We start from the raw sequence: 286,614 nt of genomic DNA, 5'->3' as shown, positions 1-286,614 counted from the left end.
TTCCGTCTCATAAGAAAATTGAAATTTCACTAAAATCGATGTCTAACCTAACTCGATCGTGACCAAGTGGTTACCTTCAAACCTATTTGGGCCACCCCCAAATTTGTCCCTCCGCACCCAACTCCAAAATTTGACTTTGTCCGAATTTGACAAAAATCAATGTGTAACCTAATTTGAGCATGGTCAATTAAGTGGTTACTATTTGGATGGCTAACCCCAAAATTCGGCTCCTTAGACCAACTTCATCCAAATTTTACCACTAGTAACAACTAAGCAATGGCTAAGCAACTAAATGCAGCACTCATAACAAAACTAGACACAGAACTCGCAATGATTTCGCTTTTTTGAACATAACCAGACGTAAGTGCATCTCACTAACATTTTATCAATGCCAACTAACACGTACCGACGGGGACAAATGTAAACGGAGCACGCTTTTTTCTTGTACAATTTTTCACGCGGTGCATACTTGAAACTGGTAGTCGTGGTATGTATAAACTGGTAGTAGACGCAAGTGCGCTTTCACTTGAACAAATGTTGTTTTCTTATCTCCAGTGCGGAAGGCGTTATTGCAGCGAAACGCTTCATTTGGCTACAGCTGCGCATGCGCGAACCTGCGTGACGTCAGAGGAGAGGCGCACGTTGTCGAGCCGCCGCTGCCGCTGGCGCAGCTCTTCGAGAACCGCGTGACGTCAGATGAAAGGCGCATGCTGGCTCTTCCGGTTGACCTTTAAAGGGCAACTCCGGAGGTATTTTGACATTCGAATATTCTAAAAAAAAAATTACTGTAGATTCTCCTCTCCGTCCTGACGCATTCTACAAAATTTGGGCGCCGTACGATAATCCGTTCGCGCGCAACACGAATTTAAAATATGCCGTTTTCATGGCTTAAGTTGAGACTATTTCTGCCGGCAACACTGAGTTTCTGACGCCACAAACAGTATACCGGCGTTACTGTCCACTTCCCGCATGATCATGAAATTGTGAGGCTTATATTGAACTACCTCAGACATTTTATGCAATTCTTCATGATTTCCATACTTTATTTTCACTATCCAACGCACGTACGAGTGTTTCTCTAATACTGAGTGTGACGTCACCATTTCTTCACCTGGGACGTCGTCTCTGACCGTGAAAGCAGTTTCGGTTTCGATTTGCAGTTTTTTCTTTTTAAAAATACTTCTAATTGGAATTTCGAAAAACGGTTTTTTGTGTTCGAGTCAGGACGTGCCGAGGAATGTAATTCAACCAAAAACACAGAATGATGGAAAAACCACCGGAGTTGACCTTTAACTGCTGCTGCGCGCTGCTGCTGATACGCAGCTGTGGTCGAAGCGGTCGGTATATATGTAGGAGCTCTCTAAGGGAAGCGCAGGCGGCCATGGAAGAAGACTATGCTGAAGTGGTGGCGTGGAAATTGGCCGAGAAGGAGCGAAGAAATGCCAGACGTAAGGCTCAACAAGCTGCTGAAACGCCGGAAGAGCGGGAGGCTCGCCCTGTTACACGGCGACAAAAAGACGCTAAGCGTCCTTTGAGTGTGGCGAGCACGACAACTAACGAAGATTCCGAACGCAGGAAAGAACGATATAATGAGAGGCGTCGAGACAAATGAGCAGTGGAGACCCCTAAGCAAAGAGAGGAGCGCCTGGCGAAACGACGACGACAAGAGGTTCAAAGACGGCTTTCAACTACCACCTTCAGGCATGGTGCTAGCGCACAAGGAGGACACACACGGCGGTTAGGCGGACAGGACAAACGCTAGTCCTGTCCGCTAGCGTTTGTCCTGTCCGCCTACCCGCCGTGTGTGCCCTCCTTGTGCGCTAGCACCATGAATTCGTTCACCAACTAGCCCAGTTAAGAGCATTGACAACTACCACCAGTTTTAACAGCGAGCAGAGTGAAAGTGACGCGGCCATCGACGACGAACTGAACAGTCGCCGGTGTAGAGACTACACATTGAAAGTGTGTGAAAGCGCTGGAGCTACAAAGAGGTTTAAGACTGAGTTTGAGGACAGTCCGTTCGGTCATGTATGTGACGTCTGCGAAAGACTGTGGCATCCACGAGATTTAGGACCGGTAAGTAATGTCATCATCGCCGAAGCTTTTCGCTTCTGATATCCGGGCTTAACCGAGCTAAGCCCCAGCCAATTGTTTTTAATTTCACTGAAAAAGTGTGCTCTATGATCTCTACATGACAAAGCACAGAATATGTTTTCTCCCAAATGGCTGAAAAAAGCCCTTATATCCTGCCATTTATAAAGAAGCCCTGCGCCCTACGCAGCCTACGCAATGGTTTCGCAAGCGTTAAACAATAAAAAAACATTTGAAAGAAAGAGGGAAATTTCTTAACGAGCTTCGGAAGCGAGTACAAATATAGAGGCCAGAAATAACAAGCGGAGAATGTGTTTTTACTACTCTCAGTTCGGCGGAGTCGCGGCTAAAAAAGAAAGCGTTCTCAGCCATAAAACTTGTGGGCTCTACTTGCGCAATCAAGCCGAGACGCAGTCAGCTCATTTCCTTTACTGCCTTGCATGTTGCTGACGTAGTTTTTTGCCTTCTGCGGCAATAGCAGTGCTGCTTCTCTTACGAGGAAGGGCAAATCGCCGATAGCAATTTTTATAGCACACCTTATTTTAATATCTGATTGCTGTGTCGACTGCTAGGGAAAAAAGAAAAACGAGTCTAATTGAATCGGGTCGTCGTACCGTAGGGAGCCGGGCCGGTGGAGGCCCTTAGACAGGTGAATTCGCCGAATGTCGAGGCAGCCATGTCATCATAAGCGCTTACCTTGACCGCCAGTATTCGCTGACTTGGTAGTTTTTTTTTTTTTTATTTTCTGATCGCATGAAAAGGTTTGTTAAAAGCCGTAAAAGCAAAGAACAGCGAACGGGACTCTGGGAGTGAACGTTCGTTAAATATTCATTAAGAATATACTGCAATGCTCTCGCTAGGCAACTGTCGTGCCGATGTTTTTTAAACAGGCAGTGTTATAAAAACGATTTCTAAATCCATCAACTATAATTTTTTTTTTTAAATTACAAAGTATCGTTGAATGTAAGATGTTTTAAGCTTTACTTTCTTAAATTCTGAAGCTCCACTAATATAACTGGAAAATAGAACGAGGAGGAGGAGGTTTGTTTCGTTTGATTTTGGTGTATGGGGTTTAATGTCCCTATAAACCAAAACCAAATTAAAAAAACTTATCATGGTGACAGAGACTTACGGTGCACTTTAACCAAACTTAAGTTGGCCTTCATCGGCAGAGTACCTCGTTCTAACCACCAAAAAAAAAAAAAAAAAAAAAAAAAAAACATTCTCAAGGAAAACAGGGCTTCTGTAGGCGAAACCAAATATGCAGGTTTTCCAGTAACCCGCCGATTTCGCAAGTAACATGCGCGCTACAACACCACTTTATAGAGAGCAACTCTCATGCGCCCTTCTGGCGCTTGAGCCATGTGTGCGTTGGTGCTGTGTAACTGAGCGAAACAGAGCCACAGGCCAAGAACAGCAACGAGCTCTACGCTTCATGCATGTAGGATAGAGCTCAATCGTGAATCTTCTATTCTGAAAATTTTGTAGCGAAAGCTGCACTAGGCTAGTAGATGCGCATTTCACGGAGCCGGGCAGAGGCCACTACTGCGCATGCTCCGTTACCATGGCAACCAGATGCACCGTTCCACAAGTGTTCTGCCGCTGCGCTCGCTACAAAGAGGAGGAGGGTTCGTGCGCCAGCGCGGAGAGGAGACATCGCATGCGCAGGGCATGAAAGTGGATTCTGCATTAGAACCCCCGTTCAGCGGAACGCTGGTTGTGCTCAATGCAACGCTCATTCGTCCGCAGCCAACGCTTTCGATCCACATTCAGTTCAGCAACGTTCAACACCTAAATGTTTTTCTTTGACTGGTGAGAAAAATATTACGGGGCACACTTAAGCTCCGACTTTAAGGGTATGACGTGATAGCGTTAAACTACTAAGCTACCATGTTACCCACGAGCAGGTCGTAGGCCACCACTCGATGTATAAAGCACCGCTTTATACAAACCGTACGAACGTGCCTGTGTAGCCTAGGAGTAGCGTGCCTAACTCGGCATCCAAGAGCACTGGAAGGTTGATTCCTATTCCCTCTTCCCATCTGAAATGAGCAACCCAAGTTGGCAGCTTCTTCCTACTTTCTGATGTTTTATGGTCTCTCGTCGCATTGAAGCATCGATGCTCTGCCATGTCGGCTGCCAGCTACCGCCTGCCAGAGCCATGCTTGTGATTTTTCACTCACAAAATCGAGGCCGACACCGAAATTTATGATCAAAGAACAGCGCGGCTACTTGGGACAAACAGAGAGGAGAATAACGGACAAGCGAAATTTATGATGGACGGGGACCTTTAACCCTCGCATGCAATACATACATACATACATACATACATACATACATACATACATACATACATACATACATACATACATACATACATACATACATACATACATACAAACATACATACATACATACATACATACATACATACATACATACATACATACATACATACATACATACATACATACATACATACATACATACATACATACATACATACATACATACATACATACATACATACATACATACATACATACATACATACATACATACATACATACATACATACATACATACATACATACATACATACATACATACATACATACACACACACATACATGCATACATACACACACACATACATGCATACATACATACATACATACATACATACATACATACATACATACATACATACATACATACATACATACATACATACATACATACATACATACATACATACATACATACATACATACATACATACATACATACATACATACATACATACATACATACATACATACATACATACATACATACATACATACATACATACATACATACATACATACATACATACATACATACATACATACATACATACATACATACATACATACATACATACATACATACATACATACTCTCTAAAATGACATGCACACGATCCCCTAAATTGTGCTGCTAATGATTCTAACGCTAATTCTAGGCTGCGCTAATGCTTTCCAAGATGCATTCGACATCCTTCTAATGTTTCTGCATCGCCGAGCCGCTCAGCTCATTGCTTTGTACCATGATTGTACTCGCCGTTGCCTGCCCTCAAGCCAAGTAACCTTTATGGCCAATAAAAATTGGCCATAAACGTTGCTCCGTCTGAGGGCAGGCAACGACGAGTACAATCATGGTAACCTTTATTGGCCATTAAAAATATAAGTGAAGGGTAGAGCCTCCCTCATGTCCTATGGGAGGGGCCCGCGTAACTGGTCCTCCCTTACAAGTGGTATGCCAGCCCCTGGAGGGCCAGCCTGTTAGTGTCACTGGTGATGGTGAGTCCCAAACCTCAAATTACACTGTCGCTTTCAGCCGGGACATTGCTGTAATAGTGACCACTGTAACAACAAACGTCTACGCCTTTATCGCTTCTGCATGTTTTAGAAAAAGGGCTACGTCAGCCGCTACTAAGCTGGACATCGTCATCATCAACAACATCAGCTAACCATGTCCACTGCAGGCCAGACCCTTTCTCCCATATCTCAAATTTTCCAATTAAACTTTTAACTCTTCCAGGTACGGTCATTTTATAAGTAAAATTTATCAGTCTCATCCGAGCACCTGCCCCTTTTGGAATCCGTTCCCTAACGCCTTCGATTTAAGTTCCCTGCGTACACCCATTTCTTCTTCATTTCAACTAGGATATCAATAACTAGCGCTTCTTAGTGCTAAACCTCCATGATGCGAAAAGCGTCCGGCGTCGGCTTGTGAAACCTCGATAGGCAGGAGGCAAAGTGGAAAAAGATAAACCGCCCTCCAAATTCCCGTGAGATGACGACAGAGGAAATTGAGATGGAAGATAGAGAGAGGATTGAAGGTGATGGGTAGGGAGAGGGGCACCGCAGCCACCAACCGGAGACATGTGGTTGAAAACCGAGGAGAGGGAGTACGGCATCTCAGGTTAGTATAGTTGGATTGGGTCAGGAAGGTGGTCACACAGTGGCTGATGTACTGGATAATCCCACCCCCTCGTGATGACATGAATACATCAGTGGTAGCCGTTCCTCCATTCAAAAGAGAGGAGGAATAAAATGAGAAGAAGAGGACACTAATGGTAACGCGCACTCGACGCATTAATTGCTTTAATCACCTGTGAATTATTGATTTGCATAGCCTTCGTGCTGCCCTCAGCATAGTTACTTGTATATTCACTAGCCACAAGTTTCTGTCCCGTGCGTGAATGACAAAAAACCATTATCGTCTCTTGGCACACGCTCGTAAACAGCTATTAGTGATTGAGAATTCCTGTAAGATGCCATTTCATCTCCCTCTTATTCATCTAAATACTTGATCAGGGTGGGCCACGTCTGAGTTCACTACCTTCACTTAGTATAGTGCATTTCAATTTGATTGAGTGTTCTGCCAATCTTCCGTTCCGAGACCTTTCAACATTAATTTCTTCACACCATTTTTTTTTTTTCATTACAATTTTAGACTCACCAAGCGCGTGTATGAAGAACAACCTAGCGCGAAAATTAACGCCGTTTGATGCATGAGAGCAGCTCTAGGTCCAAGAAAGAAAGCAGTGAATAATTCTAAAGGTTATCACTAAGACAAGCCTTCCCCCGATTTTCATTTGAAGGCATTCAGTAATATGCGGAGCATTAAAAGGATTGCAACTTTATCGGACGCCACCTCTTGGCTAAATATGGCAACGTTATCTTGAAAAGAGGTTCTCTAAACCGTGACGACACCGGATGAACTTTCCCGTAAAAAATTCGGGAGTGGCAAGAAAATGGAGAAACGAAAAGCCAAATTAAACGGAAAGTGGGGATCGAAACGTGAAGAGCTAGGAGTAAAAGGGAAGAATGAAAAAGGGGAAAAAAGAAGAGCAGCCGGAAAAGAAGGAGGACTCGCGAAATTCTTTGACAGATTTTCGAAGTTGCCGTTACGTACGATCCCTTCCTCCCTTTTTTTTGCGCCGCTCCTCTTTCGCTCTTTCTGTTCGCAGACAGGAGGAGGGCGCCCCAAAATGTGATTGGCTTAATTCACTCCCGTTTGGACGCGTAAAAAGCGCCCGCGCGCGCACTCCGTTTCTCCGCAGCACTCTCTTCCTCCTCTCCCGTTTCTTTGCCTCTTCTTACTTTGCGGCTGTTGCCTGTCCCCAAAAGGGAGCGGCGAGAAGAGGGGAACGTTCGTCGTCGTCGTTCGCCCTCGTCGTTCGCTCTCGTCATCGGCAACGAGATCCATCGATTACCTGCCACGGCTGCGGTGGCGGCGCAGAAATGCCGCCCCGCAGGGACGAGGCAGCGCGACGGGTCGGCGTATAAAGCGAGCGCACTCTGCGCAAACGACGAGAGCGAAGTGCTCCGACGACGTGTGTGGGCGTTTGTGAGGCACCGATGGGGTGTGTGGATCTGTGTCAGAGAGAGACTGTCTGGTAGAGAGAGAGAGATTATGGGTCGTCTTTGTATAAGGCACCGAAACAGACAGTTGTGGGCCCAACTTCAATGAAAGAGAGAAATTTAGTACGTCTGTTTGACAGAGAAAAAGAGAGGGATGCGCATGGACTGCATGTCCACAGCGAAAGAAAGAGGATGGGGAGAATACACGTCTGTGCAAAACAAGTGGATCAAGTGTGTGTGTGTGTGTGTGTGTGTGTGTGTGTGTGTGTGTGTGTGTGTGTGTGTGTGTGTGTGTGTGTGTGTGTGTGTGTGTGTGTGTGTGTGTGTGTGTGTGTGTGTGTGTGTGTGTGTGTGTGTGTGTGTGTGTGTGTGTGTGTGTGTGTGTGTGTGTGTGTGTGTGTGTGTGTGTGTGTGTGTGTGTGTGTGTGTGTGTGTGTGTGTGTGTGTGTGTGTGTGTGTGTGTGTGTGTGTGTGTGTGTGTGTGTGTGTGTGTGTGTGTGTGTGTGTGTGTGTGTGTGTGTGTGTGTGTGTGTGTGTGTGTGTGTGTGTGTGTGTGTGTGTGTGTGTGTGTGTGTGTGTGTGTGTGTGTGTGTGTGTGTGTGTGTGTGTGTGTGTGTGTGTGTGTGTGTGTGTGTGTGTGTGCGTGCGCATTTTTCCTTTCCTTCAACCCCTTCAGCAAACCGTTCTGTCATCACTTGGCCCCAAAATCCTATTCTGTTTTGTTTATCTGATTCGTTTCAAGTGCTCCGCCATATTGTCCCTCTGCACATGAGGCGGGAGACGGCTTTCCCGACTGCTATGTGAAGATTACAAGCGCCTTAAGTTACAGGAAGTATAAAGTGCTTGCGCAACCAACACATGATGAAGTGCGCAGTTTTCAGGTATCGTTAGTCATCCAATCTGGTCAGTGCGAACGAAATATAAGATTTCTGTTCAAAGCGCACAGCTTCCCTGCAAGTGCTGCTGCCAGGCGTGAGTAACGTAGAGCCGGCATTTATAAATTTATATATTTATAAATTATAAATTTATTTATTTATAAATTATAAATTTAGAAATTTATATAAGAATATATATGTATTTATAAATTTATTTATAAAACATACCTGAATTGATTTCGTTAATTCAGACAAAAATGTAGGATATTAATGTAGCTGGCCATTTGTCAGCATTGCATTGTTGCTAGCGGCTGAAATACAAATATATTACTTTGAAATGAGCCTCTTAAAACAGTCCTGCCATTCAACTACCTACAATATTATTAAGGACCTTACTCGAAGCGTTACAGCTGATTCGGGAAAAGAGCCGTCACCGTATCCTAATTTCGGCTCGCGTGTTTCCAGGAGCTGTCGGAAGTGTTCGGAGCGTGGTAGGAAAAGTGGAGATCTGCAGTTGATTGATAAGTGCTAGGTAATGGGTGGAAACTGTGATGGATGTCCGGTGGTTCATACTAAGGACTTATTGATTGAATAATCGTTGATTAATAAAAATAAAGAAAAAAGCAAAACAAGAAATAAACGAGAAATAATTTAAAATAAAAAAAATGTAACAGAAATAATTTTTAAAATGAAAATAACTGAAACTAAATGTGGTTAGTCATTGCGTCGTAGTCCACCGTAGTTAAAAAAGTAGTCCGTCATAACTTGAACGCGAATAGTAATTGTGCACTAGTCCGCCGTACTAAAGGTGCTAGATTATTGCGTCGTAATCCACCGCAGCTATAAAGTAGGCAAAATAAACAAACGCATGCCGTCACTTCTGTTCTTAAGCCGAAGCTAAGCGCCCTCTTCAGTTTTACTTTCTCTGTTTTGTTTTTGTTTTCTGTAACTTTTGTTTTGATAAACAACCTCTATCAGTAAACCACGTAAGCTGAAAAATTTGTGTGATGGACGATAAAGTATCGTGTACGATTTGACGTGACGCGCAAGACGGCAGCTGTTTTCCCTTCGACTCACATGACAGCCAAATGCACAGAGGTTCCGTAATTCGAGCCAGTGCGAACGAGCTAATAAAGAAATGAGTTTGAAGTGCCCTTGTACGTTAGATTTTTATTGGCACAGGCTTGGACAGGGCCACGAGGTATTATGAAAGAGACGCTCAAAAGCAGCTGATTCAAACCAACAACGAATTTTGCGATGAAGATCCAGCTGTGGGCCATCATTAGTTGATAGGAGGTCATTGTTGCGGATGGACACCCTTGTTGGTTCATGCTAGCCTTATCCTCGGCAATTAGGCACTGTTTTGATGAGAGGACCTAAGAATACCTGCCCCCCCCCCCCTCTCTCTCTCTCTCTCTCTCTCTCTTTCTCTCCACCCGTCTGGGATGCAATCCGACAGCCTGCTCCTGCTGGCGATCGATCGGATTTCTCCCTTGAGAATCTCACCTTTTCACGCTAGAGTCGAAGTAATCGAAGTTTTCGTTATTGGTCTATGTGATCGGAAGCCGACGATTACGAGTAAATGCGGGAAGCTCGCATCCGCCGAACAAATTGAATTCGTTTTATCGGCCCCCGTATCCATTCAAGACAAACAATAGCCGCTGATAAAGGCAGCCAACGAATTGGCCCGACAAATTCGATCCGAGACACTCGTTCTTGGTAAGCAGCTGAGCACCACCAACACGGCAAAGCGGGTGCAATATTTATATTTGTTTGTCAGATACGAAAGGCAATCGAGATTCTATGAACTTTATTTCAATAAAGTTTTTATATGTAATGGGCAATTATGTCGACACGAAGGATTATGCCTAAGTTTTGCAAGATACGCTGCAGTTTTCCCGACAAAAAAAAAAATCGTATGTCACAAGAGGTGGAAAACATCATTTTCGCCAGTTCGCAAAATTACAAGTTCGGAGTCCTGCTACCTGTACGCTGAAATGTTTTCGCGTATCATTATTTATTAATTAAATCTATGCAGCTTTTATTCTTGAAAATAGTATAGACATGGTTTTTTGCTGCCGCAGTGTTTCTAAGGAAAATATCAAACTTTAATCAAGAAGCGACGCACTGCAAAAATAAGAAAATAAAAACTTTAGCCATACATTCTAGCACGATGCGCTGAAGTGTTACCTTTAAAACCTTTTCTATGTAATATGTAGGCCATGTTCGTAAAATTAGGCACACATTTAGCTGCAGACTAAGGTTTTCTCCACATACCTTCAGAATCCTCAAAACATTTAGGAAAACAAATAAATTAAGCTTTGATTTTAACTACAAAAATAATCTTCGATTTTTATTTAAATCTCCCTGAATCATTCCCAGACCTTTATAAATATCAGACACTCAAAGAGCATTGCATTATAATGCTTACATTTATGAAGATAAATATAAAACTGGGGGCATGTTTTATTTCATAAGTTGATAAGGTATTAGATGGACAAACCTTCAAATTTTTTATTTAGTAACGACTGCGTGTTAATAGTTTTCACATGGCACAGTGATCCAGGCCATGTGAGCAATTTCTAAGTTTTTTTCGTGTTCTATTATGTGTCAAGAACTGTTCGTTGAACGGCTGCCAGGCGCAATCCATGGACGCACAGGGGCTGCTTTAAGCTTCCACCTTACCTACAGGTAAGCGTAGGACAAATATTTCATTTAGGGCCTGTCAGCCCATGCAAGTTTCACGTGCGACGGTGCGTTGGCCACTTGGCAGAAACTCGGGGAGTAAGGATAATACAAAAAGTTACAGAATACCTAGGTCATGCTACGTCTGCACAAAACCAATGAGGCGAAACAAAATGAAGGCATAAATTACATCAGAGGAGGTATAACACACGAAATAGTAAACTATACGCGAAAAGGATGGCTGCGGACAGTCTAAATACGGGGATCACGGCGAAAGGTGGTTTTGCTCGGCGCGTTGAAACGTACGCTCGATGTCGGCAATTTGGTCGCAAAGCGCCAACATACCACCGCTTGTTTCCCACCGACTGCGCTAGTGCCATTCACGGGGCTCTTTACGGACCGCGCGCATTCGTTCGGTTAACAGCGGAGAGGAGAAAAACTCTGATCGTTACGAGAGCCTCTTCTGTCAGGCTAAAGTGCAGGACATTGAGCTAACGCGTGCATCGGCAGCGCGCTATTGTTGGCGTTGGTCTGTGTCCGAGACCTAAAGCTCGTACTCTTCGCGCACTAATCTAACAATGTCACCTATATCGCTCTGAGCCGCTTTCATCATCTCTTGTTATTCGTGCCACGTGTCTCGTGTCAGTTCAGACGAGCAAATCCTTCTAACCACTTTCTCCAAAGGAGCCATGCTTGGCTGTAACTGCATGACGCCTTGCAGGATCCCACATTAGATAGTGTCGCGCGTGTTGCCGCAGCTTTAAAACTTTATTCCGTGCTGTCATCTTCTTTCGATACCAAGATACTTTCTTTTTTCTGAACACATGGAAGTTCTATTCGAGATGTGACCTTTGACCTAGTCAGCGCATATCTAGGAGAGCGCGGATGTTCTCGGGTCTCGCTTTCCGAGTGAGGCTCTCCAGGTTAGGTGGACGGCGAATTCACTTTGTGTTGATTCTCTTTGCTAGAAAGCTAATTTGACAAAAATACTCGGCATATCGGCTCATTTGCACCACTCCCATAAATAAATACATAGTCCCACCAAAAGTTTCAGGCTACAAAGCGTTTTGCTAGTAATAGTACCGTCTTTGCCAAAAGTAACCAGTCTGCATGATTTGCTCCTTAGCCCTATAGTTAAGCGTTTTACAGGACATGCCAAATTATTAATCACATGTGCGGAAAAAAAGCGCATCACTCTAATCTGTAAAGACCATTTTTCGGTCTTTGAAATAGATCAAGCGCTCCAAACACGGTTGAGGAGAAACCCCTGCAGCCTGGTTACTATTGGCAAAGACGGTACATAGGAGCACATTAGGAAAATCGACTTCAAAATATGTTATTATCATTTTTGCAATAACCTAGAAATATTATATATCAGAACTCTACTCTATATCAAAGCACCTCACAATGACAAATTAAAGGGCACAGAAAAAGTTATACCAGCACCTTTTCTCAATATATTACACGAAATAGCGGATTTATTCCATTGTACGCTATTATCAACCCTGTCAAAAAGCGGAAAGGGACTTTATAAGTACTGAGAAGGTTCTGGATATTGCATAAAATAAAATGTAGCTATTCAATAAAAACTAAATTGATTTCTGACTCTTTCTAAAAACGCACTCAGTTTAATTCCTTTAATACAACCTAGCACCATTTAGTACCTGATATGTATTAAGTTATTAAGTACTGAGGATTGTTGAAGCAGATTTTGTTAAAAACTTAATCATTGTTTTCATTCGAAATACATTTGTCAATTTTTTCGTTTTGTTTTTAATTTTTGGCGATTTTCAAGTGACGTTGAGAAATAACTTACTAACCCAGAGCTATAACTTTGATATGAAATAAAGAACAAGACCTGTTAAACACAAAGGAAAAGCGTGAGTAGCAACATCTCACTGCATCCTACCAAATTATAATGCTAAATTGACTTCTTGCTTGACATGCACTCAATTATATATGTATATTTATAATTTTAAACGGTATAATGCAACACGTTTAGTGTCTGATATTTATGAAATACTAAAGTTTGTTGAAACAAATCTTATTAAAATCCGATGGTAATATTTTTTTTTTCATTCGGATCAAAGTTGTCCATTTTGTATGTCTTGCAACTTTGGCTAAATTGGAAGTGGTGCAGAGAATAAACACTACCCTATGGCTACAAATTTTACCTGAAATAAAGAAAATGACCTGCATAATACAATGGGAAAGTTTCACTGACAACAGCTCAGTGCATCCTTCCGGAATGTCGGACTGAAAATAGTTTTTTGCTGTACATCGCTCCTCGAGTATTATTTGTTTTGTTTTGTTTTTTTCTATAATCTGCGGCAAAAGAAAAATATTCTTTAGGTTGTCAAAAGTAAAAGGTACATATATTGAAGGAGTAAAAAATGATTTACAGAAAGATTTTTCTGGACATCTAGCAGGGCTACAAACTTGCAAGTTTCTGAAGTGGCAGGAACGGTGCTTTCTACCGCTTTGGATATACTTTTTTTTTTTTCGGGATGACTACGGCGTATCCTATCCTGCAAAACTAAGGTTCATTCCTTTGTGTTGATACATTTGCCCATCACGTCTACAATTTCCCTGAAAACAAGAAGTGGTCGTAGGATCTCTATTACCGTTCTCATCTGAATACACCCATATTATCTGGCATTGATCACTATAAGTTCCTTTGAAAAGATTTCCTTCAGCTGTATTAGCCATTAAATATCGATTCTCGCCAAACGGATAGCACAACTAATGTTGAAAATGTGACTAGCATACCTGAAATAGTTATTGTTACCATAGTTACACACAGAGCCTCCATATCTTTTGTTGCATAGGTCACCGTCCGCTCTAAGTGAACTTTGGAACACAAACGCTTCCCGAATAAAAACAATAACGCCGACGATATCATCTTCTCCGGTACGCTCAGGATCTGCACTCCTTACGTTATTCCCAAAACTTCACCCCGTAGCGACATATTTCCGCACAGATCGCAAACTGTGAGGCTATCGCATTATGCCCGGTCGATTTATCGATTTGTAATCGTTGCCGCCTACGAAAGAAGGGGGCGGTGGGGAGGAAAATCACGGAGACTCGGCAGGTGATTTACAGCTTCACGGCAGCCAGCGCAGATTGCCAGCTCGATTACCGACTAATGTGTTCGAAGGTATCAAGGGAAAGAACAAACAAAGAGGTGATAGCACACTAGCTTGCAGCATTCCTTTTTTACTTGACGAAAGGTGAAAACCGGAAAGAACATTCGCTCACAAAATATAACTTGGATATGTGTTTCCACCTGCGAGCAGGTTGAAATCAGTAGACATTGCTTATTTTACAATGAATGTAATAAATATCTTAATATACGCAATACTTCGCTTAAGAGGCTGTAGGAAAAGCAGTTTCGCTATTTTTTTTTTTTTTATGACGCTATCTACTCAATGTTGCTGTCTTCGTTCTGTGGGTTTCATATGTCGTTTTTATCATGTGTACTCTAGTGATGACTAATTATATTCCATGCTGTACTGTTTACCTGGAGCAGATTTTTTTTTTTTTCATTTCAATACATTTGCGTACCTGCTATTTACTGTTTTTTACATTGACACGCTTAATTTAGTTTATTTTATTTTGACAGTTTAGTGTTGATGAGTTCTTCCTCTCACATTATGTGCTCATACAAAGCTTCGCGATGAATTTCAGGGAAATTTTAACTTCTAGCTCAATAAAACTTTAATTGACTTCCAAATGGGATCTCCCTGTCCCTACTCCCATGAATAAGCCTTCGTGCCGGTTTCCTTGTAATAAAGATTAATCACTCACTCCACCAGAAATGAAGCAACCAACAGGCAGTTATGTTACGCTACATTTCTCTTTGGCGAGTGTGGAATGGTTTTCTTGCGCATATTGTTTCGGTCACTTGTGCGGCCTCTTATTGTGCTGACGCTTTGCATACCGGTGTATTTATGTCAGCACGTTGCCGACAAGCAGAAAACAAAATTGGATTACCGGGGATTTTCCCAAGTCGCTTGATAGAGCGGAAGAGATTGAATTGGATTACGACCGGCATGGGAAGCTGCCGTGGCCGGCACCATTAATCTTATATAAACGGCTGAAGAGTTGTATGCATGAAAGGATACTTCACTGATGAGGCTCGGAATGCTGGACAAATAAAGCGCTACTGTGCCGTGTTTACCCGTCGTACATCCGTGTAAAATGTACTCTACAACGGGGAAGATTACATTGCCTTGTATAACTCAACCGAGCTTCGCTCTCGGAAAAAGAAAAAATTCAGGTGATCATACAGATTTATCCGGACGAGTGTGCGCTAGTTTGCAGCATCGATCGTGTGATCGAATTGCTTTGCCGAACTGAATTCACTCCCTCAAATGGCAATTATACAACATCAAGTTTGCGCAGTTAGTTTATTTGCGTATAGTTGAGTTAATTCAAATCATATATCCTGTACTCGCCAATTTTCCTGTTCAGTAGTAGTTCCTAGCTACTTACTCTTCAAAACCCTTACTTTACACAAAATCATCCTTTACACGTTACATAAAACCTTCAAGCCTTCAATGGCAGCCCATTTTGCTTGCATATTGGCCCTACTGAGCATTAGAGCCGCATCCCCCTCGGTCAGTAAAGACTTAACATTAGAAAACAGTTTAAAAATTAGGGGAGGAGCGGCGCCACCTTTAAGTGCGGTTCGACAGCGATAACAGGCCCTGTCCGCAGCTCCCCTTGCGGATGACAGTTCGCGTACATATTAGCACTTTCAGTTAAATTTATCGCGAATTCATTAACTTGGGACTCTATAATCATACACACACTGTTCACCATGCAGTCGCTTGCTACCGCACTATGTGAAAGATCAACTGACATAGATATAAAGCTCCGTTTCCACCTAGTCGTACGAACATTCCTACATGAACTATATGGGTATCGTGTCCGGCTAGAAATGCAAGTGTTTTGAAAGGGTTCGAATCCCATCAACCTCCCATCACAAATGCGAGGCGCGAGTTAGCAGCTGTTGGCCAGAGGGCCTCGGGTTACGCATGTAGGCCGGGTAACGACAGCAGCGATAGAAGTACTGCTGAACCACAGTGAAAGCAAAAACATGGCACTTTTTGAAGACAGTCGCGCGGGGTTTTTGCATTTTTGTTGACTAGCTTGCTACGGCTACAAAAATGCATGCGAACTTGAACAAAGCAACAGCTCTAATAAGGCAATAAGAGTAATGACAGTAATGAGTAATAAGGAGCTATTATCAAGCACGATGACATGCTGAAAGGTGTCGGTATGCAGCCGGCATGTGCCTAAAGTAGAGAAGCAACGTCTTAAAAGGCACAGCTTAGTACTTAATCAAAATACTTCCTCGTTTCACCGGGCTTCCACCTTCCACGCCTCATTCTCTTCCGTGATTAACTGTAGCTTTGATTGTATATTGTACTTAAGAACCAGCAAGTTTTGACGTACATCTGAAGAATACTGACGCGCGTTTTTTCGATTGCAATCCAAGAACTCGTTTTGGCTGAGTTTATCGTGTGTGTGTGTTTTCTTCTCTCTTCACTTTAAACCGAAAAGGTCTACGTCAAAGTATAAAAAAACATCAGAAAGTTTTATCTTCTGTGCTAGCGTGAGCGAGCAGCGGAAAGCATTGTGTCTGCCCGGCACACTTTTTTTGAAGAGAACAGAAAAGGACAGTCATCGCTCAGTGCACGACGTCTCTCCTCATCGAAATCCGGCGAGTCCCGAGCGCGATATCGCGTTTCACGCTTGGAACTCCGACGACCCCGCTGCTTGGTAAATGGTCGCCGACTACCTCCTCACTTCCCCAACCCGCTTACTTCCCTCCCCCAGAGCATGAATGTAAAGGAATCCGCGTCATTTTCAGTGATTTGCCTAACGTTCTTGGAGGGAAACGAACATTTCCTGGCCCTCTCCTCCTCCTGCTCCTTTTCTAGACCTCTTTCTTAGAAACCCCTTTTTCTCATTCCTCTAGGGTAGGATTTCCTTCCCTCGAGTGCTTCAGACTTTCTCCCTATCTCGCCGTATTTGCATTCCTCTTGCCCGTGTGTTTGCATCAGCTTTAAGGCCGCTGCTCTGCATTAAACATGTATTTTCCCTCCCTTCTCCGCTCTTTCCAGATTTCATCAAGAAAAATGACGGCGAGCATATTCGGGGAACCGGTGAGTTACTTCCTTTATTTATTCTTTCTGCCTCCCCCGACTTTTTCCTGTGTGTTCTTGTTACTTTTTTTTTTTTTTTCTCTCTTCTTTTCGCCCTCACGTGTTTGACCTGCCTGGCTACCTGTTCTGTATTTTGTTCATCCTTTCGTTTCTTTAAAGGCTATTCTTGTAAACAGGGCTCGTGCGGAAGTAAAAGCGACGCTTATAAGTACGAAGCGGCCCCCAGGGCAGGCTTATGGGATACACCGTCTAAGTCTTCGTCGCCACTGAGCCGGCCCCCAGGTCGGCGCTCCGTGGGCGTTTTACGAGTTTTCTTCGTCCCTCGATCATCCTGCAATACCGCCGTCTGCTGTGCTTTGCTTCTTTCTCTATTTTTGACTCGTTTGCTGAATTTTCACGTTGAGACAGGTTATCTTTACGCCGTAAAAGTGACGGCGGAAGCCCGTATTTAATGCTCCCTGGTTTTATATTTCTTGGCATCGAACGTAGATGTGAAAGTTGCTTCATATTTTGGGTATTAGGACTTTCTAGAGAATGTTAGGAATTCCGTTTTCGAACACGAATAAAGTGAAAACTTTTGAAAGGAAACGTCTAATTTTAATGCGTTATGCGAGTATTGCTTTCACGTTAGTTTGAGTTCAGAAAAATAAAACATGACTGTCATTTTCTGTGCGCGTAAACATGTATTCCAACATTTCTCTGTATAAAAAAATAAAATCAGCGCACAAATTTTAATTTGTACGAATCAATTACGAAAACGACTAGTTTAATGCAAGATAAGCAAAAAGTACACACTTCAAAACGATAACGCCCTTTTTGCTCAGTATAGGCGTGTGTGAACTTAGACCTGCCTAGTGGGAAAAAAACATGTTTGAAGGGAAATTTAAAAGAAATATGTCTTGTTGCAAACAAATATAAAAAAAAGTGCAGACATAAGTAAACGGCTGCGTTTATAATATCAGTGCAAGCAAAAGAGCCGACCGCAGCAGGCACTCCGCAGTATCAGCTAAAACCAATTCTGCCATTTACAAACGTTCACGAAATCTTCCCATACAAAGCCTCGCCGCTCGTAACCGATTTTTAATTTCTGACACAAAATCAGGTACGGCGATTGTAGACCCCTAGGTTCCCAGTCTAAGGGAAACGATTAAAGTGATTGTTAAGGAGTCAACATGGATTGCAAACGACAGATTGAATGAGGTGCTTCAAATAGTATCCAATTAAGAGCACTACCTCTACATGACGTGTAACGCTTGGGAATGACAGCTGACGGTCGGAGCTGACGGACATTGTCGGAGGAAATACAATACCGCTGAACACCAATGGCTGCGGACAATGACCGAGTGGCGAGCAAAGGTTGTTGGAATACGTGGCCGATCGGCGGCATGTGGCTGTTCGGTTGTTTTTTCTTCCACTTTCTAATCAGTTATCTTTACGAATGAATATTATTTCGCATTATTCAACATATAAAAAACCATAGGCTTTCCTTTGTATCAGCGACTGCTGGCTCCGTCTTATTTATGCTTGTCATATGGAAGCCTCTCATTTCCCCTTCATTTTTTTGCTCACTGCTGGCGACAATCAGGAGTAATTGAAACGCTTTAAAGTTCATGGGGCGAAGCATCTGTCTGGCAATGAACTCCACTATGTTACTGATGCTCATGATGATGTTAAACCTTGCATCGTTGTGGAAGCTGTCGTTGTGTTGCATCGTTGGGCAACTCTGCAGGCCCCGAATGACGGCTCAGTCTGATCTCAGAGTGAGATCGCTGCTACCGTACATTTTAATATTGCGAGCCTGCCAATACTGGCCATTCTCATTCATGCACAAATCATTGTGTGCGTGGGGTCTATGGCTGAGTACGGCAGCCCTATAGCTTCAGCCCAGTTTCACTATAACGCACTGACACGAATGACATCACCGACTTGGTGTTGTCATCCTACTCACTTTATGTAGCTAGTAATGAAGCGCACAGGCTTCAATAATGTGTGCTACCAAGATCGCATATGTAGCTGCGGGAGTTCGACGGGCTTCGTCGGGACGCCGTGGTACAGAAGTGAAGGCATATCTTGGCTATAGAAATAAGGGCTAACTATTCATCTCTGATCCGAAAACAATGAGCTCTGTCATTCAATCTGAGTGCACAGCTTCAAACGTGCCATGGCTCGGCCAGCGATCCGCATTTAGCTGCTGTCCTTGGCAAGTGCCTATCTCTCACGTGTGTGGACTATTTGACTAACGTGCCGACCATTCTCGAGCGAAGAAAACTAGCACTAGCTGGACATTTCTCAACAGAGGGCAAGCTTCACTTAGTTGCCCTCCAAATCCGCCTTTTCTTTTCCTCCGTTATGCGACACACTTTTCTAGAAAGAAAAGAAAAGAAAGAAGTTTAGATTCGCAATTTTTCTGAAGCATTTCACTCGGGTAATTATTTCGCCTCTGTGCTGTTGAACAGCAGCGTCTTTTATAGCAGCGTCTTTTATAGCAGTGTCGTTGTCCGATGCCACTTTCTTACGTCACAGACATCGGCTGACATCCCGAGCGGCAGCTGCCAGTGATAGTAAGGAGGTAAGTGAATAGGCAAACGTATCCTCATAGTGGCATCGGGGTGACATTCGCAGAATGCGACCAGAAGATCCTGAGCCGTAAAGAGTCCAACGGCACGGTGTATTCGCCCAACTGGCCGCTGCCGTACCAGGCCAACATCGTGTGCCGCTACTACATCTACGGCATGGAGGACGCCCAGCACCTGGAGCGGGTGCGGCTCGACTTCGACAAGTTCCACATGGACGACCACCGCGCAGACGACGCCCAGGAGTGCACCGACGCCTACCTCAAGCTCTACATGCAGGTGGGACTCATTTATTAACGGTCTCCCAGTGTAAAGAGGAAACGTACCTAGAAGGAGCCCAGTATACTTAGTTTCTCCTGATTGATTTATATGAAGGGAAAGGTGTTGTAACTGTCTCACTTGTTGACACCTCAAGCGCGCCATAAGGTAAGGGAGGAAGGTGGGAGTAAAAGTGGAAAGAGAGAAAGAGGAGCCATAGTGGAGGGCTACGGAGTAATTTCGACCACCTGGGGATCTTTAACTTGCGCTGACATCGCACACGAACGCCTCTTCGTTTCGCCTCCATCGAAACGCAGCCGTCGAGGTCGGGTTCGAACCCGGGTAGTCGGGCGTCTTACCACTGCACCACCCCGCCGGGGTGGTGCAGTGGTAAGGCGTCCGACTACCTACCCCACTGCGAATGAGTGCGAAGATGGGAGGGGGAAGGGAGTGCTGCCTAAGTTTTATTTATTTATTTATTAGAACCTCAAGGGCCCCCAGATGGGACATTACACGAGGGGTGGGCACTTGAACGGCGGTTAACAATGGTTTTTGTTAACTTTCCGAATAAAGCAACCAGTCTCCAGATAAAATGCGCGGAACTTAACTTTTACGAGGGACCTGGTGGGGTTCGAGGGATGTCGAGGACAGGACCGTGGACGAAATACCTCGAGGCCTCTTCTTAGGAGAAGAAGAAGGTTTGGTTTGGTTTGGTTTGGTTTGGTTTGGTTTGTGGGGTTTAACGTCCCAAAGCAACTCAGGCTATGAGAGACGCCGTAGTGGAGGACTCCGGAAATTTCGACCACCTGGGGTTCTTTAACGTGCACTGACAACGCACAGCACACGGGCGCCTTGCTTTTCGCCTCCATCGAAAAGCTGCCGCCGAGGCCGGCATGCGATCCCGCGTCCTTGGGAACAGTAGTCGAGCGCTGTAACCACTGCGCCACCCCGGCGGGGTAAGGAGAAGAAGGAATATAATTATTAAAGGAGAAGAAGAAGGAAATTTTTAATAATAATAATAATAATAATTGGTTCACAGGAAGGGAAAGGCGCAGTAACGGTCACACTTGCTCTGCGGACACCAGAACCGCGCCGTAAAGGAAGGGAGGAAGGTGGGAATGAAAGTGGAAAGAGAGAAAGAGGAGCCGTAGTGGAGGGCTACGGAGTAATTTCGACCACCTGGGGATCTTTAACGTGCGCTGACATCGCACAGCACACGGACGCCACTTCGTTTCGCCTCCATCGAAACGCAGCAGCCGCGGTCGGGTTCGAACCCGGGAACTCCGGCATAGTAGTCGGGCGTCTTACCACTGCACCACCCCGGCGGGGCAAGGAAATCTAACACACTAGCGTTAGCGCGGACGTTCGGAGAAAAACCCGATTTATTTATAAGAAGAGAAAGGCGTGGTAACTGTCTCACTTGTTCACTGTGGACACCTCAACCGCGCCGTAAGGGAAGGGTGGGAGTGAAAGTGGAAAGAGAGAAATAGGAGCCATAGTGGAGGGCTGCGGAGTAATTTCGACCATCTGGGGATCTTTAACGTGCGCGGAGATGTCCTGCAGTAAAACTCTGGATTAGAGTATGTTTGAATTGCCCGCATGAGTTATGTGGTTTACAAGTGAAGACCTCTCTCTAATCCGGAGAAAAACATGATGCCCTGCAGTAAAACTCTGGATTAGGGTATGTTTGAATAGCCCGCATGAGTTCATGTGGTTTACTCGTGAAGAGCCTCTCTCTAATCCAAAGAAAAACCTGATGTCCTGCAGTAAAACTCTGGATTAGAGTATGTTTGAATTGCCCGCATGAGTTCATGTGGTTTACAAGTGAAGACCCTCTCTCTAATCCGGAGAAAAACCTGATGTCCTGCAGTAAAACTCTGGACTAGGGTATGTTTGAATAGCCCGCATGAGTTCATGTGGTTTACAAGTGAAGACCCTCTCTCTAATCCGGAGAAAAACCTGATGTCCTGCAGTAAAACTCTGGACTAGGGTATGTTTGAATAGCCCGCATGAGTTCATGTGGTTTACATGTGAAGAGCCTCTCTCTAATCCGGAGAAAAACCTGATGTCCTGCAGTAAAACTCTGGATTAGAGTATGTCTGAATTGCCCGCATGAGTTCATGTGGTTTACACGTGAAGACCCTATCTCTAATCCGGAGAAAAACCTGATGTCCTGCAGTAAAACTCTGGATTAGGGTATGTTTGAATAGCCCGCATGAGTTCATGTGGTTTACACGTGAAGAGCCTCTCTCTAATCCGGAGAAAAACCTGATGTCCTGCAGTAAAACTCTGGATTAGAGTATGTCTGAATTGCCCGCATGAGTCCATGTGGTTTACACGTGAAGACCCTATCTCTAATCCGGAGAAAAACCTGATGTCCTGCAGTAAAACTCTGGATTAGGGTATGTTTGAATAGCCCGCATGAGTTCATGTGGTTTACACGTGAAGAGCCTCTCTCTAATCCGGAGAAAAACCTGATGTCCTGCAGTAAAACTCTGGATTAGAGTATGTCTGAATTGCCCGCATGAGTCCATGTGGTTTACACGTGAAGACCCTATCTCTAATCCGGAGAAAAACCTGATGTCCTGCAGTAAAACTCTGGATTAGGGTATGTTTGAATAGCCCGCATGAGTTCATGTGGTTTACACGTGAAGAGCCTCTCTCTAATCCGGAGAAAAACCTGATGTCCTGCAGTAAAACTCTGGATTAGAGTATGTCTGAATTGCCCGCATGAGTTCATGTGGTTTACACGTGAAGACCCTCTCTCTAATCCGGAGAAAAACCTGATGTCCTGCAGTAAAACTCTGGATTAGGGTATGTTTGAATAGCCCGCATGAGTTCATGTGGTTTACACGTGAAGAGCCTCTCTCTAATCCGGAGAAAAACCTGATGTCCTGCAGTAAAACTCTGGATTAGAGTATGTCTGAATTGCCCGCATGAGTCCATGTGGTTTACACGTAAAGACCCTATCTCTAATCCGGAGAAAAACCCGATGTCCTGCAGTAAAACTCTGGATTAGGGTATGTTTGAATAGCCCGCATGAGTTCATGTGGTTTACACGTGAAGAGCCTCTCTCTAATCCGGAGAAAAACCTGATGTCCTGCAGTAAAACTCTGGATTAGAGTATGTCTGAATTGCCCGCATGAGTCCATGTGGTTTACACGTGAAGACCCTATCTCTAATCCGGAGAAAAACCTGATGTCCTGCAGTAAAACTCTGGATTAGGGTATGTTTGAATAGCCCGCATGAGTTCATGTGGTTTACACGTGAAGAGCCTCTCTCTAATCCGGAGAAAAACCTGATTTCCTGCAGTAAAACTCTGGATTAGAGTCTTCACGTGTAAACCACATGAACTCACGCGGGCAATTCAAATATACCGGAATGATCATGCGGTTGAACACTGACGATGTCACTACAGAATTCCTCATTAGTCTACGCTCTACAGATTCGTAACACCGCTTTTAGCTGGTTCACATGAAGGGGAAAGGGGCACTGTCTGCCACACTTTTTCTGTGGACACCTGAGCCGTGCCGTAAGATTTATTTATAGAAAAGAGAAGTAGGTGGGAGTAAAAGTGGCAAGAAAGAAAGAAGAGCCGTAGTGGAGGGCTACGGAGTAATTTAGATCACCTGGGGATCTTTAATGCGCACTGGCATCGCACAGCACACAGACGCCTCTTCGTTTGCCTCCATCGAAATACAGCCGCCGGCGGTGGGGATCGAGTCCGGGTTAAACACTGCGCCACCGCGGTGGGGCTCGTGACATTACAGTAATATGAAATTGGTCAAAACGAACAAAGAGTGACTATAACGTCGCAACATGACTCAAACGTTATTACGATATATTAAAATGTAAATTACTTTCGCTGAAGTGAAAATTTGTTGTCAGATTGAAATTTAACTCAGGTCCCTTGGGTCGCGAGTCACACTCGCTAACCGTCGTCTTCGAGCCACACTTGTCAAACTTAGGAGCGGTGAAGCCTTGTTTTTTCTTCTTGTAAATAAAAAAAAAATCAGAAATAGCGTCCATATCTGCGATAAGGACCCTGGACTGCTGAAGGAAACCAATAGCGGTATCGCGTCATACCATAGTGAAGCAACACTAATAGCTTGACTAGTTGGTTCACGTTCGTGATTTTAAAATAGCGCAAAGGGGCAACGAAGACAGACAGGAACGACGTGAGAAAGCGCTTCTCCAAGTTATTCCTGTCCGTCTTCATAGTCTCTTCACGTTTTTTTTTTTTTCATCATTAACGACACACTCTTAAGTGTCCCGGAATTTAATTGACGTCATCTAAAAAAAACTTCAAAGATTAAGGCATAAACAGACGCGTCTTTACCAGTTGGAAAGAGCGCACATGTGACAGCAGACACATGTCTACACAGTGGTAGTGCTTCGTAATATTTCTCCATAATAGTCCCATGGTCATGGCTTGACTCGTGCACTGTGAGTATCTGGAACATTTCACACGCGTACACAGTCACACCGTCGCCCTCATAGGTGACTGAATGAAAACTTTATTTCCACCGAAAACAAGCCCTTCATTTCCCGCCGGGGTGGTGCAGTGGTAAGACGCCCGACTACTTTGTCGGAGTTCCCGGGTTCGAACCCGACCACGGCGGCTGCGTTTCGATGGAGGCGGAACGAAGTGGCGTCCGTGTGCTGTGCAATGTCAGCGCACGTTAAAAATCCCCAGGTGGTCAAAATTACTCCGTAGCCCTCCACTACGGCTCCCCTTTCTCTCTTTCCACTTTCACTCCCACCTTCATCCCTCCCCTTATGGCGCGGTTTAGGTGTCCACAGAGCAAGTGTGACAGCTACTGCGCCTTTCCCTTCCTGTGAACCAATTATTATTATTATTATTATTATTATTATTATTATTATTATTATTATTATTATTATTATTATTATTATTATTATTATTATTATTATTATTATTATTATTATTATTATTATTTCCCTCCCCTAGTACGCATAGGTGGTCCCAGCATTGCGAGGCGGTGAGGGCATGGTTGCGAATGGTTGCGAATGGTTGCGAATGGTGGAATGTTCACCCTGGTGAGCGCTCACACACTCCGCTGGTACGTGTTCTGCATATAGCCACAGCCAGTTCCTGCCGCTAGGCGCCCTACTACGTAATTGTGTGTTCCGTATATTATAACAACTGAATTCCCTCCATTGTTGATCATAAGACTGTTATGTGAAGCCCACCAAGGCTATGTGTCAAAGCAAGAGTGTCAAATCTGGCAACCTATTCTCTCTCCTCTCTATTTGGGGTTATATCACCTCATATATATAGCTTATCAAGAGTGTCAAATCTGGAAACCTATTCTCTCTCTCTCCTCTCTCTCGTTGGGGTTATATCACCTCATATATTCTCATATATAAATGTGCATATCATCTCACCGACATGGTCAATATCTCTTACTGATTTCTTTTATTCACCAGGAGCAAAAAAAAAAAGGCTTCCTCGCATCAAAGTCCGGCAAATGTTCCTTGGTCATATCACTCTTATGCGGAATCCACCAAGTGTGTGTGGAACCATAGCCTAGCAAGAATGTTAAGTTTCGCATCCTCGTTGTCATGTATGAGCATGCCAATCATTTTCACATGCTAGGTGACATGGGTCGATTGTTAATAATTACGATTACGACGGTAATGACTAGCTTGCACATAAGCACACATAAAGCAAAAGAAAAGAACGTTAGCAATCGCGACTGCTCAATTTTAAAATGCTCGTGACAAGTGGAGGCGAAAACTTTTGTTAATTACCCCCGACGAATTATGTTTTTCCTTCAAACAAAAACCAAAGGAAGTTTTTGCTTTCTTTAATAAATGAAAAACTTAGAAGGGTTCAATGCTGCTGAACCAAATATGGAGTGAAAGCATTACCTGCGGGTGACCGAGAGTTCTTCTTCTTCTTGTTGTTGTTGCTCTCCTCTAATTTGATGGCACATACCTACACAGGGGGATCGGCCAAAAATTGGGGTGCAGAGATATTAGATTTTGAGATGTATAACTACATCGCAAAAATAAATAGAAATAAATGCTGGTGAATAGAATTCTTCTTCTTCTTTTTCTTTTCCTTTTCCTTTTTCTATTTTCTTCTTTCTCTTCCTCTTTTTTTCTTTTTCTCCTTTTTCTTTTCCTTCTTTTCCTTCTTCTTTTGCTTCTTTTTTATTTTATTTCTCTTTCTCCTATTTCTTCTTCTTTTCTTTTTCCTTTTTCTTTTCCTTTTTCTTGTTCTTGTTCTCGTTCTTCTTCTTCTTTTCCTTTTGCTTTTTCCTTCTCTTCTATCTCTTTTTCTTCTTTTTCTTTTTCTTTTTTTTTCTTTTTCTCCTTCTTTTCCTTCTTCTTCTTTCTCTTCTTTTTTTCTTCTCCTTTATCTTATTTTTTTCCTTCTCCTTTTTCTTCTTTCGTTTTCTTTTTCCTTTTTCTTGTTCTTGTTCTTCTTGTTCTTCTTCTTTTCAGCCCACATATAAAGCCCCGCATAACCAAGCCGTATGAACGTGCCTTAGTGGCCTATAGGGGTAACGTGAATGCTAGGGTCCTGACAGGTTGATTCTGACATAACCGTCCCATGTGAAACGAGAGATCCAAGTTGGCAGCTCCTGCCAGGAAACCACGGACACGACTGCGGACACGGACACGTACACGGACACGGCACACAGCGAGGAGCGGTTAAACCTGGCGTAGTATTGCTTTCGAAATAAAATCCGCCTGCCATGACGTTTGAATTCGCGTTACCCCTATGCCACGGGCAGGAGCTGCCAACTCGGGTCGCTCCTTTCATATAGGAGGGTGATATCAGAATCAGCCTGCCAGAACCATTTGCATTCTCGTTACCCCTACGATACGCAGGCACACAAAGGAATAATGTAGCAGACAAAAGAAGCTTCCCCCGTTGCTTTCGTAATTCAACTAGGGTTAAGCAGAGCTAAACTACAACTAATTCTTTTTTTTTCGAAGATCCAAGAAAAAAGGTCCTGATTTAAAAAGGCTCTAAGAAGAGTATTTTGGAGTGCTTGATAGAAGCGCGCGCTCGGCATTACGTCAAATATAATCTCTGAACATCATTCTGTCTACACAGCCCATATATTGTTTCTTCCGGCCTTTTCTCTCGCATGATCGTCATAATGCTCCGAAACACAACACTGGCGCGGTCCTTCTTTTTGCATAATTCCCTTTTTTTTTTTTTTTTTTGTCCGAAAATAAAATCCTGTTTGCATGACCTGACCGCAAACGGGCTACACATCTCGGCACGCAAATAATGCACGTCTGCGGCCTGGCCCTATTTTGGTTTTATGAGGCTCCCATTTTCTGCTATTTTGGTTTTATGAGGCTCCTATTTTCTGCGTTTCTTCTGTTTTTTCGTCTCATGGTTTCACTTAAAGCCCTCAAATCCTCCCATCTTTTCCAAAATCTCTAAGCGGCTTTATTTTTGCCTAGTCGGCGTTCCACTTTATCCTAATAATATGTCAAAAGTACCTGTCTCGTCGGTTTTATTGTTTCCTTCTCTCATGTCGAAACTTGAAACGCCTCAAAACCATGCATGTTCCTCCATCCTAACAACCAGATCATTTATCTTCTTTTTTTTTTCTTGCCTCCCTTACCTACTTTCTCTGCCTTTTATTGGCACAGCCAGCTGCTGTCTTGACTTTTCAGAGCCACTGACGGCCTCTACACTGTGTATGTTTTGTTATGAGTTTTTCAAACATCACTCTGGCTTACCGTCTTCGTCCTCGTCGACTTAATCACTGACTGCCCGTCTGGTTAGCTTTATTTCCTTTTAATCCCTCAGTGTCTCCATCGGCTTTGTTTTCTTGTCATGAATTTCGAATGCATATCTTTTTGAGTCTCCATTCCAGCTCCCAGACGGAACCCTAACTCATCGTAATCTTCTTTCGTTGTCTACGAAGTTCCGAGCTACGCGTTCGCATTTTTGGCAGCTGATATTTATCGTTTCCTCTGCATCGGCAGCCTACACCCGTCGCGCCGCCTTTGACGAGTGCTTATCGATGTTTTTATTCTGTTTGTTTTTGGAACTTGGCCGTTGCTAGTATGCTGGAGAACGCCTTTTTGACCAATGTGATTGCACGATGCGCGAAGACATTTCCCGTCGCTTCTTTCAAGTCGGCCACCACGGTACAGATCGAAGAACACCGAACAATGGCGAAACACATTGCAGGCGGACACCTCCTCTATTGTGTTAGACGTACTGTCATTCATACATGATGTGTTGATCGTCTGCTGCAATAGAAGGGCAATAAACTGTCAAGTACGCAAAAGCCGCCGAAACCGAAACCAACAAAGCAAATGTTGAAAGGCTGACCCTCTTACGAAGCTATGGGCTTTCTGAACAGGTTCTTGGTTTTCTTTGATAGCCATCTCTACTACATTTTTTTTTTTTTTTACATTGCTGCGCTCAGTTTCACTAACTAGTCTCTGAAGAACAAACCAGAAGTGCAACGCGCTCTCAGTGTCTGCAGACTGACCGCATATCACCGAGACTGAGAAAGCTCATTTTTCGTTCCTCACAACCTAATCTTACCTCACCATAGTTGTGCACTTAGCTGCAAAAACGTGAAAACATCCTTCGTATTGATCTGGAATGTTCCAGCGCTAGTTTATCGTTCTGGCGTGGCTTATGTACCGTCTTTGTCAAAGTGTTGCATGACTTGCTTCGTGATTGTCTAGCTTAGCCCGTACAATAACCCTAAAACTAAAGAAGATGTCAAAAATTCAAGGCAAGTGCTCTTAATTTAGAGCCTAGAGAGTAGAATAAATGCTGCCCTATATGACATAAAACCAAAGCATACAGCGATGTCACTTTTGACGTTCACAAACAAGTATGAGAAGGAAATAGCCACCTGGGCAACATGACATGGTTATCCTCGTTGCTACTGAACGGCAAGAAGAAGTTGGTGTCATAAGCTATGGCGACGCCTGATGAATTCAAAAAACTCAAAATATAAATAAGAATTGTTCTACATGATCTACGGCCGAGCGATCCTCGCTGTCTCTTCCTTACCCGCGATACAATAAATGTATCGGGGAAGTTTTACTTCTTGTATGTCAATCTGCTATCTGATATGATTTTCTTCTACAAGTAAGCCGCAGGAAAAAAGATTGCTTCCGTGATGTGTCCTTGATTTTTCACTAAGTACAGCGAAGGATGCCCACCGAAATTGTGTTTATTGTGCAGAAGACTGCAAGGGCGATTTCTTAATTGGCAACGGCACTGCCTGCGTCTGGGTTGCCAGAATCCCACTTCCCGCTCACCCCCTCCCAGACTAGACAGCGTCTTAATAAATATAATAAAAAAGTAGTTTCACACTGTTTCATGTCAATCTGCGCATCCACGGAGCCTTTTCATTCTCAGTGCTATATGTTGTTACTTTACTGGTCACACTTTTCGTATATTTTAGTACCTGCCTTCCGCAACAAAGGCGATTCCAACTATTAGGTCAAGACTGACACTCACGCACTGATCAGTAGTGTCCTATTCTGTTGTCGCCTTAGCACCGTGGAAATCACCGAGGCATCCGACACCAGCACATGAGCATATTTTGTCTATAGACTTGACTGAGCCTGTCTGCGTTTCCTGATCCCAACTTCTCTACTACTAAAGCCAACCTATTCTTGCTCTGTGGACAATGCAAAAGCTTTCAGCGTAAAATAGGAAGCTCAGACCGGGGATGCTTAAAAAATTAGCCAGGCCTAAGGGCTTCTCGTGCATCAGTGCCTGGGGGATTCGGAGACGCGAAAAGACGATGACCATGGATGCTTCTTAACATGCCAATGCGTAGTCTTACTGCAGGTGAATAGACACATAGATTCCATCAGCATAAGAGTAGTTTGAGCGACTGTTGCACGGTCACTATTACGAATTGTTTTAATTCTTTAGCAACCCTTTAGCATTACTCTGAGTTTCGAGGATAGTTAAAACTGAAAGAATCTTTGTTTTCGCGTAAATAAGAGTAGGTTTACGGCGCAGCTACATGACGCGGTGACCGATGGCCGCTGCCTGGTAGTGTAAGACAGAGTTCGGCTGATCCATTCCTCCTACTACGCAGGGTCAGGAGGAGCGGCAGGCCGTGGACGAGTTCGACCAAGTGTTCTGCGGCAACCAGGCGCCGCCGGCGCTAATTTCGGAGGGTCCCCGGCTGGTCATGGTCTTCTCCAGCGGACAGACCAAAGGCACGGGCTTCCGGGCACGCTACTCGTTCGAGACCGACTACAAGGTGACTACTTTCGTTATTCGCACTTCCACAGCTGTAGCTTCGGGAATCACTTTCTCAAGTATGCACGACATTTACGCAATACGCCGCAACCAAAAACTGCGCAATTCACTTGAAAGCCAAAAAGAATGCGCTTGTGGAAGAGCTTCATACAGGTGCATTATAAGAACGTAACGGGTGAGGGGCGGTAAAATTATATGCCAATTTCTTTTTTAATGACAGAACTGCTTTTCACCGTGCTCCGTCATCATTAGCCTACGCATAATATCGAGAGTTCGGTAGTCCAACTCTGCAGTTTGTGTGCTCACCTCACTGGCGAAACCGCGCTGCTGCATTCTTCAAGGGCGTTTTTATTGCTTCGTGCAAGCATTTATCTCTGGCGTGAAGTGGTGCGGCGAACAACCGCGAGGCGCAGCGCGAACCGCGACAGGCACGCAAGCATGTACTGCTTCAGTCTGAAAGGGGCCGAATTCGTGGCTCAGCAGACCGTGCAGGCTGCGAAGCACCAACTCTCAATACGATGCATGCCAACGTTGAATCCATGCATGAAGCATTAAAGCAACCCCGTAGGATAGTAACGAAAGTAAGAGCGGCTTCACCCATGCTGGCGATAAGACGAGCATCAAAACGGCTCTCAGTTTGCCTGCTCATCTGTTGTTGGAGCGCGCGCTGACACGCATTTATCAAAACTTCTTTATGGGCGAGTTTCCGCATTCTGAACAAGGTAGATTCTGAACAAGGCATTCTGAACAAGGTAGGTTCAGAACCTTGTTCTGAACCTACGAAATGTAACAGCGCTAACGCGCAACCACAGGACAAGATGCACGACGAGGACTAAGCGTTGTCTTGGCAAAGGCAAGCATTTGTTGCCTCGTTCTACGGCTGCATGCGTTAGCGCTGTTACATTTCATGTAACAGCGGTGAACGAACGTTCACTGCTCGCGTACTCTGTTTTACTTTTGTTGCAACTGTGCCGTACACATTTGGGCCCAGAGGTGTAGAATGTCGAAGATAGTTCATCTTACCGAGGTGGGCGCGAGAATAATAGCAGCCCAGTCGTGGGTAACAGGATATGACCAGGGTGCTGCTCAGAACGACGGAGGGCTCAACGTAGGGCGTAGACTTTACGACACACATGTTTCAGCACTATGTACGATACAGAGTATGGTACTTCGCCTCGTGGAAAGACTGACGCTCCGGCAGGTTTTAACGGGATATTGTTAAAGGCACCACTTGGCAGAAAGTTCGACGTAGGCGTTGTCGACATCGACGTTGCGTTGTGAGTGAAAGCTCACGGGCATTCACTTGGTAGACGTAACAGTTGCCATGTGACACGGCCAGGCACTGATTGATAGGCGGATAGTGTGACGTCACGAGACCACGTGACATAGCAGAGTTAGCAGGAGCTGCCAACTTACGTAACTCATTTGAGATGGAAGGGTGCAATAGAGAGAGACTCTAAACTCTGGGACCTAGAATCCGACACTATATACATCCCACGCAAGCACAATTGTACGACCTGGCGGGACTTGAGGCTATCATCTATGTCGACTGATATTTTACAAAACTTTGTAGCTTACTGTTGTATACCAGTGAGTATGTGTGACATAACATAAGTACAAATTAAGGGATTCGTGGTTAGTGGAGTAACAAAGTGCATGTACAACGTCAGTTGCACTTAGTGGGAACACAGTTCCGCGTGGCTGCGCACTTACGTAGCAGCATTGCGCCCGATCCTGTACCAAACTGATGCAAATTGTCCCTCGACACAAGGAATGGCCTCGAGATATGTACCTCGTCTAGTGCGCCACTGTGCATTGACTCCTTACCGAGTTAGATGCAATGGCGCTCCGCTACGCGGAGCAGTGTTCCCGCTAAGTGTGACTCACACTGCACGAGAGCGAGTATCCACAGGGGAGCGGCGGAAAGAGGCCATTAACGCTGCTGGATCACACCCTCAAATCCGAAACTTAAGTGACCCCCTACTTTTTTTCTACTATAATTTTCAGTGGTTGGTACTTGTAGAAGCGGTCGGGATGTGTATTCAGAAATGAAAAGAACGATAATTGAAGCTAAATGAAATCTCGCAAGAAATAAATCAAATTAAGGTACCCGACTCTCGTTTCTCGCTAAGAGGCAACGTTCTGATGCCATTCTGTCACTTTTGCGCGTAGTTTCCTTAAGCTGTATTCTTTATTTCAGCAGCACTGACTTATTGCATGCAAGTATCCACTGGAAGGTGCTCCAGCTAAGATAGACCAAGATTTCAATAAAAAGGTTAAGCGTTTTTAATTGAAATTAGGTGAATGTTGTTACGGTTCATCTAAAGTACTGGATAGGTTTTTTGTTCCATCTGCTTGAATAGTTAGTAGACATTAACTTACTTTTCCTAAATGTGGCTTTAAACGCAATGGTATGAATGGGAAATTCTTCAAGAACTACGAAAATGGTCCGACCCATGTGTTTTCGAAAAAGTAGCCTGGTCCTTCTTATCCGCATAAATGAAAGCCCGCAAGGAGAGCCCGCGAGCGCGCATCATGCGCCTCTCCGCTATTACAGCACTCTCATCCACAACTTGCTAAAATGCTGCCGAATTCGCCCCTTCTGAGCTGTCCACAGCAGAGTTTGCGGTTGCTACTTGTCCACAGATAAACCAACGATCTTTAGATAAGCTCCGGCGGGTGCATCCGACGCGCTGAAAAAGCTCTCTGTCAGCCGCCGTTGCTTATCTCGGCACCAACGGCGAAGCGAGGCTTTGCCGTGCTTTGTCGAAAAGGCGATACTCGAGCGTGCTATCGGCAGAGAATTCGTTGAAGATTTTTTTTTTTTCGCAGTAATTTAAACAATTAAGCACGTGGCTCCAGACTTACCTTTTCTGAAGTGCTCCCCAAATGTTCTGAATAGTTGGTAGAGTCCTGGTTGCCACGAACCCGTATTTCTGTTAGTCGCTGGATTCTTCTCAATGTGAGCACAGGTAGAGAGCTACAAAACTTAGTGTTTAGCCAGGCGCAGGCAAACTTCTGCTCCGGAACAGAAAAGCTACAAGTGGAGCCCTAGTGGCAGGAAAAATGTAACATGAACAAGACGAAATTTAGACTGAAATAAAAACTTGTGGTTCTGATGAAAAAAAAAAAAAAAAAAAAGAACTTCACAGCAACGAATTTCGCAAGTGTCCAAAACAAAGGGGCCACATCAAGACTTGTAGTATTCGGGTCGCCGTGACGACAAAGAAGAAAAAAAAAAAGAATGATCAAAAAATTTTCAGTCGCGAACACCCAAGTGCCATATATTTTCTGAAAGAAGAAAAAGGTGTCATGTGATCTGAAATTTTGAAAATCGAATTTTTTTACACAACAATGCCGCACCCCATTTTGTCTGCTTACGGGGTGGCTTATTGCCAAACCATATATCGTAGGCGCACCGGAGCAGACGACGCTCTCTGCGAGTTAAACGGCGATTGTTGCTGAAAGGTCTCTCTGAACGCAACCTAAAGGTAATATACACTCACTGTAAACGGCGATTGTTTCTGAAAGATGTCTCTGAACGCAACCTAAAGGTACGCTCACTGAGGCAGGAAATGATTATGGGGAAAGTAATTGCTTAGTGTAACTGTTGTCACACCGATTGTTACTTGTGTTTGTGAACGCAACCTACAGGTAGCGTACACTCACTGATGCCAGGATATAATAACAGTGAAGGCAATTTGAAAAAGTAATAAAAACAATTACAACACTGGAGTCGAACAGATGTCTAAATCTTTAAACGCGTTCTTATTCGTGTAGACAATATATCCACTATTTGTCGCCAGGTGACGCTACTCGGAGGAATCACGCGCCAGAGCGTCGTCTGCTCGAGTCCTCCTATGGTATATGATTTGCTAATACGCTACGGGGTGTGAAGACAAAAATATGAATGTCTCATTGTGAGCTTTATAGGGTTAATTTAGTTTCCTCATTTTTATATTTTAATCCTCATTCTTGTATATACCTCTCCTGCTTTCACTTTTCTTTTATGTTTTCTTTTATTGCGTAAGCAGTATTACGCGAGGTTTCAGGCCGTCGCGTAAACCCGGCCGGTAGCCACGTTTGACCTTTAGAGCAACCGCAGATAGGGCCCCTCTTCAAACCGTCGGGTAAACCCGGTCGCTAGCCACGCCACGCCGCAGATGGTGCATCGTTGCTGTAGCAACGAGAGCGACTGCAGATGGGGCCCCTCTTCAATTCGTCGGGTAAACCCGGTCGGTAGCCACGCCGTAGTCGCAAATGGCAGGAGCTGCCAACTTGGGTCTCTCGTTTCACGTGGGACGGTTATGTCAGAATCAGCCTGCCAGGACGCTTGCATTCACGTTACCCCTATAGGCCACTAAGGCACGTTCATACGACTCGGTTAAAGCGAGTCTTTATATGTGGGCTGGAGAATAAGAAGATGATGAAAGAACAGAAAGAAGAAGCTACTTCGGCTTTGCTTACATAACTCCTACCGGGTTTAACTAAAGCTAAACCCCAGCTGATTTTTTTTTTTTTTTCACTTATCATGAGTTTGGTTGCGACATGCACAACATATATTACCGCAAAATCTTGCCTTGTGTGGCCTTGTCGGTCACCTGTGTAGCTCATGGGTTTGATTCCTACCCGAAACATACTTATTTTGTTTGGTTTGGTTTGGTTTTGGGGTTTAACGTCCCATGGCAACTCAGGGTATAAGAGACGCCGTAGTGCAGAACTCCTGGAATTTCGACCACCTGAGGTTCTTTAACTTGCACTGACATCGCACAGCACACGGGCGCCTTGCTTTTCGCCTTCATCGAAAAGCGGCCGCCGAGACCAGGATTCTATTCCGCATCCTTGGGCACAGTAGTCGAGCGCCCTACCCACTGCGCCACAGCTTACTTGTTCTGCGCGAAATCGATTACTTTGCAAAACTATATCCTTTGAAGCACGCGAAGGCCTTAAATTGACATTGTATGTCCAGCTTTAATCATTTTCATACTAATATACTAATTTGCTAATGGCGCATATAAACCTTTCATCTTAAAACAGTTGATTTGGTTTATGGGATATAATGTCCCAAAGCAACTCAGGCTATGCGAGACACCTCAAAACAGGTGCATTGTTCAGGCCCTCTTCGTGGTACCCGATAACTCATGTATTCCCACCTGAGCGTTTAGGGATATATTTAAGAAGTTATTTTATTTCATTGATTCTTCAAGCAGACGCAGCTAAAAATGTTAACCGGTACCTCAAATAAATCTTAACAACTTCACTACTTCTCAGTTCGAAAGAACTCTTAGGTTTCTTTTTATTTAGTCTCTGTCCATCTTAGCTGGAACACCCTGATGTGTGTTTGTGTCGAAGTGGCTTTCTGCCTTCTCTCTATCGACCATTGGCACAATTGCAGCTCATAGCGCGGTCTTACATAAGCACTAAAATGCAGTTTAATTACTAATATGTTTTGTGAAATTAACAATGTATGTTTTAACTGTTTTAGTACGCCATGCGGCAGGAAAAGCACGGAAACAAATACCTGTTTTCTCGATAACATTTAAGAAGTGTCAAGGTACCGCATTCATTATAGACAACAAAGCAAGCTCCACTTAACGACTCATGTAGGTCTCAACGCTTGTATTAATAAAACTCAAAACAGGAAAGCATAAAAGAAAGATCAGCGGGCATGTGAGCTGCTAGTGTGATATCAGCAGGCAATATTCATCCTGTCGGATTGACTAAGTCGGCCCAACCTGTAACTTGTACCGTTAGCCATGCCAGCTCGACCCGGTTGAGCCGGTCAAGTATCTTCAATGAAAAATAAAAAAGATGCACCCAAAAACCTATCCACGAAGCCTTTTCGGGAAGTTTCGCTGAATTATGGAAGGAAGACTCACACTGTATGGCATCCGCGCAGGTCCCCGGCACGCCGTCGCCCAACAATACGTGCCATTTCTGGTACCTGAGCGAGTCGCAGGTGACGGGTGACTTCAACTCGCCACGCTACCCGGCCAACTACCCGTCCAGCACCCGCTGCGAGTACATCTTTCTCGGGAATCTGGGCGAGCAGGTCAAGATCGTCTTCAACTACTTCAAGACCAAGGCCGAGCTAGCCTACCACGGATACAAGTAAGCGACACGGTCACGTATCTCTCGTTTTCTCCGCTCTGTTGTGCTCTCCGAGCGCTGTATGCTATCGCTCGAAAAAAAACTTTTCCGAGCAGAAAGTAATAACTTTGCTGACCGCGCGAAATTGTCACCACTTGTAGCGCCAACGAATGTAAAGCAAGGCACCGAGCGAACTCGGCGAACACGCTACCTGTTCTCGTAGGAAATGAAGTATGTCCTTTAATTGTAGACTCTTAAAAATAAACTCGTGTGAGTTACTAAGGAATCTAGAAACTACAATCATTACTACCTTTTTGCGACTGTTGCTAGCATGCTAATAATTGTTTACTACCCCAAACACAGTGCAGGTAGTAGCTGCAGTCATTACTGACCAGGGTAGTTGATGCAGCAGCGATTACTAGTTACTAGAACTGAACTAGCAGCGCTTAGTAGGACTAAAAGTTGAACAGAAATCTGTAAAATAATGTGGACAAGGCTCGCACCAAGACGGCAGAGCGGACATTTAAAATAACAAATATTAGCAACATGATCATACACGCTTGCATTCTTCATATTTGCTTTTCAGGCGCAAAACGGATTGAAATATCTTCTCTGAACTTGCGAGTGTCGCTGGCTCTAAAACAGGATGTCATAATGTAGGGGATATAAGCTCGCTGAAAGTTGCTGTTCTGCGTGCACGCGCAGAGCGATGGTGCGCTTCGCCGTAGTTCTTCTTGTCCGACTGATATATATGACCTGATCCGCGGTGCGCATCTGCTAATTAAGTGCTCTGTCAAAACATCTGCAACGTTACGGACCGATATATGAAGACCTTCAGGCAAGGTTTCGGCAACATTTTTTACAGTTCAAAAGCTAGTTCTTATTACTAGGCTCGCCTGGATAGGTTAGTTACGGGGGCTAGCTCTTTGAACTAGTAACGGTTACTACCACTCCATAGTTAGTAAAAATCTAGCAACACATGTGACAAGCACTTACTAGGTTTGCCTTAGTAAGTAGCACGACCTTTCTTTAAGTGTAGTGTTACTGACGTATTTCTTTTTTTATATATTGTTATTTGTCTCATAAAATTACAACTATGTCAAAACCAAAACTCAAGAATGTCGATTGGTTTCTTGGAATGATTTTCTTCACCCTTCTGGCACTCACATTTGACCTGAGGTGAAGCCTCGTTTGAACGTATTTTACTAGAAGATGCTTCCTTTTCCTTCGCCCCGTGGGCATGTTCGTGTCCGAATAAACCTGATTTTAATTTAATAAACTTTGTAAACACGGCATCCTTGAGCGATGGCATTTGAGCTTTATTTAAATGTATTAAAAACTGAAGTCGCATTGCACTGGCAATGACGGGAATACTGCCTAGGGAATAAAGGCACCAATGCAATATGACGTTTAGCGGCCGCATAGTTGTGCGTGAGCGACATCTACATAGCCAGGCCTTTACATCCAGGCTGATCATACGTCAGACAAACACAAGTGGAAACAATGGTCCAGCACCGAGGCCAAAGGACCTTTAGGTCAAAGGACCGAATTTGAGCAACAAAAATGAAACACACCGAAAGGACCACATCTTTAAGCTGTATATATTGAAATAAAAGGACAAAGATGCTGTTATTGTAAAAAAGAAATGCGTTTTTGCTTTTTTTTTTAAGAAAATCGAAATTTCGAAGATTTATAACCTTTACAGCATATCTTATTAGATGCTATTGAAAATAGATTAACCATTTCAGAAAATAGTCAAAGATTTGTGTTTGCGTCCATTAGTGCTCTCAAGCGTCGCTCTCACGCTCTTCCTCATGCAGCGAGGCATGCGTCGAGGACTGGTTGGAGATCTACGAAGTGTCTGCCAAGGGCGAGTCGAGCAAGATTGGCCGCTACTGCGCCAAGACGGCGCCAGGACCCATCGTTTCCGACGCGGGCGTCAACATGATGAAGGTCATCCTGCACACCGACAACACGGGGGTCGCCAGCGGGTTTAGCGCCACTTACTACTTCCTCAAAGATGTCAACAAGTTCGGAGGTGCTCCCGTGGTCTTTTTTTTTACTAGACCTGCACGACATTCTTGTTGTTAACTTCTTTTTTTCTTCGTTCATACATGTTTTTTAAGGCGTCCAGTCCAACTTAAAATAGCGCATTACAAAGGGTAGCTTATGATCACAACCCACCTAAGTTTAAATTCGTCTACTATGAGTAAACTTTTTTGTGTCCTTTGTTTCTAAACATTACTTCTGTAGCTGAGGCTTTATTCTTTAGCCATTCTCCAAGATTACCTCGGAAGGAGACTGCAGCCATGAAATTAGGAGACGCCTGCTTCTGGGAAAGAGAGCAATGGTTAGCCTTGACCGCCTAGTAGAGAGCAGAGACATTAGTCTGCCAACCAAGATCCGTATAACTCGTGCTTATGGTCTTTCCAGTTGTGATGTATGGATGCGAGAGTTGGACTGTGAAAAAGGCTGACCGCCGAAGAATTGACGCGTTTGAATTGTGGTGCTGGCGAAGACCCTTGAGAGTTTCTTGGACTGCCAGAAGATCAAATCAGTCGATATTGTCGACCATAAACCCTGACTGCTCATTGGAGGGCCAAATTCTAAAGTTAAAGCTCAGCTACTTTGGTCATCTGATGAGAAGAGTGGAGTCGCTGGAGAAAGATTTGATGTTGGGAAAGGTTGAGGTCGCCGGAGAAGGGGTAGGCAGCGAACTCGATGGTTAGATGGCATCCTCGAGGCACTGCAGATGAAGTTATGTGATGTTAGGAAGATAGTGAGAAACCGAAAAGCGTGGCGTGACATGGTCCATAGGGTCACGAAGAGTCGGACACGACTGAAAAACTAAACTGAAGACATCTTAGATTAGTTATTCTTAGATCAGATATCAGGAGCTGATAACTCAACTGGTTCCATTAATATTTGCCCTTTATATCTGTGATCATGATACCTGAAGTGATACTACAGGTGGCTTGTTGCCGATCACCGCCTTGAAACCTGAACTAATAATTTATGAACATTTGTGCGCTAATACGCGTACGCACAGTTAAGACAACTAGACAGCAAGAAGGCATAATATGCGGATAAAAACAGTGGGACACTCTAGTTTAATACTAACCACACAGTTTCGCAACAGATTAAAGACACATTCGCGGTCTGGAGCCCACCGGAGTGGCTGCCTGCAACTTTAAAAGCATTGTTGGTTAATCGGTGCTCTGACAACAGCGTAATTTATTGGTTACTCTAGCGTGGCGGTTAACGCATAAACGTTTTCCGTTGGCATATTTCCCCCTTCTTTCGTTTCTGCCTAGACTGCGGAGGTAACATCACTGGCGAGGAGAATGGGCTCATCACTAGCCCTGGCTACCCGAACCCGTACAAGAATGACCGGCAAATGTGCAACTGGTACGTCACTGTGCGACCGGGACACAAGGTCTTCCTCCACTTCACGCTATTCCTCATCGAGGGACACCCTGGAGGTGAGAGGAAATGACGTCACTTGCAACCTTGGAGCATTGAGCTTTTTTATATATTCTCCTGTAAAATGTATGATTTCCTCTATGGCGTACATGCATGTTTCTATGCTCCCTATGATGCATCTAGAGCTTTATAGTACGACCCAAGGTTTTCAAGTCTCCCGAGATTTTCTTTTTTTTTTATTACGTCTTTATTTCTGCTTACAGTAGGCGTGTACCTTGCGGCAGAACAAAGTTGCTTCATGGATGTAGGGGTGGGGGAGCGGTTAAGGGTGGGGGTGAGGGTATAGGTGGGGGTGGGGGTGAAGGTTGGGATGGATATGAGGGACCGGTGTCCACTTCTTCCTCGAGGTAGGGTCGTCCCGAGGTCGGCTCCGCGAAGTAATGGCCTGGTCCTTCTTCTTCCTTGAAGTAAGAAAGAAAAGTTCGCCAGAGCCGGGTTGTGTCTGATAGCCCGATGTGCGACTGGGGATCGACCCATGCCTGCAGGGTTGCAGGTCGAAGCCCGCCCAGGAACTTGAGTGCTCTCTCCCGTACTGCGTCAAAAGTAGGGCAGCTCCACTGCAGGAGAAGGGCACTGAGGAGAAGGGTATACCTGCGGGTTTATGAGGTGCAGCTTCGCGGGTGACAGAAGCTAACCAGTCTGGGCTCGGCGAAGGAGTACTGCCTCCACTCTCCGGAATGAGCTATCTGGGCGGCGATATAGTTGCTCAGGGTTGGTCAAGTGCTGGAGTATGCTTCGACGATAGCGGTGTGCTCGATGCCATGTCTCCGCCCTATCCATATGAGGCGACGACGGATGCGTAACGTCCTCAGGGGGCCACGAAGCGGAAACGAATGTGGATCCAGGCAAAGGTGCGGAAAGAGCTGCTGCGCGCGCTGCCTGGTATGCTTTTTCGTTTCCAGTGATTCCTTCGTGTGCAGGAATCCATTTGATAATTAAGGTGTAGCCCTCCTCTCTCAGGCGACGGGCTTGTGTTCGAATAGGGTTCAGAATGGCATAGTCTGCTCCCCCTGCGCGGCATGCAGTGTACGCTGCTTGTGAATCTGTGTAAACATGGTAGGTGCACGGAGCCCGATCCTGCCTTGCTACTATTCGAGTAATGGCAAGTCGTATGGCAATGAGTTCGAGATTGGTAACAGTGTGTTCCTCGGAAAGCCGTTGAACTACCGAGGTATCTGACACAGAGTTGTGACAAGCTATAGCTGCGCAGTGTTGAAATTGAGCGGCGTCTGTGTATAGTTGGATAGCTCCTTACTGGGCTAGCTTGTGTGACATCTTCCTATGACGTTTGGCGGCAGCTTTGCGCCTTTGGGGATTAGCCGAACTCATAATCTTTGGTAATGGTATACCATCTACTAAGTCAATCAACTCCCACGGTGGGGCCGGCTGAGATTTTCATTATGTGCTCCCGATTTACTGTGTATGCTCCTCCCGCAGAGCATATACAAGTAATATAGAAACGTGTGCTTGTTCCTTTTTCGCACTTTCCACCTAATAACTCAGTCGGTAGGCGTCTGTAATGAATAATACACACAATCTTTGAATCTATATTAGTTTAGTTACATACAAAATTGCTGAAATTCTTCTAATATGTCCCTCCTGAGACCAAGCTAAGGGCTCAGGAGTGAGCATCGTTGCTTAACGCGTTACATAAAATGTCACATTACGGAGCTGCCTTGTCGTTCAGTGAGGTTTCCTGACTCAACTGAGACTCTTCTTGAAGGATGTCACCGGACAGAAAGAGCACAGCACACAAAAAAACAGTTCCGGCGTTGCTGTTTGGTGATTTATTTATTTATTTATTTATTTATTTATTTATTTATTTATTTATTTATTTATTTATTTATTTATTTATTTATTTATTTATTTATTTATTTATTTATTTATTTATTTATTTATTTATTTATTTATTTATTTATTTATTTATTTATTTATTTATTTATTTATTTATTTATTTATTTATTTCTGTCAGCCCGCTTGTCATGGGTCTCTAACCTTGTGCTGAGGCTACGGTCCCTCTTATATCTGACGTTCCCATTCAATAGCATGTTGGATCTTACGCCGGCTACGTGGCAATTTGATTTTCCCCACGTGCATTACAGAGCGAGGATGCCCCAGCGCCGTGGTGCGCGTCTGGAAGAACCTGTCGGACGCGCCCCTCGAGTTGTGCGGAGAAGGGCTGAGCAATGATACACGGGAGGTGATATCCACGTCCAACGTGCTCAAGTTATCGTAAGTGTACCTGCCCTGGGCTATCCACCACTTGCGTTGAACGTATTAGCTACGGTACATTCAGGAGTGACTTGTCAGTAGCCATTTTGGAAGCAAACTTCGGACGCCCTAAAGTGGAACATCGACTGCATCGGAGAGAGAAGGGTGGAACGATGAGATTAATGAATCGTGGGCTAAATAGACGCTCGCATTTTCATTACAATTTCAGGAAGCTAGGCTGAATCACAAGGCTTTTCTTTTTCTTGGTGTAGGATGGTCGGAGGAGGGCTTTCGCAATGACACTGCACAGATCACTAAAAAAATAAAATAAAAATAAATAAAGGGGCAGGAACAATTGATAAATGTAGTGTTGGCGTAACGGGCTCCTAGTGCAGAGAACAGCACGAGATGCTCAGTGATTCGCCGCCTTCTGAAGAATCCATCATGCTTCAATACCGTCTCGTGCCTTCTTTTTTAATTTTCATTGTATCTTTCTGACGTATTCCACAGATTGAAATTCTTCTTCAAATTTCTTCTTAATATCTTAATGTCTTCTTCGTCAAACCATCTGTCAATTGTCCCTATTAGCCACATTCATTACACCTAAATTAAAATAGTTATGCAAAACATAACCAAACTGTTGTAACCGACAGAAAGTGCGCTATGTTCAACAGTTACCTTGAGCAATAGCCAAGAAGACAATATTGCAACGTGATTGCAACCACATATGAGTTTTGAGAACGCAATGTACACGTAAAAATGACCTTTTCACAAGGGCCACTTAATCATAAGCAGAAGTTTTCTGTCGCTAATGTTCGGCATATATGTTATGATAATCGAAACTCTTGTTCAGGCATGTGTCCATACATAAGAAAATGATAACATAAATCTTGTTACGACTAACTTGTTTGGAATGTGACTTTTTCCAGATTTATGACCGCGCAAAAGGCCGTTGGAAATGGGGGATTTAGAGCTGTCTGGACAGAAATAAGAGAAGGTAACTATCTTTTTCCTAGATATTCTTCTAGATGGAATTGTTGCTACGGCTTAAGTCATTGTTATTCACACTAGCAGTTTCGACTTTGTTATCATAAGCTATGCCTCACTAATTGCAGTAGTGCAAGCCACTGAAACCTAGGAAGCATGTTTTACTTCAATTAGTTTCAATTAGCGAATTGCAGATTGTCGTAGCCACAAGGGAATTATTTTTGAAAAATTTCAAAATATTCTAACCTAACTTAATGAGTAATACTCGGCATGCGAAATTTAAAGTGTGATAAATACTGGCCTACATAGTGCGAAATTTATTGCTACTGTCCTATATTCGTCCCTAGAATGCAATGGTACAATATTTGATCGATTATTTAGGGGAAACACCTTTTAGGATCAATAATTGTCACGTTCAAGAAGCTTGACCTCATACAGGGCATAATGTTTGTTTTCAGATCCCAGCTGTGACGAGATAAAATGCGCCGTTACTGGTTACTGCATATCTTCACGTCTCAGATGCAATGAGTTGCCCAACTGCGGAAGCAGCGACAGCACTGACGAGGACGATTGTGAGTCGGACTCTTGTTGGTCATCATCGTCGTCATCATCAGCAGCCTGACTATACCCACTGCAGGGCGAATTCCTCTCCCAAATTTCTCCAATTAACCCGGTTCTGTGCTAGCTGCTTCCACTTGACCCCTGCGAACTTCTTAACCTCATCCGCCCACCTAACTTTCTGCCGCCCCCTGCTACGCTTTCCTTCCCTTGGAATCCAGTTTGTTACCCTAAGCGACCATCGGTTATCCTCGCTTCGCACTACATGTCCTGCCCATGCCCATTTCTTCTTCTTAATTTCCACTAGAATTCCAGTAACTTCAGTTATTTCTCTGACCCACTCTGCACGCTTCCTATCTCTTAATGTTACCCCTACCATTTTTCGTTCCATAGCCCCCTGAGTTGTCCTCATCTTAAGTAGAACCCTCTTGGTTAGCCTCCACGTTTCAACCCCATTGGTGAGTACAGGTAATGTGCTAGACATAAACAGTTAAATGGTAAGGAACAAACACTGTAGCACGTTGAACAGTCCCGGGTTTTGCGTATCAATAGTACCGTTTTCTTTCGCTTTTTTTTCATGTCCCCAATGATTTAGTAGCCTTCAATATACTGCTCTCCGATCAAAACGGCACAAGGGGCCATCGATTATAAAACGAAAATCCCACTATTGTCGTCCTTCGCCTCAAAGGCTAGAAATAAACAAAAGTGAGAAAACAATAATAAAGAACGAAATGATTCCCTGATTGAATGTGCCATAATGTAGCCAAGATGTATTAACACTGCGAATACCTCCTGTAGTTATTGGAATGCATCACGAAACCGCGCAAAATGACAAGGGACAGGAAAGAAGGCAAAGGATAGGGAAGGGAAGGCCTTCTTCCCTGTCCCTTGTCTTTTTGCGCGGTTTATGCATTCCAGCAATAGTCACCAACTAGCCCGCCTCTCACTATTAAACCTCCTGTAGAGCGTGCCGCTTTACATAACGACCCTACATGAGGAGAAGCAAACTTTACAAATATATGTTGTTTGAGTGAGTGAGTGAGTGAGTGAGTGAGTGAGTGAGTGAGTGAGTGAGTGAGTGAGTGAGTGAGTGAGTGAGTGAGTGAGTGAGTGAGTGAGTGAGTGAGTGAGTGAGTGAGTGAGTGAGTGAGTGAGTGAGTGAGTGAGTGAGTGAGTGAGTGAGTGAGTGAGTGAGTGAGTGAGTGAGTGAGTGAGTGAGTGAGTGAGGTGAGTGAGTGAGTGAGTGAGGGAGGGAGGGAGGGAGTCAGTGAATTAGATGAGTGAGTGAGTGAGTGAGTGAGTGAGTGAGTGAGTGAGTGAGTGAGTGGAGTGAGTGAGTGAGTGAGTGAGTGAGTGAGTGAGTGAGTGAGTGAGTGAGTGAGTGAGTGAGTGAGTGAGTGAGTGAGTGAGTGAGTGAGTGAGTGAGTGAGTGAGTGAGTGAGTGAGTCGGTTGTTGGTCAGCCGCTCGGTCGGTCTTAATCCTTCCTAATATTCGAGTGCAAAATATTCAGCTTGTTTGCGTGCTAGTGTTACTTCTACAGCGCAAGTGCTCTCACCTGTTTCCTGCTTCTGAGCTAATAGGAACGTCCCCATGATCTCTGTGCCCTTCTCACAGGCGTGCGCAGCCCCGAGCTTAACCTGTACCTGGTGGGCGGCGTGTCCTCCGGCTGCGTGGCATTCACGCTCCTCACGCTTTGCCTGGTGTGCCGCAGCCGGCGGAGACGGCGGCGCCGTCGCAGGCGTCCGCCTTTCGGAGACCGGCCGCCTTTACGCCCGCCGCCACCCAGCGAGGTGCCTGCCATGCACTTCGTCTCCATGGACACCGTGTGACTAGAGACCACCGTCTAAGAGCGTCCTCGAAGGCCCAAGGAACGATTCCCCTATACCTCCCCTCCCCATCAAGCCCCGCTGAGATGGGAGAACAGGCCCCTTGCAGTAAGGGGAAATAACGTAAGAAAAAGCGATACGGAATCCAATACGCTGCAAGAGCTTTGCTACAAATACTGCCCTGCTACTATACCTTGTGGCCCATGTACTGACGGGCTGAGGAAAAGTATTGCGTGGCCGGTTTACTCTCCACTGGCTGTAAGATAACTGATGTGCCCAGAGTTACCATGAAGAAATCTATGTTTTCACCTCATGTGCACCATCATGTCGGAATTCGAGCACCCGTAACGCCTGAAAAACTGACCACAATAGCGGTGATAATTTTTCGGCTATTCGGTCCTGTAACACTTGCAGATCGCAACTAACTTTCGTCCGCATAATTTCGTCCATGCATTTCCTGTTCTCGTCCGTATTTTTCAGTCCACGAACGCGCTCGTATGTCAGTATGTGATAGGGCAACGTGTTTTTGCACGATAAAAGCAGCGTATTGGAATCTGTATGGTTCTTTCCCAGTCTGGAAGCCAGATATTCACGGGACACAAGCGGCATGCTGAGCTGACGCAGTTACGTGCTCGGCGTGGTAGTCTATCTCTCAAGAGGCTAGCGTACAAGCGACGACACCTACAGGTCATGAAATGTAGTGAACAACACGCATTAGTGATTTGTTACTGTATTATAACGCTCAAATGCCTGACGTCTTCCACTCGAGCAGCAGACGTTTTACCTCCTTTGAGAATCGCAAGACGACCAATAATATGGCAGGATCCCACCCAGCATCTGTACATCGCAACGGATCTAGGAGTAGTAAGGATGTAGTTATTCGTTTCTCTCACGTCGACGCAAGTAGGGCAATTCTGCGAATTAATGAGTATCTGAGAGCTTTGTTAATACCCACAAGTGGCGACGGAAAGTTGATGAGCGAGCGATTTGAGATATGCACTCCTTTCTACTGCCAGCACTTAAATGCGTCGGTTCCAGCGCGTACAATTCCACTTATGACCTGACTGAAGTGAATCACATGATGTTTGGACAATGAGCCATGTGCGCGGAGGTTCCACGCAACCATTCGCTCCGGTACGGCGACACAGGTCACCGCTCTTCTTCCCATTGCCAGGGTTCAGTGCCAAATGGAGCGACGGCTGCGCAGCTATTCCCGATAAGACGTAGTCTCACGTAGAAAGCAGGCTGGGATGAATCTCTGCCGTCCCGAGGAGAAGCATAAACACCTGCTCTGACGTAAACAGCACGTCACCATTGCAAGTTTATTGAACTTTGTCACAATAGCCTGGCAAGCATTAGAAGGTAGCGAGAATATGTGAAAAACTGATGACACCGTGCTTTAAATTCAAGCAGCTCTCCCTCCTTATCGAGTTCTTTTTTTGCTTCTTCTCTTCAAGGCTGAAACGCAAATACGAGTCCAAAACATTTCCCACTCAGAGGGATGGAAACCGCGATTTTCAGAACAGCGTTTGCCACTCGTCGCTACGCACGTCACGTTGCAAGCTATAGCTTTGAAGAGAAGCCTCTCAGCGCGTATGAGATGCAGCGACGATACGCAGCGTTATGCATCGACCGCATTCAGCGTGCAAAACTTATTCGTGAGTTTACCCTGGAGACTCGAGCTTTTCTTTTTTTTATATGTATAAAGCTCAATACGTAATCGTATTCACCGGGAAGCTGGTGACGACATGTGGTTCTATTTAGAGAGACCTAACGCATATAGCCACAGGTAATTAAAGCACTTTTTTTTTAGCGTACCAGCATGCATATTTTAACTGCGACATTCCGCTTCTCGCGAGAAGCTACCAAAGATTTGCCGCCATAAGGCTAGTTCATTTTCGCAATCGACATGATTTACAATCACACACGACCACTTACCGGGTGGTTTTGTTGTTCCTGATTAAAAAAAGCATTAAATTCAAAAACCACTTTTTTCAGAAACCTCCTACCTTCAAAAACGCAAGGGCAATACTAAATTAACGAATACGTCATTGGTAATCCTGATAAATCGCAACAAATTTTCATGGGCAGCATTTTCAACTTTCAGAATCTTGCGCTGCTTCAGCGTGTGCGTCCAATTAGAGCACATTTCATAAATCACAAAATTGGCATCAAACTGCTTAAGCGCATTGCAGGTGTGAGCATACGCCACGCATAAATTATCTAAAAATACATTTAGAATTTTGTGCGTTTGCTTCAAAGTTCACAGGCACCAAGACGGGTTAAAAAACGAGAAGACAATAATGCAATAATGCTCTGCAAAGCCAAAGACACCACTGATATTATTTTTTTTTTTACTTTGTAGCCTAGCAATGTTGTTCGCATTGCTAGGGCAACTACAGGTCCTTATCAGAGCAAGAAAAGAAGTTTTTTGTCTTTCAGATTGTGATGTCGTTATAAGTGTTCGATAGTGCCGGTGCTTTCAATGTAGATATGATGTTGTTTTGAGAAACTACGCTTTCGAGTACCGCGAAGTTCTAGTCAATAAGATATGTTAACTGTTATTCGCGAGTAGCCACAGGTAACCTGAAGCTAATGTCTCCAGAATACCGACGGCGCGTTATGGTGATTTGGAGAATCGCTTGTATAGTACACCACTACGTGATTCCATTATTCATGGGCATGATCCCGTTGCTATGGATACAACGCATCGAGCTTTAAGCCAGTTGGGCGTGCTCTGTTCGCGCACAAGATAAACATTCTGCTGACCACTCCATGAAAAGCTTGCGACATACTGTGACCCAGGTTAAAAGGCAACTACCTGGGTTCTCTTGGGGCTGATATATACGTTACACAAAATATAACATCGCAAAATGGAGAGGCGTGCACGACACTGTTGGTGGTTTAGTCGTTCTTTCGATATCACAACCTGTCAAACAAGTTAGGAGAATTTTATATCAACGCGGTTCTCTGTACATAGCGACGTTGTTTAGCGCGTCGCTGCCATTTCTCCTCTGCTATTCGTGATCTATGTTTCGCTTGCCTTGGCTGCAAGCTTCCCTAGGTGCTGCTCCTCGGTCTCTGTACAAGAAGATGCTTTCAGCTAAAGCAAAGAAGCACTGCTTCTTAACCGAGACGCTCTGCGAGCTGCACACTGCGTTCTTGCAATGTGCGATCTCTTGCCCCCAGCTCAATAGGAAAGTTGAAAGGGCAGGAGATGTTGCCAAAAAAGGAAGAAAAAAAAGCTCAGCAGCCTGAGAGCTCACGCGCTGCCAGCACTAGAAAGAAACCAACAACATACGTCGCCCTGGACTCCTGTGCGCGGACTCTAAGAAGGGGAGGTGAAGAGAGACCTTGACGTGTGGCAGAGAGGGTGAGACGCCGTACGCGCTGCAGTTTGAAAAGGGACCGCCCAAGTTGTACCCTTTCTCTTTCCCGTCCCATGTGTACCGGCCCCTGTAACACTAACGCCGTCAAAATCGTCATCTTCATCATCTTCATCATCGTTGTCATCATTGTGGTCGTCGGAGGCGAGCCGCTGCAAAAACGCCCCTGGGACGGTGATGTCGTCACGCCCGACTCAACACTGCTACCCAGACCAATCAGCTGGAGAGCCATCTTATTTTCTCATGACAAGGCTCAATTTTTGCCTTATTCTATTTGAGTGCTCCCAACTAAATTTATGATATGCTGTAGAATCTCGTTTATTTCAGCTCACCTGATTTAAACTTAGAGTAGACGATTCCACTGCATCAGCATGGTGCGTATTGGACCCGGTCGGGCTTCTCCTGTTTCAAGCTCCACATTTTTCGAACAAAATTTTGGTCTTCTCGGACTCTGAATCACCCATGCTCTGCGGTATACAGATGTGATGGCTGCCAGTACAGAGCTGCTCATCTTGAGAATGCAAAAACGGCAATACTGCCAAGGAAAAAAAAAATAGACGTTAGTCAAATCTTTAATTTTATCCATCAGGCATAATACAGACAGCGGAGAATATAACGTTATTTTTAGAACGTCAGCGTGCAACTAAATTCCAGCGTGGATAATTGATAAAGCTGCCTGAATGTTTTTTTCATCTCAACATAAATACGCTATGCGAGCTCAGTGCTCTATTCCGCATTGTTATTTTTTTTTTTTTCACATAAACTACATAACATGCTTGCTATAAATCAAGTTAAACCAGATACGTGGGAATAGTTCAGAATATGTACAGAGATGATAGTCAACATCGGGCGTGACAATATGTCCTCTAAGAACCGGTGTATGCCAAATATGTATACCGAATATCGCATGCTTTGTATTTCGTATAGGGTTTTTACAACCTTGTTATATTTTTTGAAGAAGACAGTTTGCACATTAAACCTGTAATATTCAGGCAGCAAAATGGGTTCTAAAAATATTAACTGGCATTATAAAAAAAAAATGAGCGGCGTGAGTTGGCTCATCAAGAATTTTGAAAACAGTCTTTAGGGCTATCTTACAAATTGTCTAGTGTCTCGTCATTAGCATATATTCTGCACTGTAGACAGATTAAAGAGAGCTAATAAATTTACTTAAATATTGTACTAACTGTACTAAAAATATTAGCAGAGGAATTCTAGAATTCACAAAGCCAATAAAGCTTGACACAGATACCTAGGCTCATACAATTTTTATCCGAAACGACAGAAGCTTGTCCTATCAACCACTGATGTAGTAGCACTTCTATTGATATTTCAGCTTGCTTTGAGTGGGTGATTCGATTTTGTTGTCAATTTTTAGCAGCACGCACATTTTGATTTTGATAAATATGCCGGGAAGTTTATTTGGCATATTACTTTGAATATTTGGTTTTCTTTAACAAGAAGAAACAATGACATTGACTTGTACAGTCTGTGATCCAAACAGACTAATACTCAGGGAATTGTTTTTGTTTAACTGTAGCAATTTAAACTGTACAGTTCTCATAATGCTAAAAGCTTACTGGCAGCCATCCTTACACTTTGTTTTTGCCCACAGCTGGTTTCGACAATTCAGCCTCACACTTCCAACGGATTGAATCATTTATCCATGTCATATAATAGGACGCGATCTGCTCTGTTGCGGGTGGTTAGGAAGGTGGTAGAATGCATGGTTGTTTGGGACGTTGTGGCTAACGTTGGATGAAAATGTTTGACAGCGTTGCCAGTTCTTCGGAAGCGTGTTATTCTTGTAGCCCTTTGCTCGAAGTCACACATTACACACATGTTTATATACAGTCAAACACGGCAAACCATCTATATGTACATGATCGCGTGCCACACTCTTGGGCGTTGTTGTGTGTGTGTGGTGTGTATGAGTATGTGTAGCATGACCTCGTTTACGTATTAATACAAAAATGCAAAAAAAAAAAGCTAGCAGAAAAGTCGAGGCGAGCTGATGGGTGCCCATATTGCATTTGCTTCAGTTCGAGAAATGCTCGTGTCGAGCCTCATTCAAAACGTGTTTTTTTTTTTCTTGTGCAACATGGCAGCAACGTGAAGTGATCACCTCTGAGACAGAAACACAGTCCCACCGAAATAGAAGAGGAATTCAGTATCCTTCGATTAGTCATCATGCATATGTATGCGCGGACAGGCTTGTAATTTCAACTCGGGTAATAATATAAGCTCATAAAATCTCTGTACGCCTCAATTATAATAGGTTCCGAAGCGACGGGTTCTTGCACCGTCAGAGTTATAACGATGTCCATGAATTCGCATTATACGGTTTTGTCTCGTCACGTGCCATGTCATCACGTGCATGATATGTAGGTTTGCTGTCGCAGGAGGGCCAATAGTAAAACTGAGCCAAGAGAAGAAGACGAGCACAGTGCGATTTTCCCTTGACTACAAAATTGTGTTGGTCGCAGAGTTTCTGAGCGCGCCAGTTGCTGTCTTTCGTGGCCGATAGGATTAAAGATATCTGGCTACAAACACTCTGTGTACTTTTAACTGCGACGCAGTATTACTGCTTCCTATATTGCGGCGTATCCAAGATTGCGAATTTCTCGGGACTCGCGAGGAAAATATTTCGCGCTCGTTTTAGTTTTTTTTTTTTAACAGTCGTTTGTTATTTCTCTTGCAGCGTTGTCGTCTGTTACCGCGTTTCTCGGATTAATATTGGACAACTTCGGGATTGCTCAAACCCAGTTGTGGCTCATGCTGTGGCATGCGTCGTCCTTAGTCTGCTATTGCCTAGAGTCACTCGATACGTTTTCAGAACCTATCGAGTGACCCTAATGTTGTCAAGCGTCGTTCCTGGCGTCCTGGGTGCTGATAACGACTGATCGATATAATACGCTTTAGATGCATGTTTATTACTGCTGCTTCGTTTGTTTATGATGTTTACCAGCATGTCTGTTTTGTGTATTCTTGCTGCAAGCAAAAACAAAACGATACGGTTTTAACTTTACGTCCATGCCGCAACCGTCGATCATGGTATGAACGCCGACTGACTACCGGTTCTTTTCTAAGACCGTTGATGTTTTAACGTGTCTATACCTGCGAAATTTTGGCGATTGTTCGCAGCACGACCACGCGCGCGACGGTGGGTTCGATCAAACCTCGCGTGTTCTTGTTTTGTTTTTCTTTTGTGGATGTTTCAACGAGTTTGCGGAAAAAGAAAAGTGGCGTTTTATTGTAGACCAAAAAAAAAAAAAACTGTGTCTCGACGATGCGTGACAAGTGTGTACGTGCTTTAGTTTCTAGTAAAATGGTTTTAAAAATTGAACTATTGCGTCACTTTGTCATTCCTTCACGACGTCGTGGCTGGCGGCGCCCTGGAAGACCATAATACATAGTAATACTGTAAGCATCAGTGGTGGGACCTTTTAGGGCGAAAGCCTTTAAAGGCTGATATTGTTGGCCACAACGCTGTCCCTCACAACACTGGCCACAACGCTTTCACATTTAAAGGGAAATATTTGTGCAAAGTTCGCTGTAGGACATCCCAAGTAGGACATCCAAAAAAAAAAATCCCGTCCCAACAATATACAAACACGTGTTCAACAGTCTCCCGCTTTCTACACAAAATACATTTCACGCCCTATGCACAAATATTTCTAACGTTTTCACAGCAGGCTGCACAGGCCTTCTTTTACGCGTTTCAGTACATTTTTCCACGGCCCAAAAGTGTGTAATGACCGGTATACAGGAACAGGCAAGGTCATTTCTATAAAGACTTTTTTGGTAACATTGGTTAAATATTCACTTGAAAAGCAGATACATAAACACCATATTGCTTGAACAACTTCACAAAAATAACCACGCGTTCCACCAAATACATGACAAGCAGTTGACACAACGAATATTGGCAAAACTCTTGCCAGGCGTAAATGACAAACGGTACGTAGAAAACGATCCTTTACATCTCGTAAGATTACGAAACAGTTAACAGCTTGACGTAAAAATACGGGCACAAAAAAAATCCTGTATCATCTACGCAGCAAAAAAAAAGTTGGTTCGACTTGTTTTCTCATAAGTTGAAGCCCAAATAAATATTGCGAAGTCCCTGCGTATCTTTTGTATATTTGTCCCTGAATAGTGCAAAACCTGCATCACATACCATACTTTGCTGACAAAAGAAAAATGCATGCGGTCGCGGTTTAAAGAAGTTATAAAGATGAAAACAATCGAAAGAGCTGGTAAAATTGCCTACAGTAAAAATGTACGTCGGAATCTCCTACAAAATAACCTCCAAAAGCTAATGCAAGAGGAATGCCAGACCCCTGGGTCTGGCATTCGTGAGGGTGATATCAGAATCAGCCTGCCACAACCCTTACATTCACGCGATACGGGTTTTTTTTTTTTTAATTCGGCATTTAATCTGACTGATTTACAAGACAGTGCAAGTGAACTTTGAGTCCATGTGGTTAGGCCTAGTGATGTAGTCCATGGCGTTGGGCAAGTTCCTAAGCACGCAAGCCGAGTAGAACCAGCGCGGAGGCGCGTAGCCTGGAATCGCATGCCACTTTCGGTCGTCGCCCGAATAGTACTCAAGGCAGCGCTTGTAGTCCTTCTGGTTCGCCTCACCAATGGCGTAGATCTTGTCGTCCAGAACAACGGCAACGACCTTGTCCGTAAAGGTCTTGGTCTTGGGGCCCTTGGACCACTTGCCGCTCTTTGGGTCGTAGACCTCACAGATGCTCGACTTGCGCGACAGGCCACCCACCACGTAGATTTTGTCCCTGTACGCAACTAGCCCATGGAAGAGCCGCTCTGTTTTCATGGGGGCCACGACGGTCCACTTGTCAGTCACGGGATCGTATGCTTCGGCAGACCGCAGCAGCTTCTCTGTGGACATGCCACCAACTATGTAGACGCGTCCGGCGCAAGAGGCAGCACTAGCGCCAAGCCGAGGGTGGTTCATGCGGCCTATAGTTCGCCAAGAGTCCGTGACCGTGTCATACTCTTCGGCCGTGTCCAGGGTTACGATTCCATTGGGAGAGCCACCGATACAGTAAACAAAATGGTCTAGAACGGCTATACCAAAGAATGCCCGCAGCTGCTTCATGGGTGTAATGGACACCCACTGTACGGAGACAGCGTCGAAACAATAACAGAAAGGGCACAACTTGGCGATGTCGGCGCCCATGACATAGATTCTGTGCCCCACAGAGACACACTGCAGGCCGAAAACTAGATCCTGCCTGAAGTCCGTCTGCACAGTGTTCCATTCGTTTGTCTTGTGGTCGTATACTTCCCAGGTGTTGCTCTTATATCCGCGGTGTATGCCACCGTAGACGAACATGATATCAGCTGGCACTCGCTGAACGAATAAGCTGCGGCTTGGATTTAGAAGCCATGCGTCGGAATCAGACTGCTGAATTCTGTAGCAGCGCTTGACGATTGTCTTACATAACAGGTTTTTGGACACGAGCGGGTTTCGCATAACAACCTTTTTCAAATAACTGCCTTTCATCAGGCAGAGTCGAATGTGGGGTAGCAGCTTACCCAGGCACGTTCTGCGGTCTTTAGGACTCGCGTTGATCCAGCACATGGTGGCTTCCCAGACGATCTCCTCCTTTCGTACCTTGAGCTCGTCAGAAGCCAGCAGGCTCTCGAGGTTGTGCAGGCTCAGCTTGCGGAAGTCCCCACTGTCCGAGTACATCTGCTCGAAATTGTCCAGAGCGAAACGAAGCGCCTGCTTGCGCACCAGGTCCAGGTGGAAGAAGAGCGCCATCTCGAGCACCATGACACAGTTCTCCACGTCCACGTTTCGCGACATGAACACGCAGCACTCGTTCAGCAAGTCGTCGACGAGCAGCTGGTCCGAGGCAACAGTGAGGTCTTCGACATTGTCGGCCGTGATCATCACGTCGCCGACGCTGGCGTAGGTCACGATGGCTTGCAACGCCTCCTTGCTCACCCCGGGGATGAGGAAATCGGCGCGACTAGCCTTGGAAAGCGGCCCGTTGAACAGTGCGTCGAAGTACTCACTGCGAGCGCTAAGGTTCTCCTTGAACACGGCAAAGCATCCTCCATCGGAGGTTCGCAGAAGGGCCACTGAGGTCGGAACAACATCGCTCATGACTCGGGAAGTCGCATCCGGCAGTTACTCAGTATTCTCGTGGTATCTTCTTGCCGCTCTATTTACCGCCAAGAGCAGCAGGCTGAAATTCAAACGCTGGAACGAATGTGACCGAGAGATGGACTTGCCTTTGTTGCTAGATAAAAGCGCGGGGCGTTGAGGTCCGGCGGAGCGAGAATTTAGTCGCGGCTGGGGCGTAGACGGAATTTTACTCTTGCTTACCGGGGTCTCGCGATGATCGCGGCAAGTGCCACGGGCGGGCTCAAGGCGAGAAGCACGCGCAAATGTTGGCATTGGCGATAGCAATGAAGGTCGACTTGGGGTGAACTGTCGCAGAGAAAAATATGTGCTGTGCTGGCAGCCACAACAAGAAGCTGCAGGATTTCCTACGTCGATTTTATCGAAGTTGCACTTGCTGTATTCGCCTGCCTCTCTGCGCTGTTACATTCAGAAATGGCATTGCAACTAGCTGAAATTTCAGTTTTTCTGCGCTAATAGCCACTGCATTGCATCCTCGTTGTAATGTAGCTCTGAACTCGTATGAAAATAAAGCAGAATTAGTCTAGAAAAGCCAGAAATATTTTACCAATATTCTGACATTATTTTTCTTCTTTATTTTTCACATGCGTGTGTGAAATTCTTGTTATTGTTACCCTCACAACAGATGATGCATATACACATGAGGTGTTTCAAGCAAAACGGAATATTTAGCTACATATATAGGTGGCTAAAAATAAAATAATCGGAGGAGATGGGAGAACAAAACGAAAAGGCGAAACAAACAATTCGAAAAAAATGATACGTACCCGAGAAGCAACACAGTGGAGAAGTACAATGAAGTATGTATTCAAGTATTAGAAAATTTAGCAGGGCAGTCGATTAAATTTAGGGTAAGAAATTTTCAATGGCGGTACAAACAGATCTGTGAGGGTACTCAAGTACAGAAAGCGCCAAATGACAATAAGAGTAGGCTGCTCAAACTAAGCCTAAGGTGCTACAAAAATTTTCCCAGCAACTGTCTTATTATCGTGGTGAAGAAGCGACAAAAGAGTAAGAATTGGTCTACTGCTTCGGCCAATCGAAAAGAATGCGCAGACGGAAGAACCCGCCAAATGATACCTGTGAAAATATAAATTTAGGGGTGTGAGCAGCCTCGTTAGAGACTATATGTCCTGCTCCATAGCTATTTGATGAGTTAATAATTATCAGATCTCAAAAGAAACGGATGAGACGCTTAATAAGGTGCACCCTCCCAATGCTCCCAATGAATAGTCTCGCGCATTTTTTCCGCAGCGAACACTAAGCTAGTCAGTGGTGCATTCCGGGTAAGCGTCGGTAGTCACTGCTGCGCATGCGCTGTAGCTATGGTAACTAGTGGCTTTGAGCCACAGAACAAAGGAAGAAAAAAAGAAGAAAAGAAGGAGGAGGAGAAGAAGAAGCCGGTCAGATGAGCAAGGAGATTTAGAAGACGCAGAGAAAAAGAAAAAGAAAGGAAGAGAGAAAAAAGGGAAGAAAAAAAAGAAGCCAGTCAAACAATTCTTATAGATGCGCTGTTATAATCTGTTATTGCTGCTTAACAAGCTTGCTCAGTTACATCATCTATCATATATTTATGAATGGATATGTGAGTTTCTGATAAGCATTTTTACTGTACAGACGGAACCCTGTGTTCTAACATCATCATCATCATCAGCCTGACTACACCCACTGCAGGGCGAAGGCCTCTCCCATATTTCTCCACTTCTAACACGTATCAGCAATCAAAGGGTGCGCCATAAGGATCAGTTTTTCCACCGCCGTTTTTAACATTTCAGTAAATGACATCCCCATCCGTCCAAGCATAACAGCTTTTGTTTATGCCGACGATGTAGCTTTTTATGCTTCGGCTCTGGATATTCATGGCCTATACCGCACTCTGTAGGAATATTTGTATGAGACTGAAGTATGGCTGGACTGTATCAATTTATCCCTTATTGTCATTAAATGTGGTGTGCTTGTATTTCCCCGGGATACACATTTGCACATTTCTTTAGCATATAGCTCCAACCAGATTCCGCAGCTAGATTCGGTTAAATATTTAGGTGTCACGTATGACCCAACATTGGATTGGAGACTCCATATAAAAAACAGTGTGGTTAAAGGAGAACGCGCTCTTGAGCGGCTGATACCAATTAGAAATAACAAAGTTTGGAATGCGTCGCGATACTTTTTCTCACGTTTCTCACGTTTTCTCACACACGTTTCTCTACAAAACCTATGCAAAACCAACACCTGAATATGAATATGAATATGAATATGAATATGGTATTCTGGTTGTGCAAACTACAAGCTTCACCATTTACTGTTATTGGAAAGGCGTGCTCTACGTCTCTGTATTGGTCTTCCAAACTTTCTCCCAAACGCTCTGCTTTATATCTGGAAGCCCGTATCCCCTCCCGCTTCCAACTACTCACGGTACAAACTTTCATCAGGTCGCTAGACCCGGCCTCTGAAGTCATTCCTCGCATTTTTGCATCTCAACTGACCTTATTCTTATCTGATCATTGGCCATGCTATAAACAGCCACAAGTTACGGCAACACAGAAACCTTTAGCATCAATCAGTGTAAACCTGAGTTCTTTGCGATAGGTTGATGACACGCAGGCCGCAGTGGACTCCCACTATGACGACATTTTCCCCTCCCATGAGAAACATATGCCTGCAAACATTCTAAACCATCTTCTTTCTGGCCACTCTGAAAAATATCCCCATCAGCGAAGAGAAAGCTGACGTCGGCATATTTTCACAGGGTTTGACACGGAGTTATCCTGTTCGCATCTCAGATTATATTCCTATATTCCTTACGGAATTTTTAGCTCTTGGATTAGCTCTGCACAAAATTCCATGACATGTATCCCAAGTAACCTTTCTTGTCGATGGTTAATCTGTGTAAATCTCGCTTGAAGCCTCACAAAATAATTTTTGAGTCGATTCCTGCGTTTTTCTGTTCCGTGTACTTTGAAAGAAATGCGTTTTGTCTGAGTCCCTGGTCATGCAAGTGTTCATTCAAATGAGGAGGCTGATTACTTAGCGAAATCGGCCCTTAATGCGCCTGTAGTATGTTTCGTCCCTAATTTCAAGCGATTCCACCATATATCAGCCAGGCTTCGGGTTCCTTCCTTAATTCCGGGCTTGAATTTATATCTATGCAGATGTGGGTGGACACCAGCAAATCTATATGCATCAAGCGGAGAAGTGGAATCCATAGAACATTTTTTCCTCTCTTGCCGGCGGTTCACACTTCAGAGAAGGACATACCTTGAGATCGTCCTCTCTACATTAGGACTCCCCTTGCAACTACCCGTTTTATGGTCGTTTGGTGCGAGTACCAAGGAATTTTCATGAGACACTATTTGTGGAATTATACATGACTACATTATAACAAATAGTAGATAAACCTGTTAACCCTTCTCGAAATTCTAATATGCTCTTTTTTTTTCATCAAAATCATTATGATTGTTATTATTTTATAACCACAATCCTTATAGCTGCATTGTAAAAATTATTTACGTTGTCGCTTTGCCGGGGTGGCGCAGTGGTAAAACGCCCGACTACTGTGCCGGAGTACCCGGGTTCGAACCCGACCTCGGCGGCTGCGCTTCGATGGAGGCGAAACGAAGAGGCGTCCGTGTGCTGTGCGATGTCAGCGCACGTTAAAGATCCCCAGGTGGTCGAAATTACTCCTTAGCCCTGCACTACGGCTCCTCTTTCTCTCCTTTCACTTTCACTCCCATCTTCTTCCCTTCCCTTACGGCGCGGTTGCGGTGTCCACAGAAAAACAAGTAAGACAGTTACCGCGCCTTTCTCTTCCTATAAATAAATCAGTTTTTTTTTTTTTGTGCAACCACAAGAGTGACAGATATTGCGCTTTTCCTTATACACCATCATACTAATAATTACTGGTTCACAGGAAGGCGAAGGCGCGGTATCTGTCAAACTTGTTCCAGTGGACACCTGAACCGCGCCTAAGAGAAGGGAGGAAGGTGAGAGTGAAAGTGGAAAGAAGAGCAGTAGTGGAGCGCTGCGGAGTAATTTCGACCAACTGGGGATCTTTAACGGACGCTGACATTGGAGGTGGTGGTAACAACTTTTATTGCCACGAAATGAAAGGAATTATTTCGGGCTGGGGCGAGTCTAGGGTGGCCTCCAGTCGGGAGCGACCTCTTGAGCTCGCGTGACGAGGGCCAGTTGCGTAGTTTTTCTTGGGCTCGCCAACAGCTTGTCCCATTCCTCCGCTGAGGAAGCTGGCAAGAGTGTCTTCGGAGGGGGATTGCTGTATATGGTCTTGAGTGGCCTGCGTCCCGTCACCGCAGTGCCGGCATGCAGGGTTGAATTCTCCGTTTGTAATTAACGATAGTCGGTAGGGGCTAAGAATGGCCTTTGTAGACGTCTGAGTGTCGTGGCTTGCGCCCGGTCGAGGTCGGGGTGAGGGGCGGGGTACGTGCATCTTAGCTCGCGATAAAAGTTTGTTACCTCCGCGTATGTGCGCGGTGCCTCGACAGGCGCGTCCGTTCCCGATAGATCTCCCGTCTCCCGGTTGGTTAAGCCTCGGGCTAGACGGTCGACCCCTTCGTTTCCGGAGTTACCCGCGTGAGCCGGAACCCATACGAGATTGATGTTGTGATTGAGAGATCGGTTGCGCAGAATTCGCGCCGCGAGTGCGCTTACAGAATTTTTGGCGAAATTTTGAACGGCGCTTTTTGAGTCGCTTAGAATAGTTTTGGTGCGGGGATCCGCGATGGCCAGTGCGATAGCTACTTGCTCTGCCTCGCATATGGAGCTAGCATGAAATTTTATGGCGTTAATGAAGGTTGACTTTGGAGTGGCCATACATGCCACGTATGCTCCGTTTTTGATGTTGTGTTGTGTTGTGTTTTATGGCGCATAAGCAACTCAGGCTATCATGCGCCAAGCACAAGGTATATTATGTTTGAGAAGGAATAAAGTGTTAAGATATCATAGCTTGTTCAGGAAAGATGTTTCTTCTAAGAAACTAAAAACACATGAAATGTCTACAATTGCATTCTCTCCTAGGAGAAGTGATGGATGGAATGGTATCTGTTCGGTGTAAAATTGAGTGAAATGCTTGTTCCGTAGCTTTTCGAGTTTTTTACATGAAATTAAAATGTGGTTTATCGTCAGTCCATGTCCACAGTCTTCACATATGGGTTCATCTTCTTTTTTGAGAATGAAACTATGAGTAAGATGCGTGTGTCCTATTCGAAGGCGACATAATATTACCTCCATGAAGCGTTTCTGGTGACTGCATGACTTCCATTCTTCGACAACTGGTTTCACGACGTGTAGTTTGTTGTTTATTTCATTTTTTCATGAGGCTTGCCATTTTTCCCTGAGCTTTTTTCGTATGAATTTCAAAACATCTTTGCGTGGTACATTTACTTTTTCTATTTTTGCTTTTCGGGCAGCTGCTGCACATTCGTCAGCTGTCTCGTTACCTACGATTCCGACATGGCTAGGTACCCAGCAGAATTTAATTTTGTAACCTCGTGTTTCGGCTGATGTTATACAATGTATTATTTTTCCCACTAAAGGTTCTGTTGCTGTAATGCTGTGATTAAGCTGAGGGAGTCAGTGTAGATTATACTCTTTTCAATATTGCATTTTATTATTTTTTCCACAGCTATGGATATGGCATAACTTTCTGCAGTGAACACTGATGCACAATTGGGCAACCTAACTGTTTTCTGGCGATTGTTTTCTACGACACCACTACCAACATATGAGGTCGTTTTAGAACCATCGGTATAAAATGTATTGTGGTCTTTGTGTTGAGCTGCATCCACATACACTGCTTGTGGATCGTCCTCGTACTGTTTCTCGAGGGTCTGTGCCCTTGTCTTCCTGTGGGCATCATGTCTACCTGGTAGCATGTTTTTGGCTATTGGTTTAACAACTAGTCTACTAGTTATGTCAGCCGATAAATGGGATGTTGCGCACACCTCCTCAGTGGGGTGTATATGGAGCTTGTCGAGAATTACGCGTCCCGCAAGGCTGCGTGACAAGCGGGTCACTTGTGCTGTCTTATGGGCTTCACCCAGTCGGAAAAAAACTACAGAACATTTTCTGTTGTTACGACAGAATTTCTGTGCGGTTCTTGACGGGGAACCTGTTGTGACAACAGAACGTTCTGTAGTAACATCATAAACTTCTGTAGTTACAACAAAAAAGTACTACTGAACTACAGACAGTAAAAATATACTACAGGAAAACTACAGAACTGCAGAAAAGTACTACAAAACTACAGAAAAATCTGACGTTTACGACAGAACTACCGAATATTGTGTCGTATTTTTGACACCGTTCTGTAGTTTTTTTCGACTGGGCAATTAGTTCAGATAGTGTGTTAAAAATTCCTAACTGCAGTAGTCGATCTGAGTTAGCGTATACTGGTAAGCTAATGGCCGCTTTGTATGTTGTTCTAATTATGCTATTAAGTGCTTGTTCGTCCTTACGACGCAGATGATAGTACGGGCAAGCGTACATGATTCTGCTTATCATAAAGGCTTGAATGATCCTGCACAGGTCGGCTTCTCTGATACCCCTGCGACGTGAGGCAATGCGTCTCACCAGCCCACCTATCTGGTGCGCCGTGACGCGTATCTGGCGTATAGCTTCTGTGTTCTGCGTATTATTCTGAATCAACATTCCGAGAACTCTGATCGTGGCTACCGGGAGTATCGGATGCTTGTCAATGTGTAACTGGATAGGTTCTCGATAATCTGGTTTTGCCTGTGAAGCTTGTTTGTTCCTTATAACTAATAGTTCTGATTTAGCCGGTGAACAGGTAAGGCCGTTTTCCTGCACATAAGACTGTACCGTGTCGATAGCTCGTTGTAATGAATCTGTAATATCTCCATTGGAGCCAGAATTGGTCCATATGGTGATGTCGTCGGCGTATATGGAACGATGTATGTGTGGGATATCATCTAACAGACGCGGGAGGCCGCTCATAACGATGTTGAAGAGAAAAGGTGAAAGTACGGCGCCTTGCGGTGTTCCTCTCGTCCCTAGTGTAATTTTGTCGCTAACTTTGTCAACGAAATGGAGCGTAGCCGTACGCGCATTCAGAAAGGCAGCGATGTAGTCGTATGTCCGTTTGCCTACGTTTAACTGTGAGAGGTGAGTGAGGATGGAAGCGTGTGACACATTGTCGAAGGCCTTACTCACATCGAGTCCCAGTATGGTTCGCGTGGCTCTTATGCGATTTGTATTCTTGTTGAATTTGCCACATAATGTCCTGAGTCGAAAGACCTGCTCGAAACCCAATCATGGACGGGGGAAACGTGCCTTCCGCATCGGTGTGCATAAGGAGCCTGTTTAAGACAACGTGTTCCATTACCTTCCGGAGACATGACGTTAGCGAGATTGGGCGGAGGTTCCCCATCTCGAGTCTTTTGGCCGGTTTAGGTATGAAAATAATTTTAGCGTGCTTCCATTCCTCAGGGACGCTGCCCTCTGTCCAGTACCTGTTGAAGAGGTCCGTAAGAGCCTCTACTGACTGGCAATCTTCCCCCGGTGCCGTGGTGGTGTTAATTTGGTTAAGAGCAGCCCTAATCTCTGCTACGGTAAAGACGCTATCCATGCGAGGATTATCCAATCCTGAGTACCCATCTGGCGTGGGTATATCCTGGGAGGTGTTAATGTATTTATCTTTTAAAGTGGTCATGAGCTCTTCGTCGGTACCTTGGAAAGATTGCGAGATCCTATGTAGGTTCTTGTGGGAATCTGCCTTAGTTCTCGTAAGATCCAGTAAATGTCTAGGTAAAAACCACGTGTTCTTGTTGCCCAGTTGCCCATTAAGGCGGTCGCAAGTCTGATGCCACTGTTCTCGGCTAAGTTCCCACGAGTAAGCCTCGATTTCCTTTTCAAGCCGGGTTAGCCGAATTTTTAAACGTCGGTTGTGCTTATTTTTACGCCATCGAGCATGGATACTCCCTTGTGCTTCAATCATGTGCACTAGCTTAGCGTCCGGGCTGGGACTGCTGTCCTCCAGGGTAACAGTTTTAGAGCGCAGCTCTTTGGCGTCCGTTCCTGGGTTTCGCGTCGGCGTCGGCGTCGTCGTCGGCCTCGTAACCAGCTCCGCCCCCCTTTCATCCCCCCAGCGCTAGCAGCGACCGACTGATACCGGCTGGATGCCGCTGACGCCGCTAGAGAGTCAAGATAACGTGACTGCATAGAACACCGTCGCCGCCATGCAGAAAGAGGAGGGGAGGGCCCCCCCCCCCCCCCCCCTGTTCCTGTGTGGCGGATAGGGTACTCTTCAGTTGCCGACGCGCCGGTTATTTCACGTAGGCCCCGGCACGTCGACGAATATGTGACCACCTTCCCACGGCTAGACCTGGTTCTTGGCGCTGCGGAAGCAAGGGTATCATATTGTTTGCGTCGGCATCGGCGGCGTTGTCCCTGAAACCAACTCCGCAGCTGGTGTTGACTCACTATCGGCGTCAGCAGCATCAGTCAGTCGCTGCTATCTCTTCCCTCCTCCCTTTATCGCGTTGTCCGCTTGCTGCGCGCGCTTCTGCCCCCATCGTTTGCCGCTGGGTGTACACGCCGCCCCCCTCCCCCCTCTTCCTGCGAGTCTCCGGTTGTCAAAGCGCCGGCTCGAACTGAATTCCTTTCTTCGCTCCTCCTCCAATGCAACCCCTGTGCGGTGACAACAGAGCGGCGGGAGTCGCTATCTACTTGCGCACAGGTCTCTCTGCAATACCAGTCAAAATGTTTAGCACGTCACATGAAGTTGGCGAACTGTGCGCCGCAAAGTTGCCCAACGGCTTGCTAGTAGTAGCTGCCTACTTCGCCCCTACGGCACTCACGAAAGACGTCGTGCACTTCCTGCAACTCGCATTAACCGTCCATCGATCCACACCGATGTTAGTAGTGGGGGACTTTAATGTTGACATAAAGACAAACAGGAATTTCTTCACACTTATGCGGGAGAACATCCCGTTCCTCTCGCTCGTAACGCGTCCCACGGCTGTGACAACCTCGCGAGGCACTTGTATAGATCTCGTCTTTGAGAATCAAGCATTGGTGTACCAAGTCGAACATATATCAGTCTATTTCTCCGACCACAAAGCTTCCTTCATGACTGTCAAGAACTGTTAGTGGAGTCTTTGTTAAAGGAATACGTGTGAAAAATAAAAAAAAATATTCTGTGATAGCGCATACATGTATTGCTCGATTTCTTTGCCTCAATCTATCGAAAAGGTGAAACAGCTTATTTGCTGCGCTCAAATTTCGCATTAGGAAGTAACGTAATCGTCGGTAATTTTTTTTTTTGAAGTGTTTGCGGCGTCTTGTAACAGACGCTCCGTCCATTGTCTTAAATCTACTATACTTTCCACTGGCCTTTGCGAGCGGACATATCTAAAAGCGTCCCAGTTCGTGTGCTTCACTTCCTGGCGACGCATTTTGCAATGCGTGGCTCGGAAAGTGGTACATAGTACATAGTGGTCGCTTCCTATGTTTGTATTAAGATTTTCCCATCTCGCATCGGGGATATTTCTGGCAAAGGTAAGGTCAGGGCACGTATCCCTGGTTACACTGTTACCAATGCGCGTAGGTTTATCAGGGTCGACGAGTAAGGTATGCCCTAGCGCCTGGGCTGTCTCCCATAATTTAGTTTCCTTCCTACTGTTAACTGAGTAGCCCCATTCTGCATGGGGTGCGTTAAAGTCTCCAACAGTCAGCAACATTCCATTATGAGCGGCTACATGCGCCTTACGGAAGAGTGTGGCTATTTTCGTGCTGTTGTCTTTAGGTGGACTATATACGTTTAGAATGTGAAGGGGAGATTGTGTTCGTTTGTTCGGCAGGATTTGTATAGATGTATGAGAGACCTCCGGTGTTTCCAAATCTAGTTGGTTTGCAGTTAGATTACGGTGTACAAGTGTAGCTGTGATCGGCCGGCACTCAGCCGACACTTTCTCATTGTATGCTGTATACCCTGCAAGCTTTACTTCTGTATTCGTCTCTTGAAGTGCTATGACTACCAGCCTGTCTGTTTGGGCCAAAACAGCATATTCCAGAGCCTTGCGCTTGGCTCGGAATCCCCTACAGTTCCATTGCCACACTATAACAGGTGCACTAGCCATCGCGTATCGGGTAAGGTTCCGCTCGCGTGGTTTGCAATACGCTGGGTCGGAGAATGCTGCTGGGGGACGGACGCGCCGAAGCACCGTCAGCTGGGCGTGAGAATGCTGTGTGGGCGGGAGGCAAAGAGCCTGCATTTGGCGTTGGAGATATCAGATTGCTAGGGGATGCTAGTGCGTTAACCCTGGTTGTAAGCGTGTCGAGTTTAGCTAGGACAGTTTCGAAAGTAGTCGGAAACTTTTCCATTGTGTCAGTTACTTTGTTAAGCTGTGGTATTAATTTCTGGATAGTTTCCTCCACCTTGGCTAGTCTTTGGTCTATTTTTGCAAATCTCTCTTCATAATTACTCTTTAAGTCATCTGTATCTGGCCGAGGTACCAAAGGTGCCTTTCGTTTGTTACGGCGGTTTTGATCTACTTCCATGTCCACGCGAGCGCAAGCCACAGACGACTGTTCATTTTTTGATTGCGCATTTGCAATTTCTAGCTGTTTGATTTTTGCGTTAGACTGAGCTAACTGTTGTTGCAGTTGTCGGACTAACTCTGCCAGCTCCCTTACCTGTGGGTCGGGTGCTCGGCGTTGCTTGTCGCCTGTAAGTGGCGTCTTCCATGCCAAATGTTTGGCAGGTCTTCCTTCTTCTCCGGAGTTGGAGTTGATCCGCGAGCTGCGTCTCTGGGACGATGACCTGCTCCTATCTCTGCTCCCACTGCGTCCACGTAGAGGGGGAAAACAGTCATCTCTTGGTTCCTGCAGCTGAAGTGGTTGACTTGTGGCGAGGTCAGTTGGGGGACTGCTGCTTTGCAGTGGCGGGAAGGATTCATCCCTTAGAGGTGGTTGTTGGTGGCCGCGTTCTCGGGGACGGGACTGGCGGCCGCTTGGCGAACTGTCTGGGTCAGTGGCAGTGTCCGTGGGGGATTGTGAAGATTTTCGCCTGTGGCTAGACACGAAGCGGTATTTGCAGCTTCTGCTGCCTGTTGGATGTGAGCCTTTGCATACGATGCACATGGCTTGACAGGTAGGTGGTTGGCCGGCTGGTGGGGAGTCGTGAGCGACGCCGCAGCGGCGGCAAGTAGGTATTCGTGGTTGGGGGCACACGTCCGCTCGGTGACCCAGCTTGCGACAGTTGAAGCACGCCTCCGGGCGAGGCTTCAAAGGGAAGACTTCGAAAGTAAACCCCAAGTACCGTACGTATCGGGGCAGCTCGTTGTTGGCGAACGTAACGACGAAGTGCTGCGTCTTGCCCATACGACGCGCAGCAACGATGGGGAGATCGAGATTACGAGCGCGGAGCTCAGCCAGGATCTCGGCATCGTTTTCGTAACTGTAGGCTCGGTACAAAATCCCCCGTACGGAATTGTCCGGGGCTGGGGCGTAGGCGGCAACCGGGACTACTGTCTTGTCGATGGTGATTGTGCCGATCTTGGCGTAAGACACTGCACGGGCATTGTCAGGCGTGCTCACTGTGATGGTGTTGTTAGTGGGGTGTATGCGGACTTGGTCGGCAGTAACCGCTAGGCGGTGGTCGACGTTGGCGGCTGCGTAGATAGCAAGTGCAAGTCGTGCGGGGCCTACGGTGTGAAGGTTCAGCGTGCCCTGTGGACGGAGGACGATTTTGAGGTGTTCCGAGGGCAGGCGTGGCAGAGGACGCTTTTTGGTCAAAGGTGGAGGGCGTCCGCGTGGCCGCGGATTCGGTAGAGTCGATGTCGTGGCTGGCGTCTGGGCCTCGGCAGGTTGTTTCTTGGGCGGAGATGGTCTTCGGAACCGGCGTTGCATCTCGAACGCCGTCCATGAGCCATCGGATAACTCCGCGGCGGTAATGTCGGTGCCTTCCACAGTGTAAGGCATAGTCAAGGCGGTGTTGGGCTTGGCGGGACGCGACGTCGCCACCGCCGCTGCTCGCGAACGCGCCGATGTCGTGAGGCAGCTGACAGGCTTAGCTGTCGCAGCTGTTGCGGCCAAAAAAATATGGTCGAAAAATCATCAAACTGCTTGCCTTGGTCTGGAAATCACCACACCGGGTCCGGAGCGATAGATGAACGTCCAGGGCAAAGTTGTTGAACGCAAGTGGCAAGAAATACGAAATTTTGCTGTGAAATCACGGAGCTCATGTGAGATGCGTCCGCTCGCTCCACGATCAAGTGTCTCCTTCGACATTGGAGGTGGCTGCTCCTGACCCTACGGGGCTGGGACTGATAGGTCATTGCCGCTTGCGGCGGGGGCTAGCCTGCCACCAAATTTTATATGTTGTAGACCGTCATTGCGCCCGTCACCGCTTTGGTGGTAGACGGCGTCTGTTGCGACCATGGTGCAAGAATATACCGACACGTGTATTTTTCTCTCTCTCTTCTTTTTCTTTCTTCTCTATTTTCCTTTCTGTCCGCACGATACAGTGGGTGGTAACAACTTTTATTGCCACGAAATGAAAGGAATTATTTCGGGCTGGGGCGAGTCTAGGGTGGCCTCCAGTCGGCAGCGACCTCTTGAGCTCGCGTGACGAGGGCCAGTTAGTTGCGTAGTTTTTCTTTGGCTGGCCAACAGCTTGTCCCATTCTTCCGCTGAGGGAGCTGGCAAGAGTGTCATTGGAGGGGGATTGCTGGCGCATTCCCACAGTATATGGTCTTGAGTGGCCTGCGTCCCGTCACCGCAGTGCCGGCATGCAGGGTTGAATTCTCCGTTTGTAATTAACGATAGTCGGTAGGGGCTAAGAATGGCCTTTGTTTGTAGGCGTCTGAGTGTCGTGGCTTGCGCCCGGTCGAGGTCGGGGTGAGGGGCGGGGTACGTGCATCTTAGCTCGCGATAAAAGTTTGTTACCTCCGCGTATGTGCGCGGTGCCTCGACAGGCGCGTCCGTTCCCGATAGATCTCCCGTCTCCCGGTTGGTTAAGCCTCGGGCTAGACGGTCAACCCCTTCGTTTCCGGAGTTACCCGCGTGAGCCGGAACCCATACGAGATTGATGTTGTGATTGAGAGATCGGTTGCGCAGAATTCGCGCCGCGAGTGCGCTTGCAGAACTTTTGGCGAAATTTTGAACGGCGCTTTTTGAGTCGCTTAGAATAGTTTTGGTGTGGGGATCCGCGATGGCCAGTGCGATAGCTACTTGCTCTGCCTCGCATATGGAGCTAGCATGAAATGTTATGGCGTTAAAGAAGGTTGACTTTGGAGTGGCCATACATATGCCACGTATGCTCCATTTTTGATGTGTTGAGCTGCATCCACGTACACTGCTTGTGGATCGTCCTTGTACTGTTTCTCAAGGGTCTGTGCCCTTGTCTTCCTGCGGGCATCATGTCTACCTGGTAGCATGTTTTTGGCTATTGGTTTAACAACTAGTCTACTAGTTATGTCAGCCGATAAATGGGATGTTGTGCACACCTCCTCAGTGGGGTGTATGTGGAGCTTGTCGAGAATTACGCGCCCCGCAAGGCTGCGTGACAAGCGGGTCACTTGTGCTGTCTTATGGGCTTCAATTAGTTCAGATAGTGTGTTAAAAATTCCTAACTGCAGTAGTCGATCTGAGTTAGCGTATACTGGTAAGCTAAGGGCCGCTTTGTATGCTGTTCTAATTATGCTATTAAGTGCATGTTCGTCCCTACGACGCAGATGATAGTATACGGGCAAGCGTACGTGATTCTGCTTATCATAAAGGCTTGAATGATCCTGCACAGGTCGGCTTCTCTCATACCCCTGCGACGTGTGGCAATGCGTCTCACCAGCCCACCTATCTGGTGCGCCGTGACGCGTAGCCGGCGTATAGCTTCTGTGTTCTGCGTATTATTCTGAATCAACATTCCGAGAACTCTGATCGTGGCTACCGGGGGTATCGGATGGTTGTCAATGTGTAACTGGATAGGTTCTCGATAATCTGGTTTTACCTGTGAAGCTTGTTTGTTCCTTATAACTAATAGTTCTGATTTAGCCGGTGAACAGGTAAGGCCGTTTTCCTGCACATAAGACTGTACCGTGTCGATAGCTCGTTGTAATGAATCTGTAATATCTCCATCGGAGCCAGAATTGGTCCATATGGTGATGTCGTCGGCGTATATGGAACGATGTATGTGTGGGATATCATCTAACAGACGCGGGAAGCCGCTCATAACGATGTTGAAGAGAAAAGGTGAAAGTACGGCGCCTTGCGGTGTTCCTCTCGTCCCTAGTGTAATTTCGTCGCTAACTTTGTCAACGAAATGGAGCGTAGCCGTACGCGCATTCAGAAAGGCAGCGATGTAGTCGTATGTCCGTGTGTAACTGTGAGAGGTGATTGAGGATGGAAGCGTGTGACACATTGTCGAAGGCCTTACTCACATCGAGTCCCAGGATGGGTCGAGTGGCTCTTATGCGATTTGTATCTAAAATGTCTTGTTGAATTTGCCACATAATGTCGTTTCGAGCAGGTATTTCGACTCACGATACAGTGGAGGTGGCGCTGCTACGAGCCAGTAGCAGACCCGTGCTTTCTCTTTTCCTTCTTCCTACAGTCGCCGCAACAACGCGGGTACTAACGATGAGGTGTCAGCGAAGCTTAAAAATCCAGTGGTGGTCGAAATTATTCTGCAGCCCTCCATTGTCTTTCACTCCCTCCTTCCTCTCTTCCCTTATGGCGTGGTTGAGGTGTGTGAATTACTCCGTAGCCCTCCACTATGGCTCCTCTTTCTCTCTTTCCACTTTCACTCCCACCTTTCACCCTTCCCTTATGACGCGGTTGAGGTGTCCACAAAGAACAAGTGAGACAGTTACCGCGCCTTTCCCTTCCTACAAATCAATCAATCTCAATATGTGCAACCACAAGAGTGACAGATATTTCGCTTTTCCTTATACGCCATCCTACTAATAATATTTGGTTCATAGGAAGGCGAAGGCGCGCTATCTGTCAAACTGGTTTCAGTGGACACCTGAACCGCGCCGTAAGAGAAGGGGGAGGTGAGAGTGAAAGTGGAAAGAGGAGCCATAGTGGACCGCTGCAGAGTAACTTCGACCTATGGTGTCTCGATGTAGCGCCGCCGCGTACGGCGGCGCTGGCACCGAGGCACCCTAATTTCGAACACCTGGAGATCTTTAACGGACGCTGACATCGGAGGTGGCTGCTCCTGACCCTACGGGGCTGGGACTGGTAGGTCACTGCCGCTTACGGCGGAGGCTTGCCTGCCACCATATTTTATCTGTTGTAGGCCGTCATTGCACCCGTCACTGCTTCGGTGGTGGACGACGGCTGTTGCGACGCGCGTATTTCTCTCTCTCTGTTCTGTTTTAAGACGAAAGCCTTTAATGGATTTCGCCTTAAAACAGAACAGAGAGAGAGAGAGGCGAAAGCCTTTAATGGCTCGCCCCGCCGGTGTGGTGCAGTGGTGAGACGCCCGACCACTGTGCCGGAGTACCCGGGTTCGAACCCGACCTCGGCGGCTGCGTTTCGATGGAGGCGAAACGAAGAGGCGTCGTGTGCTGTGCGATGTCAGCGCACGTTAAAGATCCCCAGGTGGTCGAAATTACTCCGTAGCCCCTCCACTACGGCTCCTCTTTCTCTCTTTCCACTTTCACTCCCATCTTCCTCCCTTCCCTTACGGCGCGGTTGCGGTGTCCACAGAAAAACAAGTGAGACAGTTACCGCGCCTTTCCCTTCCTTTAAATAAATCCTATAAAATCCTTTAATGGCTCATGCTGTCGTGAATAGTGTGTGTCCCGCTTTTGCGTCGTTGTGATTGGCCGAAGCAGGATGCGTCCCTGCCATGTGCAATGCCACACTTGAACGCGCGCCAAGGAACGCCACGCGACAGGAACGATGGTGTACCGTCCAAACTCGCACTTGCCAGAGAAGTATGCTAGATGCTGCGCCTTCCCTTTCCTGTAAACCAATTATAAAACACCGATTGATTTATAGGAAAGGAAAGGCGCGGTAACTTTCTCACTAGTTTTATGTGGACACCTCAACCGCGCCGTGAGGGAAGGGACGAAGTTGGGAGTGAAAGTGGAAAGAGAGAAAGAGGGGCCCTAGTGGAGGGCTACGGAGTAATTTGGACCACATGGGGATCTTCAACATGCGCTGACATCACACAGCACACGGACGTCTCTTCGTTTCGCCTCCATCGAAACGCAGCCGCAGAGGTCGGGTTCGAATCCGGGTACTCCGGCACAGTCGTCAGGCGTCTTACCTAATTATAATTATATGTAGCACTGCAACGAATGCCGACAGAAACTAACGATGGGAGGCAAATTATAGATAGGAAGGGTAGGCTTTCGCCATTCTCCCCTTAAGAGAAATCTGAGACCCTCTAATTTTCATTCTTTCTTCTCTATTTTACTTTCTGTTCGGCAGCGAAGGCGGCTCAGCTACAGAGCCTGTAGCAGGCCCGTGAATTTTCTTTTCCGTCTTCCTTCAGTCGCAACAAATCGACCAGCAAACGGACGCCTCTATCGAAACGCAACCGCCGGCGCCCGGTTTCGAATCCGGGTACTCCGGCACAGCAGTCGGGCATCTTAGCACTGCATCACTGCGGTGGGGCCACACCATCCTAAGAAGGTAATTCATATGGAGGCTCCCTACACTACATCTTTTTATCAACTATCAACACTTCGACAGAGAAACTATTCCATCTGGGTCTCAGCAATAATGTTGGGGATCTTGCGCGAAGCCGACAGACACACTCGGTATCTCCGATTGACATAGACTACCACCAGACATCATATCAACACTCTTCATGTTCATATCCCTGCTAACGACGCCACACTCCTCTCCGTCCCACGCTCTATCCACTTCAATCTTGTAGAACCCCTTTTCCAAACCTCCCATCTGCAACACCACAAGCTCCGCCGTCTAGCATAGCCAAAGGCGCTCCACAAATATTACGGCTATAAGACCGATGCAGTATGGGTAGACGCGGCATGCTTGGACAGAGAAGCAGCGGCAGCCGTGGTGAACAATTTTCAGTCTGTTGTCTCCCTCTCCCCTCGGTCACTTCCTTATAAGTGGCCGAGTAAGCAGCCATTGCTCTTGCGATTGCCCACACGGAAGCGCAATATCACTCACGGGTTCCAAAATTGCACTACTAAATTTAGCACGCGGGCCGGTCCATGTCTTTGCTTTTTGCATACTTACCTCGCTTGCTGCTAACTCGCTCTGCCATGTGGAGATCATCTGAGTGCCTCCGCACTCGGCGAACCCCGGCAACAATGTCGCCAACAGCTTAGCCCAAGGTATGATACGCCAGGCACGAGCGGCACCGGCATCGGAGTTTTCCTGGGAGCGCATGAACACGTTCAATGAGCTGACTCAGGCCTACCGGGCTGAGAGGCAACTCTACCCCAACCTCACTCCTCAATAGACAATAGACAATTACCCTCAAAATCTATGGCGCCGCCTCCAGACGCGAACCTATATTAGTTCCCGATAAAACCAAACCATCAGCAACCCCGCCTGCGCGCTTTACAACCAGCCCACCACCGCCCTCGCCCACATCTTATTCCAATTCCCGGCAGATCCTCCCCCACGGGGTCTGGAGCACCTCACCGCCTGAAAGCACTGGGAGACCCTGCTACACTCTGAGGATCCGGCCCGGCACAAGACCGCCACCAACGTCATGAACCGCAGGGACATGAACGTTTGAATAGTGGCGTCGTGCGGAGTCCAGGGGCCTGAGGTATCCGCGCTCCACGGCAGCTGGCGCGCGGCATACGTGGCACGCGCTGTTGCTATGCGACCTATCTCTCCAATGTAAATTATCAAAATAACGCGAGGTTCAATAATACTAGCAGTAGAGCTAATGCTCTAAAGCCCAGGCCTTTTACCTGGCCTCACTGCTTGCCTCACTGCGCAAGTGATAGAAGCTATACCTTTAGCATTTTAAATATTTTACTACCACTCTCGAGAAGACGGTACGCGTCGTTTAAGCCAGAGCACCACGTGAATTTTGCACAAGCACACCCCACATGTACACTTATCCAAGCACACTTTCCGCACACATCCAGATCAAAAAGTTTTCTCGTTCCATGTTACACACTGTTCCCGCTCCGCCAGACCTTCATGCTCTTTCAATGCACGTGAAGGAAAACGCGTGCACTCGGCAGATGGGCAGTCACAACGCCCAATCGCATAGGCTGGCTATGCGTGTTCTAGGCGGTGAAGTAGGCATGCTCGACGGCAGCTCGTGCCGAGATCCTCTTGCTAGGATCATAGATAAGCATCTTGGTAAGCAGGTCGACACCTTTGGTCTCCATGTCTGGTAGAAGGCCGGCTAACATGTTCTCTGTCCACAGAGGGAAGGTCGCTTTGTAGCCTGGCAGCCTCACTATACCCGGCCATGTCTCCGACGTCGGCGTGCCCAGAGTACGGAAGATACGAAACAGCTGGTCAATCTCGGAGTCTCCAGGGAAGAGCACCTTACGGGTAGCCATCTCGTAGAAGATGCACCCAATGCTCCAGATGTCGACGGGCGTCGAGTAGATCGAGGCGCCCAGGAGAATCTCCGGGGCCCGGTACCAGAGGGTCAGAACCTCGTGGGTGAGGACATGTGTGGGTACACCCACGGCGCGAGCCAAGCCAAAGTCGGCAACCTTGAGCGTGCCCTTCAGATCGATAAGCAGGTTTCGCGGCTTCAGGTCCCGATGAAGCACACGTCGCTGGTGGCAAAACAAGATGGCAGCAAGGATCTGTCGCAGATAGTTCTTGACCAGACTGCTGCTAAGCCTTTCGGACTTCGGAAGTCCTTCCAGGTACGTCCCAAGATCCATAGGTAAGTACTCAAGCACAAGGTATGAGCAGTCGGACTCACCCAGAATAACATCATGCAGTTGAACAATGCACTCGTGCTGCAGCTGCTTGAGCAAAGCCATTTCTCTTACGGACGTCAAAGGCACTCCTGCGTCCTCATCCATGAGTATCTTCTTGAGCGCTACGATGTTCCCATTGCGCTGGTCTCTCGCCTTGTACACAGCCCCGTACGTGCCCTCGCCGATTTTTTCCATCCTCACATAGTTATCCATACTGGACCGTGGTCAAGACACTGATGACAGCCAAGCTCAGCAAGTCTTGAAAATGCTTGCGACGAGGCTGCTAACAGTCGAATAAGCGCGTGAAGACGGCAACGGCTGCTAACACTCGTGCCTCCTCACGAGGCTAGCGCGGCTCACGAGGAGTGATCATGCACGCGAGGTGAAGAAAAAGAATCCGGCACCATGGTTCGCGTCTCTTTTATTATAGGTAGTGAAATATTTTTTTCAAATTTACAACATTAACTTATTTTACCACACTTGCTGGTTTGCAGTATCGTAGAAACATCCCCAGCATCTGTTTTAGTCATTATCACACTTTCTGCTTAGCGCTTTTCTAGATTTCTTCTGTTTACATCGTAATTTCCCCTCGAAGTTTCTTCCTATTTTCTCCTGGCGCCGGTATCTCATCCTTCTTATTAGACATAATTAGGAAGGCAGTGACAAGCCCATGTCTATATTCAGTAACTAGCGTAACCAGCCACAGTGTACCATATATTTAGCGCTCTCCGGCATGTGATTCTAGCAGTTCTGCGTACAGGATGTCGCGACCCACGTTTTGAGCAAAAACTTGATTTAGAATTAAGCGCGGTACTCACCCCCACACAGCAATTTTTCGCCTAGTTCTCCCTCGTCCGCATACGGCACGCGCAGCCAGCCCTGTATTGGCCAGCATCAGCGAGCGCGTCTATTTTAACGCTATTTACCGTTGGTACAGCCTTTGTCAAAAGTTTAGAGCCCACGTAGTCAGCCTCTAAGTCGTGTAGTGGCGTTAGTCTGCCTCTAAGTCGTGTAGTGGCGTTGTATTAGCACTCATAGAAGCTTATCCTGTTGGAAAGGGTAGAACAAAACATCGCCTTACCATCAGGGAATTCGGAATGCTGGGAATACATTACAACTCATACGGCACCGCTCAGAAGTAAACCCCTTAGACTCTAAACTTTTGACAAAGACTGCGAGAGAGAACTACTATAATTTACAAGAGCGTGTCCTCGGAAAGAGTTGTTGCCACTACTTACCCAGCATGTCAAAGACGTGGAGCATGATTCTGCCCCTGGCAGTGGTACGGTCCGGCTCTCGCAGTCCCCTGGGCTTGACTGTTTGCTATTAATTGTAGGGCATTTTTTATAACCTCCTGGGTTTTTGAGCGGAACATCTCTTCGCATTGCAGCTCCCAAGGTCATATGGCGCCGCAAATTTTACCTTCAGCCACCGAAGCGGAGGTATGTATATGGCGTCACGTTGAGTGATCCGTTGTGGAGGGTGCCCAAATTAACCCTCCACAACCATTGGTTGGTTGGTTGCACAACTTTTAATTCCATTGGAAATGGGCGTCCTCTTCCCCGTCCCCGGCACGCGTGCCGGGGACGGGGAAGTCGTGCGCCCGCGGGCTAGAGGCTGGCAGGTAGCCCTTGGCTTGTTGCGGCCTCTTCCGCTAGATGGACGGTGCGGTGCTCAATCGCAGGGTCCGCGCTTCACAGCAGGGTATCCCAGGCTACTCTATTTGTTTTATTTTGTTCTATCCCTGGAGATTGTGGGCACTCCCAAATTACGTGGAAGAGGGTCCCTCTCGCCCCACAGTGTTTTCACAGATCATTGTCCCTAAGGTCTGGTAGCGGGTGAAACGCCCAGACCGGGTTCATGAACGTGTTAGTTTTTAGCCGCCTCCACGCGACAGCTTCTCTATTATTTAGGCTAACATCATCTGGCGGGGGTACCAGTTTACGTCCCAATTTATAATGGTCGATGATTTCCCCGTAATTTTGCAGACGCTCGTCGAATGCCCAGTGTTCGGGGGGCTCGACGGCTACCCGGAAGTAGAGAGCTCGGGCTAGCTCGTGAGCCACCTCGTTACCAGGGACGGCAGCGTGAGCGGGTGTCTAAATTAACTGAATTTTCCTATTCAGCGTTCTTTGGGTGAGGATTCTGGCCTCCCCTATTCCAAAATTTTTAATTGCAGTTTGGCTGTCGCTACTTATGAACTTTGCTTCCGTTCCTGTGCAAGCTAGCGCTATCGCAACTTCCTCCGCACTCTCTATGTTGTGGCCTCTGATGGCTGCCGCGGATACCGGCGCCCTTCGGCCATCGACTACCCGAAGCTACCGCAGCAACTGTTCTGCCACTTGCCGCATCAACATAGACTACTTCCTTCGCTCTCATGTTCTTGAACCGTCGCTCTAGAGCTTCGGCTCGTTTGGCCTTCTTTCGACATTAAATTCTGGATGCATATTTCTAGGGAAGGGGGGACTACCAAGGCGTTCCTGCTTTTCCTATTAATTGACTATTTTTTTAACTCCTCTGTCTGAGTTGAGGCCTACTTTTGCAAGGATTACCCTGCCCGTCTCGGTCGTGCTTAGTCTCTCTAATTGGGAGACTCACACTGCCTCCGCCAATTCTGCCCACGTGTTATGCACCCCGAGTTCGAAGCAGTCGTTCGCTCGAGGTACCCATGGGTAGTTCTAGCGCAAGCTTCTTAACGCATCTTCAAATCAGGCAGTCTAACTTCTCTTTTTCGCCGGCCTTGATGTCCAGGTAGGGTGTGGCGTAACTGATTCTGCTTATTACGTACGCCTGGATTAGTTTTAGTAAATTTCTCTCCTTGAAGCCTCTTCCTATAGTGGCAACCCTCCTCAAGAGCCCGAGGGCTTGCATCGCGTAATTTTCTAATTTTTTCAGGACATCTCCGTTATGGCCGTGGGATTGGATGACCATCCTCAGAATCCCGATGTGATCTACTTTTGGCACCGGTTCGCCCTCCACCTGAATATGAAACTCCCCGCTATTCTTGAAGCGGAGGTACTATGGGTTATAAACGAACGACTCAAATGTATGCGGGGAGCACGAAAGTCCCCTCTTAGCCGCGTAATCGAGAATGATGTCGGTAGCTGGCTGCAGGCGTTCCTCCGTACTCGCATCGCTCCCATGGTTAATCCAGAGGTTTATATCGCCCGTATACATGCTAAAATTTAGCCCCTTGATTTGATTAAGTTTACCCGGGAGGCCTCTCATCGCCACGTTGAATAGGAAAGGCTGTAGCACTGAGGCCTGCGGCGTGCCTTTGCTTCCTAACTCTATCGTAGGAGATTCTAAATTTTGAAATATCATGCAGGCTCTTCTGCCCGATAAGAATGTATTTTATGTAGTTGTACGTTCTCTCCCCTACTCCGAGCACTTCGAGGATAGCCTCGTGCCTGACATTGCCGAAGGGCTTGGTGAGGTCTAGGCCCAGGATCACTTTGGCATCTCTCGATCGCGAGTCTATGATATCATGCTTTAGTCGGAGCATTACGTCTTGCGTGCACAAGTGTGGTCGGAAACCGACCATTTCCACAACGGATCACGCAACGTGACGTCATCAAGAGATAAATTTGGACACCTGCTCACGCTGCCGTCTCTGGTAACGAGGCGGCTCATGAGCTAGCCTGAGCTCTCTACTTCCGGGTAGCCGTCGAGCCCCCCGAGCGCTGGGCATACGACGAGCGTCTGCAAAATTACGGGGAAATCATCGAATCATTATAAATTGGGACGTAGACTGGTACACCCGCCAGGTGTTAGACTAAATAATAGAGAAGCTGTCGCGTGGAGGCGGCTACAAACTAATGCCTTCATGAACCCGGTCTGGGCGTTTCACGCACTACCAGACCTTAGGGAAAACGATTTGTGCAAACACTGTGGGTCACCGCCGCTTGCGGCGGGGGCTAGCCTGCCACAGAATTTTTATCTGTTTTAGGCCGGCATTGCACCCGCCACCGCTTCGGTGGTGGACGACGGCTGTGGTTGCGGCGCGCGTCCTTCTTTCCCTCTTCCTTTTCTTTCTCTATTTTCTCTTCTGTCTGCACGAGGCAGCGAAGGTGGCTCAGCTACAGAGCCAGTAGCAGGCCCGTGCATTTTCTTTTCCTTCGTCCTACAGCCACAACAGCTGCCAAGTATTCACTATAAGTCGTAGAGCCCCGCACAGCAGAGGTACGCTAGAAAAGGATATACTGTCCGGTTAACCAATGCATTCGCTGTCCGCCTTGGTACATACATGATGTGATAGCGTAGGCTGCCACCAGATATAGGTTGGTTTGGTTTGTGGGGTTTAACGTCCCAAAGCAACTCAAGCTATGAGAGACGCCGTAGTGGAGGGCTCCGAAACACCTGGGGTTCTTTAAAGTGCACTGACATCCGCACTCGGGCGCCTTGCTTTTCGCCTCCATCGAAAAGCGGCCGCCGAGGCCGGGATTCGATCCCGCATTCTTGGGAACAGTAGTCGAGCGTCGTAACCACTGCGCCACTCTAGCGGGGTAGATATACAAAACCCTGCTTAACTAATCCATATGCACTTTCCTGCGTACGATGTCAGCGCACGTTAAAGATCCCCAGGTGGTCGAAATTACTCCGCAGCCCTCCACTACGGTTCCTCTTTCCTCTCTTTCCACTTTAACTCCCATCTTCCTCCCTTCCCTTACGGCGCGGTTCAGGTGTCCACAGACACAAGTGTGACAGATACTGCGCCTTTCCCTTCCTGTGAACCAATTATTATTATTATTATTATTAAACACTGTGGGGCGAGAGGGACCATCGACCGCATAATTTGGGAGTGCCCACAATCCCCAGGGATAGGACTAAATATAACATGTAGAGAATTAAGCCCGGGATACCATATGCTGCGAAGCGCGGACCCTGCAATCCAGCCATCTGGGGAAAGAGGCCGCAACAAGCCAAGGGCTACCTGCTAGCATCTAATCCGTGGGCGCGCGACTCCCCGTCTTCCCCGGCAAGGACGCCAATTTCCGATGGAAATAAAAGTTGTGAAACCAACCAGCTGTTGTGCAGGCGCTGCAGCTGCGCTCTAGGGTGCCTCGATGCCCACGGCGGCGCACTGGCATCGAGGCACCCTAGTTCGCCCTAGGATGAATCGACGCGTGCACCGCGCATGGAGGCAGAGAGAAACAACTTAATTACCAAGGGCTTGAAGGTCGTGAGCGACTGCACCTCAGTGTGACACCCACAAGGGTGAGCTCCAAGGCACAGTCGCCCAGTTTACAAGAGCTTCCCTGTGTTGTTTTCTCCTGCTTGAGCAGCAGTTGATTCCAGTTCTCTGTGGAAGGAGCTGGTAGGAGCATTCGAGATGAAGGCTTGACCTCACATCACCGTACCTTGTGTTGCCAGATCCTGGCAATTTAGACATAGTGGTTCGCAATAAACGACAACCTGTGGGGGCTTAAACGGATCGTCTAGAACCTTATCGTGACATGTGCCTTGCTAAGGTCTGCTGCAGAGGCAGGCATCCTATAGCTCGCTTGGAGACACGCCGCTGTGTACTACGCGAGCAGGATAACTGCTCCGCCGGTGCATGGTCCTTCAGTATCACCATATTATGTAAGGCGCACGCCGGTCCGAGTATCTTAACAGAGGTTCTGCTTGTATAACTAGGTTTATCCGCGATTAACCTCCGTAATTCTTGTTTGGTGGCTTGGATGTGCGGCCATCTGCTAGTCTTTGTACTTATAAGAGTGGCATGCCCGTGTGTGTGTGTGTGTGTGTGTGTGTGTGTGTGTGTGTGTGTGTGTGTGTGTGTGTGTGTGTGTGTGTGTGTGTGTGTGTGTGTGTGTGTGTGTGTGTGTGTGTGTGTGTGTGTGTGTGTGTGTGTGTGTGTGTGTGTGTGTGTGTGTGTGTGTGTGTGTGTGTGTGTGTGTGTGTGTGTGTGTGTGTGTGTGTGTGTGTGTGTGTGTGTGTGTGTGTGTGTGTGTGTGTGTGTGTGTGTGTGTGTGTGTGTGTGTGTGTGTGTGTGTGTGTGTGTGTGTGTGTGTGTGTGTGTGTGTGTGTGTGTGTGTGTGTGTGTGTGTGTGTGTGTGTGTGTGTGTGTGTGTGTGTGTGTGTGTGTGTGTGTGTGTGTGTGTGTGTGTGTGTGTGTGTGTGTGTGTGTGTGTGTGTGTGTGTGTGTGTGTGTGTGTGTGTGTGTGTGTGTGTGTGTGTGTGTGTGTGTGTGTGTGTGTGTGTGTGTGTGTGTGTGTGTGTGTGTGTGTGTGTGTGTGTGTGTGTGTGTGTGTGTGTGTGTGTGTGTGTGTGTGTGTGTGTGTGTGTGTGTGTGTGTGTGTGTGTGTGTGTGTGTGTGTGTGTAAATTGGCTTTCCTTGCAGATTATGAATGTAGTGTATGTAGTCTTGCGTCGAGTGTACGCGTGGGCTAGGCGGACTATGCTGCCCTCCTCGCGTGCATTGTGTTACTGAGCAGCGTGGGCAATGCTTTTAGGTTGTATCATCGGTATCTGGATGTTCCCGTAAGCTGTTTCTAAGATAGTGAGGTTTAAAAGAAGACGAGGCCGGGTGTCCTCTGGCCGCGGTGTGACAGACTGCCTCCCCGGCCGCCTGCGTGCGGACACGTAGGTGGCTGCTGCACCATATTCGGCGGAAATAAATGTACTTCCTCCTCCTCCTCACAAGAGGAAAGCATCTGCCTGAGTCCCTTTCGGGCGCTCTTTGTGCCGTTGTTTCCTTTGCCAGAGGAGCGGTATACCTGCACATCTTGGAAAATTTTGATGAAATCGACGACATATACTATGGTGGTGCCCCTAACTAGTATATGGAGGATCGGTAGTGCGCGGAACCGTTTTTTGCTTCTTTCCGAGTGCTTTGTAGCCGCATTTATAGGTTATTGTAAAGATTTTCTCGTAAAAATGCAGGTGATTTCATGTCATCCACGCCAAACGGTGGTCGCGCCACGATACCAACGAGGAACTCGCTCGGCAGATTCGTGCTGCGTAGAATAATTAACCATTTCGGATGTGCCGCGGAGTAGTCGGAATAAGAAACCTCGGCAGTACTTCTGCGTGCTTTTTTTGTACGTCGAGATGGAAAAGACAGAACTGTCATCCCACTCCTTAACCAACTACCAGAACCCGTACAAACTGCAGATTGACATCCCAGTCACAGAGTCAATGGTCTTGTGTACAAGCAATATTAAAGGCAGCAATTAGTTGCACTATATCTACGTGTCTAGAGAATAATTCTGGGAAAACATGGACGCAAAATGTTTCAATTCGCATCTTAATAATAATTGGGTCAAGAAAAGGCGCTGTATCTGTCAATGCTTGTTCTGTAGGCATCCGAATCGCGCCGTATGGGGAGGATGGTGGGAGTCGAAGTGGAAAGAGGTGCCGTAGTGGAGGGCTACGGAGTAATTTTGACCACCTATCTTGATTTGCGGATTTTAATTCTCACCACAGATCATGGGGCAACCAATCCACCCCGCCCGTGGCAAGAGGCCGTTGGCTTCCACATCCTTCAGCTCAGCCCAATGTTCCAACCTTCATCCGGCCAGGACGATCTACCTTACTGGCAGAGGGCACCTGACTGCCTGTGCTCGGATCATTTTTCTATTTCCTTAACACATCTTTGAGGGGTAGAAGGGATAAAAAAGCTATTCCATCACCAAATGGGCTGAGTTAAGGAACATGTCAAAAACATTCAACTTGCAGGTGACTTCCTGGACCTTTTGGGATAATGTGCCAAGAACGCCACTGTCACCTGCGCAGTTCCACTCCATTCCTGACCTGCCACTCATCGGACTTAAGTCGCCTCTAAACGACACCGTCCATCTCAAGAGGTGTCTCCTTTCAAGTCCTGGCGGAGCAGCTAGCTGGCCGACTTCCTTAGTAATTCGGTCAACCGATCATCAGCCGGACTGCAGTGGGAGATCCCCCCCCCCTTCCCACACCTCCTTAGGACTGCCCCTCATCACCTGCAGCCATGGCTGGGACAATCTATTCTCTCTGCAATGACCTCATCACCCCCCCCCCCCCAAAAAAAAAAAGAAAAGCTTCAGCGGGCGCTTAACTGCTCAAAGTCAGCCATGAGGGCCGATGGACTGACCCTCCAGATGATCCGCAGCCTGGACGCCTATGAGATGACACGCATCCTTGCTGTTTTAATGACATCTGCGACAGCAGCATCCTGCCAGATACCTGAATTAGCGCAATTGTCGTCCCCATCATCAAACCCCGTAAGTCGGTTAAGGAACTTTCATCCTACCATCTCGTTTCTCACCCCTGCACCTGCAAGGCCATGGAGTTGTCACCTTGGAGCGGCTCCACAGATCGTCAAGGCTGCTAACTTCCTTTCCGAGATGCGGACAGGATTTCGGAAGCACCGCTGTACTGCGTGCAGACTTCATTGCGGACATGGTCTCCACCCTCGAGAAAACCAAACATTCTGGAGATGTCTTCCTAGTCCTCCTCGACGTTTGTCTGTTTGACAACCTGCCTCATTCCATCATTGAGCAAGCACTAGACGACCTGGGGCTAACCGGGGACTTGAGGCTATCCATCTCGGCTTTCCTCTCTAAGCTATCATTGCGGGTTCGAGTTGGACAATCCCTCAGCTCCCCCGCCCCATTACATCTGGCGTGCCTCAGGAATCGGTCCTCAGTCCATGACTATCAACCTTGTCCTGGCTGTCCTGCCGAACTCTAACCAGCAGGAATGATGCCACATGGTCTCCTGCTCCATCTACACAGACGATGTTGCTCTTACAATCTGCTCCATCTACACAGACGATGTTGCTCTTACAATTTTACGGAGTCCCCCAGTTATTCCAGACTCTGGACCCTCTCCTTGCCCAGAGGGGACTGATGCACATCGACCGTCTCAGGTATGCCCCAGGCGGCGCTGCACTCCTAGCACGACTAGGGTGCCTCGATGCGCGCCCGCTGAGCGGGCGCGCATCGAGGCACCCTAGGCACCCTAGGTTGTCAGCCATGACACGGCCGCTCGATGGAAGCGCACTGGGTGCGGCCTGCTGCGTCGCGCCGCCGTCAATGGGCAAGCGTGTCCTTGGGGAGTTTACAGTTGCGCCCGCTATTTCTGCTGAGGGCGCCACTGTTCGGGGACACGTCGCCGCCAGGGTCGCTGGCTCTGAGAGCGCGGTTTGCTTCCTTTCTGGGCGCGTTCGCCTCGCGTCTGCGTGGTAAACGCAAACTTTCTTGTGTGCACGTGTGCAAGCACGTTAACGTTGAGACTGGTTGCGTTTGTTTTTTAAGGCGAAAGCCGTTCTAGGCTCATGGAGCGAAAATCTATGCGCAGAAGCCCTGTGCATCGCATCTGTGCACTGGTGTGCCAGTCGCAAAAGCGGACATGCAAGGAGGGAGATTAAGAACGAAAATGATTGATTGTGATAATCAACAAAAGTTATAAATAGACATTGATAGAGGTAATGACTAATGCTAATAACTAATAATGACTAATAATGGTTAATAATGACTAAAATGATTTGTAATGACCAGTATATCAAACTACAAGTAATGACCGCAATTGATTAGAAATGAGTAAAGGTGCTTAGCGATGTGTGGTAATGAATAAATAGCTAGACATGACTCATCATTACTGTTAATTACTACGAAATGACCAATATGGGAAACGACATGTAATGATCACTGCTGATTCTAAATGAGTAAGCTGCTTAGTTATGAGTGATAAGGGCTGCAGTGACTACACAGGCAGACTCATCATGACTGAGAAACGACCAATATATCAAACGACGAACTGTCGTCTTCTTCTGCTGTGTTCCCGTCATGTTGTTTAACCTATTTAGTTACCAGGGAGCTGGCCAGTGAACTAGGATTTTTAACGATGTGTTGTGAAGCAGATGAACACGATGAGGTAGCACCAGGGCCCGCTTGCACAAAATATTTAAGTCTAGTCTTATTCTGATCTTCAGGCTTAATCAAATCTTATTGGAGTCTAAACGTTCCCTAGCCGATAAGACGCTTGCACGAAACAAACTAGACTGGAACTAGGCTCCAGTCTTTTTGCTGCGCTAGTCTGAGTGGCCTTGCAAGTAAAGGAGCCTGTGCATACAACGTTTGTTTATACTGTTGAGACTGTTTGAGCCGATGCGATAAAATGAAAAGCCACGTTCCACGGAAAATCCGGCGCCCGCTCTGTAGGCGGAAAGTCCGAAAAAAACCTTTCTGGTAAGAGGCAATTTAGTTGGTGATATGGCCAGACACCTTTGGCGCAATGAGAACACATCATATGTTTAATGTGGCAGGAGCTGCCAAACCAGAGAGAGTCAATAAGATGTAAGGGTGAAATGGGAATTATTGAAAGCGGAACCCTTAGATCCCAAGTCAGGCACACTATAGTCATATAGGGCACATTCGTACGGCTTCGGTAAAGAGGGGCTTTATATAGCTATGTGTAGGGTGCTATTTCATATATTGCGGTGGCTTTAGGCTGCATTCTAATGATATGCGACAGAGGCAGCAATTATCGGATACAGTGAATAAGCAGGTGGCAAAGTGCGGGCACTCTAACGAGGCTCCTCAAGGAGACTTAAGAACCCCAAGTTTTGTTTATCACTACCAGGTTGTTGCTTAATTTATGCGATATTTGGTAATGGTTTTGAGGCGACATGTCAGTCGAGCAAGAGTTTGCTGCAGGAAATATAGTCAGCTGGACCAGTTACAGGTTAATGAAAACCAAGGGCAATGGAGGCTTGATGTACCCCACAAAGGAAGTAATCAAGCTTTGTCAGCTTACGAGCACCTTCACTAACAGCATGATGAAGTCTGAAGAGGTCCGGTGAAGTAGCAAGCTGCGTAAACTTTTGGTTTCATCATTGTTTTCTCACTGTACACAGTACCTGCAGCTAATCTATAAAAACAATGATTGTGCCGATGCTAAGGCGCTATGCAAGATATTGTTAAGTTGCTGCCCCCACTGATAGCGAGTTGGGCTGGAAATGTCAACTCAACAGTGGAGCGATGTTTATGGCTATGGCATAAACCTCTCTCAAGAAAGGCTTTCCGTCTGCGATTGGTAATTTTCTTCCTTTTTTTGCGTGGCCATTAAATAAGCATACTCGGCTGCTCGCTGAATGTCGGCTGTAGTTGCGCTCTCACGTGGGAACATTCTTGTGATCACAGCTAAGAGTTTCACAATAGCAACATTCGATGCGCGTTCTTCCATTGAAAATTACGAACCAGCAAAATTGTATGGGTTCGCGATCAGCCAATAAAAATAGTAATAAAAACTTTTGGTGCATATACGTAGCACCTTGAGGGTAGACCGGCTCTATCAAGCGCGCCTACTTTGTCCGGTCATGCAAAATGCGGGAAGCCATGACGGATAGCGTTCTGGCGTACAAAGTTTAAGATCTCCAACTGAGTAGAAGATCCCAGGTTATCATCTAGATTTAACCTAATAAACATCTTCATATTTCCACTGTAAATTGTGTCACAATGAGATAGAAAGGTTGGTTTCATGTCGCATTTTCACAGAGGTTGCTCATAGTAGGACATTTTTTTATTGGATAGCGCTGGTCACCTTAGAACAGGTTGACATCAATTTGTGTATAAAAGCTGTATGCAGGAATGAGTAAATGGTATGAAAATGAGACACGGAATTCGAGACATAGTTAATTAAGTGGTTATGCATTAGGCTACCATGGCAGCTGAACAGCTTCGAATTGTTCACAGCCGGGTCACATTTTAATATGACGAACAACTGGATTCGAATGCAACATCACGGTAATGCGAGCTCTCCAATCGAGTGGCCTTGAATCACCGTCACTATAAGTTTTTCGGGGTACACTCCAGTATACATCCTTGCCGAGCAAGCGCTAAGTGCTGACATGGTCACACTAGACATGACAGTATATACTAATTCTTGTTGCCAAATTGTGTGAAGCGGAGCTCTTATATCCTTAAAATAAAAGGCTTCTACCACGCCGACGCCTCTCTCAAAGCGCAGCCAGGCGCAGCTCTCCGCGCGCGGCTGTCCCCGAACGGTGGCGACTGGATGTAGGCGCCTCCCACCGGTTTCGGGCGACGTAGCAGGCCGCACCTAGTGCGCTTCCATCGAGCGGCCGTGGCCATGTACACGGAAATCGGACCAGCTCCAGACTTCTCCATGCTGCCTCCACCCCCAACCGACCTCTATATGGACCCCTTGCAAAAATCATTAAGTAGGCTTTCCCACGCTGCTTCTTTCCCCAAACATGGCGTCACTGGCTGCCAGAAAAACGGCGATATAGACCTGAAATCGCATATTACTTCTACACAGATGCATTTAGTGGTAATAGGGCAGTTATGCGAATATGTTCTGATGCATAAATCATATGAATTATGGCCACAATACAATGTTTCAATACATTGCAGTTCTGCCATTAGTGGGGAATGCAGCATAGAGGTGAAGCCAACTTAACATTTATGAAAGGGTCTGTCTTCTTGGGCATGGATGGCAACTTCAAGTCACACTTCTGCCGCTACCTTCCAGCAGTCTACTGCAGCGCTCCTTGACGGCAGTGGTTCCACCCACCTCTTAACAGATGGCTCTGCATGACCAGCAAATGGGCAAGCAGCCACAGCTTTGGCAGTGCCACAGATGAATGAGTCATGACCCTACAGCCTGTCATTCCCTGCAAGTTCACTCGCTGTAGAGCTGGCTGGTTTCTACTTGGCTGCACAATTCATCGAGTCCACCATCCCACTTGGACCTGTTAATGTGCTGTCCAACTCGAGATCCGATCTGCAGCTGCCGACTAACCATTAGGGTAACAGCCTCTCGGCAAACATTCTCCGAGCTCACCGCCTAGCTCTCGAGAACTCTGGGTATTAACTGGCCCTCCATTGGGTTCCAGGACATAACTTGAGTCCAGGGAATGAGAAGGCTAATGTCTTGGCAAAAGAGGCCCATGACAACGGGGTGCCAGTCAATGGATGTCACACCTCCAGACTTCTCAAGACAGACCTTGAGGAAGGCAGGTCATTCAACCTCGACTGTTGTATTTTAGCTGGAGAACATCTCCAGTGACTATCAGACAAACTTCCACAAAAGGATAGATCCCATTTCCTGCAACTCTGTATAGGCTGTACATGGACCCCATCCCGTATGTACGCCTGCAGCCGAGCTCCATCCCCAGCCTGACCCTCGTGTGGTGACATTGGTACACTTGATCCTTGCATGCCCAGCTTCTGCTAGTCACCGGCTTCGACTCCTGGCTGACTATTGGAATCTTGGTCTCCCTACCGACACAGAAGTGCAATTGCTCTTCCTGGCTCGGAACAAACTTTCCGTGCACCAGATACTCTTGAACTTTTCTAGAGGCCGGCCTAAGCTGTACTCTCTACAGAATTTATTTCATCATCTCCTTCCTGCTAAGTGATGCCATTGATAGCCAACATATGTCACGACCAGTATCCCCTCCCCCAAAATAGCCCATATACAGTCACTACCACCATCTGCGGATCTTAACGTGCACCAACAACACACAGCACACCTCCATTTTTACTCCATTGAAATGTAGCCACTAATAGGTCCAAACCAGGCTACTCGGAAACACTAGTCAGGCGTCTTACCACTGCTCCACTGTGGTGGGGCACCACACTTGAGTAACCATTTCTGCAATAAGTATTGCTTTTATATTGATTTCAATGTGCATATGCAGCTACTCACTGCAGAGATGCAATGATATTTTTGTGAAAATGGCGTTCCAGCTATATGCGGCTTTATGGGGCTGCCCTAGTCATGTCTTACTTCCTTGAAATGAGCAGTGAAAGGCCCACTGGCAGCAGGATAGCATGCCAGTAACCGAGAAGCATTTTTGTCTGCCATTATGACTCAGTAGTCAAGATGCTGGGTTACTGAAGCCTGGCTAGAACCTGACTGTGGCGGCAGAGTTTCGATGATGGTGAAACGCAAAAGCGCCTATGTGCTTTGCAAAGCCAGTGCACGTTGATCCCCAGGTGCATAGCCAACGCAAAAGCGCCTATGTGCTTTGCAAAGCCAGTGCACGTTGATCCCCAGGTGCATAGCCAAAAATTATTTTACAGTCCTCCACTCGGCACTTTCTCACTCGCATGTTCTCATAAGAGTTTAGTGTTCACAGAGTTAAAGTGCAATATGCTGCACCTTTTCTTTTCTATAAACCAATGAAAAGGCGGTTTTAATGGCGCTATCCATCTACTGAACTGGAGTTTACGGGTTCGAACCAGAGTTTCAGTGAAGGCAAAACAAAGAGGCGTCCATGTGCTATGCGATATCAGTGCAGGTGAACGATGGCGGTACGCCCGTGTATTACAAGCTGCACGTCGCTACATTATCAGTCAACTCTGGCTTTTCCCCATATAAGGTGAACTCAGGCAAGTCTCCACAGGTCTTTTAATCACCAAAAACATAACAGAGAACCAGACAGGCACTGTCTATAGTTTCATCCACTTGTTGGCATGCAGTAGAGCAAAATAAATATGTACCAATTAACCAAATTTCCACTTCACTCAAGCCAGGGCAAGCTGCAGTCTCAAATTATCTTGTAAATTTGGTAAGTTATGGGATGATGGAAATTCTATAAAACGATCAATGTAGAATTATCAAGGTTTTCTTGTATGTGCACAATGACAGTGCAAGAATTTCTATTGAAAAAAAAAAAGCTTTTGTAAATGTTCAAAGCAAATGCAGTCTTCAAATTAAAATTCTGCTGGAAAATGAAACGACAAATATTTTTTTATAAAGAATTTTGTTTACCACTCCTCTGAATTGCATCCTTTTACAACTGAACACAGCTCTGACAAATCTGGAGTCCCACCTAACTTCATGGTAGCTGCATTTAGAAGGATAGTAATATGAAAAGCTTGACACACATATACAAGAGGTAAAAAGAACACAACTTCCAGGTACTGTGTGCCAATGTGATCACAGAACTAGCAGTACAACAGGCCTCTCTAGAAGCAGCTGAAGCCGATGGCAACAGCAATAAAACAGGAAACAGGCTGTAAGCTTGGCACACATAGGACAGCTAGCAGGAATTAGTACAATGGAATGAAAACACACTCAACATACTTTTATTCACAAACATGTTCGAAATCAATGATGGATGTCCGAAGAGCAAATAAGGCTAATATTTCTTGAGTGTCTTTCTGATAAGAGCCATGCGCTGAAAAAACAAACAAACAATAATGTCCATAAAAGCTTCTGAGGCAGAAAAAGATAAGCATTGCAGAATCTTTTCCCTATCTCGTTATGTGGTTTACAAGCTAAAGTTACCAGCCCAGCTCATATAAATTCAAGCAAAAGTTGCTTGTTCAAAACTTCGCTTTGCTTCAGTGCTACGCTCTAATACACTGAACACAAAACAAAAATCTAGGAGGAAGAGAGTACAAGCGCTGGTGCTTCCAACTGAAAAACACGGCTTTTTTCCTTTTCCTAACAATTACCAGTTTCCTTTTTTCTTCCTTTTAAGCCAATAAATACTGGTAAAAATGCAAAGATTAAGATTAAGAAGCGCATAGCAATGAACTATCTAGACCAACACTCGACTTGCTACCCTCCACCAGTTTTTTTCTCCTTGCTTCTTTCTACGCTCATTTAAGCAAAGATAAATAGCAATGTATCTCCAAAACAGTAGCTGTGAAACATATTTCAATAGTTATAGAAGTTATGACAGTAGTACCATGCTGCAAAGTATTAAAGTTGCTTTCACTAGCACTTTACCAGCTGTCATTCAAAATTGTCAAAGTAAGAATAAGCCTATGAGTAATGATGTCAGTTGCATGAAACCACATTGTGCATAACGGAGGGTCTGGATAACCACATACCTGCTTGTGTGCCTCAGTGCTGCTTGCCTTTTTGTACGGTTGTAACTCCTCAGCTCCAAAGCCAGGTATCCACATGTTCCAGTTTTTCTCTGCAGTAGCACAAGTCAAATGGTGCAAGAAACTTTCACCGCTTTCGTCTATCCGATTTATTAAATTGCACCGTTTTACCATGCAGGCGTTGTTCGCGCTGGTACTACACATTAATGTACTGCAGAAATGGGGTGAATGCACAATACTAATGCACTGCTGTGATATGAAGCTTTTCCTTTAGCACTGCTTTATACCTTTAACCAACACAGAACACCGACAGCCTACTTTTTGCTTTCCTTCATAGCAGTCAACAAAAGCAGCATCACAATAAAACTAATCTTTCAATGTGAAAAGTTTATTTTGCTGCAGTCACAGCTGCATTACAATGCTTTCCATTGTGGACTAACTAAATTGTCCTAATGATACATGTTTTCACTATATTTACTTATTTTACCCCCCCCCCCCCCCCATCCCTCGACCATCAAATTGGTTTGCACCGGAAGCATTTAATTAACAATATGCTTAACAACTTACCCAGGCTCAGCTGAACATCTCTGGCTTCAAGAACATTTGATTTCCGGTGTTTGGCAAGACGGCAGGAAGTTGTCACAACATTCTCGATGAAATCGTCAGCAACTTGCAAAAGAAGCTGGATCAGAAACAAAGAAAAAATTTTTGCTCTAAACAGAAGATAGCCTTTCACCTGAAGTTTTTCTTTTTATCAAGGTCAGCAGCTGCACGTGACACTTAAAAATCAAACCAGCCACGTAAAATTCCGCTACGCAACAGACAGAACAGCATGAGGTAAGAGTTGAAGAGAAAGGTAAGAAAAAAAGAGCAGTTTTTTTCTGTCATTCCAAAAGAACTTCATCGCATTTCAGCACTTGGGAAATATACTAGCTCAAAGCAGTCGAGGGTAACAATCCATGACATGAAGTGCACTATATGTATTGCCCTCCCAGACTTCAAGGTATCAAAATAAATTAAAATCAGTCCACTAAATGGTCACAGAAGTAAATAGAATCTAGAATCAACATTTCAATGCTGTATTTAACTGTTTAAACAAGTCGAGGTGTAAAAATTAATCTTTCCACACATGACTGGCTTTTCGTTAATTGGTTTTAGTTTAGTTAGTGGCTTTTAGTTACTTTAGCTTAGCTTGCTACAGAGGAACTGCACGCAGTGATCATTAATACAGGTGAAGCTTCACTGCTCACTCAAATTGCATTTTACTACAGTGACTGAATCTGACCAACACAGGACTCTTCAATCATGTTTCTGATAAGTTCATACTCCATAACAACACTAAATGTACAATGATAAAGCTTCACCTTAACCTCTATATCAGGGTTTGGTACTGTGCACTAAAGCACTGTGTGGTGAACATAGGTACTGCATTTTCCCGCATAGAATCCACCCCTGTGTACAACCTACGCCTCGGAACTTCGAACCTCTAAAACTATATATATCCTCGCGTAGAGCCTGCATGCTTACCTGAAATATGTCTAGGCAGTTACAGCTGTGCAAACAGTGATCGAGCTGTTTCCAAAACAAATTATGTCCCATTTAAGTAAGCCGTGTCAGAAGGTCGTTCATTTGGACACCCCGCAGCTGGCACTGGTTGTCCAGCCGAGCTCCCGAGCAGCACTGTGCCGCGGTGTGACCTGCTCGATAAACGATTGGGTTTGAACTGCATATTACATTGTTACCTGCACCTCACTATCATGCACGCAATGGTAGGCATGTTGACATCTGTCTGATGGAGTTTCCGCTTGGATAGCTTCGTTTTCGGGACTTCGCCGCCAACCCGCTCGATTGAAACTATCAGCCGTGCTTATCAGCCCGCCAACAAGCCAGCGGCTACACACACCTCCTCATCTGTGACACCGCGTGCAGTTTACAGAACTGCACAATATCGTAGCCCGACTCTGGAACAATGCTTTAACAAAGCGTGCTGTAAGCGTGGTCAATGTGGCATTGCAGAATAAACAAACTACGGATGTGGATTTGCCTATGTCCTTTGTTGGATCCCCACAGGATTGATGCGCATCGACAATGATGGGGTGGCAGACTCTGCTAGAGCCATCGCGCACTGCCGTGCAGCGGACTACCCTCATCCCCTACCCTTAGAGAAAAAAAATTTGCAGGTAAACTGGCACCGCAATTTTAAAATCGTTCCTCCAGTTCCAGTTTTTGGAGCCGGTTGCAAGCGAGAAAATACAGTATCACTCCTGGATTAAACAAAAAGAATGATTTGTATTACAACTTACGTGTTGCCCATGGGGCAAGATTCCAGGACCTGGTCATACGCACAGAAAATTTGAACAAGCAAGCATATAAAACTTCGCCCTTGATACGCAAATCCTTGTGAGCCAGACGACTTCACAGAAAAAAATATTTTTGACAGTGGCTGATCACCAAAGTCCAAACACCCCTATCGATCGGCACTAAGCCTTACTCGCTCAACAAAGTTTGTTTGTTTATTTGTCACTGAAACTGGCCCATGGGTGCATCACACACCTCTTGAGCAGCTATCAACTCAACTGCAAAACTCAAGGGAGCAAAGGGAGAACAGCAGTATAAGTTATAAAATAGCTGTGATCATAACTAGGGCGAGCTTTAAAGGTGTACATGGAGCAGTAACCAAAGAAGTGCCATGCCAGTTAGTAAGTCTCTAGGCTGGTATGCCATAACGCTGCACTTTAAAACCATTACTTCCCAGTATGCAGGTCTCTGAGCATGGAAGTTCAGTTCATATGAGAGATTGCTGGTAAATCAGATGCAGTCATGTGGCTCAGAAAAGCAGCAAGTTTTTCACACACACAAAAAAAGAGCAGGAATTACAATGCTACAACGTATGTTTACAGGGGCACTGATAAGTTTGAGGGCCCAAGTTCCAGAACAACATGTGCTCTCACAAACTCACCTAGCACAAACAGAGGATGAATGCTTGAATTCAAACATAATACAGCATGGGTGTAATACATATCCCACTTACTTCCTCGACATCATCATCAAGCTGCTCATTTGGGTCCACTTCTTTCACTAGATCCTGGAGCCGTTGCTTGTTAAGCACCTGAGAAAACCAGAAAGCGGGTATGTGCGCAAATTGTGATAAACAAAAGAATGGTTTAACATGCAATTGGAGCAGTTAACATATTTTCTAGTGTATAAGACGCAATTTTTACCCAAAAGTTTTGCTAGTCCATGTTATATGTACTATTTTATTATTTTTTTTTTTTGCTCAATTCTCCTATTTTATTGTGAAGCAGCAGCGGTAACTTGCACAATTCATAAACCTATGGACAGCTCCCGGCCTCAAGCACTAGTAACATGAAATGCCACATGATGGCGACATCCATGCTCCTCGCCCACCAACACTGGCAAGACAAGCAGAAACCAGCTAAGTCATCTCACTTTTCCAGTATCCATTGGCAACTGTGGTGTTTTCCACATACTGCATGTACTGCGTCTCACCCCCCCAAGCGCAGCTAAAGTGATGAGACTATCAATTCTTTCAAGGCTTTCAGTAAAAACAGCGTTGCTGCCCTGCCTATGAGTTTCTCTGGGTATGAGTGTTGCACTTTCCTTTCTATCCTTTCATGCCATGTAAGGAGTATCCTTAAAGGTGTGAAGCATTTCTTGATGGTTGCAAAAGCATGTATAGTCAAGTTCCTCTCTTTTACCTGGTAAATTGAGGTAAGTATTCTACAACCGTGAATCTTATATACCAAACTTCTCAGCTGAAAGCCTTTAGATATGAGGGAAGCATCTTATACAATGGAAAATATGGCACATGTTTAGCAACATTTCTGCTTCATAAGAACTTTTAGATACCATCAACAACAAAAATTTCTTTCTATGATTGTGTCTGGTAGTTGGAAAGCCAGAATTCTGATAATGACCTGCCAACTGATCAGGTAAGTCTCTGCTTGCGAGATTATGCTGTCTTCTTTTGAACATAGACTGGGTTCTACGGTGAAATAAAGCTAATCAGCCACATCATACATTATCTTAATCTTTATGTCACACTGACCTGAACCCCATCGCCTGTGTTCACATGCCTCTCAGGGAGGTTTGTGGGCACAACTGTTTTGACTAAGGTAGTAGTCAGCGCGGGAGCACACGCTGTGGCGACTCCCACACTTGCAGCAGATGATGTTATTGGTGTGACGGTGGGCGTAACTGCAGGAACTGTAATGGTACCAGAGAGAGCTGGCGTTGGCTGGACGACTGTGTGCTGGAGGCAATAAAGTGAGGAAAGCCACAATTACTACTGCGCCATGTTTTCACTCCTTGTCCCCGATAAGTGGGTGATGAAATAACAATAAGTTTATGCTTAAATGCAGTCATTTTCTCCGTGATCCGAATCAATATTTGTAAGAATTACATCCCTGTGCATCAGAAATAAGCTCTTAATGAATTGAGCTTGCTACTGCCATTGTTTGCCGAGGCAGTGGTAAGCTTTAAGGTTTCGTTTTATTATATTTCATGATGATATCACTTGAGAACCAAAGAGTTCCCCTGCTTATGGATACTGCTCATAAGCACTAGTTCTGCTCGCACAGTGCAAATGTAACATTAAAATGTCTTCCCAGAAATGCCACTGCTTTCAGTCAGGCCAAATGAAGAAATAGCCATGAACCCATATTTCAGCACATAAACTAAGAATGTCAGCCAGAGGTAGGGTAAAATGATGCCAGTGGCGGAAAAAAGTAGTATAGACTCTTCGACTGAATCAAAGTTACATATGAATCACTTGCAACTTTGACAGGAGGTTGTTTCTAACGAATTTCCATTTAGTTCTGCACGAAGAATGGGCATAACAGCACGAATTTCAAGATTGAATGGATATAAACCTCAACAGTGCACATTTAGGAGATTAACCTAAAACAGAGGTGGAAGCAGGCTCAAAGATATTGGAGCAGCTCAGGGAGCAGTAATGAAGCCATTTTGAAGCAATAAATTCAAATTATATATTTTGGAGCATGGTTCTCGGGTCAAACGTGTTAAATAATTGCAATTTTCTATTTCTGACAAACAAAAATATTCCATTTGATTCCTTTTATTTAATTCTCAACGCTTTCCCACCTATGCACGCATCTGTGGCATAACCAGACCATGAACAGCCAATCCATGTACAGTACTTAAAGTAGCACAAATGACCTGAGCGACCATTTGGGACAAGCAGCAAACGAAATGCTTGCTAGAGGGCCCCTTCACATTAGCATTAAAACCTTAACCCTTTGACTGTTTTTGCCGTACAGGTACTGCGGCCGCATTTTGTCCCGCAGCATTTTTGCCGTTCGACCGTTTGTTTGAAATTGCCAATAAAAGAATTTGATACTGGGGGTGAATATTTTTTTTTTTTTTTTTCCGGAATATTCGACAGTCAAAAGGCTCCTGAAACAGTACTTGCAGTAATGTTCTAGTGCAAAAAATACACTGAGGTGATCTCTGCAAGTACTCGAGCCAAAGTTAAAAGCTTTGCGTGGAGCCGATAATTTACAAATAATTTCTGAAAAGTGTTCCTGGCCACTGCCCACTACCGACTAGGGTGACACTTTCCCGTGCGCAAACCTCCTCAATGACATCATTGGGCCTTGCTGAGTGCACCCACTCACTGGGCGCTGGCGGAACGGGGTATGGTGTAGCGCACTCGTGACTTGTTTTCTCTTTTTTTTTTTTTTCTTCTTACGCGCCGGCGTCCCGGCGTGCGTTAAGTTGAGAGGGGAAGGAGGAGCATCATTTTCTGTTGCCAATATTTGCGGAGTTGGTAATGCTAGTTTAAATTTTTTTTGTGCTTCGGAGAAAAGTGACGGGTTACTCATTGCCCGTGCATGTTTTCTATTGTTAATAAATAGCATTTCAAGGGCCCTTCACATTTGATTACTTTGACTTGGTTCAATTCAAACATGGAGTCTACTACTTTGATGCACTCAAGCACCACCATTAACCTGGAGTTGAAATCAATGAGCAGCATATTTTCGCTCTGTACCTTTTCATGTATGTATTATAAATCCGTGTTCTGCTAAAGAATGGACCAACACTCAAAAATCACCAGACTGCTTTCGTAGTTTTCTGCATTTTGCTCTATCAGCAAAAAATGGAGCGAATCCTAAACCAACCAGCATTACCCTATTTTGGTATAACGTAAGTAAACTTTATACACAAGATTTGTGAAGTGACCAAAATACACACTCCCAAAAGCGCAAGTAACCAGCAATACTAAAAATTGTGACTTTTGCCTGCAAGCAAAGGCCATGTCATTCAAGATTCAGATTCACGTAATACTAAATTGAGCAGTTCATAAAGGGGTAACTTGACGGCTGTTCGCGCCCGGCAAAATACCAGCGAGAAACAGGGCGCGACTTATGAAAGCATGAGAGCAATGATACTCACAGCCACAACGGGTGGTATGGTCACCTGAATAGGTAAGGTGACCGTCGATGTCGCGCATAGCTGGTGATTTTCAACAGTCCCCTGGCAAAGCGGCATGGTTGTGCCTTGACATAGTGGTACGGTTGTCGTATAAATGCTCGTTGTAGCTACCACGCTTGAAGGAATAGATGCCATCCTTGCTACAGTCCAAGTCCACCCCAATGGTCTTTAGGGGCTCACTCTGAAAAATTACGCACTAATTACGCTGTAGCCTCTGCAATTGACAGCGATCATCTTGTTTGCGCGCCATTTCTAGCAACCCTCCAAAGCAAAGCTTAAAATAGTTGCCGTCCTAGTTTTTTGAACATTCGCAGGGCAAACCCTGAAATAGAATGAATCAAGATCGCTATGATGAAAAAGTCCTGCAAGGCACCTTGCTAGCTTTCAAGAGACAACCACACGATAGTCACTTGGGGTACATGTTTTCAAACAACAACGCGCGCTAACAAAGGACTATGTCGCATTATTACGATATAGAATGTAGTTTCATTTACCTCTGTTCTCAAAGGAGAGGCTCTCACGACATCCTGTTGCGCTTGTCCACAAATCACACACAACTGCACAGTGACAGAGCACTGGCTGACCCGCTGCGCTCCGCCAGCTCCAGCAACACAAATATTCTCCACCCCAGCTGCCCATCGGTGAAAATGGTATACTCTTTCCACCAGGCAGCTTCGTACGTTCGTACTTTCAACACAAAACCGCAACCCTGAAACCTCACAGAACACGGCTCGAAGGCCTGCCTCAGTTTTCACCGACTCAAAAACACGCTTCGGGACTGTAACTACCTTGTTAAGAACGACAACACTAGTAACGTTGAACGCAACGATGGTGACAACGGCGCGCTCGATCGCGGCAGTAGCGGCAGCAAGGGTTTTATCGACTGTGCTGACCTCTATGTGCATTAAGTAGCCTCTGAGACACCGTTACCTCTTGTTTGGGTTCCAGCTTTAAAGATCTCGGAAGTCGCAGGCTGTACACACTGTACATGAGGGCACGAGTTTTGCTTCCTATTCAGCTGCGTGGACTTGTGTTAGAAGCTATGATGGCGCAAGACCTGCTCAAGCTAGTTGTGTGAGATCTTCTGTGTCGCTTTAATAATACATGTAGTTTTGTTTTATTCAGAAAGAGATGGAGGGATTTGGCAAGAAAGGCACGTTTGGGAAGGTGTCCCTCGGAGCAAGTGTGTCATCGGTAAGTGATTTTTCTGAGCACCTGTTCATGTTGCACAGATCCAGAGGTTGATGCCGTGGTGTGAAAAACATATCGATTCGTTCCAGCTGATTGACCTTAAAGCAGAACTACTTCGTAAGAGGGAAGTCTTGAAGGCACAGAAGTTGAAGCAGCCCCAACCTCAGGACGTTTTGAAACAGAAGGTAACTCCTCTCATCCTTGTCATGAAATTTACTGACACATGCAGCAGCGCTTAAGTTTTACAAATGTTAAGTAATCGACGCGTTCATAACAGTGATAATGCAATTTCCGCTGTCCAGCTCAATCTTGTGACCGACGCCAGCAGTGTCCCCGAAAAGAAACTACCAAAGAAAACTCCGGTGACTGAAGATGTCTCAGAAGAAGATGACCTGAAGAGATCAAGGTGGAGCCTTTAACTTAAGCCTTGAACGGTTGCGACGAAAGTTTACTGCATAGAACAGCGCAGGTGAAGACAGTTGCATGCACCCGTTTATGAAAATCAGATATGATGTTTGTTGCAGGTATTACTTCTGAATACCAATTGGCACTGCATATAACAGTCGGGCCATTTGCTTACCGTAGGTACCACATGGTACCACAGTCTACCCGAAAGTTGTAGTAATATGGCTTTTACGAGGGGAAATGATTTTGCAAATTAGCCTGGTGTCGTGGCCGGTGTCGTGTGCGGCAACTATTTCTGGGCCCTGTTGAAACACACAGTTGATGTCATGTAATTTTTGAAACTGCGTGAGCCATACATTTAGTGCGAGCCACTTAAATATGAAGCTGACCTTTCAGCCTACTTGGGTGCTAAATTACTGTTTCTTCCATGAAACAAGACAGTGATATTTAAGACAGCCATGTTGTTGAACCATGGCAACACTGCATTGTCACATTGCCTGCTAAAAAAGAAACTTTGTTGCTATTTCAGAATCAGCAGTGAGATCTCCAAAAAGCATACTTACTCACTCTTGCTGTCAGTGCGGTATAATATCAGTCATCAGTCTACAATTTTCTCGCAATGCCCATTTAATTGTTGTAAATACTGGTGCTACTTTACTGTTCTTGCAGTCGTCATTATTAGTTAGTCATACTGTTATCAATGAATTTGTTGTGTATGTCTTGCTTGACGTGACTACTTTATTTCCTTTTTCGGCAGGGCTGCACTGCAGCGCAAGGCTAAACTCTATGAAAAACTGAGCTCTGGAGAACTCATTCCAGGTAAATTTGCTATAACTTTGCTCTGGGCATGATGTCTTTCCTTTTGTTATCCATTTGTGTATACACATAAATAGGAATTGGATGTTCTGGCTTTTATTTTTGACAGTTCTGCTGATTTTTGATTTCGGTACTTATTTCTTAATGGTTTTCATAGTTTTTTGGTGAATATTATTTTGTTTGGGTGAATGACTGTTGTTTTTGGGTAATATGATGTAACATTCCCATGCTGTAAAAAGTCGCTTATAGTGTTTCAGCCATTTTCTTTTTTGCCACCAGTAGCAGATTCACCTGTACGTAACACAAATATAGGTCAAGCATACAGCTGGGCTTGTCGATAATAGGGATATCACCTTTGAATAAATCAATGAAAATGACAGAACCATCAAACACTTGCAAATCAAAGTTAATTTTAGCTTGGTTTATGGGGTTTAACGTTTCAATGCGCATGAAGCTACGAGAGACACAAAGTTCATTTTTAAAAACTTGGTTGGCATTTACCATTTTATTGTTCCTCTAATAAGTAATGTCCAAAAACACACATTTGCACTATTTAATCCAACATGAACACCATCTTACCTAGCCCTTGACTTCTGTACAGTCAGATAGCAAGTTCTCTTTTGTCTTTTGTTCTCCCAGCTCAGCCAGACTACAATGATGAATGCCAAATACAAAATTTATTTACATCCACATGCAATAGGGTCAGGGTGTGACCATTCGACACAGTACCCGGATCTGTTATCTCTGCTGTCCCTTTGCCTCCACTGCATCTCCTCACAGACATTTCTTTCCCTTGAAGCCCTTGTCGCCGACTGGTTCTTTTGTTGTATGTGCTTCTGCAGTCAGAAATTGGTGCCCATGAATTTCTTGGAAAGCTGAGGCCTTTACTGAGACTTCCCTCAGTTCACAAAAGGGTGGGCCTTTGTGGGATAGCTGTGGGATGGTCAGCTGTCCCCTTTGAAAGGGGTGCGCTTCCTTGCAGCCATTGTCCCTGCTGCTAGCCATTCACCTGGCACAAACATGCCAACCCTGTCAGTAGAGAATGTCACACAGCAGCCACAACGCACGGCCCGCACATGCACACATGCTCACACGTTGCTGCTTCTACTCACCCTTGAGAACAATGGAGTCTCACACACGACACATACCTTGCTATTTTCTCCCTTGATTGAGTGTGAGACCTGCTAACGAGCCAACAAGATGTGGTCCGTATGTCTAGAATACTGACCTGTTTCGGTTAAAACCAAATTTTAAACATTCAGTCCAGCATACTAGTATGTACACGCGCATACAGTAGACTGTCTTAAAATCAAACTTGCATAACTTGAACATCAGGTTTATTTAAATGTTTGCTTTTATCTTGATGTTTTATGTCTCCAAACAGGTTAAAATAAAGTTCTCGTACAGCTAACAGACTACATTTTTCGGTCTTTGCTTCCCTCCTTCCCCAAATCATTAGGGGATGAGGAGTCGAGCCAATATGTTGTGGACTTCCAGAGAAAGTCTATGGACGCAGTTGTTGAGGAGAGGGAACGGAGTGAGCTTTCTACAGTACCCACTAGAGAAGAAGCCGAATTTCACCAAGCAAAGGAGCAAGCTGCTGATCCGGATGACAACTTCCCAAGCACAGATCATGATGCCTTGGATAACAGTTTTGCTGGAACAGAAGAAGAATGGTTAGTAACTTTATGGTGTGCTTTTCCTTGCCTACAGTGTTCAGAGTGTAGACTCAAGTTATGTGTCCATTCACATTTTATCATGGAAAGGGTGGACTACACGGATGCTCTTGGGAGATCTCGGAGATGCATGCGGAAAGACCTGCCTGATCTCATGAAGAACGACCAGGAGCTCACTGGAAAAGCTGGGTAAGTGAACAGCCTTGGGCAGCCAGCACTAACAGCAGTGGATCTCCTTAATACATCTGTGTGCCCTTCAGGTAAAGCAGTTCAGAATTAATCATAGGGTTTGATGAGGAAAAAGATTGATAGATGCTGAAAGCTGGCAATAATAGTGCATGAGGCACACTAGATTTTGTGAAATATGGTTGCATAGTGCTTTAAATATGAAATGGAATTAAGTCATAACGCTGGCACTTTTTACTAAGTGATCAGTCTGTGCTGGATTGCCATAGGTGATAAATACCAACCTAGTTTCTTGCTTCTAGTGAATGCACTGATCTAGCTTTATGAATGCATACTAAGCCCTCAAATGATAGTAATTTTGTACTACATATGAAAATGAAATTCTTTGGTTTAGAGTGCGTGGTTTAATGTCTGTATGCTTGTGAGCCATATCATTCTGGTTTATCGGAGCAAGAAACAAGGCTTCATGGAAGGTTTTTCATGCAATTGACGAGTCCATATAAGTATGATGCCAAAACAACTGTCTATATAGTCAGTTTCACACCTGATAGGCAAAACTACCAAAGCCTGCATACCTTTTAGCTCTGCCTACATTTGCACCCAACATTTAATTTACCATCAATTAAAGAATGTAATCATAGGGTCCAATAGCTGGAAATTTAAGTACCCTAACAAAAAACAGGTGTCATTTGATGACAAAGTGCAAATACTGTCATGATTTGCAGCATATGCTCTAGCAGGTGCGGCATATGATATGCTTTTGTGGGTGCATTAGTACTCGCAGGTTCCACACCATTGCAAGTATTATTGCTAGAGAGAGAACATTTATTTGTCCAATTTAAGGTCTGTCCTGCGCTTCAGGGTTTAGACCTCGAAAGCTGGGACAGTCGCCTTAGTTGCAGGCCGGTAGTTCTTGAACCTTGATGGCATCTTCAGCCAGTCGAACGACTTCTTGTTGGGCTCTTTGGGCAGAGCTTTGCAGAATGGTCTCCCAGGCATCTTTAGTTATGTTTCTAGCCCTGCCTGGTGACTTCTCACATTCCCATATTATATGATCTTGCGATCCTCTTTCATTGTGTAATTAACATTTGTATGATCATATTCCCGGCCATATATGGTTGCCCTGAACTGGGTATGTATTTATCGGGAGCTCTCTCTCCACGCTTTTGCTTCTTCTTTTCCTAGCGTTGGGTCTGGTGGTGGTAGGACCCTTCAGCTTAGTCTATAGTGCTGTGTTGTTTTGCTATAGTTTGTCAGATCCTCTTGTTTGTCTTGCTCTGGTGGCACTCCTCCAGCCTGGTGTGTGAGTTCTCGGGCTGTTTGTGTGCCACCTCGTCTCGGGGCACTCCATGTTGGCATTCAATCAAGGGCGACTTCTCTTCCTATGGGTTTTTGATAGAAAGCTCTACCTGCGGTCATCACTATAACTCCTGCTGTTTAGCTCCCGATTGTGTTTTTGCTGTCACTGGCTATGTATATTGCCTCTGTCTGATTAAGGGCCAGTACTATTGCAGCCTCTTCCGCTGCCTGTATCAATCTTGTTTTTATGGGCATTGCTGTCACCATTTCTCGCTTCTCATTGACTACGACTGTATTCATGTTTCCTTTGCCGCAGTATACAGCACCTGCATATACAATTTTCTCTGGATTTTTGGCTTTGAATCTCCGTGTCTGTGTTTCTGCCCTTTTCTCTCGTCTTTCCTTATTATATTCTGGGTAAATGTTCTTTGGTATTGGGGGGATATGAATCCGATTCCAGTTCTCGCCTCTCATTTCCTCTGTCTTGTCCCAGTACATGCTTTTTTTTCTTGGTCTCGCTAGACACAGTTTTGTTCCTCATTTCCATTTATTCATTCTTGTTGGCAGCTCTCAAATAAGTCATCACTCGAAAATGCTTTTCTTTACAGCACCGTGGAAACGGATGTCCCTGAGCGCACAGCACAGTTTCTGGCACATGAGCGCACTCGAGAACAGCTGCGTCAGCAATGGGAAGAACAAGAGGCTGAAAACGCTTACAAGGAGTCATTGCACTATGGCGACATTCGCTTCCAAGGTTTGCTTTTCAAGCCACACTTCTGTATGCGTGTCATCAGCTGCTTTGTTACCATTGGCTCTAAACATCCGTTAAAGACTTTGTAGGCATTGCAATAGAAATCAATCACATTTGATGCCTTGTGCATGGACAGACAATGCTTTGGTTTGCTTAAAGAATGATAATATTGCTAGTGCTGGTTACATGAACAGCAGCCACAAGTACTTCGCAACGTCAAGACCTGATGAGCTTTGCTCGACTTAGAGGCGATGGCAGGGTTTTCTGAAATAGGTTCTTTGTGAACTTTAGGTTCCTTGCACTGCTGCTTTATTTTTTTTTTTTTTTTTGACACAGTGAATGCTGTTATTTAATTTGTTTTCCTGCCATCGTTCTTTCATCCAGATTCTTGCTGAAACTGGCCATGCTGCAATGGGCTTCAGCATGCCACTGCATTGGGAGGGCTAGTCAGTATCATTTGAATGGGGAAGTTATTGCATACCTACCAGGCAAAGATGTGAGGGGGCGCCAGATAAGTTTCTGAAAGCTGTTGCTCCAGGCTGGGTTTACAAAGTTCCCAAGAAATTATAGATTGTACGATACTAGCTGCTCTTATGGCAGCTCCAAATGTAGCAATGACATTATGCCTTCTTTCTGTACTATGTTCCAAGTTTGAAGAATGTTATCGACTTATTTTTTTATTTTCCTTCATCCAGAGGCTAGAGAGCATGGTGTTGGCTTCTACGACCTTTCCGGTGATGCAGTGGAACGTCAGAAACAGTTGGACATGCTGAATAAGCTGAGAGATCAGGTCAGTGTGTGCTGCACGTGAACCTTTTCTGCAAGGTCTTCTCGGCCTTTCTTTTGGCTTCGATGAATAGGGAGCAGAGATCCTGCACGGGTTTGCAATCTTTTTGTATGTGGGATGTATACGAATGTAATGAAGCCTAATCTTTGTTTGTGTCACAGATTTGTAGAGCTGATATTTTAATATCAAGTTTCAAGAGTTGTGACTGCTGATAACGGCAGTCAGGTTGCAGCATACACTGTCGCGTTGCAACATCAGTTTCTGTGGAATACTTCGTTTCTCGTAATTTTTCAAAAATCTGCACCTTTTCAGACTGAGAAACAAAAAGAGATTTCAAAAAGGATGAAAGAGAAAAGGAAGGCCATGCTTGAAGCACGGCTGGCAAGGATTCGCCAAAAAAAGAATATACCTGACAAGAAACAAGAAGATGAAGATAAAGGTAAGGTCTTGAGAGCTTACAAAGGGACAAGGTGTATTTTAAAGAGCGCTTAGCTATCCAGTTGAGTTTTGTAATAGAGCTGCGGCTTTGCATAGAAAAAATACAGTTGAAGTGGCGCTTATTTACAACTTAGTGACAATAGCAATTGCTTACTTGTACTTTCTGAATTTGATGTCCCTCTATAAGAAAAAATCATGTTACTAATATTGTTTTTGTTGGTCACGAGCGTTTACAATTAAAAAATAATACCTGATGCAGTTTAAGTACCAGCCAGGTTGAGGTCTTGTCACTCTTCAATGTTCTCTGAACTGCTTACGAGAAACTAAAATAGTTTCTGACAGCTGTGTGGAAGTGTTATGAGTAGTATTTGCATGCCTTCTAAATTTGCCCAATTATTCACATGCCAGACTCCTCTGAAGATGAAACAGAGCAGGCAGAAACTGGCAAACCAGTTTTCGACACCTCGAGCCCACCGGAACCTAGTGGCGACGCCGACACGCTGGAGGTTCCAGAAATGCGAGCATGGGATGAAGGAAAGAACCTGGCGGATATGGTCAACCAGCCACACTTTCGCAAGAAAAAGTGTAAGTTTGTGTTAATTAACTTTGTCTTTTTAAATAGACTCTGATATTTAATGCCTTTTATATTGGTGATTTGCACAAAATCATGATCTTACCATGGTCGCACTGCGCACTGGTCTGCACAGAATCGGTCCGCGAATTCATTTTCTGCTTTGCTCAAGTGGTACGCCAAATGTCATTGTCAGCGTTTTACTGCAAGAATATATTTTTATAAACCATTTTACATAGGTGTTTACACGCTAATGAAATACAAAAGTCACTAAGGGTCACCGCATGACATGTCTGATGAAAGCAGTAGATAGAGACCATGGGAACAGGATGTTTTCACAATGTGGCGGAAGCCTTTAGGACTACTGCAGGAGACACTCGGTTCATACTTCCCAGAAATTATTTGCCAGGACTAAAAGGGTTTATTTAAATATGCAGCAATGTTAGTTATGAAACATCTTTCATGACTAACAAGTGCACTTCAAGCACGTCGAGTTTGTGCGTGACTGTCTCAATAATGATAGGACTCATTACAGCATGCATATAAGGTGAAATTATTCTCTGTTATTTACAAAGCGGTGGGGGAAGGTGGTCCAAAAGTTTCGTCTTAATTTTGTTTCATTCTGGTTCTTCTAGCAGCTTAATTGCTTCACTCCGTCACCTTTAGGGGGGCAGATGGCAAGGAAAATATTGGTATTACAGTGGCCTTATTTGTTGCATCCATTTTAGCCCCCATTACAAGCCAACTGAGAGCATAAGGCACAGTTTTTACTTCAAGAAGGCCGTGCTCTGAAAAGGACAGGCTCACCATATTTGGTCTCTACATGCACAGGATCTATATTCTTATCTGAGGTAACACAGGTTAATGAAATTTGCGAGCCTAAATATTGGCAGAATGTGCAGCTGTTCAAGTTAAAACTCAACAGTAGCTTGTTTTTTGATGAAAAATTTATTGTTGTTGAGTGAGCTTACCTGGCCTTCTGTTTTTCGTCAATCATCCGTCATACAAGAAGAATCTTCATCGTCTATGTCATAGATTTTAATTAGGGTTGTGCGAGTAATATCGAATATGAATCGAATGTTTGTTATTTGATTCGTATTCGAAAACTTCAATATTTACACACACACCTAGAAAATTCTTCTCCAAAGCGAGCGTTGGCTGCCGATTGCTCCACTTTCACTCTGGCCCTTTTCAAACGCCAGACAACTTTTCCTTCCTTCCTTCCTTGTTTCTTATTTATGTATTTCACATCTACAAGAAAGAAGACATGAGGTTGCTCTCGGTGTTAGTGCTACTCCATAAATCTCTCATATCAGTCGACTGAGGCAACACGTCCAAGTTGTGAAAATTGCTGATCGACCATGATGAGTGCTCACTAGTGGTAGGAAAGTATGCGACCCTCTCACATAGACAATGAGGCGACAGTCTTCAGTATTCTCAGGGAACATGATGTGTCCATCAGCCCCAAAGTGTATACATGTTAAAATGTATGCCAAGCGTTGCAAAACTACAATTTATACCCCTGGACTGTCCCAGCTGTGCACAGAGTTAGAATTCACATTTGAGACTGCCAAGCCTTTTTGATGCCCTGTCAGCCTTTTTTTTCTTTATTCAGAGATACACACCTTTGCTTTGAAGTGTTAAGCAAAAGGATTAAAACATAAAAAGAAAAAAGAAACGAAGGTCTTCGTTATTGCAACACACAAGACAAATGATTCCACTTTGTTACTATACTTGCAAAGAGAGAATTATCATAAAGGCTCGTTCTAGTCCGATATTCTCTTAACTTAAAGTCATGATCAGTTCTTTTAGGTATATAGCGTAGCTAAAATAATTATCCTTGTTAGTTCTGGTCGCGTTGTTGTATACTATCCGAAATAAACATTTCAAGCTCATTTTTTCTTAGGAGTGAGAGCGCTTTCCATTCCAGCTCACTTTTCATTTTAGTGCAGCTCCTCCCCCAAGTTGTGCGACCCTAGAACGAACCTTCCTGTTCCATTTTGTATACTTTCAATTTGGTCAATTAATGTCTTTTTGGTGAGGGTCCATTGCACAAACATACTCCATCAGTTGAACAAATGAAATATATAAGCAGTGCCTTTTGCAGCAAAAGGCGATTTCAGATTTCTTTGAATAAAATTTTGCCCCCTGGCAGCCTTAACAACATTATTGACACGGTCATTGCAGGAACACACACTGGAAAACATCACAAGTATTTTTACATAGATTGCTGGTTAATAATTTCGGTGTTCAAAAAATAATGGTTTCCTATTTTTCCCTTTTCGTGAAGGACACATTTTTCTGTATTTATTTGCATTTTCCACTTATTGGGGGGGCACCGCGAGATAGTGCCATTAAGGTCAGTTGTAAATCAAGAGAATCACATTTATTATTTTATTTTTTTTTTTGCACGACACAATCGCCATCTAATTTACATATAGCCTTCAAACCATGCTTGATATGGACATTTACCTTGCTCTTCGAGCTGGTAATGTCCAGTCACAAGTGCATTGCTCACACTATAAGTTGCAAGTTGTGAAAGTTTATAGATGTTGATGTTTCATTTTTCAGGGTCCCAAGAAGAATGGGTGGAGCTCCAAAGGCGAGAGAGGCCGGTGGAATTTGCTCCTCCATCTGTATATGGATCGTCCACTGGACCCAAGAGATCAAAGTATTCCAATTTTACCAGAGGAGAGACCCAGTTTGCAGACAGCCTGGATAAAACTGGTCTGCTAGAGACAGAGCAGGGCCCTGAGCCCCGACGCCTGCAGAGTTCTGCTTTTGAAGACATGATCACACAGAGGCTCGCCGAAGCACGCAGGGCTAGTGAACAGTACTCATCGCTGAATGGTCCGTTCTAAAGCATTAAAAAAAGAGACAGAGAGAGAAGCGTCTGTAGATTTGCATTAAATGTTATTTTTAATACTTAAACACAGTAAACTTTGTGTGTAAATTTTTGCATGGCTAAGTCTGTGCTGTATACATACATTACATAAAAAGTAAAGAGAATGGCACATGTTGCACCAAGGATGTACTTATAAGTGTACAGATATGCATGAACCAATGCTTTGCTAGAGTTAATTACTATCAATTAAGTAATACTTGCAGTCTCTGCTTGTTGTTGTGGCCAGTAGAGAGCATCTTCCAACTGCTGGCCGCACAGCAAGACTGTCAATGTTTTTCTGCTGTTGTATCTTATGTGGATTGCAATCACGTTCAATGTGGCCTTCGCAAAATAAGTACTGCACCTTTTAACAAAATATTGCACTTCATTACCATCCACTATAAAACTGGACTCATGAAAAAAAAAAAAGTAATTCACTCAAGAAGGATGTTAAATTGCATCAGCTGGCACACAGTCACTAAGAGTTTGTTAAATTGGGCCGGTCGGTACATACATGGCCATTGATGGAGAGTCAACACAGACGCACCAGGCAGAGCGAGAATGTACAGACGAAGCGCGTTAAATTCTCGCATAACTTGGTGGCAGTAGCAAGTACTGCATTCTTCAGCATTTGTGGACAGAAGCAGAGAGGAAAACACCACAACTGATGCTGTGCATAAAATTTATTATGTCATGAAACATTCTCAGACATGAAACATGTACAGCCCCAGCAATCCAACATGCAGTCTAGGCCACCAAAGCAGCTAAAAATAGAAGTTAGACCATTCCAGAAGCAGTGTTCATCCACAAGTTCCGCAACATAAAACATGTAGACCACAAAAGCAAGCAGTTTACTGTGAACACAGCTGCTAAAGCTAGATTGTGAGTTCTGCATAGAACACTGCCTGTATGCTCTAGACAAGGGTGCTGGGGGCCATACATGTGAGCTTGCATGCCTGACACTGAACCCAGCAACAAGCTATTACACTGCAAGCCAAAAAAAAAAAAAGCTTGGTCAATAACTTGCAGTAAGTTAGCAGGGGCAGTTTCTTGTGATGCACTCAGCGCATTGTCAGGAAGTTTAGTTTCTGGTTTTGCGGAATGGGCATGTACTCTTCACAGAGAGCACTCTGTGAAAGAGACTTTCACAGTTGTTCCTACTAAAGAGTCCTTTCAGATGGCCAGGCCAAACACGGATACTATACAGTACATTGTCTTGTTCTCCCAACGTACTGTGCAGCTCCCTGCAAAAAAAAAAATCAGTCATCGTTTGCTACAGACCATACAGACAGTCATGTCATACGCGAGCTGCCAAGCTGATTACATTATGCAGTGCAATTAAGTGCGAAACTGAACAGCAAGCATGCTTCGGTGCGTCTGCACTCACTCATAAGCATTGATTAAATATCTCGAGACAACAAGGTAAGGTATTCAAGCTGTTTTGCACAGAAACACGTTTCACATGCCAGCAGTGTTTTCATTTCGAACACTTCTGCCCCACTCCTTCCAGGTCTACCAATAGGTAGACAGATTCACGCCTGCAAACATTAAAGCCATACTACAATAGAAGGCATCTGGAGCACAAGACATAACCGGATGAACGGAAAAACAAAACTCCAAAAGAGAAGAGATATGCGAACCTCCACCTTCCTTCCTCTTTCCTGTACTTCTGCAGCAGTGTTCCAGAGTGCTTGCATGGCTAAAAATTTCTTTCGAATTTGCCACGAGAGACACAACTCCGGACCTTACCTTCGTCAAAACTGACGGAGGATCAAGAGAAGCGAAATGGAGAAACACGGGCCAAGAGCTGGGCAGCGATCACTACATCGTGGAGGTCGTCGTACCGCTCGAAGGCCAAGGCAACACCGGCATAAGGAAGCATCGCATTACGGACTGGGACGCCTTTCGAAAGGCGCTATCCGCGGTGCAAGAGGACATTACGGACATCGAGCAATGGGCGGCCAACGTCGTTGAGACGACGGAAGGAGCCACCAAAGAGCTAGAGACGGACGAACGGATAGACAAGATGGACAGTCGGCTGGCCCACCTGATAGAAGCCAAGCAGTCCATAAAGGCGAGGTGGCAGAAGCGACGAACCAACCGAAGTCTAAGGAAGAAGATCGCCGAGCTCAACAGGCAGATCGAGGTCCACTGCAGGGTGCTATGCACCCAACAGTGGAACGAGGCCTGCAACGAAGCCGACGGACAGATGCACAAGGGCAAGACGTGGAACATGCTGCGGAACCTCCTCGACGAAACCAAGACCAAGGGCCACCAACACAACAACCTGGCCAGGATCCTACACAAGGCAATCTGCGAACACGGGGAAGACGAGGTCAAGCGGCGCTTGGACGCCAAGTACCTGCCGACCACCCCCACGGAAAGACACCCGGATTACCAAGGCAAAGAGAACGAGACGCTAGATCGCGACATCCAGACCTGGGAAGTCAGAGTTGCCCTGCAGAATCTCAATGGAAGGTCTGCCGCGGGTCCCGATCGAGTGACCAACAGAGCGCTCAAGAACCTCAACGAAGCGGCCATCGAAACGCTCACGAACTTCTACAACAAGTGCTGGCAAGAAGGAAGGCTACCCAAGCAATGGAAAGCAGCCAAGACGATCCTCATCCCCAAGCCTGGCAGGCCACCCAACATAGAGAACCTCAGGCCGATCTCGCTCACTTCGTGCGTGGGAAAGGTCCTCGAGCACGTTCTCATGAACAGGTGGCAGCGTTACCTGGAAGAATCGGAGTTTTACCCAAATTCCATCATCGGGTTTCGGAACAAACTCGGGACGCAAGACGCCATGATCTTACTGAAGAACGAGATCATCGACGATACGACGGGCACCAAGGACAACAGAGCCGTACTCGGGCTGGACTTGCAGAGCGCCTTTGATAAAGTGAGGCACTCGGCTATCCTGGCCCAAGTATCCAGGCTAAACATGGGCAGGAGGACATACCAGTACATAAAAGACTTCCTGACGGAACGGACCACCGAAATCTGTGCGGGAGACCTGCAGCTCGAAGAGAAGAAGCTGGGCAGCGTCGGAACTCCGCAGGGGTCGGTAATCTCTCCGCTACTCTTCAACCTCGTGATGATCGGGGTGGCCACCCGGCTAGAAAGAGTAGCGGGAGTCCGGCACACCATCTACGCCGACGACGTTACGCTATGGGTACCGGGAGGAAGCGACGGACACATCGAGACAACGCTGCAAGAAGCGGTCAACGCCATCGAGGAGCAGCTGGACGGGTCTGGACTCGTTTGCTCTCCGGCCAAGTCAGAACTGCTGGTGATTCCCCCGAAAGGATCGGGCAGGAAAAGAAAAAATATGGAAGTCAAGTACGAGCGTCCCAAGATCACGGTCAAGACGGCAGGAGGACAAGTAATACCGGAGGTCGAGAAGATTCGAGTACTCGGGCTGCTCATCCAGCGAAACCGAGCCAACGGTGAAACGGTCAACAAGCTCGCGGGCAAAGCGGCTGCGGCAATGAGACTCATCAAGAGGGTGTCCAACAGAAAAGCGGGGATGAAGGAGGAGAGCCTGACTAGGCTCGTTCAATCCTTCGCAGTTAGCCACATAACGTACGTGGCCGCCTTCCACAACTGGAGGCCGAGTGAACGTAACAAGATAGACGCCACCATACGCAAGGCATATAAGGCGGCACTCGGTCTCCTCGGGAGCACGAGCACCGAAAAATTCATGGCGCTGGGAGTCCACAACACGCTGGACGAAATAGCCGAAGCACAGAGAACGGCGCAACTCGAGCGTCTCTCTGAAACGAGAACCGGAAGACAGATACTGCGGGACCTTGGCCTCGAACCGAGGGAAGGCAAGCAGCAGAAAGACGTACCTATACCAGATAGCATCAACAGAAAGCTCAGGGTCTTCCCGATCCCGAAGAACGTGAACCCCGAGCACAACAGGGAGCGGAGGTTGGCGAGGGCCAGGGCTCTCGTAGACCTCCACGCCAGAGAAGAAGGCGCCGCCTACGTGGACGCGGCGGAGTATCGAGGGAACACCGACGCATACGCGGCGGTGGTTGTCGGGGCATCGACGGGTGCAACGAAGACCGCGGTGAGCGTCCGGACTCGAGAAGCGCACCGGGCGGAGGAGGTGGCCATCGCCTTGGCCGTTTCCGACCCCGGATGCACTACAGTGTTGTGTGACTCTAGAACGGCAGTGAAGAACTACGCCAAGGGTAGGGTATGTAGTGAGGCCGCGCGCATACTGCGCAAGGCCGAAGACATCGAACGCAAAAGTCCTGTGGTGATCAAGTGGTTTCCGGCCCACATGGGCAGTGACGTGTCGGAACGCGGAAACGTGAACCACAACGAGACGGCCAACTCGGCCGCGCGAGGACTAACCAACCGCGCGGCTGCAAGCACGGCCGACTCGGAGTCTTGGTCGCGGCGCAGTGCCAAGGACAAGATGACCACCTTCAACGAAATAGTGAAATGGTACAGACTGAACAGACAGACTATGCCGCCACCTCACCCGGGGCTTACCCGGAAGGAGGCAGTGTTATACAGACAGTTACAGACAGGGTCCCTGCTTACCCCGGTGCTAGCTAAGCACATGTGTCCGAGTGTGCACGCGAGCGACATGTGTAGACTATGCGCGAAGGAGAGAGCCACCGCGGCTCACATCCTTTGGGACTGTAGAGTAAATCCGCGCGAAGCCAGCGAGAAGACGACGATCCCGCCGCAGCTAGAGGCTGCAACGAGGAGCTGTGATCAAGAGACACAACTCAAGGCCGTCCAGCAGGTCTCGGCAGCTCTAGAGAGGCAGCGACCGAGCGAAACCGAGGAGAGGGGGGGCAGCACCCCCAAGAAGGGGGCGGCGGCCCTCTCGAACCCGCGGAAGTAGCGAGGGACGTAACAAGACCTCAAGGAGCACAACGCACGAGACTGACGTAGTGGCCGCGTCGCGGTAAAAGCTTGTCCTCCCTGCGTGGAGGGAGCCTAACCGATTCTGCAGGCATTTTAAATAAAAGTTGTTCTCTCTCTCTCTCTCTCTCGAATTTGCCATAACAGCGGCACCAACAGTGCCCACAGTCTTGGACATTGAAAATCAGTGGATGCACACTGCAGTAAAATCTCTGTTTATCAGCGTGAGGGACAGTGCAATATTGCAGCATTTTGGAGCACACCTCAGACCTGCGCAATGTTTACTTTTCACACAGCACAGCCCAAGAGGCAAGTATGACAGAAAATGTTAACGTGAGTTTCACTTTTTCTTCCCTTTAACCAGTCTTTCGAAGAGACTGTGGAGCTTGCTCACGCTGCAAGTAGAGTGTTTTCCTCTTCCTTGTCCCTAATGCACTGTGCATTCAAGATGCAATATAATAACACATTCAATGACCCGCTTCACTCCAGAACGTCCAGTGGTTGGTTCAGCAAACGCAAAGCCACATCCAAGATGCAACAAACAATTCTCATTAGCAAGAAGGTCCCACGGTAATCTGCATAACAGAACAAGGTTCTGTAACACGCAACTAAATGTTCTGCTTCTGGTTCCTAGCATTTTTTAAGTGCAAAGCCCAGACTAGACTTTTCATAGAAAATGAATGGCTATGACGAACGGAGCTGCGATAAAACCTGATGCGAATTTATGTAACTGAGGAAAGCACTGCTTTTGCTACCTATGGTATTATATAGCAACCTATGACAGTTTTATGTTCTTGCCTCTACTGTTCTACATTTTATTCTGGCCAGATGCAAGGGTAGTTGGTGCTTTGGTGATGGTGTAGTTCATTATTAGCAGCCAATTCGTGTCCACTGCAGGATTATGATCCCTTCCAAGGCTACCCAGTTACACCTATTTAGTGCTAACCAGCTGCCAAAGCTCGGCAAGCTTACTAAACTCGCTGTGGTAGACAGCGCTTAGGCATGTGGATGAAGCACAGAAACAGAAAAAACGACACGACACCTGTGTCTTCTGTTTCTGTGCTGTAAACCACAATGGAGCAGCACCAATTAGCCCGACAGCTTGTCCTGTTCTTACTATACTCGTCTCTCGTCCTGACTGCTGGCCATCTCAAATATGCTTGTTGCTTGCCTTGATTTGAATTCTAATCGTTAGTCCAAAACCAAATTGTTAGTTTCAAAGAAAAAAAAAAGAACATAATTGTAGGCACTGTGACTACACAGTAAGGAAAAATAAATGACTTCAAATAATAAACTGAGTAAAGCATTGTCAAAGGCAACTAAAGCACCTTGGTTACTGACCATCAGTGGTGTTGTCCCAGTAGCAAGAGGTTGCAGTGTGAAGGCCAGCACCATTCTTTTCCATGATAACACATGTCACTGAAATGATGTGCAACGTGGCCTCTTCATATTACATATCACCAAATACAAAATTTTAACAAAGAAATCAGCTGCTCATTGCAGTATTGAACAAGACAGTTGGCATGATCAGTAGCATCTAGAATAGCACAGTTCCTTGGGTACTATGCTTAGAGAGCTTGTTTTCTTCAACTTTTTACATATTCATTTCCTTACATGTCTACAGGAATAGAAAAACTGAAGCAGCACAGACATAATGAGGCATTAGCTGTATGAGTCTAAGCTGGATGCGTAACGAAAAATGTGAATAGGTAAGGTGTTTTGAGAATCAGTTACATGACCCACTGGTCACATCATCTGTGATGTGACCTCACTGTGTGATCGAAGACATTCACAAGATATCTCTTTAAAAATGGTGAGGGGGGGGGGGGGGGGGAAGTAACCACAGTAATTACAACAAGGCAATCATGACAGCTGTGAAAATAGTACTATGGTTCTTGTTTTCACTTGCATATGCACTGTAGAGGCACCGCTTCCAGCGCCGATGTTATAAAAGAAATCTGCCTACAGAAAGTTTCCGCATAAGGACAAGCAGGATTTGTTCTTGTGCTCTCTTTATGCACTGGTTCCTGTGTGTCTGGAAAAGAACTAACCAGACCAACGGCAAGTGTTGCTTGAGAAGACCGACTATAACAACAGACACTATATAAGCATTGCATACGCAAAGCAGAACAAGAAGTATTACCTATGTACTTGAACGGCTTGTTCATTTTTGTAAGTTGGCCCAGGATATGTTCCACAGTTGTATTCGTCCATTGTGGTACTTTGCTATGCTGATAAATATTTCCCCCAATTATGGTTTCCATTGCCTAGAACAAAAAAAAAAATACAGGATAATTATAACTGTGAAAATGATGTTATGGTCCTCGTGTTCACTCTAATTAGTATAAAAGTAGTCTTTCAAACTTCTCCTTAAGACTTCGTAAGTGCAGACAAGCATGATAAATTCGAATAATCGAAAGGCCGACGCCCTTTCACTTGATCACAGTGACGTTATTTATCCATGTGCACAGGTAAACATCCTTGTTAGAAAATATATATATATATATATATATATATATATATATATATATATATATATATATATATATATATATATATATATATATATATATATATATATATATATATCTTTTCAGCTTTGAGATATGTCATCGAGTGATCGAGGGTATAAGGGAGAAGAATCGATGTAGAGGTTGAGCACTTTCGCAAGCCCAAAAGAAATGAATGAACAGACATCCGACGTGTGCTGTCGTCGAACGGCTGCTCAAGGAACGCTACTTACCTCCTTGATTATGGCACTGACTTCATCTACAACGAAGGTACCCTGCAAGATCAAAAACGCTTTATGACAACTAGTTTCAAAGACAATGCACAGCCACTGTATGTCGAGGACAGCGCATAACGAATGACAGCAGCAATCAGAAACCGGAATCGTGGGTTCATCGAGCAAGATCATTACCTCCTCAAATGTGTTGTCTTCCATTGTCGACTAAAGCAGGTCAGAATGTATTCCTCTTGTAGCGACACTTATGATCAGGAGGGCACAACTTCAGGGTGGTTACGGATGCACAGGAAACATAAAAATTCCAAATTCCTACTGTACAAACCTTGTTGGCTGCTACAACCACTGCAACTTCGCGAATCGCGATGACGATAATTGCTTGACCTGGCTTAGCTTGACTACAAGCAGCCAGCAATACGTATTTCATTTTTGACCACATACGTGACAAAACATGTAAACAAATAAATTAATCTGTCAGGTTTGCTATTATGGTACACTGTGCATTACATACTGTTGTATATGTCACAGGTGGTCACAAGGCTACCACACCTGCCCTACTAACCACAGCTGCCGCAGCGTACATCAGTCTGCCTCAGTTGTTCACACTGGGCACTGCGAGCGTGTGCTCGTGCGAGATGCTGATAGCACGTACCGACGATTTCGTGATCAAAATATGGTGTTATCGCCTTGCGTTGTCCTGTCATCAGAGTAGCTGAGGGCATGTGAGATTACAGTGGTCTGCGCAGCGCTACATCACGCAATGTGGAACTTGGGGTACGTTTGAAACCCATTGTTGTTTTTTTACGTTGTTCGTTCGGTTCCGTACTGCGGCAATTCTTTTGATGTGATTTGCTTAAATTGCTTGTTCATGCGGTGTGAAAGAAAAAAAGAAAACAGGTGACACTATTGCTTGATAAATATTGTGCGTAGCTGCTGGCGATCAAAGGCACTGGGCGTCACCTGCTTTCTCATGTTGGAATGTGTCCGTCTTTTTCTAGGTGACAGGTAGTACGTTTGACAAGGTGCTCCAAACGTGCCATCGGTCGAAGCCTTCCTTTTAGAAGAAGGGGGGGGGGACAAAAAGAGCGCAAACGTATTCGTGCACAGGTTTTCTTGCTGCAACATAAAAAGAAGAGTATGAGTTCCTTCAGAGCTGGTGAGCGCTACTCGAGGGCGCTTACGTTTGGAGTAGAGTTTGTTTGCAATGTCACATGTCTGAAACTTACGCAATGCGTTGTAATACGTGTGTGCAGAATTATGCGTCTGATAGTGCGTTATTCCAGAATTTGGTTTTTATGTCAATGGAGGTAAAGAGTGGTATCAGTTACGGCTGCTTTTTTAGCGCATCATTTTTATGTGCCGTTGCACGATTTTGATTGCTCTAGTTAGATTTTCCGTAAGGTCTAGTGCTCCTAAATACCTGCCTGATACAGCTACCTGCTTTAATGGATTTTGGTGCTTTGCTTAGTTAAGTGCTGAAACACATAAGCTGGTTTAGTATGCGAAATTAAATATGCGCAAAGGCATCGCTTCGTTCGTTTGCCCTGTTTTTGTTTTTGTTTTTGATGTCTCATGACATCTAATCATTGCAGTTAGCTAACGAGGTGTTGCTTGCGGTTCCAACTGTCGCTCGTGCGAAATGCACTGCATGTGCAACCGTGAGGCACGTGTAAATCGGATAGTTATTCTTTTTTAAGCAGCACTACATGAATACTAATTGCCGTTTTGTTATCTAAAATGAATTCCAGCATCTGATACAACACTTATCAGATAATGCTAGGGGCAGCTTGTGGTCGGTGTTATTTGGACTGTTGGTGGTCATCGGTGCACGTTATAGGTGTCATATTTATAAGCACACCTGCCATTGTGGTTAATACGAGAAATAGTTTGCATCGCTTCTTCACCACATGCCAGAAAAAAAGCAGGCTACGAGAAGCAGAAGGTGCATGCTTGTTGCTAGTGTGAGAGACAGCAGTCAAGCCATTTCTCGACATCAGAACTGTCTTAAAAGCACCGTGAGAATGGCTCTGTAGCGCGAGTCTTTCATATGAGCACTTTTTTTTTTTTTTTTTTTTCTGGTATCATTCGGTTGTTTCAGTTCAGTTGTAAAAAAGAAAACGGAAACAATGCATTTTTTTTTTCATGTAAATTATACTTACAGTACGGAGATAAAGCCTGTAAATATCTCTTTAGACTAAGCATACTGTTAAGGAGAAAAAGGCTTGTTAATGGTTTACGAGGTTTTTATGTCTCCAAGTAACTCAGGCTTTCAGGGGATGCCATAGTGGAGGGCTCCTGATAATTGCAACTACTTAAGGTTCTTCACTGTGCACTGACATTGCACTATACATGAGTGCCTTGTGTTTTGACTCCGTCAATACAGGCTGCCATGGACCAGGTTTGAGCCTGGTTGTGATGATCGTGTTTCGATAGAGACGAAACACTAGGACCCCGTGTACTGTGCCATGTCAATTCACATTGAAAAACCCCAGCTGCTCAAAATAACATAAATAAAAATTACCCAAGGCCTTTCACTATAACATGCCTCAAAGCTTTAGTTGCTTCAGGACATTAAGCTGCATAAACCATAAACCAACCTGTTTCTCCTCAACAGTGAGTTTGCTCTATCTTGTTTCATTTCTTCATTGGCCCTGCTCCCCATTTTGGTGGCATGTCACTTACTCTGATGAGCGAGCTTCGAGTTTTACAGCAGCTGGCACAAACATTATAAATTTGCATATTAAATCCTGGGCAATGAATGCACTCGCTGTAAAAGAAATGAAGTCGTGGTGTCATTAACTGGAAATGCAGACCCGGTGCAAGGGTTTTGATCAGGGCCCATTGTGGACATTTTCAAATGGGCATAATTAAACTGGGCGCATTTCCTTGCTCTAAAAATGGCAAACACCACCGCCATAAATTTGGATTGCATTTGTTGCATAGAATACGCTTACTAACGTGTGCTCCCACATAGCCCTAGAAAACAAGGCAAAGCCACTAGCACACAGCATGATTAAGGCTCTCCAGATGGACTAATATAGTTCAGCTGCATAGCGATGCCACTAGAGTTCTAGCTTTGTGGCAATATCAGTTGAAAGTATCTGCATTAGAAATATTGATGTGGTGCCAATGACAACTTCAGCCATAAAAGCCATCACATCTATATTTGTGGCTGCAACCATTTGTTATGGCCCAAAGTGGTCACTGCCAGAATTCTGGCCTAGGATCGTGCAGCGTTGCCAAGGCCGAGTTGAATCATCTGGGCCACCTGTTGTTCCCCGTCGTTCTAGGCAGTGAGCTTTAGTAAGAGGTTTTATATTTAAGGCTATAACTGTATAGGAATAGACAGCGTACACTTAATCGATCCTCTTTATGATTCGAGAGTGCCTTTTCACTGCGTTACACATGCATATAAATCCTCAGAAGCCCCATAGAGACTCCTGCAGGGTCTAAAGAACGGCACACTGTTCTTTTTTTTTTATTTTGAGCCACCAAGCCGGAAGAAACTTGATGAATGAACCAATCAATTTTATTTGAAGAAAACCTGAAAAACTCAGTAGCAAGGAAAGAGGTGACTGAGGGCTCATAAAAGCTGAAGGCAGCATTATCAAATTGGGCCCTTTTCATGTGTAGTCATGGTATATGTTGGAAAACTCATAAGAGCATTACGAGTCTTCAAGAATGTGTTCTAAAGGCACCTGAGTATGCGCGAACTGATACTGATAGCAACTAGAGAACAGGCTGTCGTCATGCAAAAGAAAGCTTAGTCTCTATGTGTCATAAAAGACAAGTTTGCTTATATTGGGAGACATAAGGTAAATGGATGTCCTGCCCACGCCTAAAAAAGTTAGGGCCAGGGGGCTAACGAGGAAACTTTACTTAGTTTGAGTACTTAAATTATAAAAAATAAAAAGTATTTCAAATGCAATGCAGCTTTGAAAATGGTATTGAACTGCTGTTATTCAGCTATGGCTATGGAGTTCGCTAGCAGTGTTCTAAATTTATGAAGGCTGCATTACAGTTGAAGACTATTTTATTTTTTCTAACATTGTTTATCTTTTTGTTCTTTTTATTTTTCCACCTATGTACTTTTCTCCTAAAGGGCAACTCCAGAGGTTTTTCTATATTCGAATATTCTAGTAAAAATTATACTGTAGGTTTTCTTCTTTGTCCTGACGCATTCGGCCAAATTCGGGTGCCGTGCGATAATTCATTCCCATGCAACGCAATTTTAAAATATGCATATTTCGTGGCTTCAGCTGAGGCGATTACTGCAGGCAACACTGCATTTGTGATGTCACAAACATTATACCCGCATTATTGCCCAATCTCTATGTGATCACGAAATTTTTAGGCCTGTATTAGGTTATCTAAGACATTTTATGTACTGCGTGATGATTTCTGTACTTTATTGCCATCATCCAATGCGCATGCGAGTATTTTTGTAATACTGTATGTGATGTCACCGTTTCGTTGAATGGAGCGTCATTTTTTGCCATGAAAGCGGTTTCGGTTTCGATTTGCTGTTGTTTTCTTTTTAAAAATAATTCTAATTGGAATTTTGTAGTACGATTTGGAGTCGGGACACACTGAGGAATTTAATGCAATCAGTAACTTAACGGGTTGAAAAAGCCACCAGAGTTGCCTTTTAATCTGCTAGATGCAGAGTCCTTAAATTTTATACAAGAGTAGAAAGAGTTGATGTACACAACTGGGTTTAAAACTGCGCACTTTGAGCAAAAATAAATTCATATTTCTTTTTAGTACTATAATATTGCTAATTGTAAATCGTAAATCTAATTTCATCCATCTAAAAGAATTGATTTGAAGTAAGTGGAAAAGTTTGTTCCTTATGCCTAAAGTTACACTTTTTGGTTTCTATTTTTGAAAATTTAATAGGTTTTTTTGTGGTTCATTAACTTTTGCAAGTTACAATTTTTTTTTTTTTTTTCGCTGCATATTATTTTCGACTTGTCTTACTGGTTTTATCGGTGATTCACTGTAGGAGCCCTATGTGGTAAAATGTTAAGCCTATAATAAGAGAGTAATTACTCATTGACATCCACCCAAGCGCTGCCATACGGCTACAAAGGAAAGCTATACAGCTTTCTCAGACACTTCATAGTTAAACAAAAATTCACCCTGATCCGGGGAATGAACCCGGGACCACCGCCTTTCCGGGGTAGTCTCCCTACCAAATGAGCTAACCAGGGTGGTCAGCAGAGCAGATGGTAGGGCGAAAGCGAATTGATCAATAACTCGAATTGGGAACAGTATTGATCAAATATTTAGGGGAATCCCCCAAGGTGGAGTAGATTTGTAATAAGGGAGTAATTACTCATTGACATCCACTCGAGCGCAGCCATAAGGCAACTTCGCTTTCTTTTGTAGCAGTATGGCTCTGCTTAGTTGGATGCCAATGAGTAATTACTCCCTTTTTACAAAAATACTCCACCTTGGGAAATTGCCCTAAACATTTGATCAAAAAAGTTAGTCTATCTTGGCATTTTCTTAAAGCGTGTATAGTTTATTTGCCAGCATAATCAACATACAAATAATAGTTCTCGGACCTGTTCTTGTAGAAGGAATTGCTATCATCATTGAAAATTTAACTAGTACCCCTGTCACACGGCCATTATCAAAGGCGATTAAGTCGATAGCCTTCAAGATTTCCAATCGTGATTTAACTCCAAGGAGTTAGCCGGCAGACAAGAACTAGCTTAACATGATATATAGGATCAAGTCAAGTCAAGTTTAGTTCAGCTTTTGTCATACAAAAATCCTGGGTGACGAAAAAAAAGTGGTTCGTAGTGACCGTTTGACCAGCTTTGTCACCCGTAGAAATCGGCAACATTAGCAAAGACATTTAAAGAGGAGAATCATTATACATTGTTAAAGAGAAAGGGAGAAAAAATAGAAATGTCAGGTAAAAGCATTTCAATACAGTAACAAATACAACCTAGTCAATGAACAGTTCCTGGAGAGCAGAAGGAAACATTTTTTTGTTATATTGCTATAAAGGGGGGTGTTCAATTATTTCGGTAGAATATATTTTAGCATCGCAAAACTGTAGTTCGTTCTGCATTTGGGTATTGCAAACATTCCATGGTCTCTAGTTGCATAGGTTGTGGTATAATGGTACAAGATGAACAATGCGGCTCAAAAAAGGGTAATTTCATCAAATTTTTTTTTATAAAAGCAAGCAAACCTGTACTAAATAGCTTATTAACCGGAATAATTTTATACTTTTTTCTTATGAGGCGAGTCGGGGCGTCATAGGAAGCATTTATAATAATCCGTAGCATCTTTTTCTGTATAATAAAAAGCTTTCGTATGTTTCACACAGTAGTATTTCTCCATACCAAGTAACAATAACCTATATTTGAGGGGGAAAAAAGCATAATATAGGTCGAGCTGCATTTTCACGGGCGAAATATGTTTATTACGAGCGATGAGTACATAAATCTGTGCCGCTTTCTCATAATGTTTGTTTTAAATACAGCTTTTTTCCTCGAGTTATTAAAGAGTGGAACTTGCCGCCTGACTTCACTGTAAAAAGTGCCTTTCTTGAAAGCCTGAAAACATACTTAGAACATAACATACCTATATAGAAGTTGTCTCTCTGCATATCGTTTTTTTGCTGTATTGTTTGATTTCCTGCTTTACGTCCAGGGCATTTGCTTGTATTTCATGTCGGGATTTTTATAGTCGTTGAAATGTGCTCCCTTTTTGATGTGCATTTTGTTTTTTCTCCACTCCTGTAATAGCCTGCCAAGACTGACAGAATGAATGAATGAGTGAATTTAGAGAGGGTGATGCATATCTTGCTAATGTGGGTATTCCATGGCATTATGAGAGTAAAATCTACGCCAGGAAAGGTGAATGCCTCGGCTTATTGCAGTTCTGTGCTGCTGAAAGGGATTCATGGTGCATTCGCAACTGCCTTGCCCTTGGAATGGGATATTATTGCAGTTGCTTTCTCTTAGTTTACTGATAATGATATTTCAATGAAGACAATTCCCTCAAGTTATCCAGTGCTGTGTTTGCGGTGTTTGTCAGTTGTTTAATATCTGAGGAGGAGCAGAATAAAATTGGTGTCGTTGGCATAAATAATATATTTTATCTCATTGCTTATATTGACTATGTTGTATATATATATATATAAAGTATAAGACTTAGAAGACTTCCCTGAGGCACACCGTTTAAAATTTGTAGGACTTCATAATGAATGGCAATTAATGATGGAAACATATTGTGGTCGCAAGTATGTGTATGATTTGACATGGATGACATGTTATTGTTAGGTTGAGCTGGGTTCTGTATGTTGGTTTCAGTGATGAAACTGTGGTTTAATCATTGCTGCAGCCGGCATATCGGCATATACTTTTCCATTACTCCCATATATGGTGTCTTGGCAGTGTTCTATATGCAGTTGATGAATGTAGTTGGACTATGCTCTAAGCACCCTCCATAGTGGCTTAGTAGTTACGGCACTCGACTTCTAAACTCAAGGACTTTGGATAAAATCCCAGCCACAGCAGCCACTTTTTGATGGAGTCGAAAAGCAAGGTGCCGGTGTGCTGTATGATGTCAGTGCACATTAAAGAACTCCAAGTGGCCGAAATTTTTTGAGCCCTCTCTTCACTGCAGCGTCTTTTATAGCCTGAATCGCTAACTGCTGACATGCGCCTTTGACAAAATATTTTCTCATTCATCCATTCAGGACGTTGCAAACCTAAATGCTTTAAGCGGGCGCCCAAAGTACACTTGGCTAACAGGTGGCAATGTAGTGCCTCCTGGTTTTGTAGAGATGAGCAGAAAGCTTAGCAATATGTCAAGTCATGCAAATGTGCCACTTATCTAATAATTAATACTACCATGTCATCATGGACCCTCTCATTCATCCCTACCTTTGTTATTTTTCATTCTGAGTGTAACCTGTACTGAACAGATAGTTACCTATCTATACCTCGTGTTCCACTAATACTTTTTGTTTGTTTGTTTGCTTGCTTGTTTGTTTGTTTGTCTGTTTGAACAAAAATTTGGATCACCTTTACCAGGTTTTCTTTTTCTCTCAATATAAACTGGAAAGTCCCACCTCCGCAGTGACCTTATATAGTCCCTGCGAGGTAGATGCATAAACTTTCAGAAACACTGTTTTGAGAAAGATACAGATTGTCTTAAAACTCCCATCTTTCTGCTTGATGTGACCACTAAAGAGAATAGAAAAACTGTTTTTGAAGTTGTGAATACCCAAAGGCAATATATTTTGTGAAAGATAGAAACGCTTTATTAGCAAATAGCAAAATCTAAAAATTGATGGGTTTTTTTATGAAACAGAGTGGAGTTAGAAAAATTAAGTAAAGCATCTGAAATCTCCCACCTTTGTGCTCAGTATCGTCGTGACAAATGATCAAGAAAGCATTTTTGAATTTGCAAAAACCTAAGTATACTAGTATATTTTCTGATAGGTAGAGAAATGCTCTGTCAGAAGGTCACAAAATGTAAGTGTTGATTTTTTTTTTACAGAACAGTCTCGCCCACCTCATGCACACTGCTTGTCTCGTCTTATGCGTTTGTTTATGGCACTTATCCTGTTCATTCCTTTCCTTTCATCCATCTCTGTCCATGCCATGGTAACTTTGACCCATACTCAGAAGTTTCATTGTGGTTTCCTCGTAGCCTTTGCATATGCATACAGCCTTAAATATTTATGTACAGCCTGATTTGTAGTGCTCAAATTACATAAAATATTGAGCTATGTTTTCTACAAGGAAAAAGGCTAAATTTACCAGATTGCCATTAAACTCTTAATGGTGAGTATTCAGGGTAGTTATGATTTGAATTTGGCATTCTTAAGTTATTTTCTTCACACCTTGAAGTGTCGCAGGGGTTCTGTTTCAATAGACATGCATTCATGTTTACATTGTCTGTGTGAGTTAGAACAAAATGATATCACAAAGATGGTCTTGCCTTATGCAACTCTTTGGGGTTCTTATTTTGCATATGTCTTCCTTGTACAGGCTTTGATGGTTGTAGCCATGGGTACGGTGGTTCTTGAGGAGTACGAGCTGCTTGGTGACGCCAAGTATCGTGCCTACGTCAATGCCATCGACAAAGCTCTAAGGAGCTTCGACAACACCAGTGAATGGGCCGATCTTATCTCAGCTCTCGGGAAACTCAACAAGGTACAGAAGTGTGGTTCAATTGCTAGCACGGCTTCTGTTGCACTTGGCACAATTTAGTTTTAGTGTTTTCTGGTGGCAGGGGCACTTTAAATAAAAGCCACATCATGGCTGTTTTTTTTTTCTTTTTCACATTACACATAGATTTTCTCTCAGCATATGTGCAGGTCTGAAGAAACATGATTTTTAGCTGCCTCAAAATGCTCTTACGGGAACCTAACGAGTGCTGTTTTTGTCTTGCTTGGTGTGCATTGATGCCATTAACAGAGAGATTGGCGACTGTGTCGGTAACTCGGCTGCTGCAGGTGGTGTCCAGCAACCTCAGGTTCCAAGTGGTGCCTCGGCGGCTGACTGTGAGCAAGCGGCTGGCACAATGCATGCACCCGGCACTGCCCAGCGGCGTGCACCTCAAGGCTCTCGAGTCGTACGACCTGATCCTGCGGGCAGTGGGGCCTCAGCGTTTAGGCCAGGAGCTGTTCCTCTATGGGGCAGGCCTATTCCCACTGCTGGCCCATGCTGCCATGAATGTGCGCCCTACACTACTCGCCCTCTACGAGACGCACTTCTTGCCTTTGGGCGAGCGCCTGCGTCCAGGCCTGAATGGCTTTCTCATCGGTGTTCTGCCCGGCCTTGAAGAAGGCTCCGAGTGGTTTGAAAGGTTTGTCGGTTAGCATTATACAGTGTTAAAAAAAAAAAAATGCTAGAGGAGACTTGATTAGGACATTTAACATTGTTTGTACGTAGTTTTAGCCTGTAGCCGTAGTATTGACCTAAGGGAGGTAGGAGCTAAGACTCTGTAGCCAACTTTTGACAGTAATTGCATAAAGCCTTGTCGGCCCAACTGTGATGACTGTGTCCTATTTCCAACATTTTTATTCTCTAGTGCATCCGACCAGCTCCCAGATCTGTTGCCTTATCATCCTCACTCTTTAAGTCAACATCAGAAAAGGGTGGCCTGCAAACCTTTTAATAAAGATCTGTCAAGTAGAGATATGGGAGCCCTGCAACGAAAATCAAGCTTATGGTTTTTGTTCTCTTATGCATAGTGTGGGGCACCGGGATCTTTGAACCTTCGAGGGGATTGCACAAATCATAATATTTGATAGCTTTATCCCCTCCAGAAAGTCTCATCTTATGCCAGTGGTGTGAAAACATAGCGACAGTTTTTGGAAGCTGAAATGAAGTTTCGTTTAGATTTTGCACTGCCTTTCTGATTGAGTGGACATTCAGCTTGAACATAGTTAACTTGAGAAATGTATTTAAAATAAGATGTCTCTGAGTATTCTAAGTTTTAAGCATGATAAAAACAAAAACTCGAAAGAAACAGAAAGAAAACCAATAAGAATGGCGTTAAGAGAGACTAGTGCTGCAGTTCCAAGCTGCCAATAGCGAGATAGCAATGAAAAACAAACAGTAAATCCCATCGACACACCGTGACCAGAGAAAACAACGACAAAAGGAAGAGCACAACAGCAGTGGGAAACCAACGGTAGGGTCCCAATCCTTCCAAAACTTAAAGGATTACAACAAGACATTGGAGAGAATTCTTTGTTGTGTTAGTCGCCCTGTCTGCCCTGTCTGCAACCTTTGCACAGAGTGACACCACCATCAATGCTGTGAGCTGTCCTAGCTAGGCAACATTTGCATGCAAACTTCTGCTGCAATTCGCAAGGTGCTATTTTATTGGTAACACCCAACCTCTTCACCGGGTGAATGAATGGGGAGAGGGAAATGTTGTTTAATTTTGAATTTTTTTTTATTTTGAACTTTCATCTGCGTGCTCTGATTTCAGTAATTTTTACCTTATGTGAGAGCACAAACTTTTTTAACGAACGTTATCAACAGAGGAGAAATGTCACATTGGCCATTTTAAGTTACTAATGCGGTGAGGTCTCCATGTAAAGTACTGTTACCTTGCATCCAAGGTTATGTTTTACTCCAGGCTTTCCATGCTGTAACTGTGGAGTAGCATGTAGTGTTAGTTTAAATGCCCAATTTATGTTTATTTGTTAAAGGGACAGGACACTGGCCATCACACATAATGGGATTGTGGTGGAAACGAAAAGGTTTTGCCTCGTATAACATAGATCGAGCAATACAGTATCCAAGAAATGTGGATTTATAATTTTAATTTGGCACTGAAAATCACAGAAATGAGTGAAATCATCCCTTGCAGTGAAACACTAATTAGTATCACTGTAGTAACCCATGGGAGCACATCTCTGGAATATGTCCCTGGTTTTATTTATTGCACAGTGTTTTTCATTCCTTTAAAAGTGCTCTCCTTTTTTGTTATATTTTGCACTCTCTCCAGTGCGCCCGTCAGCATAACCGACCCTCCTTTCGCATCACCTATGATGTGCTTTTAGCATTTGTCACTGGATGGCACCACACAGTATTTTGAATTCCTTGGATGAAGGGATGCCATGGCCCACTATATATCTTTCGTCGATGAGGCGTACGTTCCTGTAGAAACTAAGAGGGATGCTACTCTGTATTAAAATATGTCTGATTACTGTCTGGTGGGTGAGATTTATATTAATTTTCGGCACATCACTTTTTTGTTAGCACGTAGTCGTCATCACGGTAGCTACTCATGATTTCAAGCATCAAACTACATAAAAACGAGTGCATGCACTAATAGAAAAATCTTGTAAAAGTTTTCTACAGCATTTCTGGCGAAACCGCTGTGGAATCGACAACTCGAGACAGGAAGCTCGAGATTATAATGATGAAGTATTATGCTTGAAGTGTATTGTATGTAAATTGCATCTTATGTTCGTATCTTCAAGCTGTAAGCATGCTTCACGCCATTTGCGGCCTCTTGAATTCTGGCCGCACAGTCTTTTCTTTTTCCTTTGTGTTCACTGACTTGCAGGACGGACAAGCTGCTCCTAGATGTTTGCGTGGCTGTTGAAAAGAGCTACTTCTATGGAAGCCTGTGGAAGTGCATTCTCTGCAACCCGGGCATCCGTCAGGCGGCCATCAACTTCATTGTCTCCCATTATAACCGGCGGCTCAGCATGGAAGATCAGCTGCATGTCATCGGAACAGACATTGACTGCATGGTATGTACATCTCACTTCCCTCAGTATTTGCTCTGGACCCTTGCTTGGTAAGTGTGAATTAGTGTCAACAGCTACTTATCACAGATTCTTTTTTGTTTGTTTACACCACATATATACAGGGTCATCCACTTCTAGCTATAACATGGTCACTGCTTTCAACGCAACATTGCGTCCGACGCAGGCGCATATCGATGCAAAGCGATGCAAGCACAGAGGGAGCCGGACGTGCTGCTTCACATCGCCTGCCACTTAGGTTTATTGTGAGGCCGGGTAGAATGCAATGACGCTTTGAAAGGTGTGACCTTGTTATAGCTAGAAGTGGATGAGGCTGTATCTATACTGAACGTCCCAGTGAAATGTAGCCAAGGTTTTGAAAATTACTGATTGACTGACTGAGAGCTGTCAAGAGTTGCATGGCCTTGTCTGCAGTATATTGTATTTTTCCAAAGTTATTTAATGAGTAAAGACTAAGTGGCTGACCTTTCAGTTGTTCATTTAGACTGTGAAAAACAGGTGTCTTTCTGAATGAAATTACTTTAAGTGGTCTCTCGCTCTTTTTTTTTTAAGTGGTCTCTCGTTTTTTTTTATTATTATTATTATTGGCCTTAAAAGATAACACTGACAATAAAAATAGCTTCCACATGACAACAGTGTTCCTTTAGTGTTTCAAAACAAACAGAACAAAGTGGAGAATAAAATCAACTTTTCCCTGGAATGCTTCTGACGAAATCCTTCATGGACTACTACAGCTCATCACAAGGTAACTTTCTTGAAAGGCTGATGAATTGACGATTTCACAGAAACCAGTTGTTTAAAACTTTAGATCAACTTCAGACAGCAAAAAAAAAAAAAAAAAAAAAAATATTGTGAATGGCCCTGAGTTCGCTTTTCTGGGCTAGGATGCCTCGTAGTTTAAAAGCTTGGTTGCATTTAGCCGAGGCATCTGGTAACAATCTGGATCATAAGTTATGCATTTGTGGTATAATGTGAAAGGAAGGCTGTGGGATAATTTAAACTGCCTTGGATGCTTTATCATGCACCAAGGCCTTATATTGGGGTAGAGGTTCTAAAGAGTCCTCCTGGGCTCCTTAGAACACTTTGCTTTTTCCAAACAAAAATTCGCATATGCTGGAATTTCCTTCCTTTAGCCACTCCTGTTTATTTTGAGCGCGAGAACAAACTAGAAATATGTGAATGTCAAATTTTGGATGCGAATGGAATCAAAACGTTTTAGAAAGTTTCTGGTATTTTGAAAATATTCCTCACTGTGACAGCTCTGGATGGCCGTCAGCGCTTTACTGTGAGCGAGCTTTTGCTGCATGCTAGCGGTTGACTCTTCGCGTGACTGCTGCAGTGCTGCAGTAGTCATGTGACTAATTCACATGACTGCTGCGGTTTTAAAGCTGCTACCATTTGTTTGGAAATGGCGCAGTGTTTTGCTGCCAGTGGAGGTGAACTCTAAATTGGGATTTCTGAATATTTAGGAGGTTCGAACAGTTCAGATAGCAAAAGTGCAATGTGAATCTAATTCAAATTTTCAGAGTTGAGGACTCCAGAAATTTTGAACCCCCAGACGGTCGAAATTTTGGGAGTCCTCCACTACGGCGTCTCTCATAGCTTGAGTCACTTTGGGATGTTAAACCCTACAAACCAAACCAAACCAATTGAATATCATAGGCTGTCTGAACACTATTTAAAGTATTGCATATTTGCGCATGCCTAGAGAGGACATTGTGTCACCAGATGACGTTCAAACCAAATTGTCATGCTGTGGTTTCACATGAGCATAGCTTGACACATACATTTTTTCCACTCATTTCCTTTGACTGCACATTTTTGTACAGACCAGGGCGAGCTCTACAAGTTCAGTACCTGAGAGTAACATTGCAAAACTGGAACGAACGTGTTTTCTTATATATGCCCTGAAGGTGCTTTCTTGTGTGCAGTAATAAATTCCCTTCTAAGTATGGGTGCTTCAGGGCCTTCATAAATGCCTAAAATTTGCACCACACTGAGATAGCCAATTTTCTTACTGTACGTTGCACCCTCTTTTCGACTGCAGGTGCAAGCCCTGTGTGCTTCGCTTCAGGACTCGAGCATCCTGGTGCAGAGGAGCACTCTGGAGCTTCTCCTTTTGGGCTTTCCCTTGCACAACTGCCAGTTGGTGCATGCGGATCGCGTGCGGGTCTGCACAGCAGCTGTTGGCGTCTTACTGAGGAGAGACATGTCCCTCAATAGGTGTGCAAACTACATGTCTCCACGCTGATGTTTCTTTCTTATTTCTTTTTAGTAGATTTGCACTGTCATATTAGCCGTTTTGTACTTTATGCTACAGGAGCTTTGTGCTGCTTTTTGAGGGGTCCTCCTTCGTCTTGGTGACCTTACTGAAGCTGCTTTCATCGTTTTTCATGTTACTGAATTTCATGCCTGTATTGACTCGGCTATGCATTGGACGTCTACACTAGTGCGCTTCTCATATCAGTCGATCAGATGTGGAGACTCCTGCCGTCAGCCTAACCTCCAACCCTTTAAAAATACACTCAAATCTTGATATAACGAATCCAGCGGGACCGCCAAAAATCGTTCATTTTGAAATATCGTTGTAAATAAAAAATCTGCAATTATAAGCCAGTGGTCAAACCTAGGTATGAAAATGACGCATCTTGGCAGTAGGCGCGTGTGTAGACAAGCAAAACCTCAAATGAAAACGTTCCACTAACTTCGAAGCTAGTTTACTTGGAGAAATTAATTATTTTCTTCTGCCATTTGCAGCAAACACAATCACGCACTACTTTACACCACTACAGCACATACACCTTCCACTTTGCGCAACACCTCATCGAGTGCATGCAAAGTACGAACATTGTCTATGTGCAATAAAAACATCACTGAGTTCCATATGGCCTCATCTTCAGTACTACTCCCTGAAGTCGAAAATCTTGTTTCGGTCTTTCAAAATGATTCCGGCGGTCGGTGGGGCAATGCTGGCTGTCTGCAGAGGCCGATTCGCATTTTCCCTACGCCAATTTCCAACAGTGAAAGCTGTGTTCCTATCTTCTTAGTGCTTCGCTGGCTGCAATCATTGTCAGATCTCGCACAATCTGAGACCTAAAAAAATTATAATAAAGTCCCGCATGCGCGAATGGCATGAGCGGCCGACTGGCGAACGACATGCAACACGGGAAGAAAAAAGGCAGGCAGCTAGGCCTGCTAGCTACTGCATATTAAACCACAGCTTTGTGGTGGCGCTAGGAGCTGGCACTAGATATGCTGATGATGATAGCTACAGCCCATGGACCATACACACATCAACAACGATTTCTGTTTCACGCAAGAGTTGTGAGCTGCGGCGCTGTTAATTTTAACTGAATTCATAATACTGATGTTCCTTAATTATAGAAGAAACAATAAAATATGTACGTTATTCTGAAATAATTTTACGTTGAAGGCATAGGAAATTGCTGTGGAGTCATAAAATGCTTGTTAATTTGAAAAATTCATTAATACTTCATTAATATAATAATAATATTTCAATAATATTAATAATTAATCTTAATAATAGTAATGATTAATAATCAGTTATTAACATTTCACTGTATCAAGCAGTGAAAAGACAGTGCTCGTACGAAAGCATATCCAAAGGGATGTGTGTTTGAACTTTAAATTTCTACTTTGTTTTACTACATTTACGATGACATGTTAACATATTTTTCTCTGAAATTTATGTTTGCACCTCAGGGTTCCCACCTTAACTTGGCTTCCTCCATTTGTACATCACGCCTGTGCATATCATAACGCCCAAATCTAAATTTTGCGGATTAGTAGTGATGCCCATTTTGTCAATACCATCAGGCGGCTGTTTGCCTGGCTGTTTGGAAGTGAGGGCACGTCAGCTGTCAGCGCCGTCGCATCTTCCGAACCTGTGGAGCAGTCTTCTTCTCCGGTCCCCGACTCGCCAGAGCCCGCGATGGCAACTTACTTTCATATGCACTCTAGTAACCTCCTACTAGAAGCCATCAAGTGCTTATTCAGTGTGAGTCAGCTGGTTTTCATCTTGATTTACATTTTTGAGTTACCAGGTTGGAATAGTAGGTGTAATTTTTTTATATAAATGTGATTGTTATTGTACTTTTAAGAACCTGCAGAATGGTGTGCACTGCAGCAGTATTTCTCTAATACACAGCCCTGTCTTCACATTTTGATCGTCAGACGCTGACCTTCACTTAATCATGTTTAATCAGTCTCGGCAATCTCTGTTAACCCCCACAAAATTGCCATTGTTTATGCGTATTCATGGTGTATTCATGATTACCAGAAATATGCAAGTAGTACCACATTTTGGTTGCAAGGAGAACTCTAATAGTAAAAATTGGGTGTGAATTGAATCAAACAGTCTAGAATAGCTTCGTATTTCACTGCAGGCTATTTTTTAATTTTATTGTAGCACAATATACACATAGTTTAAGCTTTTCCACAATCTTATTTTTACCTATCATTAGTGTAGTATAGTATGACTGCGAGACATTGCTGGCATTAAAGAAGAGAAGGGCAGTCATTTATTAGTAGCAGTACATAAAACTTTTTGTAGGCTAGATGCCTTGTTTGTAGGCTAGATGCCTTGTCTACAGTCCTTTGAACACAATTTCATTCGGTGAGCAAAGTGTAATGCGCGCCAAGTTTAATTTGTCGTCTTGCGCCACCAACAGCCAAGCTTGTAGTGGCTGTCACCTCTTAAGATTCCCACAGACTGGCCATAATTTTATGAGGAAATGTTAATTTAGTTGACTTGGGAACGCTGTTTGGACACGCTGCAGTATTTGACGGTAAGTTAGGTGAACGGGAATTTCATAATGCCCATTTTTTTAGAGACTTGAAAACCGAAGGGTAAATCCAATCTGTTAGCAAATACTGCTGCTCGGAAATGACGTGAAATTTTGAATATTAGCATACCCTTAGTGATAAATTTAGGTGACAAGCATTTCGTTCATGCAAAGTGATTCTTGGATGCCAAGATGGATGGTGCCCAGGTTTGCATTACTAACTGAGGATGTTGATTATTTGTTGGGAATTGTTTGTCTGCTGCTTCCATGAAGCCTTAAATTTGGACTAAAGCAGTTGTCCGACTGTAATGGTCACTGTTGTTACATACTTGCAGCCTTCAACGTCCAGGTCACCTGTTCTCAGCAGCAACTTTTCAGTCTTCTGGCCTTACAGGATTCTTGTTAGCCTCATAGACAAGCCAGAGACAAGCTTCATACTTGATGACATTCTCATCGATGTATTCAGGTCAGTTTTCCTAGCAGTGCTCTTGTATTCCTTTGTTAAAAGGTGACATTTGCCCTCACTACATCACCCTCCTCCTACCCTCCTTTCTTTCTTTCTTCAAGGAGAATTTGGACAATTCTAATTCCTTTTCATTTATAAATTAGGTGTTGTCTTGGTAATACTATACTCTGTTTCATACATCAAGTGCAACACTACCAAAGCTACAGCTCTTGTTTGCGCTCTCCGCATCCGCGATAAAAAATAGTGCCTGCTCTTGACGAGAGAAAATAATAGTTGCTTTGTCTGCAAGCTTAATACATTTTACATTTGCCATCAGCTTCATAAAAAGCACCTTTTATAGGGAGAAAAGGTCGGATTCGGCTAATTTGTATGTTTTTCTATGTCATTTTTGTTCGTGCCGCGTTTTGCTGCCCCGCAACCTTGCCAGCTGTGCCACCAGATGGCGCTGGCTGTGCCCTCCGCGCTGCGCATCTCTTTTTGAGAAAATGGTTCTTTGGTGCGCATTTTTTCTATAACATCCGCTCTGTGAAGATGTCTAAGCATGCGAAGCATGTTATTGCAAACGTGTATGCTCGGAATAGAGCCCGTTTCGGCAGGAACCACTCGCCTACAGAACGAGCGCGTAGTGATACGCCTCCTGTTTTTTTTCTTGCGGACTACTTGCGTAGCTTTCGCTGCGTTGCACCTGATGTATGAAACGGAGTATATATGACTACAGTACAGCCAGACTTGATATAAATGTGAAAGCGGTTAGCACTCGCCACTGCTATATTTGAACATGCTTGTGGAAAATTTTTCTGCATTATGAGTATAAACATGGGTATCTTTGCCTTTCACCTTTTGTTACATTAAGCAACACAGCCTTTATTTGCAGGTACCATTAGCAGTAGTACAGCTTGCCAACTAAAACAGTGCAGGTACTTAAAAGGCCTTGTTTATGAATTACAAGAGTTGTGCTGATAAAAAGAAAAAAAAAACCAACTAATTCTACAGTATTGACTTGCGGTTCACTATTTTCTTTTGTTTTCGTATGGGGATAGAACAGCTATGGAACTAAGAAGTGACTGACCAAGCTTTATATACTTCTTTGCCTTTGTTCGGTAACTTATAAATTTCCTGTGATTAATACTTGTCACAATGAGGTCTGTCTGCAGTGGGTGGCTGCAATTCACAATCATTTGCATCTTCTTGTCGGCTCTCATTGAAAACATCAGGTCACTCTACATTGAGTGCAACTTGGGAACGGTGACCAAGTCGCAGCAGGAGAAACAAGCCAATCGAAGCAACTTTGAGCTCATCAAGACCGCCAACCTGCTGTTCAGCTCTCTGGAGCCCAACTACCTCTGGGACTACGTGCACAAGTGCTTCCAGGGGGCCTGTGAGCGTGCTTCTTTGGCGCCTGCAAGTCGCACGGCTTCCGGGGTCAAGTGCAGCGATGAGAGCAAGGTGGCCCACGTTGGTTCGGGACCACCATCTCTGCTCGAAGTCTGCGTCCTCTCAGAGTTTCTTCTGGAAGTCATTTCGCTGGTAAGCTTGATTTTGAATGTGTGGCAGCCTCCATTCTCTATAGAAGCATGGGACCCTGGCCTTGACATGAGGTCAGTGATTGGGACCGCGATGAGTTGTCGGAGCCAAACTCCCAAGTTTCAGATGTTGCAAATACTAGTATGTGCAAGGCAGTGTTGCTCTCGCGAAGGCAAGTCATAGTACATTAATGTGTAAGTTCATTAGAAGGGTTATTTTAATGCATTAGGGTTAGCACTCTCGGGTCGAGAAAAATCGTCTTTCAGCAGCATTGGCCGTTTGATGCCACCTGCCAGTTACCACCTGCCATTGGCAGGTGTAGCTGGCAGGTGGCCATGCACCGATCAGTCAGCAGGCTGTGGGACATTCGCAAGAGCACATCATATTTTAGTCGGGCGGAGCTGCGAACTCTGGTAGCTTATTTGGGACAAGAAGGTCAAATGCGAATTGCACACACCGGGACCCCTGGATCCCAAGTTGGGCCCATTACTCTGATGCTGCGCGGGCACATTCATATAACTTGGTTAAAGCAGAACTTTATACGTGTCTATGTAGAGTGGTTTTTCACATAACTGGGTGACTTACGACTTTATAAATTGATGAGCATATGAGAAAATAAAGGCACCATTCAGGGCTAGTGATGAAGTAAATATAAAATGCATGTGCACAGAAGAAGTTCCACGATATGAGTTACTGACGGCAGCCAATAATGCGGTCACATCATACCTTCCAAGGCGGAGCTTTAGGGTCCCAAAGTCCTGCCAGCTGCTCTCAAAATACTTATTTGTGTCAACCCATTGAAGCGCCTGCATAAATCGCAGCGTTAAATGCGTTACTGTCCACTTCCCCGATGGTCAAAACGAACCCCATACCTCTCCTGGAAGAAACTGGGCTTTCCACTTGGTCTAAGTCACCTGAAACTAAATTGCCAAAGCACAGTAAATCAGTCAGAGACAAACGTCAATGTCTCTGTCATTTGTTTACATAGACGATAGCATAATATGTCAGTATGTTGTAGAAACAAACATTCGTGCGTGCCGTATATTGCTGCATATGAGTCTCTCTCTCTTCTTTTTATTTATTTATTTTTTTTTGTTTTGTTTTTTGTTTTTTGTTTTTTATCGGAGTCGACGTATATGTAATATTGACCGAGTCGCGGATAATATCACGCCCCGTGCGCTCGTAATTCCGTAATAGTTGTCAGACACGGTACGAAAGTGGATCTGCTTAAAAAACTTGAATTCAATTGTCATATGCACCAAAGGTTTGTTTTAATACAATAGGAACTTGTTATCGACAAACCGTGGGCGTTCCACGAAAAAACGGCCAAAGCCGTGTGGGTAGACCAGTAGGTGCTTTCACCTCATCGCACTTCAAAAGTGCCCCTATTTGTTACCTGGGTTCATCTTCAGTCCTCGTTTTGGGCGTTTGCAGCCTCTAACTATGCCTCCCCATCGCGGAGGTGTTTCTTTGGCCATGTGCCGGGCCGCCCAGATGCGGTGGCACGTAGTTCAAATTATGCGAGAACCGACTCACGTTCAAATTAAGTCTTTTTTTTATATATGCAGACCTTTATGAAACTTGGCCAGACCAAGATGCGTCGTTTGAATTATCCGAAAATTCTAATTATTGAGGTTCAAAGTAACAAGCTTTCACAGTAGTTGTAGTTATCAAATTATTCATCCCTGTGCCCCTAAGGCACCACAAAAGAAGCCACCACGTTTCTCCTCGTGAAGTCATGTTTCAGCGGGAGCGTGCACCTCTTATATTGACTTGGCTTTCTTTGATGCTTCGCCTCGTTGCACATAGGCACTGCAGAAAAGCAAATGCGACATGCGATCGCTGCTTATCAATTTTTCACGTCGCGAGTGCTCGTTAGCATTTGTCCAGTTTATCACAAAGCATACTTTACGACCACAGTTTGCCAAAATTTTGAACATAGTAACTAGGAAATAGTGTTATCCGGGAAAATATTAAGCAGGAGAAAAATAATTAAACTCTATGGGAGATATTTTACTGCCCGTGATTTTGAACGCGTGAAACAGGAGGTCATACGAACCAAGAATGTATCAACTAGATTCTGCTGTATTTCTGTGTAATGCTGCATTTTTGTTTTTTCATGCAGACACATCTATTAGCAGAAGATATGAAGATATACAGATATGTTCATGCAGTTTTTTTTGTGTGCGTGTTCCTTCTCAGGACACATATGTGGAAACTGAGAACCTTCCTGCACTGCTTCTGAAAGTGGCCAAGGACCTGGAACACTACTGCAGTGCCCTCTCACCCGAGGAGCTCAACGGCGCGCTGCTTCTTTGCTCACGGCTTCTGTCCAAGGTCCAACCTACGCTGCAGTCCAATACGTGCAGCGAGCCGCCCTCCTCTCTCGCCGAGTCGTCGCACTTCACGAGCCGCCACCGGACGTCATCAGAGAAGCAGTCGGCATCCTGCGAGGAAGAGCTGTCCTTGGCAAATCTCATCGCCAGTTGCGTGACGTCCTTCCAGCAGCTCTTTCTGCGCTTTGTAGAGCTCTGGGTGCTTGTTGATGCCGGTGCTAGTCTTTGCCAGTTCGCCGCTGCACTCATCTCCAAAAGGGCAAAAAAAGGCAAGAGAAGTTTTTTTTTTGTCAAAGGACAGCTAACTGTAAAGTATCATTTTATGCCAGGAAAGCACCATTACCGTACTGTGATCTAGGAAGCCTTGTGAAGGTATAAGTTATAAATTTTTTTGTTTGCCTTTCTCATCCCAGCAGCATCAGAAGCATCTCAGGTGAATAAGAAAGTTTAAGCTAAACCTGGATGCAGCAAAATCTTGTTACTTCATGGTGGCACCAGTGCAGTTTGGATTAACTCAAGTTGAACTAAAGAAAGTGAACAGAAAGTGTGGTAAACTGTGTTCAGAAATCAGTCGGGTATCAAAATTACCATTTTATATTGCGCTAAAAATATTCCTTGACTTCCTGATTTTTTTTATTTTTTTTTTTTTCTGGGATGCAGTGGCCATCATCATCTATTCTTAATCCTAAACATTGCCAAAGCCTCCTCTTTCCTTTAAAAACTAGAAAAGAGGTAGGCGGCATTCAGCTCATCCCATCTTTCACAGCGGAGCTCTGAGCCAGAGTCTCAAAAGCCGTGGAATCGTCTTCGAGCATCGTTGCAAGAACTGAAGTTTTCATGTCTAATGTGCTTGTCTGTTTATTTATTTATTCATTCCTCAAAGGTCTCCTGTGAGACATTACATGAGGGAGTGGGCGTTACAGGGCAAATAAGTATAACAAAAATTATAATGAGATGTTTTCAAAGAGCCGCTTGAAAATTTTTGGGTCGATGATCAAAATGAGATGTTTTCATTCAGATCAAGATGCGCTGTTCTTCACAAGATGCTTCAGTAACAAACCGCTGACTGCACGCATGGTTTTGACCTCTTGGTACTTGGCGCAGCAATTATCACAGGCGCGCGTTATCTCTAAAGCACCATACTCCGCGACGTACATACGTATGGAGTGGAGTCACTGGTGTTCAAGCATGAAAAGTGCACGAGCTGTATGATTCAGAGCAGCGTGCATTTTTCATACGAAATCATGTCCGACGGTGCTTGTATGCAGCCTAAAATTAAAATGTCCAGCGGCGTAGCACCCACGTACGGCAGTATCGTCACGTCTTCACAGCGTTTGCTTGGCGTGTAGTTGTACACAACGTCGAAAGAGGTCCGGTTCTTTCCGCTGTAGTGGCACCCGTGAATGGCAGAGCGCTCGTTGCAAGTAGCGCTTGGCCGTGCGCTCCGTGGTCGTCACTAGGCCTATAGTTTGTTTGGCATCAAAGTATCAGTGGGCGGCGCTTTCGTATGGCTAGCTTATATATGGCTCACTCATGGCATTACCTTATTGGTAACCTACTGTCTGTTGATAATAAGGGAAAGGTGCAATTCAAATCGGCTTACGAACGGAGATAGTGTATACGTGTACTGCAAAGGTGAGCTGCATCGTGCTGCCGGCGACGATAGCTATGAAGTTGTGAGCAGAAATTTGCTTGTGTCACAGCAATTACGTCTACCAGCGACTCGGTATGGGTCAGCGATCTCCAAGAAGGATTAATTACTGACATTGCTTTACTCCAGGGATTATTATTTACGGGAAAAACAAATTCTCTCACACTTTTCTGACGCCGGTGACAGCGGGGCCGGATGCACCATAAAAGTGCTGGTTTGGCACTGGCAGCTTGCGGGAGGAAAAGCGGTGGTGTCTCCGGCCGGCGCTTGAGCGAAATGCTGCCGTGTCAAGTGACAACTTTCTAGAGAGTGGGTTACAAATAACTCCAACTTTGTTGATGCAGCTTAATATACCGATACCATCGAAGTGCAGCTAGCAGACAAACGCCTTCGCCTTAGCGCAAGCACTGAGAGCGAGAGTAGCTATTCAAGTGTACGCACTGTTTCTAGTTAGTGGCAGCTTAAATACCTTGCATGTTAATAGAACTGGTCATGAAATTACGATAAACATTTCAAAACATTGATATTCTCAAAAAATGTCTCAGTGATATATATCAGTGCTCTGCTGTCGAGACTGCACACTCGCCTGCTGGATAAAGTAGTGAGTTTGCCAAACTCACTTCGCACTGAGTGTGTTCGGCAGCGAGTGTCATTAAAGTTCATCGTGTGACACAATGCGAATGACACTAAATGCGAGTGCACTCTTTGAAAGTGACACTAAATTTTCTCGTCTGACCGCGGTAGACAGCAGGGGAGCATGAACAGAAAGAGTTATACCGTTTTATTTATTGAAATATTTTTACTAATAGTTTATTGGGTGGCTTAACTGAGAAAAATCTGCAGCTTTTTTCTTGCATACAGGTTTTCGTTATTTGCAGGTTTTCGTTATTTGCAATCGCACTTAGCAAACATTCGTAGTAAACTCCTTTTAGTCAGGGTTGTAAACACGGAGAAACATTCTGCATTCACATTGATAATGGGACTGTGGAGGCAACCAGCACCATCTCTACTCTGACTTTCACGACGCTGTTGTATGGGGTGCAGGGGAAGCGAGGCGAGAGGGGACAGGCTTGTGAGGGGCCCTTTATATCACACGTGTTCCCCCTCTTGGTCTGCCGATTTCGTTTGGTACGACACTATATACACTGAAGCTGCAGGAACTGCTGCTTTTGCTGCAAAGTGCATCACATTTTGTCAACTGCATTCTTTGCTGCTTTCGTAGACAGTCCTGTCATGGCGCCTTGCTATGATGGTTCAGTGGTTAGGGCGCTTGATTGCTGTACCCAAGGATGCGGAATCAAATCCCGGTCGCTGCAGCCGCTTTCCGAAGGAGGCGAGACGCTAGGCACCTGTGTGCCATGCGATGTCAATGCACGTCAAACCACCAGATGGTCGTCAATTTCCAGAGCCCTCCGTTACGGCATCTCTCATAGCCTCAATTGCTTTGGGGCGTTAAACCCTATAAACCAAACCAAACCTGTCATGGCAGTTTGTGCTTTATTGTGATGCAACTTTAGCATTGTTCAGCCAAACTTTAATTAACCTGGTACTACCAGCTAACAATCAGCATAGCGAGTTTGTTATATGCCAGAGTCAACTGTTGCGACACATTCATTAATGTGGTTCGCAAGTGTGCACGTTTCAGTTGGAGTGGCATTGGGTAATTTCCAAGTTTTGTAACGTTAAGGAATTTGTTACATGCAGTATCATTACGTTAAGTTTTAACTGTGCTCTAATTCCAACTTGGCTAGGGTTAGATCAGCTAGTTAATAAAGGACCTTATTCATCTGTGCTTATCTTGCATTATATGCTGATTGACCTCTTGAACGGGCATTGAAAGTGAGTTAAACAGTGTTAAGTTTATCCTCTTTGCATCTTGATATTCTGCTGGTATACGGTCACCCTAACAGGAATGCCATGTGAAAGAATTATTTCACATTTTATCTTTCCTGTTTTCAACCAGATGACAGGGAGAAGGAACTGCAGGGGCTGTTGCAGCAATGCTTGCTTCAAGAGGAAGGGAGGGACCCCTACCAAAGCATTCAACTGCCAGCCGCATCCCCCAGGCCACTGGAGAACTTGGAGGTTCCACAGATCAGGCTGGACGTACAGCCCGGCTTCTCCAGTCTGAAGGGCACGTATGCCGCCCTCTGCCAGCTGCTCGTAGAGTTGTCTTCATTTCCTGCGTCTTTGGGAACGCTCAAGGCAGTCTTCTTCAACGAAGATCATTCACGTAAGTGTGCTGGCTGTGGAAGTAACCCACAGCAGGGATACCAACATCTTGGCCAAAGGTGAAAAGCTCGGAATTAAGTGCAGATGGGGAGAAAAATGAGAAAGCCAAGGTTGTACAGTCGAACCCGGATATATCGAACTCGAAGGGGATCGCGAAATAGTTCGATATATCGATATACAGAAATCGGCTTGTGAAGGCACTTATGATGCGAAAAAACGATACCGTATTTGTCGCGTAATCAACCCACTCGCATAATAAACCCACCCTCCACTTTTGCACACGAGAATTTGAAAAAAAAAAAAAAATGCGTTACGGCCAGCTCGCTCACATGCAAGCGACTGAGCGATATCAGCGACGAGCGGCAGCGACAGAGCGAAAATCTTCAAACTTGTTGGAACTGCGCCCCTCTCGCTGCTCGAGCCACCGCTGCAGCTCAAAACAAGGTTTCTGTGTCGCCGCGGCGGAAGCAATCGCGAGCATTTTCGCTTGCATGTCGATGGCGCGCGTCAGTCCGTTTCATTTGTCTCATCCACAGCTCATTGGCAGCATGCCAAGATGCTGCACAGTGATAATGTCGGGGCGCGTTTATCTTTTGATAGCTCCTGCGGTGGCGGGGAGCGAACTTGGCAGAGTGCCCGTGATGGCTTGATTGCACAAGTCTAGTTCGATTTATCACGCCGCGCTTGGGGCGGGCGTCATGATCGCAGCAGCTGACGGCGTGCTTTTGCTGATTCATACATGCAAGGATAAATGATAAAAAAAAATAATAATAATAATAGACATCCCCGCAAAAAAAAAAAAAAAAGAAAAGGAAACCCTGCCGCTTCTTAACGTCCGCAGCCGCCATATCTTACGCTACGCCACGCGTACAGCACAACGATAAGAAAGAATGACTCTCGCAAAAACAAACAAACAAAAAAAAAAGAACAGAGAGAGCTGCCGCTTCTTAAAATCCGCAGGCGCCATAGCCACGTCAGCCGCCGCGCCGCCGCACGCAGAGGGTTCGCAACACACGCAGGAGAAAGCGTCCGACGTCTGTCTGAAAACGAGCTGAGCTGGCTTGGCGCATGCGTTGCGCGTGCTGAAGGAGAGAGATAGCTCGGCAAAAGAATGGGCACACCCATGCACATGGCTTATAAACGTCATGTGTTGGCGCGCGGGAAACAACTGCATATGCGCGCGCCTTTGGGGAATGGGCGTGGCGCTGCCCAGACCAGCCGTCGCCGAACTGTCCCCTCTCATTCCTTCCACGCGTGGCTTGAAAACGTCACGCGGCAAACGGCCAAGGGTGATGCGATCGTCTTTGGGGAAGGCACACTTTCCAGTGCGTGGTGCGGAGTTCGATATATTGAACGACCGATGAAATTGAGTTCGATATATGACGCGGCTTTCCTATACTTTTGCATGCAATTTTCAAGGGGATATTTCGTGAGTTCGATATAACCAAAATTCGATATATCCGGGTTCGATATAACCGGGTTCGACTGTATATGCTTGTGCAGTGCAGTAGTCAAAGCTGCAGAACTTGATCGTGAAGCAAGCTTGCTTGTAATTTTACACCAAAATTTTTGAGATTTTGGCAGTAGCAGACATGGACCATCAAGAAGCACTACGTATATATGTTATTATGTATGGAAGCACTACTTATCTATGTTGCAAGACTTCCTCATATGTTTTGCAGCAGTGGGAAAGCCGTGACAGTTGTTTACCAGCTGGCGTGAGAAACTGCACTAAAATCTTCTAATACAGTAACCGATCGATTTTTCGTACAGCAATAATTTGACGTGCGCGATGTTTCAAATTACATTCAGGAACCATCACAAACATGCCCCATGGGAATGTGTATATTTTCACGACCGACATTTCGCACCTGACAATATCCAAAAGTGCGATTTTTCGGACCAAATTTGGCGCTAGCAATACTGTGGAGATAGTTTTTGGGTCGAAGGCTTTTCAATCAAAAGTCAAAAAGATTAAGAGCGTCTTAGTTTAGACCACACTACCTATTAAATATCGAGACCATTTACAGGCCCATAGCCAGGCCCGTAGCCTTGCTAGGATTTCCATGATCAGGCAACATGTGAACAGCCTGTAAACTGTGATAAAACAAAAACTACTGAAGATATCACAGTGAAACTTTGTATCTGACTGTTTGACAATATTTCCGCTCTAAGTCAAAAAATAAAAAGGTTGCTTCCGATCCCCTCTTGACACATTTAGAACTACCTTTCATCTTGCTGTTAGTCAAGTTACGTGATAATCACTTATTTTCAGCTATCACACTCTATGTTATCATGTTTTCAATTTCATCTTAGTCTTGTGGGAGTGTCACAGTCACACAAATATAATGCGTTTTAAGTATCTCGTATGAAAGCCAAAGCTTTGCATAAGCATGCAGTTGTCATCAGCTGCTTGAATGTTGGGTGGGGAGCAACATAAATGCACGACACAGTTAAGAAGTGCTACAAAAATGCTTACTCAGTCCCGCCACGCCCGCATCTTTTGCTGGTGCTTTATCTTATCATTGTCTTGTCACACTTCGATGGCAGATGCACACGTTGTAGACCCCTTTATTCCAACATCCAACTTGCTCCCGTCTCGCCCCAAGTCTCTTGTTCCATTCTCGTCTTCGTTAACGTACACACACACACACTGTATTCACTGTGGCTGTCCACTTGGCCCCCGAGAATCGCACCCTTCCGTCCCGCCCTTGCAGGACTAGTCCGCTTACACCGGCACTCTCCCCTCACAGTCTTTGGCTTTTCTTGACATTCACATTGTCTTTTCGTCATTATCCTGCAGAAAGAATGTTGTCGTGGCTAGCAACGTTTCGCATAAATGTTTATTCTAGGGGCCTGCGAATATCCAAAACCTTGAATACAAATTTAAATATGTCTGTTCGTATTGTGAAAAATACCCATTTTAATTTTACGAATATTTGAAAATTACTTAGTACTACACAGAAAATTTTCTAATTCACTGCAATGCGTGACTATGTGGCTTGTGCTGTGAAGCATTCTTAAAACGTGACAGGACTGTTTTGTGAAGAGGAACCTTCCCGTTTGGCAGAAGGGCCTTCACGGTAGTGGGTGCGAAGCGAAGCACGCGATGAAACGAGGGGGAAAAAAATTAACATTCTCACTTCGGTTTCATCTGAAATGCAGACCACTATCATGCAGGTGTACTTCAAATAAAATTACTCTAAAGCAAATGGTTTTCCTCAGCATTTTAGCGCCCATTTGATAATGTGAGCTCTCAGTAATTTCGGACGTTTTTTGCTGGTAGTACCTTGAAGGCCTAAAAATGAGAGTTTACAGTACTCGGCGGCAGTATGTCCTTCCTGTACCCAGAAGCCAGTGTACAGAATCCTGTATAAAATTACTATTCTGTACTGAATTTTTTAGTATGGTGTGCTCTTCTGTGCAATTGCTATTTCATTTTATTTGCAAATACCATGTGAAATGTTTTACATTTTATTTTTTTACTAATCGGTTTTTTGATACTCAAAGGCATTTTTTCCCATAGTCATGTTCAATTCGTAGTTGAAAATTTTAGGTATCCGCACACCTCCAGTTGGTTTATTAAATATGTCGTTATTGTAAAAACAAAAAAAGTAACATACAGTCATCTTAGGGAGGTGAAACGGAAACCGCATTGTCACTTTACTGTATCAGTAGCTCACAGAGGAGTTTTTTGAATTGCCCATACATTTCAGATACTGCGCATTGAGGATAACCAGGAAATTCATTGTTTTTTTGCTGGCAATTTCAAATGCAGCCTTCGTATTTTTAACAAGTGTAATTTTTTTTACTGGTGGCTTAGAAAGCACGCACGATTCAGTGCTCCATCTAAGTTGCTGAAACCGAGCGCTAAAAGAACTGAAAGTGGACAGCAGATGTAATAATAGTAAAGTAATAATAATAATTGATTCGCAGGAAAGGAAAGGCGCACTATCTGTTACACTTGATCTGTGGACACCATCGCAGGCTGCGGTAGGCTGCTGATACAGGTTTTGAGCAAGCCCTGTGTCCTTGTAGCTACAGGCACAGCAAAAAAACGCAGGGTTAAGGATGCACTCCGCAGTTTGGAAGTGCCTCGGGGATGGAACGATTTTGTTCATTGGCTGTGCATGTGACAGGTACAGAAGAGCTACACATTGGCTGCCATTCTTGGGACTTATGTGCGCAGACTGCCCGGACGAGGAGCTTCTTCCCAGCTGGCTGCAGCAGCTGCTTATGCTTTCTTGCTTTGTGGAGGACCGTGAGCTCCTGCTCCTGAGCCTTGCCGCTCTCCTCGATTTGCTGGGTCTTGCCAGGACAGCAGCCGCTGCCCTGGAGCCTTCTTCACGAGACGGAAATCGCGCACTCTCTCCAGGTAGCCAGGTAAGCGGCAGGGGAGCATTTTATGCAGTTACACTCACTGTATTCAAAATGTGCTGCGTTTTTGGAAAAAGAACCTCTGATTTTTCTCTTATTAGTGCTTTCACTCTTTTTAGGATTGCTTTAAGAGTGATGGAAGGGAAGGAAAATACATTGGGCGAGATTAAAGCTTTTTGTTTGTTGTTGGTTAGTGAAGTTCTTGTAGCAGTCTATAGGGTTTTTGGTATGCACTTACCATTTTAGTGAAAGCGGCACATAGTTACAATGTTTTGATTTCAGGCATACTTTTGTTCTTTTCTTTTTTGTCCTTTTGGAGGATATCTTGAATGTACACAGAGCAGTAAAATTATAAATTGCAGTAGTTACACTTAAAACTTTTTTCATTGTTTATGTCGCATTATATCATAGCCAATAGCTCCCGCATTCTCTTGTGGCCCAGTGACCACTTTGACCAGGGCCACCATGAAACAGCTGACCTGTTTTTCCTCTTGCGTCATATCGGCTGAAAGTGCACTTGCCATTGCGTCAATAATTGTTGTGTAAAAAGGAATGTCGCAGAACCTACCTGCAGTAAAATAGTTGTGATTTACTTTAGAAATGATTCAGAAATGGTGGTAACTTTTACGTGGCTAATGAAGTGACGCAAAACGGCGATGGTGGCGTTTCCACCTTTTGTATCCAGAAAATATGCCTAACTTAAGCTATACCCATCCAAACATGTCCGATTTGTGGGTGCTTGCACGAGCAAGTCCAGGTGTGTATTAGCTGTGAGGAACATGTAGGAAGAGGGGCGGATGCATTAAAAAATATGCCGCCTTTGAGCAGGTGGTCTCGGCGGATTGAAGGAATGGAAGTGCTTGTGGAAGTGATGTAATCTGCGCAGTACATTAGTACTAGTCGCTTGTGTGCTTTAAGTCCAATGTGGTGGGGTCAAATCGTCGCTGTTATGCAGTGCTGCTCAGGACTTGTGTCCTAACCAACTGCAGGCCACTGTGGCAATGGTGGTCATGCCCATGGTGCGGCCCGGGGAGTTGCATGCAGTGCTGGAGCGGACGCGTCTTGTGGGCCTGGCTGCGGGCCGCCTGTGGGGCCTGCTGGAGCCGGGGGCCAGCACGTTGCACCTGCGTGCTGTGGAGCTGCTGCAGTTGCTCAATAACCTGACTCCAGAGCAGGACGGTTCTTGCGAGGACGTCCTCTGTCGTGCCCTTGCCAGTGAGAATGACCAGGTGTGTGCCGGGATGCTCTGCCTTGGTCTGCTTGGCAGCCGATGTTGGCATCTGCACCCCAATTTTAATGTGCTAGCATAAATGTCCACACAGCGAAGAAGTGTGATGGGTGTAGAAGAGGCTAGAATGTTGTTGGAAAGGGCGTGAGATAGGATGGGTTTAGAAGAGGCTAGAACGTTGGAACGGACGTAAGATAGCTTTTTGCACTGGGCTGCATGTGCACTGTTGCTTTCTTTTGCTGAGGTTGTTGGGATTTTTTTTTTTTTTTTTTTTTTGCAGTTGTAGAACAACTAGCAGGCGTAATTTGGTTTCTCGCGTTTTTCAGCACAGCACAAGCGTTTTTTTGCATTTATTAAGGCAAAGTGCCTGGTTGTTAGATAACCCATACTTTAGTAAGTGTGAATTTTGTTGGTCTCAGATGCTTCTTTATTTGCTGATCCAGTCAGACAGGCAAACATGCAAAGACTGATTTTGAAGCACCTATTTTGTTTGTTTTTTGACAACATAGCACCCAGCTTATGTGGACTCAATTGATCAAACTTTGTTTCTTGCTAATCAGTGACATAAAGAGCATTTGTCATTGCGATTTTGATGCATACAGTGTGGGTGAAACCATATTGTTACGTGGCAGAAATCGCACCATGTAAAACACAGATACACTCACGCAAGCACAGAGCACGCCAAGCACAGGCCTCTGAGTAGGATTCGGGTCCTGAGCACGCACCATACACACACATTCTGGTCCCTGATCTTCGATGACTCGACCATAGCAATATTGTGGAGGAATTATTGTGTTTTTTTGTTGTTTTTTTTACATTGATTTTGATTTCTATATGATGCATTCGAACTTTTTGCAGGAGCAAACAGATGCTCAGAAGAGGTTTGCTATCCTCTGGCATTTGAGCAGAGATCTCAAGCTCAAGTCAACTCCATCAAATCTTGTTCGTCCCTTTGACAGGTAAACTTGCCTATCTCTTATACATGATTGAGGCTACTCCTTTGTATACCTAGCTTATTTGAAATGAATTTGATAAGGTAGTTAGTAATTAGTGCATTGCTTGGCTTGGTTTATTACCTGCTTCCTTTTACTGGTTTCTGCTCAAGAGGTGAAAGTAAACTTTATTGAATTGAGAGGCAGAACAACTACTGCTGTTTATCTACAATGCATTAGAGGACTGGAATCTGTTTTAGTAGGTGGATCACCTAGTGGCTTCAACATGTCCTTTGGTATGAAGTGAAACTATAGTATCAGCATGTCACTGTCATGATATGCAAAGGCTGGCACATGACAGAGGTGCTTGATGTGGTGGAAGGTGGAACGGTGTAGTATGATTTGTTGGCCCACTTGAGATGTGTTGCATTGCATCCCTGGTCATGCTTTGTTTAACTACAATGGAAGTTATGCAGTCATAAATCATAAATTAATTCATAAGCCCACTTGAGATGCGTTGCATTGCATCCCTGGTCATGCTTTGTTTAACTACAATGGAAGTTATGCAGTCATAAATCATAAATTAATTCATAAGTCTAATTCAGGCATTTGGATTATTCGGACTGGAACCCTAATCCTGTCAAATCAAGTACAGAAAGCATTCCTGTTAGTCCAAACTTCACAATAAATGGATTTATGTGATAGACCAAATTCCAATGTACCCCTCACAGACCGGTGTGATGTGAGCTTATAACACTGACTTCCGCTGCTTCGCTTCAGTCCGCAAGCAACGATTTGCTATATGACCAGGGTCCATATTCAGAGTTTGCGTCGTTATCAAAAGTGTCGCCATCTCTGTGACCACGAGTCATCTAATTGATGGAAACGCTGAAACCGAAATTGGTAGGGACATCTGTTTCCGCCGTTTCCATCAATTAAATGACTTCTAGTCGTGGAGATAATGACACACTCGTCATACGGACCCAGGAGACCTTTTAATAGTTCAAGTCTTCAGTTTGTTCAATTCGTCGATATGTCTTGCGGAAAGTTAGCCATACTTCCGGTGCCCGAGCACGCACATCATAAACACTATAAAATCTTAAAAACAGATTTAAGGGGCTGACTTGTGTGGCCACAAAGCGCGCACAAATGAGTGTTACTGTTCTGTAGCCTGATCATCTCACGATGCTTATATTACACGCAGCGATATGTCTGTTACTTATGGCCACACTAAAAATAGTGCATGAGCTCGTTAGTACTGTGCAACAGCCATTTCTGTTTTGCAGTTGCACTTGTCTGTGATTTTAAGTCATTATGTTTCCTTCATTAAATTTTTTCATCTGCCATAGTTTGCACTGAAATTACCACGACGCGCCTATCACAACTATGTCGCATAGATGCGTGAGCTTTGCAGCTACTTAGGTCGCTCGGTTGAAAGTGTTTGTTGCTCTCAGCTCTCCTGTAGTGTTTTCTACGAGACATTCTAAAAGCAGAGGGGCAGCAGTACAAAGGGTCCTCTTCCAAGGATTGAACACCACATATTTACGAAGTTGTCGTCAGGCTAAGCGGGATTGCTTGCACTGCGGAGAACCACTAGCATGTTCACTTCTTTTTTATCACTCTTTTTTATCATTTCGAGCGTCACAATACTCGGGAGAACAGTGCAGCAGAGGCAACAGTTTGTAGCTGCTGCGCTTCTGCCCGTCATTCATAAGGTAGGTTACCCTGGACAACAGTGTGCCTGTGTGTGGCTCCTTGCTCATGCAGGATTTTATAAGCAAAAATTTGTCCGCAATTTCACCTGCTTTTTTTCTTCTGCTGTATGAGTGCTCGTCGCAGATGTGCGGACTGCACGTCAGACATCACATGATCGATTTGTTATAACTTGAATCCACCTTAACTAGAACAAATTTGGGTCTCCTTCAAGTCTGAATCGCCAAGAGTTGAATATAACGGCTACTGCTGTGGCTCCCAGGGATGAGCACCCTATACTTTTCTTTGTTTAGATGGTCTAAATAGGCTCCTGAAGATTTTGTTTCGTAACATTTTAAGCACCTTTAATTAATAAATTTATTTATTTATTTATTTATTTCCATGTATTGTAATCCTTTTTTTGTGTGCCAGGTGCCTGTTTCAGATGCTGCACAGCCTGAGCAGGCCATCTGGGATGCAGAGGGCAGCGGCCCAGGTCTGGCTGAATCATTCGCTCATGCGAGGCGACCTTGCCCGCTTGTTGGAGCCTGCCATGATGGTTCTGTTGCACCCGGACACCGCCCGTATCTCAGTACAGCACGTGAGCGTGCGTGCCGGGGCGCCCACTCCGGTGGCGGCTGCAGATGCCACCCCTGCAGCTGCTCACGATGAGGCTGGCGCTGAGGGCCGCATCTTTGCTATCAGCAGCGTCGGTGGGAACGTCATTTACCATGTGGACAAGTCCAAAGCTGGAGTTCCTTCTACAGCCGGAAGCAGCGCCGTGGTTACGCCCTGCAACCCAGAGAAGAAGGTGTTGGCGCTCACCTCCATCGTGGGGCCTGAGAAGGGCAATGGCTCAAAGGTCAGCTGCCAACTTTTAAGTCCCTTCTGAATATGCCTGAATTAAACGAAAACCTTAATATTCGCACCCCTCTATTCAGAAGTTGCTGGAAGCGTACTCTCATGCTGCCTGTCACATACTCACGAGAGCAACCGTCATTCAATGAGAGTTGAGTTGGACTGTGTTGGAATCTTTGTTGGTGGAGGCAGTTCGTGCACAAATAAATGAATTTACATTTTGAGGCCTGGAGCTCTATGCATCAGTGTGCAATTTAACGCCACTGCAGGATGACCAAAACCACCTTGGACCTGGAAAATGTGTCAGTGCTGTGGTTTTATTGATGCACCAAATTCGGTTGGTCATTTCTACATGAGTTTTGACTGCTACTGAGTGCATAGTTTGAATTATCCAAATTTCCAAATCTAATAGGAGTCGAATCAACGAGATTTTACTGTTGCTGTAGTATAGCAAGTTCAGCAGGTCCTTCTATACTTTTACTCGTCATGAATGTTCTGTATAATTTAGTGTGCGTGCTTTGTTTAGTGCTTATTGCGACCACATCTTTGCAGTTATGGGACACAAGGGGAAAGAGGGAGCTATATACAGCACAGCAAATAGTAAAGGCAGCCTGGATCAATCAGGGTGACACTCGCGTCGTGATTGTGTTCCGGCGTCTCTACCACATTCTTACATTGTGGTCCACAAACACATAGGAACGCAGTCAGGTAGTGCGCACCATCTTGATTGGCTCGGGTCTTTTTTACCTTTCATGGTGCTAGAAACGGCTTGCGAATTGGTGCAACTACACAAAAGACTTGGAGATCAACATCATATTGTCATCATTGTTATGCAGAACACACTCGGAAGTGCGGCAACAACCTAGAGCTTGTGCCTGTTTTTTCACGCAAGACAAAAAAAAATAAACTTCATAGATTGTATTGCACTCTATTGGCCAGGATTGAACCTACATTTGAACCTGCCACGACTAAGCCATCATGGTAATAGCCGTGACCCGCCTTTTTCGTTGCAGGTCGTGACTCGGAGCTCCAACGTGGACGTGGAATTTCCACCTGCCCTCGAGTCTTTGCATCAGATGTCCTTGTTTGTCAACCCATTTGGTTCGCTGACTTCTCTGGTGGGTGACTATGGACTGGACTGTTATGGCTATGACCCTCCAGACCTCTCCAATGCCACGCGCATCGATGGATCTGCCTTGCGCAAGACCTCCTTTGACGACTCGGAAGAGACCTTGAGCAGCAAAGAAGACATATCACACAGTGTTGTGCGCTCGATTCTCGACGAGATTCTTGACCTAGCCACTTCGTCGGACGTCAAGGACGGGTTTGACAATGCTTCCCAAAATGCATTCCTCGACGACACGACCCGGTTTGACACGGCCTCCAATGCTCCTCTAGGGCGGCTGACTGCCCACCCTTTGCACACGCATCTGCTGTTATACTGTCAGGTGTTTGACTCGCAGAAGACGCTGTACGCGCTCTCCGTGCTTAAGTTGATCGTTGAGTCTAACCCACGCGTGGCACTCTGCAGCATGGCGACGACAAGTGTAAGCAGCTCACTGTCACAGCGCGGTGCGCAGCTGCAGATGTTGCTGGCGCGGCACCGCAAGTCGGTCTTTGGCAACAACTTCCACGGTGAACTGGCCCCAGAAGCGCTTTCAGGCTACCGTAGCAGCATGTTCCTGGAAGTCCTGGTGTCAGCCTGTCTCTACTTTGTGCGTAGCTACTACCCGAGTCTGCCTCAGACACATCTAACACCAGCAGAGCTGTCGGGCAACCGGGACGTGCGGCTCCTATGCTGCGAGCTCCTGCGGCTTGTCTTCTCGGAGCTCGTGGCGGTGGTACGTGACAGTGGCCGTAGCTTTGCCGTCTACCTCAACGACCTGCTGACACGCTGCAAGGTGCAGAAGGCTCTCCTGCACTGCCTTGTGGCCTCTGTGTATGGCTTCCAGAAGCCAACGTCTGAGAGTGACCATGCCCTGACAGTGGGGATCATAGAGTTCAATGAGAAGGTGCCGGATGGCGAGGGTTTAGCTGAGGACTTTCAAGAGACATTCCAGGTTGGTTGGTATTTTTGATTAATATTTATTTAGTTTCACAGATTTATAAGTGTATTTAAGTAATGAACCTTCATTTAGCAAAATCCTTGATATGATGAAGTTTTTCAATTTCCCAACACCACCTCCTTGCAGCGTGATTGTGGAAAGTTCCATCGCGTTTATAAGCTCAGGTAATGGCGATTTACTGTATACACTTTCAAGTTTTGTAGCGACAAATGCTGTTAAGGTAAAGGAAAAAGTTATCATCAGCAGTGCAACAACCCAGCTGAAAGAGCAGTGCATCATTGAACAAAATCTTGCAGTTTAATTAGTTTAGCAGTTCACCAGCAACATGTGGATATACATACATTCACTTGGCTTGGCAATTCCACAATGTTTAGGACATAGGTTGCCCCTAATTATTGGACTGAAGCTTGGGTTTTGGCCTTCTAAGGATTATTAGATTTGCTTCTTATGCAGTTTCAGAAACCGGGCCCTTTTGTTGCCTTTGCCGTGATCTCGGTTTCTGGTGGAAATAGTCTGCTTGGTTTCTGTGGCCTACTTTGATCGTGTCCCCTGTGGAGTACTCCTTGCTTAGTCATTCCTTCTCCTGTCATTGCAGGTGTACCTGCTGCAGCTGATTGCGGCTCTAATTGTCTTCGAAGAGAAGGTTACTGCCCAGATAGGGGAGGAAGGGCACCCCGGACACAAGCCCGGTGGCGACAAGGCAGCGCCCAAGATGCGCTTCCAGCCACAGATGTCCACACTGCGCTACCAGCACAGTGAGTTGCACCTGTTCAACATTCGAATACTCTTGGAAATTACCGTGCAGTGCACCGTAAGAGGAAAGGCACGAGCAAGCACTCTGCCGCAGTGCGGCTCAACCTTAATTTCCTTAAGCTGTCTTGCATCGCATCGCACACAAAGCGGGCAGCAGCCTAAGGCATCCGCTTTCGCACTCCTTGTTCAGATATGGCATACTTTCCAGTGTCACCGCCTGTCCATTGTGCTGAGAATGCAAACCACAAGATGGTGTGTTTCCTGCCGTCTGCAATGTTGAGTGGCATGGTACGGCCGCAGCTAAGAATGCAGCCATGGATTGTTTGACAAATTCAAGATGCAGAAATGCTTACACACGAAGTGCATAGTATTGGCTTTTGTTTCACAGTTCCTTTCTTCTCTCCTTGTATAACAGGTTTATTGTGGCTAAACAGGGCACAGCTTCTTTACACAAACTTTCACTCATTGGGCGCTTTACGGTAAGCGTTCTATGCCAGAAGTGATCAGGCAAGTGAGGCTTGCTTCTCGATCATGTAAGTGGAGCCCTTGCACCATCCATTAAGTTCCGAATCTCTGCAAGGTAAAGACTTCTCGCATTTATGAGTGCCATAAGGGCATCAATGTATGGCCAAGAACCTCATTGCCTGGTTACTTTTGGAAGAAACAGCATGTTGAAGTTACGGTTGGCCAGCCTAGATTTTTTGTAACCTGTCTCTATATGAACAGAAGTGGGGACAGCATCTATAATTTTATTGTCATTAGCCTTCAGCGGCACTGGGGATAACATTGAAGAGCTTAAAGCAGCCTCTCTTTTACCCATGCACATGGTTTTTGATCAAGAAGGATGCGTGTTGAATGAAGCATGAATGGTGGCCATTCACAGTATTTTGGGAAACATCTGCAGTGTATTGAATAGAAATTTGACAGCAAGCATGATGAGTTGTACTTGGCCACCAGAAGGAGGTCGAGAAGTAAAATTGCGTAATCTGAGCAAAGAAGTCTTCTCGCAGCATGACTCAGCATCCTGTGTCTCCCTTCTGCTCTCCCTGCAGACGTGCCCATACCTTGTCAGGCCATGTTTGGCACGGCCCTGCTGACGGCCCTGCGGCAACGGCACAAGGCCCACCTGCACGCCCACTGGCTGAGCCTGGTGATGTGTGCCCTGCCCTTTGCGGGCAAGTCCCTCACCCAGTTAGTGCTGTCGGTCGCCAGCCAGGTGTGCTCCAACCTCGAGGCAGCCGTGGATGCGCCAAGCACCCCTGCCAGGTTAGTTGCTTTGTGCTCCGAGTCTGCGCTACATGCACCGAGTGTGCACCATACGCACTGAGTGTGCACCAAGTGCACTGAGTGCACACCAAGCGCACTGTATGCACAGTGTTGTTCTGCACCGACAGGTAGAAGTTGGCAGGCAATTAGAAACCATGTTCACCTATTTAGCCAAAGTTTATATGCTATTTGCCAGGTGACATGGCTGATTCGGACATGTTACTAGTCCTAGGCCATGCAGGCATGTTCAGATAGCTTGGCTAAAGTGGGGCTTACTATCTATGTAAGATGATTTTTCACATAATGCTACAAACTTCCAACTGTGTGCATCATCCTTGCAGTGTTTCTGTAAATGAAGCAGTGTTGGGAGCCTCCGCCAGTGGTGATCAGCCCTATCCAAACTTTTCTGCTTGCAGCTCGACCGAGTCGGAGGGCATGTCCAGCCACCCTCCCGACTATTTGACTCTTCTGGTGGAAGGGCTGACCCTGCTGTGTCACTACTGCCTTCTGGACAGTGCTGCACCTCCGGCCGTCACTCCCGTGACGCAGCAGCTGCCTCCAGCTCCTCAGGTGCTTGCGTCCAGTGCCAATGTGTCCCAGATCATCTACAACCTCATCCATGTGTTCTCCAACACTGACCCACACAAGGTGAAATCCAGGCTTCCTTCTGACAGCTGTCTGAAAGCTTTTTATTTTTATTTTTATTACAATTAAACCCGGGTAATTCGAATTTTGGTTATATCGAATTCTCAGAATATCCCCTTGAAAACCATGTTAAAGTATAGAAAAGCTGCATCATATATTGAACTTCAGATTCACCGGTCGTTCAGTGTATTGATCTTCGCACCACACACTGGAAGGTGCGCCTTCTCCAAAGACAATCGCATCACCCTCAGCTGTTTACCACGTGACATTTTCAAGCCACACACGAAAGAAATGAGAGAGAACAGTTCGCCTCCGCACCCTTCCCCAAATGCGCGCGCCTACACTGATGATTTACCATGCACCAGCACATGACGTTAACAAGCCATGTGCGTGAAGGAACGAGAGGGAACCAGTTTGGCAGTGGCCGCTGCATTGTAGACACCGCCAATGCAGCTGTGGTGTCGAGAGAGGGGAAACAGCGCGATAGAGCGAAGCGCAAGCATGTGCCCATTCTTTCTCTCTCCCCTTCTTTCTCTACCCATTCGGAGCAGCACTCACTATGCATGCGCCGGCAAACCAGCTCAGCCTGTGGCAGACAGAGCGTCGGATGCCTTATTTAGTGTGTATTGTAAATCCTCTGTGCACAGCAGGTGACGTGCGATGCACGCCTTGTGTCATTGTGCTGAACGTGTGGCATAGCTTAGCGGCTGCGGACGTTAAGAAGCGGCATTAAGAGGATTTGCAGCGCTAAAGGACGACACATAGAGAAGAAGCATAGGGCGGCGCTTCTCTTGTCTGTGCTTCTCTGTTTGTCGTTCTTTAGCGCTGCAAATCCTTTTAATAACTACGAACCAATAAGCCCAGCTTGAAGTTTTGCTAAGAAGTGGCAGTTTTTCGGTTTTTTTTCTCCTTTTTCTTATGCGAGAGTCGTCCATTCTTGCATCTATGAATCAACGAAAGTATGGGTTCAGCTGTGATCGTGACACTGGCTTTTAGTATTGTTGAACAAACTTGAGTAAACTGTGGCTGCATTGTAACTATTATGCGTGCATGCATGAGTCATTTCTGTGAGATTTCAGGCTCCCCTCTCATGCTGTATTTATTATATTCATGGCCAAGTTACATATCTATAAGCGTTGTGAGTAGATAGTTGTAATAGTGATCCCTTCGAGCAGAAAAAGTGTTACACTAATTTTTTGATCAAGGGACTGCTATTTTACTACATTTTCTTGCGTTGTGGCTGCTCTGGTGCAGTAAATACAGTGCTGGTGTGACTAAAAGCTTTTGTGAGGGCAGGTCTCACAGCAGGGAAGATTGATGGCAAATAATCTGTGGCCGGCTACCTTCCATAAACATGGTCTTATGCTCCAGTGATGCTGCTTCTCCCGTGATGAGACCATCCTTGCGCACTCAGCACGTGTGATCCTGTGTCTCATGTGTGACGAGAACTCAGGACTCTGAGGCTGAGGGGTGTGCTCTCGCCATGGGGTCTGAGGAGAAGCAGTGTCTCGTGCGTAATAGTTCAAGTTAGGTTCACTAACAGTCGAGACATGAAACATTGGTACCTTATACAGGACTGAAATTTAATCTTTCAAGAGACAAATAGGTAAAACTTCAGTGGTGTAACTCTGTCTTGTGGCAAATTTATCGTTTTCATTGAAAGACGTTTGCTGTGAATGGCATTCACAAGAAAACATTGTACTTCCTCGCAAAGCGCACACACTTATTTTAGCTCGGTGTCATTGAAAGCTTTGCTCTGCAGAAAATCTTGAGCGTTCTCGGCATTGTGAGCAAAGTGTTAGTTTCATGATGCCGGCTTTTAGCATTGTTCGCTTCAGACGGCATTTGCAGCTAACACGCTTTCCAATGGTTTTGTAGCAGTAGACTCCACCTGCCCCAAACGTGGCGTGATAAATTGAACCAGACTTGTGCAATCAAGTCATCACGGATACTCTGCCATGTTCGCTCCCTGCCACCGCAGGAACGAACATCAAAAGTAAAGTCTAAAGATAAACACGCCGTTACGTTATCCCTGCGCAGCATTATGCGGGCTGCCAATAAACGAGCTGTGGATGCGACGGCCGAAATGGAGGGATGTGCCACCAACACTTTTTTCAATTCTCGGGGGCAAAAGTAGGAGGCGAGAGTTCATTATGCGAGTGGGTTGGTTACGCGACAAATACGGTATCATTTTTTACAATCGCAAGCGGCGTTTCAAGCCGATTTCTGTATATCGAACTATTCTGCAATCCCGTTTCGAGTTTGATATACTATTCGGGTTCGACTGTAATATTTAAATTTTTCTCGGTTTGAAAACATGTTCCCGTTGCATATAACAAATGCAAAACACCTATTTGGTCTCTCCACTTGTCTTTTCACCAGTCATGGGGTCATATTAATCTGTTGAAAAGGCAGTTTTGAGCCTTCCGACGGATGCAGCCGGCATTTTGTTCACCTTGCTAGTCACCAGGAGGCATGATAACCACCCTCTGCACGTACAGCCACTGGCCACAGCACGGCCAGAAATAACCACATGGTCACACACGACTACAGATGTCAATTCCTTCGTGGAAACTTTAGCTTTGGGGCATAGTTGAACACCGTCTGGTTTTGGCTGCACAGTATTTTAGTCCACTTCTCACCTTCTTTGTGTTTCATTATTTTTAGGGGCTTACGAATATGCTCACTCGGGTCTCATCTCAAATGCACTATTATGGAGGTATTGATCAGAAAATTACTGTAATACAAACATTTTTTGGCAGTTCTTTAAGCCCATTTAGATAATTAGAACGTTAAGCCAATTCGAACATTTTTTCTGGTTATTTGAATGCCGTATTACGAGTACTGCATTTAGCAGTGACATGGCAGCTTCAACGGGTTTCGCACAGATCCATCTTGCACAATAAGCTGATACATAAAATCCTCTATTAAGTTCAAACTCAGTTTTTCAATAGGGTATACACTTGCATGCAGTTCGAACTTCATTTTGTTTGAAAATGCTTTGTCAGAATGTTCCAGTCGTTTTTCAATCATTTTTATTTTTTTCATTGATGAGGTGTGTTTTTTTTTTTGTTTGTTTTGTTTTGTTTTTTTTTTTTTGTTTTTTTGTTTCGTTTTTTTGTTGTTGTTTTTTTTTTTTTTTTTTTTTTGCGAAGGCATTGTTTCAGTATGCTAGTGGAAATAGTGTGTATGTGCATGTGTGCGTGTGTGTGTTTAATTGATGCATGCCTATTCCTAGTCCCACTGTACGTCCGTCCATCTTAGTGGGCTTGTGTTTTTTTATTGTCTCCTCTGCAGGACATGCACACCCGTGAGAGTGGTGGCAGCCTGGACCCCATCCTGTCGACGCGCCGTACCCTGCTGAGCAACCTGCCCCGCTTCCTGGCAGCCCTCGTGTCCGTGTGGGAGGCCGTGTCTCGAGAGGACACCCCCCACCAGGGTCCCAAGCTGGCGCAGCTCTGGGTCATGGGTGCACCCAAGGTAGGCCTGCCACCATTGAAGTGCGTTGCTTGTTTTGCCCCCGTTTGCAGTCAGTTCTCGAGAGCACTGCTGATCCTGGTACTCTTGGTTAGTAGTTGGGCTCTCACGGGTGTAGCTAACCCTTTTATGGAAAGTGACAGATGTTCCTTTTGATTATGGGGTCTGGGTATGCTAAAGCCACAAATTATGTTTTTATTGTTTTAGCAGTTTTGTTATAAATTGTTCCTTTTTCTTTTTTTGCAAAACGCAGTTTGAAGACAAGTAACGCTTTCTCGCTTCTATCCTTTGGATTCTAAATATCCGTGTTACATCCGTCTTGTGTGTAGCTGTAGTAACGATCCCACAGCAGTGAACATTGCTGCTTTAGCTGTCTTCGCCCGCAAGACCTCATGCTAATGTTCACTGCTTTCTCTTTCTCTCTCTCTCTCTCTCTCCCTTGTACTTGCTGGCAGGTGGTGAAGCAACATATCCTGAGCTTCCTGAGCCCAATCTCCATGAGCTATGGCTCTAACTTTATGGCAGCCGTGGCTGTTGTCTGGTACGAGCGCCGAAAAAAGACCACATCCGTTCAACGCAAGGTGAGCTACTCTAGTGTGCATTTTTGGTTTTGTATGTTTATACTAACAGGAGTTTACCTAGCATGATATCAACCTTAGCTCACATTGAGCTTTGAATTGCAGTGCTCTCAGCTATTGTATTTAAGTGAATAAATAAATGGGCTCACAGGAAAGGAAAGGCGCAGTATCTGCCACACTTGTTCTAAGACACCTAACCATGCTGTAATGGAAGGGAGGAAGATGAGGATGGGATTGGAAGTGGAAAGGGTGATAGGGGAGCTGTAGTGGTGGGCTATGGAGTAATTTCAAGCACCTGGGGATCTTTAACGTGCACTGACATCGCACAGCTCATGACGCACAGATCACGGATGCCTCTCCGTTTTGCCCCTGTTTCGCTTCCATAGAAACGCAGCCGGCGCCGGTCGAGATCGAACCCGGGAACTCCGGCACAACAGTAGTCGGTATTTAAGCGAATGTAATGAGCTTTTTTTTTTTTCACTTCAATTTCAGAATGTATGTCTCATTAATACGAACGTTTGGCTCTCTGCTCCTGAAATCATTACGGTGACCTTCACTACTAGACTCAAGCTCATTGGAGAAGCTAACTTTTTGACTACCATGGGTATTTCGCACTATGATGGAAAGGCTTAGGTTGTCAGAAAAAATAATTGAATGGAATAGATAAAGAAAAGATGGGTCAACGGGTACAGGACTAGGCAACATGGCACACATAGCAACAGTGGTACACTGATGACAGTAGTTGCTGCACGGCAGGAGACTGCATGCAATAACATTTCAGGTGTTTTCTACGGTGAATGGCATAGCTCACATTTCTAAAATTTTACCTCTTGGATAATTTTAATGTATCGGTTTCTTCCCCTTGTTTGCGCCCAGTGTTTCTTTCCAAGCCCTTGGTGCCCTCATCGTAAATGACTGAGCAAACTGTGGCTGCATTGTAACTGTTATGCGTGCGTGCAGGCATGCGTCATTTTTGTGAGATTTCAGACCCCTCTCATGCTGTATTATTATATTCATGGGCAAGTTGCATATCTGTGAGCGTGGTGAGTAGATAGTTGTAATAATGATGCCTTAGAGCAGAAAATGTGTTACACTAATTTTTTTATCAAGGGACTACTGTTTTACTACTTGTTCTTGCGTCGTGGCTGCTCTGGTGCAGTAAATACAGTGCTGGTGTAACTGAAAGCTTTTGTGAGGGCAGGTCTCACAGCAGTGAGGATTGATGGCAAATAATCTGTGGCCAGCTTCCTTCCATAAACATGGTCTTACGCTCCAGTGATGCTGCTTCTCCCGTGATGAGACCATCCTTGCGCACTCAGCACGTGTGATCCTGTGTCTCATGTGTGACGAGAACTCAGGACTCTGTGGCTGAGGGGTGTGCTCTCGCCATGGGGTCTGAGGAGAAGCAGTGTCTCGTGCGTAATAGTTCAAGTTAGGTTCACTAACGTTCGAGACATGAAACATTGCTACCTCACACAGGACTGAAATTTGACATTTCAAGAGACAAATGGGTAAAACTTCAGTGGTGTAACCCTGTCTTGGGGCAAATTTAGCATTTTCATTTAAAGATGTTTGCTGTGAATGGCATTCACAAGGAAACACCGTACTTCCTCGCAAAGTGCACGCACTTATTTTAGCACGGTAGCATTAAAGGCTTTGTTCTGCAGAAAATCTAGGCTTACACCTGTGTGGTGATAAGAATGTGTGAGATATTAAAGACGCAAATTAAGGGATTGGTAATTAAGCAAGCCGGGACTACATGTATGCCAATGAGGAACTGCAAACGGAGCTGCAGCCGGGAGCCTTTAACACTTTCATGTCACATACCCTTAAGTGGCTTTCATTCGGTTTTGGGTCGCACATACTTATTAGCATACATTAGTTATCTACCGCATCATCAAAAGATGGCAAAAATTATGAGGGCTACATTAAGCATGCAAGGCAATATATTTGCAAAAATTTGCACCTTTGTGATCAAAATACAGAATGCATTCATTACGTGAATGCTCCATTAGGTGAGCTAATGTAATGGGCTTAGAGTATAATAATCAGCATTTATTTCTGGATTGAAAGCATTTCCTGGAAGGCGGAGGCAGCGTTGGTCTGTAAAGATCGAAATTCACAAAGGTGACACTTTGGCCTAATTGTTGCGACATGGTGAAGAGCGATACCATGTCTCCCACTCTTTCCTGTCTCTCCCTCGTTGCATCTCCCTGCTATGGAGAGATAAAAAAGAAGCATGCACCATTCTGTCTTAGTGTATTGCCAAGGGTGTGTGTCTCTTATCATTCTTGTCTCGGGCCGGGGTTGCCGTGTGCGACGCAGGTGATCCCTCAATGGAGCCCCGACCAGCTGCTCCTGGTGGAGCTGGTGTCGGCCATCAAGGTGCTCCCCATGGACAGCGTGGTGCAAGTGGTCCGTCAGGTCATCCGGCAGCCACCACCCACGAACCATGACCGCAAGGTGGGTCTGATATGCCACTTTGGGGGGTGCTTCAAGCCTTGGCATTGTGTTTCTTTCCTTTGACTGTTCTCTTGCTTGCTTCAAAGGACCTTGTCATTCCTTTGTGAAATCTATTAAACGCTCACTCTGCATGGGAGGAGTAGGAGGCGTAGGGTGGAAAGAGAGTCTGAACAGCAAAGTGAAGTGCATGGTTTATCAGTGGCCGTTGGGCATTGACTATGGCTTACAACGCACAAATTTTATGCTCAGTATGAAGTTGCTTTCCCTCTGCAAGGACTCTCTTATCCTCAAGTGACGCTGCTTTTCCTGTGACGAGACCATCCTTGCGCACTAAGCACGCGGGATTTTGTCTTGTGTGTGACGAGACCTCAGGACTCTGTGGCCGATGGGCGTTCTCTCGCCGCAGGGTCTGAGGAGATGCAGTGTCACGTCCGTACAGTAAAAGCTGCTTAATTAGAACTTTACGGGACTGAAAAAATGTTCAAATTATCCGGTGTTTGTATTATTGAAAGGCCTCGAAATACCTGACAAGAACCATTTGTATTAGGGTAGGGTAAGTTTAACACATTCACTGGCGTAATGAACTCACCCCCCACTTTTGCCTGGGCACAGATAACAGCATAACAGCATGTGTATTTTGACATTGGCTCTGGATAGGGGGGGGGGGGGGTTCTTGGCAGAGTGCCATAGGCCCTTTGACTCCTCGCTCTCACTCAACCTAAGCAGTGCAAGGAGTACCTGCTCTAAATTTTTTTGTTATTAATGAGTCTGTAGATATTGTGCCTTTTCTACCTTATTTTTATCCACTTACCACAAAAATGGCAATTTTTTTATTTTTTGTGTGTTCCCTAATAAATTTTTTGCTTTTTAACCATGTGTTTGGAAAAAGCATTTTATTATGTGCATTTGTGTATGCTTCAACATGTGCTGCGGTATTATTTGTACTGGAAAAAAAAAAAAATCTCAGAGACCTATGAAAAACGGCCATTTTCTCATAGAGATGATAGAGAACGCTACATTGGATGAGGCCCTTTGTGTTTCATCACACTTGTCATTGTGTTCACATCAGAGGTGCGGGTTCAACTGCGCAAAATGTAGTTCAGGTTTGAAGAGTGATATTTTGATTATCGCTTACAGTACCATACAATCATAACCGGATGCAGCCTAACCAGTGCGAAACCCGTAGCGCCCGTCTGACACCATATTCTTACGTAGGGGTCGGTTGAGGCTTCACCAACAGAAATACTTATCCGTACTTCTGAATTAACGAAGTTTTAATTAATGAGCATTGAATTGAAAGTCTCGGTTGTCGCACGGAACAGACAGCAAGCAGCGCACTCTTCCATGGTTTTACCTGGTTATATGTTTGTCCCCGTTTTAAACGCGCGCAGCCTCTTAACTATGCCGCACTATCGTGGGCGCGTTTCTTTGGCAATGTGTTGGGTGCAAGACCGCCCAGACGTAGTACCGCATAGTTAGAATTTTTCGTAGCAAAACCGACTCACGTTTGAATGAACAGGCCTTTTTGCACATAGACCTCTATGAAGCTTGGCCGGACAAGGCAGTGTAGTTCAATTTATTGAGGTTTGAGGTAACGAGCTTTCACTGTAATAGAGTGGAATCCAGGTTGTAGATCCCAGTGGACACAAATCCATGAAATTCCCTGGCGAGACGGAATAGTGTGTGCATGCAGAATTTTGGATGTTCTGAGCGTTTCCTCATGCCGTTACGGATGACACACACAAAAAGTCTGGAGTAAATCCCCCCCACTTGTAAACAAAATGGAGCGAAAGCATTTCTCGTGCTTCTACATATGTACAGTCGTGAGCAAAAGTGGTATACAACGCACAGCCGATGATGGAGCCTGGAAAAACTGCATCGAAACGCCACTGACAGTGACACATTCAAGTCAATAAAATGGGGCACCGCCACAAGTGTCTGGATAACAGATAGCTGTTACTGTATGGCATTGCAGTACAGTTTTCCAGAACTTTGCTACCGGCTGCGTGTTGTATACCACATTTGCTCACGCCGGCGCATTGTTCGTTACCACACAGATACTGAATTTCGGTTGATGCAAATTTTTTTGCAACGTCGAGATTAGTATCGTCGAGATTCTACTGTAATTTTTGTCGGTACTTGGCATTCATAGAAATTACTTCATGCTTCTTTAGGCATGCAGAATTTGTTTTTGCTTTCATTTTCTTCTTTTCCCAATTCCATGTTTTTTGTTGGTTACAAGAAAAGCATAGGAGAATTTTTTGTTTGTGTATGCTGATGATGGAACGTGAATATATTAATTTAATCATTTTATGGCTGAAAGGCAATAGGTCAGCAAGTGTAAGAAAAAATTAACTCATGCTGGTCATGATGAGTTTGCATTTAGAAGCCTGCATGATGAGGCAGAGGTCACAACTGGGGTCGGGGTGGTGTACCTTTGTGAGAACCAAATTACATGACAGCACCACTGTCTACACACACATTATGATGCCATGGTGCTCACATGTTATGACTAGCAGCTCATTGGTATCACTCAAGAGGAAAGTGTATAACAGTTGCATCCTCCCGGTACTCACTTATGAGGCTGAAACATGGGGGTTTATGACTAGCAGCTTATTGGTATCACACAAGAGGAAAGTGTATAACAGTTGCATCCTCCCGGTAACATGTAAGTTAACGAAAAGGGTTCTACTTAAGTTGAGGACAACACAGAGGGCGACGGAACAAAAAATAATAGGCGTAACGCTAAGAGATAGGAAGTGTACAGAGTGGGTCAGAGAAAAACTCGAGTAACTGACATTCTAATGGAAATCCGGTGGTGGTTAAGGATAACAAATTGGATTCGACAGGAACGAAATTGTAGCAGGGGGTGGCAGAAAGTTAGGTGGGCGGATGAGTTTAAGAAGTTCACAGGGTAAACTGGATGCAGCTAGCACATGACCGGGTTAATTGGAGAAATATGGGAGAGTCCTCTGCCTTGCAGTGGGTATAGTCTGGATGATCATGAGTGGTTAGAGCGCCCGTCTCGGCTGCGGGAGGTGGTTAGTTCGAAACCCACCACCGGACACCCACCGGTAAAAATGGGTACAAGCGTCCCCCGGCCTGGTGCTCGGCTTTTCCAGGGGTGTGCGTTTGGGAGAAGCTCCGTAAACCCCGCTTGAAAGAGACACTTGAAAATGGTTTGGTTTTCCTATGTTTGCCATGTTGACAACATTGCATACAAGAGACATGGTTACAAGAGACACTCGGTTACTAAGGACAACTTTTCAGGTCCCTGGAGTAAATTCTTCACTATTTAGAAGAGACACAACCCAGGTGTGCTCATGTAATGCAGCTGAAGTGTATCAACTCGTACATGATGCACTTCAGATCCCTTAGCTAAATTTTGTTCCATATCAGCGCCCTTTTTATTGTATATGTCAGGAACTGAGGAGTGCTTCCCCATGGTTTGTCAAAATGACCCCATGGTTTCAGCCACTGGCATCGCATTACTGTCACCACGAAGCAAATCAAAATGCATGAATGACAACCAGTATTTTTAACTCCTCGCTGTTAAAATTTGATCACAAGATGAAAGCTCAGAATCCTGATGTCTTTCTCTTTGTAAACAATGCTTCTTGCAGCACCAAAAGCACCAAAGTTCTCGTGCTCAAAGCCACCAAAGTTATTTTTTCCTCCAAACTCTACACCCTACCTTCAACCAATAGACAAAGGCATTATGCACTCTGTCAAGTTGCTGTACACAACAAGGTTGGTAGAATGCCTGTTGTTCGACAGGCAGCAAGACTATACAATAGTAATTGGTGTGAAATTTTCTGCTCAGGTGATTTCAGTTGTCTGGAATGGCCTGAAAAATGAAGCTGTGAAAAACTGTTTCAGACAAACAGGCTGTTTCAGACATCATGTCACCACATTTAAATGTGGTGACATGATGTAAGAGGGCCCAGGTATGGATACTGTGAAAAGCTTCCTTGAAGATGAAGCATAGGCGAGCGTCCAATAGACTGCTGATGTACCAGCATCTTTTGAGGAGTTCGTATCTGCAGATGTGGATCTTGTGTGCTCCTGAAGACCTTAAAAACTGTGCGATTCTCGCGCAAGTAAATGGCACATGTGCCACAGAGGGTGACTATGAGAACATTTCAGAGACAAATGTCAGCATCTGAAAGTGATGAGCATGTAAAAGTGCTTCAAAGATATTAGAGCAACAGGAAGGCTTGCAGAGTGAAGTGCTTTACCTCCAGAATTTGGGAAGGACTACACTCTGCACTCCCCTTCATGGATCACTGCCTTGTCATGGCGGAGGGGCTTGCGAAACTCTATGAAGTCGTGAGCTCTGCTGTGTAGGGCCACCCAAGATAGACAGGTCACGGCAGAGAGTTCTGACAAAATGTGATTCACTGGAGAAGGTAATGGCAACCCACTGCAGTATTTCCTGCCAAGAAAACCCTATGGCCAGTCACAATACCATCAATGATATGGCGCCGGAAGATGAGCCCCCCAGGTTGGAAGGCATCCCACATGTTACTGGGGATGAACAAAGGGCGATTCCTAGTAGCTCCAGGACGAATGAAGCGGCTGGGCTAAAGCCAAAAGGACACTCAGTTGTGGATGTGTCGGGAAGTGACCGGAAAGTCCGATGTTGCAAGGAGATATATCACATAGCAACATGGAATGTAAGGTCTATGACGCAAGGTAAACTGGATGTCGTCAAGCAAGAAATGGACAGATTGAACATTGATATCTTGGGTATCAGCGAGCTCAAGTGGACCGGAATGGGAGAATTTAACTCCGGCGACCATTATGTCTTTTATTGTGGGCATGAATCCAAAAACTGAACATTAAAAAGACAAAGATCATGGCGTCTTGCCCTATCAAGTCCTGGAGCATCAATGGACAAGAAGTGGAAGCTGTGACAGATTTTCTCTTCTTGGGCTCCAAGATTACCTCGGAAGGAGACTGCAGCCATGAAATTAGGAGACGCCTGCTTCTGGGAAAGAGAGCAATGGTTAGCCTTGACCACCTAGTAAAGAGCAGAGACATTAGTCTGCCATCCAAGATCCGTATAACTTGTGCTATGGTCTTTCCAGTTGTGATGTATGGATGCGAGAGTTGGACTGTGAAAAAGGCTGACCGCCGAAGAATTTACGCGTTTGAATTGTGGTGCAGGCGAAGACTCTTGAGAGTTCCTTGAACTGCCAGAAGGTCAAATCAGTCGATATTGTTGACCATAAACCCTGACTGCTCATTGGAAGGTCAAATTCTAAATTTAAAGCTCAGCTACTTTGGTCATCTGATGAGAAGAGAGGAGTCGCTGGAGAAAGATTTGATGTTGGGGAAGGTTGAGGATCGCCGGAGAAAGGGTAGGCAGCGAACGCGATGGTTAGATGGCATCCTCGAGGCACTGCAGATGAAGTTATGTGATGTTAGGAAGATAGTGAGAGACCGGAAAGCGTGACGTGACATGGTCCATAGGGTCACGAAGAGTCGGACACGACTGAACTGACACTCTGCACTCACAGAAATACATTCTAGTATGAATAACTTCTTTAAGCTTTCCTGAACAATTGCCTGTTAATGCGTGTGGATGCATTCATATGCTGATGTGCAGTAAACTAATCAAAACAGTGCTTTTCGAATTTTTGGTTACAAGAGACCTTGCTTACAAGAGACATCTTTTTTGGGTCCCTTGAGTGTCTCTTGTAACGAGGTTTTACTGTACCACTGTCTAATGCTAATTTGCTGACCTTTCGTAAACAGTGCTGTGCGATTTTTCATTGAGTCGCTTGTGTGCTTCGTGCTGCCCCCCTTTGTTCCAGAAGAGGGTTCCCCTGGAGGTGAGCATGTTGCAGTTCTTCCTGGCCTACGTGCAGCACACTCCGGGCACACAGCTGCAGGAGTCATGGAGCTCCCTTTTGGGCCTCTGGAAAGATGGCCTCCAGCTGACGGCCATGCCCCTGGTCCAGTTCCACCTGCTCGGGTGAGAGGCACTTTTTTTTCCTCTCCACATGTCATTCCATGTTCTACTGGATGCACCACAGGAGGGTAGCTTGGAGCTCTGTTTCGGAGACCCATCAAATGGTTCCATTGAATTTCGCACATTTACCAACAGGGAAAGCTGGCGTTGTTGCGGTTGTTCGTCTGCCACAGGCATGCTGGGAAGTGTGGGCTTGGCTCACTATTTGGCTTGGCTGAAAGTTGGATGAAGACATGGATTCAGCTGAAAAAAAATTAAACCTTTTTCTCGAGGTAAACCTTAAGCAAATGCCCATAAGAAACTCAAAATTATTGAACAGGATTTATGACTAGAATTATTGCACTTCTCTCTCAGTTGTATGAATGTCAGTTAAACCAATGTTTCAGAAGAGCAAACCTTTGAAAAGGTCCTGGCAGTTTTCCTATGCATTCTTTGTTAAAATGTTTCAGTTTAACAGATTTCAGAAATATTTTACTTGAATGAACTTGATTGGTGGATAGAGGCTTTTTTTGCAGTCAGTTCAACAAAGTTTTGTGCTTCGCAGTGCTGGCATAGTAACACAAGCTCCTGTCAGCAACTGCTGGCACAAATTCAGTGTTTTTACCCTGTGTGGTGAAAGTGGGCAAAAGCAGGTAAGGGGAACACTTTGATGAGATAATCGATCCGGGATTATAGGTAGGTCTTTCATCATCTGGATGTCGACAGCAAGACCTTGTTTGAAGACTGTGTGTAGCGTGACATTGCCTGGGCTGAGCCAGGTTCAAGCCCTGTAACATGAGCCAGGCACTCCTTAAAAACATAAAAAAATGTTGACTTCAAATATGTTTCCCACTGCCCCGGTTAGCCTAATGTGAAAGACATATGTCTACAGAAGTTTAATTTCAGCATTGTTTTCCGTGGTATGCTATTGTAATGCAGGCATAGCTCAAAGCAACAGACTTAGGGTAGGGCTAGCAGCGGTGAAAGGTAATTGAACAGTGCTCTCTGCCTTCTCCACTCTTGCGCAGCCCAGCTAACTAGCCTAGCAAGTGGCAAAGGCAACTGCCAACAGCACAGTAGCTTTAGATTTTAATGTAGCATGCAGTTTACAGGTTATTGCGTGCTAACTGTGAAAACGACCGTCAGTGCGAGCAGCCCACCTAAAAAGCGTGCATTTCAAATTTTTAATAGCTAAGCTGATTTTCGCTCAAAATGCTTTTTTTATTTTTTGTTTTTGGTTGTAACGTTCACTAACCAATCTGCTATTCTGCTAAGAGAATTCACCAGCTCTTAGGCAGAGGCTGCTGTCAGCGATGTGTGCGGTGTGATTACCCAGTTGTTATGCTCTTGGAGGGATAAGGGTGAAGAATGGGGAGAATGGAGGTGTAAGCCAACTTTTAATGAGTAGTGATTGCCATGGGACACTCAAAAGTGCCACTAAGCTCACACAACGCAAACTGTCTGCACAACAGCTTTGAACATAGTGCATACAAGCGCCATTTCCGGGTTGAGGGTCAGTGTTGCTAACGCATGCTGTTGGCGTAAACAGCATGGTGGGTATAGGAGGATGGTAAGGATGGTAGCCTCCCTAGTGGTTGTCAAGGCCGGTGGTTACCAATTAGCATGGTTACCAAGCCATTAACACTGTCGTGCCATACCCTTACAGCAGGTGGAGCTTAAGCGTCCCCAAAATTCTTTTGAGCTCATTCAGTAGTGTGGCTGGTATTGGACTACTTTCAGTGCTTGTATACGCTCCAGATTTGCCAAAGCTTTACCTTTATTTCTGTTCGTAGGCTGTTGCACGAGTTTGTACAAAGGGCTCCTCTACTCGAGGACAAGAAGGACCAGAAAGAATTGCAGGCAAGTTGGCAATGCATTGGTCGTTTTTCGCTAGGCAAACGAGGCTCTTGATGATTCCATTCAATACACAGTACTCACATTATGTTGTTTCGCAGTTGCATAGAGCTTTGCATGCTAAGATGGTTGCATTACTGGGCCCGCACAAACCTTGCTTCCGGCTGACGCAGGACATAACCCAGAAAGTGATCGAGGCATGCAGCACGGTGGCCAGTGCCAGCCTGGAGCAGACGACGTGGCTTCGCAGGAACCTGGCTGTCCGTCCTGGCCCTCAGCCTGACATCTTGAACAGCGACGCTGACGCCGAAGGTTTGCATTGCGTCTTTAAAATGTTTTTGAGTTGGTTGAAAGGTGGTCTTCTGTAGCTGCTGTTATGACCACCAGGTGCTCTGGTGGAGCATGGAGTTGCGGACTGAACACTTCGTTTTCAGCACCTGTGTTGTGGTGTCAATGACACATGAATACAGTCATGTACCAAATGATAAAACCTTCTTAGTCTGTCTAGACTTATTGGCATTTATAAGTATTACTAGCACTTGCAAGTATGTAACCTGGAATGGAGGTTTGGGAAGCTGGAAAGCTGCTTCGAAAACATAGGTTTAAGAATTATTTAGTGTCAGATGTTTTTAGGCCCTGTCCCTCATTGCGAGTGGGTTCTATTTCTTTTTTTTTTTCTTTCCTCAGGTGACGCAGGTGTGGCTGCAGAAACTGCCTGCATGAACAGCATTGACTCGGCTGAGCAAGCAGGAGGCCAACCAAGCTACAACTCAACATCGTACGCTCAGTACAGTGTACAGGCACTCTCTGTTCTTGCAGAAGTGAGTCTCCCTCTTTTCCTGTAGGAGTGCTTTTTTCTTTCTTTTTTTTTTCTTGGGGGGCGGGGGGGGGGGGTAGTAAGATAAAAAGGCTATTGATAAGATGACATTAACATATGAGAGGAGCATACAGTGAGCTACAGAAGAAATGCAATTTTTTTCAGGTACAGCTAAAGTCTGCAGTAACTGCCGCGCACAATTTTTCCATGACTCGCGGAAAGTAGTCTGCTGTTAAACATTTTCTGGTTACCTAAACATAAAGCTAGCAATCAGACAAAGTTATAAATCCGAGAATTGCAATTCCTCTGTCTTGTCTGATGTACTAAATATCAAAAGCTGATTTTGTTTACCACATACCCACGGCCCTTTGTTAGCAACTGTCAGCAACTGCTGTTTTTTAACGCTATATTCTATTATAGTAATGTTCTAATTTAATGAAAAAGGTAGAAATGGGCGTGGGCAAGGCATGTAATGTGGAGAGCTGATATATAGTGTCCCTCACTGTCACAGAGTAGTGTAATATAAATGCATTCTTTGGGGTGTAGTGAGTCAGGGGCGCACATGAGATGAGGAAACTTGTGGGGATTGAATGGCCACTACTAACTAGCACAGGACAGAAGTAACCGGTGATCAGTGGGAGATCCATCTGTCCTGTCCTGTTGTTGGCACAGATTGACTGATGATGATGTTAGTAGTGTTATCTTAGCAGGAGCGATATATATCTATGCAAGTTTTGAATGGTTTATGGGGTTTAACAACCCAAAGCAACTCGGACTGTGAGAGGCGCCGTGATGGAGAGCTCCGGAAATTTCAGCTACCTGAGGTTCTTTTATGTGCGCTGACATCGCAAAGCACACGAATGCCTCTCCGTTTCGCCTCCATCGAAATGTAGTCACCGGCATTCGGGTTCTAACCAGGGTACTCATTAGTCAACCATTTCTTTTGTTCTTGCTTCTGCTGTTTTCGGTGGCATATAAAAATGTAAATAGATGACATCATGTGTTGCCTTTCTGCACTCTCCCCTCATTTTTTCTTCCAGTTCCTGGCGCCTGTGCTTGATGTTGTCTATGTGAGTGAAGAAAAGGAAAAAGTTGTACCACTGTTGAGCGGAATCATGTTCTATGTCACACCGTACCTCCGAAATCACAGGTGAGGCATTTGGCCTATTATCTGTTTGTTTAATATACAGTGTGGCCCAGTTATATCTAAGCCACTTGTAGCGAGACAGCTTTTTAACGAAGGAAGTTCGATTTCCTATTCTTATTTTTTTGTATTTTCGATGCAATCTGGGCCCAGTCTTAAGGAAGCAAATAAAAGCCCGTTAGTGGCACTAGTGAAGAGGTCTCATGCTGTCCTAGACAAAATCTTTCAATCAGGCATCTTTATCTTTGAGGCAAATTTTTTCGCAAAAATAAAGGTGGAACTTGGCTGACAGCAGCTTTCACAGCGTCATGTTTGCCTACGAAGTGAAAAGTTACTTTACTGCATTCCTTTCCTTGCCATAATCGTGTAGTGTCATCCCTTGGCACTGCCTTGCAAGGCATCGAGCAAGCCATGGCAGTTACTGTTGCCACCACAAAAAACGGCTGACTTGGCCAATCACAGTCCTTGAACTTCTCTTGATTCTTGGTACTCTGGAAAAATTCGTAGTAGCATGATCATAAAAATCACTCGGGCATGTAAGCACGCGTGTCATTGTCACTCGTCTTTTGCCCATGATACCATCATGCCTTCCTGCCTTGTTCTGCTTCTTTACTGTGACATCTCACTATCCGTGAATTTGCCTTGATTACGGGCCTACTCAGTTGTTTCCTTTACCAAAACTGCCTCTGACTGACCCCACGATGATCCTCAATTTCTTGGCTATGGCAAGTCTTACGAGCCCCAGCATCTTGACAAGCAAGAGGAAAATGAATTTGATGTTGTAAACACACTATTCTGGACAAAGTGCACCAAAATGTCAAGAAGAGTAGTTTCGCATTCATCAGCTGTAACCATGAACGACAACAAAATCGACACCACTTCAATGTCCTGCCTTGTTCTGCTTCTTTACTGTGACATCTCACTATCCGTGAATTTGCCTTGATTACGGGCCTACTCAGTTGTTTCCTTTACCAAAACTGCCTCTGACTGACCCCACGATGATCCTCAATTTCTTGGCTATGGCAAGTCTTACGAGCCCCAGCATCTTGACAAGCAAGAGGAAAATGAATTTGGTGTTGTAAACACACTATTCTGGACAAAGTGCACCAAAATGTCAAGAAGAGTAGTTTCGCATTCATCAGCTGTAACCATGAACGACAACAAAATCGACACCACTTCAATGGCAACGTTGGCAGTGAGGGTCAAAAGAAAATCCAGTACGCTACTGAACGTGCTGCTCAGTGGACCCATCTTGCTGACGGTGGCCAAGGACGTGGGCTTTGCTCTTGGCCACAAAGACTTCCAGCCTGGAAATATGGGTGGCTCTGGCGGTTTAAGGAGATGCACAACATCATGTGTAAGAGCATTGTTGGTAGGCCATGTTTATTGACAAAGCTTCGCTGCAGCAGTGGATGGGCCAAGTACCGTGATCAGATTCTTGCTAATTCCGACAAGGACACCTACAGCACCGATGAAACAGGACTGTTCTTCTAATCACTGCCATCAAAGATTCGCTTTCAAATGTGATGAATGCATGGAAGGAAAAAGCGGATCATGGTGCTGATCCATACGAACATGGATAGTTCATGGAAGAGAGACTTGTTGGCCATTGACCAAGACAAAAAACCGCGCGGTTTCGCTAAGGTGCGCTCTATGCCAGTGACGTATGTGAACCAAAGAGAGGCGTGGATGACGCAAGACATATTTTGGCAAGTGACTTGCTGACTTTGACAAAGAAATGGTCTGAAGCAAGCGCATGGTGCAGATATTGCTTGCAGTGCGCATCATGTTAGCGCAAACACTGTGTAGGTTTTGTTCCTTCCCCCAACTACCACAAGCTACAGGCCATGGACCAGGGGTGGGGGGGTTATTATTGCCAACTGTACATTTCACTGCAGGGTTGAGTGATCGATGTTCGCACTTCCTTCAGTTTGGCCGACATTAAGGTCCCTTTAATAAAAGCGGTGCATTTTTTTTTTTGAACAAGCATAGCCTGGAGGGACATGAAGGAGAGACCGACATCCACTGCTTCAAGAAAACTGGCTTCCCGCGAAGCAGCAGCAGAGGCGGCCATACCAAAGATGAAGCCGCCCTGATTGATATTGCTGCAACCATAACAGCCTGCTTGGAGCTACTGTGGGAGAGTGCTATCAGTTTGGGCCTTGTGCCTTTTGGGCTGAGCCACTTCATTTTTGTCGCTCATTTATGTTATAATGGTCGAGTTGATGTGGCCAACTTTGATCAGTGTAAATTAATAGGTATATTCGATTTTCAGTCCCGGGCAATCCCGGACTATTTGCTCACAAGAGTCTGGTGTTCAACTTTCCTTGGGCAGCCCAGAAGCTCTGCCTGCCAGTACAGCTCCCAGGAAAGTAGTGCTGTGCCAGTGGCCATATTGTTTTGTGCATATTCCGAGTACCTTTCATGTTCCTGCAGAAGATATTGTGCGTTAATGACACAAGCTCTGCAGTTGTAAGACATTTGAACCTCACGTCTTTTTTTTCTTGTCTAGAATTTCACTATGCACAAAAGCATGCAGAGCTCTATGAGCATGGATTTTACCTGTTTTCCAGAAGTTTTCATGATCTTTTCAGTGCGCAGGCCTGAAAGTGTCGCAAGCGAACCACTTTGTGCTGGAGCAGCTGACGCTTGTTGTAAATTATTTTGCGAATGCTTTTATCTGCTTTTGAACGCAATGAGCGGGGCCCTAATTGGAAGAACTTCACTATCAACAGTGGCAAGCAAGCCCTACCAAACTGAGTTCTGTAAAAAGCTTTGCATTCAGGAATGTCACGCAAAAAGCACTGATTGATTCGCGCCTCAGTTAACTATATTTTAGAAACGTGGGTGCAGCATCACTGCGAAATAACTGCGTCATGGTGACTGCTGGTTGGCATCATTTGCTAAAAGCAAACGGTGGAGGGAGCTTGCACGATGATGTGACCATCGCGCTACTTCCTGTCAGAGCAGAAGTAGAGACCTGTCAGCAAGTAGCCAGGGACTGGAAAATCGAACGTACCCACTTTTTCTTTTTTTGTGCATGAGCTTGATCTTCGCAATCCCGCTTCATGCCAGAAATTTGGTCAAATTTGAGGCACTGAATTTTACAAGGCGGTCAGAATCAAATTCATGAGAGATGTAGGCTCTGCAAAAGCTGGCTGCTAACAACATTGATTCTGCCTTTGTCCCAGACAGATGAGTTTGGGCCGTGACTCGTGCTGCAAAATGATGTCAAGTTACCTTAACTATTCTTCAAGGTTGTTTGTGTGGCTATCCACTGGACAGGTATTGAGCAGTGTGCCTGTCTTCTGTGCAGGGTGCACAATGCACCCAGTTTCCGAGCCTGCTCACAGCTGGTGTCGAGCCTGTCTGGATACCAGCACACCCGCAAGGCGTGGCGCCGTGATGCGCTAGAGCTACTGCTGGAGCCGAGCTTCTTCCAGATGGACCTCACCTGCCTGGCGTACTGGCGTGCCACCGTGGACCACCTCATGACCAATGACAAGACCACCTTCAGGGACTTTTTGGGTACACACACACATACATCTAGGGAAGATGGTGGGGCGTGGACGAGGATTGCCTGGTTCTTCTGTTATCCTGAGCAAAATAAATGACTGCATCTCTTTGGAAGGGAAGCACAGGGACACATTCGTGTGCGTATGCGCTCACATGTGCATGTGCGTGCACGCTTGCATGTGCGTATTCGTGTGTGGGAGAAGAGAATGTGTGTTTGTAAGTCTTCATTAATATTTTCTGATGCCATTTCAATTATAGTGTGAATTTATCAGTCTGAAAGTTCTGTCTCTAGTCCATTTGATTGATTTCAAGTGCAAAGTTTTGCATAGTCCCCCTAGAAGCATAATTTTGTTAGGCTTTGTAAATAAATCAGCCCAGTGTAGAGTCATCGCGTTAGCCAAGATGTCTTATGAATCGAATCCCTTGTGCGGGGCCATTCTTCACGTACATTCTTCTTATCTCTCGTTGTTTGCAGCTCGCTTTGCAGTAACTCAGAGTGGCTCATTGAACATCTTCAGCAGCAAGGAGCAAGAGTACGAGTCTCGGGCACAGCTCCTGAAGCGCCTGGCCTTTGTTCTTTTCTGTAGTGAACCAGACCAGTACCAGCGCTACATGCCTGATATCCAAGGTGCATTATATTATATCTTGCAAATAGCTCTTGTCAGCGGCAAAATGATTATATCACCTCTGACCATATCCTTATTGAGGGAAATAAATTTGAAGGCAGGGTTTTGCCATCTTTTTAGCTTTGAGAGAGCACTATTGGCTTTCGGAAGGTGATGAGGAGCGGAGCTTGTCATTACCTGTATTCATCCCTTCCTAGCCTGTGGAAAGAAAGCATGCACTCACAGACTCAAAAAAAAAAAAAAGGGATTATTAATAATGACTAACTGCTTAGTAAAACTGTACTGTAAGCAGTTTTACCGGCCAAGAACAGGGCTGTTCCATTAGCACGGACCACACCTGTGACTATGAACATCATACTAAGGAATAAGCAGCACTCAAAGCTCTTTACTGGGACGTCCTCGAACTAATGACTTCCCGAGGGCTCCTTAATCCTCTTAGCCTCCGAGAACCACATAGGTTTTAAAAGGTGGCAAGGAGTCATATCTGTCTTTTTTTCACCTCTTCATGCCTGACATGCACCCAAAGAGCGTGGCTGCACAAAGTCCCTCAGAAAATACCTAAATACAGTTAATAATGATTGATTGTGTGAGAAAAAGGTTTGCTATCAGCAGAAGGTGTAATTTGTTCTCGTGCAAAATGAATAAAGCAAAGATAGTGGTTTGGGCAAAAAGCACTCCATGGAACCCAGTTCGAGAACCCCCGATCCAGGATTCTGATTTTTGGATGTTGTTACGAGAGCTTATATGCAGTGCAAACTTGAAACAGCTTTACACAACTCACCTTCATGATTTTGAATTGGTGGAGGGTTGAAATGGGTAAGCTTGCTTGGCTACTTGTTAGGAGGAGCGTCATTGGGGAGACTGAGATTAACTAGAGAGACTTTTCTGGAGTCGGGAATGCAAATTCTGTTTTTGCTGGCATACCTTGTTGGCCATTGGGTCGGTGCAGCAATTTAGCCGATTCTATCGCCAACCATGTTTGCAGAACGCCTGTCAGACAGCCTCAAGCTGAGCCATGTGCCGAGCGTGCATGCTCAGGTGTTCCTCTGCTTCAGGGTACTCCTGCTGCGCATGTTGCCGCAGCACATTACATCTCTCTGGCCGGGCATCATCACTGAACTGGTGGGGACTTTTATTCCTTCCTACCCCTCAGTTCTCCGTAGCAGACAACCGGTTTTGAACTCCACAAGCATGAAAATTATAATTGATAGCTTTGCCTTGTGTGTCGGTGTCCCCTCATAGTCTCATAGGAGACTATAATATCCTATATATACAAGTTCCCCTATGTCCTATGTATACATTCTATGTGTATGTGCATCCTGTATATACAAGTTTCACTTGCATACCTTTGCAAGTATATGCACACTCATATGTGGAAATCGTAACCATGTTTTAGTTGCACTTACTGCCTTTATGCTTATCCTTCCCACGGGTGTAGATTGATGTGAATACTAAGCAGAATGAACAAAACAGTGAGCCTTGATGAAGGTGGATGAACTAGAGAAAGCTGTGCATGTATTAAGTAACTCCACTGTTGCTTAATTGCAGCTTGCTAGCAGGGTTCAATGAGGTGTAGCAGTTCGTGCGAGATTGACTGGAACTTTGCATTCCCGCTGAAATATCCTGGAAAAATGTGCTGAGTTATGCAGAGTGGCAAGATTTTGTGCAGGCAGCATTTTGGTACTTCCTGCGATTGCGGAAGGTTTTATTGCCGAGCGAATTGCTACACGTGTTTTACAAATCCTATTATGGGACCTACAAAATCAGAAATTGAAAATGGCTCCCATTTACTTCAATTGACAAGCATAAAAAGGGAAAGAAGAATGAAGGAAAAATTGTTGGAGCAACTGGGATACAGCTCGGTCCAAATTTTCGGCAGGAGCCGTCATTGGCTGCAAATCTGATGCAAAGGCAGCGACTAAATTGGCACTGGCAGTCCAAGGCTGATGCCCTTCGGCAAAAAAAGCCATCGTCTGTGCATGCATGTATGTGTAGAATTTGTTGGTGTACTTCTGCTCACCTGGCAAATTGTACAGTTCACAGTTACACAAAGCCTCTGGGTGGGCTGAGTGTTATGGCTCTCGCCATCAAGTGAAATCGCCTTGAATGTACCTTTCTACTGCTTTAACGTTTGTTAGATGGTGGAGAGCCTTGTAGTCTCGGCAGCTGTTATTGTTAGTGTTGATCTATCTATATCTTCTCTTAAGCATGTTGTTGTTGTTTTTTTGGTTTCACTTGTCAGAAGTTTTGTAACCATTGGATGAGCTCACATGACCTTGAGTACTTTTTTTTTTTTTCTGAGGTGCGGATTTTTGACATTGAGCTCAGTACGCTTGGTATATAGAGAGTGCCTAGTTTTAGTATAGATTGAAGTCCTCTTTCTTTAGCAAGTCCAAAATGAATGCAGAGGTTAGTCCTTATTGAAGTAAACACTGCAGTTAACTGGTAAAGGCTGTACCAGAAAAAATTTGTAAGGCATGGGCACGTAACCGGCTGAGTAAATGTGCCTCTCGAAGCTACAGTTACTGTTCACTTGTTGCTTCAGCATTCTGAGGACGTCCTTGTGCTAAATTGTGGCCTTTAACTAAATTGTGGCCTGTAATGGAGGCCTCTGCGTAAAATTAGACTGCCTGAAACTATGTGCTGACTAAACACGGCACAGACACATTGTGTGTTTTGAATTGTTCGAAATACGGAGGTGTTGAAGTAGTACTGCACCAAAGGAAGGAAGAAGGGGGACCTTGGCCCAAATAATTTTGTTGATGAAGTCGGAGTTGCTAACTCTTCTGGAAGCATTTATTTTTATTTGTCCATTCCAAATATGGCATATAATCTTATGTAAGATTAGTACTTGGGCACTGATGTCTACATTGTGTAGGCTTTTTGTTGAGAGCAAGGAAGAAACTTCGCAGCAGGGAACTTACTGTAATGCATGCTTTTGTTGCTCTTGACACCAAGAAATGTTACAAGGATCCTTTTTTTAACCTTGTTATATTTTTGATGTCAAAAATAATTAGTGGCATGCATTACAGCAAGTGTGGTTAGCGTGCTCAGTTGCTGAACCTAAGGGCACGCGTTCAAACCCGACTGTGGCAACTGCTTTTCGATGTAGGCAAAATGCATGACACCGTCAAAATTTTCGCAGCCCTCCGCTACGATGTCCTTCATAGCCCGAGTCGCTTTGGGGCGTTAAACCTAATGATAAAATCAACCCCGCCATCATTATAGCAGGTTGCCCGTAGCAGAGTTTCTTGATTAATGTTAACAAAAAACTGACGTAACACACAACCAGTGTGCATAGATTTAACTTACATAAGCGACAGTCTTGGAATCAGCACACAGAATTTTCAAATTGTATATTTGTGGCGCCATTAATAAACGTTTCCATTCAAGGTGCATGTCTGATGCGTTGTGCTTGTGACATCATGTTCGTTCAGGTGCAGGCCTTCCTCCAAATAGAGCAGGAGCTGTCAACAGACACAGAGGAGTTTAGGTGAGTGGACGTTGCTTTGTAATGGCTTTTTACATTGCGTGGCACAAGGACGCGCTACATGCACAAACCTTGCCTTCACTGCCGCCGAAGCAAAAATAAAAGTGGTGAGAGAAAAAGCGACCCTAGTGCCGATTAAGAAGACTGCATTAAGGAGTCCCACACAGGCTTTAGCCGTGAAACCTGTATAAAAGTAGTTGGGACAACAAAAGCATTGCACTTCAGGCTGTAACATGCATGTTGCATAATTGCTTGCAGTACTAACCTTGCTGGCTTACTGTGTGCCATTACTTGTTTGCTGAGTATCTTAATGTTATTGAACACAGGCCAGAGGAAAATAATGCGCTGAACTTTGCACAAGCTTCATAAATATACTGTTGTTAGGTCTGACTCATGGGCTGGGACATGGCACATACCTATTACCGCCAAGCATTGCTTACTAACCTGATGATTTGCTTGGGTTGATGTGCAGCTACTTTTATTTTTCTGCAGTGGGGATCACATATTCCGCTCGTTGACATCGTTTTCTCTCTAGTTGTACTGTAGTGGCTTGTTTTATGGCAGCACACTCTTTCGTGATCTGCTGAGCACAGTAGATTGCTACAAGAAGTCCGAAGGTGCATTGCCATAGCTTCTGGAGTGGCCAGGCTGTTCGGTTGCATAGCTCGCTGCAAATTAACCAGTGGAACTCGCCATAATATTTGTTCACATTCACTTAACTAGTGTCTTGCTCTGTGTTTTTGTTTTTTTACTTGCATTTTTTGCACAGTAATGTCAACGTATGAACTAGCTGTGCTTCTAGCATTGTACTAGCTGACCTTCTCTGTGCCACGTGCTTTACCAGAAACTATTGTCCTCGCTTTTAACACCTTGCTTATAAAAGCGGCTCGATGAAATACATTTTCACTGTGTTGACCTTGCTTGTGCTGTTTGCTGTTTGAAGCTCTTAACCCAGCTGCTTGCGGCTTGTTTGCAAAGCAAGCATAAAACCATGACTCGAGTGTTTACACTTGTTTTGTTCTTTGCCCTGTTGCCTTAAAATGCTTTTTCCGCTGGCGGACCCAACATGAAGCAGGAGGAACCCAAGGTACTACATCATGTGCAGCAAATGCACTAATTTACTTCTCTTTACTGTGGGTTGCATGCATGTACAGTAGACTTACCTCGGCTAAGCTGGACAGTGTGAAACCATTTTGTTGTCTTTCCATAGGACTCTGGGGAAAAAAAAATGTGTAACTGTTTTTTATGTGCTTCGATTAAGACGGAACTTTTGTGACAATCATGGACGATGACTACCCTGTGTAATTGCATGCGCAGTGTGTCTGTGCAGCACTAAGGAAAGAAAAATTTATATAAAATGCTTTTATGGACTAAAAGAAAAAAAAATTCACCTTTCTGCCTTGCTAGAGGGTATGTTCCTGGGATGAAGCTTCATTGAGGGTGCAGAAAAAGCAAGGGACCAGCAAAGGTGGAATAGCCTTCCTTGAAATGCTGTCTTATTCACTCTTTTCATGTATCATATAAATGCATACACCTATATCAAGCTCGGATATCTCACTTTAGGGTGTTAAGCCATACTTCTAATAACACACACTTTCTGGTCTTTTGATGTGAGCCTTAAAAGGAATCCACTGTACATGTGTGGAAGTGTATGCTTAAGCTAGGGACTGCTTTGTTCTATTAGCTGCAGACAGCAGTGAGGAAAGGGAAAGAAAATATTTTAAACCTGGCAGGATTTCTGTCATAGCAAGTTTCCTTCCTTTACAGTTTGCAGTAGGTGTATTAGAGGTTAGAAATTTATGCTGCGCTCGGTATCTGAGACTAGAAGATGGTTTTGAGTATTGTGGTGAATCACTGTACCGTTGTAATACATACACGTCTTTCCTTGTACTGGCTGTTAATGCGTTCATAGAAATGAGTGGTCATCAGATGCCTATTGCATTTGCACACTGTGCCCGAGACTGAAAGGTGTGCACAAGAATAATTATTGTTCATTAGTTTAATATCTGTCCTGACTGTGCAAGACAGCCTGCTTTTCTTTCTTTCTTTCTTTCTTTCTTTCTTTTTTTTTTTTTTTTTTTTTTTTTTGAATTTTTGTTCAGTTTGCTTAGAAAAACACTGGCATTCATTCATACGAATACACTATTGAGCCTGTGGGAAATATCTATGCATTAGCTCCTGTGCATGGAGAAAGTGCTTGAACAGGAATCTAGGCTGTGAGTTGCCCCCAAAGTTCTGTGAGCCAAATGAAGTTGCATGCACGGTTAACTACTGCTTTTTGCGTCATGTCAAAGTTAATTATTAATCACTGATATTTTATTGGCTGCAGTATCTAGCTATTAAAACTGCTTTGAAGCCGTAGCAGTGGCTTTTCTGTCTATTTGTTCTTTAATAAGAAAATTCTTGGGATAAACTCATGGTCACCAGCCACTGTGTTTAAAAGAAGACGAAAAGCAAAAGCACCTGGTGATTGTGTGGCATGTGTTAAATACCCTAAGTGGCGCAAAGCCACTATGCTCTTGCCCAGTGGCGTTTCTCGTGACACCCAGATGTGTCTTTGGGGAGGCGAAGACACACAGTCAGACCGTCTTAGAATAGACAGCTGCTATTTGGGCAGTCCAGCGAAGGTCCTTCTGCAGCATTTCTTATGAGATTTGAAATGTCCAGTCAAGAGCGGTAGCATTAGGCCAAGTAGATGTGGAGTGCTTCTTTGAGGTATCCGACGGCATGTGCTCGCTGGCTGCCCTCTGAAAGCAAATGCTCTCAGGCAAATGAGGTGAATGCCATGTGTAACAGGTCTCCACAAGTAACAGTGCCCCTCTGCGGCCCACTTCTGATTCTTGTGCTTTAAAACCCGTAAAAGCTGCTGTTCTTAAATAACCAAAAAACTGCCATTTAATTTCTCACGTGTCGTTCAAAACATTCGAGCTTGCATATTCAAAGTTACTTGAACATTGCAGTGTTAGTAGTGACAGTTTTACTTGGTCTACAACGATGCAGTAAAGTCTTCTATCATTACGTGCCACGTGAGAACTCCTCGATGACATTTTATTGCCAGAATTCTTTTTCCGAGACGCACTGGGCACTGTGCCATAAACAAAATGTTATTGTTTGTAGCTTGTGTCGCATGAGAAAAATGCAACTATAGCAGACATCAGAAGGAAATTAGGGGACCTTAATGAAGCATGCTTTTAGTATGGTGGACAGAGTTGCATGTATGCAAATGAGGATCCACAAGGGGAGCTGAAGGGAGCTGTTGACAGAGTTAACAGCTCCCTTCAGCTCCCCTTGTGGATCCTCATTTGCATACATGCACTTTGTTGTTTGCTTAAACGTTGGTTCTTTAACTGTGCCTTTGTTAGCTTACTCATAAAAGCGTAAAGTCGTATGCTGCCGCATTACTGGCAGCTCCTCCCAGCTCTGCCATATCACGTAGTCTTGTCGCACAACCCGCTCTGATCAATCGGTGCCCTAGTCATGTCGCCTACTGCACATGCCGGAGGCATGCTCATTATTTTTTTTCTCACAACGCTGGTGCTGAATTTTCTGGAGAATGAGGCCTTTAATCATATCGCATTAAAGGACTATAGACACCAAGTTTTGGTGGCACTTTTCTTCTTGTTAATGATGCGTAAGTCATTCCTGTATATCGATCTGCACGCAGTTTTCGCCTACGAGCAGTGAATAATTTATAACCGAATTTTCTTTTCTCACCAGTTTCGGTTTCGACAGCCAAGAGATGGCTGTGACATCACAATCATGTCTTGATGCGCGACATGAAAAAACAGATATAATCACTCATTCTTCACTTGTACTGATTCCTGTTCTTGAGGCAGGCTGGCTTTATCGTTGTAGTGAATTCAAATGACACAGCAATGATTATATCGCTGCATTTTCATCCCTCGCGTGACCAAGACTTGACTGTGACGTCACAGCCATCACTCGGCTGTTGAAACCAAAACAAGTGAGAAAAAGAATTCATTATAAATCATTCAGCAGTCATAGGCGAATGTGACATGATGATCAGTGTACAGTAATGTCCTAGGCATCACTACAAATGATGAAACACGAACCCAAATATTAGATGTCTATAGTCCTTTAATAAGTACATGAGTTTTGACTTCAGGCCTGGGCCTGGCCCAAGCCCAATAAAGCAACACATCTTCAAGGCTTTCGAGCCAGCCTTAGTACTGTGTAGTGTTCTAGTACCAATATGCACTATGTAAATGAAAGAAAGAATTTCCTTGGACTCTGGCATATCGGAACTGTGTAAGCCAGGCTTTGCTTTTCGTCGTGCTGCATTTATTCTTTTGCTTTTTTGCAGTCACTTTTTCAAAAGTGCCCGCGTTGCAGAGACATACACAGCAATAAACCGCATTTCAAGTCAATTCACACCTATGCCTTTTATTAGAGGCAGTAGTGGCATCAAAGGTGGCACATGCTAGGGCAGCCATTTTCTCTCTGTTGCCAATGCTTTGCAGTATCGTTTTTAGTTTTAAATGAATAGAGATGTCCTTTGTTTTTAAGTATGCCCCCTGTGTTTGAACATCTGTCTTCCTCTGCTGTTAGTTCAGCATAGCACCGTGTTGCTTTATTATGGCCCTGGGATAGAGTGATGAATAGCTGCTGCAAGTTTGTCTTGCACTGCCATGCAGTTCACACCTGCGCAGACTGCAGGGTCTAGACAGCAGCTGGGCCGTCAGCAATGGCCTCAATGCCCACAATCATCCAGCTTGGCTGCAGCTCTACCTGTCGGCATGCAAGCTGCTTGACCTGGCGGTCGCCCTACCTGCCGACATGCTGCCCCAGTTCCAGATGTGAGCATTCGTGTGGCCTCTAGCATGCTTGGCCGTCAGATAAGCTGTCTGGTAGTTTTGCTGTACTTGGCACCCTTCATTTCTGGTTAAAAGAAACTTACTAAATTCTTGCACCTGAGACAGAGTTGATAAAATGGGAGACCATGGAAAAAGAAAAAAAGATAGTTTGTCAGCACAAAATTTTAACATTTCACGTGAAAGCTAGCTGATACCTTGACCTATTCATGAGCAGTGCTTGCAGTTAATTTTGAATAGCTTCAAAACTAATTTATATCTTGCTACCCAATGCATATCTTCGCCGCTAAATAGATTCAAGAAATATGTGTGGTTGAAGCAAAAACCCGAACACAAGTACAGTTAAACCTGGTTATAACGAAATTGTAAAATGTCTGTGATTTTTCGTTACATGCAGTTATCGCGTGAAGACCCAAAAGGACAGTGTAGAACAAAAACCAGATTAAGAATTAATGTGAGGGAAACCACCTTGAAAGTGTTTACGGTAAATAAAAATTATTCGAAGTCACAGAAGCAGTGAAATGTTCCGTGATCGCGCTGATAGCGAGGTGCGACCCCACTTCCTCTGCGGTTCATGTGACTTGTCTACTAGGGAACGGGGAAAGGGGGTGGAGGAGGAATCAGTCTGGGGGAGATCGCCCGCTCGCCCCAGGTCTTTTTTCTGTTATTTTTTGCCGCTTTTACGCATGAGCTATTGTAGTGGCATGTTCCAACAGCGACAGCAGTGGAGTCTGCTGCGTCTGCCAAGGAGATGCGGTGTCAGCGCTGAAACACGGCGCGTTGTATGAACTGCGGTCGCTCGTTGCTGTAGTAGGTGTTCTCTCACTTCAGTTCATGTTTTATCACTGTGAAACTTGCAGGAGAGCTTGCGCTGCGAGTTCATTATATCAAAGTCAACAGCTGCGACATGTTCATTACATGGAGTTTTCAACTACATGCACTTCAGTAGAGGTGGCGTTGGGAAAACAAACTTTGTAATATCAAGGAATTCGCTACATGGAGGTTCGTTACATCGAGGTTTAGCGTGTTTTGGCATCAACATTTTAGAGCACTGCTTGCGCAGAACGCTGTGCTTCAAAAGTATCGTGCATATCAAAAGGCCACTGTGATGTTGAAAGAGTATTGTTTCAACATTTATAACATATTAATAAACACCAAGGTAGCTTTTGTGCCACACAGCATGGCTGGCAATAAATTTCTTTGGTGGTGAAAGAGGTCGTCATCCTGACCCTTTTACTGATAAATAGTTACAATGTTGCCATAAAGGCCTCAAGCTTGGATCTGCGGCATACATTATAGTAAAGCTTATATGTATATTAGTGGGGAAAAGCTGCAAGCGAAAATGCAGGCTGGCCTAGCATATCCATGCAAATGCAGTGCTTTGGGCAGCTGGTGTATGCATGGAGACAACTGATGAATTATTTAACGAAAAAAGATTTTTGACCTTGTTAGCATACTCTTTGTGCATCTTGAACAAAGAAGGGTGGCTGGATAGGGGCTTATTAAGATATACATGTAGTATGAGAGTGTGCAGTTATTGCACAGTTATTGGCCCACACTAATCAAAACTGTCATTAAAGCAGTGTCCCTCCGTGTTCTCCTTGGTTTCATCGCCCTTTAATCTCATTTGTAACTCTGCGGAGCCTGACATTGTACATAGTTTGATAAGGTTATAAACAAAAAAAGACAATTTTATGCCCTACAGGAAAACTAGTACTAGTAGTAGTATTTCTTACTGAAGAAATGACCTGAAAAACCTTCAGTTAAATGTAGTTAGTGATTTATACTGAAAAGCCAGACTCGTACCTATTTCTGAAATTAAAAAGTATCGCCCAATTTTAATGCAAAAGCATTAATTCTGCCATTTTTTGAAAAGCAAACAGCATTCATGTCCAAGAAATGACATGAAAAATGTGTCATCAGCAGCTCCACAGCAAGAACAAAAATGGATAACATCTTCAAGCTCATCATGTGGCCGTATGACACAGCGGGCCTAGCATCCATACTGTATCCATACCCATCCGCAACCGAGGCCACTGCCACTCGAGGCAGACCTCTACCTGTTTTTTGTCTATATATACCCGCCACTGGCTGACCTCATGTGGTGCCAGTTCAACTTTAGTTCATCGTACCGCGTTCCAGGCGGTGTCATATGATTTCTTGTTGCATAGGTGGGCGAGGAGCATGGATGTCGTTATTTTTTGGCTTGTCCAATTACTAATGATTGGGGTTTGAGAGTTGATCATAGGTTTCTTAATCGTGGAAGGCATTGCAGTAGCCATTTAATGATAAAAGTTCACCTTGGAACATTATGGAAACCAAAAAGAAAGGCATATATAAGCCGTTGTATAGGACGCACCAGCAAAATTTTCTGAAAAGAAAAAAAAAAAAGGCGTCTTATACAGTGGAAAATGTGGTGCATGTCAAAAACTTATCTCGGAAGCATTTCACCCACGAAACTAACACGCTTTCGCATTCGTGCACATAAGCGGTCTTAAATTGTCTGCAAAACTTTTACCCCCTTATAGAGTTACATTCGAATAAGACTCAAAAACATATGGCTGTAACTTTACATTGTAGGCACCGACATTTATGGGTGTAGTGTTAGACTTTCACAAGGGCTTCCCAGGAAAGCAAAGCATCCTCCCCTGCGTGGTGGATTATGTATAGAAATCAAGTAGGATGCTACTTTCATGAGTTTTGATGCTGTCTTTGGAGAGGCTTGTCAGGTTTGAAGTTCTCATCACCAAGCTTGTGTTGTGTGCGTGGCAGGTACCGGTGGGCATTCATTGGTGACAACGCCCCGCTGTCGTCCGACGGCACCCAATCCCAGCAAGAAGCTGCGCCCAGGGGTCAACACGAATTTGTGCCTCACATTGTGCGGCTGGCCGCACTCATGAACAAGAATGCAAGTTCCTTGCCTCTAATTATGTGTCCTTCATAGCTAGGGGTCTTGGTTTCTATTTATTTAAGACTCTGAGAACTTTTCTTTTTCTTTTTTATATTTCAGAGTGCAATCCATTTTTTATTGTTATTTTACTCTGCAGTCAAAATTCACATGTATTTGATGTTTGTCAGCCTAAAATTTCAGTTCACGAACAATTATGCCGATGAATGTTATACTTACTGGTAATGTACTTATAGCTGTGCTGCTTGCAGAAGGAAATATAGTTGCCAAGAACAGAAGTAACCGATGTTAAATGGAGGGCCTGTTAGAGAGAATCGCAAGTAAAAGGTGGTTCCTTGTAGTTGAGCAAGAATGCTGTCTGCATGTTAACCGCAGTTATGGAACTGTCATCTAACCATTGAGGTAACAAGAACATCAAGCTTTTTCAAGTGTCCTTACGTACAGTGGAGAAGGCTGCTTAACCAAGTAACCACCCTGAGTAAGTGATGACAGTGTAGAGCGCCATGTCTGGCGTTTGGCAACGATGTGGAGCCTCCCAGTCTGAGAGAGGCATATAATGTAGCGGAGCCAACAAGAAACTGCTGCTCAATTCAACATTGCACCCTCTCATCACTCTCGAACTCAATTTTCATGGCCACTTCAGGGTAGAATTGCTTTGGTACATTAACCCTATTAACCAAACCAGACCTTTTTTTGATTAAAACCGAATTTCAGAAATTGAATTCCATGCAGCTGCAGTGCTGATGCCTTCTCTTACATTATCGTAACAGAAAATATGAACTATAGTGCCATTGCGAACATCTAAGTAGTTTAATCATTTGTTCCTCTGCGAGGAAAAAGAGTGAAAACTGAATATTGCTGTTTATTTTTCAGGTGCTATAGTATCTGCAGTGTCACTGTAATGGTGATTTTCATGACCAAACTCTGTTTGGTGAATTTTTACATTACCTTCATTCCAAACAAACAAGGCTCTAACGACATGCTTAAGCTTTCTGCAGTGCGTATATTGAACTTACGAAGTGAAGTGTAACGTTCAATGCGTTAAGATCTGCTGGGAACACTTTTATGATCTCCAAGTTGTGCATGATCACAGCCAACTCTGTCACTTATACCTGTGCAGTTTATTTACATGTAATGTTGTGTTCCAGCAAGGAGCTTTTCAAAATCCAAGGGCTGAACCAACCGCATAGTTAAACTGTGCCAACACTGTCCACGATGTCATGGTTTCTACATCGTAGTTTGCCTTAAGTTCTTAACTGCTAGTAATATTTCAGTGTGCTATAACATAGTTTGTTGCGTGCTGCGATTTCCAGAATCCAAACTACGAGACCTTGTCCCACAAAGGCGGGCGACCTCTCCTTAGCCTGACCTCCATCAAGTCATTCTATGACCTCCAGGGCTTCTTTAACAGCCTCGTTAGTGGGCCACACAGCCGAGTCGACGTCCAGTGTGCCTTTGACAGCAGTGGTGTCCCAAACACTCGCTCCACAGAGCTGTCCAAATCCCGCTCGGCACCTGACCTTGGCAGCATGGCGCTGGGCCCCTCACTGCCACCAGTGGAGGACTCAGTCTTTCAAACGACACTCCAGTGCGTGGAGCGCATTCTAGAACTTGACTTCTTGGAGCCACGCTTGTCGTGACAGAACTGCACAAAGATTAATGCCATGCCGAAGAATGCCATTCTTATAGTCTTTTCTATATATATATATACATGTATAATTGCTCCGGTATACCTCCCGGATTTTATGAATTATGAAGGCCTCTTGCTCGGAGTCTCGCCATAACTAGTCAAATAATTGCTTCGCGTTCTATGTATAGCAAGAATTTCGTACTGTAAATACTTGTTGTTGATGTAACTGAATGTGACAAATTCTTGCAGGGGCTGAGGAGCATGCATGAAGGTGGTGTGTTTTGAAGTTAGTGCATGCAGTATGGTGCGTCTTCTTGTGCCTGCTTAGCTACGATAAATGCATAGCATAGCATTCTCCCCTGTGTTGCATAAATCTATGCTGCATGTAATAATAAGACTTTTAGTAGTGACTGGCTCTTTATGGGGCTTGTTTCCCAAAATCAAAAGCTTCCACTCAGAGCTTATGCAATCATATTTTATATCTCAGTACGGAGGCTGCTGCTGATGGACAATGTGTTATAACGATGCAAGTTTTTATCATGTCCTTTAATAGCACACATACTAATAATACAAAAATGTGCGGCATGCTGCCTTTAATGCATGCATTCGGTAATGTGTTGTGGTCCAGTGTGGCTCACTTAAAGCACCACTGTAAACTGTGCAGTTTCGAGGACTTCAAGGTAATTGCATTGTGTCCAAAAAATATTGCAGTTTATAAAATGTGTATATATGTAAAGCTGTGTGATGGGAAGGGAGTTAGGTGTGACAGTGGCTCTGTTACATTAAGTGGCAGTCCTACTGGCAAAACACCAACAAGGCATAAGAATGCTATTTCGAGCTTCATGAGCTTGTTGTAACTGGCATCACTGGTTAAGGTGTGATAGATCCTGTTAACTTCTGTTGACCGACCAAGCAAATGGAATGTTGTCTTGAAATATCTATTTTGCTATGTAAAATATAAATGCAGGCATAAGTCCTGCAAACCTTACTTTAGTTGATCTGGTTCTTTTTTCCCTCAGCAGGAGAGGTTTTATGCATTATGCGATTTCATGCAACAGCGCTGGTCTGAATGTCAAAGTTGTTTTGCCAATGCGAAGTTCAAAGGAGAGGTCATAACATCAAAGCTGAGAAGTAGTCATCCAAGGCTACCCATGACTTTGTTATGTTGCTATGCATTCGTTACTAGCTTTGCCTGAGCTCGATAGAGGCTCGAGAATAACATGGTCAAATCTGAGCCCAGTAGTGTTATCGCAATAAAATTTACCATCAATACCACCCAGATTTGTTATTAAAGTTACAGCTCACTGCCAAAACCTTGTACATATAGGGGTTTTCTACACAGATATGCTGGCTGATTATGAAGGTTATGTGAACGAGTATCTTTTAGAAGATGTATTGACTAAATTAGTGGTAACAGGGAACATCCATGGGCCACAAAGTCATCATTTATTCATAAGCCCGTCCTACAATGCTCTAGATAACTTACTTTGCACAATCGACAGCGGCAACCTCGTGGTGACCACTTTCAATAAATAGCACAGAACTGCAACAGAAAAGAAATGTGTTGCTCTTTAGTAAAGAGGGCGGTTAACCATGTCTTGATTTAAACGCTCACACAACAAAAATAGGCCTGTCTGGGCAGTAGACTAGTCATCCGAGTCATCAGTCCGAGCTTCCCGCACTAGCCGCCGCCAACCTTGAATCCCAGAACCTGCAATGTGACAAGAAACCAGCATAGAACTGAATTAGGGCACTAGTGGATTGTTATACCATCACTCTATCAAAAGCACTCAGCAAGAATGACAGCAAAAAAAAAAGCTATGAAGACTGTTGGCTAGAATCTATAGCAAGATCCCTTAACAGCCACAGCCTATATGGGCAGAAGGAATAAATACCTGATGATCGTAAGTGGTTCAATGATGCAAGCATCCGAATCATAAAGGAAGCTGGTACAGTGATGGTGTCCTTGGTTTCCTCAAGCATCACCTCATTGCGTTTGATCATCTGCAAGCACAAAAAAAAAATACTCCGTACTCGCACATTAACGAGCAAAGCACAAAGCTTCTGGCAACAGAGAGGAAGCCAATTTCGAAGTTATGGGCTGGTATTGCTTTATAGCACCGTGTTAGACGTTTCTTTTATCAGCTGGGAGTTTGATAATTTTAAATAGTTACCGTGGGTGCCACGATTCAATAGTTTAAGCTTGCACCAAATTATCCCGGAAACAGACTACCGTCAAAATGGTTATACCGGATGTTTCCAACTTAAGTGGCTTCAAACCAGAAAGTTTTCAACTCTCATACTAGATTATCTATATCATATACTTACTTGCATGACCGCACCCTCAGCTTCAGCCATTGAGTAAAGCAGAGATGTGGGAGAGTTTTGGAAATATGAGCAAATACAAAGGACCGTCTTTCATCCCGTCTTTGGTATGCCGTGAACGAAAATGAATAAGTTTGACTCTTTTTTCCCTTGCACAATAAACGCACGTTTTTCCTTTCACTGGCATGCAGTCTGCAGCTGGTCGAATGCTAGCAGGCACCCTTATTAAATAGGTCAACAACTGCGCAATATATGGTATAGCAGTACAGTAAAATCCCGTTAATTCGGGCTAGGAGCGCAGTGCTGGCCGATAGCCACGAAAGTCTATGGTATCAGAAGCTCATTTATTTGGACACAGGTGGGCTCACACCAGTTAATTCAAAAGTGAGATTGCATCGATGTACGGTCCATGCAACCAGCTATCACCAAACAATCCTCCCCTAAACCTGCATTGCACAGAACAGTGGTTCGCACTTAGTTCGCGTTATGGCTGGCAAGCAACAATCAGAAGTTCCCCATTTCCGAAATAAAGCTTTCTGGCTGCGAGTGGGCGCATCAGCCTGTCATGCTGTTTCGTATGCTGCTTGCTGCTTGGCTTGTCACTACATATTTCTATTCTTGGATGGCATCACCGCAAATATGCTTCACCGCTTATATTGTGTGGCGAAGCAGCCTCAAAACTCCAAGGGACCATTCTGTGCTACTGCATCGCGAAAAGGGTAGCGGGGACCTGTACGATTTTGGAGCGATTCTTCAATGTTCCCGGCAATGCACGCGAAACAAAGCACTCTTAAGAAACCGGACAAAACCGTCGTTCCCACTTGGGTTTCATGTTTATCACATAGAATCACTGTGACGCGAAGGGTTTTCAGCAGGCTTTTGTCAGGCCCATTCATTATATCGAACTTTTATTAATTCGAACTTTTTGTCTGGTTCCCTTCAAGGCTGAATTAATGAGTTTACTGTAGTAAGAAATGTTTACTAAAAGCACTCTACCCTTAAAACCCACCTCCACAAACACAGTTGACAAAGCAGCATCAACGGTACTTGCAAAAAACCTTAGGCCTCTACCAGCTACTACTATTCCACATGCATACCTCGGCAGCCTTCTCAGTGTCGAAGAAAGGTTCTTCTCGAAGAGGTGCCCAGAGTTTGATGTCATAGTCTATCCCACTTGACGCCAAAACTGAAAGGAAAGCAATAACATGAAGCGGAGGTGGGTTTCACACCCATAAAAGCAGTACGCTTACAACTGTCATGTACTTGCAGGTAAGAACACTGTAGGTTTCAACATCTAGAAATAATTCTATCAAAGGCAGACTAAAATTAGGCCAAGAAGGAATTTTTATAGTGCATTAGAAAAACTTAGAACATGTCAGTGCAAACATCAAGAGATGAACTGCTTGTGACAGCTAAGAAAATTTTGTATAGTTGCCAAGTGAACAACTGCAAAATGTTAGCATGCACGAGAACCTTTAAAATACAAGTCTTGCAGAAGAGGAGCGACAGATGGGAAGAAAGAAAAAAAAATCTGCCATGTTGATTAAACAGAGAATGGACAGCATTCTTTTGGAACTAATTCCCATATGTTTACATCCAAAAGCTTGTGAGGATTCCGAACAGTTATGCAGTATTCTAGGATTAGGTGCTTCGGGGTTTCGTGATAACTTCGCATTTGGTAGAGCAAAACGTGCAAAGGTTCTAAATTCTGTTTGTGCACTGAAATATCACAACAATATGTTCACAACTCCAAGAACGCACTTGACACATGGCCAGCCTGTGCAATGTGAGCATCGTGGCAACGAAGGTTACACTCAGTGACTGCACCGCTGAGAAAATTGAAACTTAGGTCCTCTGGTGATTTCGTCGTCACGCTGTCTTCTCAAGATAACGCAGTCCCACTGTTAGGAAACAGTGAGCCTGTTCTCGGCTTGCACTTGGGAGGCTGCTAGATACAACAGCTCCAACAGGCCAATGAGCAAAGTGAGCAACATTCCATATCCAATCCTATCCCGCCAAAGTGCAATATGCAACGAGCCAATCGTTAGTTGACAAACAATTCACCTAATCATAAAGAGTTACTGGAATCCTCAAAGGGCTCTAGTACTACAGCCTTTCAGCTGCACCTCTTGGGAGTTTGAAATTTGTCTAGGCAGGCTTAGTACATTCTCCTTTACTGTCCAAGAAATGAGGGAAAATAAGTATGTTGTAATCAAAAGAAAAATAATGTGCACAACACGTGGAAATTTCTACAAACACGACACCACTACAAAGGCCTCAATGGTAAGCTAAGCCCAAGATAGAAGCAGCATGCATTAGTGTAAACACAACATGCAGTGTACAAGAGAGATACCAGGGTCAAAAGGGTGCGGCTGCAAGCAGTTGACAACGTGGTGGTCTGCCTCCATGATCATCACCAGCTCACAGGTCTCCTTGTGCCAGATGAAGATGTGGCCACAGTCTGAACCACTCATCACAAACTCGCTGCCCCAGAAGGTTGCCTCCTTAATCTGTACATTAGGAGGATGGCACACAATTTGGCATCAATCACTCCAATGGACCCGAAGTAAACCGTCCAGGTGTTTAAAGCTATTTGGAGGCTCACACATGCGTGACCAAATCCAACACCTTAAGCTCATTTTGTTTCGTTTCTTCGTTTACATCCAAAGCTTGTGGGGATTCCAAAAAAAATTATGTAGTATGCTAGGATTGGGTACATCAGGGTTTCGTAATAACTTCGCATTTGGTGGAGCAACAGATGTGTAAAGGTTCTAAATTCTCTTGTACTTTGAAGTTGTTGCAATTGCAGAATAACTATACAGTTCAGCTTCAAACTCCTCGCCTCAGCAATGCCGAAACACCAAAACAGGCAACTACAATTACGAGTCGGCGCTGTACTTGCCATCGTCCTGGAGTTGCGGTGCCCGGTGTAACGCTTGCGGGCACGAGGGCCGGTCACCGTCTTGGCGCACGCCGGCTCCTCCACACACTCCTTCTCAAGACGCAGATCTTCAGCCATGGCCCGTAAAACACTGTCCGAGTCGGGCACCACATTCTGCCTGCAACGAACAGCAAAAAAACTCCCTAGACAACAACTAGCAGCAAGTTGTGTGTGTGTGTGTAAGGGGGGGGGGGGGAGATCGCTGACATGGAAAACCTAGAAATTGTCAAGTCTGAATTCTTTTGTGCACCTAGGAGGAATTGGAGGACTGCCAGGGATAAAACATTTTGGCAGGTTATAGTTGGTGAAGCATGTTGTGCGGAATGGCGCAGACACAGACAAGCACAGAAGACGAGAAAACAGACTAACATAGCGCTAACTAACAACTGAAGGTTTTATCGCCTCAATTGGAAGAAGAATAATAGTAAATTTTCACAGATGGCACCAGTGTGCAAAGATGCATAAAACACATAAAAAGAAGAAATTGCAATTTGTTCTGTTCAATTCCCTTTGACGAGCTACAGCTAGTGTCGGAAAATGCATTTATCGACATGGCGTGATTGCCTTTTAAAACGCATTTGGAATCTCAATGCGAAGGTTTTTAATGTTGCTCACTTTGCACTTGCAATCAATATTCACAGAGTGAAAGAGTGCTCATTCATTTCCATAAAGAAAAAAGAAAATATATACATAGATTCTTATATCGCCCCCATACTCGGTGACATTTTTCTCGCCAGATGAGTGACTATTGTCGTAGTGACTGCCTTGAGACAACTGAGGTTGTGAAATCTTTCAGATCTGTTAATTACTACCTTGATTTTGTTAAGTACACTAGAGTGTAATTCAAAGCTGAGGTGTCTAGTATTCAGTCCAAACCCCTTTTCAGAACCGCATTAAGATTCTAGACCTTGGCCTGTACTTCACCTCTACATATGTTTGGTGGACCTTCGAACATGGAGGCAATAAGCCTCTCCTCCTATATGGACCACGCCATTCTAAGCTCGTAAAAAGAGGTATAGTATGTATCGCAGCGTAATGCTTAAAAAGCTCACTAACAAAATCCTACTGTCATGGACTGCACTCCAGCTCTTTCTATAACATGTAAAAAGGTGAAATGGAAGACTAAAAGAACACTTCCATAAGGTTTCAAAAGTACCTTCTGGACACCTTTGAATTCGCTGGAGGTATTGTGAATGGGCAAAGAAAGAAGAAAAACGGTGCATGCCACTGTAGCATGAAACAGCTGCAAACTCAAAAAAAAAACTGGAACAAAACTGCGAGGGAAATAGTAGATGCTCACAACATATCGAAACAGCAAAATGCATGTGCCAGGTTAGCTTCATTCGCACTCCTACGAAAAGAGCTGTCACATTTGGGAGAGTGATAATTTCTACCGATTTTAAAGCGTGTACTTGCTGCTACTTCCATAATTTCTTCTTTCTTTTTGTATGTTGTGTATTCTTCCAAATTGGCGCCATCGGTGTATATTTCTTCTTTTTCTTCCCATTGAAAAAGAAGAAGAAGCAATAGAAACTTCAGCTATTAGTCAGCGTTGTGTTTGTCGGTCTTGTCGTCCCTTGTGCTAGCCTTTGTTAGCGCTGCTCGACACAAGGTGTCAGGGATAGCACTAAGAGGTTGTTCAAGTCAGGAAAAAATAGTCTGATATTAAAATGACGTTCTACAGTAATCTGTGATGTCAGAGTAAGTGCCCAGCATGTGCTTTGTGCACATCTGCATGACACTGTTTTGTTTCGCACACACAGGAGGTGTAACACCTTGTCCAAATAGCTTGGCCACATATATTCATGTCTGTCAACTGTACATCGCACCTTGTTGAGAAGCTCGCAATGTCTTGATGACCTCCAGAGTTCCACACTGCCAACCAGCTAAAACAAGAATCAAACATTTTGGTTTGGTTTAGAGAGTTTAATGTCCCAATACGATTCGGGCTATGAGGGACACTACAGTGGAGGGCTCCGGAAATTTTGACCGCCTGGGGGTTCTTTAACGTGCACGGACATTGCACAATACACTGGCGCCTTGCGTTTTGCCTACACCAGAAAGCAGCTGCCCCGGCCGGGATTCGATCTCGCATGCTTGAATTCATCAATTGAGCACCGTAGAAACTGAGCCATCGTGGCGGGGCTATCAAACATTTCCGTCATTGCCATTTGTGCAATAATCACAGGACAGTGAGCCTTTGGTATCACAGCTATGACGCTAGAGTGTCGCAGCTGTGGCACGCGCTGAGCACCACCTAGAGAAATGAGCAGCACAGATTTGACATTGGAAAACGTGGCAGATATTAAATGTCGCCAGACCATCAACGCCAATCTTAAAGCAGCCCATGCCAAACTCCCATCAGAACTTGAACCCAAGAGCATACATCTCGCCTGCTTGGCTTTACTGTTAGCAATTAAAAACAAAAACAAGAAAAAAAAAACTGGGTCACCTTGGCACAGAATGCGCTCTGCTGCTGGCAGGTGAGGTACTCTCACCAGTGCGCAATGGGCTCGCCTCCGAAGGCACTCGGGGTGGCGTTGCAGATTGTCTGCAAAGTAAAACAAAAAACAGGCAGTGCCGTTTAAAATCCAAGCAGTAGGCAGCACAGAAGCACAATTTGCACCACATTCTACGATAAAAGCAGAGAGACAAGGTAGACCAGCGATTGCCTGACACCAGCAGTTCATTTTATGATTTCTTTACAATATTTCCATTCACTATGCTCCTTCAAAACACCTCTGGCATTTCTTTAGTCACCCACTCTGCCAACACATCTTGAGGCGTACAGATGCCGAGACTTCTATTTGGTTAGCGACTGCGTTGGAAAGACTGTGGTCTCGAGTTCGACCTCTGGACCAGGACAAATTGTTCTTTAACTATGAAGTTTCAGAGAAAGCTGCACAGCTTTCCTCTGTAGCCATACGGCTGCACTTGGATGGATGTCAGTAAGTAATTACTCCCTTGTTATAAAATAAAATCGCGTTCACATTTACATGCACAGGACTTTAAGGCTCCCTCTCAACATGAACCTCCTGCACATGTATATATGGCCTGACCAGGACATTATCATGTTTGGATGAAATGTTTGCCAAGTCAACTACCATATGAAGACAATAGCCCACCTCCTCCAATGAAATGCAGACTCGTCGTTCAGGTTGGGATTCTCGTCCTCACTCGTGTTTCCGGCACTGGAATCCCTTGCTGCTCCGGATGTAGCTCCTGGAGAGAACAGCAGAACAATGAGTCTCTGCACAATGACATACTTGCCTTGTAAATGGAGCTGTCAACTCCATTTTTTTTTTATAACACGCTCTTATACACTCTTTTTCAGGTAACAACAACAAATTAACTGTTTGCTAATAGACTCTTAATTCTTTCCTTTCTGCAGGAATTTGTAACAATGCAGCAGGATTCAATATACATGCATAGGCTTCACCTGTGTACAATTTATAATAATCATTTCAGTGAAAATTTTAGTACTACGTCACACTTTTAAAGACTTCTCTGCACATTAACATCAGAATAACAGTGGAGTCTCATTAGCACTAACTACCATTTTATTCCAGCCAATGTCTAGTCAACATGCCAATGCCTAGTCAACATGTGCATCCGAAAGGATCCTCCCTTCAGTACAAATTTCACACGATGAGAACAAACTATTATATTTTCTTTTTTACCTATGTGCAATTATCGACAGCTAACAGCGCAAGCAGCAGTAAGCTCAGCAAATATATGTACCCATCTCCTTCGATGCTGATGAGAGATCCTCCAGCAGCGTGCTGCCTTTGCCGTTCTCACGTGCAGGAGATATGTTCTCTGCGGCTGACTGGAAGCACTCGTTTTCAGATATGCTCTCAACAGAGTCCTGGAAAGCGGCGTCATCGTCGTCGTCGTCTGATGGATTTGGTGAGTGCTGGCGCACCACTGACGGTGATGAGCGAGTGGCAGAGTTGGGGCTTTCCTGCCCTGCACCGCTGCTACCACTAAAGCCGAGAAAGCAAACATCAGCAGTTAGTATGTAGTACTAGTATCAATTGACAGAACTGCACTACAGTTTTACTGACTGAAAGAAGCAGCCAGTATCACGTGGCTTGCTGCCTTCTAGCCTGCCATGCCCAGAATATCACGTATGGTACTCTGACAGTAAAAAATGGCAACAGTTTTCATTTGTGTTTGGAAAAGATTACCAAATCCTCACAACACTGCACAAACCACATCTTCAAACTGTGTCATGCAAACAAAGTGGGAGTGCACTTTCTGCAACAGAGGGCAATACTGACTAAACTACCTAAAATTTCTGCAGCTGTATGCCAATGTTATATTAAGGTGAAATGGCTTTGACTATCGTTACTGGTTTATTACAGGTGCCCGGGCATGTGTGCACAGATTAATTTTCCATAGTCATTCAGAAATCAGCCTAAGTGATGTCAGGAGAGATTTTGATTGCTTATGCTGTTGAAGAGAACAGGTAATGCAGAATTACGCACCCAAAATACAAAGGAAAATTTCCTATCGCAATCACTTGTGCGCATTCATCATTGTACAAAGAGGTGAGAACAAAAGCCATGCACGGAAAATTAAAGGAAACCAACCTACGAAAGTAAATTCATGTCTCACTAAAATCATGAGTCTGAATTAGGGTAATAAAATAAAAATGTAAGTTTTAACTTCAAATGTCTTGGCAACGAAAACATGTTTAGTTTCCAAATGAACATCGGCAATTACAAAGGGTTCACAGATATAAAAATTTACCGCAAACAACAGGATAGCTTTGTCCTTAATATGCCTTCATGTTTTTCCTGCCAGAATCAAGGCCAGAAGCAAAGAAACAGGTTCCTTAAAGAAATATCAAAATAGAAAAAGCAAGTAGCCATTGTATTTAAAAATGATCGTGCAATTTTCTCCCACCATAAAAAAACGGTACAGAAGCACTAAACGGGTTTGTGCTCTGTTCCATCCTTGTCTATTAACATCACAGTGGTAGGCTGGGCTAGGAAGCCTATCAAATTATTGCAGGTCTGCCATGAGGATAAGTCAAATCAAAATGCACTATTTGGTCACTCTCACTGGCTTTTCTTGAATTTTTTTTTTTTTTCATATTACCAATTTTTTATTTAATGAGACCATCACAACAAGTACTGAATATAACTCTTTACAAAGAGGAGAAATTCCACTAGCCTATGTTTACACTGCTAATGCCCTACCATAATAACGGTTGGAAAAATATTTTTAATTCTTTTTTGCAACTGAATTTTCCCATGATTACGGGAGGACTAGATTTTACAATCACTCAATCAAAAAGTAAATGCAGCTTAAAATTTCACTCTTTAGAAGTAGAACACCCTATCCAGCCAGTGTAACTCCAAAAAGAATGAATAATCTCAAAAAGTAGCAGCTGGAATGAAATATAATAAATTCTCGTTAATTTGACACCTGTTAATCTAGAAAATTTGAACTAGGAGCACAGTCCCGGCCAATGCTCATTCAAGTCTATGATGCCGGGCACTCTAATTCAAATTATAGGCAACTTGGGCCAGCTAATTTGTGTGGATGGTCACTCTGACATACAACCAAATAGAATAACGATCATCCAAGTAGACCTCAAACCTTGATCACCTGGAACAGTTGTGCCCGCACACCTCAGGTACAATAACAATCAAAAAGTATCAGCCAGTCAAGCAGATTCGGCTGCTACTTTTTTCATCACTGGTCTTTCTGTTTTACGAAATATATTTCTCCCTCTAGCGCACACTTTCCTTTTTCCCTTTTTGAGTAGGCTGAAAGGTTGTGCTTTAAAGAATGCTTCAGCAGACAGTTGCTGCAGCACAGCAACTTCACAATGTGATGGGCCAGAAGTGAAAAGGCACCACTGGTAATGCGCCGCACTGCGAAAAGGGCTGCGGAGGCACTTATGAATGGAACACTTCTTCGACATACTGGGCCATAAGCACCTGCCTTATCGTGTTGTGCTCACTCTGTACCTCTCAGCACTAGTGACCAATACAATGCAATACCAACTAGCACGAGAGCTTGTCTAAATCTTCAACGTTCCTCACAGTGTACGTAAGGAAAAACGCTTGAAGAAACGGCAAAATACCTGTCACTGTCACTTTGTTTTTTTTTTAATGCATAGAGAGCTACAAGTGTAGTTCAATAATGACTGAAACTGCTTCTCTAAATTATTTCTGAGAATCACTGATTAGGAGTTTAAGCACCATCAAAGTGTGCATTCTTCGTTCAACGAAATGCACTTGTCCCACCATTTCTGTCATGCCTGTAAAAATGGGCGAATCCATCATTTTTCGCCATGTGCTTGAAAACTGCCTCCAAAGCCTTGACTAAGCATTCTGTGCTGTATCAAACTGACTTCAGTTTAGTCCCACTTTTGCCGCGGGGCACCAGAAAATGTCTAAGTAGGCCCGGCTAGGACTATAGTGTGGATGAGGGACAGTTGTACACTTTTCCGAGCTAAAAATCAGACCTCGGTGTTCGTAATGTGAGCTCAGGCTTTGTCGTCGTGCAGTTTTCTATTTCCTACAAGTTCGGACCACTTTCTTTGAGATTTATGCTCTCACGACTTGATCATTGTAGCCGCTGTTTGATGGTTTCTTTAAAAGTGCCTGCAACAAGTATTCATCATCTCCCTGCAATTCAAGATCTCCCTGCCCTCTTTGAAAGCCTTGAACCACCGAAAACAAATTGAAGAGGACGTGGCGTCCTACTCAAATGCATGTGTCAAATTGGCGTATGTTTCTGTGGCCATTTGGTTAAGCCGCACACAAAACTTGAAACCATTGTGTTGTTTATGCAGGTTGATTCCACATGGTTCACACAACCAGCACCTTGGAAGGCAACGCAATACTATCTCCTGTTTGAATGAATACTGCTGCTGCCACATGAAAGCCACAGAGACGGGGCACATGGTGTGATATCAATGCAGCCGCAGAATTTGCCAAAAACGCCGAGAGACGGCACAGCGAGCTCACAGCAAAGAAAACCAGACCCAATCTCAGTCCTTATTCAACAATCCTCGTATGTTACAGGTGTTTGTTAAACAAAATTACTGTGATAAAAATGAACTTATTTTTTAACATTCAATAATTCAAACTCTTCGGTTATCTGAACATCATTCCTGGTTACTTGAAGGCCAATTTATTAAGATTTTACTGTATATGTTATCCAGCTGCTGTATCATGCCACGATAAAAAACCTGCATTTAACACAGGTTAGCCCCTGTCACTTATGCGCCATAAAATGAGAGAGGTTTACTTATGTATATATAAAAAAATAACGAGAGAGGCAGCTTTAGTGATCATTCTGTGGAATGCTACCCCACACTGAGAAAGATGGCGAAAGGAAGAAAGTGTGTATATGATGGATGATCGACAAGTATGTCCACGCACATTCCCAATATGTCACATCACAGCTGGTAAGTCTCGTGCTGCTTAACACTACTCACACTGCCTGAAAGGATTTCCGAACCAATTAGCTAGCATACCATAGTGAACCAAGTGCTGATAGTAGTTTTCGTACCGTGAAGCAATCTGGTGCATTCCCAATCACTCGTACAAAGTCTAAAGGAGCGACGTACCAGGTGCATGCGTGACAAGCATCCCCTAATCGGTTCTGTTGCTCGATGCCATCAGAAGCCGCCTGACCAGATGTGCTGGTACTCGCTTGGGACAGGTCCAGGGCTGCCATGTTTGAGGACGAACCCTGGACTGCAGCATCCCCTTCCTGCTCCGAACCCTCCAGCTGGGCAGCCCGGCTGGCCATTTTCCGGCGAATACGCTGCTTGATGGCTGCAAGCACATATACGGCAATGCATGCAAGTGAAAACAACCATAATGGCCTTTAACAATTGTACTCTTCCTACGATTTAACATTAAGAGTTTGACATTATGCACAAAGCTGCAGGTGAATTGCTTTGGAAAGCTCCGCCACTAAGGACATTATAGGTCGAACTAAACAGCTCAAGATGAGTTGCATTTATCGTGTTGCCCCATCAGAGTTCCTAGCGGTAGAAAATTAAATGCACCAGTAGAACGGTGAGCTGAACACAATAAAATTCACACATATAACTGTCCCTCACTATGCACATACACTTTAGTGGATTTCCACTCTCTTAATCATTTTTCTCATCCAGAGCTACATCAGTATCCAGTAGAGAAAAACTCTATATAACAAGCCAGCGTACACAAACAAACAAAAAACTCTCTGCCTTGCCCACTGTTGACCTGCAGCCAGCAAATGTGCGTCACTCACCTCGGGCAAGCCTCAGGCTTCGCGAATGCCTTGCCACAGTTGCCTCAGCGTCTTCGTCAGTGGAGCTCTCTCCTCCACTCGGTCCAGGTGAAGGCGAGGACGACGACGACAGCGAAGAGCCTGCACGGGGCCTTGAGGTGGCACCCGCTGTTCTATTGGCTCCGGTAGTTGAGTTGAACATGCGCGTCAACACGTCAGACATACGCTGCATCAGGCTGGCATGAAGCGATCGTGGCTGCTGTTCGCCGAGTGCTGGAATGCAAAGGCGGAATGCTCAGAAAAATAATGGACACGTGAGGGAACACTTACAGCACAGTTCAGTTCACTAGGCAGAACAAGCTAGGCAGCATTACTGCAGCTCGCACGGTACACAGACATAGCCTCCCAGTTACGGTAGAACCTCAACGATGTGATCACGGCTGACGTGATTTTTCGGATGATGAGCAAATTCGTTGACCAAAGTACTTTGTGCACGACGTCCGGAAATTCAAGTGGTCCAAATATTCTCCCATGTCAGTACAGGCGATACAAATACGAAAGTCGTACCTGCACTCTTGAGCAATAAGCAATCTAACGTTGCCAACACCATAATTGGCAGTCACAAAGTACATATCGCAAGCAGTGATTTGCAGTTGTTGATAACTCCCGTCAGTCATACATGCCTGCATAAATGCACTGACCGTGCTTTGATACGCGCAAATTTTTTATACTTTTCACGACCTTGCAAAATTCGTACCATCAAGATTCTACCGTACCACTTACAACACAAAATTCTAGAAGATAACACTACAATGCAACATTGCTCACGGTGGACGTCTACATGGAAGGCTCAAGAGATATTTGTAAGATATGTCTGTAGGGCTCCGTCAAGGTGGAGCAAATTTCTAGAAACAGAATCGGTCATAGTTATTTCCCCACTGCAGCATACACCACCACTTGCAGTCTTTATTTCCCCACTCCCAAATGAGACAACCACACACTCACCTCTCATTTCGCACTCGGGTCTGGCATTGGGCCCTGTGTCCGACCAGTCACCACGAACACGAAGGCGCTTCATTGACACGTGGCATTCCTTCGGCTTCGCCTAAACATTCACAACACATTAACACTTTATGAGAGGAAGGAGGACATGACCAAGTTTCCACCCAGTATGCCGTATGCTCCTTCACTTTCCCAGGCAGGCTTAGGGAGCTAGGTCATCAAACCCTTTCAATTTCTCTATATTTCAATTCTCTTTCAAATTTCTGGTGGCTACGATGCAGAAAGCCAGTAACATGCACATCATCTGCAGTCCCATAAGCTAACAAAGCAAAGAATGTGTCATTGTTCTACGAGTACCCGTGACTTACAACTGTCCACGTCGACGGAAACAAAAGTTTGGCAAAAAACGATTGCGCAAAATTACTTAAACTCCTCCTATTCTGTCGTTCCCAAAATCCCACATGCCACTGTCCATGAAAAAACAGAATCCAATAACTTGGGGTCTCTACTTTACAACGATGCAAACCTGCATGCCAATTTCAGCGTGCCACGGTTAATTAACCCTTCGGTTACAAATTATACCATCCAGTAAAGAAAAAAGTATCACTTTTCATCTCTATAAGCACTATGCAAATACTGCACAAAAGAAATGGTTACTCCCCCTGATTACAGTGCCATTTCTGATTATACTGCCATTTCTGTCAGGCCCTCATATGTCTACACTGCTCCAGGGTCTCAACTATACTCCTTTTGGCTCATTCCATTATTAAAAGGTGTTGTGTGAACAGACTGGCACATTTTGGACCATTTAAAGCCCCCACTCGTGTAAAACTATTTAAACAGACAAAAACATTACTCACTAGAGCTATTCAACCATTACCATAAAGCATAAATGTGTCACCTTAAAAATACTTTCCTGAATCTGTTTTAAAATGTCTGGCTTGAAAATTGTTCTTTTTTTTTTTTCCACACCAAGTACCAAACATATGTCCCAGCTATATGTGGCACATTACATACTGGCAGTAAGCGAAATCAACACCCAAAAGGTTTTGTATGAAAACACCATGATATGCAAATGTGAAGCCATTTTTCCAGCAATAACCTCTGTTATCAACAATGCAGCTAACCAAGAACTTCACAACCCAGGCAAACATAAATACACTGGCTACCATCTGTGGTGCTTATATAACAGCCACATCACCTCTGCAGAGCTGCCGCTTTTTCCCTCTGCACCATACACCTTTGGTTCTTCTTGTCCGCTTCCCTGCAAAAACAAAAAAAAGCACACAGTGTGTGTGTGAATCAGATGGACACACTGTGTAAGGAAGGATGAACCAACACTGCAATCACCGAAAATGCATGTTATTATTGTGCTCTGAAGATGACGACGCTTTGAATGTTGTTTAATGTCAATAATGTTCCCTGAACACGAGATAGAGGAAAAATAATTTTTCGTCGAGTACCAACTATATGCACTTTACCGCGATAAAAAATTCATAATTCCAACCTAGCTTCCTGATTTAACATCTTACACTGCATCTGAATCAGTAACTCAACAACACCAAAACTTGGCTCTACTGATCTATAAATGAAATGTGTTTTTTGCTTGAGCCTGCTATCAAAATGCTGTAATGGTGAGAAATGATGGCTCTGAGATGGTGTGCAGGAATTCAGAGTAGCTGATGGTTTCAGTTTCAAAACTATTCACATCAACTGCAATATACTTTCTTTAAAGGCAAGCAATAATGAAAATTTTCCCTATGTAATTGTTTTTTTTTTTTCAGCATTTCACAACAGCCAATCCTAAAAGCAAGAGATGGCATTCATAATTACAAGCAAGTGTGTCAGGGATTGCTCATTTTCAAGCTGAAAGTCAAAAAAGGACGGCCACTTCCAAGTGCTGGAAGTGACATCTAAACTGGAATGCGCAGAACCATTAGGGTCTGCAGTACTGGCATTCCAGCATCTTGCTGTTGCTTGTAGAAAGCTCTACAAGCAGACGTGCATCACAAGTGCTCACCGAGAGCGAAACAAATGCAGACTGCATGATTCCTCAGCACAGTAAGCAGAGACCACTCTTTGTTTCACATCGCCTGCATTCGTTTTTTTTTTTTTTTTTTTTTTTTTTTGCCTTAGATAAATAAGAAATTGCCAGTGCAATGTTTTCGAAAACTGCTCTTCGGCCAGAATCGCCAGAGGCAGGGCAATGCTTCAAGTCGCTCTGACCGAACCGAGCAACAATCCCACCAAAATGCCATGCGAACAGAATCAGGTCACCACATGGCACACCATAGTTGATGCCAGCAATAATGATGCCAAATGATAATGCCAGCAAATGCGTTTGGGCCAAGACTAACCGCTTTCTTACCCCTCAAAACATTTTATACACTAACGCACTAGAAAACAACATTTGCTAGGCTACCACAAAATTTTAAAAAATACAGACAGTTTAACTCGGTTAATCGCGGAATATTGTGCAGCACCAGGGCGTTTTGACAGGATTGTGTTTGCTGTGTCTCAATTATTAAACATTATTTTGCTGTGCTAATCAGGCGCCCATGCTTGCAGACCACACACTGCATGTGTGTTGCAGCACTAAATGTTCCCGAAGCACTGCAGAATCTGCAGTGGCGAAATGCTAAAGCCTGAGTGTTGCTGCTGCACATGGTACATCGCGCGCCCCTTGTCGAACACAACCAGCGTTCCGCTGAACGCATCAAAGTTCACCGGCATTCTATAATTAATTTGCAGGAAAAATTAAAAAAAAGGGGGGCAGGGGCACTGTCAGGCCCAGTACAACTGCTGCATTGAAGGTTCTTAGATCTCGGGAGTAACTGCGGATTAATGCTCATTTCACACAGTATTGCCGCAGTCAAGGCATGTGCTACATACCATTGCGTCGAACAGGTATATGTAGTCTGAAGAGTAGCTGACAAGCATCTCCTGGCCATTGGGGCTGTACGTCAAGGAGGTGATTCGGTGGCTTCGACCCTCAAATTCGGGAACAGTGAGTCGTGACGTCATGGCATCCATGCTGTTGCTCATGAAGTTGCCTGATATGAGGTGCAATACACTGAATGAGCTTTCCAAGCACTTGAGACAGACCTGTAAGTCAGCAACTCACTTTGAATACTAGCCATTCTACAGTCAGTGAGAAGAGCAGCCGTGAATATATAATTTGTCTACTGGAACAGCTACAATCCCTTCATCGTTTGCATAGAATGGATAAGCACTCCCACTCCTTCCATCAACTTGCAGTGTGACAATAAGCGACTTTAGTTTTGGCAGAGTTCTCTTCAGGTTTACAGGCTGCACCACCGGAAGTGACATTAGTGGCAATTTCTTGATTCATAAGACACACTAGCTTTGCAAGATCGTCACGAACACCAGCCATCCTGAAAAACTGGCTCAGAACATCCACTTGGCGAGTCATCAGTACCTCAATCAGCCAACAGGGCAAATGTGACACGCCACCAGTAGATGGTGTATTTGATCTCTGAACTGAAACGACCCAGAATCATCACTTAGCCTCAACATTGCAAAACTTCAACAGAGGGGTTAATATATGCAAGCATATATCAGCCTTGCCAAGCCCACCTCGTACAGTGCCAAAAAAAAATAGATTAGGAAGAGAAATCTCAAAAGACCAAGTACTCGCCAGTTGCTCGTGTGCCCAGCATGCGTCTGTCAAACACCCTGACTGCAGAATCTGAGCAGCCGACAGCTAGGTGGTATGGAGTCAATGGATTCACAGCAATGGAAGTGATGGCTCGATGGCAGTTGATGAGAACATCCTGCAATAAACAAAAACAAGCACGGATGAGATGTTAGAACTCTTCTACTGTTCTAGCTAAAAAACAATGTACATGTCGCGTCCGATAACAGAGAGTTCCTATGAGCAATTTTTCTATGCACATCTATGCACTGCTTTAGCATTTCTCCACTGCAGATTCAGCAAAAAAGAACAGCACAGCTTAGGTATAAACCGAAAATAGCACAGGAGTCTTGTCAATAGAGCATGAATGCGTAGTGCTCAATTAGCAGCATTATTGAAGAAGAAGAAGGAAGAGAAGGAGAAGAAGAAACCGCTGGTGATAACTCGGTAGTTGCCACCCTGGTAGAGACGAACGACAACAGCCAGTTGCCCGCACCGAAAGCTCTCGCTCCACATACGGTTCAGCAGCGTTGAACCCCTCTAATCTTTTTTTTTTTTTTAATTTTTCCTAGCAATAAATTCACTTTAACCTTCAACCCAGACTTTTATCAAGCACTGAAACTCGCAGAAAAGGCGAAATAAAAAGAAAAATGGCAACAAATCTCTAATATTTTCAGTATTCAAGATTTGTTGCGTTGCACTCTTGTTTGCCACCTTATAAAAGCAATCATCATCGACAACACCGTCTTGACGTCAGACCTTTTATATGTCGCACTCTGTTACAGGTATTTAGGCTGATCAGTTGAACACTATCACACGAAACCATGGCAGAATGATCAAAAGCATGCCTGGCCAATATGGGCTCTCCTCAGGCTATGAGGAGTGCCCAAGTGGGGAGCTTTCTTCGACCGTGTTACCAGACATAAGTTACTTCATCCCCGTTTTTTTTTTTTCCCCTTAGTTCAACTTGCTTCTCCACAGAGGTTCAACATACCACTGCTTCCCCTGTTTAGTCATACTACTGCTAGCGCGTTAAACAAACCTCAGAGCAGTCATCTGCAGAGCAGCTCGTCTTGGTGCGCAGGTCGAACCAGCGCACCGTACCATCTTCGCCGCATGAGAGGAAGCTGTGCGGGTCATTGGGGACGGTGGCAATCTCGTACGCAGTGCCAAAGTGGCAGTTGAACAGGTTGCGCAAGCTTGTTTCAGGGCGCTCCACATCCGAGAAAAGGATGGCGCCATCTCCAGAGCACGATACCACCTGAAATTTCATTGCATTTTTTATGCGCCGCTGTTTTCATGTCCTTAGCAATCACTACACAGCAGGGACAAATTGGTTTAGAACAATAGGCAGCAAGAACGGGAGGATAAAATGTGAAACTGATTTAAAGAGTGCAGATTATGATCAAAGCTTAAAAAAAATGCACACTAAATTTCTCATGGAATGTTTTTCAAAGCATGCGTGAAGCCATGCCATTACAAAGTGTACCGCAGAAGTCTGTGGATTTGGAAAGAACAGATTAATAAAAAGGTAAGACAAACACAGCAAAGGAATAGCACAAAATCGATAGGTGGATGAGCTTATGAGCTTTTTTCCCTGCAAACTGCACGGACAATGGTTAAATAAAGGAATTTGAAAAAGGTCACCTTTTTCTTGCAGGGGTCGCAGATACAATAATGATGAGCTGCAATATGCTAATGTGTGGCTGCTTACATATATTGCCAGGAAGGCGTTCTGAGAGGCGCATACAACAAAGGGGATATACTTGCATAAAAAATTACCTTATTTTTATACATCCCAGCATTACAAAGGGAGCTCTTGAATGCATGCTGAAATTTCACAACATCGAACTTTTTTTGCATTTCAAGCCCATCCAAATGCAGCCTGTGTACCCAAGCTCACCCACACAGCATCCCAGTTTCTAAACCGAGAGAGAGTGAAAGATGCTTTATGTAAAGCATACTATGACTTCCTGAAATTAAAAAGACTGGCATTTTGGTATGGTATAAAAAAGAATTGTCCACTAGGGGATTAAAACATGTGAATCACCATGTGTACTTGCCTATATCCGGTAGACAATCAGCGACTGAATTTCTTCAGCAGTTTAGTTTCAAATTTAATACAAAATCACTGTATGGTGGCTGCGAGGTTATCAGTAGGCATACGAGTAATCATGGGGCTTAAGAGAACTGGCATAACTCTTCACAAGCAGCGAGTTGTACACCAGTTTTTGTAAATGCCAAGAGATTTCAAGCCTACTTGCGATGTCACAACCACCATCCGGTTGCTGAAACCAAAACCGAAACTGCAGGAAAGAAGAAATTCTATCACAAAGCATTTGTTGCACATAACAGAATTACATCCACATTTTCATCCTGCATATGAAAAAAAAAAAAAAAATGCACATATTTGCCTTTTTCATTTAGTGTGGCACCCTCTGGCAGTAAGAAAAATTCATCTCCTAATGGTTGCAAGCAACCGAAAGTGGGAGACACAGCTGTGAACGAGCTTTGTAAGCAGTTAGCTCTGCCTGCAAAAAAGCCAACATGTGTGCTTAACAGCTGCCACCATCCATCGCGAGCGTGCCTGTCCTTAAAATGAACTGTACTAACACAGTTAGGGCTGGCAGTTAGTTTTCAACCGGAAGAGGCTGGAAGAGAAGTGCACGTGCGTAGAGCAGCTGCGTGAAAAAGGTGGATTATGTGGTTTAACATCCCGAAGTGACAGCACAGGCCATGAGAGATGCTTTAAAGGGTTCCAGATTAATCTGATTACCTCGAGTGATCAATTCAAGCACTGAAGGCTAGGACCAAAATTGTGTCCTTAGGACCTGCAACCAAATGCCGAAGCCATTGCCAGCACGTATTTCTTGCATATCATCAAAGGATATAATCAAGAATTTGATGCCTCCATCTTTTACATACCCCACATCTTGTATGTCACATACAAAAGTATGGTATGAGGTGCTGGCACATTGGTGACAAATGCTAAAATAGTCAAAACCTTACTCACCAAACGATCCCCCGAGCTTGGAAGAAACTTGGCACTAAAGATGTTTGCTGTATGACCAGTTCTTATCTGTGCCAGAATCTGCATACCAGAGAAAAGCTCTGTCGCGCTGAGTTGTTACCGCTATGCCTTATCTGGTGTGAATATATTGTGTATATAGCGTACCACATGTGTATGTGCATTTGTTATGCACAGATGCTGATCGTCAGAGCCCGAAAGCAAGTATGTGCCTGCATCATTCCAGCATATGGTGTTCACCTGCAAAGACAATTTTAATAATTAAAAAAAAAACACGAACAAAATGCACGAAAGACTGAGGAAGATTCATCTAATTTTTTTTTTTTAAAAAGTTCAGGCATTTAATTTCATCTCAGGATGCAAGTCAAAGTGCACAACAGCATTACCTAAACTGCACCTCTCCATCGCCCAGTACCCATTACTCCTGAGAAACTACCTCATGCCCCTATCGCTACAAAAGCATAGGCTTCACAGAAATTACTGCATACGTATATATGTTTCTTCGTGATCTTTGGTATCATTTCTATGATGGCCTGCACTTGTAAAATAGTAAAGAAAGTAGGCTTTTGCCTCTTTACTCTATTATGCACTACAATACAATATGCCAGGCAAAAAAAAAAAAAAAAATAGAGAAGGAATTCAAAATACTTGCTCCTAATGTAAACAACGAATTTATATCAAAGCCAAAACACTACTATGAACCGTCTAAGCATAGCTAAGGATGCTAACAATGTGTAGAAATCAAACGCAAGTTCTGAAAACAAATAATTCTGTCACAATAAAAAAGTAATTCGCATGAAACGTTTAAGAGACGTATGTACCCACTATTCAAACATCAAGTGTGTCTCAACAGGGTTCCTGTCAGCGTGAAATAACTTTGTAGAAATCTGCACTCACTAATACAGTAGTGAGCGACAGCAGTGTGCAAATTAGGTTTAACAACCCAAAGCAACTCATGGGCTATGAGGGACGCTGTAGCAGAAGGCTCTAGGCTAATTTAGACTAACCGAGATGTGCATGCACAGCAAGCATATGGGTGCCATTTGCGTTTCGTCTCCATGGAAATAAAAATTTAATTTGGGCTTTTTCATCACACAACCATTGTCTTTTAGGTGTGCATAAAACTTGCTGTTGCGTTGTGCACATTCATCCTAGAAACCATTTTATTTCGCTACTAAACAGTCCCGTCTGTATTTCACTGCTTTAGTAGTGTCATAATGCGCGAGTTGGCATGACGGCTTGATGAGGAGGAGTGTATGGGTGTTGTCCACTCCCTTTAGATTCGCCTTGAAGGCATAATATTGCAAAATAGAAAGCATGGCACAATATGTAAACCTTAGTGCACATGCCGGGCCCACACAGAAAGCTTCATGAAACCTTACACAGGCCATAAAATGATGTTCTAATGCATAAAGACATGTATTAAACATCTCATAAAATGATGACAAAGCATATCATGACGCATGAGCGCTGCTGAGAGCGACAGAGATATACATACATAGAGCAATAGGTACTCCAAAGACAATGAATGCGAGACATCATCTCGCGAAGAGAAATATGCAGTCCAGAACCAAAGGCTTCGAAGAAAAACACAGCGCAGGATGTCACATGCATTAATATTGCGGAAAAGAAAAAATAAGAGCTTGTAGTACTACAGCATGGATACAACAGTGGTGTTTGAAGATTATTTCGCACGAAGCGTTTGCGATCTAGTTCAGATACAGCTTAGCCTGCCAGTTGTGCACACGCTGTATCCAGAACAAGATCTGACATCTTGTACTGATTACGACGTGGTCTAGGTGATCCTCAGCGTGCAAAGATGTTTACATTTTATTCATATGCTCTTTCCCATCGTTCATCATAGAAAAACATCCATTCGCGACAGAGAAATAGAGCCAACAAAGAACCACTGATCAAGATGCATGAACGCGGCACTTACACAGCCGTTGTGCACGGGCAGTTTGACTTCAAGGCGCAGCTTTTGTACGAATGATAAGCTGCCTGCAAAGGAACAGAACAATATTGTGACTTAGTAAATGACGAGAAACAGGCGCGCGTCTCGCTGTGACCAGCCCAGAAATGCGGCACCTCGCTGGTGTAAATTATTGGGCGAGGTTTATTTTTAGAGACTTTTGCGCCTTGACGCGCACATTCGTGCGGCCTGTTGGCAGCTTGCAGACGTCCTGCGACATCGCAAGTGCACATCATGTCAGCAATGCGAAACAAACACACGTCGTGCGGGGTACGCACCTTTCGCAGCGTCAAAGAGCTGGTACGGCGTCGAGTACCCATAGTGGTATGCTTCAGTTTTCCAAAATAGGCCTTTCCTATTCAGCATCGCGATGCGCACAGTCGTTACCTGGCTTTGAACACAGTCATGTCACTTCTACATACAGTGCGCTAGAAGCCGCCCTCTGAGACGCAGCTACGACAATAACAAGGAGATCATCGCCACAGTTTCCACCGACCACTTCTGCTTTAGAACGACCACGGCGATCACACCAGCAGCAGCAGCAGGTAGCGAGTGTGGGCGCAGCAAAGGCAGCAATCAGCAGCTTGAACTGCACCAGCTACAAAAGGGCGGCGCTAGACGAGCGTAGCTTAGCAAACTCAGTGCAAGTAGTCACGAGACGCTACTACGCTGTTAGTAAGCGTTCCAGACAAAAACTTGCCGCGTCGGTTTACTCAACCCGATGCTCTAAATAACCATCGCTCCAATAATTGCCGATTTCGATTTCGGTTTCGCGAGTGCAGTTTCTCATTAGCAGCCGTCTTGCGGCATTCTTGAGAAGCTGCAGCACACGTGCTGCCATCTGTCACTGATTGAATAAACTAGTAAGAAAAGTTACCGTGGCCCTAGTTTTGTGTATAGTGAACTATGAGCGCGCTGGCAACTTGTGAATTAAGCGTGCGAAAAGTTGTTATACTTTAATTTACCGAAGTCGCGCGCTCAGCGTTGCTATGAACACATTTTTTAGCGTTCTGATCGCTGCTTGCGCCGCAGCGTTCGCTATTTTTCACACCTATCCGTCTCCTCCGAAATCACCTCTTCTGTATCAGTGGGAAAAAGAGGACGGTGGTTCGTATTTCAAGTTCCAAGACTACGATATCTTTTTCAAAGGTAAGTTGGTTATCAAGCATGATAAACTGGTTAGCGCTGTGTTGCTAAATGCTTCAGTCTAGTTTGGCTACGGTCTTGATTGCCCCGCCAAAAGCGTGAGTGCGAATCTGATTCTGCCTTCTTGAGCTGCTTCCGAGGTATCTGCTACTATGGTATCTGTGCTGTCTTTTTCTTTTTCTCCTGAATTTATGCTCTTGACTTCAGTAGTGTAGATTTAGGAAGCTCAGTTAGTGCGACAGACTACAGCTGAGCTGAATAAGTTTGAGTTACTAGCTAACTGTTTTATTGCCGATTTCGTGATGTCCGGTTCTGTACTAACTGGCTTGTCAATAATTTGTGTTTGGACGTTTTGCTGTCGTACTGTTATAGATTAAATAGTTATTTGCTGTTCAGTTCAGTCGTGTCCGACTCTTCGTGACCCTATTGACCATGTCACGCCACGCTTTCCGGTCTCTCACTATCTTCCTAACGTCACATAACTTCATCTGCAGTGCCTCGAGGACGCCATCTAGATCTAACCATCGCGTTCGCTGCCTACCCCTTCTCCGGCTACCCTCAACCTTTCCCAACATCAAATCTTTCTCCAGCGACTCCTCTCTTCTCATCAGATGACCAAAGTAGCTGAGCTTTAACTTTAGAATTTGACCCTCCAATGAGCAGTCAGGGTTTATGGTCGACAATATTGACTTATTTGATCTTCTGGCAGTCCAAGGAACTTTCAAGAGTCTTCGCCAGCACCACAATTCAAACGCGTCAATTCTTCGGCGGTCAGCCTTTTTCACAGTCCAACTCTCGCATCCATACATCACAACTGGAAAGACCATAGCACGAGTTATACGGATCTTGGTTGGCAGACTAATGTCTCTGCTCTTTACTAGGCGGTCAAGGCTAACCATTGCTCTCTTTCCCAGAAGCAGGCGTCTCCTAATTTCATGGCTGCAGTCTCCTTCCGAGGTAATCTTGGAGCCCAAGAAGAGAAAGTCAGTCACAGCTTCCACTTCTTGTCCATTGATGCTCCAGGACTTGATAGGGCAAGACGCCATTATCTTTGTCTTTTTAATGTTCAGTTTAAGCCCAAACTTCTCACTCTCTTCTTGTACGCGCATCAGAAGTCTCTTGAGTTCCGCTTCACTTTCTGCCATTAAAGTGGTATCATCCGCATATCTAAGGTTGTTGATACGTTTTCCAGCAATCTTCACTCCATCTGAAGACTCGTCCAGACCGGCCTTCCTCATGATGCACTCTGCATACAGGTTAAATAGGCAGGGCGACAGAATGCAGCCTTGCCTCACTCCTTTCTCAATTGGAAACCAATCAGTAAGACCTTGCCCAGTTCTGACTGTGGCCTCTTGCCCTTCATACAGGTTCCTGAGGAGAGAGATGAGGTGAATTGGAACTCCCATCTCTTGGAGAGCTTGCCACAATCTGCTGTGATCTACGCAGTTAAACGCTTTCGTATAATCAATAAAGCAGAAGTAGATGGGTTTCTGGAACTCTCTTGCTTTTTCCATGATCCAGCGAAGGTTGGCAATTTGGTCTCTAGTTCCTCTGCCCTTGCGAAACCCAGCTTGCACGTCCGGAAGCTCCCGATCCACATACTGCTGCAGCCTACCTTGGAGGATTTTCAACATCACCTTGCTAGCATGCGAAATAAGCGCGATCGTGCGGTAGTTGGAACAATCTTTGGCACTGCCTTTCTTTGGAATGGGGATGTAAACTGACCTCCTCCAATCCTGTGGCCACTGCAGGGTTGTCCAAATCTTCTGACATAATGTATGCAGAATTTGCTGTTATCGCTAACCAAATACAATTTGCGGTTGTGTGCAGTGTAAAGGTTTCCTTTCTTCTTATAAGGTTTCGTTATGCATGCTTAGTACTATGTGTTTCAACTTCTCTGTTTCTTGCAGATGTTGAAGGCACTGGCGAAAACAAGGAAGTGCTTCTGTGTCTTCATGGCTTTCCAACTTCTAGCTTTGACTTTTACCTTGTAACGCCATCATTGAGGAAGATATTTGGAAGGATTGTGCTGTTTGATTTTCTGGGACTAGGCTACAGTGACAAGCCAGTATGTATATGTAATAACATCATGCAGTTGTCTTAACCTGTGAGAACTGCTTATAGTCAATAACTCCGACTGCTTTCTGGTATTGTATGATTTGCAAAAGTTGATGACAGTAGGTCATTTAGCCCTGCAGAGCAATCAAGGCAAAGGTAATGGGCGAGGCAAAGATGCCATACAAGGTTGATTACAGGTGGCAGTATGCTATAGCTCGCTTTAAAACATTGTGTTTGAATGCTGGCTCACTTCTTCTTCTTCTTCTGCCTTGATATATGGCACATACCCACGAAGGGGGATTAGCCAGGGTTCAGTGTGGACTGCCAAATGTCCTACACAAACTGAATTAGTGCATTAAAGTAATTGTCAACTAAACAAAATCATATCATTTAAGATCACAAAATTGATTGAAAGAAAAAATACGAAGCAAAGATTTGGAAGTTTGTAAATTTAGAATACAATTAGCAAAGGAATCTGTCCGTAGCTGTGATGTAGTTATGTAAGTACTGACAAATTTGAGGCAATGCAAATCCTTTCGCACTCGCACCGAAGGAAATTAGAAGCGGGACTGACAACGTAAATCCAAAGCATGCAACTGTAGTTTCTAAATGTACCCTCCCCTGATGTGAAAACCTTCGGCAAGCGAGAAGGAAGTGATCAATATTTTCAATCTCACCGCAAGCCTCACAAACGTTTGTGGCGCTGATCCCCCATCTACATAAATAAAGATTTAAGCGAGGAATCCTGCATCTCATGAGAATCATTGTTACCTCGCACTGCCGTGATTTACATGAACGAACTTTCCATGAGTATATGACATGCTCGTATTTGGCTGTAGATAGTAAAGGATCATTGCATGAAGCGGCTAAGTATTGATAACGCTGGAAACGGGACATTCCAAAAATAGCGATATTAGGGATGGTACATGAAACAGATGCATCAGAGAGCTGATTTAGCCAAGAAATCTGCCGCTTCGTTCTGGAAAATACCGCTGTGACCGGGGATCCAGATGAAGCGAAGGCCACAACACCTCTTCGTCTTTCTCTACGTGTGATGCAAAGGAAAAGTATGTGTCACGTCCCACAGGCATCTTTGTGGGCAGTGGCATTTTGCTCATGGCCACATATAAGATAGTCTTATTACCCTTCCTCATTAATTCTGTTAAACATTCACTTAATGGTCATTATAGACAGAGAAAAATATATAAGATAAGAAAAGTTTTTAATGATAAATTGGACATTTTCAATATGCAATAAACTTAGCTACTGATAGAATATAAAACAACACACACTAAGATAAGATGGAACTGCCTGCTGTCAAAAATAGTGTGGAGCTTTCCAATGCACAGCAAACATTCCAAAAATGTGTTCACCTTTAGAATTAGTCATTTGCTGCATTCACAAATATTCCAAGTTCTAACAGTGCTCTCTGTGACATTAATGATAATTATTTTACAGTTCGAATGCTTTTGGGAAGATGTAAGTCTAGGACATGCAAAGACAAATCACTTCATGATGGCTTCAGAACATAATTCAGAGCAGCCCACACATTCTTGACTCGCACAACCTGGGAGCTTATGCACAAACCATCACCTTACTTAGCTGCTGGGTTAGAGACAAAACATTTCGTGTGTATGAGCACTACATCTCAAGCTCAACACAGGATTGATTGCAGGAAAAAAATGAAGGTGAATTTTGCCTTAATGGGGCACTGAAGACAGTTGAAGTTAGCCTGTATCAATAGGCTGATGACAAAGAAACAGCATTTTCCAAAAACAAATAGGAGTATTTAGTGGCCAAAAAAGATCTAGCAACCAAATGCAGGTGTTTCCAATGTCGGCCGAATTCGCAAATCAAGTGAATGCATCCACGACAGGTTTTGCTGGAAATCTCAGAGAAGCTGCTACACCACCGTTCACTGCAAAACAGTAGCAACCAGTACTCAGTTTCAATGCCTAGTATTGATCTAGGTAGTGACAAAACTTTTTAAATATATTCTCGGCCATGGATTCATCTTTTGCTGATAAACAAACATCAACATAGCCAAAAAGAACCACTGAATCATTTTTTCTGAAAACACTAATTGGGTAACATTGTTCTCAATGTCCCTTTAGAACAAGCTAAGCATAGATGAGCGTGGAGTTTTAAGGGCTTTTTATCTACTTTAACGCCTACCGGCCTGTTGGTCATACTACAGTGCCTCATACACTCCAGTTGTTTATGCCGTTTTTTCATCCAGTCTCTGTTTGGAGTTAAAGAGCACTGTGTAAGTTATGGCATAATAAGGGCCCGGGCACGCAACTTGCAATCACATGTTCCCACGTGATTGACATGCCGCCTACTAAACCAAAGGCTAGCAGCTAAGAAAATGTCATTTTTATGTCGGTGCAAATAGGGCCACCTGCTTATGAAGCAGTAAGTGTGATTATCTTGACTCTTTTGCTTTCAGAGGTTTCACACTTACTCCATTTTTGAGCAAGCTAACATCACAGAAGCTCTAGTGAAGAAGTTGGGCTTGAGCAAGGTGCATATTTTAGCTCATGACATAGGAGACACTGTAGCACAAGAGTTGCTTGCCAGACAAGCGTAAGTTTCGTTACTGATACCATATATTATGTCTCTTATGGTCCTGTGTTCATTAAGAAAGTGCAATAAGAGGAAACATTTATTATCAAACAGGAGCCTAATTGCATTGTTTTCTGGCCTGCTGCTTAGCACTGGGGAAAGTTAATGTTTGGAAGAACATAATTCTTGTTTAATGGCGAACTATTTATGAAAAATTGATCCTGATAACTTAACAATTTCTGAAAAATGAAATTTAGATATCTGGAAAATTAGATGAGATGGAAAGAGCACAGAAGTGTGCTGCAAGATTTGTTACCGGAAACTATAAGTTTTCAATAAAGAGTGCGAAATTCAATAAGGTTTAGGGTGGAAGACTCTAACCACTTGGAGAAAAATCTGCAAGCTGCAATTCTTATACAGCATTTGTAATGATTGTACCCATATGTATGTATGCATAACTTTAATGAGATGTGACTTGATTACCAAGAGTTGCTGTCAAGCTCATTGTCTTGCGAAGCAGTGGGAAATCACAGTAAGAACACGACACAGAAGAAAGAAATGACAGGATTGCGCTTGTGTCCTTCTTTTGTGTCGTGTTGTTAGCGCAACTTGCTATGATTTGTAACATGATCAATGACCAAGACAACCTAAGCAGAACAGTGAATCTAAAGGTAATCTTGGCAGAAAACTGAATTATCGTTCAACAGTCTCAGAAAAGAACAGCAGTTTACTATAAGCAGCAAAGCATTGAAATTGTTAAGGAACAACACCTACCAGAAATTTGCATGTAATATGAAGGCAACATAACTAATAGCTGTTCGTTAACGGTAAACGACAGGATCCCTAAAAAAGGTAAATGTAGCAGGGGATGACAGGCAGTCAGTTGGACAAATGAGATTACAAACTATGAATGGGCAAGGTGGTCACAGGTGGCACAGAGCAGGATTAACTGGAGGGATGTGAATGTAAATAATCTGATGATGATAATGGTTATGTGTTGAGTTTTGCAGCCTATGCATTCTTGCACCCTCGTGAATTTTGCTCGGTGCATTGCCAGCTGATATGGTAGTCTGGTTCGTATGCAGTGATAATGGCTTGGACTGGTCAAATTGCTTGCCTTGATGATCATCAGTTCCTGCATACTGCATGTCAAGCTCCTAATATGCAATGTTTTGTTCGTTTTTTTTTTTCTTTTAATATTTCCACACTCATACAAAAATCCTAGCAAACAGCCAGACAATTTGTCTTGTTAGTATGTGCATGCAGTCGTTATCGTAACAAAAGGAACAATTCAAAAAATATATAATATAGCAAAAAAATAAAAAAGAAACAAAGTGCAGTCGTGCCTTTTTACCCCCTTTAACATGAATGGGTTGGAATTGTGGATTATTTTTCTCGGGACTAAACTTTGATATTTTATGCATATGTCATTGACGTGGAAGTTGCTGTCTGGGCAATGAACAGTTAAATGCACACAGCCCATTGGGGCCCGTGTATTTTTGCCGCATTAATATGGACCAAGATGAGGACAAAATCTCTACTGCTTCAACCAGATGTTTCTTTTTCTGCATTTTGAGTGCAGGATATGAATGAATGACAGTGTGAGAGTGAAAATGCAGTAAGTGCCGACCCATTTTTATGGTTCGATGTTTTACCCTGCAAAGGTGCCCAGTCGATGCTCCTTGTATATTTGTTGTATTGTTCGAATCGCTGTCAAGAAAAATTCCTCCGTAATTTATGGTATGTTGAAAGCTGTCTGAGCAGCTGTCAGCCAACAGAACACATATATGCATTACATGGTAGTTCATGGACATTTTGGGTGCTTCGTGCTACACTTCAAATTTTGATAGTGACTGCCACTGTAATGAACTTAGAGCTTCCAAGTTTTTGTTTAATTTGCACCTCTCTGCCTTCCACTATGTGCGTGAAAGTAGATAATAATCTAGATTTCTTTTGTTTTTCTTCACAATTTGTTAGAACAGGCAACTTGCTTTACGAGCAGTTTTGCTCGGGAAACAGAGCGTTCGTAATATTAACGGGGCACGACTGTACCAGGCTTCATGCATGGGTTGATTGTGTGTAGTAAAAGTGGGACACATTTGTCGAATCTAAAACATAGAAAAGAAAAAAGAACTTGAAGGAAATTTCCAAGGCAAGATTCAGCAAATAGAAAATGGAATCAAATGAATGGCAGCACACACTTACTACGAACCGTAAGCAAGTGTCATACATGCATTCAAATTGAATTCTGTGTGTATGTATAGCCAACATGAGAATGAATTTGAAATCATAGACAACATTATAAGCTTGTATCATCTCTGGTTACGAGCTCTAGTCTTGATATAAACCTTAGTGATGAATTTATGCTGGTCACTGATCAGATTCTTAGATTCCATACTGTCTATGTTTGTGATTAGAGTTTCATTAAAACATAAAGTGGTACTAATTGGCATGTTCTGATGCAATAGCATCGCTTCAAGAGACAAGAAAGTATAAGGGCTAGTGTTGGTCCTTCCATTCGGTCCCTTCAGCATCAAGCATATTAAAGAAAACCTCAGCCTATTTCTAGCACTGTGTAATTCAAAGAAATTTTTCGTCCTCTTTGGGTTGAAGTAACCATATCTCAGCCATACTTTAAATGTTATCCTAAATTAGGGAGCTAGGATTTGATTGTTGGCTATTTTTGGCACCTCTTAGGCACCAAAATTTGTGTTTGTGTGCATTAGTGTGTTGCATGTTTTGGACATGCACCTTTTGCTTATGGATCTGTGGCCTTTCATTGTGAACGTTTTGCCAAAAATACAACTTGAGTTGACATGTGCCTTTTCTGCGGTGGCTTTTCGTTTTAGTGAAGGTGTCCTGCCCTTTGAGGTTGCGACTGTTTGCATGCTAAATGGTGGTATGTATCTGATCTTCCTGCATGTTGCATCATTATCCGTTTGTGCGTCATTATGGTTTTACATGCCTGAACTAGCATGTTTCTGTCATGTGCCTTGTTTTTCTGCACAGGCATATTACCTCAGCACCATCATCCAAGATGGTCCCAGAAGGTAATGTCTAGTGTCCGTATGTGTTGTTACGCCAGGTAAAGAGGGTGTGAGTGAAACAGCATTTGGCAGTTCATTTTCCATTTGTGTCTTTCAGATTTTGAGATTGCCCATCATTGGCGTCATAGCATCCAGGTTCATGAACCACTTGGTTTTCAGAATTGCGTAAGCTTTCCTTTTTTCTCTCTCTGTCATTATAATCGGCCATCATATTGATGTCAAGAAAATGTATAAGTTATAAAATTCAACTTATATATATGGAGGCCTCTCTTATGATCAAATTCTTAGTTTCTTTTTACAGTTAAGCCTAGCCATGCTATTTTAGTGATTATTAGAGGCCATGAAAGTACTGTTTTATACCAGAATAGCAGCTCCTTAGCATCTGCCAGGCTTGAAAACATGTTTGTTTGGTTTGTTTATTTAACATCTCAAAGTGACTGAGGCTATGGGGAGCCTCGGCACCTCGCTTATTGCCTTCGTCAAAAAGTGGTCACTGCCGCAGGGTTCGAACTCATCTCTTTGAAATCAGCAGCTGAATGCCCTAATCACAGAGCCATCGCAGAGAGTCTAAAGATGTGTTCGGTTAATATGTCTGATTAGCATGGTTGGGATAGTTTCTGGCATAATGATAAGAAATCTTAAGGTAAACTTATATTATAGCGGGCTTGCTCAGTAGTTCATGACATTCATAAATTTTGGCCATTTTATTTTCTTATGCTGTAACTAACCATATTTATGCACAGCCTAAAAATGCATCTTACATAGTGAAATGAGTGATTCCAGCCTGGTGAAATTAAACTTTCTGCTTGATTTCAGCTGGTTCATTCCAGCTCTGTTATGCTGCGTATTAAACAAATATAATTAGCTCCACCCTTTTCAACAGGCTTGCTGATGTGTTTGGCCCCAACACCAAACCAACGGTGGCAGACATCCACAACTACTGGCATTTAGCCCGGCTTAAAGATGGCTACAGAGTATTTGGCTTGTAAGTACCCGTATAATTGTTTTACATCTGTTATTAAGTTTGTGGCATTTTTTAGTTAAACGCAATATACAGCCTTACGTAGGCTTCAGGGAGTAAAACATGGTAAAAAGCAAATTGCTCACAAGAAGTACAATTCATAAAAGCAAGTGCCTGGTACATGGGTAACTACACTGGTGGCATGGTTGGCATTTCTTGCCTAGTTTAGAGCCAGGGTCTAACTTTAGTTGCATGCTGTGCCGACGTTTGACCATTCCACCAACATCATAACGTGCCTACCACTATTTCTTCACAAACACAAGACTTCTGTGTGTGTGGTAACGAGGAGTTTTCACTTTGACAGATTGGGCGATCTGTCAGATCTTCATGTGCACACTTTCGCATTGCGGGTATAGTTTGGCTGTTGTGGTTGTAACGTTTCAGTATTTTTGTCTCTTTTAAGGTTGGCTTTCAGTGTCCAGATTTAATTGTTATAACCAGTAAAGCACTATGACAGCATTGTTATAATTGGTTCATTTTATCATAGGAAACATAGCAAAGCTGACAGTACCATAGTAATGTATTGTTCTATCAGATGTTTTTTCTAGCCGGTATTATAAATGGGTTTGACTGTACGGAGTTCTAAGGGGAAACTAATATAATTTCAAGCAGGAACTACATCCTATGGTGTTGGAAAAGAGGGCATGTATTGGCTTCGTAGCTTCCATTTCGTGGCCAGAAAAAGTTGTTGCGCAGTATAGCTGTGTCAGTGGCATGCGCCACAGAGAAGAGCAGCTTTTATCTTCACAAATCTAATTAAGCATGCACATACACATGCACATATAAACATGTATATATAAACATGCACATGCAAATGTCGTACTGGCTTGAAAATTTGATCTTCAGTTAACCTTCGTCTGGCTTTTGGCTGCACGTCACTCCAAAGCCACTGAATATGGCACAACAGGACGAGGTTAAGCTTTGGAGTTTTGAAAAACTACAGAAGAAAGAAATCTGTCCTTCGGTGATTCCCATAGCTTAACGGTTTGAAAATTGTTCTGCCTCGTTAATGCTGCTCAACCCGAGGAGCTGCAACAATTGCCGGACATTGCCGTCTGAGCGTGCGGTTGCAAGACCGCTTCTGTGACCTTTAAAGATGCCAACCGACCGTGTAGGGAAGGGGTGGGAAATAACGTTTTGTTTAGGCTGCGCGACATGGGCAAAGCAAATGCTGTGCTCGGCGTGGCCACTAGCACTACCTTGATAAATCCTTGAATGGTGCCAGACTGGCAACAATATTCCCCAGCATTGTTTATTAAGTGTTTAGATGCCTAGTTTTGAGAGGAGAGCTGAGAACTACAATTAACCTTTCTTTAGATTTTTCAGTCGGGAGCACAGGTGTAAGCACTTTGGACCACTAAAGTGCAATGAGGCAGAACCCTTTATAAAAGCACAGTGGTTGTTGATGGTGGCACCACCTCTGACGTCACTGACCACGGCACCACTTTCGTAACAGTGACCTCCTCACGCTTCAGACCACTTGTCGCGCCACCTGTTGCGCTGTGGTGGTACTACTAACTGCAGTCATGAGATTAATTTTGATTACATCACGTGATTACCTGATTGTGAATTATTAATCATTTTTCTAATTAATTTGTTGAGTTCAATTAATTTTAATTTCACTTCATTTTGATTAACTTTTAATTAGCTTGTTGATCTGTATTGGTGTTCGATTGGTTACTGGTGATTATTGGTTTATGATGATGTCAGTGTGGTGGGTGATGACATTTGATTGACAGGTTGGGTGAGACTTTCTGCGGACAGATGGGCACACACACGCACATTTATGAGCCTATTAAGGCGAAAGTCTTGATATCCTTGAGCCAAAGGCAAAAATCCTTATGTTGGATCGACTTGATGTTGTCTATTACTTCCATTTCCAATCACTAGGCTGTTGTCCTACATTGATGAGAGGTTTGAAAATGAAGAAAGATGGGTCAGAGCACTCCAAAAATCAGCTTCAAAAGGTAATTCATAAAGGACCATTGTGTCGACTTCCCAATTGTCATTTCAAGTGGTTTCAAGTCCCCCTTTTTTTTTTCCCCTCTCCACTTTAAGTGCACATGATTTATGGTCCAGCTGACCCAGTCAACCGGCCACCATTCCAAGAGCATTACAGGTGAGATTTTTTTTCCTTCAGTTTATCTCGACTTATCACGACCGGTTGCAGTTTACTGCAGGGCTTTCTGCAAGTGTCTCCTTAAGCAATTAAGGTGCGGAATGCTCGTCATACCTTGATGGACCCCTAGCTGATTTTCGTTTCAAAGAGCGAGCGGGTGTGCATGTAAGCAAGGTTGCAGAAAATGCTTTTTTTTTTTTATTTAGTTTAAAATTCTGTGACCTTTCTGTCTCTCCTCAGGAAGCTGGTTCCAGGCTCTAGCATCCACATACTCCATGAACACATTGGCCATTATGTGCACCTTGAGGCTCCCAAGGAAGTAGTTGCAGCCTACTTGCCATTCCTGGAAGCCCATGGGGTCAAGACGAAGACCATATCTGTGGCACTTCCGGACAGGCTCTTGTAAAAGTTTTCCTATTAGTGGAGCACGAGAAGCACTCGCGTGGTAATTTGCTTTTTCACAGCAGAACTTCTGCATTGGCATTCTTTTTTATTCACTTATTCAAAAGATAGCAGTGCGGATGTTGTTTACCTGAATCTCACATTTGTGCCTTTAAAAAGAATGCTCTGTGATATTGTCTCCACTGTGCCTAGGCTGTCCACAGTGCTCGATCATTTAGTGTGCAAGGCTTTACTCCGAACAAAAGCGAGTCATCTGCATGTGACTACGGAAGGACAGGACTTTGCAACTTTAGACGAATGCTTCCGTTTCTGTTTGCATTTTTGACAAATATGTGACTGGTGTCGATCACATGGCTTGGTATGAAAGCTGCATTACAAAAAATAATGTACGCAGGAGTGCATGTCATACACTACCCTCTTGATACAAAATGAATTTTTACGCAGTCATGTCACATTACTTCGCTCATCTCGTATGTCTTTTCGAACATTCCATGGGATCAGAGTGGATGTATTGTTGCTGCTGCAATGTGAGAGTTTCATGATTACAAGGTCACAGTGCACACTTGCTCATGTATGAAAGGCAATGTATGCAAATAAGCTTTTGCACTTGTCCTTATGTTTGCGATAATGTGTGCTCGAATAAAAAAAAAAATGAACTTATTTGCAATGGCTCGGCTTCATTGCATTGCCATAACTGACCTCCTAGGTATGGTTACAGGTTATAAATGTGCACATCGATTAAAGGCTCGATTACGACATGAAATGCCGTCTCTTAGCTGTTGTCATGCTGGCAGCACAATAAAAATAAAAGACCAGCAATAAATAAATGCCTGAAAGCTTTACAAAAACCATTATATTGATAGTATGTAATTGGGACAGAGTTTGAATTGAACACTTTCAATTGAAAGCCCTTTTTTTTTTTCTTCTTCTTTCAAGACACTACCACAACCATTCTGTACACTCAAACTTATATTTTCTTCTATCATCTTACGGTGGATGCAAATGCCCCGCCAGGGTGGTGCGGTGGTTATGGCGCTCGACTACTGTGCCCAAGAAAGCGGGATCGAATCCCGGCCTCAGCGGCTGCGTTTCGATAAAGGCGAAACAGAGCGGCGTCCGTGTGCTATGCGATGTCAGTGCACGTTAAAGAACCCCAGGTGGTCGAAATTCCCGGAGTCCTCCACTACGGCATCTCTCATAGCCTGAGTCGCTTTGGGACGTTAAACCCCAAAAGCCAAACCAAACCAAATGAACGGCGAGGTCTGTATCCAGCGAGCAAAAGAAAAGTATTTTATGTGAGAAAACCTCATTCAGCCCTATCTTTGTAACAACGAAGAAAGCTCAAGGAGTGCATTATGCAGTTAGGGTGGTCCCTGTATCACCTTACATGCATTAATGCAAATACTAACAGGGGTGGAAGTGCTGCTCCATGTGCTCTATTCTGCTCCAAACTGCTTTCCCTGCTCCATCGTGCTCCAAAATGCAATACTGCTCCAAACTGGCTGCCTCGATGTTCTGCCATCAAATTTAGCAGAACACAGGAACAATGTCACAGCACCGGTGAAAATGATATAATGCATCTTTCGCTGGGCTTAATGCAAATAAATATTTTGTAAGGGAAGGAAGCATAAAGTATAAAATATTTATTCGCAAGTAAATTTAGTATGAGCCACAGATGACTGAAGGGAATTGTGAAAAAAAAAATGCACTGTGCATGGGACATAGCACCTCTCAGCCTTTGGAATCATCAGAGAAGAGAGCAGCAAGCGAAGCAGATAGCGCTACTACTGTGAGCCATTAGGAAACTTGTCCGACTGCAAAAACTGTGCGAGTTATTCTAATGACTATACTGTGAGAACAAGCAGGCACTTCACCATTAAGCCTCTTTGTCAGTGACAAACTTGTCAGGCCTATGGCAGACAGAATCATACTTGAAGAATCATGTGTTAGTATGGCAAAGGTGTCAATGACTAGAAAGTTTCTCAGGTGTGTTGGAAAGCCATACAGGGCCTATCGCCAAGATGTTAAAAATGAGCCCCAGCATTGCTCAAGCAAAGAATAATAAACTATCAGCAGGAGGAAGTGAAGTGAAAATGCTGAAGGATGAAAAGGCTACCTGCCCTTCAATGCCATCTATATTTCCTGAATGCACTACTGACCAATGCTCGGGAATTTATCAGTATAGGCATAGGATCAAAAAACATATACACAAGGTAGAGACTAGAAATGTGCCCGTTGACCTGAGCTCCAAATTAGTATCGCTTTTAGAGCGTATCGAAGTGGTAGACTCGACATTTCAGTCTGTAAAGTCAAAATAGGCAAATGTTTTAGGTCAGACTAGGTGTTCGGTTATGAAATGCACCAGCAAGCTTTCCTTTTGCTGATAGTCTGTTCCAAGTTGTTGGCCATTTGTCTTGTCAAGTGGTAGGTGCGAAGTTGGAAAGTCATAGACCTTGCATAAAAAAGGAATCAAGATTGAAGATTTTGCATTTCAGAAAAAGAAAACTGCAATTATCAGAGGCATTTTACCCTAGAAACCTGCTCCAAAACGCTTGTTTCATTGCTCCAAAGCTGCTCCAAAATGCTCAAGCCTGCTTCCATCCCCGATACTAATTGCATATCATAGCTACTTTGCACGAGTTGTGACTTCCCACATCCCTGTATGCTTCTGCAGCTAAGCATTATGATCAGCTTCATTGCAAGAAACGGACAACGAACCTCTGATCAAAGACGTGCCCCTTCTGGACTTAACTTTTCTAAAAAGAATTCTAACGGCTATAAACAAGCCTCTTTTAATTTTCTGGAGCCCAAGGCACTAAAACAGGCGTAAGATTCTCACAGTAAAAGCAAGTTCTCGCAGTGTTACCGACAGCAGAAAAATCCTTGTTGCTTGCAAATTTATGGATTTTCAACCACAATCCGTGACCTGCGACTACATTGGTTATCTACTACAGGCAGTCAGCTGGAAAAAAATGTTAACATTGCAGTGTAAACCTTTTAAAAAATGACCACACACTGTCATTTCACAAAAGTCGAATGCTGTTTGGTTAGACAACATAATTGTTCAGCTTGATGCCAAGGTATTAGCAGGGATATCCTAAACTTGAAAGAGGAAAGTATATCACTGTATCTTGCTGGTACTCACTTGCAGAGTAGAAACTTGAAGACCAACAAAAGGCCATAAATTAAATTCAGGACAATACAACAATGGGAAGAAAAGCAATACAGGTAAAGTCAAGTGGTGGAAAGATGGCAGAATGAGCGAGAGAACAAACAGAACTAATAATATACTAACTGAAATCAAGAGAAAGAAATGGACAGGAAATGAAATGCAGAGAGGCCATAACTGACCGCAAGTTTGGCCAATGGACTGGATCCAAAGAGAAGACTAATGCAGTGGGGGCAGCATAGACCCAGGTGGGTGAATAAGACAAGGAAATTTTGCCAAGACAGGGTACCTGGGCTAGCAGAAAACACGTCTAATTGGAGATTACTGAGAAACGTCTACCCTTCTTTATTTACATTCTATCCAGTTGTATGGATTCAAGCATGGGAAAGAGTCTTTCTTGTGTAGATGTAAAGATGCCTTTTAAGAATCTTTGTCTCTTCTTTGATAAAAGCTGCCACTGTTTGTGAGCACCAGTCTTTTCCTTCGGGCAGTGGAGTGCTGTAGTCCAACAGCATGATTTGTATCAAAGCAACCACCAACCGGCCTTGCTGTTGATTGAGCTCCTGTTCACCGCACCGGAAAAGCAAACTGTTCCACTCTGACCTGGAAGAGGCAATAATTATGACAGGAACTGGTGAGCTTTTTTTCATAGCATGCTTTCACTATGACCACAAATAGGTTCCACGCGGACTTCAAGTACACCCTATGGCAAAGTGAAATGCAGAGACTGCACAAAGCTGTACCGTTAGGCATTGCTTTGCCAATAAAATAGTTAGTTCAGTACTAACAGGACCTGAAAAAAAAAATGGTGCGTACCTAACAGATGCGAGGCTGCTTTGAGCGTTGTTAAAAATATGATGGTCAAAACCTATTCAGGGCTAGTGTGCTCTGTCGGCAATGAAAGCAAAAGCATCAATGCGTGGTTTAATCATAATACAGTAAAATACCACTTGAACGAATGTCGCTTAAACGAAGTATTCAGTTGTACGAACTTTATTAAATTTTCCCGCCGAAGCTCCATTGAACGCTATGCAAACGCCCTTCATTTTAACGAAATTCAATTGTTGCTTATTCAGTTCTACGAACATTTTCTATAACGTCATCCTGTGTTTCCCACGTCATACTGAGTATTTCAACCAGAACAACGTGCACTTTTTACTGAATATTTTGAGAAACATATTTTATTAACGCGTGACAAAAGCTGGCCGTCATTTAGCTCTAAGCTTAACTGGCTATCTAAGCAAGCTTGTATCCAGCAGAATCACAGCTAGCTTTGCATGCTTAATTAGATCCACAGTCATGGCCACCCATAGCCCCAACTTCAGCCCTACAAAGCTTCTTAGCTCCAAGACAGGCGGACGTATACATGCTGGTTAATTGTGATCTGCGGAAGGAATGATCTGTTTGGAGGAAATGAATTGCTGCCCAGCAGAACGCTGTGCCGGACGGGGTTCATGGGAGCTTGCACACAGTGACTGAGGCCAAGACCACTGCAGTCATAAGTTCAAAAGTGCTGCAAAATTTCAGTTCAGCAAACTTTCACTTTACCAAACATTTTCCTAAGGCCCCTTGAAGTTCGTTCAAGTGAAGTTTCACTGTACACACCTTGATTCCTCGGGATGAGACAAGACCTGCATGACAATTTTCCCATTCCATGTCAATCCGTCCGTAGTGAACCCGCAAGTATCACTGGAATCGAATCGATGTATGTATGTGTAGGTAGTTCAGTATAATCACTATTCAAAATGGACTTTGCATGCCAGTAATAAGAAATATCAAAACTGATACCTTATAATATCTTTTTCCTCCAGAAATGAGAGCTTTGTGGCAAAGTAAAGGACCGTGTCGTTCTGCTGCGAGTTTAGCTTGTACAGGTGCCCTACAAAGCAAACAGTTAAAGAAATTACAGGTATAGCACAGTGTGCTTAGATCTATCCCATTGTCTTGTCGCACTGCCATATCTGGGTATCTGCCAAATCCTGGATCGATACCATAGGCTTTAGCCAACCACAAAAAGCAAATGCAGGACCTGGTATCACTGAAGTCATTGGTAATTTAGGCGCAAAACTGGGTGCACAATCATTATATAATACCGGCACAGATGGCTGACACTTTCACACACAAATGATTTTAGGTGAAAGTGGACTTGACCTATCATGTGTTTTTAGCTTTCTAAAAGAAGCAAATGTTTTAAAGAAACTATAGAATAAATAGTACACAACACTTACAAGCTTGTGCTTGGCGCATGGATAGCCTGATCTGCTTATGTGTCATTAAACCCAGCACAACACATAAATGGTCTTTGCCACAATATAACTTATAAGAACAAGGCTTTTAACCTGTAGCTTACCCTTTGTAATAGCAACCACATCATTTGGATTATCTGCAAGTACAAAGCCATACTCCAGAAGCAACTTCTTGTTGTCATGCGAGCCGTAGCTAATAAACACTTGATCATTTGGCTCATAGTTATTGTTTGTAACTATTTCAAAATAGGAGCCCTCCACGGTGGTTTCCACCTGCAACAAAGTGAGCTAAAAGTTATGATAGAAGCACATACGCAGTCCCCTTGATTACCACGCCAATATGAGGTCTCGGGAATTAAATATAGTACAGGTAAAGAGTACAGCAATACATTCAATGATGACTTACATCGGCCTTCCAGTGGTGATTCAGGCAGTCTAGAAATGGAGCAAGGGCACAGTAATCATCATCCCAGAATGAGTGGTCAGTCCTGTGCTTGCTGAAGATGCAACGTGTGTTGACTGCAGTCCATGCCCAAACAAAGAGGTGCCATGTAAAGTTCTCAGAAAGATTAAGAAGTGCTGAATCGTCTAGTAAGGCTCGCTTTAACAGAATCTGCAACCTTACGAAGGTTCTCCGTATCCTAGAAACTTGGGCTTCTGCCTTCCTGCACATGGTCTCTGGCAGTCTGGCAAGCAGCTTGCTTCCAAGGAATACAGGTGTTGTATAAGAAACCGGCAAGCTGTCTATGAAGAAACGCCACTCCGAATCAAGGCCACGGAGCTTTTCATTAATGAGAAAGAGCGTTAACACCTCAATTGCAGTGAGTTGCCTGTGATGTCTGAAATAGTAAAATGAATTTCTCTCAATCAACAGTCATTAAGAGCTATGATCAGAAGGGCAAGGTTGTCACTAACCTCACGAGGAAACCATGCAAACTGCTTGAGAGGGCAGTTGTGGTAGTTATAAGTAGGCAAGTTGGCACTCTTAGAAACGTTTCCCCAGCAGTCACCTTCTGCAGTGTCGCAAGCCCCCTTCCGGTTTCTACAAACAACAGAAACATGAAAAATAAAAACAAACTGCATGCAGATACAGCTTCAACCAGAACAGCAGCTTTGGAAGCATATACTGCCAGCAGTTTCATTTTAGCGGTTGGTTTCCAAAGCAGCTGCCCATCACAAATATCATTCCACTGGTAGACTGAAGTCACTGACTTAATTTGGGGAAGAATTCTTCCCATGCTCAAATGCACAGTTTTAAATTCTAGGCCCTATTTTTGTAATGCCAAATCATTTATTTTAGCTAGCTGCCCAATGTGGGAGCAAGCCTTAGCTTTGACATTGAGGCCAAAAAGTAAAGTGTCTAATTTTTAGGTAGGTATAAACTGTCAGGCTATGAAGTAGATTTTAAAATATTCATAATGTGTTCATAGAGCTTATAATTGGCCTCCCTTAACTTGCAAGTTACCCAAGATATCAGCAATAGATTAACGCTTTCCCCCATTTCCTCTGCTAGGGCAGCATGACGCTGTCTCTGTGAGCCATATTGTATAAACTGCCAGGCTATGAAATGGGTTTTAACTGATTCGTAATTTGTTCCTAGGGCTTACAATAACTAGGAAGTTTATAAATAATGGGCGAGATCAAGCGGTGATTAGCCGGTGAAGCGTCCCCTATTTTCACTCACTCCTGCTCTTCTGCCTCGGCATGTCGGCAGCACTAAAAAATCCTCACCCGTGAATTCTCTCACACATAGCTGTACGTGCAGCTCGAATCCATTTGCGATCATCCACTCCAAAAGATCCACGCTCACATCTTCAGCGCACGGCGGATGTCGAGATCTCCGTCTCGCTTTCTTTCTGTGATTGCGTCCCTTCTTCGACATCGCACACCTCGCGCGCCTAAAAGTTATCTCAAATCAATAAAGTCCACGCTGTTATATAGCGCTACACTTGTTTAAAGAAACATGACGCACGAGCGAGACTTCAACACACACCACGGCCCCCATGGGTACATTGCCATGCCGCGCGACGCTGTCTGCCTGTCAGCCATGCTGTCAGCCGACCACTCTGGGTCGGTTTCGGTTTTCAAACAAGTCGCCTCTTAACAAAAACAAATGTGAAAAAAAGCAAATATTGATGCTTTCAACAGATTCAGCAGTAATTTTTAATGGTTATCTTTTAGTTAATATGGGAAATAAATGTTTTCTTTGTGGTTTCGAAGCCAAGCCAAGCCAAGTTTTTTCTGTTCTCTGCTCGCGTGGGAGGAGCGAGCGAACGACAGAGCTCGCGCACATCGGTGATGACTCGCAATCGTCGCGTTTTCCAATTGTTTTGAGTGGCAGTTCACCGGTTCAGCCTCCGCGGGCATGTTTCGTGTTCTTGAATCTGTGACGTGCGCGCAGGGCCCTGTGTGCCTGCATCACGACCGCCCCTGACGGTACATACTTGAGTGAAACGCGCATGCACTTTCCTTCGCGCCTCGCGAATCGAACGTACCGCCGAACCGAACACTGCACTTCGACGTTCACTCATCATGGCTACGTCCACCGTGGCCATGAAATGGCTGGAACTTCTGGAGAAGGAGTTCGACAGGGCTTACCTGGACTTGGACATTCTCTTGGGCGAAGTGGACGAAGAGCAATGCGACATCACGTACGAAGCTCGACGCAGGATGTCGGCCCTGAGCAGCGCTTTCGCCCAGCTGTGCCACAAGGCCCAGACGGTGTTCGAAACCAACGAGAAACTGGAGGTCAGTGCACACCGCCCTTTGTGTTTCACCTAAATGCAGGAACGAGATCGCCTGGTCGCCGATGTGTGCAACATAAGTCTGTTAAATGACTCGTCAGTAGTTTGTTGACCCACAGTGTATTTACCGCCTACACGATTGCGAAGAAGCGACATACACTTAGCAGTGAGCGCAGCCTTCATCAGTACCGCGTTGTGGCGCCCATTGCTTTCAGATCGCAGCAAATCAGTAGAAATTTGCGCTGTGACATATCGACAGGCAACTGTGACATATGCAGTACCTCGAGCGGGTAATTTCTTTTTTTTTTTTTTCATTTGGCCCGAATTCGTCTTCAGGAGGATAGAATCTCCTACATAGAGTTAAACATATTGTGCCCATTAGGATCCACAAGGCAAGCACACTGGGAAAACGACGATTCATGCTTCGTTCAAATGAGCGCATAGCACGAAAGTTACAGAGGCACATTATGAACGGATATCTTTTCAGCGCCGCGGGCACTGTAGTACTACTGAGTGGCGTCGTATTGAGCGCAGCAGCTTGCCGGCATGCCGGCGTTTTTATGAACAGCGCCGCTGCAGTTGCAACATGTGTTAGTTAAATGTACTTCCGATATAAACATTGTGCCACTTGCGTTCAATCTGCCGCTCTAAATTTGTACTCCTCTTACGTTCTCTCTTGCGTTTTTTTTTTTTACTCTCTCTCTCTCTCTCTCTCTCTCTCTCTCTCTCTCTCTCTCTCTCTCTGGGAAACCACGATGAGTACGTTTCGCCCAATCCAAATGCGAGCCAATTTGGTTTGGCGTCAGTCTCTTCTTCTAATAGCCTCATTTACGTTTGTCGTTATCAGTCACAATCATATAAATTCTCGCAAAATTTTAAAAGCTTGTACCCTTGACTATTCTTCCGTTCCCATTAATTGTAAATAGTGGGATTTAATGTCCCGAAGCAACGCATGGTCTAATAGGGTCGCCTGAGTGTAGGGCGCTGAATTTTTTTAAACCACCTGCGGTATGCGATGGTCACTTCGTCAGTCTTGAAATACCGCCAGATGTATATCCTGTGTCTGGTACGTTTGACCTGCCTGGAGCTATTACCTCTGCTTCAGCAGAGTTATAATGCAACTCGCCTACGCGTTTGCATCTTAGCAAATAGCAGGTGGCTTTTGCATATTTGTTGCCCCACCCCCTTTCGTTGATCGCACTTCCTGTTCAGGAGCATCATTACCTGGCTGATTAAAATTGTTAGTTGAAGGTATTAGGGAACTCAGGTGACACAGAATAGAAACTAATGTGAGCAGATATTAAAGCAAAAATTATATTGATGCCTTCCTCCAGACATTTCAATAGAGCCAACATTCAAAAGGCACTCGTGTGCTGTGCATTATCATCGCACATAACATGGCGAAAATCGCGGGGGAAAATTGTAACTAGTCGAAGTATTTTTGAAATACCGCGAAACGTATGCGAGTGCGAATTGGGAGTGCGACCCATAGAAACACGTAAACACAACATACCGGACATTTTACTCGGTTCAGGAGCGTTGAATCCTTCTCATTTTTGGTGAACGTCTTGTATCACGCCCCGACGTCATGTTGCATGGCACACTACATTCCCTTGCAAGTACTGCAAGTCTGACGACTTGTGGGACCGTTCACAGCACGATAAACTGACCGCGCACAGTTGCAGACGGCAATGCACCGCCGGCGCTGTCGCTAGCAGACGCTCCGGAGCTAGAGGCGACCGCGGTGGGTATCGCCAGCTGTGCTGTCGTCTGCTGCAATGCGAGTCTCTCGTACGGCGTTTTACAACTGTCTTTTAAATGCAATTCTGTCTAGGATATATCAGTTGAGGGACAGCATTATCAAGCTAATTTACTCCATGCGGCAGCATATCAGACTGTAAACAAAACTACGTGTTTCGCTACATGAGCATTTTGGGGGTGTCGGATTCACAATATAGGTTATTCGGGGAGTTTTAAAAGTACACCGCCTCCGCAATGACGCAGCATACTTCTTCAAAGCGCTGGCCAATGTTTAACGACCGGCCACCACTTCTGGTGGTTGCGGTAAGTTACGTTTACTTCTGTTTTTATGGGTCGCCCTCCCAACTTGCACCCCCATACGTTTCGTGGTGTTTTAAAAATGCTTCGCCTCGGTCATGAGATGTCATACTTTCACGATCCGTTTTAGGATGTTCACGGCTACTCTGCACCGAATAAGGACACCATAAGTGTCTCGCGAAATTAAAAAACTGCTTAGAAATATTTCGGTTCTATGTATTCCTATGGGCGCTAACCCTATTTTTCACCCCCAGTCGGCTGCGACGGGCTTATGGAACAATTGCGATTTCCACCAGGCGTCTTGGACTGGTGCAATGATTGGTCAAAAAGCAACATAATTAACCATGATTGGTCAAAAGTAATGCTTTATCAACCATAGCTTGGTAGGGGTAAGCACTAGGAAAATAAGATTTCATTGAGATAAGAAATGGTCTTCTGCCACATAAAGCATCATAATTAATGACCAACATGGCGCTCAAAAGGTACTGATCGAATTTCTCTGCAAATCCATTGATAACTCTGCAACAACAATTTACAGTAAGCTGTTGCTAGTATATGGGGTGTCACATTGAATTGCAGTAGTGCATGTCGATGGCTTGACAGTCATCAGAGCAATGACTGCACAGGTATGGCTACAGGCCTGAGTCTTCTAACGATTGAAGGAAAAATAAATTTGTGCTCCCTCTGCCCTGCGGCTCTTGATAAGTTAGAGAATGCAAATCGGGAACTGCATGCTATGCACATGAGTTTTAAAAAATTGACCAAATGGAATTGCCAGTGGCGCCAAAGCCCACATACAAACCCGACCTTCCACTGTCTGGACAGATGAAGGCCCATCTGCATGGGAAAGAGCTTCTAGATTATGAGTTCATTGCATATACAGGAGTGGTGTGATGATATACCTCGAAATGCTTACAATCATGCATTTGCATCGTGGTAACAAAGATGGCAACAGTGCCAGTGAATCAAGTGGATCTAATATTAGTGGCGTTTCTTCAAAATACCAAAGCAGTAATGCTTTACATACAAAATTTTATTACCTTATTGCATCTCGTTATCAAGATGCAATGAATTGTCTTACTTTTCGTCGGCCTTTGTACATTTGGTGGCTGTTTATAAAGGTTTCTACTTCGTGTGACCCGTTTTGTGAGACGTACAGGTCTCTGTGCAAAGTTTGAGCAGTTTGACGTGTGACCATCATGTTTCGTTTAGGGCGACGGCCCCGCCCCGCTGGTGCTTTGCTGTACACTTTGCAGGAAGCTTTGAAAAGGTCACCGCGGCAAATTCATTGTTTTACGCACAGAGATTTTATACATATTTGCCGAGTTTCTTCTCCTCCTCCCCCCCCCCCCCCCCCCCCCCCCCTAAGCAGTGCGGTGCCGCTCTTATTCAATTGTGTTACGATGGATAAAATGTAGGCCATTGTGTCCATGTCCTGGGATACGAGGCCAGGGCCTGTGGCTTGGAATTGTTACGGCGTTGTCGGCCGCACTCAAGGATCTCTGTAATGGCGACGTGCTGACAAGCTTCCGGTTTGCGTATCCAGATCCGCGTTCGGATCCACGTGTCTGCACATCGCAGCCATAGCTTCGACATTGAAGGAAACAAAGAGAAGCTAGCCGTATACGTTCATTACTCTACTCTGTATCGTTACCATTAGCCATCGGGCGCTCTCCCGTTTCCGATGTGTATGCTATTTTCCCTTGGCCTGGAAATGCTTTGGAAATGGCTCTTTGGTCCAGCTTCTGAAAAATATCATGGCACTAACTGGGCAAGGCTGCAGCCGTTGTGCCGTTAACATTTATTATAATCACTAGCATTTTCTTACGTGCTCACGCTTTTCTGCCGTGTAGCCTGTTCAGCGTGCAGCTTGTCGACCTTGGAGCTCATACGCTTCGGTTACCTCGATGCAGCGTGCAGTACGTAACGCCCCCCTGTTCTGCCAAGCAGAACGCTGGCGCTGTCTTCTGCATACCACAAGAAAAGCCGGGTGAATTAAACGCGTTGCGGAGCACGCAGGTAGTGTAGTCACTCGGTGACACCGAAAGTCAGCCCGGCAACAACGGGATGCTAGTCCGAACTTTAATGCATTTGACATTTCGAGCTTTTTCTTTGGGTGTTTACGGGAATTAAAAGTAAAAGTTTGGAGGGGGGGGGGGGGGGGGGCTACAGATTTAGTCGTAGGGGTGCTGAAGGTAAACAAGAAGCGGTGGTCAGAAGCTTTAGCGTTTTGAGATAAGGAAGAATTTCATCCCTTCGAGGACAATCAATGCGAGTCATCGCAAAACTCGCTATTACAAGCGCACTGCTGTCTGCTCTGCGCTGCCGTTTGTACCACCACTACCAGAAAGCAGGCCAAAGGCTTCCGTTGAGTGACACCGCGCGGCGCCCCTATCTTGCTTCAGGTAGCTCAGGCAGGACGGAGGAATGAACAATAAACGACAGGTAAAGAAAATGGAGGCTAAAAACTGGAATAATTCAATGGAAAAGAATCCGATCCTAGACATGTTTAGAGAATGAAAAACTCGGGTTAAGGAAACCTTTTATGACAACTCAAGAGGCAGCTTTAGAACCCGAAGCTTGTGCTATGTGCGTTAGATATCCGGAAACAATTAATTATCTTTTTTAAATATCTTAGACTGGAGTGTGGCAGTACCCATCCAGATGTCGATACGAACATAGTCACTCTAGCCGAGGCCCAGGGGTTTAGAGGTAACAAAATAAGCTGGAATTAATCTGCGGTAGAGGTTGGCAGGAAACGTTTGGAAGATTGATGGATAAATAGCAAAGCGGGGGCGCATGGAAGCTAAATCGAAATTAAACAAGGGTATTTAAAGATAACTCGTTTCTAAAAGTAAAGTCGTTAAAGTTGAAGAGTTATGTGCATAAAAGGAAACTGAGCATGCATGATGGTTATCACCACCCAGTTTCAAAGGGGATGCTCTTAACATCCATCCGTCCACTCACATCCGAGCTGCACGATGCTCACGGTTGCGCCCTTGCCACTACTTTCTGTCGCGCGAACGTCCTGATTTATTTCGTGTGGCGGCCAGCCATGGGTGATGTGTACCGAATTTTAGTGTCGAAAAAACGTGTATGGAAACTTTGCTTACGATTTGTTTTCGACGTTAAAATTCAGCCTTTATAAAATTATCTGTCATATAGGTAAAAAAAATGTTCCGGAAAGGGATGCTATCAGAAAAACAAAAGGAGGTGACGACCCCCCCCCCCCCCGATCCCCCACCCGCCCCGCGCGCACACACATGAAGTGTGTAGAAAAATTACTGGGACCAGTGGGTTCAGCTTACGGAAAATGTTTTTGTAAACACGGAAGTGCTAGTTACGAGTACTCTCCACCAGCTTACCGGCCTGTGGTTGGTTGTTGTTGTGGCTGTAGAAAGAAGGAAAAGTAAATGCACCGGCCTGCTACTGGCTCTGTAGCTGAGCCACCTGATTTATTGACTTATTTATAGGAAGGGAAATGCGAGGTAACTGTACCACTTGATTTTTCTGTGGACACCGCAACCGCGCCGTAAGGGAGGGAGGAAGATGGGAATGAAAGTGGAAAGAGAGAAAGAAGAGCCGTAGTGGAGGGCTACGGAGTAATTTCGACCACCTGGGGATCTTTAACGTGCGCTGACATCGCACAGCACACGACGCCTCTTCGTTTCGCCTCCATCGAAACGCAGCCGCCGAGGTCGGGTTCGAACCCGGGTACTTCGGCACAGTAGTCAGGCGTCTTACCACTGCACCACCCCGGCGGGGCAACTGAGCCGCCTCCAGCTCCGCTGCCTCGTGCAGACAGAAGAGAAGAAAGAAAAAGAAGAGGGAGAGAACGACGCGCGCCAAAACAACAGCTGTCATCCACCACCGAAGCAGTGGCGGGTGCAATGACGGCCTACAACAGATAAAATTCGGTGACAGGCTAGCCGCCGCCGCAAGCGGCGGTGACCTACCTGTCCCAGCCCCATCAGGGCCAGGATCAGCCACAGGGAGGAAGGGAGGAGGTGGTGAAGGGTGGCTGATGCTGGCCCTTAAGGGGCTGGCTCGCACGTTAAAAATTCCCAGGTGGTAGAAATTACTCCGCAGCCCTCCTCCACTGCGGCGTTACGCAACGTTGCGCAACTAACAGATAGCAGCGACTGACTGATGTCACTAACGCCGCTAGCGAGTGAAGCGAGTGAGAAAGGGATGCACGCACCGTGATCCGCTGATAGCGAGCCGGCGTTTCGGCAACCGGAGAGCACCCTCGCCGCCACGCAGGAAGAGGGGGACCACCTCCTCCTCTTTCTGCATGGCGGCGACGGTGTTCTACGCAGTCAGCCCCGCCGGGGTGGTGCAGTGGTAAGACGCCCGACTACTAGGCCGGAGTACCCGGGTTCGAACCCGACCTCGGCGGCTGTGTTTCGATGGAGGCGAAACGAAGAGGGGCCGTGTGCTGTGCGATGTCAGCGCACGTTAAAGATCCCCAGGTGGTCGAAATTACTTCGTAGCCCCCCACTACGGCTCTTCTTTCTCTTTCCACTTTCACTCCCACCTTCCTCCCTTCCCTTACGGCGCGGTTGAGGTGTCCACAGAAAACAAGTGAGACAGTTACCGCGCCTTTCCCTTCCTATAAATCAAATAAATCAATCTACGCAGTCACGTTGTCTTGACTCGTTAGTGGCGGCAGCGGCATCAGTCAGTCGCTGACAGCGCTGCCTCCGGCGACCCCCCCCCCCCCCTCTCCTTTCCTCGTATTCTCCGGTTGCTGCGCGCGCTCGTGCTTCCATCGTTCGCCGCTGAGTGTACCCCCTCTTCCGGTTGTCGAAGCGCCGGCTCGAACTGGGGGGGATGAAAGGGAGCGTCGCTGGTTACGAGGCCGACGCGAGACCCAGGAACGGGCGCCAAAGAGCTGCGCTCTAAAGTGGGCGTCACAGCGAAAAGAGCGAAAGGGGTGCCGTAGATGAGGGCTCCGAAAGTAATTTCGACCGCCTGGGAATCTAACGTGCACTGATACGCACAGCACACGGAAGCCTCTTCGTTTCGCCTCCATCGAAACTGTAGAGCCAACTAAGTTGTTTACATGGTCACTCGTGGAAGAGGAATAGGGCATCCTTTCTAACATTCTGTGGTGCGCTTTCGGCCCTGCGATGTCAGTGCGCGTCTAAAGACCCGCAGGTGGTTGAAATGATCCGGATCGCTACACTACGGCAACCCTTATATATAGCTCGAGTCGCTTTGGGACGTTAATCCCAGAAAAGAAGGTTAAGAAAATCGTAAATATTAAACAAATATAATATATACACAGAACGTTACAAATGTGATTGCTGAGCTGGAAACGATAGGCTGCGGCAGCCATATTTCTCCGAGATCCGGTGGTGTTGTGAAGAGCAACTCGGTACCTTGGAAAAAAAAATATTCAGATTATGCGCCCTCGCGGGACGACTGCCCATCACCCTGTAAAGTCCTATTTTAGTGTGATGGGAACAAGATGTCGCCACCCTCGTCGACCTGCGTGCGCCAACGTCTGAGTGCCGCGATGTGTGGTCAGTGGGCTCGATCGTGTTCGCGCGATGCTGGTCCCGTCGCTGAGTCCCCTCACGTTATATGGTATCTCCTACTTGAGGACATCATCATAATACTCGTAGTCCGCTGCCGCACCGCCGTTGGCACTTGCACTGCCACTGGTGTTACCGTCGGAAGATCTAAACCTTGTCCTGGTGTCGGCGGCGGTTGAAGGCGACGCAGTAACTGAGTGGAACGGCGGCTGCGGCGTCAGTGTCACCGTTGGAGGTGTTGACGTCGTATTAGTTGAGTTGCTGGTGTCGTTCCAATGGGCGCACGGCGGCTGCACCTTGCATGGCTCGGGCCGGCGCCGGTCGGCAAGGAGGCTGCGTACCTCGGCGAGTGTCTTGTTTCCCGCGGCGAATACTGCGCTCACAGCGCCCCTGAGCAGCGCGGCCACCTCGTGGCTGTGTCCCTGTAGCTCGTCGCTGATGCGCTGCGTGTCGTCCAGCGACCGGTTGCGCATCTCGAGTATGATGCGCTCGAGCAGCTCGTAGAGCTGCACCTCTTCCTCCTGGATGCGGTGGCAGGAGGAGATGAACGAGTTCTGCGCCACCAGGAGCGTGGCGAAGCTGTGGTCCACCGTGGCGCCCAGCTCGGCGATGCGCTTCTCGAGCCCCTCGCTGAGGAAGCTGAGGCGCGGCTCGATGAGCGGCAGCGGCTCGATCTGCTCGTGCAGCTTGCGGAACTCCTCGCGCACCAGCACCCGGGTGCGGTTTCCCTGCTCCACTGTGTCCTGGAAGGCATCGCGCACCAGCTCGCCGGTGGTGCGGCGCAGCTCGTAGATGCCGTTGATCACCTTGCGCGTGTAGCTTTCCACGTCCGAGTCGATCTCGCGTAGCTGTTCGCCGCCCACGCGCACCATCTTCTCCACCAGCTCGGTCAGGTTGGTTACCTGCGGGAAAGCAGGTCGCAGGGGAAAGAATGTACTAAAGAACATGCACATATTGCTCGTCGCAAAAAAAAAATGGAGTACGAGATTGGTCGTTGCGACATGATATACATAGACTAGGAGGTTTATGAGCTATGAACCATACCCCTCTATCTATTGTCTGGGGCTTCTGACTTGACTACGCGGTTTCTATCACTCGTCCTCGCTCTCTGCTCTGGAAACTTGGGTATCCAGACCCGTTAGAATCGGCCCATGCCCTTTGTTCTGTCCTCTAAAGCATTACATGCAAAGGGCGCCCCTAACGCATTACAAGCAGGGGGGCGGGGGGGGGGGGGGGGGTGAGCGGAGTCATGGAATAAGTCTCTGCTAATGGAATTGTCTGTAGTAACTGTAGTAACTGTCTGTAGTGTCTGTAGTGCTAATGGAATTGTCTGTAGCACTTTTTAAACGTAATACGGCATGTTTGCTTCCGCATTGAATCATGTTGAGAGTGCTAATTTGGGCCCATCCGGTGGACCCCAGTGGCCAGTGTGCCAGCACACAGCCACATAAACCTTATAGTCGGGTACAACTCAGCCCTTCAAAGAAGGCCCTGCAGCGGACGGCGTCGACCGGTTCTCGTGTTCAGTTCAGTCGTTCAGTCGTGTCCGACTCTTCGTGACCCTATGGACCATGTCACGCCACGCTTTCCGGTCTCTCACTATCTTCCCTTAATCCCTTATTCATCTGCGATTTCACGCAGATGAATAGTAGGAGCCCGTTGCATTAATCACGCGACGTCATGGCGATCGCGGTCGACGCCATTAACAGGAGAGCCTCCTTTGAGGGGTATCTGCCTCTGCCTTCTTGAGTTGTAAGTGCTCCTTCACCATGCTAGCCAATTTGTGAGCACGTTCTGCATTAACATTAACATCAATGTGGGCGCCAATTCGCGCTTATTGCCGTGTGGTTGCGGCAGTGCCGGAATTGCGCCATGCTCACCTGCTCCCAGCTGGGCGCATCGGGCAAAGTCCCCTGGCAGGCTGCCTGGTGTTGAGTGGCGTTCTGCTGTTGTTGCTGCATGGCGCGCAGCATGTTGTTGGCGTTGAGCATCTCGTTGCTGAACAAGTCCATCTTGGCGTCGGCCCTTTTGATGACGTCGGCCACGTCGACGCGCAGCACGGTGGCCGCCTGGCGTTGCGCGGCCTCCGCGCGCTCGGTCAAGTCGGCGAGCCGCGACACATCAGCGTGCAGCCGTGCGCGGGCCTCGTCCCCGCGCGTCATCTTCTCGAGCGCGTCCTCTGAGGCGTCTTGCAGGTCGCGCTCCAGCAGCTCCAGCTTGTTGGCCAGCCGGTCGGCGCGCATGTCCAGCTTGGTCTCCAGGAATGCAAGCCTGCGCGCATGTCAAGGCGAAGTTACATAGCGCGTCTGTCATAACTCTGTCAACGCGAGAGGGGTGGGATGCCGCTGAGCGCTGTAGCTCGGACGGACAAGGTCAGCTTCAGCTGGCAAGGACAGCATGCAGCTTACGTCAATGGAGTCCCAGAATAAGGGCACCACCGTCTACCCTACCCTCTAACAGTGGTATTCTCATTGTCACCTGCACGGTCCTGGCAAGCGAAACACCTTAAATATAGGGCCTAATCGCCACTATTCAGATTTGGAGGCGAAAAGCAAGGCGCCCGTGTGCTGTGCGATGTCAGTGCACGTTAAAGAACCCTAGGTGGTCTAAATTTCCGGAGTCCTCCATTCGGCGTCTCTCATAGCCTGAGTCGCTTTGGGACGTTAAACCCCACAAACCAACCAAACCAATCAGATTTGATGTGAAGTTGTGTTTACTATAATATCCTTCAGTAGACGTCCGCGTTGCGTTTCGCGTATTGGTTACTGTTTTCGCAACAAATCTGAATATATCCGTATAATTGTTTGTGTACCATATTGTACAGTGTTCTGCGATGAAACATGAAACAGTATGAGTACAAAGGTCTGTCTAGTCATTAATTGATTGTCCCTTCGTTCTCGTGTCGCTTCGCGCTTTTTCGGGATTTCTGCACAAATGACAGTTGAACTTGTGCTGTTCAGGGCGCCAGCGCTCACGCGTCCCCATCTCCATGCATTCATCGCAGCAATCTGGGCATGGGCACTCTCGCCCCGCTTTCCACTAACCGATAGGGTCACCCTACTCTAAATCTTGCTATTTTCATGATTTCGTGGTTAGTGCGATTAAACCGTGGTGAACCCATTTTCATCGTGCGATTTCACGAACCAGGTCGGAGGGGATTATCCACGTCGTAGTGAATCTCGACGCCGTCGGCTGCAGGAGCGTCCTCTGAGGGAGCAAAGCCCGCTTTTCTCCCAAGTTTCGCGCGTTATGTAAGTGGTTCCGCCTGTCCGGATGGCGTGGAGCCAGATCGAAGCAGAGCTGTTGGGCATAGAGGGAAGGGAATGCCCTCGAGAATAGACTAAACATAATCTGTGTTGTCGTACTGGCACGCCTAGTGTAATCAGGTATATTTGAAACATTTTACCGCTTCGTGCAATACTACTCTAGGTTTCGAGCCTTCAGCGTAGCGCGGCCGGTAGCCACGTCTTATCAACGTGACGCTGTGACGTCACACCCCCACGTGACACTAGTGTGAGAGCTGGGCTATAGTGCCTAGAATTCTAGGCACTATAGCTGGGCTACCAACTCAAGCGGTCGGCAAGAGTTGCCAACTTGGGTCTCTCGTTTCACATGGGACGGTTGGTTGTCAGAATCAGCCTGCTAGGAACATGGCATTCACGTTGCCCCTATAGGCCACTAAGGCACGTTCATACGGCTTGTTTAAAGCGGGGGTTTATATGTGAGCTGAGGAAGAAGAAAAGAACGCTCGGTCACCCGCATCTAATGCTTTCGCTCAATTTTTGGTTCAGCAGCGTTGAACCCTTGTAATTTGTTTTTGCTTCGGCGCTTGGTGCGACGAAATGAACGATCGTTGTCAACAGTGCGGGCGTTATTTTTGAGAGCGCGCGGTGGAGTTTAGTAGAGAGTGCATGACGCGCCACTGTAGAGCAGGAAGTTCGAATTTTGGTTTGGTTTGGTTTAATAATAATAATAATAACTGATTTATTTAACTGATTTATTTATAGGAAGGGAAGGGCGCGGTAACTGTCTCATTTGTTTTTCGGTGGACACCGCGCCGTAAGGGAAGGGAGGAAGATGGGAGTGAAAGTGGAAAGAGAGAAAGAGGAGCCGTAGTGGAGGGCTACGGAGTAATTTCGACCACCTGGGGATCTTTAACGTGCGCTGACATCGCACAGCACAAATAATAATAATAATAATAATTGGTTCACAGGAAGGGAAAGGCGCAGCATCTGTCACACTTGCTCTGTGGACACCTGAACCGCGCAGTAAGGGAAGGGAGGGAGGTGGGAATGAAAGTGGAAAGATAGAGAGGGGAGCTGTAGTGGAGCGCTGTTTACGCCAGAGGCCATCCAATATTGCTGCTAGGTGTCGGAAGTCTGACCTAGGGGTAAATTGGAAACAGAAACTTTCGGCACGTCGGGCTCAATAATTTATGCTTGTCGTCACCACCCTGAGCTGCTGCGCTTCCACAGGAACTTCATAGTAGAGGCGTTTACATGTAGCCGACAGGAGCGGTTTGAGTTAAGTTATTGAGTCGAAAACCGGTTACAGGGTCAAGTCGAAGGGTGGAGTCGAGTCAACTGCGGCGCAGAGGGTGGGTTGACTCGACTCGACCCCGCTGCTGGAAGCATGTAAACGTGGTCGAGTTTATCCGGGACACATTAGGAGAGGAGAAAAACATGGAAAACGCAAGAAATACGCGGGGAGAAAAACAGGAATCCCCACCCCCTCCCCATATCCCATCTCCCCTTCCCCCTGGACGCCAGGAGTGCCGCCACGACTCAGGCCGGCAAAACCCGCGTTCAGTATACCCTCCCTAAAAATTACCCAAAGTTCTCATCATCATCATCATCATCAATCGGGTGATGTCATCTATAGTTCTTCGCCTCGACGCTAGGCGCCACCGTATTCACCGCTGGTCCATCTAGGGTAGGGTCGAGTCCACTCAACCCGTATCCTCAACTCGACCCCCGCTGTCGGGTCATGTAAACAGAGCTAGTGGGGGATACGCGCATGCGAATATAAAGCGCTGCATCTCTATTCGCGCGCTTACTTGTTGTTGAGCTTGTCGCCGAGCATGTCAAAACGGCGGCTGAGGTGGAACGCCTCTGCTGCGCCCTGCTGCTGCTGTTGTGCCGACGCGGAGTGTGAGTCCTTGCGACCTCCGCCGCCGAGCGCCTCCTCCATCTTCTCGAGGCGCAAGTCAAGTTTGGCTTCGAGTCTGCCCAGACGACTGTCGAAGGCGTCCAGCTTGCGCAGCACTTGCTCCAGCGAGAAGTCGAGCCGGGTCAGCCGCAGCGCCGAGCCAAAGGCGTCCAGGCCGCGCAACCGGTCGTCGATCGACGTCAGCACCTGCGCGCATATCCCACAAGCAAACGTGCACTGTCACAATTTCCGAGAGTCGCGTTTTTCGTCCATTCTCAATGCGCTGACATCAGAGTTCCTGTCACAACGAAACCACGCCGCCGTTAGAGATGAAATTCCGTTATTGGCCAAGACAATAATGACATCATAGAGGCCACGTGACCCACGAATGATCAATCATTAAGCACTGCCCAAGGCAAGTTCGCTGTATTCCTTAGTTGTTGGAACATTGATGATGTCATATAGGCTCGAGCCAATCAGAGAGCATCAGCAGCAGGAATCAAATGGAAAAAAATGCCCCTTGTCCCGGCCGAAATATTTAGGTCCTGTTTCCCCGCCACACCAAAACCCTGCCGCCGCGAGATACGACATTTCCTGATTGGTCGAGAAAGGATGACGTCATAGAGGTCACCTTACCGCGAAGGGCACCGCCCACATAAGGCGGATTCATAATTGTCCCTGCGTCCCTTTGCCCACCTAAAGAAATCGGGGCTCTACCTCAACCACTGATGGACGTTGTGTGGTGCGCTGAAAAATGAAGCAACGAAGCTGACGTTAATACACAAAGGAAATGCTGCTGAGAGCTAGACCGGATATGCTCTCCAAGGAGGATATTTCATGTTTGCGCATGTCCTCTTAATGAATCTAAAGTCGCCTCATCGTTGTTGTTGTTGTTTTTTGCGCTTTCTGTTATTGACGCCCAGGATATCTGTAAGGTCCCGTGCCACCTTCGACGTCCACTGTTGAATAGTTTATGAAACGACCTCCTTGTTTATAAACTGGTCTTGTTTGCACAATGCAGTTTCGCTGGAAAACGAACCTCTTTGGATTTGATGTGAACAATTCTTTTTTTTTCTATTCTTTTTTTTTTCTGAGTCATTTGCGTTGGGGCCCATCCCTGTCGGCCTGAACAAAAAAAAAAAAAAAGAGGGACGCGTGCATCATGTCGGACCACCAAGAATAAGTTCACGCCTTCAGCTGGGATTATAGCATCAGTCGCTTATTGTGATTCATGGTGATTGATTTTCTCGTTAGCACCCGTGCGCTATGCCCTGTTAGCTTCCAAAGCGTCTCTGCGAGAAAGAAAAAAATTCCGAGGTCACTGCAGAATCTGCACTGCAGGAATGTGTAAGCCTGAGTGTTGTGTTGTCCTCGAGATGGGTCAGTGGCATCCCGCCAGTGGCAGATACTGCTCCTTTCCTTTCCTGTAAACCAATTATACAACGCTAGTGCACTTTGGTGCGTTCAACGGAACACATGGTTGTGTTCAAGGGGCGCGCGATGTACAGCCGCGTCCACTTCTAGCTATAACAAGGTCCCCGCTTTCAAATCCTCATTGAGTCTGATCCGGCCGCGCAATAAAGTTAAGTGGCAGGTCATGTGATGCAGCACGTCCGGCTCCCTCTGTGCTTGCATCGTTTTGCATCGATATGCGTCTGCGTGCGACGCAATGTTGCTTTGAAAGCGGCATCCATGTTATAGCTAGAAGTGGATGACCCTGTACAGCAGCAACGCTCAGGGTTTCGAATTTCTTCATTGCAGATTCTGCAGTGCTCTCTGAATTTTTCAGACTGCAGTTGGTTGATTGCATCTCTTTACACACTTTCTAACCATTCCCACCCCACACAAATGATGGCCTTTCCCAAGTTCCAAGATAACTGGTGCCGTCGATTTATAGATCCCTAGCCGCTCCCTCAAAGTCTGCTAAGACCCTGGGGGCCTCCACAGGAAAGGGAGCCCCGCAGGGAGACGTCTTTCGCAAAGCGACGGATTGTTCGAGCTTGCTGCTCCGGAGCCCGGCTAGAGCATGCCAGGTTTCTTTCTCTCTGATTCCATCAATAAGCCAGGAATAATGGGGGGATTCCCAAATGAGATGATCCAGGTTAGCTGTTATCCCGCATTTGGTGCAGAACTTTGGAGGTTCCTCTCCCTCTCGGTATAAATAAGGTGGAAAGAACCGGTTTGTTTGTAATCGTTTCTAGTCTCTGCACTTCTTAGGTGTGAGAGACCGATGTGGAGGTGGGAGGTCTAGTCTCTCATTCCTGTATATTTAGCCGTGATTTCTGTGTACGTGATGAGCGGATCCTTCGACCCGGGTAAGGGTGAATCCACGGCCGTCCGTGTGTAGATATGTCGGACGAGGCTGTTGGCGGCCTCATTGCCTGGAATCCCCTCATGAGCCGGCACCCATATGATGGAGGTCTTTCTATCCAATACAAAATGTCCAAGTACCTTAACCGCGCCTTTCGAAACAATCCCCTTAGTAAGGTTTTCTTTCTTTCTTTTTACTGCAAAGTATGAATTTGTCTTTGGTGTTCTTGCAGGCTAACGCCAGAGCAGCCTCTTCCGCTATGAGCGAGTTTTTAGCGTTGAGGTATCCGGTGAACCGTCTCGTAGTCCCCATCGATTACTGCTATTACCGCCGCTCTTTCTAGGCCGCAGGCCGCATCGCAGTACGCAATAGAGTCTGCCCCTCGTAGACCCCTGCGTTCCTTATTATGAAAGAGTACTGAACACGGGTGGGGGGAAGAGCTTCAGTTCGTATGTCGAGCCAACGTTTCGACAAGTCCACTTGTCAAAACGTTGCCTCGACCTGAAGCCCCCCACCCCCCATTCTACCCCTTTGTCGAAACGTTGGCTCGACCTGCGAACTGGAGCCCCCCACCCCCCATTCTACCCCTTTGTCAGTTCTACCCTTGGTCAGTTCTCTTTCATACCGTGTAAGCCATCTTCTTCCACTCGTTCTACCTGCGCTGTTTGTTGTGTGTCGGGTGCATATTCTTCGGAATTGGTGCAATCTTCAGTCTCTTTCGAACCTGAAGCTGCCACGTATGACAGCTCCTTCTGGTTTTCCCCTATGCTGGCCAGGATCATTCTTCCTGCCTTCGTAAAACTGAGTCTCCAGAGTTGCGCCTCCCTCATTGATAGCGATTTCACGCCACGTATTATGTACCCCCGCTTTCAACAGTTTATCAGTGAGACGCTGGTGGGAATTCCTGGTGCTTTTTTATATGCCCTGCTAATCAGGATATCTAGTTTCTGTTCGTCGCTTTGGCTGAGATCCAGGAACGGGGTTGCATACGCGATCCTGCTAATAATAAACGCGTTTGTTAGGCGCAAGAGGCAGTGCTGCTGCAAACTCTTATCGTTGAGTGAGATTCTACGGAAGATCCCAGTTACCTGAGACGCATTATTGGCTAACTTGGTTATGAATATATTGTGTTTTTTTTTTTTTCATTCTTTTAGAGAAGGAAGCCTAGAACTTTGATTACTGGGACCCTAGATATCCTGTTGCCCCCCACCCTCCCTTCATCGGCGGGTAGAGTTTTGGAAGACGTCTTTCTTTCCTTTTCTGTTCCTTCGATGAGAGTATGAAAATGTGAGACTTATGACAGTCCTCTGGCGAGAGCGTATACTTCTACTGTTTCCGTTGCTATCTGAAGTCTGTGTGCGATATCGGCATTGGAGCCCGCACTCGTCCAAATAGTGATATCGTCAGCGTAATGCTGTTATTTATTTGACTTAGGAGAGGGGAGTTTTTTCAGAGTGAAGTTGAATAACATGGGGGAGAGGACAAATCCTTGCCGCTCGTTCACGTTCAAACATTTCAAATTTCCCGCCACCGGAAGTTAGGCACACGTCACCAAAGGTCGAGTACCACGTGACCCCCTTTGGACGTCGACATTACCCCTCCCGGCTATTTCGATGTCTGACTTATTTGGTTGTAATTATTTAACTAATTAACCCACGTCAACCATTTTGTCTTCTGCGCATCTTTCCTTGACGCTCTATCCGATGGTACCGTTATTTTCGTTCTTTTTCCGATATACCAACTAGTTTCTCTTTTACAGCGCCAACAAGGTCATGCCCAGGCGAAACCCGCCTACATAGCGATATAATGCTTACGCATTAAAAAAAAAAAAGAAAAAGAAACGAGGGCAAGGCAGCAGTGCAGTAACATCCAATGGGACGATATTTATTTTCTCTTAATCTTCGTCAGAACTGTTTACCCAAATCTTACTGACCGTAAATATCTTAGTTTCGGCCCCTCAATTTTAGCCTTTAGTCGACCTGAATCCATAAACTTCGATAATTGATTAAATGAGTGTCGTACCTTGCCTTGCACAAGCGGTTAACGGCACCGGGTCCTATCGTTATTCACGTTCACTATAGAGGCGCATAGTATATCGTTACCGTGCTTACGTTACCGCTTACAGGCTAGACTAGCGACATCTGCGCATTCGCGGCCATTGCCATGGTGCGAGCATTTAGGGGATCGAAACGCAGCATAGTCGGCTCGTTATATCTCACTCTAAACGGCTGAATTCGGTTTCATTTCGCATACTCTCAGGTGACCACTAGACCCTCGTTTTTTTAGCTGTTAACAACTGCACACCTTAAACATTCTCAAGCGTGTACGACAGCAGTCCTTCGGGTTTTTGGCGGCTTGAACTTGTCCTTTTTCATAATTTTTATTTCTGAAAATAATAATAAAAAAAAAAAAGCTGGTAATGCAGTCATCATTGGTAATAATAGTGCACGGGGAAAAAAGGTTTGTCAGGCCGTATTGGAGCGCTTACTGTCACTGCGTTCTGCGTTTTGCAGTGCTAAGAATGAAACTGGCGGTTTGCCTTGGAGGCCTGTTTCCAATTCGCTCACACTAGGAACCGAGAACGCGATCAAGCAGACATGAGCACTGCGAGCGGTTTTGATGTGCCCATATTTGGCTTTGAGTCACGCGTGGCTAAGTTGTGAGCAGGCTTCCGTGCCGACTTTTGCTTGGGCGGTCGGTTCGTGGACGCGTCGCTATGAGTGAGCTCGTCATGTTTGTATGTGCCTCGTGGGCTGCCATTTCGCGGCGTCCTGCAAAGATATGTCGTTGAGTTCTGTTTTTCGGTACCACCACGCGCGGTGCTTGCCACGTGGTTACACAGGCATAGGGGGAAGTCCCATAGCACGAGCCCGCTGCCCCAAGGTTGATTGCGAAAAGTAGGTTTCACAACCACGCATGCGTGCACGCGTTTTCTCCAACGAGATGGCAAGAGAACGGAGAGCGTACGATGGAACAGAACAGCTCTGTAGCCTGCAGTGAAGATGTTCCTCTACAGCCTAGAAAACTCTTGTCTTCGTGGCGCATCAGGAATATGCCAGTGCCTATTTGGCATTTTGAACTTCGAACTTTGTTAGCTCTGTTTCTTGTCTAGGCGGCGGTGAGGCTGGGACTGCATATACATGCAGAAACGCACTTACATAGCGAAATCGCCCAATGGAGAACTTATTAGGCATAAAGGATTGCAGTTTTTCATTGATTGGGATGAGCAGTGGATATGGCTCAGCACACTCGCGTTTACAAAATGAAACAGTCTATAAACACATAACCTTATACACATGATTCAGCTCAGTGGGACGGAGAACTACAATGCGACGGACGGTACAAAAAGATAAGTATGCAGTTACAGCCCGCACAGCTTGACAAGACGAGGAACGACGACCGAGGAGCAGTGTTTACATCATTAACAAGCCGACTTACTCGGAAACGAAGAGGCAAATTCCCCCAAAGGAGCCCCCCAACCAACGCGGCCGACCTGTATCCATGACGTCTATACAAGGCGATCGACAGCGATGTCATGACAGTAGATCGATAGCATTGGCTGGAGGACTACCCTTGAGGGGCATTTGCCGCTTCAGTTTTAATTGTGTACTTCAAAATAAAAATAAATAAGAGACGTCGACAGCTTATCGAGCTTCCACGAGCCACTGTTTGCGGTTGTTAGCGACGCGCTTCTATCGGAGTTCGAGACTGTTTAGGGCGTACACATAGTCATGCGCTTTCATTCCGTCGAAACACACGTCACGCCTGCTCTGTTTTCTTAGTGCCAGCCCTTCTGTCATGGTTGTCATATGGCATCGATGTCTCGTGACATTCGTGAACTCCCAACACCGACCGCTGCGATCACACTGCAGACTGAAGGTCTGTATTGGGACTCCGAACAAGGCGAATGAGTGCACGTTTAATCGCCGGGATAGCTCAGGCCCCGGGCCTGAAACTCATCCCAAGTTTCAGACCCGCCGGGTATTCCGCTGGAACAGGTAGCACTACAGTGACCAACCTGCTTGCGCCCTAGCACTGCAAAGCCTCGAAGAAGGAGACGGATGTAAAAAACGCGGCAACATGAGGTGTGATAAACCTAGCCGCTCTTTCTTTCGGCTTCGTCTCCTTACCTGCTTGAGGTACGGCGGCACGGTATGCCACACGTCGGGGCTCATGTCCAGGCCCTTGGGGCTCGGCGACGCTTGCTCGGTCGGCGTGGCATCCCACTTGTCCCTGCTGGGGGCTTGCTGTTGCAGGCGCCGGCTGTAGTCGACGTCCTCGTTCTGCGTGGCCACCACGGCACCGGCATCGCTTTTTGGGATCAGGCACGACACCAGGACTGCGGGGAAGAGCGCTACTGTAAGCGGACGCATGTCGCTTCGCGTTTATATGAATGGCGCGGAGAATAGCGTGCTGTCTGCGCCCCGTCCCCCGCTGCCGGCCCTGGGTGCCGGCCGTATCATACAGCGTCGTCTGCTCGGAATCCGCTTCTGTCTTTTCTTGTCTTCTTCGTTCGCTTTCTTTTTTTCCTCTCTCTACTCCGACCTTAGTCGGGTTGTGTGATTGTGCCTCGCTTGCTGCTGCTGCTGGAGCGTTGAAGAGCAGCTCAAGCGGGCGAGGAGGTCGTCTTGTAAAATGAGCGACGTCGCGCCAGGGAGCGAACGTCTTTCGCTTGCGGCGTTTTGTGTAATCTCGGGAGATGGGACTTAAGCTTCTGGTTCGCATAACCGAACTTTGCTGCTACCGCTGGCGTTCTCGCGTTTACCCTCCCCTAATTCGTTCTCTACCCTTGCAAATAGAGCAACTTTTCTCGGAGAGATTGCTACAGAAGTTTCAAGGCTTGCGAAATTTTCGAAACCGCGCATTCGTTTTATCTAAGCGTGAAAACTTCTGCGACTGCAGGCATATGTACTTAAGGTTGTTATTGTACGTGATACATCTTCGAACCGGTAGCCCGTGGTGAATGTTGCCCTTCCTGGAACTCGGTAATTTGTGCGGCACACGTTTTCTTTTTTGTCGTCCTGGTGTCCCTGTCCAGCTACGGAAATATTTCTTGGCAGTGAAGTTAATGGTGTTATACAAATACGATGCGGCACGGCCGTGACCATACGGCGGCTCCAGTTGCGGGAGCGATCTCGGTGCGTGCGAGGGTTGTTCCGTGTGTGGGACGCGGGCCAGGCAGCCGCCTGGTAATCTCTTCGAAGCCCGTGCTCGCATTTTTCTCTGAAGTCGCCGCTGCCGTCGCGGCGTTCAAAAAGTGAGCCGTGTGGGCTGCTGCTTTTCGTCAGCTGGGGGACGCGCGCCTCTTCGTGAAGCAAGGCGGAGCGGAAAAGAGGCGGTGGGGAAGAGAGGAGAGGGGGATGTCTACGGCCCACCCACCGCGTACTACAGTGTCGCCGCCCCTGAATTTGTCGCGCTTGTGTGTGTTTGGCTCTCGTTCACCCTTTACGACCCGCAAGCCGTGCTTGATTAGATGTTGTACTAGTTGATAACTTGCTGTTGGCCTTGAATCAGTGTTGCCCCTTTCTCGTTCGTCATCCTGCTCGGCTCCCTCTGGCGTTCCTGGATGGGCATCACTTAGCGCCTTTGAGCGTGCCCCGAGTTCATTTCTTGTTTAGGTTTAGTTTGATCTGTGCTGCAGTAAGAGGCGTGGAAGCAGTAAGCGACAACATACTTCTTACTAATTGGTTTACCATGTTTAAAAACCTGCAGTAGTCACGAGCAGGGCGAGGCATATTTGCATAACATAGTGTGACACATTGTGGAGAGAAACGGTAGCGAGGACCTTCACGCCCGGAAATATCAGAATTGCATAAGGCGTGATTGTTAGAAGAAAAAAACAGCTTATCTCGAAACAATTGGGGACGGCGCGAGCAAAAGCACTCTGGGAACGCTGTGGAATGTTTGTTTTCTGGATAGGTATTTCTGGAAATGACGGCCGCCTTAGTGGCGCCATCTGTTGGAGGGAGAGGCAGCGGAACTGTTCACCAGCCACGGAAGGTCCAGGCGGGCTTCGGCGCGACAAGCGAATGCAGGCAGCGAGGGAAACGGACAGCTAGGACATGGGAGGGAGCTGGAGGGAAGGGAAATGGTGACGGCAGTCTCAGTGCTAGGTAACTCTGGTTTCTTTCTTTCTTCCTTTTTATTTATTAATGATTACATTATATAATTATATATATATAATTATTATTTATATACGCTCTTACGCGGGACGAGTTTCCCACGCTGACTTCCCCGTTGATTAAAAAAACCGCGGCAGTAAAGATTGAGCGAAATTTAAGCTAACCGTCAACATTGTGGTTCGTGGGGTTTAACGTCCCAAAGCGACTCAGGCTATGAGAGACGCCGTAGTGGGGGGCTCCGGAAACTTAGACCACCTGTGGAACGTTCTTTAACGTGCACTGACATCGCACGTCACACGGACGCCTTGCCTTTCGCCTCCATCGAAAAGCGGCCGCCGAGGCCGTGATTCGATCCCGCATCCTTGGGAACAGTAGTCGTGCGCCGTAATCACTGCGTCACCCGGGCGGGGCCCTAGGTAACTCTGGGTAGACGTATATATGATAGGCCCGGCCGTGCTTCAAGCACAGTCGCTTGCACATGCATTCATAAACCGTAGTGTCGCTACCAGAATAATATTGCGAGACATAGGAAAGCGGAGCATAAACGGCATTTTGCGCCACCCAACGGGGCATCCTACTGAAAAACGAAAAGTTCTACGTGGCAATAACCTCACACAATCTCGTCACATAGAGTCTCATACGATGCACATCATTATCATAAAATATATTCCATAATTTATGTTAATGTACAAGAAACTATGAGATCTTACGCAATTATATGTGACTTGTATGTGATTTCTTACGTGAATTGAGTGAGACTGTGTGAGAAAATGTGAGGTTATTGCCTCATACAATTTTTTCAGCATGGATATATGTCTCACAAGTTGTCTGCTGCACTGTTGATGGTACAGCTCTCTCTCATCCAACCAGGCCTGCAGGAGCACTAAGAATAGTCCATCAAATATTTCAGCAGTGAATGTGTATTCTTCAAGCTTAACCAAGTGCGGAAGCAAGCCAAGATCGAAGCGGCAGCAGCGACTGCGGCTGCAGCCGATGGCGGACGCCCGTAAAACTTGGTTCAAGCATATTTGAACATCTACAATTGTTTTAACGCGGTAGCGTTAAGGAGCTCGTGTCGCAGAAAAGCCGGTGTCGGCGGCGGCGTTGGCCGTGAGCGATAAATCCCGGCATGCACTTCATAAATAAAAAGCAACTTCCAAGATGGGCTGGGTGGAAATCAAACCAGGGTCTCCGGAGTGTGAGACGGAGACGCTAACACTCAGCCACGAGTTCGATGCTTGAAAGCGGTACAAAAGCGCTTCTAGTGAATGCGGTGTTGCCTTAGAAACGTGCCGTTAGAACGTTATACTGCGGTGTATATCGGTAATTATGAGCATGTTACTTACAGAAGTCGCAGTTACACGAGTAGCGAAGTACGTTTCCGCTACATTTCTTCTGCGCTCTGCGCACGTGCAAAGCCATCTTGCGGCAAACACAGAAGAACCCCTCCTCGCAATGTGCGGCGCTGCCCCGACACGTGGCGCGCCACTCGCCTCTGACGCTATCGCGTTCCACTCTTGAAGGCGAAGCTTAAGCGTCCTCCAAATTTTGAACTAAACGATCGATTTTTCAACAAAGTTATACGAGTTCTAGTGGACGTCAGAAAGCAAATTAATCATGTTGTCTAATAATAATAATAATAATAATAATAATAATAATAATAATAATAATAATAATAATAATAATAATTGGTTCAGAGGAAGGGAAAGGCGCAGTATCTGTCACACTTGTATCTGTAGGCACTTGAACCGCGCCGTAAGGGAAGGGAGGAAGGTGGGAGTGAAAGTGGAAAGAGAAAGGGGAGCCGTAGTGGAAGGCTATGGAGTAATTTCAACCACCTGGGAATCTTTAACGTGCACTGACATCACACAGCACACGGACGCCTGCTCTTCGTTTCGCCTCTATCGAAACGCAGCCGCCGAGGTCGAGATCGAACCCGGGTACTCCGGCACAGTAGTCGAGCGTCTTACCACTGCCACGGCCGGTCTCAATGCGCGCGCTCCCAGGGAGGGAGCGCGCGCATTGAGACCGGCCGTGCCGCTGCACCACCCCAGCGGCAAATGTGAATTCTGCCAGTTAACCATACAGATGGGCACCTGCAATTCGAGATTTAACATGGTGACCATTTGGGCTAGTTGGTGCGAATCTAACGTACTGAACCAGCGAAAGACGCAGAAACAAAAGAAGAGAAACACAAGAGAGATTTGTAGCTCATCTGTGTATAGCCATATCTATTTTTTCTTTAACTTCAAGCACGCGCGATTGCCTTGACGGCCGAACAAATTCCAGCCGTTTCTCGTGCGATTCTGAAATCGAGCTCCGGCTGTCTGGCAGCTCTCCCGTCGAGACCGACCGTGGGCGGGGATGCGCGGTGGACTGACGTTCACCGGTGGATCGCTTTGCGCGCAGCGCGGGCGCGCGAATTTAAGTAGTTGCCAAGATTGCTGAGCCACAGCTCCTATAGATACTCTTGTTTTCAAAATTCTAAACACATGGTACCTTGGCTATGACTAACGGTCAGCTTCAAATCATAAATTGCAACCATGGTGCGTATATCTGTTTAGAAAGTTGACTATTAGCACATTTATTTGTATTTACTTGATCGTACTATTGGTTCACACGATTAACCTCTTTCTGGCATCCGTCAGCGCTACATTGCTATGCACCAAAAGTCATGTGTCATCTTGAGGAGCATATTTGAAATATTAATTCAGGCTTACCTGAAATACGTGACTCTACTGAAACGAAACTGATGGCCGCGCGGGTAACGTTCGTTGTATCCGATATTCGTTGTAAATGGGCGTTTTAATGTAATGTCGTGTGAAGGCGGTGTTGCACATGTCTTGCAACACCGCCTAGATTTGTGTAGATGGCTGAAATGAGACTCTTTTTTTTTTTTTTTTCAGCAGGTAAATTTCATTGCACGGCGAGCTGCATCTCACGCTCCACCGCACCTCACCCTCACCCTCAGCGTCCGCCTCGCATCTAGTCTTCCTCGCTGCGTAGCGGCTATAGAAGCGCCGCGACGTTATTATGCAGCTCCTCCACAAGCAAAGATGACAAGATTTTAAGTTCAATCCTCTTTTTCTTTTTATACAAATTTTCTCTTGCAACGTTTTGTTATGTCTGCAACAGGGAAATAGAGCAACTAATACAAGTTGAAATTCAGATGCGTACCTAATAATCCGTCATGGTGGTACAGTTGTTAGGGCGCTCGACTGCTGTGCCGAAGGATTTGCGGGGTCGAATCCCGGCCATATATATATTTTATTTACAATACTGCCGGTCTTCTTCCAAGGCCATAGCAAGGGGCTTTAAGTACATTTCGAGCAGAGAACATATATACATATCTGTCATGGGCAGCAAAACAGGACATAAGAGTACACGTACGCGAAAAGAGGAAACATTACGTGTGCTAAAATGACGTACAAAGCAAGAAGATCAGGAATAAAAAAAACAACTTCACAATGCAATGCACATCGCGTAAATCGCAAAATTGTACACATGACCGTTTTCCCATCAACAGGTAGCAGGTACGGCTCTTGCACCACTATCATGAATTTGTTAATTGCTCTAATTCTGATAGGAATGAAAATAGAGATTGCACGCTAGTAATGCAACGATCTAAGCGATTTCATTCACTGATGGCGAGAGGAAAGAAGGAATGCTTGAATGTGTCATTGTGACAGATGTACTCTGTTAGTGTGTTTGTGCCGAAATGGTCGCGATTCTGAAAACGTTATGTATTTTCCCCAGTTTATTTTGTAGTGGTTATGTAATAACTGAAGCAGAAACTTCAGGCGCGCTTACTTTGCCCTCGATCATTATAAAGTAGATTTGCGAAGACGGAGAATCGGTGCGCTTGTATTTGTTACATATTACTCGTCATGCCTTGCGCTAAAAACGGCTTCGGTTTTTTTTTTTTTTGCTTTTTTTTTTTATGTTCGTTGCCGAATGAGGGAACCAGACAGTATTCGCGTATTCTAAAATGGGCCTTACGAAAGTTGTGTATGCTAGGAGTTTAGTGGCTACTGGTGTGAATCTTAGGCGTCTCCGTATAAAGAAAAGTTTTCGCAAAGCAGCCGATGCGTGAGAGTCCCACCTCAGGTCAGATGACAGCGTGATACCTAAATATTTATGGTGCCTAACTTCTGCTAATGGCGCGCCGTTTATTATGTACGAGAAGCGCGACAGGTGCTTTTTTATTTGTTACGGTTATATAAACAGACTTTTGCGTGCTTATTGTCATTTGCCATGTGCTACACCATTCGGTTATTTGTGTGAGGGAACTTTTCAGCAACAGGGAAGACGGGTGTTGGAAAGACTGGGATATAGCACATACCTACACACTTATAACAAGACAACAGAGGTATCGCGGAAAGTCAGAAATTGGTGAAGAGTTCGGCCCATACCAAGAAACATGGACCCCCGCCTACACCAGGGAAGGAGACAGGCAAGGGCAGAGCATTATGAAAAAACATTCGGCCAACAAGACACGTCAAGGTTCACCGACGCAGCCTTATACGAAACCAACTCAAAGAGGGCGATAGCCACGGTCACAGACTGTGAAGGCCGGGAGGCATAGTTAGCGCCTCGATCCAAAACTGTACAGTCACGGAGGCAGAGGAAGTGGCTATAGCACTGGCCATTAGGCAAGGAAGAGAAACGGGAGAGAGTCTGACGATACTGTCGGACTCTCAATTCGTGTGCAGAAATTTTCAACGGGGTAAATTATCTAAGGTAGCGCACCAAATCCTTACTTCCACAAGCGAGCCAACAAAACAATACACTCAAACACTAGTGTGGATTCCGGGGCATGCAGGGATCACGGGGAATTTGTACGCAGACAGGGTAGTCCGAGGACATGCAACCTACCGTGCGCCCAACGGTCTCGCGGCAGAGGACCTGATTCCGCTTGACCCTGACTACACCACAATACTACAACACTACAGAGGCTTGCGGAAAGTATATCCGGAGCCGCATAAAAAGCTCAGCAACGAGGAGGCCATAGATCTGAGGCGGCTACAGACGGGCACCTTCATTAATTTACACATATATTACACATGATGCATCCCACGACATTCAGAGACGAGTGCCCGTGGTGCGGGAAGACCCCTACCCTGTACTACCACGTAACATGGGAATGCAGCTCACACTAACTACAAAAAATTGAAAACCCAAATGAAAGACAGTGGGAGGCTTTGCTGGCCAGCTCTGACCCGGAGGCTCAGCTCTACCTGGTCACAAAAGCTCGCAAACTGGCGAAAGCCAGTGGTGGGGGCGCCAACCGCTCGTCAGCCTCGGCTGAAGAGGCGAAGAAAAAGATCCCCGAGCAGTTAATAAAGTTCGCTCGCTCGCTCACTCACTCACTCACTCACTCACTCACTCACTCACTCACTCACTCACTCACTCACTCACTCACTCACTCACTCACTCACTCACTCACTCACTCACTCACTCACTCACTCACTCACTCACTCACTCACTCACTCACTCACTCACTCACTCACTCACTCACTCACTCACTCACTCACTCACTCACTCACTCACTCACTCACTCACTCACTCACTCACTCACTCACTCACTCACTCACTCACTCACTCACTCACTCACTCACTCACTCACTCACTCACTCACTCACTCACTCACTCACTCACTCACTCACTCACTCACTCACTCACTCACTCACTCACTCACTCACTCACTCACTCACTCACTCACTCACTCACTCACTCACTCACTCACTCACTCACTCACTCACTCACTCACTCACTCACTCACTCACTCACTCACTCACTCACTCACTCACTCACTCACTCACTCACTCACTCACTCACTCACTCACTCACTCACTCACTCACTCACTCACTCACTCACTCACTCACTCACTCACTCACTCACTCACTCACTCACTCACTCACTCACTCACTCACTCACTCACTCACTCACTCACTCACTCACTCACTCACTCACTCACTCACTCACTCACTCACTCACTCACTCACTCACTCACTCACTCACTCACTCACTCACTCACTCAGCAACAGGTGATCTTCGTGGGTGTTGATTGTTTTGTAAATGATACAGTCATCTGCAAAGAGTTTAATGCTTATGTCATTGATAAAAAGTAGAAATAATAGTGGCCCAAGAACTGATCCCTGGGGCACTCCCGACGTAACGGGTACTGTTTTGGATGGGACATGCTCGAAAACTGCGTACTGGAAGCAATGTGACTGAAAGTCTGTTAACCAGGATAGTAATTCTCCGTCTCCGATAAAGGTTTTTAGTTTTCCTATTAAGTTAATGTGTGATACACAACCGAAAGCTTACGAAAAATCGAGCATCACAATGTCTGTCTGGCTACAGTTATTAATGCCAAGTGCTAGGTATGTACAACCTCAGTTGCGTAACGGCTGAGAGCTCAAGGCGGAATCCATGCTGATGAGGTGTTAACATGCTATTGCTCTCTAGAAAAGTGGTTACATGCTTCGAAATGATATGTTCGATAAGTTTACATGATGCACTTGTAAGGGATATTGTCTATAGTTTGCGGGCGAAGCTGTGTCCCCAGCTGATTTGTGGATAGGCATTATTTTTGCTATTTTCCACTCTTTTGGCAATCTTGACGACGAAACAAATTTGCGAAAAATAACTACAAGGTATCTGTAACACCACTCCGCTTACCTTTTTAAAATCTCGTTGGGAATATTATCAGGGCCGGTCGCGTTTTTAGCATCTAGTCTGAGAAGAAGGTTAAAAATACCGTCATCTGTAATTCTGAAAGGTTCAATTCAGTTACTGCGCAATGCGCTAGGCTCTGGGCAGATTCCGCTATCTTTAGTGAAAACTATTCAAAATCGCTCCCATTGACTCATCCCTGGCCGTGTGCAGTCGCTTCGCTCTCGGCGCTGCCCGTCATGTGACCACACTATGCCCGGCCGGCGCACACGGAGCCAACAACTGACCTTGTGTGCCATCATGCGCGATTGGCTGGTTAATTTTAATTGCTATGCAGTCATTCTTTTTTCGCGCTTTTATTTACCGCTGGCGGCGTCATTTCGGTGAAGGCGAAACGTAGAGGCATCCGTGTTCTGTGCGATGTTAGCGCATATTAAAGATCCCCAGGCGGTCGAAATTATTCTGCAGCCCTCGACTACCGCACCTCTCTATCTTTCCGCTTTCAATCCCACCTTGCTCCCTTTCCTTACGGCGCGGTCTAGGTGTTCACGGAACAAGTGTACTCTCCGCCGGGGTGGTGCAGTGGTAAGACGCCCGACCACTGTGCCGGAGTACCCGGGTTCGAACCCGACCTCGGCGGCTGTGTTTCGATGGAGGCGAAACGAAGAGGCGCCTGTGTACTGTGCGATGTCAGCGCACGTTAAATATCCCCAGGTGGTCGAAATTACTCCGTAGCCCTCCACTACGGCTCCTCTTTCTCTCCTTCTACTTTTACTCCCACCTTCCTCCCTTACCTTACGGCGCTGTTCAGATGACCACAAAGCAATGACACGGTTTTTAATCGACAGTTGGAAAGATATGTCTTTAGCTGTTGGGTAAACGGGAACGCAGAAAGAGCCAGAGAATCATGAGTGGAGTTGTCCTCACCGTCTTCTTAAAATCCCCTGGTACGTTACTTGAGGTAGTATTCTAATTGCAAGAAATTCATAGGGGTGGTTTTCGTGAGCATTCGAGCGAAATGAACCTAAAATTTAGAAATAATTTTTCAAAAGTGCTCCTGGCGACCGCTCGCGACTGATTGTGGTGATACGATGGTGATACGTTCCTGCGCACAAACCTCCCCGATGACGTCATCGGGGGTAGTGCCCGCTCATTAGGCGTCCCCAAGTGAGGCGGGCGAAACGGAGCGTGGTGGGGCGTCGTTGCGGCTTATTTTCTCTTGCGCGATGGCTTGCGCAGAGTTGAGGGGTGGAGATGCGTCATTTTCGGTCGCCAATATATATTCGATGTTGGTAACGCTAGCTTCAAAACTTTTTGCGTTGCGGAGAGGATTGGTGGGATATCTATTGCTCGTGCGCATTTTCTACTTTTAGTAAGCCGCTCTTCATGGGACCTACTTATGACATCAAATATGCCGTTCAGTTGCCAAAACCAGAAGCGTACCATGCACCAATGGATATACAGGTGGAATGTGTTTTCTTTGGCTGGTTTTGTGAAAGAGGCTTGCACAAGCTTAGAAAATGCAATATGTCACATGCCTGAGCCGTACTTGTGTCTATGCCTGTGTCCTTGTTTGTGTTGGGTGCATCGCATGCTGTATGGTCAACAGGGAAACAGGAAAGGGGGTGTAGCAATAGAACCTGTGTTTTATGACCTATTTTAGTAGACAGATACTACTGAACTTTTTTTTACTTACTGCTTTGAATCTCAAGACTAGTAAACGGCTCTGGTATCGCTGCATCGCTGTGTGGCTTTCCATGCACTCTGCCCACTGGTATGATGACCTGGAAAGTGGGAAATGTTTTTACAGGTCCTGCTGCTTATAAAACAAAACAAAAAGCTAGTGGTGCTCGTGTTTGTGTTCATAATACTAAAAACCTCATGCAATTAGACTTTGACTAGTGGCTTGAGTTGCAACAGAAATAAAAAAAAGTAAGCCAAAGGCATGAAAGCTAAAGATTGCTTTTAAAATTTGTAAATGAGCATTGAGTGAATGCCCGATTTCACTGCCATGTTATTTGAACTCGCCAATGATAAAATCTGAAGTTCTTCTGGCTTCTATTTCTCTTTTTATTTTGCTTGCAGTCTGAACTGCAGGAGCTCAAGTCTGACTTGTACGAGGCGCAATCAACAAGTGCTGTGCTGAATAAGGAGCTTCAGCACCTTGTGCTGCAGCTGCATTCAGCCCAGTTGCAGGTGTCTGCGCAAATGGGGCATGCAGGCGACTCTACTGCCATCAAGCAGAAGCTGGTGAGTTTATATTTCTCTCTTTTCATTCCCAAGCATATACATGATGGAAGAGCGCACTCACAGTGGATTTTTCTGAAGCAAGTTGACGCTGTTTTCTGTCTTCACGCAACCCAATGTGCTTTTTGGCACTCTTGTGGTCATCGCCCACATGGCGCCACTTTTCCATGCAGCAAGTTCATCTTGACACATTGCGGATGTACCCAAAAACACATTATCTTGTCACAATCTTTCTTTCTCATTCACCTGCCCCTTACGTTTACATCTGGTTCTGGAATTCTTGTCCCATTATGTGAGGATCTCTTTAACTTACCGTGCATATCTCGTACCTGATTTGAGAGTCGGTGCGGTTTAACGTCTGTGTGCTTTGTGCTGCCTCCTTGCAGGAACAGGAGATGGCCATGTACAGGATGGACGTGGGACGTGAGATGCTGCTGGAGGCAGAGGTGGCCCAGCTACGCAAGGAGAACACAGCGCTCCGCAAGGATGTGGTGTCCCTGCAGAGTGAGGTGTTTGGAGCAAAGCTGGCTGCCAAGTACCTGGACAAGGAACTGGCCGGCAGGTGGGGTGCACTGGCATAGTCACTGGTAATATGTAGTGCTCGCATTCTGCATCATGGTGATACGTCTGGGAAGAGCTTGTTCTTGTGGACACTCTAATGTGGTACTAGCTTTAGTTGATTAATATCTTGGGCAATGCATTAGGCAGGTGTGCTGTCTGATTACATTTATGGATATAACAATATGCCTCAAGAAGGACTTGTATGGTTGTTGTATTTTGCCAGTACTCACCTGTGGAAGCCAAAACTTGGGGATGGTCAACAAAATGGCATGGAACTTAAGACAATGCAGTAGGCTATGGAAGTGAAAGTAATGGGGGTAACTTTAAGAAATAGGAAAAGAGCAGAGTTGTTTGATGAACAAATATGAGTTAGCATTAGCTAAATATAAAAATAGGAAATATACAGGGTGTTTCAGCAAACACCTTCAAAACATCTAAATGTAGTGAGTTCGAAATAGAATAAAAATATTTGCAGGAACCATACACAATTTGCCACAAATCTACGCTAAATATATAGCTAATTAACTTTCATTTATTAGCTTAATTATTTCAGTTGGATGTGGTTAGTCCCTAGTGGCGAGTTCAAAGCTATGATCAGGACAATGCTATATCAGTTTAATTTGAACTGAAGAAAACTCGTTATCTAAAAGCCCTGCTGCACGAGGAAGTCTGACACTCTTTTTCATACGAAACCGACACTGTGTGCAAAAGCGATGTCCGGTGATGACGTGTGCAGTGGCAATGGCTCGGGCCATTGTCTCATTTTTATCATCTTTTGTTTTGGACCTTTTATGACTCTTCTTCTGTCCAAAAGCCTTGTTGAGTGGGGAGAACAGTCCTCTAGAACTTGGTGCCACAAACGCTACAGGGAACACAGCTCTGTTCCAGTTTTGATATTTTTGGCAATGACATTGCTCAACACAGTGCTGCATTTTGTTCAGCTGAAGGGGCAGATCAATGGAAGCTTCTCCCATTGATCTCCAATTAACCATGTTCTATATTAGTAGCAGCCACTCTATTCCAGCAAACTTAATGGTCAAATGTACCCACCTGACCCTCTTTCATTTGCCTTTTCATGGAATCCACTCTGTCACTCGAAGGAACTATCGATCGCCTGCTTTATGCATTACAGACCCTGCGTGTGTCCCTAACTCACCCTGCTCTTTTCCTGGCTAACCCTCTGTTAACCCTCTCACTTCCCCTTCCGTATTACATTTTCCTCAATTTAATTTCTCTTGCATAGCAGCCCTTGCAAAAAAGTGCTTCCTTTGTACCTTGCAGGATTCAGCAGATCCAGCTGTTGGGCAGGGACCTGAACCCAAGTGAGCATGACCGACTGTGGAACCAACTCGAGTCAGAGATCCATCTCCACCGGCACAAGGCAGTGATCCGAGCCTGCCGAGGCCGCTCCTCCAATGCAGCTGCCCTGCCTGGTCCAGAGCTTCCAGTTCCAGATGAGGGCACTCCCCTGCGCCGCCACCAGGGAATAGGGGATGTGCGCACCGTGCGGCTGACCAAGGGCAAGGACGAGGGCCTGGGTATCTCCATCACGGTGCGTGCTTTGACTTCTCAGAAAATGCTTGCTTCCGTAATAAATGATTAGTGGAGCTGCTTTGTTTGTTTTGCAGCAGGCTGAATAGCAAAGCTTTGGAATTTTCCTTTGCACTTAATCACTGCTCATTCCTTTCTACCTTTAACATGCTGTCAGTTGTAACTGTTCTAAACAGTTACGACACCGCCACCCTTTTTCTGACCAACCTGAACGACAGTAAAGTTCATCTTATGAATGTCTATTACCCCTGCTGGCACATGGCTCATTTAATGCCATTTACAGTGAAAGCTTGTTAATTCTAACTTCAATCTTTCGAATTTTCTGATAATTCGAACTGTACTACTTGGTCCAGGCAAGCTGCATAGTGGTCTGTGTACAAAAAAGCTTGTCAATTCCAACTGAGGTCGGTTCCGCTACGGATAATTTGAACTACACAGCGCTGCGTCATCGCAACCAGACGCCTAGCACATGGGCAAAGAAACGCCCTCGCAGTAGGGCGACATAGTTGCGAGGCTGCTCGCGTCAAAAACAGGACCAGAAGATAAAACCACTGACAAGACGCTGAAATTTAGGGGGTGGCGGCCGTGGTGGCAACTGCTTGCTATCTGTTCCGTTTGATGTTTGAGACTTACAACACAGTGCTCACTAATTTGACCTGCGTTAATTCGGAAATACGGCTGACTGGCTGACTATAGTTGTCAATGCAGCCCCAGCCGGCGTCCAATTCAGGCTATGGTGTCGGACGGGCGCTACGGGTCTCGCACAGTACTGTAAACGTTTGTCAAAAAGCACTCCTCGAATCAAACCTGGACTATGTGTTGCACAATTGATCACGCATCTCTGACGTATGCGCAACGGCAAGTGTGATGAAACACAAACTGCCTCATCCAACACGTGCCACCTTAATAGGTCATCTATGTAGTTTGTTTCGCGTTTCCGAGCTTCATGCCATCCCCGTCTGCTCGCGGCAACGGCGGTCATTGGCCATGCGTCAGCCAGCTAATCAATCGCAGCTGCGCGACGTTTCAGGCTGCGGTAAAGGGTTTTTTTATCTGTTTCCATCAGCGGTTCTTGCGCTGCTCCCACTGTGGGCTCTTTAGGTGGCCTTCAGCGTGTCATGCGGTGATGCCTTACATGCGATGCAGATTGATTGCGAAGGGGCGCTACCACTGTGCCTCTACTGCGTCACACTGTGAAGGATAAGTGCCGGCAAGGAGGCAAGGCTGCCGGCGCTCTGCCATTCCCCCGCCCCTCCACCATTATAGAGCTAAGTCAAAAGATACATGCGCCCTGATGTCATCGCTGCGCAGCATCATGGCATGCTGCCACGAAATGAGCTGTGGATTGCGACGACGCTAAAAGGAGGGATATACAATGACTAACCCTCTGTTCTTTTTTCCAAATTCTCAGCGCCAAAAGTGATGGGTGGATTCATTATTATGCAAGTGGGTTCATTACGCGAGTAAATCTGGTAAAATATACTGTAAATTTACCATAATCCAAATGGTTCTCGTCAGTTTCGAGACCATTTGGCAATTCCAACATTGGATAATTTGAATTTTTTCTGGTCCTGTCAAGTTCGAATTAACGAGCTTTTACTGTACATCTAATAATGTTTGCAGCAAATATCATTGAGATTTGGCATTCCGGTCTATGTGGGTGTACAAAGTATTGTTCGTAATTGACATTGATAGCCTTCCGCAAATTATCTCGAGTACTTAGTTGTAAGTTGTGCTTCTACATTTATAAAGTATTTTGTTTTGGTTGGTATTGTGGTATTGTATAAAACATTGTTTTTCTGATTCAAAAATATTAGGATGGTGTTGGACAGCACAGTTCAACTGCGTCCTAATATTTTGCCATCACCGCAGTGAGGTTTATTTCTCTTGCTGCACTGGCAAAGCTGAACAGTCGTCTCCTCTCGTGGAATCTATTGCAGTACAGTAGGTCACACGGCAAGACCACCAATATCATACTCACACTTAAGGACACTTTCACAACAAACATGGCTGACAGGAGCTGTCAGGAAGCAAATTGACTGGAAGAAAGAGTGAAGTTATGCAGTTTCCTCCAAATATTGTGTTGAACATAAAAAAAGTACAAAAATTTAAGAAAGGCAGTAACTAGAAATTTATACAAGTGTAAACTATAATTTATTATAATAACTATGACTATATCTATAATTGTGTAAACTACATAAGTTTCACGTGCTTGAGTTTGGCAACCTATTCATTTAATGGGTTATTGTATTAGCTGTGAATCTCATGCACCATGCCTGTGTAGCAAGAAAATTAAAAAAAAAATTACTGCATTAATTTGTGATATTTGCTACAAATGACATTAAATGTGCCATTAAACAATGGTATACCTTTGTGCGGCTAAGTGCACAAGGTAGCGTAATAGTATTTAAAAAGGCAACACCAATCATAATTACATTCTCTGAACTCACATTTGCACGCAAGGGAGGTGGTTTTTAGTGAAGCAACTGGAAAATTCTGCAGTATCTGTAATGTATTTGCATGACTATGAAACGATTTTAAAAAAAATCGAACTGCTGGTAAAGATAGTTTTAATACTCTTGCCTTATTAAAAGCAACAACTTTGCAGTTCATTTAAAAAGCAGCTTTGTAATGACTAGTAGCTTACTGGCAACTCTGGAGAAATTGAACTACCATGAACCTAATTTTTGGAACAGTAGTAAATGTGGCTCTCTCTACTGTTTCAGGGTGGTCTAGAGCACGGCGTCCCCATAGTCATCTCTGAAGTACTGCCAGACATGCCCGCCTGGCGTAGTGGCAAGCTGTTTGTTGGAGATGCCATTCTTGCAGCCAATGGTGTTGACCTGAGGGAAGCAAAGCACCATGATGCAGTGAAGGTCCTTTCTGGATTGGTATGTTTTGTATTGTATATTGTATTAGTTCTCATATTTACATTATATAGCTGTGAACTGTTCTGTTTGGTACGGTCAGGCCAGCTGCAAAGACTTGACCTTTTCTCTGTGAAAAAAAAGGATAATAGCCCTTTCATGTGTGTAACATTTTTGCAACCAAGTTGCATACCATTTTCGAGTTGTTCATAAGCTTTATTGTATGCAAGCTCCCACACTTCATTTTGCCAAAGGAAGTGAGTTTTTTTTTTTATTTTTTTTTTTTTTTTCAGCAAGGTGACATTACACTCAAGGTGTTGTACATCTCGCCCGATGAAGACAGTGATGATGAAACACAGGACAGCCAGCACCTGAGGTACGTCAGCACACATGTAGCCTATTTTAACTTTTCCATTGCTTTATAGCAACGGCTCCCAGTTCCGCTATTTCGGTCGTGCCATGCTTATTTGTGATATGCAGTGCTGTTGGGCATGATGTCATTTGCAGTCTACCAGAAAAGAAAGTGATATACTGAAAGAACAATATTATGCACTCACTGCTGCAAATTAGATCACTGCAAGAACACTGCACGAGAATCTGGCTTGCCTGCCTGGAAGCCCGATCCTGGCCTGGCTCGGGAGATTAGTTGTTTCGCTGGACCTGGGCCAGGCCTGGGCCTGCAGTTGGGGTCCAGTGTGGAGTATGGGTTCATACTTAGAGCGCCATTGTCTGGCTTTTGATTGTAGAGTGAGGTAAGTTTGCGGCGCTGCAGCAGTAATGTGGATGAAATAAAGCTATGTTGTGCATTGCGAAAAAAAAAATTTAAGATTTATTGACTTTATTTATACTTTTACCCCGCCACGGTGGCTCAGCGGTTAAGGTGCTCGACTACTAAATAGGGGTACCCGGGTTCGATCATGGTGGAACTATCCGAGTTCTGATCGAGGTAGGAAGCATGGCACCCTGTTGTGTTGAAACCCAAGTAATCTAAAAGATTTTGAACATTTTACTGCAGTGCCACTCATAGCCTCAGTTGCCTTGGGACGTAAGCAGTTTCTTTTGATTTTCGGCTCTTTTGAAAGGTGGCCTGTTTGGCCATGAAACCAGTAAAGAAATCAGTCCAATTGATGATATTGTTACGTATATGCCACCGAAGAGAACGATGATGAAAAACAGTGAGAGACGACTTAGCCGAAGCCAGGGTTGGTGCTTGCCAGAACATTTAAGTCTGTCATCAGCTGTTGTGGTTTTCCTGAACTAGCCTTCTACCACATGTCATCTTGGTGGAGGTACTGAAATCAGTTGAAATTTATTGGAAAATCCTTAATTCCAGTTTGTTATGACTGAGTTGGCAGAAACCAATTGGACTTGTTGATTGGAATGAACTGTGCCCTGTTGGGACAAGTTAGGAAATTATTGCCTCCATTTGATTACAATCAAGTCACGATTGAAACCAGTTGAATCTAGCTGAACTTGCAGATTGGAACCATTGGGCAAAACGAGTTAATGTAGGTCCAATTGGGTTTAGAAATGTAATATATATATATATATTATATATTTGACAACCAAGCTAATAACTTTCTTAAACTTTAAAACTTTAAAATGTTAATCTGCTAAATTGCATATGTAATTTGTGCTTTATCTGAAGTTGAAATTAAATAAGTGCACCAAACTGAAATGCACCAACCACTAGCTAGCCCCAGTATGAGTGTCTCATGTTTCAGATATATACTAAGTGAGTTCTTTGAATGTGTATTCTGCTTATGTTAGCAGTGTCTGATAATATACACGTCCCTTGACTGTGATGCACGATTGTTTGCTTTACTTGATTTCTATGAAAGTACTTGCCATAATTTTAATTCCTTCATAAAAATGTTAACACATAAAGGCAGAGTGCCATTCTCACAAATTGGGCTTTTTCTTTTGCACTTACATATAGCTCATATTGAACACTTTGCATACCATAATAATATATAAGCACATTTTGCGAATGTCTGCCGGCTGCAGTATTACATGCATGAGATCTAATGGGTGGAATCAGGCAAGATTCAGTTGGTCTGATTCTATACTAATTTGTGATTGAAAATTAAGTGAGTGCAGCCAATTTTTCTTACTTTTTAGGAGGGAGGGGGATTCAATTTGTGGAGTCATGTTTATTAAAAAACAATTCCTTCCACAGCTTGCATGCGACACAAGCGGCGATTTATTAGACGTGTATGCAACCTTTTTCATTTGGCTCTTGGAACTTCCGAGCACTCTGTGATATCTCTGCACATCTACTGTTCAAAAAGCGGACAGAATGAACACTCCTCATTATCTCTTCCTTTTTAGTTCCAAAAAACAAGTTTCTTCAAACATTCCTACGATTTGAGCTTTTCTGCCAACCATTTCTTTATTTGTGAGCAATTTACCTGATGTGCTGTTGTGAGGACGGGCCTGTACCTACAGCCGCGGGCCTGGGCTGTGCTTGGGCCGGGCTTAGACCTAAAATTAAGGTCTGTGCGATGCTCTACTACAAACAGCTCTCACTAAGTATCATGTTGCATAGTGGATGTCATCCCGTGCGTTTCTTCTTTCTTTAACCTTTATTAGCATCACTGCATTAGCATGAAAGAGTCATCATACTGAAACATTCTCCTTTGTTCAGTGCAATTGTGTTTTTTATGTTTGAGTAGGTGCCCCTTCTCTTATGGTATAAAGCATGTCTTTGACTATTCAGAATTTTATCACTCATTTCAACGCCTGGCTAGAAATACAGAACTATCTACAAAACACTTCAAGAATATTTATTTTAATGGTCAGAGGGATTATGAACAGATGTTTTATGTCAAATGAATGATCTCTTCTATAGCACTTCCCTGGACCGTTGTGTGCTGTGCACTATATTTTCTTTGGCCACTTATTGATGAGCTGCCTAAATTTCTTCAGGTACCATTTCTTCTATCCTGAGGACGCCAGCGAAACCAGCGTGGCACCAAGTGACGACGAGAATGGCGTGACAGACCGGTCTCTGTCGCGTTTTGCCACGTCGCCGCATGTGACTCCGGGTCACGCGGCTCCCGTAGCGGTGCCAGGGATTGCGGTTCCTGCCACACCCGAAGCCAGAGCAAAATCCAGTGAGAAAGTCTGCCCAGATGCCCCACCTGAAGTCAAAGCCAAGTCTTCTCCTACAAAGTCGGTCGTTGAGGTGAACGGGACCGGTGACTGTGCCCAAGGGTGAGGTTTAAATTTCGATAATTCAACCCCTTGGAGATCAACTCGTTTGTGCTCACATTTTATTTCCTGAAGAAGTTCCAATGCCTGTTAAAACCGGGGATGAACGAGTTTCATTAACTGATTGTTATTGCTTGCCTGTGACACAAAAAGGCACCAAAGTCAAACCCTTTGCAGCTAGTCTTTTTTTTTTTTTCTTCTTTTTTTGCTCTGCTCAGAATGATTGCGTCACCACGTCCAAGTCTACCTGTTTCTTTCCCATAGCATTGGCACTTCTATAGAATTCAGAAGAAGGTTCAATAATTGCTTCTTGATCAACTTCTCTTCAGCTGTGTTAAAGTTACAGAGTCATTGTTTATTAAATCAGGGATTCTAGGTTGCAGTAAGCTTTGCTTGAAATATTTTTTTGAAGAGAGCCGAGCATAATCAAGTGTTAGAATCTAATGTGAAAGCACAGCTCAGAGAATTGTATACTGCTTTTCTCTCTCTGCGGCTGGACCTGAATGAAATTGAAATGTATAACACAGTGTGACTGGAAGGCAAATGCAGGGAATACGCTGAAAGGGATAAGTTAGCATTACAGCATTTTTAGTATGAAATAAAGAAAAGGTGCACAAATTCCAACCACAGCGGCTGGTTTTCAATGGTGGTGGAAAGCAAGGTGCCCATGTGCTCTGCGATGTCGTTACGCGTTAAAGAACCTCAGGTGGTTGAAATATTGGAGCCCTCTACTACAACGTCTCTCATAGCCTGAGTTGCCTTGGGGCGTTAAACCCCATAAACTAAACCAAACTAAAGCAAAGAGAAAGTGCACAGATCATCACACTTCTACATCTCTTCACTTCCGAGGTGAATAGAAGTATGTCTCCTAGAGCTACAAAACCTTGAAATGCTTTGAAAACACTGAGCCAGAAAGTAGTTTCAGGAAACTTTGAAGCCGCAGGTGAACACAGCATTATTCAATTCAACACACATAAATGATCTCATTGCCATGGTGATTTATTCATCCGGGCGCAACTTTAAATGTCTGGAATTAGAACTTGAATCAGTAGCCACAAGTCCATTTTCGTACACTATTGTAACGGGACTAGAAAGTTCAAGGTCTCTCTTGTCATACTTTCATACGGTCTTTGAATATGAGTACGGCTATTATTAAAGTCCTGTGCAGAGTAGGGCATAACCCCGGTTCGACGCTTGGCCAGCGTCATGATGCGTTAACCCGTTGTTTGCCGGCGCCTTAATAAAGTTATACATACATACATAAAGTGCTGTAAAAAAATGCGTATAGTACGAAGTCTTTTTCCCCGATTTTACCGTGCCAGATTTCTGCCTTCTATTATATGCGAATCCGAACAAATTTCATCCTGAGTTTGCAGTTCCAACCTCGTTATTAGTCAACGCCACAAGCATCAGGCTTCCAGCGAGAGGAGGCGATATCTAGCAGTGGTGTCGGTTGACTGTTTCGGTCTCAGCGCGCTAACCCCGCGATCCTTGAGACCATGATACCCACAACACGCACGAGACTGGAAGGAGGTCGATTGCACCTTGCCGCATGATTTAGGGATAAAGAAAGGATCATTTGATACCTTGCACGGCTCTCTCACGGGCCTCTCCAGCCATGCTGGCCACACTATACAGCCAAATCACTGACGCTTCACCAGTATTTCCAAAAAGCACGTCGGTTGCGCTTTCGGGAAATGCGGGATGCCGAAGCGTCTAGAGGTACAGAAAAAGTGTTTATACTGAAAGATGTCTCCAGCAAGAGGCTCTTTGCAGACGATATACATACCCGATGACGACAATCGCTAAAAACCGTGAATCTGAGAACACTTCATGGGTGCACACGCCGCACATCTGCGTGCAGTGCTGACGCGAACAGGCGGAGCACAGCACATGACGGCCGACAGTTTGTGCGCTGCAATCCCGCGTCTGAGCTGGAAGCGGCCTACTGGTTTTAAAACAGTTGGAGGACCATGTGTCTTCCACGATTGCCAGTGCGAATATGAGCTGCTCTTCTCCTCATGATACAGTTAAAACTCGATTTAACGAAGTTGAGGGGAGCCGTGAATTATTTCGTTAAATCGAGAACTTCGTTAAATTGAATGAGGCATTTCTTGGGCACATAATTCAGTACATTCGATTACAGTAAAACCTCGTTAAAACGTACCCGCTTAAACAGTACTTTCGTTTTAAAAGTAGTAAAGTCAAGTCCCCGACTGAGCACCCATTGAACATAATGCATTTTGCATCCGCATAAACCGTACCAGCTTATCGCGGTCGTATCGGTTAGCACGTACCATTTTCAGTTTTCGTCGCACTCGCGCGTGACGAATTCACGTCGGTAGCACCGACCCAAAGGACGGTTCGGCTAGCGGCGCAACAATCTTCCCTAAATACCGCCGACGGGACGGCAAGCCACACAGCTATGACAAATTGGCGCCAAAGTTGGTAATCATACAACTAGCGCAATCTTTGGGGGTCCGTATGGTCATCGTCATGACCCCCCGCGCTACTTTCGAGTGGGTAGCGCCAACACCACGACCGGCGCCGCTAGCGCGTATGAAAAGAAACAACAAAAATTCTTACTCGACAAGAAAGGCCCGAGGGGACTACAAATTTATTTTCCGCCAAAGAAGTCGGTGAATTTTGGCGTGAAAATAGACAAAAAATTAACACTTTTTCACCTTTATTTCTCGAAAAAAGGTTCGTTAAATCGGGACAGATCACGGAATCGGTTTCGTTATTTCGGGTTAGTCAAAGCATTGAACCCTATGGGCGTCTGAGGGGGAATTGGGATACTTTCGTTAAATTGAGATTTTCGTTAAATCGGGTTTCGTTAAATCGAGTTTCGACTGTACATGAAATTCTTCAACCAGTATGAGAAAGGGAGCAGCCGCGAAATTTACTTCAAGTCTTCCTCGCTCTGATGTGTGGATGAAAACTTTTCTTTATTGTTTTTCTTTTTATATATATATATCAAAATTGCGAGTTCAAATTGTATGCCGGTTTTTACGGTAATACTAGGGACACCTTTCACAGCCTGCAGTAAAGCATAGCATATTGAGATACCTCATTGAGCAAAGGAAAATAGTGATGTCAAATCAAATGCGCTATCTTTTATATGCACTAATGACATAGATGCAAAACCTTTGCTGCTCATGAAATACTGTGTTTCAGCAAACATTTTCAAATAGCGAAAAAATATATTGAGCATCAGACACTCATCCATGGAAGGTATAATTTACTGTAAAAAGATTCTAATTTTGCAGCCATTTACTGTAAAGAAATTCTAATTACACAGCTATTAACTAAAATTGCTAATTAGCTTTTCAATGGACAGAGTTGGAAGATCAGTACTAGCGAGGAATTCGAAGTCGTGGACAAAATGACAAATAAATTTTTGACACAAAGAAATATTTGTATCCTAATGCCCTGCAGGGTGAATAAATCTGTCCCCCCCCTCCCCACTTTTTTTTTTAATGAAAATGAGTATTAGATGCACAGGGAGCTTGTTGGAAATGCAGTGCCCACTGATAACATGCTGCAATGGCTATAGTGCTCAGTTCAAACTGCATCTGCCACATCACATTCATTCTTTTACTTTGCCACTTGGTGCAAGGAAAAAGCAGTCATTATCAACTGTGCGTGGTCATTATTTTCTAAAGCTGTGGAGCAAAAGAAAGTAAATGGCTTAGAACAGTAGAGCAGACATTTTGAATTGGACACCATACTTACTACAACATGTCACCGCTGGGCATGTCGTTTCCACCCAACTTCCTGCAGTCTAATGCACTCAGTTTTGGTTTTACGGCAAAAAATGAACCCGATTCCCTCACACTGCAGGGCTTTAGGAAAACATTTTTCTTCGTTTCAAAAATTAAGAGATGGTCTTGTTCCTGGTTTCAAATGCTCAATTGGAACTGTTTTAATTAAAAACTGATTAGTGAACTTTAGCTAATTATTTCATTAAAACAGTATTACAGTAAATTGTGTTCATCACTGAAAGTGTTTGCTGAAACACTCTGTGTATCAAACCAGCTGGCTTTCTGAGCCTAATTACTGACATCTTTTTTTTTCTTTCCCCATTTTTTTTTTTCCAGAGCTGTTGCTACATGATTGGAGGCATAGGCTGGTTGCATTCTGTGATGAAGATTTATTACAGCTATTTTTGGCACTTCCACGTGGCACTTTTGTCAGACCTGCTCCTCGGCACAACTCCTCTTTCATCTCTTGGTTGTTGGCACTAAATTAAAGAAGTGTTTGAGTGCAAACCAAGTTCATTCCAACTTTTTTTTTATGTGTATGTCAGTGCCTTTTCAGTGTTTTAATGTATCATTTGTGTTCAATTATATCAATGATGTTGCATAGTCTTTTATAAGGTTTAGTTTGCAATTGTGTAGCAGATGTCTCTGGTGGCATTTACAAGATAAAAGCATGGAATCTCGCTTTTTTATGTCAGTATTTGAAAAAATTTGTGCAATAATTTAGCACTTTTTTGTTGCCTTATTTTGTTTTTCACAAAACTAGTAAATATGTTTGCTCTGAACAGTTTCATTTAGTTTAAAACAAACTCTTCAGTTTGAATCTACTGAAAGCAATTGGAATCAAATAGAATTTATGTTTTAAACCTGGGCTAATGGAAATTGTATAGCACTAATTTCTAACATTTTATGGAAAGAGTTGTGTTTATGTAAGCCACGTTATAGCCATTACTCAGTGACAACTTTCCTTGGCAATGAAGCCAAAGCTAGAGCTGAAATGTGCCCTTGCTTTCTATGCAGCGGAATGTAGCCATCAGTTGCAGTTAATAGTACATAGCTTCCTTTTAAAAAACAGCACACTGTTGAATAATACTTATTATTTGAGGCATGTTTCTGTCAAAACTGCAATTTTCAGTGTTCTAAGGTCACAGAAAAAAAAAAATTGTAACAAATTAGACACCCAATCACAAGAACCTTTCATTAAACGGAAGCAAAAAATAGGGTTCAGAATGTGCCTCTCAAAGAGTTCAGAGCAAATGCCACTGAGCATGGATACCTTTGCCTGAATTTTGCCTCTGAATGTCCTAAAGTCATGGTGAAGATGCCGAGCAGGAGAAGGTGGCACATCTAGCTTTTTTTTTCCTCTCTACCTCTCTACTGTTCAGCCAAAGCGCATAGCTGAGCTAGATTGCCTTAGTGATGCATTTGTAAACAAGAGCATGGTATCGGTCTGCTGTCTTTGTTTTTCTCGCTCATTCCAACATACGAGATCAGACTGAAAATGCAGAGGCTGTTTTTAATCGTTGATATCTCTGGCACTGTCTATGCTAGATAAATAAATTTTTGTGAGCGCATGATAGGCGATTCCATATCTCTCATATTATCGGGTTTCCTTACACCCTTTCAGTGGCCTCTTAACGTCAGCTGCACTACCTTCCTTTATGGCGCGGTTCAGGTGCAATTATTATTATTATTAGCGGCGGAGCAAAGCAATCATGTAACAAGCAACGTGCCAGATGGGCATTTTGTGGCTGAACAACGAAGTTCTGAACTACTGAAAATTACAGAGCACTGCAGAATCTGCATTGGAGTAATGTGAAAGCACGGATGCTGCTGTTGGTTGCTTCTGGTTGCTTCTAGTAGCTTAATTCAATTCTTGTGTACCCATTTTGCTCTTTGGTACTTTCAAATTGCGCGCCAGTCCCTTCCTGTGTTGTTTTTCAGCTCTACCTCCGGTTGCGTGAAGTCCCATCCTTGAGGTCACATTAATTTGCTTCTTGTTCACCCATTTGTCTTTGGTAGTTTCACTCCCACCTTCCTCCCTTCCCTTACAGTGCAGTTCAGGTGTCCACAAAACAAACGTGACAGATACTGCTCCTTTTCTTTCCTGTAAAACAGTTATTCTAAATAAGTACCTAATTAACTTAATGGCCAAATTATTTTTTTGGACACATTACGTCAGCCTCTATCGATTGATACCACTTATTAACCTCTACCACTTCTCAATTACTCACAACTGCTGCGGACACGATTTTGTGGACAGAAGCCTGTGATATAGTGAAGTAATGCTTTCGCATTAAAAGTGACACAGTTAAGCGGTAACCGCATGAGGCGACAACCCCTAGCGATCAGTCGCGCGACGCCGCCGCCAACGCCTGTCGTTGTCGCTGGTGCATACCGCACGGAGCGACTGGGCTCAGCGACAGAGAGGAGAGTTTTCAGCGTTGCTCTGTTACCGCCGCCTCGTCATTCGGTCAAGGGGAATGCAATCACGCTATATCCCATTTCTAACACTAAACAGCATGAAGTACGATAAAACACTGATGAAATTTCTTGTAACACATCGTATTTTAAAGGGTCACAGCGCAGCGGTGCGCTACTACACTGCGATGCTGACTTGCATTGCAAGCAGCGACTTTCTCCTGCTCCTTTCGGAAAATAACAATATCTAGCCACGCTAACCTTTTTCTTTCTTTTATTACCCTTCCAAGCTTTTACTGAATTATCTTGATGCACTCATATATACACGGATCAGACGAAGTGAGCGCGTGAAGGCACCAGGTTCTTCGCCCAAATCGGACAAGGAAAACAAACTTCACACTCAATAAAAAGAAAAAAAAAAGCCAGAACGGAAGTTGAGCACCCTAAAGCCCTCTGCAATTGGCTGTCTCGCGATCTGCTTCCGGGCGGCACACGAAATTTTCTAAAAACCCAGAAACCGAGCGACAGCGACGAGCGGCAATGCTTTGGCGGCCCTCAGCCCGTCGCGCGAATTGTCGCCTCATGAGGCTAGCGCTTTACAGATTCTCTATCCTCGTAGCTCTCTCGTCATTGCCAAAAAAGTTGTCACGAAGTATAGAGCAGAGCTTAACAGAGGAGATGTCCAAGCCCCGTGTGCACCAGTATGTGATCCTGTTGAAGCATCGTATTGGTGTTTACACTGGTTACTTTACTGCTTGAAAACTTTTAAGTATGCTTTTCTGATTTTGTTGCATAGCTATGAAGAAAAGACAGAACAGGAGAAATTGAATGTCTTGTTTGTTTGTTCCACTTCATAAGCATAACATCAATCTTAAACATTGTAATAGTATGAACTATTGGTGAAGCTACTTGAGTCATGTAGTTTGAAACCACTGATGAGTCACTTTGCACAAAACTTGTGTGACATTGAGAGAGCGTGTTTGCTTGGCTGAGGCTGATTGCACGGCTACTTAGCTTACGCCCTCAAAAAGTCTCAAGTGTTTTTTGCAGGTGGAATGGTGTGCACTTGATGTCATGCTGTACGTAACCACACATGATGGATGCCTTTCTGCATATTTTGGATATTTCTGCATTCCTTTCCTCAGCCACTATTTATGCGCATGGTGATGTGACAGTGTGAAAGGCAGATGACTCTATGCCCTGCTATGCTTGGGCCCGTATTCAGGAGGTGTTCACTAATTGGATGCCGTCAAATTAATTACTTGTATCCCCAATTATGGCAGTGAGTTTACCAGTCTTTCCTGTGACATCATCCAACTGGCAGAAACTGCACTCGTAATTTCATCAATAATTATGATGCCGCTTCATCAACAATCAAATTGTAGTGCAGAAGTGGATATTACGATGCCTATTTAGTATAGATAATTATAAATTAGGTTCAAGCATTCAAAACCAAACAAAAAGCTGCATTGGTTTAAACCTAGTGGCAATTTCCATACAGCTAAAGCAGTCTGAACTGGTAGCGGCAGCAATGACTATTTTTTGGTTGGAGAGAATGAAGTGCGTCTAAAATCAAACACATTCTTGCATGGTCATTTAGTGCAAGCTTTTCAGAATTAGAGTCCAAATTTCAGTGGGGATGCATGCGTTCATACACAAAGCCCATTGATGGTAGTGGTTTGGCTAATTGTATACATTTTCTTGGTCAGTTTTGGTGGCAATAGTGCCAAAGAGAATGCTTAATTGCAAAGTACAGCTTCCTTACACGAAAACGTAGGTTGCATCAAATGCATTCTGTCTGCGTCATACAATGTTTCTAGATGGACTGAAAGAGGTAGCACAGTAGCAAAGATAATGCGCACATTGCAGCTACTTTGTCATTTATTGCAGTGAGACACTATGAACAGGTTTATTGAATGAAGAATGACAACACTGCATCATACTACACATGCAACATTCAGAACGACAAAACTTGGCTCAGTAGCCTCGGCGTATGGCTGATAGTGTGATAGTATGGTAATGTATACAACACTAGTTGCAGCGGCTGTATTTTAATGAAGGGGAAATACAATAACGTTCATGTGCAGTGTGATGTCAGTGCAAATTGAACACCAGGTGGTCTGAAATAATCCGGAGCCGTGTACTATGCTTTCGCTTCTAGTCTACCCTGGGACATTAAACCCAAAAATTTACAGTTCACATCTGCTTACTATATTTAATGAACTTGGTGCATGAGGTTCTGTCTTGAGAAATGCTTTTTACGTAGTGCCAGTGTGCGACATCTTTAGTCCCTACTTTTGTCATTATCATCTGTGGATTTCCTCAAATTGTAGCCACATTTCACCAATGCAGAACCTTGTACAAGCCATTTTTTGCTTGTTGTGTGTGAGCAATTTGCAGCTTCATTTGTGTGTTATACCATGAAAACCACTGCAGCAGGGTTACGAAACCACATTCTATTTACTTTGAGCACAATTTGGCATAAAGAGAGAGAATAAGTTTAACTCTTTGTAGGACATGCTATATTTTGCAATTACTAATCATATTTGCATATGAAGCTCACAGAAATAGTTATATATTTCAGTTTTGTTGTGAATCCTTTAAGAGAAGAAAGTAGGATCTAGTTGTCGCATTGGCACTAAGTGGAAAAAAAGTGGGACGTATGCGTTCCATTGGCCATCAGGGCTTTTCACACTCCACCAGCTATGTCATGAAATGGTCTAAAACATGTTGCACAAAGCGTTACTCAGCATAAATTTGTTCGCATTTCTTTAATTTTGGTAGAATACCAACATCGTTTACGCCTTTTTCGACTCTCACTGAATTCCATTCGTTTCCAGTGTACCAGACTGCACCGGAAATGCCAACCATTTTTGGCCACTCTTTTTACTTCTTTATTAACTGGAAAGGGCTCCTTGCTGCTGGAGGCTATGAATGTATGAAACGACAAGCTCTATACAAGACATTCGAAAATCAATGCAGAAAATTTAGTTAGGCTTATTTTCTGCATGGTAAAAAAAAATTGGTTTTCTCTTATTGCTTAGCAGCTCAAATCCCAAAAACATGAGATCACTGCGATCAAGGGTTGTTGTCTATGCAGAGAATAACCTGGTCTCCTCAACTTTGTTCTGCCATATTCTGTGTAGTCAAAAAATATTTGACGCTTCGAAAAAAGAATCAATTTCAAGCTTTGGGTTTGTTGCCCCATCTAACAACACAGCTGAAACCATTTCTTAAAGAAAGTAGTTCGACCTCTGGATAGACAGCAGCATAGCATTAGTGAGACTTCTGCATCACGCAACGAAGTAGGACCTATATGTCCCAATGTCCTAGAAAGGTTTAAATGAGCACAGTTCCATGGCTTGTTTGGTAGCATCCACACCATGCTGTTTAGCTTTTGCAGTGTCATTTGTGGTAGTACTAGTGGGTTTGTCAAACAGGGTTAGTGGAGGTGTGTGTGTAAATAGTGTGCAGACAGGGTACAGTTTTCATAAATGTGCTTGTGCTCTGTAATTAGTCATGAAGCCTCATTTCACATTTTCTTCAGACAGTTATCAATCTGTGCTCATGAGTAGAGCACTATAGGAAGGTTGCACTGCTTAATTTCAGGTTGTTCATTTAATGACGTGCTGGGTTGTTGCAAGTTGGTTCAGGTTTTGTTCATGAGAACAGATGCTTTGTTGAGCAAAGAAATATGTTAGCTAATAAATTTATTATTCATGAGAACAGATGTTTTGTTGAGCAAAGAAATGGCTGAGCTTGAGAGTCCAATTTGAGTTTCATGCTGTCAATAATTGCCAAGATCTACTTACCCATTAGCAGTCTTCACTTGTTTCATTATCCTAGGCCTTCTTTTAGATTTAGGGAAGTTGTGGACACTTTTCCACTGATGGCTGTCACATTTATTGCAACATTTTTAGCTTTGTAAAAGGGGCGAAGCTGAAAGCTGCAGAACACAGCACAGGGGTCATTGTTGTTGGTTTTTTTTTTGTAGTTGATTTTTTTCCGGCATAGCTGTGCATGTCTCTCTTAACTGAAAATGTTCGCATACAAACTTGTGAAACTGCAAGTGCCGCGTTTTTTGTCCGCATCATGGACTGTAACAATTACTAAGCCATTCGTGCCCATGCTTCAGGTGCTTTATACAGTGACAACATTGCCTTCTTTTAATGTCTATCTTGCAGGATGCTGGAGCAAACATTTCTTGATCCAATTTGTAAAGCCTATCAAGTTTTGGGGTCACCACTTACAGGGCACCATATAAGTAGTATGTAGGTAGCTGTAACCAAAAATAACTTGCGAGCACCTCCAAGTCTTTCCCTCTCCATGTTACACTTACTGAAAATAAAGCTGCATATCTGTACCAGCACTGCACAGCCCTAAGTTTTGGCACAAATTGCACTTAATGTTTTATTTTGTTATTCTTGTTCTTAGGTGCTTAGTTCTTCAGCAGACATACAGATTGTGCAGGTTTGTTTATTGTGCTGTCATAGCACCTAGCACTACCGGATGCCCACAACATTGCTTAGTGCCACTTGTGTTCACATCCCGACTGGTAATTGTCGTTTGCATTTAAGGGACACTGCAGACAAAATTGTTAGCCTGTACTGATAAATTACCTCACTTTAATGATGGACACTACTTTCTGTGAAAATAGTGTTCTTATGAGCTAGAATAAAAAAAAATAAAAAAAGTGTGATGTCAGTGCACGTTAAAAAACCTCAGGTGGTCAAAATTTCCGGAGTCCTCCACTACGGCGTCTCTCATAGCCTGAGTCGCTTTGGGACGTTAAACCCCACAAACCAAACCAAAAAAAAACAGTACAGGTTTTCCCACCACAGGTTGGTTTCGCAAGGAAACTGCGGTGCAGCAGCGCCTTTTGCGTGCGCAAGAACCCAAGGTCAAGATGCACCAATAGTAACTTCAAAACATTGGTCAAGATATCTCTGTGTAGACATTGCAAGTTTAAATTGATGGGCAACATGTTTTTTTGTTTTTTTTGACGCAGTGCAAGCATCATGCCTCCAGAGGCATGTAATATTGCTTAAATAAAAAAACTTTGGATCCCTCGGTGTCCCTTAAAGCTAACCTGTCCTCTTGTTAACACTTGATAACTCCAATTTCTAATGTAGAAGACAACCCAGTAAATCTGCCTTCCCTGTTTCTCTTGCTCTTGCACATTTACTGCAAGCTTTTCTTGTTTTCCTTAAGCTTGTCCAAGCTCTTTTTATGTTCCGGTTATTTATTTCTAACTATTATGTATGCTTGCAGATGATAATTTCTGTAAAACCCAAGGACGCGCTCTTTGACGTACATGCTGCAACCTGCTCGCATCATTATTTTGCAAGACACGTTTTCATTCAGCTCTTTTGCCATGTGCCATCCAGTATTCATGCCTCTGTCAATTACAAGCCAACTGTCTTTACATGAACAATTAGTATCAAGAAATTATATGTTTGATGCTGCACAGATTGTGTACATTTTAGTAGCAAAGCAAGCTTGCATATAATGCAGGTCTGTTATGTAAAAGTGCCTGGCGATACCCTGGAGATAACTGATCATAATGCCCCTGCAGAAGTATCCTGTGTACTTCTTGTTCTCTGCAGGCTCTGCTGTTGTAACACTGTGTCACTTGTTTTTTAACTACAGATTAATGGTACAGTGTTGGTCAGAAGCTCTCATGCCGCGCTGCCTGCTTTTCAGCCATTCTATGGGGCATTTACAACACCCCTGAAACCCATAAGCTGTGTAGTATGGGGTAGCAGAACGATCATTTTCACCTCCACCCCGCCGGGGTGGCGCAGTGGTTACGACGCTCGACTACTGTTCCCAAGGACGCGGGATCGAATCCCGGCCTCGGCGGCAGCTTTTCGGTGGAGGCGAAAAGCAAGGCGTCCGTGTGCTGTGCGATGTCAGTGCACGTCAAAGAACCCCAGGTGGTCGAAATTTCCGGAGTCCTCCACTACGGCGTCTCTCATAGCCTGAGTTGCTTTGGGACGTTAAACCCCACAAACCAACCAACCAACATTTTCACCTCTAAGAACATCGGTGGTTTCATGAATGCCTCGAGTGCCTGATTATAAGGCTTAAATGCAGACCCTGTGGCCTGAGAACTTTTGACCAATCATGTGCACGCTGACTAATGTGGCACAGAATTTCTCTGCCACAGTTTTAATGGTCAGCAGCCTCACTGCTTTGCGAGACCACTCAAGGGACACTTTTTGACCCCTGTGCTGGAATATATGGCCAGAAAATCATGGCGCTTGTACCCACAATTTCGTGCTCACTTCTTAATTGACATGTGCTAACCCATACATGCCCACAATCTACATGCGAAGGTGTTGGGCATTTCGAAAAAAAAAAAAAAACTAATTGCACTGAGTAGAGCACATAGTCAATATCTGCTCATCCAGTTGTTGCTTTGCGCTTCTCATAGGAGTGCCTAGAGAATGTGTGGATGGAAGGCTTTGTTTGTTTTGGGCATGTGTAGTTCTTTCTGAAAATCCTTGCTGACATTTTCAAGGAACGTCTAAAAAAATCCTGGCAATTGCCTAAACATGGTTGAAACACATGCTTCGATAAGCCAAGACCAGCTCCTGTATCTGGTGTGAATGTCTAGTCCTGTTGCGCACGTGTTAACATGGCATTGGTTACCTGAAGTAATGTATGTGCAGCATTGAATTTTCACTCGCATTGGGAATGAGAACGAAGTGCTGAGAACATAATGCTGAAATAAAACAATTGTGAAAACATATTGCAATTTGTGTTCATGTAAATTTAAAACTGCAGCTCATTTGACTCAGCCCCTCAAATAAAATAAATCCTGGAATAGCTGGCTGATTGGGTCCTGATCACGTATTGTCAGTTAATTTTAGAGCAAATGAGCGTCACACCAAGAAGAGGCCCTAGCTTTGTCCTTGTGGTTCTTGAATTCCTTCAGTAGAACGTGAAACAGTTTTCATGCGCTCAAGTCCTTTGCTCATCTATTCATTCGCTGCTGCGCATAAGCATACATGTTCATTCCCCGTAAGTATTGGATAGATTTCAATTAAAAATGTACGGTGAAAAATCAGATACGAGTGCTAATGCATCAAAATATTGATGCATCATATTGATAAGGTACATCAAAATATTGATGCACCTTAAAGTGCTGGATGGTCACAGCCTTGAGCCATCCACTGTGGCATTTGTAATGACTGATATGCAGCTTTCTCTGCCGCAATGGAGCTGCAGTTCGGGCACTCAACTACTCTACCCAAGGATGCAGGATTAAATCCTGGCCACAGCAACCACTTTTTGATGGAGGCAAAAAGCAAAACGCCCACATGCTGTGCGATGTTGATGCACGTTAAAGAATCCCAGGTGGTCGAAACTACTGCTCTGAGAAGCTTGGATTCGAGAAGGGGAGATACTTTCTAACCAACCTTATGACATAAAAGAGTACAAAGGATTTCATGATCACCATTTGGGAGTAGACTGTATTATAGGTTAAAAAATCCACATGTAAAATTTGAAGTGACTATAGAGCAGTTTTCTTGTGAAAACAGCAGACAGTGATAATAGCTGACTATGCATTCAGTAAAATTTGTTTCGCACTGGAATGTAGTAAGCTATCAATACAAGTCCACCGATTTGGTCCTCGGTGCCTCTTTTGAGTGTACTGTCACTACACGGCACATGGATGCATTCTGTCTCTCCTGAAACACCTATGCAGCAAAAGGGATTGGTCTCGCAATCTCTGGCCTTGGCAGTAGGTGAAGCATTTGCATGAATATATTGCTGCAGTAAGCAATTCATTACAGTACTTCTCTACTGTTCCCTACTATTTCTCTTACTGCTATTTTCTAGTATTTTCAGTGTAAAACGATTCTCTGTCCATGCTGTATAAATTGTATCACTTTAAGTCAATGTCACGAGTGCTTCAACCTCTTTCAGCAGAAACCTAGTGCTTCTGGGCATCTACACATGAACCCTTTTCAAATTGTGAAGGAACAATTTAATCACACAAGGCAGCATACAGGCTTTCACCATCACCAGGAGAAAAAGAACAAGCAATAGCTTCACTTCGAGTTGCGTACCAACATGCCCGTTAACTTGCCATAAAATTCTTCGACGTGCAACTCAACTGCAACATGAAGTGTGCATTGCTCTTCAAACAACAGGGCCTAGCTAGCTAAGCCAAAATAATCTGCTAGTTACACTGGAGACAAACACAACCGTTGCAAATAAAAAAACCTACTTTTAGACACTTGGGTCAAAGCCTAACATAAATTGTGCATTATGAGCAAGTATATGGTGCTGTTACTTCCAGGCGGATCATAACTGTGAAAAATCATTGAGCTAGTAAGCGCTGCTCCATTTTGAAGACTGCGCTATTATGGTGTTGGGTGAGCAGCACACACAAATTGCATCAACCTAACATAATTGCATCACAATGTAGTAACAACTTCAGTTTGATTGTGTCCTTACAAATACCCACGTTCATAACAAGATAAATAGATTTAAGTTGTTCAAGGTGAACTGCTCCGATGAGGAATATTGGAGCAGTCTTAAAATGAAATTGTGAAAAAAGGAAAGGGGCTCGAGAAGCAAAAACAATAAATAAGCACATTCATCACAAGTAATGATGAAATCTGCACTCACAACTCCGCTTGTTCCTTGTGGTTTGCTGCAGAGCCCGCAGGCAGTACAGTAAAGTGCATGTGATACACAATGGAGCATATACAGACTACTTTGCACGCATGGTTAGTTAAAAGCTCTGATAACGATTCACAATGCATGCATGCAAAATCCCATACATTTCCTTAGCTTGTGCTTCAATAATGCTAATCTGTCAATCTTTTGACATCACCTTATAAAATAAAAGCTAAGGCTATGGCAAAGGTGTACTAATACTATAACACATTGTAAAAATTTTGAGATTTGTAACGAGTTTTCATTGCTAATGTAACTACTTTACAAACAGGCTTAGCTGGCCTCTGATTGATCATGGTTGGACCATGCCATCATGCAGCAATTTATATAACATTCGTGTTATGCAACCGGCGCTCTTTTCCTCTCGCTGTATGGTCCTAAGTTATGGCTCAACGACCTTGCTATCACTTTTGTTCTCACCCATGCTTAACATGCACAGAATTCAGTAGCCTTTCAGGCCACTTGGTGCAGAGTATAACGAATAACACACAGTCCTTGGTTAGTGAACAGGCAGTACACGAGCTATGCAGGCAATCCTGCTCAGTAAGCACTTAAAAAAAAAGTCTTGCTCTTGTGATGAATGCTGACAAACCACAATGCATGTAGTAGACATGGTTGCAAAACATTCAGGCAGTGGTAGTTGTGCAGGCTTTGGGTGCACACGCACGGTCATGCTGGAAAAGAAAAGAGCGCACTGTTAGAACATCACTATGTGGGTAAGAAAAACAACACTCCAAACAGTGAGACATCAACAGTGAGTTAGCAAATGGCTTCTTTACAGCAATCTTGGCACGACTCATTTCAAATGATATGTACAAAAATGTGAGCCCCAGAAATTGAGCACTGTAGTCTGATGAAATCATCAGAGAAAGTTGTTTCAAGCATATTGAACACCAAATGTGGTGAACACTAATGTTTTCATGTGTATATGCATCCCTTGTATATAGAGAGTTGTGTTTATGTATACATAAAGAGGAACACCATAAATTCTGCATGTATAGTGTGCCCTTTAAACATCCTGCCCTTGGTTTTAAAGCATTGATGGCAGTGGCATTACCAATGCACACATTACATGCTTGTATCGGTTCTTGCAATAAAATAAAAAGGTAGAGGGGGAGAGGCATTTAAGTTAACACTGCTCCTCCATGCACCAAACATAGCATTCCACAGAAATCCCAAAGAGTGTGTACACAGCAAGTAATGAGAAAGTGTTTTTTCTCTTCCTCTCTAAACATTACGGCAATGTTATTCTTCTTTTTCAGTTCCGTCATCCTCAATGTCTTCCTTGTCGCCACTTTCCTCTTCTTCTGTAGGTTCATCAGCAGGTTTCATTTCATCATCATCTGCTTTCTCTTCGTCATCTTCAGCACCCTGAGCATTGTCAGCATCCTCTATGCTTTTACTAGCAGCAGCATCGGCCTCTGGCACATCATCATCATCATCCTTTTTTTCTTCGACATCTTCCTTTGTCTCCTCTTCTCCTTGTTCCGCACCATCATCAGCTTCGTCCTTCTCGTCAGTGCCCCCTTCATCTGGGGCGACTTCCTGTTTCTCTTCTTTGCTTTCATCGGCAACTTCCATGCTCTCAACATGATCACCAGTAGGCTCCTCTTGTGAGCCATTCACCATCCCAGCCTCTCCCTCACCTTTCTCACCGGGCATTATAATTGGCTCCACACCTTCAGGCAGCAAACTCTGGAGAAGGGAACAAGGCAAGCTTGCACACATTGGGTGGAGGCAAGATATATCGTCTAGCTGCTTTCCAATCAACTCGTGGCTTTAAGCCAATTTTAGCTTAATAAAACCAATTTTACCAGATGTCCCTCAACTAAACTCCCATTCAAAAAGCCCTTTCTACAGCCATAAGAATTCAGGACACTAAACGAGAAAAACAGTGAGGCCAATATGTGCATTTATATTGTAGCTTAAACACACAGCTTCCACATGAAACAAAGCTGTGCCCATTACCAACTTTAATTGAACTGAACTATGAATCTGATGCTAATATAGCAGACCACACAAAAAAGTACAAAGAAAATGATGTGCACTGAAAGCTAGCTAACAACAGTTTCAATAGTGGTAGTTAGCTAGTATAATGTGAAGCCAGTGATTACTGGCTTCACTCATGTTTATTTTGCATAGGGCTTGTCTAAATTTCAAATATTTGTGGTACTAATTGGGTGAGTTTGGCACAGTGAATTGCAGGTAGCCAAAAATAACAAGGCATAGCACAGAGTACACATTATAAAGTTATAGCATTTCTCTGGTCACCAATATTTATGTCGTCAGTACTGGGCATTTCCACACACGTTTCTGGCACTATCTCCATTGGTACAAAAAATGCTCTTTACAGATAACAAATGTGCCTTGACATCAGATATGAAAAAAATGCCTATATACGTGAACATACATATATTAATGGCTGACGCAATAAGGGGAAACCATTATATAAGAGAACTTGTCTGCTAAACACCAGATGAGTTCAGTGATGAGAGTTAAGGCTTAGAAGATAACCTTGCCTACAATCTGGTAGACTACTTGTAAGATCTAAAAAGAAA

General features: G+C 44.8%; 12 protein-coding genes and 1 pseudogene across 20 annotated transcripts in view; 5 read left to right on the top strand and 8 right to left on the bottom strand.

Moving 5' to 3' along the window:
- LOC146208304 (cubilin-like) overlaps positions 1–47,823 on the top strand; it is a 144,984-nt gene extending 97,161 nt beyond the window's left edge. The window contains exons 6-15 of the mRNA XM_084592627.1: positions 17,197–17,238; positions 19,861–20,090; positions 30,146–30,313; positions 36,212–36,423; positions 38,223–38,440; positions 39,717–39,884; positions 41,988–42,117; positions 43,026–43,093; positions 43,542–43,655; positions 45,257–47,823. Coding sequence (XP_084448753.1) covers positions 17,197–17,238; positions 19,861–20,090; positions 30,146–30,313; positions 36,212–36,423; positions 38,223–38,440; positions 39,717–39,884; positions 41,988–42,117; positions 43,026–43,093; positions 43,542–43,655; positions 45,257–45,471 — 1,565 coding nt within the window. The 3' untranslated portion in view covers positions 45,472–47,823. The remainder of the gene's footprint in view (positions 1–17,196; positions 17,239–19,860; positions 20,091–30,145; positions 30,314–36,211; positions 36,424–38,222; positions 38,441–39,716; positions 39,885–41,987; positions 42,118–43,025; positions 43,094–43,541; positions 43,656–45,256) is intronic.
- Positions 47,824–53,304: 5,481 nt separating this feature from the next.
- LOC146208303 (kelch-like protein 10) lies at positions 53,305–54,999 on the bottom strand. Its single transcript, XM_084587233.1, has one exon. It carries the CDS (start codon positions 54,997–54,999, stop codon positions 53,305–53,307), a length of 1,695 nt encoding a protein of 564 aa, XP_084443359.1.
- Positions 55,000–73,250: 18,251 nt separating this feature from the next.
- On the bottom strand, positions 73,251–74,120 carry LOC146208302 (cyclin-dependent kinase 1 pseudogene; annotated as a pseudogene).
- A 14,806-nt stretch (positions 74,121–88,926) lies between these two features.
- On the bottom strand, positions 88,927–96,941 carry LOC146208301 (uncharacterized). Its single transcript, XM_084592608.1, has 7 exons — positions 96,667–96,941; positions 96,134–96,353; positions 93,768–93,971; positions 92,730–92,807; positions 90,266–90,380; positions 89,702–89,790; positions 88,927–89,040 (listed from the first exon to the last, which is right to left on the bottom strand). The coding sequence occupies exons 2-7, from the start codon at positions 96,305–96,307 to the stop codon at positions 89,002–89,004; spliced, it is 699 nt and encodes a 232-aa protein (XP_084448734.1). The 5' UTR covers positions 96,308–96,353; positions 96,667–96,941; the 3' UTR covers positions 88,927–89,001.
- Positions 96,942–97,034: 93 nt separating this feature from the next.
- LOC146208300 (coiled-coil domain-containing protein 174-like) lies at positions 97,035–107,248 on the top strand. Its single transcript, XM_084592586.1, has 11 exons — positions 97,035–97,366; positions 97,453–97,548; positions 97,666–97,769; positions 98,526–98,587; positions 100,044–100,260; positions 100,351–100,449; positions 102,354–102,499; positions 103,192–103,286; positions 103,596–103,722; positions 104,130–104,306; positions 106,864–107,248. The coding sequence occupies exons 1-11, from the start codon at positions 97,304–97,306 to the stop codon at positions 107,151–107,153; spliced, it is 1,476 nt and encodes a 491-aa protein (XP_084448712.1). The 5' UTR covers positions 97,035–97,303; the 3' UTR covers positions 107,154–107,248.
- Positions 107,249–107,844: 596 nt separating this feature from the next.
- Positions 107,845–115,210, bottom strand: Dlc90F (dynein light chain 90F). Its single transcript, XM_084592617.1, has 5 exons — positions 114,984–115,210; positions 114,807–114,848; positions 114,207–114,330; positions 113,405–113,482; positions 107,845–108,420 (listed from the first exon to the last, which is right to left on the bottom strand). Exons 1-5 carry the CDS (start codon positions 115,005–115,007, stop codon positions 108,350–108,352), a joined length of 339 nt encoding a protein of 112 aa, XP_084448743.1. The 5' UTR covers positions 115,008–115,210; the 3' UTR covers positions 107,845–108,349.
- A 176-nt stretch (positions 115,211–115,386) lies between these two features.
- Positions 115,387–188,184, top strand: LOC146208298 (protein DOP1A). 7 transcript variants are annotated; one of them, XM_084592552.1, is made up of 34 exons: positions 115,387–115,580; positions 123,830–123,994; positions 124,297–124,649; positions 126,870–127,059; positions 129,122–129,297; positions 130,912–131,092; positions 132,215–132,345; positions 133,560–133,872; positions 136,072–136,474; positions 139,820–140,089; positions 144,278–144,471; positions 145,455–145,694; positions 146,552–146,652; positions 148,750–149,179; positions 150,189–151,235; positions 151,837–151,996; positions 153,047–153,260; positions 153,677–153,908; positions 157,203–157,385; positions 157,838–157,963; positions 160,286–160,423; positions 166,243–166,403; positions 168,173–168,239; positions 168,407–168,545; positions 168,921–169,054; positions 170,091–170,200; positions 173,511–173,722; positions 174,186–174,338; positions 175,322–175,458; positions 177,774–177,829; positions 178,899–178,913; positions 182,482–182,643; positions 185,431–185,566; positions 186,880–188,184. In XM_084592552.1, exons 2-34 carry the CDS (start codon positions 123,836–123,838, stop codon positions 187,204–187,206), a joined length of 7,050 nt encoding a protein of 2,349 aa, XP_084448678.1. In that variant the 5' UTR covers positions 115,387–115,580; positions 123,830–123,835; the 3' UTR covers positions 187,207–188,184. The 7 variants fall into 7 exon arrangements, with proteins under 7 accessions (XP_084448678.1, XP_084448685.1, XP_084448690.1 ...); XM_084592559.1 differs by lacking the exon at positions 115,387–115,580 and adding an exon at positions 115,900–115,962; XM_084592535.1 differs by lacking the exon at positions 115,387–115,580 and adding an exon at positions 118,311–118,377 and having other exon boundaries at positions 166,246–166,403.
- A 441-nt stretch (positions 188,185–188,625) lies between these two features.
- Positions 188,626–211,096, bottom strand: LOC146208297 (DDB1- and CUL4-associated factor 6-like). Of its 2 annotated transcripts, XM_084592576.1 has the most exons (20): positions 210,645–211,096; positions 210,334–210,395; positions 208,542–208,634; positions 208,380–208,457; positions 206,409–206,627; positions 205,370–205,505; positions 204,604–204,764; positions 202,913–202,975; positions 201,715–201,814; positions 200,731–200,982; positions 200,057–200,267; positions 196,204–196,448; positions 195,588–195,684; positions 194,915–195,013; positions 192,424–192,580; positions 191,875–192,031; positions 190,619–190,707; positions 189,092–189,200; positions 188,812–188,907; positions 188,626–188,739 (listed from the first exon to the last, which is right to left on the bottom strand). In XM_084592576.1, exons 1-19 carry the CDS (start codon positions 210,730–210,732, stop codon positions 188,843–188,845), a joined length of 2,481 nt encoding a protein of 826 aa, XP_084448702.1. In that variant the 5' UTR covers positions 210,733–211,096; the 3' UTR covers positions 188,626–188,739; positions 188,812–188,842. The 2 variants fall into 2 exon arrangements, with proteins under 2 accessions (XP_084448702.1, XP_084448699.1); XM_084592573.1 differs by having other exon boundaries at positions 188,626–188,907.
- Positions 211,097–211,232: 136 nt separating this feature from the next.
- LOC146208296 (mesoderm-specific transcript protein-like) lies at positions 211,233–223,384 on the top strand. The gene is made up of 10 exons (XM_084592598.1): positions 211,233–211,515; positions 213,423–213,580; positions 216,020–216,156; positions 218,985–219,034; positions 219,145–219,185; positions 219,280–219,347; positions 220,066–220,167; positions 222,094–222,170; positions 222,262–222,322; positions 222,563–223,384. Exons 1-10 carry the CDS (start codon positions 211,356–211,358, stop codon positions 222,726–222,728), a joined length of 1,020 nt encoding a protein of 339 aa, XP_084448724.1. The 5' UTR covers positions 211,233–211,355; the 3' UTR covers positions 222,729–223,384.
- Positions 223,385–225,801: 2,417 nt separating this feature from the next.
- LOC146208295 (SET domain-containing protein 4) lies at positions 225,802–230,191 on the bottom strand. 2 transcript variants are annotated; one of them, XM_084592524.1, is made up of 7 exons: positions 229,871–230,191; positions 229,055–229,181; positions 228,546–228,978; positions 228,244–228,412; positions 227,682–227,772; positions 227,499–227,582; positions 225,812–226,496 (listed from the first exon to the last, which is right to left on the bottom strand). In XM_084592524.1, the coding sequence occupies exons 1-7, from the start codon at positions 230,019–230,021 to the stop codon at positions 226,268–226,270; spliced, it is 1,284 nt and encodes a 427-aa protein (XP_084448650.1). In that variant the 5' UTR covers positions 230,022–230,191; the 3' UTR covers positions 225,812–226,267. The 2 variants fall into 2 exon arrangements, with proteins under 2 accessions (XP_084448651.1, XP_084448650.1); XM_084592525.1 differs by lacking the exon at positions 227,499–227,582 and having other exon boundaries at positions 225,802–226,496.
- A 193-nt stretch (positions 230,192–230,384) lies between these two features.
- LOC146208293 (Golgi-associated PDZ and coiled-coil motif-containing protein-like) lies at positions 230,385–274,302 on the top strand. Its single transcript, XM_084592517.1, has 8 exons — positions 230,385–230,887; positions 260,827–260,991; positions 261,375–261,550; positions 262,831–263,101; positions 265,827–265,991; positions 266,261–266,343; positions 268,896–269,183; positions 273,281–274,302. The coding sequence occupies exons 1-8, from the start codon at positions 230,672–230,674 to the stop codon at positions 273,294–273,296; spliced, it is 1,380 nt and encodes a 459-aa protein (XP_084448643.1). The 5' UTR covers positions 230,385–230,671; the 3' UTR covers positions 273,297–274,302.
- On the bottom strand, positions 238,233–250,395 carry LOC146208294 (uncharacterized). The gene is made up of 4 exons (XM_084587232.1): positions 250,071–250,395; positions 243,538–243,836; positions 240,362–240,752; positions 238,233–239,383 (listed from the first exon to the last, which is right to left on the bottom strand). The coding sequence occupies exons 1-4, from the start codon at positions 250,311–250,313 to the stop codon at positions 238,541–238,543; spliced, it is 1,776 nt and encodes a 591-aa protein (XP_084443358.1). The 5' UTR covers positions 250,314–250,395; the 3' UTR covers positions 238,233–238,540.
- A 10,466-nt stretch (positions 274,303–284,768) lies between the features above and the next one.
- LOC146208292 (uncharacterized) overlaps positions 284,769–286,614 on the bottom strand; it is a 5,173-nt gene continuing 3,327 nt past the window's right edge. The window contains exon 4 of the mRNA XM_084592519.1: positions 284,769–285,751. Coding sequence (XP_084448645.1) covers positions 285,302–285,751 — 450 coding nt within the window. The 3' untranslated portion in view covers positions 284,769–285,301. The remainder of the gene's footprint in view (positions 285,752–286,614) is intronic.

This window comes from Amblyomma maculatum, chromosome 1 (assembly GCF_055883805.1).
Source record: "Amblyomma maculatum isolate TAMU_Amacu chromosome 1, ASM5588380v1, whole genome shotgun sequence".
NCBI classification, from domain to species: domain Eukaryota; kingdom Metazoa; phylum Arthropoda; class Arachnida; order Ixodida; family Ixodidae; genus Amblyomma; species Amblyomma maculatum.
This window is presented reverse-complemented; position numbering and strand designations above follow the sequence as displayed.

Coding starts and splice junctions, on each gene's coding strand:
- Dlc90F (XM_084592617.1), bottom strand. CDS start 115,007: ATGGAAGACAACACATTTGAGGAG. Junction 114,849..114,983: donor AAGACAACACATTTGAGGAG/GTAATGATCTTG, acceptor TTGATCTTGCAG/GGTACCTTCGTTGTAGATGA. Junction 114,331..114,806: donor TCAGTGCCATAATCAAGGAG/GTAAGTAGCGTT, acceptor TTTTTGTTCTAG/GCAATGGAAACCATAATTGG.
- LOC146208303 (XM_084587233.1), bottom strand. CDS start 54,999: ATGAGCGATGTTGTTCCGACCTCAGTGGCCCTTCTGCGAACCTCCGAT.
- LOC146208297 (XM_084592573.1), bottom strand. CDS start 210,732: ATGCTGAATAGGAAAGGCCTATTTTGGAAAACTGAAGCATACCACTAT. Junction 196,449..200,056: donor GCTTGTCACGCATGCACCTG/GTACGTCGCTCC, acceptor TCTCGGCTTTAG/TGGTAGCAGCGGTGCAGGGC. Junction 192,581..194,914: donor AGAGCGCATTCTGTGCCAAG/GTGACCCAGTTT, acceptor TGTTCGTTGCAG/GCAGAATGTGGTGCCCGACT.
- LOC146208301 (XM_084592608.1), bottom strand. CDS start 96,307: ATGGCATCTATTCCTTCAAGCGTGGTAGCTACAACGAGCATTTATACG. Junction 93,972..96,133: donor CCATACCACCCGTTGTGGCT/GTGAGTATCATT, acceptor TATTGCCTCCAG/CACACAGTCGTCCAGCCAAC. Junction 90,381..92,729: donor TTGATGATGATGTCGAGGAA/GTAAGTGGGATA, acceptor TTTCTGATCCAG/CTTCTTTTGCAAGTTGCTGA.
- LOC146208298 (XM_084592530.1), top strand. CDS start 118,321: ATGAACCAATCAATTTTATTTGAAGAAAACCTGAAAAACTCAGTAGCA. Junction 169,055..170,090: donor CACTCTCTGTTCTTGCAGAA/GTGAGTCTCCCT, acceptor TTTTTCTTCCAG/TTCCTGGCGCCTGTGCTTGA. Junction 175,459..177,773: donor CGGGCATCATCACTGAACTG/GTGGGGACTTTT, acceptor ATGTTCGTTCAG/GTGCAGGCCTTCCTCCAAAT.
- LOC146208294 (XM_084587232.1), bottom strand. CDS start 250,313: ATGCGTCCGCTTACAGTAGCGCTCTTCCCCGCAGTCCTGGTGTCGTGC. Junction 243,837..250,070: donor TGCCGCCGTACCTCAAGCAG/GTAAGGAGACGA, acceptor ATATGCGCGCAG/GTGCTGACGTCGATCGACGA. Junction 239,384..240,361: donor ATGCGCCCAGCTGGGAGCAG/GTGAGCATGGCG, acceptor GCTTTCCCGCAG/GTAACCAACCTGACCGAGCT.
- LOC146208295 (XM_084592524.1), bottom strand. CDS start 230,021: ATGTCGAAGAAGGGACGCAATCACAGAAAGAAAGCGAGACGGAGATCT. Junction 228,979..229,054: donor TTGCATGGTTTCCTCGTGAG/GTTAGTGACAAC, acceptor TTACTATTTCAG/ACATCACAGGCAACTCACTG. Junction 228,413..228,545: donor ATCACCACTGGAAGGCCGAT/GTAAGTCATCAT, acceptor ACTTTGTTGCAG/GTGGAAACCACCGTGGAGGG.
- LOC146208296 (XM_084592598.1), top strand. CDS start 211,356: ATGAACACATTTTTTAGCGTTCTGATCGCTGCTTGCGCCGCAGCGTTC. Junction 219,348..220,065: donor CACTTGGTTTTCAGAATTGC/GTAAGCTTTCCT, acceptor CCTTTTCAACAG/GCTTGCTGATGTGTTTGGCC. Junction 222,171..222,261: donor CCAAAAATCAGCTTCAAAAG/GTAATTCATAAA, acceptor CTCCACTTTAAG/TGCACATGATTTATGGTCCA.
- LOC146208300 (XM_084592586.1), top strand. CDS start 97,304: ATGGAGGGATTTGGCAAGAAAGGCACGTTTGGGAAGGTGTCCCTCGGA. Junction 102,500..103,191: donor TGGCGACATTCGCTTCCAAG/GTTTGCTTTTCA, acceptor TCCTTCATCCAG/AGGCTAGAGAGCATGGTGTT. Junction 103,723..104,129: donor ACAAGAAGATGAAGATAAAG/GTAAGGTCTTGA, acceptor TTCACATGCCAG/ACTCCTCTGAAGATGAAACA.
- LOC146208293 (XM_084592517.1), top strand. CDS start 230,672: ATGGCTACGTCCACCGTGGCCATGAAATGGCTGGAACTTCTGGAGAAG. Junction 260,992..261,374: donor CTGCCATCAAGCAGAAGCTG/GTGAGTTTATAT, acceptor GCCTCCTTGCAG/GAACAGGAGATGGCCATGTA. Junction 263,102..265,826: donor GCCTGGGTATCTCCATCACG/GTGCGTGCTTTG, acceptor CTACTGTTTCAG/GGTGGTCTAGAGCACGGCGT.